The 227,522-nt window shown below is 41.5% G+C and overlaps 5 protein-coding genes across 12 annotated transcripts in view; 3 read left to right on the top strand and 2 right to left on the bottom strand.

Annotated features, from left to right (window-relative positions):
• Window positions 1-22,497: 22,497 nt before the first annotated feature.
• On the bottom strand, window positions 22,498-33,306 carry ADAT2 (adenosine deaminase tRNA specific 2). Its single transcript, XM_074818896.1, has 6 exons — window positions 33,171-33,306; window positions 32,822-32,926; window positions 25,378-25,528; window positions 24,699-24,805; window positions 22,941-23,013; window positions 22,498-22,821 (listed from the first exon to the last, which is right to left on the bottom strand). Exons 1-6 carry the CDS (start codon window positions 33,228-33,230, stop codon window positions 22,781-22,783), a joined length of 537 nt encoding a protein of 178 aa, XP_074674997.1. The 5' UTR covers window positions 33,231-33,306; the 3' UTR covers window positions 22,498-22,780.
• Window positions 33,259-54,312, top strand: PEX3 (peroxisomal biogenesis factor 3). Of its 2 annotated transcripts, XM_074818894.1 has the most exons (13): window positions 33,259-33,437; window positions 41,252-41,383; window positions 42,777-42,858; window positions 45,181-45,207; window positions 46,532-46,575; window positions 47,799-47,923; window positions 49,254-49,320; window positions 49,421-49,475; window positions 49,752-49,908; window positions 50,854-50,924; window positions 51,743-51,865; window positions 53,035-53,131; window positions 53,541-54,312. In XM_074818894.1, exons 1-13 carry the CDS (start codon window positions 33,365-33,367, stop codon window positions 53,622-53,624), a joined length of 1,137 nt encoding a protein of 378 aa, XP_074674995.1. In that variant the 5' UTR covers window positions 33,259-33,364; the 3' UTR covers window positions 53,625-54,312. The 2 variants fall into 2 exon arrangements, with proteins under 2 accessions (XP_074674995.1, XP_074674996.1); XM_074818895.1 differs by lacking the exon at window positions 45,181-45,207 and having other exon boundaries at window positions 33,261-33,437.
• Window positions 54,313-54,982: 670 nt separating this feature from the next.
• Window positions 54,983-66,441, bottom strand: FUCA2 (alpha-L-fucosidase 2). Of its 4 annotated transcripts, XM_074818893.1 has the most exons (8): window positions 65,952-66,039; window positions 65,542-65,668; window positions 62,643-62,830; window positions 60,631-60,970; window positions 59,950-60,160; window positions 58,355-58,545; window positions 56,998-57,106; window positions 54,983-55,558 (listed from the first exon to the last, which is right to left on the bottom strand). In XM_074818893.1, the coding sequence occupies exons 2-8, from the start codon at window positions 65,550-65,552 to the stop codon at window positions 55,418-55,420; spliced, it is 1,191 nt and encodes a 396-aa protein (XP_074674994.1). In that variant the 5' UTR covers window positions 65,553-65,668; window positions 65,952-66,039; the 3' UTR covers window positions 54,983-55,417. The 4 variants fall into 4 exon arrangements, 3 of the variants coding, with proteins under 3 accessions (XP_074674994.1, XP_074674991.1, XP_074674993.1); XM_074818890.1 differs by lacking the exon at window positions 65,542-65,668 and having other exon boundaries at window positions 65,952-66,441; XM_074818892.1 differs by lacking the exon at window positions 65,952-66,039 and having other exon boundaries at window positions 65,542-65,891.
• Window positions 66,442-69,841: 3,400 nt separating this feature from the next.
• On the top strand, window positions 69,842-215,291 carry PHACTR2 (phosphatase and actin regulator 2). 4 transcript variants are annotated; one of them, XM_074818886.1, is made up of 13 exons: window positions 69,842-70,047; window positions 162,440-162,607; window positions 172,841-172,921; window positions 175,834-175,992; window positions 186,212-186,448; window positions 189,981-190,530; window positions 191,775-191,974; window positions 193,909-194,065; window positions 196,262-196,317; window positions 202,611-202,672; window positions 203,720-203,857; window positions 206,113-206,189; window positions 209,866-215,291. In XM_074818886.1, the coding sequence occupies exons 1-13, from the start codon at window positions 69,903-69,905 to the stop codon at window positions 209,879-209,881; spliced, it is 2,046 nt and encodes a 681-aa protein (XP_074674987.1). In that variant the 5' UTR covers window positions 69,842-69,902; the 3' UTR covers window positions 209,882-215,291. The 4 variants fall into 4 exon arrangements, with proteins under 4 accessions (XP_074674987.1, XP_074674990.1, XP_074674989.1 ...); XM_074818888.1 differs by lacking the exon at window positions 69,842-70,047 and adding an exon at window positions 99,498-99,599; XM_074818887.1 differs by lacking the exon at window positions 69,842-70,047 and adding an exon at window positions 132,208-132,402.
• A 4,719-nt stretch (window positions 215,292-220,010) lies between these two features.
• LTV1 (LTV1 ribosome biogenesis factor) overlaps window positions 220,011-227,522 on the top strand; it is a 9,720-nt gene continuing 2,208 nt past the window's right edge. Inside the window, exons 1-8 of the mRNA XM_074818885.1 lie at window positions 220,011-220,145; window positions 221,427-221,558; window positions 222,021-222,209; window positions 223,276-223,363; window positions 224,276-224,396; window positions 225,189-225,438; window positions 226,153-226,280; window positions 227,258-227,397. Coding sequence (XP_074674986.1) covers window positions 220,143-220,145; window positions 221,427-221,558; window positions 222,021-222,209; window positions 223,276-223,363; window positions 224,276-224,396; window positions 225,189-225,438; window positions 226,153-226,280; window positions 227,258-227,397 — 1,051 coding nt within the window. The 5' untranslated portion in view covers window positions 220,011-220,142. The remainder of the gene's footprint in view (window positions 220,146-221,426; window positions 221,559-222,020; window positions 222,210-223,275; window positions 223,364-224,275; window positions 224,397-225,188; window positions 225,439-226,152; window positions 226,281-227,257; window positions 227,398-227,522) is intronic.

Here is a 227,522-nt window from a genome sequence, read left to right as displayed (position 1 = left end):
GTACTTTTCCTTCAGCCAGAAGTCCACATAGCCCAAGCCATCCCAGGGGTTAGCCAGACCTTGGCTGCAGACACGTATTCTGTGCTTGAGAACTGAGCTTCTGCATCAGGCGACATATATATTGACACGTGCCATAGGTATGGTCGGTATGTGTGTCTGGAGATTTCAGACTAACTCAAAGGAAAACAACAAAAGAAAAAAAGATGTAAGGCTTTGTTTAATAGAGTATTAATTATGCAGGTACTGGAAGATTTCTAGTTCCTTTCAGTACTTTTACTCAGAATTTAGATTCTGCTGGATATACTTAATTTTTTAAAACCCTCTACATTTTGCAGTTTACACATTTGCATAGCGTAGGACTACTGTCAGGAACATATATCTGCAGATCTGGGGCATGAGCTGTTCTCATCATTTCAGTGGGATGGAGAAGAGAAAACAGTTCAAAGGAGGAGGATGGGGGAAGGAAAGCATTTCCTTTTTTTTTTTTTAAGGAATCATAAAGACACACAGGCAAGTGTGTCAATCATGAGACATAGTTCTCTCTTTAATATTGTCAGGAATACAAAAGTTCACAGAGCACATGTGTGAGAGGGTGCTGCGCTGCCTTGACTACATGATCTGCATGATACATGTCAGAAGATGGGAATGTTGCTATGGCAATTCTTCCCTCTTCTGAATACTAAGTTGACAAAGAAGCCAGTCCACAGTCAGGCAGGCTCCCTTATGAACTTGTCTTCTTGGAGATGCTAAATACTATATATAGGTTCTCTTGAAAGTAGACAACATTGTCTTCTGCTCTGACCTCTTAAGGCCCCGTGCCCCAGTCCTCCTCTATTCCCAAGGTTTCTGTGATTTGGAAGCCGCTGAAGGCAGAGATTTACCTGAATTTTGTGCTGAAGACTGTTGGGGTTTTCCCTCAAGTTATAGAGTGTCCTTCAATTTCCAGCTTGCTAAGACAACAGACAGATGGGTCTTTCTACATTTCCAAAAGTCATCTTGCTGTTTTATAAAGTTCTGGATCAAGTAATCCATAAATCTTTACTTTCAATCTGCAGAGGAGTAGCCTGTTCCCATTTACATTTCTCCCTGGCAAGACAGTGACAGAGGGACTGGAAGCCTGTTGGTTCCCCCTAGCTGGGTGACCCTTGGAGCCCATCCTGTCCTTGCTTGTACTATCGAGCCTTTCCCACTGTGCTGTGTGGGTATCGTGATGGGAAAGTGATGCCTTTACCACCAGCTCTCCTAGTTGCACCTTTGATTTCCCTTAGAAATAATATTCTGGTTTGTTTCCTGCCCTAAAAATCTGTATAGCGCTGTGTTGCTGAACCAAAGCAACTGGCAGCTCCATTGCAGAGGTAGCAAACTTCAGCGATTCCTGTATTACAGTGTTTCCTGTTGTCCAGGTTGTATCATATTTTCTAGTAGCAGGCTCTGATTTCAGTTATTTTCCTTTTACCTAACTTTTATTTTGTAGACTGGAATATTCCTTGCTAGGAAAATTCTACACATTTGATTCAAGCTAAATACTGGGGGAAAATTTTCTAAGATGGCTCAGGCACTCCAAAAATGAAGATAAGGAAGAATAGACTGTATTGTCCATACTTTAAAAATTTTCTTCAAATTACTTGATTGCATTGTTTTTATTTTGGACTTTTTTCCTTTTTTTTTTTTTGATCAGGATGGATACTGCTCTAGGGAACTGTGCAGGGAGGAAGGATGTAAAAGCCTCATCTGATGTGCTGTGAATGAGACAGGGCAGCATAGGAAGAGAAAGAGGGGGAATATGAAGGTTGCTCTGCAGAACTAGATGCTCTGCTTACATGTGTGATGCTGGGTAAGTTATTTAATTTTACCATTTTGCAATTGGCTATTACCTATTTTTATAGCTTGAAATGTTTATTTAGCACCTCCCATGGGTTCTAAAAGTTCTAAAATGAGTTCTGCAAGAGCAAATGAGCAAGGCAAAAGGTATCATTGTAAATTATGTCAATCTATATACCAAATCACTCCAATACCCACCTCAAACAGAGAATGTACCCAGCATATGGATTTATTTGATGCTTCAGTGTCCAGTTATAGAGTAACAAAGCCAACAGAAAACATAACAATCTGTCATGGGGAGAAACATGACCAAAACAGCAATAAAAGAGAAATTTTATGTCAAGTTTAATATGTGTGTACAAATTCCAATAAGACCTACCAAACTCTCTCAGACAAGTCATGGGTTGGTGTAGATGAAGAGGCACCCACAAATACAGGACATCTTTGGAAACTGCAGGAGCAGGTGCTCCCCAAAGAAATGTGCATTTGTTTGTTCTCTGTAGGAACAGGAAATAAACGGAAGAATTTCAAATTTAAGGCTTAACTCTAATGCATACGCAGGCATAATTTACATCCCCCAAACAATCTTGTTAATTATTTATTTTGTGTCTGGTTTCTACTGTGCTCATCAAGAGAGCATTGCTCAGTCCAGCTGGTCTGAGGTTTTTGATACCCATCTGACTCAGAGGCAGAGCTTCAAACCACAGTGGCCAGTACAGAGATGTCAAAAGTTGCCACGGTGCAAAGGACACAGGAGTGAAAAGCATTTACTTGTTTAGCAGGATAACACAGAGAGGACTGCGTTAGCAGTTTGCAACCACCCAGACCTGGGATTCTTAAACTATGCTCTTTCTTCTTTCTTTTCCATCTGAGCTCATTTTGTTTCCAGAGATTTAAAGGACAAACTTGAGAAGCCACCCCTGCTTCAGGTACTTTCCGTGTCTCTGAGTGAGCGAGCCAAGAAAAACAGCAGACAAAGATAATTTTCCTACCGTGTTCCACACCAGCTAGAAAAGATGATGAACTGCAGCAGAAAAGTCGCTGACGATCTTAATATACAGTGCAGCTCACCCTGATGAAGGGGGACCAGTGTACGCTGCTTTCTGATGGGCAGCATGGCTGTGCCTCTGGGTCGCGATGTTGTGCTGCAGCTTACCCAGAGCAGGTGTGGATGTCGTGTCCAGAAGGACCAAAAATCTTAGATTTCTCTGTTCAAAGGGGGCTTTTACCTTGGGCTGCCAAAAGCTGTCTGTGACTGTGAAGCATTGTCTGAGACATGACCATGAGAGCTTCCTCGGCCGTGCTGTTTGCAGGCTGCTTGCCTCTAGTGACTGCAGCACCACCCCTTCGCTTTCCCCACCGAAGCCGAGAATCACTTGCCTGTCCCTGGAAGAGCTCCTCAGCATTCACAGTCATGAAACACCACAAGAGCTGGAGTAAAATGAGATTTATTCAGAAAGAGGGTGTGAATCCAATTAGAGCAAAATAAACAGTCTACATGACACATTTCTTTCTCACCTCTGCAGAAGCTAATCTAGCTAATCCCTTTGTGTTGTAACAGGAAAATAATCAATACCGTACAACTCCTCAGCCAGTATCGGAGGACGCAGGCAGCGAACACCAGCTGTCCGGGCCTCCAGCCCAACCAGCTCTGCGTTTGTTACTGTGAGCCAGCAGCTGCCTCTGGTGCGTCCTCAAACTATCTGCTGTGGTGCCTACATGCAAGCACTGACTTGGGGCCACATCTCATTTTCTTATTCCCAAATAAGCATTCTGCTTTGCTGCCGTGATGTGAGTTTCCTAAATAAGATGTTCTGGGAAAGAGATCTTCCTGCGTGCTCTTGAGAGGAGACAGTCATTTCTTTAGGCAAGCGTGGCGTTCGCACAGGCTGCACTGACATCCTGTGGCTCAATTTCCCCGCCTGGAAGGAGCACGAAGGGACAGCTTCGTCCCTGTCGCCTGTCCTCTCTGCGTCCCAACTCTGCTCCCTGCGGGCCACTGATGCCCCATCCAAACTCTTGGGGAGGGGAAGAGGCACCTGCCCCCTCGCTGGCTCCAGCGCTAGCTCCTGCCCACCGTGCCAGGCTGGCAGACACAGGACCTGATCTCACCGCAGCCACACTCGCCCAGACATGACCATCCCCTCCTCCCGGCCTTTTCGGCATCCCCTGAATCACTGCCCGCAGCAGCAGGGCTGGGCGAGGATGAGCTGTAGTGACCCATCGCTGGGTGGGGTGTTGCTGGAAGGGTGGGGGCTTTTTTAAGGGAAAACTGATGAAAAACCCTCACCCCCGCAAACTCTGTCCACCAGGACTCCAGGTAGACCCCGGACAGCACTTGCCGCACACGTTCACGGTGGCAAGCCCTGCCACAGGGCACCCAGCATCTGCGGCGAGCTGCATCCCCCAGCCTGGGCTCAGGCACTGCACAAAATAGCACCCAGCCCCATAGAAGTCGAGTTTAATTTTACCTTCCCCTAGGGAATAGCATTAATCTGTAACTTTTTAGACATCACTCGATCAGCTGAATAACAGCTATTAGCTTTGGACTCTAGGCATTTTTATGAGATATTAGTTCCAGGGCTTGTGGTTTGGCATAGAAAGCATATTATTCACACACAAAACAACTGCATTAAAATAACATTAGGAATCTGGCTTAAACTGACAAAACCTAGGAAACTCAGAATTAAGGCTGAAAGTATGTCCTTAACTCACCCACCACGTGCCCGGTACGGCAGCTCGTGCGGTGCGTCGGAGCCACTGGCTGCAGCCCCTGCCGCCTCCTGCTGAGCCATGCTCCCCTCCCTGCATCCAGGGAGGACACGGGGCTGCACCTCCACAGCGGTCCCACTGCCCCCAGGGAGAAACAACCCGTCTTTGTGCCGTGGAGTCCTCGTTCGGTCAGACAAGGCTTGGGACTTAAGTGTAATAATGCAGCTCTTTTCTGTGCATCTCTACTTACAGAGCCAGGTTTCCTCCCCTGTCACCAGCGTCACCGTGGTCAGAGCAAATACTGCTAAGAAAGCAACTCAGGCTGAGGAGGAATTTGTCCAGCGGGTGGTCAGGGTTGAAACATGAACCAGACAAGCAAATCCACGTGGTGCCTGACTTTGACCTGCTCTTGATTTGCTTTGATTGATCAAAGTAGCCCAGCCAGAATGAAATGCAGCTGGGGCAGTGACTGCCGGCTCACGCGGGGGCTGGCGCTCAGCTGCAGAGGCTGGCTGGAGGTAACGCCAGCCCTGAGATGAGCAGATGGGCCTTTCTGAGAGCTGCCGGGGGAAAATCCCTGGCCCGGAAAACACCTTCTGATGTTCACTTTGTGGATCGCCTTACTGCGAGGGGACAGAGGCCAAGAAGTAACACAAGGACACAGGTTGCTGTCACCAGAGCTGAGGGGAGGAGGGGAGCTCATGTGTGAGCTGTGCCGAAGGGCTCCCCTTTCACAGGGCCTTCGCTCAGAGCAAGCCATGCGGCACATCAAGAAATTTGTGTCGTAGCATCCAGTGGCTGAAAAATGAAGGAGGGTCTCCAAAGGTCATGCGGTGGGTCAAAAAGCGGCAGTGCTGTGAGCGTTCCCAGTCCAAATATCTGCTGCACATCCGTTGTTCTCCCAAAGCCCTGCCCTGGGTCACAGGACATAAACATCAAAACACTCATCTGGCCACTGGCTTGCCAGAAGGTGTATCTGAGCTTTGGAAAATGTGATCTCAGCTGCAGCACGTTTACTGCAAAAGTAAACAAACGAAAGCCGCAGCCTCGGCAGTATCACAGCTCACATCCTCCACACAGGTTCCTTGGGCCTCTGGAAAGGACCAACTTGTCCACTCCTGGTGACAGACTGGCATGGCTCATTTTAAGGTTTTTTCTTCCCCTATGGCCAAGTATTTGGCTCCAGATTGCAGCTAAACCAGCTCCTCTAAGAGCATGTTTGAAATAAGCCTCACTTCTTCTGCTCTAGTCCTTCCTTTTATTTATGAGCTCTGCCATTTTGTAGGAAACAGCCGAAGATGTTCACGCATGAGGCATTTCTCAATGATAAACCACGTTAAAGAAAAAAAACCCAGAAGGTAGCAGCCAAAAAATAAAAAATCACGTTCAAATTGCAAGGTCGTCATGCTGCTCAGTAGAAAGGGGTGCACCTTAACCATATTGGGTGTGATTTTTTTCCTCTCAGTGAGGTGAGAAAGACATTTGCTATTCCCATCTTGGAAGCAAAACAAACAGAATAATTATTTCCTTTCCCATCAAAGGCAAACACAGCTGAACTTAGCTCTGTGCTTTTCACTTGTGTGCCATAAACCAACACATTCCCTCACTGGCTGGCATTTGCAGCAGACCACAAACACAGTACTACACCTGGCACCAAATTTGTGTTTCAGGTCAGAATTAAGACGTTCTGGTGATAAGGTGAAGGATGCTTGTTCTCTGGGCATCCTGTCCCAGAAACACTGTAGCTAAATTTACCATAGAATAATTCCTGTTTAATTCTTAGGAGGTCTTTTTATGAAAAATAAATGTTTTGCTTGTTGTGGAACCATTCTCCAAATACAATTTGGGACCCCAGTACCAGGCTTCCTTGGTCTTCTTTTAAAACTGCTGAGTGTCTCCCAGAGTGCAGCCAGCACCACGGGTACTCACTACTTCTGAAAGACAGGTCTGAAAGGAGTGGGTGCTACATGGCGTAGGATCTGTGTCCACAACATGCAAGTGATGACCATGTGTGATTAAACCCTCATCTCTGCTGTGCTGCCTAAAGGAAAAAAGCTTAGCCCAAAAATAGCAAATAGCAAAATCTCCTCCCTATTGGGCCCACCTTGTGCCACAGAGCCAACGTGACCTACTACAGAGCAAATGCCCGTGCCTTCCCCTTCCCCCGCCAAGGTGCTGTGCGGTGCCTCCCCTGCACACGAGCACACGCTCATCTTTTGTGTTTCATGAGACAGGCGTTTGGAGCTGTGTCATTGGGGGTCTGCAGGATGGAAGGTACATGCAGATGCACACGTATATGCAGTGCATTTACAGAAAGTAATAGAAAATAGGCCTGGATGGGTTTTCAGGGGCCACCTGGAAGGATCTATTATCTCATCCGTGCACATCTGCAATCCCCACAAATAAGTTTTTACCAGAAAAGGAAAAGAGGTCGACACTCCAGGTGTGTGCATCTTATTAAGCACACTGTGCCCCTTTAAAAAATATGGTTTAAATGTCAGGTGATTGTTTCCATATTAAGGAAGGCTTAAGAATGACTGACAAGATCTGCTTTTGCAGCTCTTATTTCTGCCAGTCAAATTACTGAGGACAAGAGTGAATAGTGCATATTTAGAAAATGTATTTTTAAAGTTGGGCTTTGACAGAACAGTAACTTCATGAGAAAGTGAAGCTTTCCCTTCCCAACTAGCTGTGACTGAAATACAGTGAACAAAACAGGGGAAAAAAAGGCATAATAAAGAAACAAAGGTATAAAACAAAAAGGCAGTTTTTCCAGATGTACACCAGCACCCTACACCTCTCAGGCTTAGGATCAAAGCTGGGTGCTTGTATCCAAGGCCTCTGATTAACCCTTTCCTCCCACCCTGGCTACTACCCACATCTCAGATCTTCATCAGTCCCCTCCCTCTTCATCTGCTCTTGCTGCCAGGTGGTCTGGCATTCCCTTATCATGGCCTCAAAGGACTCCACAGTATGGGGGATTGGAAAAACAAACCAAATTCTCCTCCTGAGCCAGGCAGGTAGGTCCCCAGGTGCCTGTCCTCATTACAGAGATTGCTTTGGGAGCTGGATCCAGCTGGCAAGGGTTTCTCATTAGGATGGCAAGGCTGAAAATGTGAAGCTGGAGGGAAACTATGCAGTTGTGGAGCAGAGGTGGCCTTAAGGCTGGGGTTAAAGAGGTGGTGGTAAGATTTTTTTTTTCTTTTTCATTATTTTTATTTTAGCTTTGGACTGTAGGATTCTGTTAGTCATGGAAGTGGCAGCACATTTTGGGTGTGTTCAGGTTTGTTTAGATTTGGATTCCCCCCTGACCCCTCCCCTGCTCTAAAGACATTATAATCTTGCAAGTGTTAAATTTTGACTAGTTCTAGCATAGACTTGGGACAGGAAAAAGCCTGTTTTAGGGCTGCTTGAGTCTGAATCTTGTGCAATGTGTGGGAGTTGTGCTCCAGTTATTTTTCTGGTAAGTATATGAGGAAAGGCAGGGAGAGTGGGCAGAGCTCAGACTCTGCTTATTTTTGTGCTAGCAAACAGCATAGCTCTGGCAGAGGAAGAAGGATTTAAAGTGTGGAGCTGACACGTTAAAGCCATGGGCAGCTCCTGACAGCATTTTCTCTCTTGGAAATATCACAGACATATGAGAAGGCAGTCAAAAACATGGGCTACTGCCCTTTTGACTGGAGAGGGTAGATATCAACAGAATACAAATAAGAGAAAGAAATTAGATGCAGGACAATTGCAGAAGCTTTAAGGGTCTCGGCGTCATTGAGTTTCAGGTCTGCCAGCCCTGCAGAAGCTTGGTCTCATTTAATGTGGCTAGTCAGTCCCCTGCCTGACAGCCCACTTGTGTGGCTGCTAAGAAGCTTTTACAAAATGCGCTTTATGTGGCCGGTTATAAGCTCTGCAGGGCTCTTACAACAGCACAATATTTACTTGGAATTGTTGGGCCAGCTGGACCATGATGTATACAGCCACATGCCTTCCCAGAAGTGGGTAAGGAGTGTGTTTGCACATCCGAGGAAGCTTTGCTTGGAGTGCAACTCCAATGTGATTGTTTCAGTGGCTTCTCTCCCCTTTGACTTTGTGTACAGAAGGAGAGGTGTTCTGTGTAACTCAGCCAAAGATCACCAAACTCTGCTCTACATAAGTTTTAAAGGATCAATAAATCTAACAGCTGCACTTACTTAGTGATAAATGGTGATAAACACTAGCTGAGGTAGCTATTGTCTGTTAAGACAACATCCTTGTGTCCGCTGGCTCCTGTTGTCTCTTATTCTGCTCTTTGCACTGATGGCATCTGCCACATCCGGTGTTGTCTGGGTGCCAGGTGACCGCACGATCTAGCCATCCGATTGCTTTTCAGTGATAAATTGCTGTAGCTGCTGCTGACTGCATATGGCAGGTCAGTAGCGTTGTCGGGCTACCTGTGGTGAATCTGCATTGCAGCTACTGTTTGCTAAAGAATGTACCTGAGGAGAAGATTTAAGAAAAAAAGAGAGCGGGACTCCCCTACACAAGTGAAATAATACTGGGGAAAAACTAGAGGAGTCTTTTAGTCCTTAGTTCTGTAGCCTAATTCAGTTGAGGGCTTAGGAAAGCTGGGCAAACACAAACGAACTGCCAAACTTTTAAATTAGCCCACCTCATCCATCCCTATTTCCTTCCATTGCAGGGAGGTTGAAAATCTCCATGAAGAAAAATTATGATCATTGAGTCACTGCAATAGCTGCGATGCTGGCTGCCTGCCCCTGCCAGCCTGCTACACAACTTGTATGCTCGTGTTTGGATTTTAGTGGTGGGAAACGAATGTCAGGCTGTACTCTCTTCATGCACCATTGGGCTGTGCTTATGGTTGCTCTTGGCAGCACCGAATGATTAAACAGATAAAACCATCAGTCTTTTTATTTCCAAACATTAACCTAACTGCTAATAAAGCACAACCCGTGTCATCCTTATGGACTCTGCAGAGCTGAGTCACATTAAAAACAGGATCTGGATGCTGGAAAAAGCCTCATACTTCTTTCCTGTGCCGAGAGGCTATACCTCTCTGTGTGCAGAGCCTGTCTCTGAGAGCTCTGCCTTGGAGCTGTGGTGCAAGAGCTGCATGGGGAAGCTGACTGGGCTGGACTGCGAGTGCCAGGGAAAGCAAAGAGGCTGTGACTGGCACGCTTTGGCCTGGGCACGGTGGGCTGCTGTGCTGGTGCCTTGGATGGATGGATGGATGGCTGTGTCCCTGCCCCTTCTCTTCTCCCTCACAGGGCTCATCAGAGATCTTGTAGCACCCTCCCTGGGCCGGGTGGGGAAGGTTTGTCAGGCCCTGAGGCAGAGGAAATGGAGTGATTCTCCCTCTCAGTAGCTGAAGATATTTCTCCCAAAACATCCTCAGTGAAACTGGAGGGGTTTTGTAAATTCATTATGTCACTGAGGAATCTCTTTAATCAGCTGCCTTTCCCTGGAGGCACTTTACACTTAATGAGAGACATGATGGAAGGAATCAAAATTGGTTGACGAGAGTTTAGCCTCAAACCCCCCAGCTGATGTGTTGCTGAGCATGCTGTAATTTAGAGGAGCAAGTGGAGACACTGAGCAGCCTTCACCCTGTCTGCACGGGTCAGCGGCAGAGGCAAGATGTGAAGCTTGGAGCTCTGTATTGCATCGTTCCTTTCTGAGGTGTTACTGCTACGAACAGCAAAAGCCTCCATGTTACCAGGAGCCTGATCCATGCTCCTGGTACAACTTGGCAAGCACTCTTATTTCCCAGTGCATTTTGCCAGTTACGCTGTATGGCATATCCTAATTTAGCTTATTTATATATGAATATACTAATTCAAAAGCAGTCGAATGAGAAACACTGCATATATGTAAGAGGAACTTTGTGAACTAGATAAATAGTGGGACCATAGAGCTGGAATATGGAGTAGTTTCAAGTTTAGGTTCAAAAACCATTGTAAAAAAACTTTGCATGTAAAGTTAATGTAAAAAGAAAGGGCATTTAGTTGTTTTTTCTGCTTGCTTGCTTTCCCTGGTTGCCCATGCTGCACCTAGTCCTTTCAATTAACTTGTACCCTGCTGCCTTAGTGTGCTGGGACAGGCTGATGTAGCAGCAGCTTTCTCAGTACCAAATTATGTGTACGAGTGCAAGGTCCTCAGGAAATCTCGCTCTGAAGGACTCTCTGTGGACCTGTGCATGATGTGCCCTTAGAAACATGCAAAGTATTTTATTACTGGAAAATAATTCCCATGCCAATATCTCATTAGCCTTTTAGGTTTTAATTTTTTTTTTTTCCTGAGTAAATAAAGACTAAATTATTTGGAAGCGGATTTTCCTGCCATGGAATTGCTGTGCTAGCAACAGCCGAACACTTTCCATAGAGCAGGGAAGCAACATGCTCCACTGGGAGGGGAAGGTGATTTGTTCAGTCCTCTCAAGCAATGGCTGATGGAGTCAACACTTGCCACAGAGACAGGCTTCTTGTGATACCACCCTGGGACCTGGGGGGGTGGACCAGCACCCCTTGCCCCTCAAGAGGCTTTCAAAGAGATAGCTAAAAGTGAAAACCTTTGAACTGGCTGGTTGCTTTTGACCCACTCTGGGTCCCAGAGGTCTTAATATTGAGCTGTCGTATATTATGAAGATACTGTCCAAAATCATACCCCAGAGTCATGTGTACTGAAAGAAGTGCAATTTTACAAGGATGAATCTATTAATTTACCTGCCAAAGCATCTGTGATAGGTCTTTTCTCTGTGGAGCTCTATTAAAAATCAGTGGTTTATTAATCACTTATGTATAGTTCATAATACACTTCTGTGTAATTGCACATCTTGGATGTAGCTATTTAGATTTTGATATGGCTAAAACATTGTTTGGTGGTGTTAACTTTATAAGATATATAGCTTGGAATAAAAATAGCATTTTCTCACAAAGATGAGATATAATGGATAGTAAAGTAGATGTACATTCATCCCATTTACTTTCAGCTGTTATAATTGATAGTCTATATAATGTATGCATATAAGGTTTTTTAATACAAATATGGGTTTGTGAGAGTGCTGCTTACCATCAGTTTGTAACACATTATTTAGAGATTATTTATGGGCTGTTGGTATCTTTCCCACTTTTTTTTTTTTTTAAAGTTTAAAAGGACTGAAAGGGAAAACACAATTTAGCATGGAATTGATTTTACATCAGCTGGTTTTACATGAAATAATATCACAGTATTAAAGAATTGCATTGTCATTTCTTGCTGTGAAGTTGCATTATGTTCTGTAGCCTTGGCACACTTACTAATCCTTCAGTAGCACACATCTAATTGCTCAGCAAATGACACAACATGTGAAGAAATAATACCTACAATGTGATTTATATCTCTTCAAGCAAAGACACTGGGAACTGGATTATCTGCCTTCGCTTATTATACTGCATCACAGGAACAGCCACGGGATCTGAAAACTGTAGCCAGTTAGGACTCGCTGAAAATACATACCCTGGAAACAAAAGGTACATCTGCTCTATCAGTCAAACACATGTGTGAATTGCTCTTAAAACTAAACACATGCATGATGTATTAACATAGGCATCCTGTGGTGGAGAGGACCTTTGAGGCTCTGAGCTCGTGTATGCTGGGCAGATCAAGCGCGGTGTGATCACTGAAGCCCAGCATGGTTGCTGTACACTCGCTGTAGGGTGCAGGGGTGTGCAGCCAAATAAATACAGTCTGACTCCAGTGGGATATAGATACACTGAGCCAGCAGGACTTCTAGAAGGAGAGGGAAGGGAAGGGAGGGTATAGACAAGTGACTTTTAGTACGGTTTCCCACTATGAGTCTACCTGGAGTGGTAAAGCCACCTGCCAAAACAAGCAACAGTTCACCAGTTTCTAGAAGGTGGCTAGAAGCGGTGGAGAGCAGAGTCTAATAGAAATAGTTCTTAACAGCCAGCTCTCCCACAGCAGAAAGATTGCATTCAGTCCAATCCCAAACCTTGGCATGCCAGACTTTGAGTCTCCCCAAATACAGCATGTATTAAAGATCAGCTACTGCAAAGATCAAGACCTGGAGTATGTAAATTGTGTGACACATTATGATTACACCTCCTTGTGTCTTGCTCTCTACCTTGAAGGACAAAGGGTACAGATCTTCTGGAGCAACCTGCTATGGAGGGTAGAACCAGTTCAGTCCATTTGTTCTCCTTCAGCCCCCAGAAATAGCTGAAGAGCAGAAACTTGGTCTCCACCATGTTCTGAGGGTGCATGGGTCATTTTTTTAATTAGTGTTTATTTTTCCTCCATCACACCCATTTCTCTTGCCTTTTCCCAAAGTAATTAATTTAAAAACAAACACGTTTTTAGCAAAAGGAAGTTAGAAGATAAATGTATTGGAAATAGGACTGTTTTCTTTCCTTGTAAGTAAAACAGGCTCTCATGTGTGCTCTACACATTTCACAGGATCAAGGCTTTAATGATGTTGCATCATTATATATATATATATAATGATTGCATGTTAACATTTTGCTTTTGTGGCACTCTGACTTGCCATATCTTTTGTGTTTATTTGAATTTTTCCTTTCTGTGCCATTTTTTTCCCTCTATTTCTGATCTTTTTATTTTTTCAGGCAGAAGATAAGCGCACTCTCTAAGCCAAATTGAAACATCGCTTGGATATTTCATGGATTGCATGAAATACTATCCCTGGAGGGCACTACTTGGAAAGTGTTAAGGCAATGGTAGCTTAGTTGAGCCAAGTTGCTAAGTGGCTGAGTCCTCACACTCAGTAGTGTAGCTCAACTGCCTGTAAGAGGGGTCTTAAATTCATTCATGAGTTCAAACTTTGTGTGCCATCTGCACAGCTTATGGCACCTACACTGCGTGGCCACAGGCTATGTTCTGGAGATCTCCAAAGGGAAAAGTTCAGGCATACTCGCCACCTTAATGTGTGTGTGTCTAAGATGTTCTGGAAGAGTCAGGCATGGGCAGACTGTATTTCAGCCCACTAGCAGGTACAGCAAGACCTGATCTTCATGTAGAGTGTGGATGACCCAAAGTACCCACAAGATACATGGTGGAGTTGAAAGATGATGGTCTACAAGGAAGGTTGAAGGGGTGGATCACAGAACTTGCTATGCTTTTCACCTCATGGTGCTTTCGGACATAGCACGGCTTAAAAACCTTTCCAGTATCCTTACCACAGCTTGGGAGAGTCTCTGAATCCCACCAAGATTCCTTTATGCTGCTGATTTTGTTGATTAATCTGCTTGGGCCCTAAATGTTACTGTTCTAAATTATCAAGCTGCATGGTTATGAAGAAGCAATAGAAAGAGGGTCTCTTGCTTAATGGGACTCAGATGCACAGCTGCATCATACTTACACTTCTATGGGAAGCAAAAGTGGAGAAACCTTTGCTCACAAAATGGTGGAAAAGATGAAATTAAGAGCCACGAAGAAATGTCTGGGAACTGCTGGCAGTACAGTTTGGGAAGGAAAGCAAGCAGGGTGTTATGTGATTCCTGTGCATGATCATCTGTCATACAAGCTACAAACCCTGTGGACCTTAAGGACATCTCCTTTGAGTTCTAAAATCCTTTAATCTGAGTCATTTGCACAGCTGAACAGACTCAAGATCTTTTACGTAAATTGGAAATACCTATAATTCTGCAGGAAATTAGGGAACAGTTAGGTAGTCCCAAAGCAGAGGAAGAAATAAAAGGGAGTCATAAAACCTCTGGTCTCTGGGAAAGCTCTGGGTGAAGATGACTTTCTAATAGAATTTTCTAAACTCTTTCAGTCTCACTTGGCTCCTGTCATATGGAAAAATTTTTGAAAGGCCAAAGCAAAAGGGTTCCATTTCAGCATTAATTGCAGTGTTGGGTTTTCTTAACTCTCCTTCCTAGGAAATAACTCACTGATGCACCATTTGCAGTAATTAAATTACAGGCCAATTCTTTTGACTAATGTGACTCAGAAGACACAGGTTAAAATAGCATCTAGAAAATGTCTGAACAGCATACCTTATGGACAAGAACTTAGCATATATCTTGAGGTTCACATTAATCAGAAAGCTGCTACAGAGTCTATAGGCCTGTTATTATAATTTGCTATTTTTAAAATTCTCTGAAGTAATCAGAAAATCAACCAGCTCAACATCCCTAAAGAGAGCTGCTTCCCACCCACCAGCAGTGGCTGACTTCACTGTTGACATAAAAACCATGAAGATCTCAGTCTAGTATTCTGCCATGTAATTGTATCCTTAATTTTGGCCTTGTTGAAAGTCTGCTGGAAAACTGAGCTTGTGTGTCCTCATTAGAAGCAATTCATATGTAAATCATTTAAGTTTTTTTTGTGGGGGTTTTTTTTTACTTAAAGAAAGAAAACGTCCCTGTGACTCAAACATTCTGCAGGCTCTTGCTCCTCTTGTGGCTCCCGTGTGGCTGTGACTCCTGGCAAATCTGATGCAGAGTGAGAGGGTTGCTGGCCATGCTCTCAGCTTCTCTTGCCTTAGCTGCCGGAGAAAGCATCTGTCAAGAGACTTTACCTTTTGCCAACCTTGGTTTAGTCATTGAAAGGACATGGCATGAAACTATGCTGTCTTCTAAACACTTATGCCTGGCGCGCACCCATGGAAGGTGCTTCCCTCCTTTCAGTCAATAGTAGCCATCTAATTATCAACTTTTCTGCATATTGGAAGGCTTAATTTTTGCTCTTTTACATGTAAGAATAAGCTGAAGTGGCAGCATAGCAGTAGTGGAGTGACATCCTAGTGTTAAAATGCAATGACTTTGAAAAGACATTAAATAAACAGATGAGTTCTCTGGACCTTTATCAATAAAACTGACGAAGAAGCATATGAGGTAACAGCCAAGTACTTGTCTAAGAGTACAACTTTGGTAAAGTTTAGGCACCTATTTCTTCTGAGTATTTCTGGAGTTGGAAATGGAAGTTATCATAAGTATGCTATTGAAAGTGTTGACAGTGATTTGAAGGTGTAAAGGAATATCGTGTCTTTACCATGATTTCTATGCTTTTGAGTTGGATGAGCTGAGTCCCTTCACACTCTTAACTGTTCCTAAAATATAATGTCTGAGGTATTTGTCTCTAAGAAAGCTGAGTCTTTGTTGCTCATGAATAAATTTTAAACTGTTGCTGAAGGTGTTTGGAGCTTCCCTTTGGCACCTTCTTATTGTAGATACATAAAAATGTAGACGAGTGGGACTAGGTAGCAGATGATGAAATTCAAGTTGATTAAAAACTCTTTGTCAAAGCTCCATGTTTTTTTCTTCTGTAAAGAATTCTACATGGAAAAGTAGTGGAGGGGGGAAATAAAGGTAGAGTCCAAGGTAATCTGGGAGGCAGGTAATTGTTTATTGTTCATGAATTGTCCAGTTCACTGCAAAAAAAATCTTATAGCTGCTAGGAATCTGACCTTGTGCCCAGAAATGTGTAAAAGCACAGCTGGCCCTGTCTGGGCTGGAAATCAGCTTTAAGACTAATGGCAAAGACTTTATTCCAAGAGAGTATTTAGCTTTAAAAAAAATGAATAGGGGCTGCATGTTCCAAATGTCATCTGTCAATTTAACAAATGGCAACTGTATACACATCTTAATGCCAGATTGCTGTTTCATTAGGCTCCTTGTGGGTTATTCCTTCTTGGTAGCTGGTGTTATTCTAGCTGGAGCGGCAGAAAGGCAGGAGGGCAGAGGCTGCTCACTGCTGCTGCTCCTGAGCTACGCGGTGCAGCTCCTTACTGCTTTTGGGGGGCAGCAGGAGAGAAAAGAAGGTGCAAAATGAAAAAATGCTGCGCAAGATCAATAGGGAGGCACGTTCCTCTCGGTCCAGCTGGGTTTGAGCTCAGCACAGGACCAGACACAAAGATATACTGGAGTTAGGTTTATAAGTACAGCCTCAGTGCATGGGCAAGTGCTGATGGCTGCTGAACAGTGCTGCCTTGATGGTGGTCTGAAATCTGAAATGGACAAACGGGTGGCTCTAAATGGGAGCGCTTGGTAGCTCTGCTGCAGGGTACAAAGACTCACCCAACCTGGACTAAGACCTGCAGGAACGAACTGAATAAACTTTCAGTACAACATGTTGAAGTGAGCAAGCACTGAGGAAACACCCACAGCACTGGGTTAAGGTAAAGATGGTAAAGAGATTTGAGCTGCTCCACTTGGCCCAGCTCCAACCCATCGCAATGCCATTCCCAAACTGCCGTCTGTGGCACAGCAGCACTGCAAGGGCTCTGTAAATCTATAGGTAAATCCATAGGTTGAAACTCCCCGAGCTGTAGCTGCACACATCAAAGTTGCCAGATCCTCCCTGGGGTGGAAATACTACTGAAGTGCCCTTTGTTGTAAGTAATCAAGGTTTTGTTGCAACCGTGGCTGAGAACTTTCAGCCTTCCCCGTTGTCACTGGCAGCTTGAGCATCCTGATGGAGCTTCCTGACAGGATGAACACACTGAAGTATTAAAAAGTGCACTAAGCAGGTATAGTTTTGAATGACTCATTCAGGCTGCTGCCGGTGCTGCCAGTACAAGTGCTGCACAGCTTGACCAGAAAGAAGTCGCAGAGGGTAAGAAAATTAATTTCTTAAAAGAGTAAGTATTTGCTGTCTCCAGGTTCAGGTTTAGAAATAACAGGCTGGCCACTATGCAAGCAGGAGGTTTTCTTGCTGGGTAGGTGTGTGTATACAGGCGAGGCCAGAGCATAGAAGGGCAGTTGGGCAACTTTGTTCCCATGCATAACTTATTTCATTTGCTCATACCGCTGCATTCAGGGGAGTTCAGGCTGGGATTCATAAACCACAGGTAATGTGAACTTCTCTCCCCCTATTCCACAGCACTCCCATTAGGAAGCTGCTGCTTCTCCAGAGAGTCTCCCTGCTCGAGGGTGAGGGACTCAGTAAATGAGCTGCTGTATTCAGCACCTCGCTGGGAGGCTTTTAGGAAGGGAAAATTGCACTGGGTCCTCACAAAGTGCTGGTGCACATGCCGATGTGCCTGTACAGAGGCAGTGGAGGGGTCTGCTGGGGAGTTAGGGGCAGAGGCAGTCTTCTACAACCTCTTTTTCTGCTCAAACCAGCTGACTGTCAAATTTGTCCATTTTTTTTCAGGAAAAGCAAGGTTTGCAGGGAGATGGTATATACAAATATGTACTTATTTTTGTTTTACTTTCATTGGGTGTGTGGGAAAAGCTGGTAAGTTTTTGAACTCGGTGTCCCTATTGTTTTTTCTATCATTTGGCTTAATAAAAGATACTGCCTCTCCCTACAAACCTTGTTTCTCTTCTACAATATGGCTGCACAGATAATGGCAGTTGTTTATATCCTCACAAATTAATGTGACTGTAATGGCTACCTCTCAGACTTCAAAAGAGAAAGTAGGAATCGAAGTCATGGGAAGCATCAATTTTCATTACACTGCCTCCTTGCACGTAGAGAAAGATCTGAAGGTTAGAAAAGTGCCACAGCAAACCTTCCCCCATATGCAAATGTGAAATCCTGACACCACAAAAATCAGCACCTGAGCAATTGCCCCTCCTGGCGCACTACAATCTTATTTCAGAAGTTGTCCCTGCTTTATCCAGCAGCACGGGCGGCCCCCACAAGCACCACAGCAACTGAGGCTGGCGAGTGCGACCATAGCTGAGGTCAGTGCATCAGTCCTCAGCCAGAAAGCTGCAACAAGCCTAAGTCACTGCCTCGTGGCAGAGTTAATTACACCACACTAAATGTTCAGGTCTACAGAACCCTTCTTTTTTTTTTATACCCCCCCCCCCCCTTTTTTTTTAATCACTTAGATTTTTAAAAGACAAAAGGAAGGCACCATGTGAAAACATCACTATGGAAACATCACGGGCTCACTTGTACTTGCTTGCCAAGCGACTACCTAAGTGAAGTTTTACATCCTATTGGATCACTGTTGGCCATCTGCTCTCCTTCAAACTTCTCTGAATTCCATATTTCCCTGAAAAGTTCATTTTTAGGAAGGAGGGAGGAGGAGGCAAAGGGAGAATCCAGCATTCTTGGCTAGCGCAGAGCTATTGTGAAAAAGGAAGATAAGCTCACTTTGGGACAGCCCCTTAAAAAGACAAAGATCCATGTTTTGCAAAGTAATTTCATAGAAAATACCCCATTTCTAGATGCAGTTTAATGATAAGAGTATATATTGGCAGCCACAAGGCAAAGCAAATAAACAGCTGCTTCTAGTACTCTCACACTAATTGTCTTCCTCTCCCCTTCTCTCATTTAGCGTCAAATGTATTTTCTTCTAAAATGTAACAGTTACTGCCTACACTGGAGTTGTTGGCTGCAGGCTCCCCAGCCTCGCTCCAAATAAAACACAGAAATAGATTTCCTGCCAAGCACCAGGGAAGTTTGAAGACTTTAGTTTTTAAAAACGTAATCTTTTTATCAGTGCCCTAAGCCTGCCAAAGGTAATTATGGGCCATGGCACATTTACATTAATGCATAGGACCTACAGACATTTCAAAAGCTTAATGGAGAAACTCCATAAATGCACATATCAAAAAATAAATTAACTAAACTGTCATGTAAAGATATCACTTAATTTTGCAGAGCGGAAGGCGCTCTTAATGGGAATGGAATGGATCAGTGAGCATTTCAAAACCCAAAGCTGTAATTTAAATTCAGGCTCTCCTTGTGTGCAAGTCACAAGACGTATTTATTATAGCCTTGGATTGTCAATTGTAATCGGTTTAGCAGAGACAAAGCTGTGTTGTTTTGCTTCTTTGCCCTCCTAGCTGGTTCAATATATTTTGATGTCAGACTATTGACAAGCAAACCAAAGGCTGAATTAAAATCATGTTTGCCTGTGATGAACTGGCAAAAATGCAGTCCAAGGTAAATGTAACGCTGAAGCCTACCTATTTATTTATCAAGCAGCAAGGGAAAAATGGTGATGTGAAGCATTTAAACCTCTTTAAATAAACCAGTTGAATATATTTGCTGCTGCTCTTGAGGCCTGCTATGTGACAACCTAGACACAACTAGATAAAAGTAAAAGCACTGTGAAAAAGAATAGCATCATTTACAAGCGGCTACCCTGAGCTTTCCAGGTAGCAGTAACCATTAAAGCTGCTGCTCTTGACGCTCTTCTAGGGCTAGAGCCAAAGCCTGTGACCTAGGTCCCCAGCAAGCAGACAGCAGCACTTCTTCCAGGCTGTGCAGCCCCTCAGCTCTTGATTCCTGGGGTGCCTCCAAGTGGTTTGCAGCAGAATTTTATTTGGTAGCAGCAATTACAAGCCAAGCCTATGCTTCCACAGCCACGAGCAACTGTCTCCTTTTTGCTGAAGAAGCGTTGCAAGAAAGGTTCCATTCTTTTTCTGACATTCTTCTTTCTGTATTCTCCAATTCTCTTTCTTGTTACGTTCATTTTCTGATCTGGAGCACTGAAACTAGTCTGCTCATCGGGTTGTAACTGTCATGGCTGCCTCCTGCCTTCTTCCAGCCCATGTTGAGCTCAGCCACGGAGATGTTTCTCTGAGCCTGAACCTAGTGCCTCCTGCCCAGGATCTCCCTAATTTCTTGTGCAGCACTCAAGTTTGTGAGTCCGACTCTAAACAACAGCAACGACGCTCATGGTTAGGAAGAGCTGCAGCACAGAGCGGGTCAACTGCCCCAGGCACACCTCTGAGGGCAAGCAAAGGCCAACAGGAGAAACCCCCGTGGGCTCCTGCTGCCAGAGCGGCTGCGGTAGCAGCAGAGCCTGGCCCTTTGCAGGGCGGGAGGACAGCGAAGCACTGCCTACGGGGGGAGAGCAGGAGGCAGCCACTCCTGTGCCAGCTGTCGAGATGTCATGCCATGGCTCTGATGAGCAGCTAGTCTTCAAACACGAGTTAATTTCCTTCTTTTATAAAAATACCTGCACACCTGCATTTGCTCTTACATAAGTAATAGAACTTTAAGGAGAATAGGCTACATTTTTGCTTTTAGTATAATCTCTTAGCAGCTTGTTCCCCAAGCTAATTATTATACTGAAAAAACCAAACAAACACCCCACCAAAACCAAAACCCCACACATCCAAATGTGCCTCTTAATACTAGACTGGGTTTTTTTTTGCTCACACATCACTAAATAGTAAACAGAAGCATCTTTTATAACCTTTCTGTAATACCATAGTTTTTAGCTTGCTATGCTATTCTTCTTTCACACCCCTTTTCTAAGATCCACATTATTACCCTTGATCACTCTTAAGAGATATTTTTACTTTTGTCACCCTCTTCAGTCTCTTTGGCTTTGAGCAGGACTTTTAAACTGTTTTTTAAGTGACAAGTTACCACCAACTCCTGTTACAAAATATTTCTGTTCCACTTCTAAGAATTGCAGAATTGGACAGAGCTTTTAAAATGTGTTTTGTCCTACTCCCAGTAATCTTTCTACTTATTTACATGGCTCCTACTGTCACACTACCCAAATGCTAACAACACACTTCTTTGAAAGAAGGCAGCGGGGAAGGAAAGTGTTCTTAGCCCCTCTGCAGAAGAACAGGTGCTGAGAGATTTAGGTCCCAGTCCAAAACAATTTGTAGGCTCCAATTCCCCTTGCACTGATGTCAATGACAAGCCAGAAGTCTAACGTCTTTCTTTAATTTGGACTTCAGTGACTTCCTCAAGGTACAAGAAAATTATGGTCCAGTTGAGAACTGAATGTATGTATCTGTACAGATAAAGAGCTATCTTACATCACCAGCCAAATACTGTAACCACAGGTGTGACCGTTTCTTTCCAATAAAGCCATTGCAGTCATTCAAAACAGTCTTTGACTAAATAGCTTTTCCAGCTTAGCTGTCTGGTTCGTGAGCCCTTGGAGCTCTGAAGCTGATGAATTCTACAAACAGAGTCATAACTTCTTTTGGTTATGAAAAGAAAAAGACTGAAAGAGTGCTGTAAGTAATAGTCAGGAGAACAGGATAGGTCACAGATGTCAGTAAAAGGAATACTATTTCTAAACTCTGAAAATAGCTATTATGGTAAACATGCTTCTTTCCCACGTCACTCTGTAAACAATAAGTAAATACACAATCACAAATTCTAGGCTATTAGGAGCAATGGTGACAAAGTAATGCTTTTAGCGCTCTTTTAAAAAACACTTTGGAAAGTATTTATTTGAAATATCTAAAAGTTCTAATTGTATTCAGTTTTTATAGTCACAGAATTCTAACCACTTTTACATTAAAAAAAAAAGTTAGGGCATTTCTTGAATTTTTGAATAGACTATAAACAGTTTCACAAGTATCCGCTAAGAGGTATATAATCAAGCTTGAACTGTACTTGTATTCTTAATTCATTAGTGGAACTGTAAGGCCCTCTTCTGGATTATAAATTACTGCATGGCCAAGCAAAGTACATGGAAATTACAAAGCCAACCACTGCTACAAAAAGATAAATATCTCAAATATATTTTCTTCATACTATTGTCAATTTCATTTCCTGGTTTTCACATGCATCTGCCCGTCTCGGTTACTATAATTTAGTAGCTGAAAACAACTTCAATTTCTTAGCAGATTCTTACAACAGAGCATTTCTTATGCTAATATTCACAAAAGGAGTGGACAGTCTAGAGTTGTGGCCAGTTTCTCCACAACTTTGTATGAAGATGCTGTGCAGCCAAGTGATGCTTGCTTACACCTATTAAGCAACAGCACACACAAACTGAGACGTGTGATGCTGCATATACACCTGTCTACATATGCACGTGACTTTCAGAAGTGGTCTGAAAATTTGGCTTATGCTAGAGGGAGCATAAAAAAAAAAAAAAGAACAGTCTTATCTCAAGTCTTCAAGGACTGTACAATTCCTTATATGCCTTTTGATTAAATATACACACAAGCACTGTGAAGGTCTTACAAACGTAACGTTCCAAGAGATATACTTACTTGCCTAAGCAAACATTTACTATTGAAAAGCAAGATGCTTCTCCACAGACAGAAGGAAAGAAAATAGTCCAGAATGTACAGAATGGCATCATTTTAATGGATCCACCTGGCTGTAAACAAGCGAACTTGAACCACACATTTTTCTTTTTCTAAAAACAGCCACTTAGTCTTCTGTTTGGTCATGTACGATAAGCAGAAATCACATACATAGAAACGTAGGAACAGGTAGTAAGTATCCAATTAGTAAAAACTGTACAGAACATTAGACATAGTTTAATTGGACTGTACATTTTAAAAAAGAAGGATGCTGGAGACACCTTCATGTATCATTTTTTGGTAAGTTTCTGTCCCCCATCAGGCTAATGACGATTGTCCTTTTTTCGTACTTTTGATTTTGGTGCTGCCAAGAAGAAACAGAAAGGGAGAAAAAAACATCAGAATTGCATTACAGTAATGCCAGTGGCAGCATTCTTTTAAATTAGATTGGGATCAAAATGGATCCATTAATGTGAAACTTACCATTGGGATTTTCTTGTCTGTAGAAAGCTTTTAACATTTCCACCGCTTCTTTGGCACGATAGCCAGAAACGCACTGTTCAAATTAGAATGATGGTTCATGAGCACATCCGAGAATAACACATTCCATGCTTCACAATAATGCCTTAAGTACAGAACAATTCTAAACAACTGTACTGTCTATTTGGGGGTCAGAAAATTTCAGGCTGAATACCTACTACCTTTGAAAAATACTTTGTTGAGGCTTAGCAGAGTAAACAATTTCCCTAATAACTTAAAAGTTAGGCAAAACAAACTTTCTTAGTAACTTACATAACATTTTTATGCAATCTCCAATTTCTTTCTTATCAATGTGTTTCCAGCTTACTTCATATACCCCTCAAGCACTTGGAAATGTAAGAGACATACACCAAGGTATTTGTACATAAGAGCCCTACCAGAAAACATTTGCCCACACACCGATTCTTTATTCCTAGCAGTCACCTCTCAGACCTTTTCGGTCCTTCCAAAATATTTTTCCAGGCCATGAACATTAATGACAAAACCTTTAAATGTCACTAACACTGAATGAATCTCCATCCACACTAGAAAATAATGAATTACACCTATACATCCCACTGCAGTTGCCTAAAGAAACAAAGAAAGAATCTTCTCCTTTCTGTCTTCTGAACATATAGAAAAATTAAATACCACGTGCAAATGTCAGCAGATGAACACTCTTCCCGTACCAACTACACAAATTAATTCAGATGCTAGTCTCACAAACACCCTGACAGAAAGGTGCTTAATATGTTTACACTGGACTGTCAAACAGTATCATCTTGCCGAGACAAATTCTTTCTGCGCCTTAAGCCTTTAGTGCTTATTTACAATGCTGAAATATATTACTTGGTTTTTACATTCATTAAATCATAAATGTTGTGTGGAAAAGAACTCTAAGAACCCTAATCAGTACCGTTGTATAAAGCAGGATCCTCTACAACTGTGTATAATGTAATAAATATAATGCTACAAATACTCTCTATCTATATGTATGTAAAGGTATACTAGTATAATGCTGTAAAGGATCTAGATTTATGTATACTATACCTCCACTGAATGCTTTTCCAGCCTTTCTTAAATGACAAAGATGCCTCATTCTCCCCAGACACTCTGTTCTAGTCCTTCAGTATCCTTACTGTTCAGAAAGTTTCAAAATATCTACACTAAATCCCCTCTGTTACTTTTGCAGTCCGTATTTATTTTGGGATTTTAACTATATGAAGTAAGTCTAAGCTAATGCATTTACCTCATATAGGGGTAGACTGGGAGCAAAAATACAATAATTTCCAGTAGCTCAGCTAAAAACCAGTAACTTAGTAAGTTGCTGTTACTTGATCTTTACTGATTATGTGTTTGTACATTCTGCAGTTTAAAATAATTTTTCCCTCATCTCTTCCTGCAGTATACACTTACTGTTCTAAGCATTACACATCTTTTAGATATATTTATTCCTTACCTTGTTCCACAACTATAATTCTTTCCTCTTTGACGCATCCTTTTAAATATTTTAAGATTGTCATCAGGCTTTTCCTCAATTGCTTTTTCTTTTAGGACTTAACTTTTCTTACATTATTTTCTTGTTAAGTCAAGTTTACTTGACTTTGATCATCTTTCATCTGAGTCCTCTTAAACTGGATGCGTAACATTCTCAAAGCATGGTAAAAAAGCTAGGTACAAGAACCCTAGCTGAAAAATAAAGGAAAACATTTTATAGCTTACTTCAAATGGTTCTCCTGTGTCTACCATATCATCAGACGAGATGCTCAAAACTGAGCCACAGCCTCCAAATCGCTCATTTCGACAGCCATATACGACCCGTGGAATTTATGTGAACGAGTTAAGGTATTAAGCTAAAGTGAAAAGCGAGCAGGAAGTACAGTAGCCTGATTTAAGTAGTCATTAAATTTCACTAAAATGTGCTTGTACTTTTCAAACTAAATTAGTTTGTACTACAATTCTTCCCTCGTAAAATCAGAACTTATTTCTGAGTAATGCAAGATGTACTGCTGAAGATGCACACATCCAGCCTTCCTCAGAAAAGGAGAAGCATGAATCCCAAAGCAGAGGCATAAAGCCATGGTTTGCTGATTGTTACAACATTCAGAACTGAACACTGAACTGAGATTAGCTCACTTTACATAATAACATATCTCTAAAATGTATTTTTACATCCCTAAGAGAAGTCGTCGTTTGTCGCAATTGCGCAATTTCTGTTTCATTCTTGAGTCTCTCGCCATTTACCATGCAGCAAATGGAGGTGGGTGCAGGCTCTCAAACCAGAAGATGTTATCCCTTTTGGCTTTGCCCGACAGTATCAAGCCCTTCTCTGTGGGCTTACTGCCAAAAAAGTAACATTTTGACATATGGTTTCCCAGCGTGAACAAGCATGAAAGGATACTCATCAAGCGCACGGCAGCTGCGCACATGATACAAGGCTCTACAGTTACATACAATACCGAGTGTGCAAACACTTCTGTATAATCTCTGTTGTGTTGCTTGCACCAGTCAAGGACCTGATCGATTGCCACCATTTCTGCGTGTCGTGTAGCCTAGGAGATAAAAATAAACATTTTCTTAAAGTCTGCATTGATTCACAGTAACATCATAAAATTATTCTTTCAAGTCAAAGGCACCACGGCCTGACATCTAACTTACTAATAATGCAATTATTTTCACTTCTGTTCAAGAAGTAATCTAATGCTTTCTTGAGAAGTCTCTTTTTAGTACACCTCTTTGCTGGTTCAAGTTGCAGAAGAAATTTCATGCAGCCCAAACTGCAGAAGAAATACTCAGCAAAGAACACATTCAACTTCCATCTCGTACGCAGCACACACAAGACCCACAAACGCAAACCAGTTTTTTCTTCTACCTGTTCCTAGGCAGAGGAGTCTGCTCAGAAGTCTCCTCTCTCTGTCATGCCAGCATAGTAAGAGAAGGCATGAAAGCTCTGCTTGAGGCTTAAGGGACGCACAAAGCTGACTAAAACAACTGATTTAGCCCACTGTGCTTCCAAGAGCAAGAATGAAGGCTGCGTTACTTTCTCTGGAATTATTAAGAAACCGCTCCTAGCTGGTACCTTTTCCTCCCTCTGACAATGTTACCATGCCTGCATGGCATGAATACATTGTGAATAAGCAATAATTCAGTATGTTTCTGGAACTGCTTGTCCTACTGTGTAGACACAGTATTTTTGGTTTGCATCAGGTCTAATGCTGCCTGGGAATAGGTACATGTACATTAAGCCCCTCAAGTAATAGGCAGGAATTGCAGCATATGCCTGATTACAAACAGACAGAATATTGATTTCTCTTTTTTTAATCCAAGACAACTGAATGATGAGTATCTCAGAGGTCACAGCAACAGGTGTGACACAAAAACCTGAACAGAAGAAGTGTGACTTTAATTGCAGAGACAAAAACAATCAATAATGTCCCAGTGTTGCTCTGGAATGTCTGCAGCAGTGTGTTTTGCCAATCAAATGTCACAGCAAAATATCACAAAGTACTAGTTATGAAAGGACTCTCCAGTTACAAAGCCTGATTCTTATTTAAATTAAGGCTGTTAGTGTTTCCAGAATAGATTAAAAAGAAGGAAAAGACGTTTTTCACACAGGCATTAGACTAAGACTTAATCAATCCAAATTATACTTGTACCTCTGCTACATGTCTTTATGTGACTTTAGATAACTTCCTCTCAATACATGAACCTGGCTTAATGTTTTTGTACCGTGAAGATCTGTGGTAATAACTGTGAGATGCTCTACAATATATGCTAAAGGACTCATGTATAAGTAACTTAGTGGCAAGTTTAATTCTATTTAAAAATGTTTTAAAACTTCTACAGAGATCTGCGTTGCCTATGCCTACATTAGCAAATAGCACAGTGCAAGAGGAGTTTATCTGTAGAGCAAAACAGTGCTGAGGACTACACACCAACTCAGGGAGTTCACGCTTGGCCTAGCTCCAGCTTAAGCCGTAGGACAGTATATTGCCAGCAATAGCTGGAGTGCATTAGGTATGCTCCCTGAGTACATCCTTCTGGACTCATCTTACCTGAGTGCAGTATAGTTTCATCTGAAAGGAAGACACTTTGCCATCTCTGAGACACAAACCAAAGCATGGCAAGCAGACACAATCAAGAAATTTATGCCATGAGTGCACTTGTGATCTGAACTAACATAATAATGAACCCACTCAGTATAAAACATGGATCTGAATCAATTTGCAGACATGATTCCTCCAGACCTACTAGTGACATGTTGCCATGAAGGCTCCCTAGTTGAATAAATGAGATCACGTCAGCTGAAGTCTCAAAGCACAACGCCCCAGCAGAATGATGCCTCAGAATGACTACAGCTACCATAACTCAAAAGTGTAAGTTGCGGCTATTCTAGTTTTGTGCCCCTCAGATCAGAAGAGACACGAATACCATATTAGCTTTTTGACTCCTGAGCATGAATTGAAAACATATAAGCAATAAGCCTTCATTACTGGAGGAAAACATGCCTCTAACCTATGACACTGCTTCATACTGAGTACATGAGTAGCTTTTAGGCCTCTGCTGGTCTTGGGAGCGTAGTTAAGACGACCTATGCTCTAAATTATACCAGCTTCTGTGGTAATAGAAGACAGCTACACCAAAGAGATTACACTAATACAGAATATTACTAGATCCCAGTGCATCCACATCTTAAGTAATACATACTGGTTTGGTCATCTCACCTCATGAAGACATGGGAACATCAGGGCAAATTCACCACAGGGTGAGAAAACATTATCCGAGCTACAGAACAGTCTCTGGACAGAGACTAACTAGGCTATGGCTCTTAACTCACCAGATACAGTCATTAGTTTTCCAAGTTAAGACAACTACGGTAGATGTTTATAAAAATCAAGAAAAATGTGGAAAAGCAAACAGTAAATTGTGATGTATTATTTCTCGTAACAAGTGGGCACCCAATGAAATTATCAGGCAGCAGATTTAAAACAAACAAAAGGAAGTACTCTTTCACAAAGCACATAATTAAATTGTGGAACTCATTGCCTCAGGATGCTATGGAAGCCAAAAATATAAATTAGTTCAAAAAAGGTTTAGACAAATTCATGGAGGATATGTGCACAGACAGCTATCAGAGACAATGATCCAGATACAGTCTTGGGCTCTGGAAGTCCCTAAGCTACTCACTTGCAGAAATGGAAAGGATACACAAGGGAAAGGTTTACACTACTCTCTTCTTGTTTCTTGAGCTCCTTCCTTAAGCATCTGCTAAAGGTCCCTCTTAAAGACAAGATATGGGGGAAAAACTGACTTTCTAGTCCGTCTTAAGACTCTATTTCGTATTGAGCTATGACTAGATAGTCTTTTTTATTGACTTGCTGTGTGTAAAATAACATACAAATGATGATTTTCATTTTGAGTCACTGACTCAGTTCATAAGCTTCTATAAATCCTTACTGTTTTTTAACTTGCCCAATCTTATACACTATTTTAAAGCCAAGAAAACAAAAGCAGGTAAGAGTAGAAAGGAGAAAAGAATTGATAAGAGTGGTAAATGGTGTTCCAAGGAAAAATTATTTGAAGCTGACATCTGTGGGGAAAAAGCCTTGACAAAGCCTTAAAATAGTGCCCCAAACTGGGGCAAATGTTTTATAGGCAAATAAAGATATCATTACTGCCCTGAAAAGCTTACCTACTAAATCTTGGTCCAGAATTAACAAGTGAGAGTAAAGGGGGCCAAAGCTCAAAGTTCTATATTATCTTGTAGCTTCATTAGTAATTTAAGAGTGCAAACAATACTTCACTTTCAATTATCGCATACTGTACTTGCAAGATGATCTGGGCAAAGACAAATGCTACAATGACCCAACAGGAGATAACAAAGAGGAGAAGTCTGCATGTATCAACAAAGGACCTAAGACAGAGAGCATTTTAGTGTGAAGTGAATGATTGCATCACACATGGGAATAAAGATGCCAGAAAAAGGGTTCTAGTTGGGAAGGGTCACATGTGTTATAAAGAAGAAAATTTTCAGGTTGGTCTGAGGCAAGACTGTGAACAAGCAAGTGTGAGAACTGCCAGAGAGAACACAGCATTGGCACAAGCTTGTGAATGTACCGCCAGGCTGTCGAAAATGAATGTCTTACACAGACATTTGTTGCACTACTGCCCAACGAATCCAAGTAATGACATGCCTAACTATTTTGAAATGCTGATGCCACAGCCATGCTCCTAAAAAAAAAATAAAATAAGACAAACACAGCTGTATATAAACTCCCTTCTTCCAACAGAAACTTCTTCCAGAAGAATGTGATGACGATCAATAATTTTGCAAATAACTTCCACAGCGTACGCACAGTATCTCTGACATTAATGTGTGCTGCTATGGACATGCGGGGCAGAAACAAAGTATGCAGGGTGACAGGAGACAAACTGAAAAAAATTGGAGAGCTTTCAGCCAATAAATCTTTTTGCCAAAATGAGCACTTTAGGAACAGAATGAAAAAGGGCATAAAGAAGACACTACCTGCTCCTAACTCCAGTCAGTTAGATCAGAGGTTGAAGGGACTCACTTCAGGAGAAGACGGAATTGATTTGACACAAAGTGACAAGTTGACTCCTGAGCAATGGCAGACTTGTAGGGAAGGACTGCAGATCTAACTGGATAAATGATCATTTTTTAAAAGCAGGAAGAAAGTTTTTAAGAAGTGAAAAAAGCCAATATAAAGCTACATCTTGGAGGTCAGAAAGCAAAGGCTAAAGGAAGAATCACCAAACATCAACCTTCCAAAACAAATTACATAAAAAGTAAAAATACCTTGAAAGAAACCACGTGAAAAAGGAGTTAGAACTTCTACAGTGACCTTGAGATGAAGCTCAAATGTAATTACAGTACTACTCCAAAACAAAATTAATATTTTACCTTTTCAATAAAAGTGATGTGGAGAAGGTGGTCAAAAAGCAAAATAAGAATATGAAAGCACAAATTACAGCATATGAGATACAGAATTAGGACTTTAAAATTATGAAATTGCCTAGGGCATAGAAGAAGGATGAAGGGCAAAATCTTAAGTTGATAGATCGTCTCCATCAGAAAAATACTAAAGAACTTGTGAGTGAGGCTGCCATTCTCACTGCAATGCTTCTAATATATCAGGGGAGAGTATCATGTCTGAAACCTGTCAGAGCAAACAAACTCATGATAATGAAAAACAGGAAGGATACACAATCCTGACACCTACAGATCTAGGAGACTCTCAACAGCAAAAAAGGCAACATAACAAACTTTGAAAGCAATCCTATAAGGACTAGTGTATAAAAGGAAACAAAATACAACATTGATTTAAGTAAGATAGTTGACACTAAATTAACCTAGTAACTTTCTTTGACAAATGTTTTTTCTAGGCATGAGAAATGCCAATCTCACCTCTCTGGACTTCTACTCCGCATCTGGCACAGTGCAACAAGTGGCGTTTTTGTCAGCCTGGGAAAAAATGCATAGCACCAGAAATGTAAGGTGAGCAAGCAAAGAAGAGAAGTTGCATTGAAAGGGGAAATATTTGTCCAGGGGGAACTAATTACTAAAGATGCTCAAAGATCATTTTGCTTAAATGTTTTCAGTTGTGACATTGGCCTTAACTGGAGAAACACAGAAAACAGCTAACCATGTGATGGCTTTCATGGGATAAGATACATCATCATAAGAGACAGGGTCGGAGTGTCACTCAAGAGGTGGATGGCCTTAAGAGATGGGAAAAAACCCTCAAAACAACAAATGAATAACAAAACAGCATAAAAGACCAAGGAAGCTCCAGAAAAGATAGGTGGACTTACTTCCAGGGAGAACGGGAAGTATTAATGTTATCAAACAAAGCACAAGAGAAAGTCCATCTGGAATACAGTATATACTTCTGGTTAAGTGAATTCAAGAAAGATGAATCCAAGCTGGAATGGATGTATACAAGAACGCAGAAAGAAAGCCTGTCTCCTGAGAGGAGATTAAACAGCTGGCTTGGGGAAAACAGGGAAAAACAAAAGCCAAAAGGAAATATGATCATGACATCCAAGCTATGTAAAATAACGGACGATGCTGGCACAAGAACAGAGAGATATAAATGGACCATAAAAAGTTTAAAACTGGAAATCAGATGTTCTGTAGCCATCTGAGGAATGATGTTCTGGAAAAGTCCTCCAATATGAGGTAGGACGAGAAATTAGTTTTAAAACAGACCTTGACAAATTTATGAGGTCTGCTGGAACTGCCTCCTGCCTCAATGGTTCAAGAGGGGTTGTTTTTTCCCCCGGATTGTTCCTAAATAATGCCAGAAATCGTTAGGAAAAAGCTGAAAACAATTTTCTGCATTCACATTTCCCACCAAGTGCATCTTTCAAGCTTACATTTTCTTTTAGACTATATGGAGCAATTAAGTATCTGAGCCAAAATTTAGAAGCACTAAGTACCCAGCATTTCCAATCACTATAATATAAGCATTTATGAAAATTAAGCCACAAAAGAATTGAAACTTGAGCTAAACAGAAATTGAAAAAAGGCTTGGCTTTCAAAGATATTAACAGTTTACTGTTTTCAAAATGCAGGCTACTTGGATTTAAGTACAAACTTTCAGGCAACCCTGATATTAACACCAAAAAAGTCTGAAAGCTTTCCTAATATTTTTAAGTTCATTCTGATTTTGTTATCAGCCTCGTCAGCTATGTTCTGCCTGTTTATTAATACATGATTTTTACACAGCATTAGTATCTCTGGCACAATTTTCCTAAGAAGTGTCTGCTTCCCCACAGTGTTTACACTGATGTAACTCGAGATACCTCACTTCTCTGTCATCTGGCTTGAGTTGTATTAGAATTATCTTAATACATTATGGATTGTCCTGTAGCACAAATTAGTATAATGATTCATCTTTACTGTTACATTTTTTAGCTAAAAAGACCCATTTTCATCTTTTATTATATTTTCAGATGAGGCATCTAATATAAATTACAGCCATATCCTGGAATCAGATTCATTTATACAAAACTTCCAGTTGTACAAAATCCCTGTTGGTTTTAATGGGTCTCTCAGCACATGTAAGATCTAATTTGACAGCTAAAGTTGCAAGCGTCAGGCCTAAAATTCACAGGCAATATTTTTTGGAAAAAAAAATTTTGTCAAAGGAAGACTTTCCATAAACTAGGCACAAGATTTTGCTACTCTACATATTCTGTAACTCTGCACAACTTCCCAACTCCTTCCCCCGTCTCTTCCAAAATGAGACTGATAATTATTTGTTCCTTTATTTGTATGGATTTTTTTCCCAGAAAAGCCACAGAGTTGGATTTCCCATTTACAGTTCACTACTTTTCAGATAACCTTATCATGTAACATGAAAATGTTATCTCGCTAACAACGTAAACTGTTTCTGGAGTCTCTGTGGAAAGAATTTCAACAGAAAGGCTGCACAGGTCACTCTTTTCTCACTCTTAACCCCCAGGTGACTTTAAAGGCCTTCAGAGAACACGTCTGAAACCCAAACACCTTCCAGGGACGGCACTCTCCACTTCACACCGTGACTTTGCCACCTGCCCCGCTTTGCTTCCTATCCCCTTACTCCCGGCACCCGCTCGCTTTCTCCCGAAAACCGCCCGCCGCCCTCCCGGGGCCCGACGGCGCCGGCCGGGGGCCGAAGCCGCCGGACCGCGCCCCGTCGCGGGCGGGCGCCGCCGCAGCCCGGCGCAGGGCCTTCCGCCCGCCCGCCCGCCAGGGGCCCCTCACCCGCCGCTGAGGGGCCCTTCACCCGCCCGCCCGCCGCCCCCCACCTCCGCTGAGGAGCCCCCTCGCCCCAACTCACGTCCTTCATCTCGTTGACCTCGTTGCTGCCCCTCCCTATGACCTCGCCGCCGTACACCAGGAGGCAACCGACGGGAACCTCCCCCTTCTCCAGCGCCTCTTTAGCCTGCAGGACGGACAGACAGACAGACAGACGCAAGCAGCAGGACAACCCTACCGGCGGGAGGCACGAGCCAGGTTTAACGAGCCGCCGTTACTCCCGCCCGCTGGGCGCTGCCGTGAGGGAGGCCTCGGCCCACCCGCCCGCCCCGGGGCTCCCCTCAGGCCTCCTCTAAGGCTTCTCCCCGCGCGGGGGAGCGGAGCCCGCCCGCCCTCCTCACGGCTGGGGGGAGCCCACCACCCGCACTGACCACTTCGAGGGCCTGGTCCATCCAGGCCACCGCCGCCGCCTCTTCCTCCTCCTTCTCCATGGCCGGCACCGGCGGAGCGCGGGCGGTGTTTCCGGGGGGCCGGGCGGCGAGGCACCGCGGGTGGGGCCACTACCACCGCCCCTTCCGCCGACGCGGGGAGGCGAGGGGCGGCCGGGCCGGGCCGGGCGCGCAGGATGCTCCGGTCCCTCTGGAGTTTCCTCAAGCGGCACAAGAAGAAATGCCTCGTCCTCGGCACCTTCCTCGGCGGTGAGTGCCCGGAAGCGGGGCCTCGGGGCGGTGGGGGGCGATTATAGGGCTCGGCGCGGAGCTGGCCTCGGGGCCATGGGGCCTTCCCGCTCCTGGTTCCCGCCGGGGAGGCCCCCTCAGAGGCGGTGCTCGGCCTGCTGAGCCCGACGAGCCCCCGGTGGCCAGGCGGGTTCCCCGCTGGTGGGAAAGCTTGTCTGCCCGCCACTCCGCCCCTGCCGCCTGGGCGGGACCGGCACCGGCTGCGGGCGGGACGGGCCCGGCGGTGCCGCGGGCCCGGCGGTGCCGCCACTGTGGGCGGGGGGCTGTTGCGCAGGGAGCTCCGCGGGGGCCTGAAGCAGTCCTTCGCTTTTCTGGTGACACCAAAACGCACCCGCTGACCGCTTCTGGGAGAGCTCAGGCGGCAGGGGGTTTTTCTCCTACGCAGAGGGGAAAATCTGCGAGTCGTCTCTGAAAGCCCTAAAACACAGGGAATCGAGTTGCCTGGGTGTTCTTACGGCAGGGCTTTGTATTGGTCTGAAACAGCATTTAACCGCGCAAAATGTGGGTGACGTTTGTATTATTATTTTTAGGACGGAGACTGAAAGCCTGCAGTTTTAAAAGTGACTTGGGCATTGAGGTGACTTGTCAAATACAAACCATGCAGACACAAAACTTTAGTGGAGAGGAGGATTTACAGTAATTATTCAAGCTGTTCTTTCTCCGTTAAAGCTCTTGCCTAACCTGTAGGGTGGTTATGGTCTGGTAAGCTCCTCTGTTCCTTGAGTTATTATAGGGTTATTTTTAGTTGGTATTGGATTTAAAAGAACACCTTGGATCTCTCTCTCTGTTTAATAATGAAGTGCATATCTGTGCAGCTGAAGATTAGATACTCCTCAAAAGGTACAGCCATGCCTTTGCATGCTCAGTTATCAGATGTACTTATATCTTATGCAGATGACACAAAATTAAATATTACAGAGTTGCTGAGGAAAGTTTTTATACCCACTGGAACGTGTCTGAACAGTCAAATATTCAAAGGGCTACAGGGGTTTTGCAGTACAGTTTGTCTCATACTCAGGTGAGGTCTCTTGTGAAGGTGAATTGTATATACTTCTGACTTGCCTTGGTTGTTGTGTCCTCTGCATCCTTTCGCATGAATTCCTTCTGCATTTTTCAAAAGAGTGGTAATTAATACACTATAGTAGGTTAGATGATGGTTACTGAAGTACTTGTCGGACCCCTTCTCCACCTGCAGGTTTTCTGACTCTGCAATTACAGCAGAATGTACTGTTCACCAGTTTCTGAGCCACCACACTTACAGCCCACCACCATTTACTTTAATATACAAGCCTGTAACCTGCAAGCTGTTCTCCCTCCCCTTCAACTGCCTTTGTGAGAGTGGTGGGCAGACAAATGAGAATAGTAAAAACATCAGTTGTCCCAGTATGAGCTAGTAAATGTGGATCAGTGTCCAAGTGGGAAAGCAGATATTGGGGAGCTTGTGGCTCTTGGTAGTCCTTATAGACTGAAATCCTAAATTCATCATGTATAAACGGCACTCAGCCAGCCATCCTAATATTGCTGAATTTGCAGCTTTTTCCTTATGATTGGTGCTGTTTATATACAGGTCAGTGTCACTTTCACTAAAATGCTACTGACTGGTTGAAGTACACTTAAAAGAATAATCGGGGACTAAAATAAAGTCATTTAAAGTATGACCAATCAAAAAAAACCCCAATGTTTCTCTTCTAACAAGCATTTCAACTTCTGATGGAAAATATTGAACAGTGCTGTCATTGCCTGCAGCATGGATCAAATACCTGTTTTATCAGGCTGTGTTGTATTTGTGGACTGTAGATAATTGCTTTTTTGTATTTGAGACTCTGTAGTAAATCGGGGCATCTGCAAGCAGGAGAACATCATGAGCTGCTACCAGCTGCAACTTGCACGATGGTATTTTAGGGCAGCCTGGGAGTTGGAGGGATTTACTGCAGAGTGCTGCACTACAGTTGTTCAGCAGCTGAATTGTGAGTGCTTTGGCCATCTCCATGTTAGTTATGGATCAGACCTTAAAATAACTCCAGGAGCTATGGTAATGCCACCACTAATAAATCAGAACTCTCAGATGCACAGCGGACTCTCCTCAAAAAAATACTGCCTAATGTTGAAAGGTAGAATGCAACTTTAAATTGCTGCTTTTACTTGAAGACAGAATATTTGGAAGTGGCTGAATGATTTAAGAAAAGCATCCAAATCTGCTGATTTAATACCAGAGACTGGAATCTACATCTCTCTGGTGGTGGTATTTTTCTGTTTGGTTTTTTTTAAGAGCTGTAGGTGCATTTTCTGGGAAGAAGGATGTAACAAGGAAAACGGGACATCACAGGGTTTAATGATTTTAAGTCTTTAACTGGCACATGGTCAGAGATTAATATGAGTGTTTAATGATTCGTTAGACAGGACAGAAGAGTCTCTACATTATTACTGATACAATGTTGTATCAGTGTTGTGTTACTGAAGAATTACTGCACCAAAATCTGAGTCGGTTAGTAGCCTTTCCTCTGTTTACTGAGATGGGTTCCTTGTGCGTTATCAGTTGCTGTCATGCTTAGTGTAATTTCTGTCAATCTCAACACTGCAACAGATTTTTCTGTTTATGAAGATAGAGTAAGAGCTCAAATTGAGGGAAAAGCAACTGAAATAGGCGTAATCTTTCCTTAACCATAGAGCGGGGTTGAGAAGACCTCAATTTAGCAAAGACCCTTTCTTCAGAAGTCTGTTCTTTTAGCAATATAAAATAAATTGCATACTAAATAGACTTAAATCTCTTCAAGTGAGCAAAAGCTAGTGATCTGGGATCAAACCCACTAGACATACTTAAAGTAGGGAGAGCTAGCATGATGGAGCTGCAAGGATTGTTATGTTCACTTGTTCCTGTTGGATAGGTAGATTTACCTTAAAGTGGCTTCTGTCTCAGTGCTCGGTGTTGAAGGCAGATTTCAATGGATGTTACAAAATGATTCACTGTTGAAATTCTCTCACTGCAGTAGAAGAACAAGTTGAGGGTGTGTCTGCAATGTTTGGTTCTGATTTCAGTGGTGAATGAGTTTATTGCTCAATTTCATCTGTCGCAACCTTTGGTTTGCAGAAGGAATGTTTCAGTTCAGAAGTCTGCTTAGCAGAGAAAGTTGTCTTGGTTTGTGACTGAGTGCAGGGGTGTTAAATAGGTTTTGGTGGGACTCAGTGGTACCAAGAAAATAAGGCTTTGGTGCCTTCCTATTTTAAATATGATTTTCAACCATAATGGGGCAGTTGTATGACAGTTGATGCAGGGCTTGCTTGTATGTAAGGACAAACCACAACTTAGGGAGCTATCAATGTTCTGGAAGGATGCAGGCTTCTATGTGTCAGTGCAATTTCTACATAATAAAATTCTTAAAACTGAAAATTTCCCCCCCCCTTTTTTTTTTTCCTGAGGAAAGTATGGCAGTGAGGGTAAAGGTTACATAAGGTTATAAAGAGGTTTCCTGAAAACTTGATGCCTCCTTGTTACCTATCCCACCCTTCTGCTCATCTCTCTGTTCTACCTGTGAAGAAAGGAAAGGGCTAAGGGAGAGGTAAGCCGTAAGTTATGTGATGTGAGAAATATCCTACCTGTTTGAGGCCACTGGCATGAATATGTAAGAGCCTGCAGATTCTGTAAGCTACTTCCATTACTTAAATTTAGATGGGAAGAGACTATACAATGCTACAGCCAAAGAGGGCTACAGAGACATATTAGAGCACTTTTATCGCAATTCACTGTTAACAGATGAATCAAACTGTTTCTTCCACAGGATATGGGTATTGTAGACCCTGGGTGTTCTCAGTGTTGTAGGACAGTGTTGTAGTTTAACCCTGGCCAACAGCTAAGCACTACACAGCCACTCACTCACACGCACCCACACACCCCTGCTCCATGGGATGGGGGAGAGAACTGGAAGGGTAAAAGTGAGAAAACACATGGGTTGAGATAAAAACAGTTTAAATAATTAAAATAATAAATTGTAAGGAAAAGGGGGAGGAGGAATAACAGAGGGGAAAAATAAAACCCAAGGAAGACAAGTGGTGGAAGTGAAGACAGTTGCTCACCACCAACCAACCGATGCCCAGCCAGGCCCCAAGCAGCAGCCCCTCTGCCAACCTCCCCTCTAGTTATATTACTGAGCAGGGTGCTGTATGGTATGGAATATCCCTTTGGTCAGCTGGGGTCAGTTGTCCCTGCTGTGACCCCTCCCAACTTCTTGTGCACCCCCAGCATCCTTGCTAGTGGGGTGGGGTGAGAAGCAGGAAAGGCCTTGACTCTGTGTAAGCACTGCTCAGCAATACAAAAACATCTCTGTACTATCAACACTGTTTTCAGCACAAATCCAAAGCATAGCCCGTACCAGCTAGTATGAAGAAAATTAACTCTATCCCAGCCCAAACCAGCACAGACAGCCAATACAGATATAAATACATTTCACTTTGTAGATCAATTTTAAAGCAGAATGAATTGTAGTTCAAGACCCTTATTGAGATTCCTTGTACCTGCAGGTTCTGTTACTGGGTAATGTAGTCCTAGTTTGTACCACTCCTCTGTTTCTGAACCCTCTGTGATTCAGAAGTGTTGGTTGTATAGTTCACATGTTAATGAAGGCAGAAAAAGGTTTACATAGAAATTATCTTTCTGGCGGTCTCATTATTGCTGAATTTTCTTAATTCCTGGGTTTGTATGGAACATATGGAAAGATTCAGTATGAAGTTCCATCTATACAATGGTTTAGCTAATTAGACATGAGTAAAATGTTGCTGCTGCCACTTTTTGCAGACCTCCTATCCCATACTGAGAGGTAAAATCAAGTTATATTAGCTGTTGTAAACAGTTGGTGTTCACTGTGCTTGTTTGTAACAACAGGGATTCTCAAAATGCCAGTGTAATTTCCTACAGGCACGTTAGCTGACTTGACTTGACAGTTCTTGGGATTCGTCTTTCTCTGGTCCTGCTTCCAACTCCGGGTGACAGTGTCTTCATGTGATGCATTCAGCCTGGACTTCTTCAAAGTGTGTGTTGTTTTCAAGTCTTCTGAATTAATGCTACATGTATCAGTGTAGGTGCACACAGTGGTTCGAAAGTAAGATGTGAACACACAGGCAGACCGACTGCCAGGCTGGCGGCTCCTTGAAATATCTCATAAGCTGGAGACTTGCAGAGGCTCAGAGTTCAGCCACGAGTGACCAGTGGGCAGAAGTTTACTGCCACAAAGCTGACAATGAGCCATGCTGTTAGTAACAGAGGCAACTTCTTTGTTGTTCATTGGTTTTGCTTAAGCCATGTGCATGGTGTAACTTTTACCTTGGTTAACCTCTAATGAATTGTGTTCCCAAAGATGAGGATGATACTGGAGTAAATAACATCTCTCAGTGGTGGGTCAAAGTTATGGCTTAGTTCAGGGGAGGCGGGGAGAAATAAGACTAGTAGTAGCTGGTGTTGCATCATTTTAGACAAGTATTTTGTCTGGAAACTCCTTGTTAAACCTGGATGACTGCTAATGCAACTTTGTACTCTCATGGGGCACAGCAGCTCTTATTACACAGTAATCACACAGCTTTAACAATCGAGTATTAAGCAATTAGCTGTCTCAATCTTAATTATAAAGGTGCTACTCCAGCATATCACTCAAGGGCATGCACATGATTCTTCTTGAATTGTTTGTGTATCTGCCTGTGTCCTGTGTATGTTCTGGAAGAGGGGTTTTTTTATACTTAGGACTTCTCTGACACAAAACCTGGAGTTAAAGGACTTATTTTAAGGGGAAAAAATAAACAAAAGTAGTCATTTGGATATGTGTGAATGTAATGTGAAAAATGAGGTGGGATAAAATGATTGGAAAAATCTTGTGTTCAAAAATTATTTGCTAATACTAAAAAAATTGTTGCTGTTTCAGTATGTTAACTGAAAAAAAAAAAAATCACTACCCTGACAGTTGTGTTCTAAATATATATTCTTAGCAGCAAGAATTGATAACTTTTTAGAGAAAAATAATTGTTATTTATGAAGCCTCATTTTGGTTAACAATTTACAGTGGTAAAATTGCATTTTATGTATATGGAACCATAATATTAAAGTTTGCATCTAATGGGGTGAATCTTCTACATGGCAAATGGTTAGTCTGCCTAAAGGCTGAAGCAAGAAAGAGTGACTTCCCCATTTTTATTTTATGAGGCTTTTGGGAAATAAATGGAAGTGACTGCGGTTGTTCCAAACTTGTCTGGCTTGTGGCTGCCTATTAGGAAACATAATGCCGATATGAATAGCCAGATTTTTTTTTCAACCATAAATATTGGGGCACAAAGTTAAAAAGCCTTTTGAAATACTAATGATAGTTTTGGAGAACGTATTGAAAAGTTTTAATGACCTAAAAAATGTAGCTGAATTCAAAATCTTGGGGAGTTTGGGTTTTTTGGGTTTTTTTTTTAGTTTTTGTGGATCGGGCTTGTAAAAACAGTTTTAAAACTTTCAGCATCCAGCAACTGTTAAATGGCTCAATCAGATATTAACTTTGAAATGTAAAACCCTTGGTTTGAAGAAAACTTTGTAGCTCTGTGTTTATGACTTTCGAAAGTGCTTGGTAGAAAAAAATAAAGACTTGATATTCTTTCTTCTGTGTACCATTATTGACTTGACAGAGTTGGAGCTGACATTCTGCAGAGGGGTTTCAGTACTTAGGGGATTGCTCCCCAGTGGACAGAAGATGATAACTTGTATAATAGTCTTTTCTGCTTGTGTTTGTTCCTTCCTTATTTTCTCCCCCCACTTCTTGCATGAAAGAACATGGGAAGAGCTTGTTTATGCCCCTGAATAGGTAACTGCTGCTACCAGTGCATACAGGAGGCAGCAGATGAATGTGATACATAGGAGGTGTTATGAAAAGCCCTGGGTGGAGGGGGAGAAGTTAATGCAAAGCAGCTTGCTGTGGCCAAAGGTGCTGAGGATAAGTTTAGAAGATGTAGTGGTATCTTGAGGAACGGCTTAGAAAGGAAGATGGAGATGAAGAAAGACAAGAAGAGGGCTGGGGGCAGCCTGGACAGATCTCTGAGCCCCTGGTGGTGTGAGAAGAGCAGTTGGGGGAAACTTCAAAGGGATGTATGTTGGGAGAGGAGGAAATGTAGAGATTCATCGTGAGGGTGATGAGGGATGATCAGATCCTCAAGGGTAGAAGAGTGAGACTGGAGAGTAGGAACTAGGCCTGGTTAGAAATAAGAGGGCCACAGTCAAGCCCCACCGAAGCGAAGGTTCTTCCTACAGACAAGTTTCAGGACCAAATGGAGGAAGTGTTAGTCTGTAACATTTTTTGCTTATGTGATTTTTAAGACTTGAGTTTTATCTTTCACTTCTGCTAATTTTAGAGTGATATCCTTTAAAAAAAAATAAATTTCCATCCATCTCCAGACCTGTGCATTTCAATTTCTTTTCTCTATAATTTGTTTTTGTTACCCTACATTTTTTCTCTTCCCAATATTTGCTTCAATCTCTCTTCAGTACTAGTTGTTCACATTGCAGTAGTACCAAAAATGCCTTCCTTGAAAGGCAAGATATCTCTTCTCAAAAAAGTTTTTTTTAATAATGATTCATTACCCTTCACATTTTAATTAATTTTGAAAACATTTCTGAGTATTACTTTGTCAATCAGTATTAAAATACTTAAGACTCACATATCCCAAAAAAACCTCTATGTACCCTTAAAATCAAAACAGACTGAAGGGGCCTTTGTCACATTTTTAAAGCAGCTTGTAATGTGAAAATCTCTCTGTAGGAGTCTATTTACTGGGAAAATATGGGCAGAAGAAAATCAGAGAAATCCAAGAACGAGAGGCAGCTGAATATATCGCCCAAGCGCGAAGGCAGTATCATTTTGAAAGTAATCAGAGGACGTGCAATATGACAGGTAAGATAAGGAAATAGCTACTGGTTTTGATAGGTGGAATTATTTGGGGATTTATACTAAATATTGACAGTATGGAAGAAGCATAAGAAATGTAGGTGAATTCAAAATATTAATTAAATACTAATACACAAATAGAGTCACTTTGCGTGGTAAAAACAGAATCTCCAGAACAGAGGATTGGAGGGATTTCTAGGGGTCATCTTAACCCTTGGTTTGAATATATCCATCTATAATACATACAAACATACATGCAGGTTCCAATTTTTTGTCACTTCAAGACTCTTTGTGTATTGCCCTAAACTGCATGTTGTATTGAGGTATGAAACAGCACCAAGATTCAAACAATACTGAATTTACAGCAGGATTATTTTACTGTAGCACATTGTTAGTAAGCTACACAGAGCTTGGTGGGTAATTTTTACTTACTGGTAAGGTGCACGTCAGTCCATTAGTTCCCTACATTTGAACAATTAAAAGGTATCTCACTAGCTGGGGTGCAGAAAGTGGAAGTGTTTATATTACAGCACTGGTCTTTGGATTTCTGCAGAGGAGATAGTAGGGTAGGGTTTAACAGAATCCTTGTCATTCTTGTAAATACGGGCCATTCAAAACCATTTCTATGAAACAAATTGGGCAGCATTTTCTTCTCCTGTTGAAATTTGTAATAGCTTCTTGGGTGGCTGCAGATGCTTTTGGTGCACTGTGTTTACCCTGATGTGAAATACCGTGGTATTTTCATCTTTTTCCATTTTGTAGTGCTGGGATTGATTTTACTGAAAGGACTTAATTTTCCTTTGCCTTTCATTGTACAAAGTACCTTCTGTCTGGCAGCATGCACTGTTGTCAAGATTTTTCATATTTTGTTCTTAGTATTTATTATGTTCTGTGCATGCTTGTTTTCCATTTCCTGTTCCCATCATATAACAGCAGATTGGACATTGAATATTCTGAAAGTAAAGGATTTTTTCCCAACAGCTTTCTTGGTTTTTTAAAAAACTCATCTTTCTTTGGATCTCTCGTCGGGATAAAAACAAACCTCAGAGCTTTTCCTCCTCATTTGGAGAAATGCAACAGTGTAGATTTTCGCCAGACTTTATTCTGGGGAGTTGAAGGCATGTATCTGCACATACACAAGCTGAGAGTACACATCTGCAGCTGGAGCCAACAAAGACATGTAGCCACGTAAGGGCAGCACTGTGCCCAAGCTCGTAAGAGGCATGCAGGCAACTGCACTTCTGAGTGCTCCTAGGGTTTCCTATTTTGTTTGTCCTCCCAGCTTTGCCTCTTGAGCAATGGGATTTATGTTGTATAGCAGCTACTGAGTGAGAGCAGGGGATAGGTTTGTGATGATTTTTATGTTGACAGATTTTTTTCTTTTTTCTTTCAATAACAGTGCTGTCAATGCTTCCAACATTGAGGGATGCTTTAATGCATCAGTTAAATTCTGAGAGTCTCACATCTCTTCTTAAAAATAGGTAAGACTGTTTTGTTAATTGTGTTAAAGATCACTTGTTTTGATCACAAGATAAGAGTTTTTTCAAATGATATATTTATAATGTAGAAAGCATGCGGGATTTTGTTTCTGTGTCCCATTGAGTCACTAGTCTTAAAGTATTTTGAAATCACTATTGAAATATTTTGTGTTGTATTAGATGTATTTTGATAGGTATGGCTGGTATTTTCCAAACAGTACAAGAAATAATAGTTCCTTTAAGACGCTTCAGTGAGAGCCATGGTTTTTATTGAAGTGCTTATAAGATAGGCAGATAAAAGTACTTAGAGGGTCTAGTCCTCTCTTAAACAGGACAGAGTATCTTGACTGAGTTGTTGATACTGTGTGTGTAAAAATGTCTATGTAATCTTACCAGGGTCAGACATGAATAGTAGTGGAAAGCATCCAAGATGAGATTGCAAATGGATGTAAGCTATAAGAAGTTGTTTGGGTTTTTTATTTCTTTTTTGAAGCAGAACAAATAGGGGCATGTCATACATTAAGAGGGATGCTTCCCTGTCAGAAAACACCTTTGCTTTCCTTATAACTTCAGGAACAAATAGCATATTTTTAAATACATAAAGCATGTAATAGCATACCTTAAAAGTAGAGTATGATGCTTGGCATTTGGCATGGAGTAAGTGTGTTATGTAGGCAGTTAACACCGGCTCACTCTAGGCTGCCTTTCTAGTTTACCTCCCACTAGCTTATTTATATAGCTATAACTTCAGCTGTATAGCATTTAATAATTACCTATGCAATCATTGTATCTTTTCAGTCAAACTCCCACAAGGCAACAGAATGTAGTATTTAAAGTGGGAATTACAGCCTGAAAAATGTTTTTATAATAGATTATCTGAGAATTTGCAATTGTAATTGAGTATTATTTACCCCAAATAACAAGAAATTAGGAAAAGTTAATTTTAATGGAATGTTTAATATATTTGCCATAGTAAGAGTTTTACTCAGTGAAAAATTAACCTGAAGGAAAAAGATCTTGTGGATCACCAGATTTGTCTTCTGGACTGTGCAGCAAAATAGTCTACAAAGGCCTGTAATCCTTTATTCAGTGGTTGGGACATACAGTGCCTTAGTTTGTCCTCTGTAGCATGCATTCTTCTATCAAAATATATCTGGTGTCTCTAACTTGTTTGACTAGTTGAAGCAGTTTATGACTACGGTGACACACTTCCAAATTCCAGTAATCCCAGTGAAAATGGAGATGAGACTTTTCGATATTATTGTTATGTGTTTCTGAAAACAAATTTTCTTTTTTTAAATGCTGGTTACATGCAATGTCCTGGAAGCATGGATGTCCATTTAGGGTGTATCCTACAGTGGAGTTTGTGCCTTAATGCTTCCTTTTTTGACTTATGCTGAAGAAGTTGTAGCTAGATGCTTGAACTTTTTGAACTGACAATGTAGAGAAGGGCTTGGGAAGGCATGGATCATGGAGTGAGCCATCAGGGCTCATTCCACTTTGAAGTGAGTCTTTGAAGAAGCTCTGCATTCTTGTGCTACACATGGAGGTATAGATTTGTTTTCTTTCAACTACCACGTGAGAAAATGAATCAAATGGCTCCAGACCTTTGAGTGCTGTCATTGAATATACAAAAGAGTAGATGTGGAGATTTACCTTTCTTAATGTTCCTGAAGATGTATTTTTTTTTTTACATAACCTATAATATGGTATAGATCCCATTAATGGCTTAGGTAAACTCCTTTAACTTAAAGTCCATTCACTTCCTTGATTCAAACCTTTTTTACATTGTTTTGGTAATTTGGGGCGGCCAGTGGTAGGTTGGGGGTGTAAGCAGGTTGAGGTCTTCAGTCTTCCAGAGAAAGTTTTAAAGAGGGAGTGGCATCCAAGACCACAGATGTTCTTGCTGCCTGTCCTCCTCTTTTCAAAGCAATGTGACTGAGATGAGGTGAAGTACCTGCTGCTGTAGACTTGTGGAAGTTGTGTATCTCCCACCTATTCAGCACTTGGCTTTATTCCAAACCTCTGGTTTTTTGTTTGCATTGCTTTTTGCTTCCAGAGCAGGTAATGGTTTTCCAAATAAATAAAAGTGAAATAAAAGTTGAGTTTTGAGTAGCATCTGGGTCTTAGTAAATTGCAGCAGATGAAGACTGAAAAATCCATTTCTACTGTTAGGCTTAATACTTGCAGACTTAAACTGTTACCTGGCTGTTGCCTTACATTGTGAGGAAGAACTGTAAGCATGAGCTCTAGAAAATGTTTTGACATAATAGGTGCAAATGTAGTTGGCTGACATTTGATGTATTGGCTTCTCTTTCTCTTCAGTTGGCATGGAAAACTTACCACTCATAAGTAACAATATGTCTTTGAGTCCTGTTGTGTGTTTTATCCATAGAAATATTACTGTATTTTCTTAACAGTCTTTGTTTTGCTTTAGAATAGCTTTTAAAACTGTTAGATTTAGCTTGCAAAATGAGAAGTAAACTGTTTTTGTATGTGCCATGGATCCTTGTATCTCTTCCAACTATCCTTTCCTTAATCTGTCTCTACTTTTTTGGGAGTTGTAGACTTAATAGTTTATTATATCACTTAATTTGCATTATTTGATAGCAGCGAGCTTAAAAATTCATTGTTTATTTAAGTGATACAATGGTCAAACTAATGCCAAAGTGCACATGTTGTGCCTGTAAAGAGAGATGATTTCTGTGAAAAGTGTATTATTTTTTATAAACTAGGTTACTGTAAAGTCTAGGTTAATCTGAACTATGCCCTAAATATTTAAGTGTTAATTCCAATCCAAAGAAATTACCAAATGTTTCTCTGAGTGACTTCCACAATATATTTCTTCCACAATAGAGATACAGTAGCCATTCTTTACTGACAGTGCTTAACAGGCAAGAATGGCTGATGAAACTTTTTGGATGGTTAGCCTGCTCTTATCTCTGCTACTGCTGCTATGTTGCTAACGTTACTTCTGGATAGGAGTTGTAAAGTGCAACGTACCTTAGGCAGTTCAGGTGTATCTATGCAATCTACAGTCTTGCTCTTTTGACTGCAGAATATATAAAATTTTAGGGATTGGTCAGGCCAAAAAAGTAAACATGCCTCAATAAAAAAAGATCAACTTGCGTTTGGGTGGATGGCGCAAGACTTCTTATCCACAAATGGCCATGATCTTTTTGGGTTTTGATGATCAAACCTGAACTTCAAAACCACATCAGGCAATGGTAAATCTTGCAAGAAAGTAGGATATAGAAATTCTGATCCTGTGCTTATTATGCACAGGTGGGTACAGGAAGCCCTACTGAACTGAGGGTCTACATTAAGTTTATAGAGGATCGAGGTCCTAGAAAAGACCGCTTCGTACCATCGGTGGGCTTTTTCTGACCGCTTAGCATTGTAACGCAAAATTGATAATATAAGTGTATAATTGACATCACTAAATACTATATTTATACATTAAAGTTTGAATATCTTTTCTGTGACTTCATAGTGTATTGTTTATATGCCACTTAACTGAACAAGGCAAATCAATGTAGACATGAATCTGACCTGAATAATTACAGTAGCTCAGTGAGCTCGCCTTAGAGCACTGCTATTTTGTTGAACATATTTATTAATTTCCAAGGACAATATACTTTTAAATGTTTAATATTTCCATTTATTTTTCCCACAGGCCAGCAAACAAGTTAGAAATATGGGAGGATTTAAAGATAATAAGTAAGTGGAAATGAAAGATTCCATCTGCATAATATTTAGCATAAATTTAAAATGACTTTCACACCGTTTAAAATGCACACTTCACACTGCGTTGTTGTTTCGGTAGATATGAAGATAGTGTAACAAACTACAAGGCAAACCTCCTCCCTGCCTCCCCTCCCAAAAGCTCCTCATGAAGGAATTTTTCATAGCCCCAAGGGAAGGTAGAAGCCCAGAGACAAAGGTGAAGAGCTTTATTGGCCTTCATGTTACCCTGCTCAAGAAAACTTTGTGAAAACTTTCTGCGTCATCACATAAAAATTGAACTAGTTTTTCAGCAAGTTCTACGCTGAACCTAACAGAAAACATCAATCGGAAATGTAGGCCGGCCCTTACATGGCCAGCAATTTCCTCTTTTCAAGCCTGTTTGAGAGAACCACCATAGAAGTGGTTAAGAACCAACCCTCTGGTTCATCTTTTTATTTATCAGCTGATGGAAGCAGTGGAAAGGAAGGAAGGATAGTCAGATAATTATGCAGTGAAATACTACTGAGCTTTTTTTTACTGCTTTTGATTCCTTAGTACCATTTGTTATCCCCACCACCTCCCTGGTTTTGTCCTTCCTTCCTTCTGGTTTTGTTTCTCCTTTTCACAACACCTTTACAGATCCTACTTTTGATCCAGCTCCTTTGTTCCCATGTTCTTGCTACTCAGCACTCATCCATATTTATTCATGTCACTTCTTCCACACATCCTCTGTTGCCTAGTGGCTGGTAGTTGATGCTCATTTTCATTTTCTTTCTTTAGATACTAGCTGCTCCTGCCTTAGGTAATTTTTTTCCCAAGCTACTGTTACACTTTCTGTGTCCTAGTTGCATGATGAGGGCTAACATACTGTGTGTTTCCTGGCCTAGTGAAGAAAGATGATTTGACAGTACATCCATTTTCCTTCTGGAGCTACTTGTATAATTTTTATTTTTTTCCCAAAATAACTTGTGTAATGTGCAAAATTATATTAATAGAGGACTTTAAACGGGACACTTTAGATGTAGTTTCCAGCACATATTAGACTCGTGACCATCTTGGATATGTGTTGTGAAAACGTGTATTATGACAACCAATGAGAGAAGAGTGGCTGTGTATTTAAAAATCATCAGCACTTCTTGAGTCTTGGAGAGCACTCTCCCTCCTTGGCTCACCCTTACTTCTTTGACTTTGAAGTTATTTTATTGTCTCTTTTCAAGGTTTCACAAGAAGCATTGTAGCTGTATATAGTACCTGTATGCTAGTGGTTCTTTTGCGAGTCCAGTTAAATATTATTGGCGGTTACATCTACCTAGATAATGCTGCACTCTGCAAAAACGGCACAGTAAGTTTCTTGTTTTATTTCAAAGGTAAAACTTTCACTTTCTTGAAAGTGAAAAGATTATTTAGTGAGAGATAAAAAGGGCATACCTTAGGAATATTGGAATGAAACCAAGAGCTCTTATAAGAGTGGGAGATGTGGAAGCATTACTGGAAGTATATTGATGTGTTTTAATAGCCTCTAAATTTGGATGATTTGATGATACTGTTTCTTAACAAAATGCTAGCAATATTGAAGAATACCTTTTGTCCGCATTTGTATTGCTTAAGGAAGGTTACTTCATATCTGAACACTAACAGAAAATAATTTTTTTGCTTTAATTTTTTTTATAACAGTAATACTGTGTGAATGATCCAAGATATGTATGCAAATGGATATAAATGCTTAGGTCTCCCTAGCACAGATTAATTCCCCCAGTTAAATTTTCCCTAGGCTTAAAGAAGAAAATGTTGTCTTTGAAATTTTGACTATTTAACACCAGGTGGCCGTCTACCTTAAATGTCTGTTGGTGGGGCCAAGCAAGGTAGAAGACTTGTTTTTTGTTTATGTAGTTTATCTGTCACTGCTCAATAAAAATAAACCAATCCCATAGTAAGCAAGTACCCGTTGTACAGAGTAAGATCCGCAAATTGTTGGATGGCTCATCTAAAATAACGGATACAAACTTTGATTAGTTGTCGTATGGCCCCTGTGATAGCTCCTGCTGAGAGTCAAGGAACAGCATGTCAAGGCAGATCCAAGAAAAGCTTTCATTAGGGAGGCCAGGGTTGATGGAGGTTGTGCTTCATTTTGTAAAACCTGAAAAAGCTTTTTTAAAAGGGCAAGTTGAGTTTGGACTAGAAATGTTTCCTGATATTTTTCCAGTAGAGAAGTGGGTTGACAGGGCCAACTCTGAGGCACTCCACCGGAGCAAATTGGGATCCTGTCTCAGTTCTTGAAAGCTTCTTTTCTCTCAGATAGATTTTTGTTAGGGTTGAGCATAAATATCCCATTCCACTAGGTTTAATTTTTGGGGTGACGGAGGGTCTAGTTTCATCTGCAATGCAGTTTTAAGAGACTTAACTATACATGAATGAAAAGTGCAAGATTTTTCTGTGCCACTGAAAATGGAAGAGAGATCTGTATAGCATTGAAGAATGCCAGAGGACTTATGGAAGATCTATGGGTTGATGGCAGGAAGACAGTCAGAAGCTATAGAGTTATGTGAGAACGGGGGAATCCATCTGCTGTAGGGTATTATAAAGATGAAGTTGGTCGCAACAGGTTTGAAATTTTGTGCATTGTTCTCTATTGTTGCCATGTCACAGAACTGTTCATTGTTTTTCACCCACAGACACCACTAGCTCCCCCTGAAGTTCAGCAGCAATATTTATCAAGTATTCAGCACCTTTTAGGAGACGGTATGATGCTTATTATAAGCTAACTACACTTAACAAAACACTACTTTTTTCTAGACTTGAGCAAATCATGAGAATAACTTTGACACTTTTCTTGTTCTAGGACTGACTGAACTAATAACTATTGTTAAACAAGCTGTGCATAAAGTTTTTGGAAGGTAAGAGCCTCTATTTCTCTGTGGTTAGATTTTAATCTTTATGATGATGACTGTTCCCAAAACAATGAGTTTTATTAGAATTTAAAAAAAGGAAGGCGTACTGACTTTTTCCAAAACAATGTTTTTATTATAGCAGGCTATGTCTGCCAGTGCAAACCAATATAGCAGACTGGGATCTGCTACAGCAGACTTGTGAACGTGTTATCAGTAGAAGAACAAAGCATCGTTATTCATTTTGCAATCAAGACTGCAGTCTTTTTTTTTTTTCCTTTCCAGTATTTCCCTTAAGCACACCCTATCTCTTCTGGAGCTGGAACAGAAACTTAAAGATATCAGGGAAGTAGTGGAACATAAAGATTCAGATCAGATTGCACCTTACTCTCCCTTATGTCATTATTTGATGCCAGATGAAGAAAACCCCTTGGCTACCCAGGTACTTGTTTCAATTTCTTTCATTTACATTTCTTCATCCTGAGTTTTTTGTTTGTTTGTTTTGGGGAGGGAAGGGTACATAACAGTCCTCTAGTTGTATCATGGCATCTGTATCTTTAATAAACGGCGATGCCTCTTCCATCGTAAATTGAGTGTCCTTATCTCTTTAATCAAGGCAAAGTAAAGTTGTACTTTCTTCAGATTTGATTGAAATAAGTGTTGTCCTCAGAATGTCAGCTTCAAGCTCAGCAGCACAGCCCAGTTACTGCTTTTAGCCTGTGACGCACGCTGTAACACAGTGCAGCTTGACTCAGCCCTAAGCTAAATTGCACTACCTTGCACTTGTGTACCAGCAGCCATCATGGGCGGCTGTCACATCTTGGCTGATGTACAAGAAGGTGCTGGTGTGCTGGAGTCCCTTGTGGCTTTGGGCTGGAAAATGAACAGGAGTCAAGAGAAAGGTGTATCTAATCTCATTTGTAACATTAAGGTAATTTCCTACATTTTTTAAAGGTGTTTGTCTCCATCCACACCACAGGTTGGAGAAAACTCATTCTTAACTTGGTATTACACTAGTATAAAGAAGAAACTTTGGCTTTGGTGTGGCTACATGCGCTTATCCCTTTAAGTCAAGCTGATATGCAGGGTTTATTTCAGTTTTGGAGGTCAGAAGTAGAAAAAATACTTCGCTCAATTAGTCTGTATTTCCTGCTAATATTGTTTTTAGTAAAAAAAAAAAAATCCTACAGAGACCATTTAAAGGGAAAATTAGAATATAAATTATATAAAATCTGATTTACAACAATAAATCCTCTCTAAATCTAAATAGATTTGACTTATACATCTTGACCTAATTCCATGGTACAAAACTCCTCAATTTCTACTCTTATTTTTACGGTTGCCAATGGATTTCTTACTAAATAGTGTCTGTCTTTGCTTTTTTTAGGCCTTTGGACTCACAGAAAGAGACATTGCTACAATTAAATTACTTAATGAAACTAGAGATATGCTAGAAAGGTATAAAGAAATACCCTGTATTCATACTAAACTTCTCCCAACAACTATAGTTTATGTAAGACAACTACTTTCATGTAAAAAACCTGTTAAATTTCATGTGTGAAATGTAACCACTCTGCTGCATTCAGTTTTTATATTCATTAATTGTAGGCTGTGATTTTCAAAATTTGAGAGCTCTGAAACTTATTTATAAGAAATAATCCTGTCTTAAGGAGATGACCAGGGTGTCCTTTCCAGTCTCTTCCTCGCCTTTTCTGTAGTTATGCAGGAACAGAGGAGTACTTCTCTTCTGCTAAAGCAGGGTAAATCGAGAGTAATCTTACTGGATTTACTTGCTTTGATAAAATGAAACACCAGTTTTGGCTTATCAGAATTTATTTTTAATGCATGGTTTTGAGAGTGGTTGTATGCATCCTTTTACCAGAGAGCTACTATAGTAGAGTAGTGAGGCTTCTATAGTAAACATTGAATATGAGGGAATTGAGCCAAATGCCACACTACTCTTACAATTTAGCTGCTAGAGATCTGGGGCATTTTAAGGATAAGTCCCTTCTATGTTATTACTAGGAAAGAGAAGTGAGGAACACTTTAGATTTATCTAGGTTCTAATAATCTTAGGGTAGAGTTTAGGTTGTTGATCGGTTTGCTGTGGAGTTGTTGGGGAGCTGGTCTTTCTTGAGGTGGCTACACTAATGGCCTCTTGTCTGGGTCATACATCTTCCCTTACGGGAGGGACATCTGTAGCACTGAATACTTGCAGGGTTTTTTAGTTTGAGAAAATAAATCCCAGGAATCAAACCTTCTTTTTTTTTTTTCAGTCCAGACTTCAGTACAGTATTGAGCACATGTTTAAATAGAGGATTCAGTCGACTGCTGGACAATATGGCAGAGTTTTTTCGACCCACTGAACAGGACCTTTCTCAGAGTGGCTCTGTACATAGGTATTTGTTTTCTTTTGTTGTGGTTCTCATGTGAATAATGCTTTCAGTTCACAGTGAATTCAAAAAAAGGCTATTGATTTTCTTGTCTACTTGAAGTTCTCATGCTGGAAATAATTGTGCTTCTTGCTCTTCAAGAATAAATGCAGTCTACTCACTGAAGTCAAGTAGACAGCCAGGAGTTTCTTCTTACTGCGTGTTTCTTCCCACCCGTAAAATTGCTAGAATTTACGTGAGGTATCTCCCACCATCACCTGCAGATCTAAAAGTAGAAATCAGAAGACCTATCCCTTCCACTTCTTGCCTGAACACTGTACAAGCAGACTGCCTTTCTAGCTAAGGAGGCTTTACCCCACTGGTGGTGACTGAGGCCGTGAGCAAGAGGGTGTTCCCCTGCAGGGAGCTCTGTCCGCCCCGGTCTCTGACTGGCGGTTACTGCAGTTCCCAAGGAAGGTGGCCAGTACTGTGACTCTCCAAATACACGTAGCCAAAGCACCTGCAGAGCTTTAGGTTCTTTGCAGGTATGCTGGAAAAAAAGATACTAACATTCCAGATCTTCTGCCTCTTCCTAGAACACTGTTTAAAAATAGCTTTCATTCTGAAGTTAGCTCTGGTTTTAAACAGTGCAGTGAGTGTGTTACAAATCCAAAAGCTGAGTTCAAATCCTTAAAATACGATTTCTAAAATATTAGAATGAAAACCTTAAATAACAACTGGGTTTATATATGTTTATTTTAATAACTGATAGCTCTCAGAGTACTGTTTTTATTTAAATGTATACTATTTAGGTCACTTAAAATATCCCAAAGGCTGTAGCTTGGCTGTCTATCCTAAGCCTGGCTTAGAGTTTGAAATAGTGTGAGATTGTAGACTGGCACTTCTAACAACTGTTTACGTATACACACATGTAAAGACTCTGGCTAAACTGTATTCCTCTTGTGTGAGAAGCAAGTTTGAAAGTGCGTGTAACAGGAACACCAACGGACACTTGCTTTGGTACTTCTCTATATTAAATGAAAGACTTGATAGGGAAAAAAACTTCAGCTGTACATTTTAGTTTGTAGTCTTTCAACTCTTACTTTTGAAGTAGTAATAACTTAGAATTGTAATAAGTTTAGTGGCTTTACTAATGTCAGAGCAGGTCTAGGTCAATATCTTTTGTTCTTTTCTAGTCTTTCCAGTGTCAGTCTTCCTTTAGCCAAGATAATTCCAATAATAAATGGACAGATCCATTCAGTATGCAGTGAAACACCCAGTCACTTTGTTCAGGTAAGAATCTTGCTTATTTAAAATATCCCAAGAAAAAATTTGAAATGAATGTTGTATGTTTCTTTTTAATAACATACTTCATTCTGTTTAATTTCAGTGGCTTTAAAAAAAAAAATTAGAAACAATTGGGGTAACTTAAACATAACTTGTAAGTTTTGTAAATTTGTATCTTCCAAAAATGTTATTTTTCTAGAACCTCTTCCCTCTGCTAAACTGCAGGAGCACAAAAAGGTCTCTTAACTTGGTTCTACTTACAGCTCTGCTCATAAACCTTTCTAAAGCAAGAAGTTTAAGTTATATCTCTGTGGGAGTGCCGGGTGCTCATTTCATGATGACTTATGTACTGCAGCAAAACCAGAATAGTGGTGGATGTGTGATTAAGCAAATTTATTCTTTAAATTTCTTCCAGGACCTGTTGATGATGGAACAAGTGAAAGATTTTGCTGCTAATGTTTATGAAGCTTTTAGTACCCCTCAGCAACTAGAGAAATGAACTGCACATTTATAGAAATAGATCTTGTATTTATAACAAATCCCTTGTGACTACTGATGAGACTTGGGTTAATTTTATAATGGTGTAGGAGTGGTAGACCAGCAAAAAGACCGTTCTGAAAAAAGGGGGAGTGAGCCCATATTTGTTCTAATAGAATTCTGTTTCAAACACCTATTCTTGTTGAAAGAATCATTGTATGTAAAGACTTTTCTATTAAAAAAGTGGTTAAACTCTTCCATAATTCATTTGATTATTTTTATGGCATGTGGTGGCAGTATTACAACGTTACCAAAAAAAACACTTATTTGCCTGGGGTGTGTAAGTTTTGGAAAAATGCTAGTGATCTAAGAATAGCACAAAGTACCAGAATGAAGGCCTCTCTTGCCTCCCAAATTTTTCTTTTTGTAAAGGAAAACTTTTTTTTTCTCCCTTAATTTTACAAATCTTATTTCAAAGAATCTCTCATTTTTCAGAAAGCCTTTGCCAACTGATGCATGTTCCTCTTGAACAAGCTGGGGGGGGGTGCTCTCTCTGTTACTTAATACTAAAGGAATGTGGATTTTTAGAAGTTCTCGTTTATGCTGTTCAAACAGCTACACTGTACACATTAACTTGTAAATATTTTATCTTAATTTGTATTAATTTTGAGCCCAATTGTCTGTATTGTAATAAAATATTTTAATGTAAAGTTTTGTTTGTGTATTAACATTACTAGCAGGAAAGGTAATAACTTCATTGGGCCCATCACTTAATCCTGACATAGCTGAAAGAGTAAATTTAGCTTACACAGCAATAGTTTTGCACTTCTTAGTGTTACTCAGAAAAAATAAGCCTTTAGTGTTTACAGGAAACAATGTTTTTTGTATCCTCTACCTCCCCCTCTCTGCAAACTTCACAGTGCAGGTCTGTCCCTTCACATCCTGACACATGATGAGTTTGGGAATTTTTCAAGCTGGATGCAATCTACCCTCTGCTTAAAATGTTGTGTCTCTGCCAAAGTTGAAGATCCCTAGCAACTCCTGATTATTTCTTTTTTTAAAATAAGTTAGTCAGTGAATGTATGTTTTGTTTAATAGTCCACAGAAGGCACCCTGGTAACTGTGTAAAAACAGTGGCTGCAAACAAGAGTCAGCTTTAACCATGTAAAATTATACAAAACAGCAAAAAACCCTCCCACTTTACTTGTGTCCCAATAATGGGTAGAATTACTCAAGAGTAGGAACATGTAAAATTACTGATTTTTCAGGATAAGAAATGAAGATGTACATATACCTTGCCTCCATGCATTTGTGATGAATTCCTAACCCTCAGAGGACTGTTCTTGCAGATGCATTCCCCTACACAGCTGAAACTGACAGTTTTTCCAGTTGTGTGCAACAAGTTTATTCTTTTCTCTCAGTTTTTACTGTACAGTTTTGTAGAAGTTCAATTCCTTGCATTAAAGAAGGTATACAACTGATTTATGTGCATTTGAATGCTGGCTTGAGCTGGCTTTGTTATTTCTTATGGCTTTAAAAATCCAGTCCCTGTGTTTTTCTCCCCCTGTTCCTTCACATAACTTGGCAAGAAACTGACTAAAAAAAGTGGAGAGTCAAGGTAGATGCAAAGAAACAAATGGTATGCAGAGATTCAACTATCTAGTGCTAGATTTCATGTGAGGTTCATTCCGTTCCATCCAATAAGTGAAATTATTGATGTTTCTCAGTCAAGCAAGTAAGAGTTAGAAACCAGTGATGAGAAACTGGGCAAAGCACCAGCATTCCCTCCTAGCCAAGGCTCCAGCAGGGTGTGGCTCAGTTTATATCAGTCAGTTGTAAAGTCCAGCCCCACTGACATGGCAATTGCTTAGGAGTTAACTGAGGTAGAGCTATGACGATTCCCTTTTCTCCCAGTGCAACCCATTTCAGCAGTTCCTTGTAGCCAACCAGCTCCACCTGAGGTAGAAACATACACTGTAATTAGAACAGCACCTTTTCCAAGTGCATAGGGTTGCAACAGTGACAAAAGAAGTGCTGATCCATAGTTACCTTACTGTCCAATTAGCCTTAAATGCCCCTTGCCAACCAAATGAAGGATAATTATTAAAATAAAAAAATACTTGTAGATCATGTGTAAGTAATAAAGCTAGTGAGAAGTAGTTAGGGCTGTAAAAGGTAAAGAAATACTTTTCAGAAGTATTTGGGGTGGGATCTGAAACTAAGCAGGGATCTGGGTGCTGCAGTACACGGCTTTGTATCAACTACTTCTGAAATGTCAGTTTCCCTTGGGGAAACTTGTAGACTTGAATGGACATCAGCGTTTCTTACAGAGCACAGCCAGATATCTCAAACAAAGCTGACCTGAAGAACCCCTCCGCTAAAAACACACAAATAGGTTTTATGGTGAGACTCTTACGCCAGCTGGTGAAATGCTCAAAGCAGTGGAAAGACCAGTCTCTACCGCTGAGGAATGTTACTCTCTTGTGCATATACAGTCCAGATGCCTCTCCAAAATTCAAGATGCAGCTACATCACTTCTGAAATTACTCTTTCTTCCTTATCACAGAGCTGTCTTAGCACCAAGTAGATTATCTTCATATGGAACTGGATCAGAAGAGGCAGTCCAGAAGCACCCTTAATGCATTTCAGCAGCTAGTGGACATCCAATGCACGAGAGCAGAACAGAGCTAAGCCAAAGTGAATCCCCACCTTAAATGCACGGTGTTGATAGCCAGTCCTGAGCACCAGCTGTTCTGCTCTATAAACCTGCTTCCACCGGGGTATGCTACTCGCTAGTGTAGGCGTGACACCAGTGTCCTCAACTTCTGAACACCACTTGCTGTAATAGACACATCTAGGGTTGCACTGACTTACTATTTAGCCTCCCCAGGCAGCAAAAACCTCTGTGTGCTTTCCCTTTGCACACGGCTTTGACTTAAAACTACTGTACCATTACAGCAATTCCAGTATCACCAGTGTCATGAGGATGGCCATTTATAAAGGTCATGCTGAGTTAAGAAGCTACACGGGAAACAAGAGGAGCAGCAGTTTTTTTTCCCCTGCTACTTGGCCTCTTTTTGTGATCTTTAGTTTGCAAGCTAAAACATATCCCAGCAACAACTCAGTCTATCTTTATTTGCTGGAGAAGAAACATCCCACTGGGAGGACTATGACAGGGAGGTCCCAGAACAAAACCAAACATTTCGCTGGGTCTCTTCCAACACTCTGTCCCAAGAGCTGTGCATTCCCAAAGACACCAGAAACTAAAATAAACAATGGAACATGACAAATCCTAGAGGTGTCTTCCTTCAGAGCATCTTCATTTCTTGCACTGTGTCTGAAAAGTCTCGCTGTTCTAGAGGGGAAAGGGGGAGTAGGGGCATGCTGTCTTTTACCTGTGTTTCTCCAAGCTTAGCCTGTGGCTCACCAAGTTCCAGAGTCCCGGAAACTGGCCAGTTAAGGAAGACAGCATTGACTTTGCCTTCTTTAGGGCTGAAAGTGTACCTGGGTTGACATGGGGAACAGAAATGCATGTTAGCTTCTCCTTGTAAATTTTCTGAAGTGATACATAGACTGCTTTTCAGACTGGAAAAATGGATTTGAAAACAAATCAGCATCAATTACATTTTCACACACACAACCATCTTTTCAGACAATGTATACTCTTTAATAAAGTACTGTTCCTTGAAAATTATTTCCAACAAACTAGAGGTAATGGACACTTATTAAAGAACTGAACTCAGAGGTCAACATCTGTAGTAACTTTAGCAAGCATATAACAACTCACTGCTGTTTAGCTGTATAAGGAGGTACTTGCAGGGCAGGGGGGATCATTAACAGAAAATTGTGGGTTATATTCAAAAAAACACACTAACTCACATTATACACAAACATACAGATATTACACTTAAAAAAATAACAAGAACATGAGCAACAACAAAGCTTCCACCTTGCACTGCTAGTTTTTTAAAAACTTAATTTCAGCAGATATTATCTACAGTATGTCCTTGGAAATCTTGTGGCATACACTTGAAACATTCCTCCCTCCTTCCTTCATTTAGTTACAATGTTTTATTGCTTTTGGAAGTGGTTTTACTAAACAGTCAATAGTTCAGCATTTCAAGGATAAAGCCAGATAGCCAAATCTTACTGGGAACAGGAGTAAAAAGGCCACTGGGGCAGAGAAGAGGGTCAAGACCAAAACCCCGATGGATCATTAAGGCATTACAGCAGCTATGAGGCATGAAGGCAGAGGAGAGAGTCCAGAGACTGACTCAATTTAGTGACCAAGTAATTACTGTTATCTTCCCACGCATTTTTACCTTAAAAAGAAATGCAGAATATACTAGACTGATTTCTAGTTTCTTTCTCTCCCCTCTTTCTCTCTAAACACTGACATGAACTATTGCTTTGTATAGATAAAACACTTCATAGAAGTTTTGTATTTCTGGATTTATATTTTTTCTTTATAGTTTCTGTTGCCAGCTACACTAAGAAGCACAAGATCACTGAGGAAATGCTTGCAACCTTCCCTTCAGCCTCAGCATCATCCCAGAACTACAGTCTCCAACACCCATTGTCTACCCAGTTTTATTTTTATGTGCAGTTACTTAAACTGATGAAAGGGTTAATTTCTTCACAGCATACAAACTAAGCTGGCGATTTCTGTAGCATCAAGTCACTAAGAACTTCAAAGTTTCACACACACTGCTGCTGCTTTACGCAGCGTACGTTTTGATTCTGTAGCCTTACCACACATCTGGTGTGACCGTGTCGTTCTGTGCTCTCCATGGTTTCGTTCCATAGATGGCTTCCCCGTTGACTTTCAGCCAGGCACCCATCTGCCTCAGGCGTTCCTCAAATACAACAGCAATGCGACCATCGTGAGTGGGCCCAACATTCATCAAGAGATTTCCTCCACAAGACACTGTTTCTACAAGTTGCTGAAATGTTTTTAAACACATACACAGAGCATATGGTTACGGCTAATGAAATCATACATTTGAAGAATTTCCTAAAGTCTGCCATACTGCTTCAGGACAATGAACTGAACGAGTTGTGTTACTGCTGCACATTTAGACTTTGGGGGTCATCCCAACAGTCAATACAAACTTTAAGCTCCCATAAAACAAAGCTCTGCTGTCAATTTTTGTGGCAGAAAACAGCCCGAAATACATTTTTGCACTAATACGCCTGACTGAATTTATATTAGAATCAGATCCTACAACTTTTTAACATTTCAACTTCTGCAGGAATTTCATGAGGGTTTTACCGATAGAATGGATAGGTGATTTCTCTACACAAGAGGAGAATAAGGCAATAGACGCCACTTCATTTTTACTGAAGCTGAGAGAAGAAACTTCCTTCTTTCTCTCTTTTATGCTCTCCCTATTTTACAGAGACATCTGTAAAACAGGAGGCAGCCTTCTACAGTCCTTAAATATTTGTGTTCACATCCACACTGCCCTCCAGAGATCATGGGCTGAGATGCACAAGTCTGAGGAACAGAGCTGGAGACAAGTTACTAAATGAATTTAAACCTTCTGCCTCTGAAAACAGGTTACTTCAATTTGAAATTATCTTTTGCAAGGACAATACTAGGAAGAGATTTAGATTAAGCAACAATAACAAACAATCTTCCCCTTACCAGTTGAATTTTACAGTTAAATGCATTTACCTGAAAGATCGATCAGTCTTCCTTTCATTCAGTTTTCCTAAGCTTCAAATCCTTCTAAGGTATTAATCTTAGACTAGCAAAGGGAACCCATGTTCTGTTAACACCAGCTGTCTGCCTTAGTGTGTATCTGTATGTCTGTAATAAGCATGTTGGTTTTTCTTTTTTAAATTAAGTGGGATGAAAGGAAAGTTTCTCGCTACAAGATAAAAGGACTATTAAGAGTCATAAACTGTTTCTAGCTAGAAGGGGAAAAAGATGTCCCCTTCAATCAGGAGTTCCTAAACAGGAACTGTGAAACTGTAACTGTTTGCTTCTCATCAACTTAGAGGTGCAGTTACTAGAAAAATTTAGTAGAAAAAGTAACTATGAGGCTATCCAGATCAGATTGGCCAGTTACTCACTGGGGAAACAGCTTCTAAGACACTGACTGAATTTTTACTAGATAATTTTTCTCTTAGTCATTTCTATAAAATTAATAAGAATTACATGGATATTCCATCCTGTCAGTGTTAGGCTGCAAATGAACAAAATGATTTATTATTTCATCAATTCATTATTCAATTGAAATAATACTTTTTATAAAAATAGATACATAATTGAAATGTTATATAGTATAATATAATAATTGGGAGAATCAGAAGTTGCAAGCAACTCCTTTGTCCCACTGTACCTTCACCAAGTCCTCGATTGTGAGGTAATCGTCAAGCTGGGCATTCCTCCTGTACCCCCACGACCTCCTGTCAATAGTCATACAGTTCTCCCACTTGTGAGGCAGGAGGTGGCCGGGGTTATACCGGTCGCTACAAGTGTAGAAGCCACCATGTGTACAGATGCTGCCAACTCCCCAGCGGTCATTGGTCACAACTGTGTCCCGGACTGGACTGGAAACAGAGAAATTTTATCATTTTTATTCTATGAAATACAGTCACAGCCAGTGTAAACCCCTCCCACAAACTAACATTTAGGATGACTTCTATACTATTAATTTATTACAATTATGTTAAGTGCAATTTCAGGAATCCTGTTCTCATCCTTTTGCACCCATATTTCAAATTATCCCGCTCTCCTGCTTGTCTGTGCAGTAGACAATACGGGAAGAATACGATTAAGAAGAATAGTCAATACCATCTTAACTGATTAATCTGCAAATGTGGTTAAAAAATATGAAACAGTCTTTTTCTAAAGGAAGCTCTGATAGTTCTAGGGAAGACCTGGATTCTGTATTTCAGGAAAATTAATATTTAGTTTAAGTAAGTAGAGGTAACAGGTTCCACAAAATACACAGAAAATGAGACAAACTAGACACAGAGCAGAATTTCAGATAAGGAGCTAAACCAGCATGATTATGCACCTGTCATTATACAGCCAAGCCAAGAAACCAGTGCTGTTCCAGTAAGTATCTGGCGCATTCCCATTCCCATCAGACCAAATTATTTCTGGTTGGTACTTGGTCACAATTTCATAGAGTTCTGGTAATGATTTGCTGGTTGGAAACTTTCTCGTCTTAAAGACATTGGTGGCATCCTCAAGGAAGAGAGGATTAAACCATTCAAACAGGGAATGATACAACCCAAAATGCAAGTCAGTTCTGTTTCTAACAGATGTTGCTAGTTCAGCCACAAGATCTCGTTTTGGTCCCACATCAACAGCATTCCAGTTCCAAGAATACTTGGACCCCCACAAAGTAAAGCCTGAAAAGAGAAAAATAGAAGGATTAGAAAGCGAAGCAGAAGAGGGGAAGTTACAGTTCCTCTTTTTGGAAAGTAGTTTGCAAGTGTGTTGCAAAAAATAAATATAAAATAATAAAGTCATATATGTAATAATATTGTTATGGTATAAATCATGCCTATAATCTGTTTATGCACAGTGACAGTTGTCATAACATCAGAACACCATGCCAGATATGTTTATATACTTTTTTATACATACACATATGCATTTATATTTTCCAGTTCTGTACTGCTTAGGATAATTATTCCTTCTCCTTAATTATTCACTCCATTCATACGTCCCAATTAAATTTACCAAAAATACAGCAACTTTCAAGGCATCTACATTGTCGCTGACCTATCAAATGTGAACTGTGAATACATATCCAACAGTTGGGAAGAAAAAATGCTTTCTCAGTTGCAGAACGCACAAGCCGTCGCTTGCATTTAAAGACTGTTCTCCTCCCTTCTCTTTACATCTTAGGCAAATGTTCACTTTTCATTTGTCTTGACATTTACAACAGCTCGATCAACTACTCGGTACATGTATATAAGCAGAGTGCAAAAACTCCTGAAACAGCTTTTAAAATATCAGCGTTAAATATCAGGAGGGATTTAACATTTCAGACATACAGCAATCCGGCACAAGCACTTTCAAGTACTACTGCACTGCAGACTTAAACCAGTGCCACAGGAGCTGCACTCTCACCCTCAAACTGCTTTATATGCATTGCCTAATAAATCTTGCAATATTTTTGTGAACTGGATCCATGTAATGGTATCAACTAGACAAACAAACTAAAAATTCATGCCCACAGCTACAGGACAGACTAAATGAATCATGGTTCTTTTGAAATCACTGGGAATTACACCATGGGCATCATCAAGATCAAGGTTTTATGTGTGTCAGAGACGAGATTAAAATTCACAAGTGAAAGAGTTGCCAGTCCTGAACCCATATCTCCCCAAAGACCAACATCATGCACTAGATGTACTATCATATCGCATCTTAGCATTTTATGCTTTCTTTGCTACCGTATTTCCTTCCAACCACTTTCTTTTTCTTTACATTTCTCTGCAAAGCATCTTACAATTACAGCGCCAAAAATCAATCATGCCTGTAAAGTTGCAGACCTGGTTCAAGGTTTTGGCTTCTACACACTGCATCAGGAAGAGCTATACCCTGTGTATGCTTCTAACTCTGAAGCTGACTCCTGGAACATACTCCTGAATTCCTCGGAGAAACCTACAGAGCTCTGTTAACTGCCTGTACACAGCAGCTCTTTATGTTAAACAGCACAGAATTCACTTTTGTGGTTCCCTGAGCAATAAACTGCACAACAATAAAAATAAACTATGGCTACCGCAGGAAGCTCAGCTGCCCCCACTGCTTCAGGCTATCTTACCTACAGCAAGATAACAATAGCACAATCTATTTTTCCTCCTATGCAAGCTTCATGGCCATAGCTTTTGTGTAAGAGTCAGGAAAATGCACACACATTTCTTGGGTGGTTTGTTTCCTATGTAGCTGCGTTGGGGCAGGTAAGCCTGCTTCGCTTTCTCTATCTCTCTTAGTAGGCAGGAAAGTCACCTGGATTTTTCTTCTGTTGACAGAAATGCAACAATTACTAACATTCACAAACCTTCCACTTACCTTCGTGATGTTTTGAAGTTAAGACAACATATTTTGCACCTGAAGCCTTCAGAATATCTGCCCACTGGTTGGGATCAAAGAATTCTGCTGTAAACAGAGGCCCAAAATCTTCATAACTGAACCCCGGTGGGTAATTTGCCTCCATAAATTTCACATAGGGCGCTCTCTTTTCCTTCTGCCAGTACCACCTACAAAATGTAGAGCAAACACATCTGCTGGTGTATTTTTAGATAAAGAAAAGAGAATTGAAATCGTCAGCTATTTGAGTTCACACTGAGAAGCACATGCACTGGAGGTACATGACACTGGCAATAAGACAAATTGCTTCAGAACAGTATTAATTACCAAAGGTTTCCTTCTCTCTGTCCTCTCTGTCCATGCTCTACATCTTTCAAGCACTCCACTTTGGAAAGGCCCCAAGATTTCACTTGGAGCAATGAAGCAAAGCAGCTACACTTTGAGAACGGAAAAATAGCAGTCTTGCTCAGTACCCAAATCCTGAAACCATACTAGAGAGCACAGGCAGACAGTCCACGTAAGCAGCCCAGGTGGCATGAGGAATGCACTTTTTCTGAACTAACATGACTCACCCTCCTCAAGTCTCACACATCAGCCATCAGGCATCTCTGTTCTGCCCCCCACACTGCAACTCCTGCAACCCACAAACACACAAGCCAGCAGCTTTACCTCTCTGCTGGTCCAGAGTCCTCTACTCCAAATGCAGCTGAGTGACCTGATGTGTGAGCAGATGCCCACGGACCCAGAGCAGGAGAGAGCTGTGACTGCAGGGCACTGCAGCTGCTGCACACGTGAGGCTCTGAAGCAAAGGCACCCTACTAGAACGCATGTCCTCCAACAACAACCTGCCTCTGAGAGAACCACACACTCACAAACGCACCTTTGTCACAGGTTCTAACACTCAGGCACACATCTACCTACCTACCAGTGCACCAGATTTAGGAACCAGAAGGAAAAATAAGTTGATTATCTCTTTTTGCACCCCACCTAGCAAAGACAGGGACAGTTTCTATCTCGTGCTTCCCCACAACAGTGACCAGTATTGTCAGTATTCCAACTGGTCTAGTCCACAGCAAGGCTTGGAGCTCCGCTCTGTGGTCTGAGAGTGGTCTCTCACCCTCATCAGGGGCAGAGATCATAAATCACCAAAAGAGCGCTCTTTATTTTCAACCTGCTCCATCCTTTCCCTCCCTAGCAATGAAAGAGGAGCGCCAGAAACAGCCTGCAACAGTCCTTCCTGCATAAACAGCCTTACTGCTGGAGACCTTCTAACAATAACATACGTTGTGACTGCTAACACTCATGGAGAAAAGGGTCTGAAAGCAGTCACCTTTCTATGAATGAGGCCAAGTAGCAAAAATCCTGTTGGCAAATGTAAATATAAATGAAAACAAACTGAAAGTGAAGGAATAAAGCAGGCCAGAATCTGAATGTTTGAAATGGGTTTCTCTCTCCTGTCCCACGCTGGACTCTGACCTCCATTCTGCAGGACCACAGTAACTGTATGGATATTGTTGTAACCTTCCCAAACCGACTTCAGCATAAAGAAACATGATCTCTGGCAGCCAACAGGGAAAAAATCTAGGAGAAAGAGGCTGAGACAGCTTTCCCCATTGAAAGACCCTGGGGGAGAAAAAAAAAAAAAAAACAAAAAAAACCCACTCTGATTTTAAAGTATGCAATTGCATAAAGAAACAGGTAATATCCTTGCTTCTCTCCCTTCATCACATGGTTTGCTAACACGAGCACTTCTACTCTGACATGATTAGATTCTAGAAACATCCTGACCAAGGCTGTGCAGCTTTGAGGGAAGGAGGGCAGCCTGGGTGATATCAGAGTTTATGACCTTCCATTTGAAGCTATGAATGCAGGACCTCAATCATCTGACTGCACATGCTGCCAGAAGGCACTGAAGCAGCTCTACACCCACATGTGCCTAAGGATGGGAGGCTACAGGAATATAAAACACAATTTCATCCACTACATTAGTGTTTTGGGGTCTTTTTAGAACAGCAAAAGTCAAACGCTTTATCCTGAATCGGTGGACAACTATCGGAGCACAGCACTCAAGAGTAAGACTTGAACCCACTGCTAGCTTCTCTCTCACCAGGGAAGTAATGTATTAGTAAACGGAGTTCACATTAAAAAATTGCTGAAACCCTTGAACATAACTCTGAAAAGAACAGACCAAATATTGTCAGAAAACAGTGGTTTGTTTGTATCAATGTTGGTTTGTTTTACGAATATTGCATTTAAGGTTAACCATAGCTCTGCCACAGAGCTGCTGTTATCTTCATATTGTAACTGATAATGTGACTCACTCAAATTCACACAGGAAGTATTTGGTAGAGCATGGAAAGAAGATAATAAAAAAATGCTTACAGCCAAAGGGCCTTAACCAGTGAACACTCACAAACCAAAGGTTTTATTCAGCCTTTGAATTAAAATTATTTGAAAAATCAGAGCTTTAGGCTCTTTTAAGTGGAAAGTACTCTTTAATAAAAATAAATAATAATAAAGAAGAAAAAACCATCAGCAGCACAAAATGTGCACAAGAAAACAGCAGGCAGTTTGCCAAGCAAGGAGGGAGCGATGGACTCCTGCGCTCCCCACAGACGGTGCCAGAGCGCTCCAGCAAGAGCTGTGCAAGGCTTCTCCAGCGGCTGGGAGATCCGCAACGCCCGTCCCCACAGGGCCTGGGGAGAGCCCCCGCACTCATCCCTTCACCGTGGCGCTGGAGTGGTCTCCTTCTGCCACTCCACCAACCACCTCTGTCACCAACGCTGTGGAAACCACATCTTCCAGCTCTACAAGCTCTCTCTGCTTAATTTGGTTAACGTTAGCCAACATATTCAGGAGTTTTAGGGCTGGGCAGACATACCAGAAGCACATCAAACTCTGTTTCCTTCGTAAACGGTGCCATAGAGTCCGTGGTCTCACTGTCCAGCCTCAGGTGAAAATAAACCTCTTCCCACACACCTCAGCTCCAGGGTCGGGCTGCAAAGGGGCTTTAAACCCAACCATCACTTTAAGGGTGGGGGAAGACCAAGCCAAATCCCGCCCGCCCCAAGAGCTGCTTTTTCCAAACAAACCCCTGCGATCGCCGGTACGACCCGTCCGCAGCAGCTACTTCGGTGGGACCCTCCCAGCTGCCCCAGCGGCGCCAGGGTCTGAGGGGGCTGCGGGGCGCCGCGGCCGGGGAGCCCCGCGGGCTGGGCCGGGCAGGCCAGGCCGCTGCAGCCGCCGGGGCGGGGCCAAGGCGCGGGGCCAGGCCCGGGCCCGGGAGCTCACCAGAACCACTCGCTGCCGAAGCTGGGCACCGAGAACACGCCCCAGTGGATGAAGACGCCAAACTTCGCCTCGTCAAACCAGGCGGGCAGCGGCCGGGCGTCCAACGAGCCCCAGGTGGGCTCGTAGCGGGGCCGCCCGCCGCCGCCCGGCGGCCGCGCCAGCAGGAGCCCGGGCAGCCCCAGCAGCAGCAGCAGCAGCGCGGCGCGGCCGGGCGGGCCCGACATGGCGGCGGCGGGTTGAGGGGAGGCGGCTCCTCAGGGCGGGGGTCGCGGCGCTGCACGGCCGCGCCGGGGGAGGCCGCTGGCCAGGCCGAGGCGGGGTGGAAGGGGGCACAGGCGGGGCGGGGGCGGGCTCGGGCTCTCGCCGCCCCGCCGCCTGTTCCACCGCCGCCCTCTGGCCAGCCCGTGGCCTGGCGCTACCGCCGGCAGGTGAAGGGCGCCGGCGCGGCCCCTCCCATGGCTCAGCCCCGCCGTGCCCCGCCCCGCCTCTGCGCGGAGGAGAGCGACAGCCGCTGGTTCCGTCCCCGCCAGCCGCTGGGCGTCTCGTCCCCATCGATGCCGTTTTATCCGGGTGCTCGATCACAAATTGTCACCTGGATTTTAAGGATCTTAAGAAAATGAAGTAACTGACTTCTACCTTGGCCAACACCCCACCGTGCTTTGGTGGAGTCCCCATCCCTGGAGGTGTTTAAGAGTCGGGTTGACATAGCGCTGAGGGATATGGTGTAGTGTACTGTCAATGGTAGGTTAACGGTTGGACTGGATGATCTTCAAGGGCTTTTCCAGCCGAGATGATTCTGTGATTCTGTGCTCCTCCCACCTCCTCCCGCCCCAGCCCCGGCCCGCCATGGCCGTTGCTGCTCTCCTCACCCTGGGAGCACCGGCCGTCTCCTTCAGCGTTTGCCTGAAAGCTGCCTGCCGCGGCCTGACCCGGGTCTGCGTCTTGGATCTGCAGCCAGGGTCTGCCTCAGAGGTGGGCTCGGCGGCCTGTTGGTTTTGCCCTTCCCACCTCCTTCCGACCTCAGGCTCAGCTTCCCTCCCCTTCCTGAGAAGGACAGGGTGTAACATTCATTGCTCTGCCCCTCCTTCCAGCCCCCTGGTACATGATGGTTTCCAGGGTAGAGAGATACCCCGAGGCCTGGCAAGGAAATATTTCTTTGACCCATTAGAATGGCTTCAGAGGAAGCCTGTGCTGAAGCTGCCTCGATTCAGTAGATGACGCATGGCATTTGTGCTGCAGATCATGGGTGGTAGGCACATACTTTAAAAGATGCATCTTCCAGCAAATTTGTTGCCCAGACTGGTGCTTCTCCAGTCTTTCCTGATGCCTGAATTGCGTATTTTTGCATCAGATCTTAGTGGCCATGGGATGGCCTTTGGGAAATAATTTGGTTTAATCAGCAAACACTAACTTTTCAAAATCATCACCACAAATGGAAATTTCTTTGGCAGTCTCATCAGAACAGTTAAAAATGAATGAGCAGGCAACTGAATTAATCTCTCTCCACCTGGAAAGGATGTATATTTTACTGGTGTTCTATGGAAACAGAACTTCATTTTCCAGAGCCATTAACCACAGCTGTTACATTTCATACAAAAATATTTAAAGGGCTGTGAAAACAGGAAGTACATTTTTAAAAATATTTTCATTTATATACCTTGATGAGTGTATTAAGTTACAGGCTGATTAAAAACATTGCGACTTCCATGGTATCATTCTTTCTGACTGTTCACATTACTCTGATTCACAAAAGCACTTTGATATCACAATAGGGAACTCTTCATATCTCTTTTACAGTCAACATTGACCTTCTTTATGTCTTCTTTTACCTTCACCCCTTTAGATGTCACTGCTTCTCAAAGGGAATCCTTAAACACCTTTGACCTCTTGCTGTGCCATCTTTTCTAGTTTATCTTTGGATTTCTTCATATGCTCCTTTTCTTTCTGATCACACCAAAGGATTGCAGACACTGAGCAGCTCCTTAATGCGGGAATTTTGAAGTAGGCTCTCTGAAGCGTATTCTGTACAACACACCAAAGTTACAACTGTTCTGTGGCTCAAAATGCTTTGAAGGAAAAATGATTTTTAAAAAGATCAGGGGTCTGACCCGAAGCCTACTAACATCAGTGACCTGCCACCGACTTTGGTGAGATTTGGAGCAGAAACTGTGTATCTCAATAATGAACTTGATCACATCTTTTAAATTAAAAAAAAAAAAAAAAAAAAGTAGAAAACAGTTCAGTGAATAGCAGTCATGAGTACACTTCTGATTAAGGTGTAAACAGGTTCAGAAAATGTCACCAGCCCACACAGGCACAGCTACTAAAATCTCCAGTGAGGGAAAAGGTCCTCAGTGCACAGTTACATCTGTAATGATGCAAGCTGCAAAGGGTAAATAATAAAAATAGTACACTGTAAGATTTTGTGAACGCCACAAGACCAGTGTCTGTGACGGCAGGAAGCTCTAAACCTGGGTGCAGCGTGCCTGCCTGCGTGATGCTGGAGCCCCTGGGCCCCCGCAGGAAAGTCTGTAAGCATGGAGCTCGCTGCTGCGCCCCGCAAGGAGAAGCCCCTGCCTCTCACTCCTGCAGCACGGTCCCACTGGGAAAGCTCTCTGCAGCTAGGGAAGGAGCAGGCTGGTCTGTCAGTGGATGGAAGAAGGAGAGGAAATAATGAAAGCAATTCCCTGGGAGATGCTGAGCAGAAAAGACCTTTTGACCTGACTAATGGCTGACATACAAGACTCATGTACTGGATCGATTGCTTGGGCAAAGGGTGCCTGAGCCATGTGACTGCTGGGAAGAGCCCAAAACCACTGCGCCTGGGGAGTTGCACGGGGCTTGACGTTGAGAGGAGGTCACTTGGTTTCTTGGTGGGAAGCAGAGGCCAGAAACCGAATCTCGCATGGACATGTTTCAGACTCAGTAGGGTTTGATTCAGACCTGTGGAGTGGTAGTGGCTAAACTGTTGTCATACAGTCCGAATGGGACTTTCATTTTTGATAGCTAAATAATGTGGCACTGGATGCCTTAAAAGTACAGGGTGTTAGGTACAGATGCTGTCCTGTCTGTCTTTGCCATTGTGCCCGTGGCTTCAGGGCAGCAAGGGTTTTTTTCAAGGCAGAATATAAAATGATTTGCCCGTAAAAAGCAGTGAAAACATTAAATATCCTTTTAAAGATGAATCGTGTTGTAAAAGTGTATCTGTAAAACAATCACCATAAATGAAACCGCGGGGCTTGATTTTGCTTTACCCAAAGTCGCCGTGACTCCTGCTTCTGATCTGAAAGGCAGGACGACTATCTTGCTCCCAAAACGTTGAGTCACACGGTCGTCAAGCTGGTTGTGAAAAGCCTCTTGCCTGCAACCCAAACCTTAAGAAAGACAGAAAAGGGGGGGGGGGGACAGACAGAAGATTTGACTCATCGCCCTCCCTGCTCCTCTGCAGGGATGCGATGCCTTGTGCAACCTCCCGGTTTTGCGGGGGACGGCCCGGGGGAGGAGAGAGGGCACCCTGTTACACAAAACAGTGGTGTCGGTTGCTCGGCTCTTTTTAACTGATACTCTTTTTTTTTTTTTTCTTCTTCCCCCGAGAGTTGGAAATGACGGGAGCGGGGAGCACGAAGACACCCCGCGGGGAGGGGGGGGGGAGGGGGCGGGAGAGCAGATGCAGGGAGGGAGGGGACGCGGGGAGGTCCCCGCGTCCCCTCCCTCCGTGCATCTGCACACACCACACCACGCCCCCGCTTTGCTTTGCCCCTGTGCAAACACAAAATTCAAGTTCCGACAGACCCAAAATCCCCGCCGCCGTCCTGGCGGGGCGGCCCCGCTGCGACGGGGCGGTCGGAGGCGAGGGGCGGCTCTTTCTCTGCAAACTTTCCCTTTCCTCTCCCTCGCCTCCTCCTTCCCTCCTCTCCTCCCCTCCCTGCCCCTCTCGGCTCCCCGACGGCTATGGCTGAGAGAGCGGGGAGCACCGGGGGAGCACCGCCGCCCGCCTGGTTCTTGCCCGGTCCCCGCGGCCGCTCCCAAAGCGACATCTCCTCCTTCTCCTTCTCCCGGAGAACCTGCCTGCTCCGGTCCAACGTGGGTGGCTCAGGTAAGGGACAGGGAAGGGAGGGTCCTTGTGTCCGAGCCCCCCCACCCGAGCCGAGCTGAACTGGGGAATTTGGGAAGAGACATCCTCCTCCACACCCTGCCCTGCCCTCCCAGACCTCGGACCGTCTTTCTCTCGGTGGCCACGGTGTGGGTCTCTGGTTTACGGGACGTTGGATCTGCCCCTCGAGATGATGTTCATCAAGTTCCCGGCTTTCAAACTCGTGCTTTCAGGTTTAAGTGAACCCCAGTAAACAAACAAGTTGATGTTCGTCAAGTTCTTGGCTTTTCATACCCGTGTTCTCAGATTTAAATTAACCTCACTAAAGTGGTGGGTACTTCGCTCACCGAAGCATCTCTAACTGCAAGGGCAGAAAAGCTTCAGGGCATATTGTGGGGACATCAGAACTCCTCAACCTGCCACTTCACACACTATGCTTCAATTCCGTGTTAGGATTTTACTTCATGCACTTAGATCTCCTCAGGGTTTTTCGTTAACAGGTGAGGCAAAAAAAATGAATGAGTCAGTATTCCACCGTCCCACTTCAGGACTGCAAGTGCACACAGGATGATTTGGGGGTGCAAGCTGGCCCTTTGGGACAGAGTAGGCTTCCTTCAGGATTCAGAGTAGCTTTGCTGTGCAAAATGCAAGGAAGTGAATGTCCTAGTTTACAGTGCAGGTATTTGAAAGTGGCCAGAGTAAAATAAATACATACTCAGTTGGGCTATTCTTTACTCAGTCTTTTCCTGAGCTCGGGTATTGAGGCAAATGAAATTCTGGTCTCCATACTGCCAAGCACATTTTGAAAATGAGTGCTCGCCCAGTTGCAAATCAGCCCTGCTCTGTTGACCAAAACAAGACTGTAGGCACATACATCCCTGACGATGTAGGTATTTTGGATGCACCTGTGAACCTCAGTGCCATCAGGGCAGCTCCAGAGTGTGGTGAGGGACCTCCTCTGCCGCAGCACAAGCAGGACAGCGCAGTGCGTGGTCAGGTCTGCAATGGACCACAATGTCCTCTTATGTTTGCTCCTCAGGGAGTGTTAAGATGAAGCAGACCACATGCTTGGGGAAGCTCAAACATACAGCCTGTGCCTGCCTGATGAGGAGAGAGGGAGTACAAACTTGCTTAGTCACATAGGAGCAAGTAGATTCAACTTGTGGGGCCAGAGCCTGCAAGCAAAAACAACTCTACGTGACATTCTCTGCATCATTTTCAGCTCTACCTTTTCCCATGTCTACTTAAATGTTATGTTGAAGGACATTTGGGACAGGAAGGAGGGAGGAGGTTCCAGTGGTTTGTCCGAATCAGAAAGGATTACTTTTAGGTACAAGGTGTATTTTAGCACCGTCTGGAAGAATGCTGCATAAACAACACTCTATGGCTTGACGTGCACAAGATGCCTTAACCTAGATGTAGAGGGATCACCACAGAGGTTGACAAGATTGAGACCATGTCAATGTTAGACTATGTTTGTCGTTAGCTTAACTACAAAGACTACTAACAATGAGCTGGTTTCATTAGAAGAGACTGGAAAATCCAGTGGAGGTAAAATGATGGTGTTTTCAAAGATGTGCTGTTATTTGTAGTTTCTTACCCCCAAAATTTAGGCCTCCCCGTTGCCCTACTTGATTTTTTTCTTTTAATTTTGAGGATGTGCTTCCTGCCAGCAAGTGACAAGAGTTGCTTTCTCTAGTTTTTATTTTTTTGACATCTTTTCTTTCATTCTGTATTTGCTCCATTGCTGCTTCCTGTATTTTTTTCCAGCTGCTCACTGGGCACAACAAAAATACTTGCATGCTGCCACACAACTGTTGATTCTCTCTTTAAAAAGGAAAGTATGCATTAAAGATGCAAAGCTGTTTAATTTTTAATGTCATGTTTAGAGAATTGTTTTTATACTCAGATGCCATTAAAATAACCTGCTTTATCCTTCCTCCACTAACCTGGAGAACAACCATAATGGGGACAGAAATGCTAAGCACTTAGAGAAACAATATGAGCTGTATTATTATTTTTGCTTCTAACTCTTTCTCTAGCTGTACCATTTGATTAAAGTAGGTCACTCATTTACATCAGATGTTACCTATGCTTCAGCTGCTCCATTTAGAAAAGAATAATTTGCATTTTAAATAACCCGCAAAATGTTTGCTTGCTGCCTGTTCCTGGAGTGATTCACTTGCAACTGTTGAAGTCACAAGTTGCAGTTTCTGTTGCATATATGTCTTCATTTTCTAGATTCCAATGCCAGTAATGCTGAGAAGACATTGTTGTCTCCTCACACTCCATCAGTGATGGGTTGGTACCTCTATAGAAAGTTCTCACTGTCATTTATTTTACCACCTCCTGATCTACCATTCTAGGATCTGTTAAGAGGCAATATTTGTAGAGACCCTTCTAGCAAAGGGAAATATAATAGCCTTTCTAAAAGCAGCTTTGGCAGTGGCTCATAAAATGCATCTGTTTGTTATTCTAGATCACTACTGTATGTATCTCAATAGTACAGTGAGGCTGGTCAGGTGGTCCCCATGTTTATGCTGCCTGTGCTTTCTTACCCCCACTCCTTCCCCTGTTACTATCATATGCTGAAAGTAGCGACTTCCTGGTATCACTTTACAGCATCTCACTTCATCAGCTGTGGTCCAGTTTGTGAGGACAGTATATTTTCTGTTTTTTCTTCTTCTTAAAGCTGGCCTTTTCTTTTAGGGTTAGTGGTAGAAGATTACTTTATTTCCCTCTCTGGGCTGTCACCTCACTCGTTGTTGTATCAGGCCTTTACCTTCCAACATCTTATTTACTTATTTACTTACTATTTACTTTACTTACCAGGTAGGACCCTGGGAGGAATAAGGTGATTATCATCATGAGTAAGGGTGGCACAATCTAGACTTTTGATTTAGACCCTGAAAAAGTGTAACGCCACTGAAGTTCAGAGCCTCTGTGGCAGGCATATTGTGCATCACTTCAAAATTGTGGTACTCGCCATCTGACCACTGGCTAGTTTGCCAGAGCAACTCTAGGAGATTGGTGAAGAAAAACATATTCTCCAAAAATTTCAGAGCAACACCAGAGCCACTTGAGGAATGATGCTTGAAGAATTCAGCTTTCCATGTTTAGTGACTAGATTTAAACCCACCTTAAAGGTCGATCACGTTAGTCAAGCGTCTCAATTTGCCCAGCGTAAATGGGGAATGAACTGCACCGGAAACAAAGACTGTTCAAATGATTTCCCAGAACTTCTCCAAAATCAAAATTTGGTGACTATGGGGCTGAGGGCAGCTCTCAGCGTCAGTGGTGAGCCCCGGGGTGCATGGTGGAGCGGGGGGTTGCTGTTTCATATCAGCTCCCTTTGTGCTCTAGTTGCAAGGTGGTGCTGGCAGTTCTGTTCGTGATGGTCCTCAGGCACCAACCCTAGCTACTGCGGTGCCCATTCTTCATCTGCGTTTCCACATAGACATGTAGACAGTTTTCAGTTTGCTCTCTTTTTAGTGTTGTGGTTTTTGCTACACAGCTTTGCATTTTGTTCTGAAGGTGGTGAGGTCTGTGGTGAGGTATACATCTTGGTGAAAAGGGAACTTTACTGCTCAGACCAGAAGTCAAAAAAACACCCATTTCTCCACTCTGGGATTGACATTGTCATATTGTTGCAGTTCCTCTTGAGGTCTTGCTCTTTAGCAAGAAGGAGAAGTTTCAGGTAATTTGTTCCACTGCTAAGTGCACCTTTCAGGTAGAGGTGAACTCCTCACACGTTTCCATTCCTTTAATGCTTTTTTTCATGCCTTTCTGATGACAGACACAAAAAACCACACCCCCACCTGGGAATTCAGACAGCAATTCATCAATATCTCAAGCTATACTCCAGATGTTGGCTTGCAGCAGAGAGTAAAAGTCTGAGTGCCAATGACTCAAAACTTGTACATCCCAGTATTATTTTGGGAATTTTTGCCTAGCAAACTGGTCTTTTGCAGGTTACTTTATTCAAAAACGTAATGAGTAACAGCTACAATGACATCTGCTTCTGGCTCCAGAATAGGATGGGTGAAAAGATGGCTTAAAATCCCCCAGTTAAGTGAAGAACTGGGGAAGCTTCCATGCAGTGATCAGAGCATCATAGAGGCTGATGGTGGATGGGAAGAAAGTGCATGATTTTTGGACTTAATTGAGCTTTTCATTATTAGAGTGCTCCACTTTGCAAACTTAAAAAATGTCAGATTCTTTTCTTAATGGACAAACATTCTGGTTGATGCAAAGGAAATGTTTTTGACAGCTGAAGGTATTTGAGCATCTCGAAAGAGTGAAACCTGAAATACTCTTACTCTAGATATCTGGGGGCATGGAACCTAGGGAAAAAGGTAAATTTTGGGTGGGTAGGTAGGTAGCTGTTAAGGTTTGCCTGTATTTCCCTCTCCAGTTGTACTCATATTTCCAAAAATGGCTACAGATTCCAGTTTCTTGTATCTAATTACACCAAGCAAGAGTCCTACCAAGGTCTGTGGGAGTTGAATGAAGTGTTTGTGAAGAAATCAGATGTGCTTTGGGAGGGCAGTTAGAAAGATGGTGTTTTTCTGTCATCAGAGGGGTTGAGGGGAGAGAAGCCTCATGATGTGGAAGAACACTCCTAACTAAAGCAGCTGGTTTTGATACATTATATGAAAATGTGAGCATTACGGGAAAACATGATTCTCCATTGTATCAAGAAGGACTTGTTTGCAACATAAGTCAAAATATAGAACTTTGCAAGAAGCCTAAGGCAGATAATTTGGGGTAGAAAATGATAGTAGAGCTAGGAACTAAACTCAAGATGACTTTGTCATTTCTAAGAGACAGTGCATTCTGTCCCTAAGTCCACATTAATATTTTTCCATCAGTTTGAAAATTTGAATTATCAGGAAGAGGCATCAAGCATAACCATATGCAATTTGACATATGCTTATAGAACTGAAGCATCCACTTCTTTGTAATAATCTGGAAACATGCTTAGACCATTGTCCCACAGTGTTAAACCCCATTCTGGTCATCCTTATATGTAACTGTAACTTGTAGTTTCAGAAGGGTGCTGAGGAAAAATTAAGGAATCTTGAATTTTGTACTTCATACACTGACAAAGTTTAAGTCTGCCTGAAAATTGGTATAGTAGATGGGCATGCAGGGAAGAAGTACGTGCCAGAATATAGTCAGCCATTTCTAATATGAGTTTATACCATAATGCATATGAAATAAGAACCTGCCTGTTTTATACTGGACTAAAACTTCTTATTCCACACGAAGTCTTGCAGAATAACTGGGATAGGTTCTGCCTGATTAAGTGTGAAAGGGGGAACACCGGGAACACAACCATGTATCCTATGCGTCATTTATACATGACCCAGTTTCTGGGACAACAACTTTGCAGTTAAATATTCAGACTTTGGCTCAGGCTTTTAAAAAAATAAGTGTTTTCTAAATGTGGTAATAATCTTTGTGGTTGGCTAAGTAGAAATTGGACTGCAAATATTCACAGCGTAGGATTTAATGCATATTTTGCAGCAACTAATCAGTAGCTGACTGTGTGATCTGTTCAGCATTTTGCTACTGTGTGTTTCAGTTTCTCAAGGCCCTTTGGCATTTACACTTCCTGCTGGTGTGTGGCTTTGAGCAAGTAACCATTTAATATCAGACTGCACGTCAAGTATGAAGCCTGAAGAAGTGATCTAAAGAGTAGCTGAAGACTTTTTACTCCTTCTCTTACTGAATGTAAACAACTTGTTCTAAAAAAGCATTTGTTTTTGTTTTAAAACCTAAGCATTTCATCTGTCAAATCCATCATTACAGTAAATCATTTATCTCTCTTCTCCGCCCCACTCCCGCCTCCTCTTTTTTTGCCATTTTTTCATGAAAAAGCAGGCACTAATTAAGGTCAAAGGGCTGGGGATAGTTGGCAGGTTTTCTGAAGATTGCTGAAGACTTTATATTTTTATTTATTTTTGCTTTTTGAAGTCAGAATCTTTTCCGTGTCAGAAATCCTGCAGGATTTCGATTTTCAATAACAGCAGTATTAGTCTTGCTTCTGAATTTTTAGTAGTTCTTACTGAATACACTTTAGCATAAGGCAAAGATATGTTCAGTGGTAATCCTTTTTTTTTCTTTTTCCCTCTTTTTTTTTTCTCCTAGCATTTTACCTAGCATGTTGCTATTTTTAACAGATGCAGAATTTAGTTTTTCTCAGGTACAAATCAAGTGTCACAGACGAAAAAGTATCTTGAAGAAAATAGAAAATCCTGACTTCAGTGTTCTGAGTTCAATCACTTTTCACTTTACATTTGAAATTGTTGGTCTTAAAACCCACCACAACAAGGGATGCTCTTGCTTTTCATTCATGTGGAAAGCACTGTGATCTTCCTGAAACACAGCAGAGTTTGCAGTCAGTCAACAATCCTCTCGGTGGGTGGCTTAGAAAATTTGTTCCCCATCACACAGTTTTGATGCCAAATTGGACTTTTAATATGGTGTGTTGTATAAATCCTACGAGTGCCTTTGGTGTTATTACAGTTTCTGAGTTTTGAAAGGCTGAAGCAGTGAAATATTACTAAATTTTATCAGTATTGAGTACTTAGTATAATGGGCTCAGAAACATCGGCAATGCTTTAATATAGCCTGAAGCTTCAAAGCCACTATGTGCTCAGGTAGAGGATTTTATAATGAAGTGGAGCTAAAAGGAAGCTTAAACCTCTGCATGCTTTGGTGGTAAGATCTTTTCTTACCCTCTCTCTTCTCTCTCAAGTTTCTTATATATTTCTGGCACATTCTGGATTACCCTTCTCATTTCTCATGTTGTTAAAACCACTTGGCCACATTCAGAGAAATACAGGGCCAAACAGTGGGGGGCTGGGAGGGAAATGTGGGAGAGGAAGCATTCTGTGGCAACGTGGCGACTCTTCGCATGTTAAAATACTGTGTGTAAATGGCTTTTCTTTGAAATAATGATCATATTTTTTACTAAATGTCTTTTTTTTTCAGAAAATAGAGCATTTAATAGTTATTTTTAATTAAATATGTATTTTATAGCTCAATCTACATTTTTAAACATTTGCACAATTTATAGTATCCAGAAGAAAAACTTGTTTGGGAAGAGTGGACTCCTATTAAAAACATTTACTTTTTCTTTGCCTTCAACTTCAGACATGACTTCAGTCTTGCACACAATTTTGTTGGCTCCCGCTTGAGGAATTTGCCCAGTTGCACAGTACCACACGCTATTTCTGTTAGCTGGATGCATCAGTTCATAGCTCAGTTTTGGCACCTTTACCCAAGTCGTTCCTATCCAAACTATACTGGAAATGAAAGGCACTTATCTCTTAGTTCCTTTCACTTCTCCCTACTCTTTTCACTCCCCTCCCCCTACTAGCTTCTTCTCTATCTTCTCCACAGCTTCCAATAAATCTCATTTAAATTGTGTTGATAGCCTACATACCACTTTTGATGATTCTCTGTCTAGGTCTGGCTGTGTATTTGTTGGTTTCTGTTCTGCGCATTCAAGTGTGATGCACTCCAGTGCTTCCCAGATGTTTGGAGGCTCTTTGACCCCAGAGACGGAGATGTGAATGGACTAGGAACCTGCAAACATAGGTTTATTTTCTGACTGTCACAGGGAGATGAAGATCTGAATTTGTACAGACAGAGCAGTGATTCTTTCAATTTTAGGAACTCATTGGGAAGGGAAAAAAAGGTCTCCTAATGATTCTTTAAAAAAAGGGTTGCTGAATGTTAGCAATGGAGAAGTGCTTCAGAGCCTTTTTAAGATGAAGCTTGGCACAATGGCAAGGATCAGGAAAAGGCTGAACTCTGGCACAGTCCTTGCTTTATTTAAAGTTGTTAAGTTAGCTAAAGTTTCTTTGAATACAGATACATCCCAAGGAAATAAGAGTTTTGTAAAAATCCGCTCTTTTTGTGGAAACAATCCTGATTTCAGTCACATTTCTGCATTTGCAGGGAGAAATATCTGACAAAACTTGAAAATGGTAAACTGTCACTTCAGAAAATTAGTCTAAGGTATTTAGAATTTTTCATCATATGAAAATTTGATATAGGAGGGTTTTTTCCTTCTAATTTTGGGAGAAAGAACAGGAACGAAGGTAGTAGAGAAGTGTCAGAATTTCCCTGGCACAGAAATGTGATTATTCTAAAGGACCCCATCCACCTATACAGGGCAAGTGTACGACTGCCACTTTACTTTGTTATGGCTAAATCATTGGATATCAAATTCTTGAAAGGTTCAAAGGCCTTCTTGAAAGTATAAGGACATTCAGTACTTCATAGAACCAGACCCTAAAGAGCATGTTGAGCAAAGCTCCCCCTCCAGAGCATGTGTGTTTGCTTTTTCTGGTTTTGGGTCCAGAATCACAGCTTTTAAGATACATCTGTGGCTAATACACACAGTACTCAAGAAAATTATAGGCAGCAAGTAGAGTTGGTGTTGAGGTATTGTTTTGTATCATCTACAAGCACAGTAAAGAAGGGGTTGTGCATTTGCAGTTGAATGTGTCCTAATTGCAGGCCTTCTTTGTGTTCAAACACAGGCAGCTATATTTAAACTTTGTGAGTGAAAGGATAATTAGCAGTCATCGCTTGCCACTTTTTTATTTATTTCCTCTGCTGCTCAGTGTCAGGACTGACAGTTAATGTTAGTGGTTTAAACCACCGATGAAAATGTGAACTTCTGATCTTAAAAAACATGAGTGCTACCAAAGAGCAGCATGAAAAGGCAGCACCTACGAGGCATAATTCTGAATTTTTTTTTTTCTGATTAAAAGCGGTTTTGGCAAGCTCAGAAAAGTTGAATTTGAAGTAAGTCTTTTTACTTACACAGCCAGAGCAAGTGTAATCCACTGGGGACTGGTGGCAGATTTGAGGACATCCCAAGTCATAATGTGAACTGCTCTAGCCCTGAGGATGAAGCATGGCATGCTGCTTTTGTTACTTGGGCTGTAGGCACCTCTGTCTGTTTTTCTCTGAGTAGACTCTCAACTCTGTATCCTTAGGAGTGAGATGAGAGGGAGAGTTACAGCTCCCCAGGGGCACAGCATCTTTCTTCCAGCTGTTTGACTTTTGAGCCCCAAACATTTTTTTAAAAAAATGGTGTCTTCCCGTTATGCCTTGCTGCAAACAAAACTGAATGGCAATATTTCACACCATGTCTGTTTTAGTGACTAGCAAATAAAAAAAAAAAAATGCTGCCACCCAGATATTTAAGTCTTTGGAGACACATCTGCTATGAATTTTGCCTTATTCTTTGGAAGCTGAGATAAACAATGGCTTTTGATCTGCAAATAGCAAAAACATTTTTGGAGAAAGATTTCCAAAGGATTGATGCAGTACTTTTCAGACCTTTCTCTTATTTATATAGTCAACTTGAGATTTGTCTAGCTGGATCTTCACATGGTGAACTGGTGAACGTATGTATGATTTTGTAGGTGATTTTGGCTCACAAGCCAACAGCACCCATTTCACTCTGTGGTACGATTTTTATTACCGGGCATATGGTACATGAGTGCATTGTACTACAGCTTGTGCATTTAGTGGTCTATCAGACACAGCATCTGAAAGCTACACCCTTGCAGTGTGTGATCTTCCAGAGCTGGAGGGAAACAGCAGAATGAATTACTTCCATTCAGCTACAGGGGTGAAAGACTCTGGGGACAGCTTGAGGCTTCAGATGCGCTGCCTGCCCTTTTTTGGCTCCATCTCAAAGGGCTCTCCTGATCATCGCCAGACCCTGGAAGAAAGTTTCTCCCCTTGCAGTTTCTCCCCTTCCAAACAAGCGTTTCATTCAGTGCCTGCCGTGGAGGCAGCACCAGGAGCCAGGCAGCTCTGCAGGTTTGGCCCTGGGTGAGGGAAGGTGGCAAGCCATCTGAAAATAGCAAGGTAATTGCCTAATAGCAAGCTAGGCGTTACTTTGAAATCACTCTGAATTCAAGCTGGGTTAGGTAAAATGCAAACGAAACCACTTTTTTTTTTTTTTTTTTTTAATGTTGCTAGTCTTTTAAAAAGAGAAAGGAAACATCACTGACAGAGTGAGCTCTGGCAAGATGTCTGTAACCGGTCTGCTGAATTCAGGGGGATAAAGACCCGTCAGACTTAGTCTTGGTATCAGCAGTTTAAATAAAGATTTTCTATACTTCTTTTCTTATGTCTTCTATGAAGTTTGTGATAATATTGTCTGTTTTGGACGGTTTTGCACTACTGTGGAATTGTTGTAATTTATTAAAATTATAAATTGTCTATTGCAAGCAACACACAAGTTGGTTTTACATAAACTACTGACCAGTGAAAGTAATTCAGTGGAGCACAGAGCTTTTGCAACTTTATTATTGTGTAAACTCTGTGGGAAAAAAGATATTTGTTCCACTCATTCTAGGCCAAGATTGGAAAAGTGCTGCAAGCACAGGAGGGGACATGTGCAAAAGAGGTTTCTTGGGAGTGAGATTTATTGGGCTGGGGAATAGTCTCCCAGGAGGAAGAGTGAAAATTACCCTAATGGAAGCACTTAAAACCAGAGCTGGAAACACACTAAAAAGTATGTGAAAAGAAACTGTTTTGCAGTGGCAATGAGCAGTGGTTTTTTTATTGGTCTGTGTTTAGACCAATTCAGAAATGACAGTGGGGGACACAGGACTGAGCATACAAGCCATCCACCTGCACCAGACACACTGGACTGAGGATATAAAGATGGAACTTGCTTTTTGGCCACCCCATCTGTGGCAGGGTGTTCTCTCCACCTCCTTTAAAAGCAGAGAGAAGCAGAAGAGATGGGAAGGCATTCTCCCAAGCAGCAGAGAAATAACTGGCAATAAGTTAAATTAAAGGGCAAAACCAAAGGAAATTCTCCCTCAGCATTTTGAAGAGGAGTTGTGTTACACTCACTTTTATGCTAGGCTTAAAGATAAATATATATTTAGATGAGTTTAGGTGAATATTTAGAATATTTAGATGGAGTCTAGGCAATGGGGTCTTGACAGTGAGAAGTCCATTGAATAAACAAATTTTGCCTGCTTTCTAAGCCCATTGCTATTTTTAAAGAAATTACATCAAGGAGATTTTAATTTAGGCACTAATTAGTGAAGTGAATTCTAATACCTATTAGAACTCCATACTTCTGTTGCTGTGAATTTGTCTCAGTAATATATATCCCACAGAGGAAATAAATCCCAGAAAACTAAACTTCATGCATATCATGTATGAAGTAAATGAGATTTGATCCAAAATGTTTTTATACAAACATTGATTATCATAACAATGGGAGAGAGCGGAAAAACAATCCAGAAGGAGCTCTGTAAATGGCAATATGCAGCTCTCTCAGATTTAGGATTAGATGCTTAAAATTATGCACGTTTATAAGGACCAGAGTTTTAAAAATACATGCAAATGATTTCTGGTTTAATCCTTTTGCATGTCAATAAAAGCTATCAAAATATGTGCACTTTTCAGTAGTCTTAATCTCCCTTTGTTAATGGAGCTTAATCTTTTAGAAACAGAATTGTTGCAAGAGTGGCTTTCATGTTTTGTGGCAATTTGGGATCACTGTGAAAGTGATTCGGCCGGTGTAATAATTATACCGAGTTAAAATCAGAAACCAGGTTCAGTGGCATTTTGATAGATGTCACATGTCTGTGAGATTCACTCTGATGCTGAAAACTCCTGCAGTAAAGGCTGGTTGTGGTTCAGTGAACCAAAATTTCTTGCTTGTCTTCTAATGGAATATCTTCCCTCCATGCCACTCTGAGGGGTGTAATGTCCCTGAGTGGATTGCTATGAGCCTGGGAATTTCTGTAACAGCATTGAACACTGGCTGAGTCATGTGAATAGTGGGCATTGAAATCCTCTGCTATAGAACTGCAGGGCAGTTTTCAGTAGGGGTGCATATTTGATACATAAAATTGCAGTACGGGTTCTGCTGAGAATTCATGACACACAAGGAATAAGATCATATAACCCGTCCATAGGCATTGATAGGTTCTTGGGTATGATGATGTGTGTATATATGAAAAAATAACTAACCACCTTCAGTTCAGTCCAGCTGATTTAAATGATGTTTTCTAAACCACTGAAATATAAACATCTAGCTATCAAACTGGTGGAGCCTTGCTTTCTCTGTTAGAAAACACAGGTACATAGTCACAGAGAAGGAAGGAACAAATTGGTATCTATCAGGCATCTCCAAGAGAAAGGCTGAAGGCTGAAGGATGACCACGTGGACCCTTGCTCTGAACAGGGAAGCAGGTTAATGTCACTGCTCTTTGAGATTGCCATGGAAGGAGAAAGGTGTGGGCACCCTTCCTTTCCCCCTCCAGACTTGGTGTTGATATTTTTCCTCCCATTTCAGTGTATTTGGTGTATCATTAGTATATAATACAGACATTTTGATCTCTCAGCAAATGCATTGGCTTTGAGTAAGGGAGTACTTTCAGCAGACCAAGCATTCTTCAAAGGAACGTGCAGCTCAGGCTATGACAGTCTGGTCCAGCCAAGCCATCGCTGTGACTGCAACTCACCTGAGCTTCACCTTCAGCTGCTGTGCAGCCCTTTTCTTTGAAATGCAGCAGTACACTGCCGTAGAAGTCTACTGCAGTGATTCTGGGATTGTGATTTCATTGTGACTTTCCAGTGTTTAATACTGTTTTGCTTTGGCTCTTATGGTCACATTCTCAGCTGTTTGGTTTTTTCAGTGGCTGATGGGCTTCTTTGGTGTTGAAAACTTCTGAAAACATGATCCTGCCATGCACAGGCATTTAGAAATTAGTAGAAAGAGACAGAAAAATCTACTGTTCTTTTTTTTTTTATTCTAAATGAAGTTATAATATGCTTTCACATGTTTCTGGAGGCTTGATTTATGATGTTGGTACACTTAGGGCTTTGGCTCAGGCTGAAATACATCGCTGCAGCTTTTATCCCAGGAAGGCCTCTTCAGAACACTTTAGAAAGAAGAGGTGACCTGAAGTTCAATACCACAGTCCTTTGGAAGGCAAAAGTCTCTGTGGGACCAGATGGGGTTCTTTTCAGTTCCAGCCTCTTAAGAAAGTCCTGATATAAGCAAGCGTGAGATGCATTAACACATTTTATTAAAAGATCTCCAGATCTTTTGCACTGCAATGCCCACCAAGTGTAGGAAAAGTGAGGATACTCTCCATCTAGCATCAACTTTACTTCAGGAGCCCATCTGCTTGTGGTGGCCAGCAGAGCTGACACGCTGGACCCTTACCAACCCAGCTCTGCCCTGCCATGGAGATGAGGAGACTTGTTCATAAGTTGGGATTTTCCAACAGGTCTGTGAAAGAGACTAAAAACACAGACTATACAGCAGAAAACAACAAATGATTAGGTTGGTCACTTTAAACAATTTGTTTGCATTATAGTAATTTCTTGAAGAAAGTCTCACTCATGCGAGTAGTCTTTTTTTTTTCTTTTTTTCTGATGTAATGAATGTATAAGGTAATGGAGCTTTCTTTTGCCTTTTTTAATCATATTTCCTGTCCTATAAGGACCAACAGCTTCAGTAGCCTTCCTGCTGCAGGAGGAGGGGAATGGAAAAAAGTTGGAAAGGTCAGGGTTTTGGCTTTTGTGAGTATGCTTATGTTTATCAATATATGGTTGAAACTTTATGCCCAGCCATAAAGTAGAATTAACCACCTTGTAGCTCCTGTTTTGTTATGTCTTACTCCAGTTATTTTTCGTAGGACTTCAGAGCTAAGAGCATCCTTATGATTACTGCAGCATCTGACCTTGTTACTACTATAAAACAGCTTTCTCTGAGCCCAAATGCCTTATACGCCTTATACCATATGGTCCCAACTGCCCCCTCGGGCTTCTGACCCATTTGCTGCACCTTCCATTATCTGTCACCTCCATACATTTGTTTAGGTGCCTTAACCTCCCCAGCTGCCCAGCTGATGACTGCCAGGGGGCTGCTGCAGGGAAAAACTCGGTGGGTGATTTTGTGTCTCAGGGAGATGCTGCCGTGTGAGGCTGATACACTAGATGGGGCAGTTGTTAAGCTGATCAGCAAACACCATCTCTCCGTCGCTGGATTTCTGCCTGGATCACCACCTGCTCGCAGACGAGAGGATTTGAAATACAGGCTTGTTTGTATGAAGTGAGCAGCCCTCCCGCAGCAGAGTTGGTAGATTGCCTTGAGCTGGTTTCTCCTGGTTTCTGCTCCTTCCCAGATGAAGTCACAGCAGGATCATCTTTAAACGCAAACTCAGCTGTCTTTAAAAGCACAAAGCTGGAGTGGGATGGGATGGAATGGCAGTGTTTTAAATTTCCTGAAGCCCCCCCCCCCCCCCTTTTTTTTTAAAAATCCATAAAATGTATATTTAGACAACAAAAAATGTTATTATCAGCCGTTGCTCTTCCCTCAGCCAAGGTAATGCTGCAAGCTGGGCATTATTGGTTGTGCTGGTGAAATTGTATCTCCTTGTAGTATTGATTCTGCTGTACTTTCGTCGGGGCTTGCGGGTTTTGTATTGATCTGTCAAAGAAACTGCTGAGGAGTGGGTGAGCAAGATCTGTTGTCTGTGTTGTTTGGGAACTAATAGAAGCTCTTACTCTTTGCTGGCAGCCTGTTGCACACCTGGACATTGATTCATTATGTGAGAGGTTGGCTTTAATTAGAACCATGTTTTCCAGTATTTGCACAGAGTGCTTTGACCCCAGTCGACAGCAAGTTCATAAAGGCAGACTCTCAGGCTGAGTTGCTCATTTATTATGTAGTCTTCTGAAAAAGAAACCATTAAAATAATTGGACTAAAATTTTTGTATGTGCTAAACCTGAAGTAGTCTTTTCTAAAACAAAACTCAATGGGATCTATAAAATGTGTTCAGAAATACACATCTAGACCTCCACTGGCATTGTGCATTGGAGTTGGTATTGCTCACCCTGATGTTTTCCTGGCCTGCTAGAGATTTAGATTTGATGTAAGCAGCTCTAACGGCGGATACAGAATCCCTTGACTGGTCTGAAAGAGCCTGAAAACAGGAATTCCGTCTCCCAGCCTGGAAACTCCATCATTAGAAAGGCTTTCCCCAGAAGCCTAAAAGAGAGACATCACTCATTCTCTCCAACCTCAAAACAATTTTATGGCAGGAAAAAACTTTTGTTTTCCTTTTTTCTTTCTTTATTCCTGGAGGAGGGGGGCCTGGCTAGACTTTTTGTTTTAGAATGTATTTCATGAAAAGCACCCCGGTAACGTTAAGTGGTTCATACACAATTGATAAGTGTCAAAGACAACATCAAAGCATTCATGTATGCTAGTATCTGTGCAACAGAAAATTTTTTCTATATGAAACAATAATAAGTATAGACACTACGTATATGACTAAAAGTAAGCTAAAGCAGTTTTCCCATGACATATCCTCCAAATGAAACATGAAAAGAACACTCTTAGGAAATTATCAAAACATTTCTCAATTATTTATTCAATACTGCTTGAAACGATCATGAAAAGTGACTCAGTGAAAAATGACTGTGTCATTTTATAGAATGTAATCCATGTCCTATAAAATTATATCATTAAAGTAGTACAAACAAAATCAGAAGTCCAGGAAATTACATCTGTAAGTTCTGGCCACCTCCCACATATACGTGCAGATGAATATAACAGGGGACAGGGGGAAGAAACTGAAAAAAGGGCCCTTACAATAGCTCTTATTAGCCAGGTCCCAGCCAAGTACAAGCCTCTATCAGTAATACTGTTCCAGTAACCTCCAAGCAGTCATTGCAGCAAGCTGCAAGACTAAGGAGCCAAAGCTCCCTCACTCCACAGCACCCACAAGAAATTCTTGGTGCATTTCAGCCCCAGTGGCTCAAGAATATCCAGGACTGCTGCAGGCTTTCTGAAAGCTTTGGGGTAGGCTGTGTTGCTAGAGCAGGGTGGTGGAAGATCTTCGCATCCTGGACTCTGAGGGAGGAGGCATGGTGTAGTTCCATCCAGGTCTTGAAATTGCAGTTGATAATATCCTTATGTCAAGATGAAAAGCAGAGTTGTTTTTTTTACCAATTTGAAAATTATGTACTAACCTATTTTGAATTCATAGAATCACAGAATGATTTGGGTTGGAAGGGACCTTGAAGATCATCTAGCTCCAACCCCCCTGCCATGGGCAGGGACACCTTCCACTAGACCAGGTTGCTTAAAGCCCCGTCCAACCTGGCCTTGAACACTTCCAGGGAGGGGGCAGCCACAGCTTCTCTGGGCAACCTGTTCCACTGCCTCACTATCCTTATAGGGAAGAATTTCTTCCTTACATCTAATCTAAATCTACCCTCTTTCAGTTTAAAAGCATTACCCTTTGTCCTATCACTACATGCCCTTGTAAAAAGTCCTTCTCCAGCTTTTCTGTAGGCCCCCTTTAGGTATGGGAAGGCTGCTATAAGGTCTCCTTGGAGCCTTTTCTTCTCCAGGCTGAACAACCCCAACTCAGCCTGCCTTCATAGGAGAGGTGCTCCAGCCCCCCAGACATCTTCGTGGCCTCCTCTGTACTTGCTCCAACAGGTCAATGTCCTTATGGTGGGGCCCCCAGAGCTGAATGCAGGTAGAGTCTCACAAGAGCTGAGTAGAGGGGGAGAATCACCTCCCCTGACCTGCTGGTCACCTGCTGTATTATTCAGATACAACATTGACCTAAAGATGCAATAAATAAGGTGTCCTACTTCACTGCTTGTTACAGTCTTAGGACAACATAGTATCCGAATGCTTCTTTTGGGGTTAACTGTTCAGCATGCTTCCAAAATTATTTTGGTTTTGATTTGGACATAAAAGCCTGTGTTAGATGTATAGCAGAGAATCTGCAAGTTCTGGCTAAGCACATTTAAAGGTTTGCTTGTTGCACTTGACTTTTCTTTCATAAAATAGAAATGTGATCGTTAAATCTGTAGTAGGAGATTCTCTTTGTGGACTGTTCTAGTTCAAAAATTGATGTAATTTCCTTAGTTATCTTTAAACATCATCTTTTTCCAAAAGAAGCATGGCAAAATTAATAAAAAGTCACTAAAAATGTTAAATTACTGAAATGTTATAGGACTTGTATAACTGTGCAGAGAACAACTGGACTGCACCGCTGATTTCTCACACAGATAGACATTGGCAAGATTGTTCCTTTAATTTATATGGGCTCATTGAAACATGTGGGGCCAGCACAATCCTCATTTTAGATCAGCTTCATCTCTTCTGTCATCTTGTAAACCACATGGCAGCAGCTTGATAGCATGTACCTCCTTAACTGATTTTTATTTGTGCTCATCAACCATTTCACTCACATTGTTTGCACCCCCTGTATTTGCTGGGCTTCTTTATGGGTTCTTGTGATTACTTTGCAGGGTTCCACCATCCCCAACAGCCCTCATTCAGCTGAGCAGCTGCCTTGGCCTCGATTGTCCATGCCACATGTGGAAGAAGCTTTTTTCTTCTGGTGTAGCAACACAACCCTTTGTCTGGAGATCCCTTTCCCAGGACTGGCTGGCAGGGGGTGGAGGTGGGCTGGCCAGAGGGGACGAGGTGTACCATGCTGTCTCCTCTGCCTCCATCCCTGAAAGTCAAACAGGAAAATGAATTACCTGAATCTGTGTTATTGCTTCCATGTAGGGCTTCCCAGAACAAGCCACGCTCATGCTGGCGGAGCTGCAGCAGAGCACCCTGCTGCACGGCGGAGGAGCTGAGCTTGCTGCATGGGCCCAGGGCACCTACACTGGTAGATGACCTTGGCTCTTTGAGAGTGTGTTTTGCAAATCACTGTTGTTTAGCAGTGTCCTGGTCTCAGTGTGGTATTTTACAACAAAAGGTGGAGACTGTTTAGACTAAAATTCATCCCAGGAAGGTTCCAGAATGAGCTATGTTGAATGATTGTCAAGTACTTAGAAGACAATAAAGTAAATAACTAAATGAGAGCAAATGTGTGGTAAATCCATTTGATTTTCTACTTTTGGAGGGCTAAGTTGCCTAGTGAAGGAAAACACTAGATGTGTCTTGATTTGCTATATCTTGACATTGAAAAGGTTTTGAGAGTGTTCCACAGGACTGTGTTTTAGACATAAGCTAAGGAAACATGTCCTAGATGTAATCTTCATGAAGTGGGTGTACAACGGTGTGATAAATTGCTCTCAAAAATGTTTATCAGTAGTTTTCTGTCAGACTAAAAGGGCATCTCAAGCAGGATCTTGCAGGGGGCAGCCCTTGGCCCCGTTCTACTCGATACTTCAGTTTTGTTTTGAATGTAGGATTACAGAATACCCTTGCAAAATTTGCAACTACTACTAAGCCAGGAAAGTTGCAAGCACTTGGGAGGACAGCACTGGGAGTCAAAACAGTCTTCACAAATTCAAGCAAAGAAGTAATACAGCTTTCTGTCAATCAGAATATTCCTCCTTTGGTCTGGTTTTCATATAACCATGGCACACAAAGAAAGCATTATTGAAATCCAGGTAAAATTCCAAAGCACTTGAGAGGTTAATCACTGTCAAGTACTTTATGCCCAGTGCTAAGGTTTTGTAAGGATTTAAAATAAAGATGTTTGAAAAAATGCTTTGGAGAAATGTTGAAGCTACCACATAGGAACGTGCCATTTCAAGTTTTCACCAAAATGCTTGGAGTTTGGGGGTTGTCAGACTTGAAGACTGCAGCGTGAGAGGGCAAGTAGAGAGCAGAAGGTTTGGGAGGTTAACACTGCATATGATTGTGCCATTTACCCACACTGCTAAGCTGAAAGCAAATTAGAGGAAGGGAATTATTGAAAGATGGTATGCCTGTACTTGAAAACCAAGATGGAAAATGGGGATTCAAAAAGGAAACAATCTTCATTGTAATCCCATTGTCCAAGCTGACCGCAGTGACAAAAGGAAAAGATATCACCCGTGAAATAATTAGCTATTTCAAATTCATTACATTTTAATAATTCAAACACTATTAATAATGCAGGTAAAAAGAATATTTCAAATATATTTTTGTCAGGGTCCTTATATAATATTCTTTTCCTCATTGAAGCAAAGAAGCTTATACTTCTCACCACCCTGCAATGTAAAGAGAAGGGCAACATAGCTCTAAAGCACCTAACTGCCTTTTGTAGCAGCTTTAATGAGCTTTTTCATATTGTTCTCAAGAGGTCAGCTTTCCCTGCATTTCTAAATATGCTCTCTGGGCAAATTCAAGCAACATGTTCTGATGAAAACTTGTTATTTTTAGAAATAAGCGAAGCAGGATACATCATTTCCCCTCCTACACCTTTGTTGATGCTTTAATATAAAGAACTGTGTTCAGAAGTTAATTACATCACTCTAGATTGCACACCAAATAGGCACTGCGACTGCAAGTGGCTGCTATTGTAAAGGGAAAAGAAAAGGAACAATGCTGTACAAATGTCGCTTTGGAGTACTTTTTACGTCCAATTACCACCCCAGGGAAACAGTGTTGACTTGTTTGCCACAAAAGGTATTAAACTGCTTCGCATGACACCCTGGGAATGGATGCTCAGGTGAAAGGCATGTTACCATAAACAGGGTATTTGGGGTAATAGCTAAGGAAGGAAAGAAATATCAGAAACCAACTTGTCATCTGTATTTGGCCCCTTTTTGAACTTTTGAACTGCAATCTTATATACAGTTTCACTTAGGAGGAGAAATTGATAATAGAAACAGGAATGTCTTTGATTTTCTTAATCTGTTTGTACATGAAGTTCTGTTTCCCTGAAGACAGCAGGAGTCAAACAAGAGGGCATAATTTCATTGCTAGTGGCTCAGTCTTTTTCAGCTGGCATTTGGTCCTCAGGTTTTTCTTGGGATGTTTTTCCAGAGTTTCCCCGGCTTAGTTGTTGCCTCCTCAGTCAAATTCTTTGGTCTTTCTGTCCTTCTTCCTCAGACATGCATGATTCTGAGCAAAGCATCCAAACAATTTGAACCAGGTTTATAACATATTGAATTCATCATAATACACCTCTCAGCACTGGGAGTTTTTATGTTGCATTAACAGTAGTTTACCCTCTGTCTCCATACATGGAGCACTGGCAGAGTTTTGACTCAGAATAAAAAGTTCAGGCTGCTGAATTATCAGCATTATTACCTGAAATTACTCTGGGGTCTCATTTTTCTTCTGCTATACTGGCTAGCTGTGGTCTAATGAAAGTACAGTCTGTGGTGACACAGTTGCATCCAGAGCTGGAAATATTTACCTTGCCTGTTCATTCAGCAAAAGCGAACTCTCCCTAAGGCATATTTTCCCAACACCTGCATATGGCACATCTCCAGCTTGCCAATTTGTCTGATGTGCTTTGCTGATATCAGTTTGGCTCTGTTTGTCACACACATTTTGCAGTAATTTCCTGCAAACGTATTCATTATCAAATCACAATAAAAATAACTAGTGCTTTTAACTAGCCTCTTTCAGGGCAAATATATATTTTATAAGAATTAAAATATACCTGTCCTTTCATTACCTTTGAGGTGCATTTGAATATCTGTTTTGTTGCTGGTTTTAGAAAATCATCAAACTGTACAAAGTAATGTGATCCTCTACGTGGTACCTAAAGCAGTTAAGGACAAGAGTTTAGCAGAAGTCGAAGTGAACGCAGACATTCGTGTGACTAACATGGATACTGAGAGTTAAATTACACATACACCAACAGACAATCAATTCCCACACTTTCTGCACTTGAGAAGTGAAGTCAGTCTCTGACTATTAGTCATTAAAAAGAAATATACTTTGGTGCAAGTATGAAGCACGTTGTAATAGCAGTATCTGGAGCTGTGTTTCTAGTCTAGGTGGATCCCTTGAGTGGGTTGATCGTGCAGAGGAAGTTCTCATTCATAAATATCTCACTTTGAGTCAGGAAACAGAAGGTGAAGTAGACACAGGGAAAAAGATGAGTCTTTTGTTCAGGGGTCTCTGCTGGCATGAACAGATGGATCCAGTTTAGGCATGCTGGGCAGGCTTCACTGTTGCACAGCCCATTCAGGTTGAGCTCCTGCCCATAAAGGAGGAAAGTAATCCTTACAACTCCATGGAAACTCAGGGACTGAAGTAACAGTAACTGTGAGCTTGAAGAGATGAGACGTAATTTCATCAGACCTTGTACAGATCCCAATTGCTCATATGGATACCATAACTTGGACTGTATGTGGGTAAAGCGAATCCGTGCTATGTGGAATAGAAGTTGCAATTAAGTAAGTATGCAGTCCCAGTACAGTAATACAGAGAGTAAATTTATATATAGATATAGATAAATAGATATTTTTTAAACCTATTTGGGAGAACACACTCAAGCAGTGTCCTTTACTCTGCTTTAGTTAGGTTCTCCTGCCATTCTCTTTTCCAAATATTACACAACATCTGGCAGCACCTAACAGTGCTTAATTTAATGGTCACTTCTGGCTGATGGATTTTACTTTTTAATGTGCACTATGGAGTACAAAATCAACATAGATTAGCAGTGAGATCTATGTGATAACTAGCAGGACCTCAGGGGAAGAGACAGTAAGGTAACAAGATGAAGTTCTACCTCTCTTTAGTGGATCTTGTCAAGTGTCTCCTCTGGTTGTTTCTAATTTATGTCTGCTCAGATTTCTGTCTCACGAATCAAGTTACAAAACACTAACTTCCAAAGAGGCTAAATGTACAGTGCATCATGTACAGTGCATGACTTTACACTAGCAATTGTTCATCAGCCTTCAGAGTTTGAAAGACTTTTTTTTCTTTCTCGGTATTTATTTGGTCATTTTCCTAAAGGTGGCATTTGACATTTAAGTGATGATTATCTAGCTCTCACTTGCCTAAATTTTACTTCAACTGGGAGAGAGGGTTAAGACAAATGCTGATAAATATCTCAAATGCACTCTTCTATTCCATTGCTTAAGACTTAAGATTTTTGTTCATACTACTTAAAACAAACTGATGTACCCAGAATCTCCCCTAAGCTTAACATAAGTCTGACCATATATTTTATGTCCAGAGATGAAGTCCTGGCCCCACTGAAGTGGAAGTTTTGCTATTGACTTCACCATGAGTGGGGTATCACCTCAGATCCTCAGACCAGGATATATTGTCTCTCCTTGGTTTTCCTTTACTGAATTATCTGTTAGCAGATTTTAAGGGAAAACAGAAAGAGAGCTATGTTTATGCCTCTCAATGAGGTTAAAATCCCTCTCTTTTTACTGTACCTAAGATTGAAAGAGAGAATCTGCAGAACACACGTGAGGAAAAGTGGTGGGCAGAAGGTAAGAATAAGGTCTCAAGATAAGGAGCAGGGTAAAATGTTTTGTAAATCTATTATATGCAGTCATTAAGGCATGATAAAAGTCTGGTATTTCACTTCAGCAAGGATAATAAAGACTGGCCTTTTTACATAGATTCATAGTGCTAATGCCAGAGGGGTTATTAGGTTTGACTTGTGCAATACAAGCCCTTAAATTACTCTCATTTACCCTTTTGTTGAGCTCAGTAACTTATGTTTGATTGTTGACATCCAGTCCTGATGTGATGACCTGCAGGGACAGAAAAACCACTGATAGCCTTGGTAGCTTAATCACATTTGCTGTTGCAATAGATATTTGTTTTTATTTGAAAAAGCATATTCTCAGTTTTCAACCATTATTTCTTATTGTAATTTTCTCTGACAGACTAAAAGGCCTTTTGTTTTTCTTGGTGCTTTTCCCCTTATGACTCAAAAATGTGTGTTCGATTTTTACATTGCAATAGAAGACTGAAGTATTTTTGCTCGTATTAGCCATCCTCATGGAGTCAAATACTGAGAGTGAGGTGTTGCTGCATCAGCCACAGTATGACTGAGACAGAGACAAGCTGGGGTCCGAAACTGGCTGTCCTTGTATCCAGAGCTTCAGTTTGGCCTCTTTATAGAAAATCTGTCCAAATACAAATACTGCATCTAGCCAAATACCATGATGGTTTCAGAACATTCAGAGATGTTCATAGATTTTCAAAGCATGTTATAAACAGGCTTTGTAATTGTCTAGCTCAGGTGTGGGAAAATGGTTTTTGAGTCTGGGACTTTATTTCACAATGTACATATGGATACAAATTTTCAAGTCCTTGTTATTATTGTATAACACTGAGGATTATATCAGCCTGCTACCTTACAATTACACTCAGAGGTCTTATTTTGAACTGATTTGCCCTATTTCCTTTGCCTGATTTAGCCTGGTACTCTGGATAGCAAAGGCCATGCTCCAAGATAAGGTTTCAGTTGGAGCTCATCTCTGTTTCCATAGGAATAGTAGCTCGTTTCAGTGCACTTGTTTGTGATATTTAAAGAGAAAAGGAGAGAGGTTATTTCAGTTTGCTTGACAGAATTCACTTATATGAGCAATATGTTAGATTAATGCATGAACACCCACACCAGGGATGGTAAATGGCTGTCCAGGACTTGTAGCCTTTCTCCCAGAAGAACACTTACCCAGTTTCCTATGACAGAGAGGAAGAGATCTCTTCTGCACTTTCCTAAATCATAGCCTTAATCCCTTCAGTAGCCTTTTGCTTTTTCAAGTCATTTCCAATTTTAGGAGACTGTAAAAAGCAAACAGAAGGGCACATTTTTTTCTGCGGGCAAATACTTGACAGTTCAGTGGGAAATGTGTGGCAGTTTCAAATCCATACACCTTCCCTCTGTTGCAGACCCACTCGGGTCTGTACGAGCTGGTACATGATGGGCTCTGAGAGTTTGGCTTCCAGTTAGAGAAGAACATGGAGGACTAACTGCAGCCCAGTTTGTGTGTGTATGTGTGCCCATGAGAGGGCAAGACGAGGGAAGAAGGGGAAGTAATACAGAATTAATGGCTGTCTAAGAGGGAGGAGAGAGCGCAGATGAGTCTGAGACTTATGGCATTTTTATCAGCATGTCAATTAGACCTGACTCTGAGTAGATTTAATTGTACTCTGAAGGCAGCCAGCCTGCCAATAGTTCTGAACTGGTTTAAATAGTAGTAAAAATGCTTAAAGCTATTAGATGTCTTGTTTCTGAGGCTCACATTGCCAGCTGTGCAGCTGTGCTCACAGTGACACCAGCAGATATTTAATATATATATTTAGTTTGGTCATGTCAGGGCGTGGCATAAATCATTCAAGCACATCCAAGACAAGAAATCCTCTAAAGATTTCCAGGGCTAGGTAGGCAGTTAGTCATGTGCAAAGCTGCCCGACTCCATAGCAGAATCAGTGGGAAAACTAAAGGGAAAAAATTTGTGGTTATTTTTCCAGATGTTTCAAATTGAACACATACCACACCTCTTTCTAGACATGAGTTCACTAAAAGCTGGAATTGAGAAACAAGTTAGAATTTACTTAAATAATCAAGCATTTAGAGGTCCATGCTTTTATCTCCCACTGAGGACCCCTCTTCATGATACGCTGAAACCTCTTTCTTGATCTCTCCCCACGTCCTTGCTTTCCCCTCCCACTGCCTCTGTGCCTCCTCTCACTCAACCTGCACTACACTCAACATATGCCCAGCCCCTTCCTGCTCCCTCTGAAAACCCATCTGTGCTGTGAAACTCTCCACCTACAAGGACCACATGTTGCTGTCTGGATCCCACTCTCTTCTTGTTTTCTATCAGTTTAAATCTGTTGACTTCAGTGCTGTTGCTTCTCCCCTTGCAGCTTTCGGCAAGAGTCAGAACCTCTGCATCTGGCCAGGCTGTTCAAGGATAAAGTCTTCCCAGGGAACAAAAGGCTCCCTTTGTTTGCTCAGCAAAATAAAGCATCCTCTGCATTTATAGCACAAGTGGTGTATTAACAATATTTCCAGGTTGAACTGTAGCTTCTTCTCAGGAAAAGAACATCTTTGTTACTGTCCTGCTCTCAAACTCTTCTGCCTCTGTGAGGTGGGGAAAAGGCATTCGGCAAAACCTTCTCCCGGTGATGCTGGGAATTGTTGCTGAAGCTTAGGGAAGGTTTCTGCTAGCGGTCGGCCCTGCCATATGCCAAACCCTCAGCCCTAACCCAGGGAAACCTATTCCATGCATATGGTTCAGCACTTCCTCACGAGGCTTTCCCTTTTGCCTAACAATTTTCAAGAAGGTGCCAGAGGAGAGATGCTTTTCATATACCTAAAGCCTGAAGAACTTGCATCTAACAACTCCGTATTTATAGAGGTGCTACTAATCAAGGATTTTGGTGTGGTTTATAAAGCATCCTTTTGCAGTAAGTGGCAATCTTTGTTACTGACTGAAAAATTGGGATTTTTCAGTAGCAGAGTAGCAGAGCCCAGATCTTTTGCTGCCATTCCTGTGCCTTCAGAGTGTCTTTCTCTTCTTCCCTGTGAAACCTCCCCCCCACTGGTGGGGAGAAGTGTACTTTAGTGTACCACAGAATCCTTGTACTCAGCACGGTCATTGCCCTGAGACTTAGAAGAATTGCAAGAAGCTGTATATTTAGTGTTGGCATTGACTATACAAACCCACAGCATCTAAAAACAAGTACAGCTTCTCCCAGAGACACCTGCATGATGATTTCTGTGTGGGAAGAAACAGATACAGTGAAATGGAAGTGAAACATTTTGCCCGAAATGGCATCTTACGGAGTCAGATCTTTGCAGTGACAAATCTGCACTGAGCCGAGCCAGATTTCACATTTTCTAAATGTGTTCTTAGGCGTCTTTGTCATGATTGGAAACACCACAGCTGAAGCTGTACATCAATTCTGCGGGTTTGTCAACTCAAAGTGTTCTCAATGGCTGGGCACTGAGGTTTCTGTTTACCCTGCTTTCTCTATTTGCTTCTTACCTGGGCAGATTGCTGTGCCTCTGTGAACCCTCATCGATTTTCCTGGGAGTGAAATGTCATTACTGCAGCAGGCTGTGTACATCAGGTACATTGAAGAACAGGATCATTAGGGTTCTGTGTCATTAGCAGTGCTTCTAATGTACCCCATAATGCTTTCTTCTCTAGGAGGTGGCACTGATTATCTGAGTTAGCTGCTTCATCAGCTCTTAACACTATACCACCCGGGTCTCGCACAACCTCCAGTGTGTTTATCCTCACACAGCTGAGGTGTGGGTACCAAGCATGGTACAAGCTGTTCCTGTAGAAGGTCAGATGTTGGAGGAGCTTGCACAAAATCGTTCAGGAAGTCTGGCTGAACAGGGAATTGAACCCAGGTTTAAATGCCTATGACAGAAATGAACCATGAGCCAAGACCACCTCATAGCTGAAAAAAACTGGGATACGAGTTGATGAAATATGGTATTTTGGGAAGGGGAAGAGAAAGCTTTGGACCTGTGCAGACCTGATCTTCTCAGCCCTTACTCAAAATTGTCTTTAAACAGACTGAAGTATTTTCATGTCATGCAACTATAGATTGTGATGGGGTTGTTCTGTACTCACAACTTTAATAAGTTTATGCCTGGAATATATGTATGTTTAACTTTTAAATAATAATTGCAGCCTGCTGTTCAACCCCACCTAATATCTGTATCTTTCTTTTGCCCATGTGCAGTCAGGGAGACATTGCTTTAAACCTGTAATAATTACATCTGATTATACACATTTGTTAATTTCTATGTGATAATCTAATTACTTACAAGATAAAAATAAGTCATGTATTTTGTAAAGTTCTTTTTTTGAAGGCTCCTGGTGAGATATTTTCTGTTCAATCAGAAGAGATTTAGGGCATATATCATATTAGGTTTTCATTTATAGTTAGCTTTCAAGAGTTAATAAATGGTGGCCTGTCACACAGCCCTGAGGAAGCACCCAAACTCAATGCATGTCAAGCTGTTGTAATTGGGACTTCCTATACTATAGTTGGCACCTTACAAGTCCTGATTCTCAGCTGGCCTGAGGCTGTGACTACGTTGGAATTGCATGTCAGGATGGGGCCTGGGTACACATTGCCATCTTCCAGGTCTTCTTTGGACGGAAACTTGTGCATGTGTGCGGGAAGGGAGCTCTGGTATGCTCCTGTAGATCTTCTCATCTGCATGGCTGGGGGACCAGCACCGTGAAGGACACCGTGAAGCCCATCTGCCCTGCAGATGGGGTTCAGCCACAGCACACACACTGGGACCTGCCTGCCACATAGAAATATTCACTGTCTGGAGCTCTTATTTTCCCTGGAGTCTAAGTAGGTGCAGCTTTGTGTCTTCCCTTGGGGTCTTTGGCACAGGCTGTTGCCCATCAGTATCCCCAGCCACAAGGGTCAGTACTGATTTCCTATAGCTGCATCATTGCCTGGTGGCTGCTCAAGTGCATAACTACCATTTCCCAGCCAAAGTGAAACTCAAAGCAAACAGAATGGATTAAATATCAATCTCTTTTAGCTTCAATCAGCACAAGACATTTGCATACTTGCTAGGACTTAATATATGCAGATATCCTTCTGCCCTGTGGTGGTTTTGTCACCGTTCCCCAGTGTTGTTTGGGCTCAGTCAGACACCTGTAGACTTTGCAGCATTGCGAAGCCCCATTTCCAAACCAGGGAATCTCTTCCTTTTATGTGGGCAGCTTGCTTTTCCCTTGGTTGGCTCCATAGTTAAGCAATAGCATCCTGTCACAATCCTCTGCTCTTCTCTCCCCAGCAGTTCATCCCCCAGGTCTCTCTGCAACCTGGGTGGCTTTGAAGACCCACCAAGAGCCCTTGCTTTCTCTCCTTTTCTCTAGGAGCCCAGCACTCTCCAGGCAGCTACCTCCCACAGAGGAGCTGGAGAAAACTGGTTGCATCTATCGGGTGGCCATCTCACAGCCTCCAGTTTAGTGCTCCTATGCAACTAGATTTCATCAGATGCACATTAACCAATTACCTAAATTGGCACATTAATCAATTGTCATTAACTGATACAGAATCTAGAAGATGAATATGCTCTTTATTGGTCATTTTTAACCCTTTGTATTGGTGTGATTGTAGCTATCTGTAATACATACCAATGCAACATGTCTGTGATAACTTCTATTTTTTATAAGCTCTTTATAAGCCACTTATAAATAGTACTTTAATATGAAGTGTGACAGATTTCTAATCTTTAGTTTCTCCCTAGCCCTCCAAGTGCTTTCTTTCTGGAAATACAGAATATATCCAGTATGCCCTAGATACTCTCCATTCTTCCTGATGACTTTAGCACTCAGTCATTGATTCTCTCCACTTCTTAATCAGTGTAAATAGATCAGTGTTGCAACTGTCTTTTTATTTAACATTTAGAAAGGACAAATAAGATCAAAGGGTCAGTGAGGGGGTGATGACTAGAAAATGTGTTTTGTTGCTCATGTGATAGTGTGAGACTGAGTGGTATTCGTGTCAATATAATACAGACACAAAAATCTGTAATTCTTTTCCATTGCAATAAAGAGAATTGGGGTGTCTGAGTGAATTATTTAAAAGAAGTGGAAAAAAAATCTTGAAAAGATACTACATGGCATTTGTGTAGTGTCAGTAGTTTGTGACATTCACTTTCACCAAAGGCAGTATGTGTAATGGTCTCCTTTTCACCACTGGGCAAACACTGTGGCACAAAATGCTTGTTTAGGGTTACACAGCAAATCAGTGCCAAAATGGGAGATGGAACCCAAATTTCCAGGTACCCTCCATGTTCTGCTTCTGTTCACCTTCTGCTGCCAGGGTAGAGATTTTTTTATTTGAAAATAAAGTATTTTTTCATTTATGAGGAGGAAACTCTAGAAGTGTAGGGAAGGAAAATGTTTAGGAATCTATACTGGTTTTGTTTGTTTGTTTGCTTCTATGGGGGAAAAGCCTGTGCATCGGAGACTTAGGTGGTATGGAAAATTTAGATGTACTACTTGTTCACCTTAGCATATGTCATTCCGATTTTTTTGAGTCTAATCCCTCCAGCATCCCGTGTGTTTTTACTTTGTCTTTAAAAGAAGTAAAGCCCTGTAGTTACTCTTCACCCTTCCCTTACATTCAGCTATGAAAAGTATAATAATGAATGTCTCCAGGCAATTAATATATTGACATGCATTTGCAGATAAGCACATCTACTTTGTTTCTCAAAAACCATAGGGAACATCAGGTTCAGAACTTGTAGGATTTAAAGCACAGACAAAGCTAATGGCTGCAAATTGTAATCTAAGCTAACACTTTCTCAGCCATAGATTCCTCCCCCTTTTCTTTCTCCTTAAAACTTTTGCTGTTGCGTCACTGATAAATCACATCCCTTTGCTCTGTAATATATCCCTTTTTTATTTAAAGTTTTGCCTTCCTACCCATTAAAGCTATCCTCATTAGAGTTGCTTTTACTTTTCAGAAACGTATATTCAATATTATAGGCTTGGAGTTCTTTTGTTTTCTCCCTGAAGAGGTAAAACCCTGGGGGATTTAAGTATCTACTTGATAGGCTTGCACAATCTTAATCAGCCTATAATGGAGCTAATGGCTGTTTGTCATCCTTGGAGATATAAATTTCCTGGTGATGTCTACTGCAGTCAGTGCATGAAGTATGCTCTGACTGCCAGCAAGGTCTAATAACCAAGAGAAGGGCAGCCAGCTTCATTAGCGAGAGAGAGATCGTACCGGCTGCTTTTCTGGGGAACTCTGCTTTTTTGAATACCGAGGGGGGGAAAATGGATAATGCTGGTAAGTGAAATAAACCAGATCTTCATTCTTAGTGGAGCTGTGGGGTTCGTTTGTATCCTGTCTCACTTGCTGCAGGAGATGTGTTTCTTTAGCCTTTGTGGCTTCTTCCTTTTCAGTGTCCTTTATTAAAGCAAATTTCTGTGTGTAAAATGTGACACACTTAAGTTGTTAACCCTTTAATAGTCTGTTTTTTCTGTTTGAAATCTGTATTTCCTGGAAATGTGAACCTAAACTGTAATGTAAGATCTGTCTTTTTAAGGATTTCAGTGTTATTTCGGAAGCTATATGCAGGAAATGTGGCAGGAATGGAAAATGCTTGTACTTCAGTAGGAAAATATCTCTTACAGATTGCAATAGGTGCAGATAGGTAACTAATAAAGCTAACAAAAAGTAGATAATGCATCTCTCATATGTCTTATTTTAAGCTGTTTCTATTTTCTCCATATAATGCCTTGCTCTCTTTTATATTTAGTACATAAAATATTGAATATATTTGCACTTTTTATTGTTTTCTTTGATGTTCCAACTTTAGATCATGCATTTTCATGCCAAATAATGCACTTCATGGTTTCTAAGGAGGTGCACACAATACCAACATCGCATCTATGATGAAATGCATTATTTGCATTTCCCTTTTGTATTACCTTGTGACACTAAGCAGAGCAAAAAGAGACCTCTTTGGGATAGGTATTTTCCATATTGTTTTGACTGCTGTAAAACTTGAACATGTCAGAGTCTCGCTGATTTATTGGTAGTAGTGCAATTACATACTAGGACACAGAATCTGCAGTAGATTCAGTGCCCTTTGAAACCTGCTCAAATCATCAAGTTTGTTTAATGTTAACCTTAAAAGTGATGTTCACCTCTAATGTGTGTGAAAAAAATATTCTACAGCAGATTTCAAAGGTGATACTGTATCTGTAGCTTATTTTTGTGGCTTTTTGTGGGTGGGGGTTTTTTTGGTTTTGTTTTAATAATAATAGCAAAACTCTTGCTTATGTCTGCTAAGCTGTCCAGGTCAATCTCATCTCAAGTGTATTGCTATTGACTTCTGCGACAAACAGATTAAAGGGTCTTGCTGCTTTTATTTCTATAAAGTCCAAGACAAAAAAAAAAATAAAAGAAAGAAGTTTTTCCAGAAATTAAGATGTTGGCATCATGGAAAATTACATTGCCAGTAGCTATGAACTTAAAAACTGACATGGTCCCAGTATAATGTTAAATTTTTGTGAAATAAGATTAAGAATACTCTTTTCACTTGGTGCTTTGGCTAGCTTTTAAGAAGCTTTAACATAATAAATGATAATGATGTGTGTTCGATATTCCATGATGAGGCAGAATTTTCTGGTCAGAGGGGAAAGATTCCTGTTCTCCGGCACAGAACGCCTGTGGGCAAGAGATACCCTGGCAGGCAGAGCTGCTAATTCCTCCAGGTTTTTAAACTCTCCAGCATCAACAACTAATACTATTGAAGTCTTGACAGAGCTATCACTTTAATCCAGCTATAAGAATCTGTTCTGGAATGAGTCACATTTATTTTAAAGGCCAGTTTTGGGGGGGTGAAGAGGGAAGCTAGTATCTGAAAACCATAGAAACAGATTTTCTTCTGTGTGTATATATTTTTTTTGCCTTAGGAAGATTCCAGTTTGGTTGCTATCTGCAAAATTTGGAAGTTAAAATAAGTAAGACTTTGCTCTCTGCACAACTTTACCAACTATTCTCAAAGCCTCTTATAACACCAGTCAGTTGAATCACTCTAGATTTTTTTTCTTCATGCAGAAAAAGTGACCAATACTTTACATCTTTTAGAAAGCAATCTATATACATTTGAAATTAGTTAAAATAATCCTTTTGGAAGGAGAATGAAAAGCTAGTTGTAAAAAAAAGCCCCAAACCAACCCAACAACAGACGGAATTAAGCCTTAGAGAGGATGTCACAGCAGAGGGTAAGGCCATGCTCCAGCTTCCACTGTGGTTACCAGCAAGCTTCTCACTGCCTGTGGTCAGCTCAGTCCAAACCTGCAGTGAGTTTCAGCCCCATGTGTGGCATGGGAACACTCCCTTCTCCAGGCAGCTCTTCCAAGAGCAATTGAATCAGAATTCTAGAATGAGTTGGAAGGGACCTTAAAGATCATCTAGCTCCAACCCCTCTGCCATGGGCAGGGACACCTTCCACTAGACCAGGTTGCTCAAAGCCCCTCATCCAACCTGGCCTTGAACACTTCCAGGGAGGGGGCAGCCACAACTTCTCTCGGCAATCTGTTCCAGTGTCTCACTACCCTCATAGTGAAGAACTTCTGCCTTACATTTAATCTAAATGTTTCTAAATGTTCTAAATCTTTCAGTTCAAAGCCATTACCCCTTGTCCTATCACTACATGCCCCTGTAAAAAGTCCCTCTCTGTCTTTCCTGTAGACCCCTTCAGGTACTGGAAGGTCTCTATAAGGTCTCCCCGGATCCTTCTCTTCTCCAGGCTGAACAACCCCAACTCTCTCAGCCTGTCCTCAGAGGGGAGGTGCTCCAGCCCCCTGATCATTTTCATGGCCCTCCTCTGGACTCACTCCAACCACTTCCATGGTTTGAGCGGTGTAGGGAATGCATCCATTTCCAAAGAGCCTACAGGGAGCTGGGTAAACACAGCCGGGTCTGCAGAGGTATTTTTAGGGCTCTTGATCTCTAATTGCAACCAAATGGAGTCAAGTGCCAACATGGAGACTGTGCAGCTGAACACCTCTGTAGATCTGGCCCGTGTCCTCTGACTTCTACAGGCATGAGAGTGCACCTTTGAAAATCCACGTGGTGTGATATGGGCACTACCAAGATCAAACAGACAGGAGCAGGATATTTGCAACCATAAAACTAACTGCCTAATTAATTTGTTCTTCAGCAGTTCACCAATTGAAATGTAAGCATGCTAATGTATACAAACTGGATACCTGCCTGAATTCTTCCTAAAGAGATGCTATTTCTGGCAATACAAAACTGCAGAATATTAGCACAGCTGCGAGTTTCAGCCACCAAGTGTTAGAAATAACAATTTGGTTATCAGTGTCAGTGAATCAGGCCTTTGTTATTAAATTCATCATGCTGCCAGAAAGAGACTTTCAAAGTCAGACCATGGATAATTGTTGGGCAAAACTCCATCTTCTGCTCTGCATAACAGAAATATCTCTGTAATTCATCACTCATCTTCTGTGCCATCATCAAAATCATCTTCTGGCCAAAACTGTTATTTGAAAAGATCAGTGTTGGTAATAGGTCACCTATGTGCACCTTTTAGCTGTTTTGGTCTGTGTTATTTTGTGGTTTTAAGAAACAATGTTTTCATTTAAAAAGTCCTTTCCTTTAAATGTTAGATTGCTTATATTCTTAATCTGTGCACCGAGACAGCTCCACATAATCGCTGTCTTGTGTGTTCTTTTAAAAGCCTTTCCTGGAATAACAATAAAATATTCATCCATCTGTGTATGGCACATCAGGACAGTTCTAGTTGTAATTTTTTGCCTATTTTGGCATCAGCTGTTTATGGTGAACTGGCTGCAGGTATTCAGCTGCAAGATTGCCTGCCACTGCAGGCAGGGGTGGGCAGTCAGCAGCCCCCTGCCTGCCTCCTCCAGCAGGTCCTGGGCTCTGACTTCGCTGCACACGTCTGCTTTGAGCCAGACATATCAAGCCTGGCGACAGCAATGATGTAATAAAACTCATTTTAAAAATCCAAGGAAGGGCTGGAAATAACTCATGGGAAAAAAAGAGAATATAAAAGTACCAAGAAGCTTGCAGTAGCAGGAAGAGAGAAGCGGCGGAAACAGACGTGCTCCCAAGTGATGCTTTTGGGGGGGGGGGATTTCCTGTAAGAAGGAGTGAGATCAACATCATCCCTTCCCCTAGAGCTCCTAGTCAGCCGTGTCCTGCCCAGACAGGCGTCTCACCTTAAAGTGGACAAGTCTCACACACTCATTCATAACCAAGGAGTGTGCCAACCTGAGGTGCCAAAAGCTGGGGGATGGATCTTATCAGGGTGAATGGCACCATAGCAAGGTCCTGCATCGTGCATGCCATACTAGTATTGAATAAAAATGGGAGGCCTTGTTTCATGTTTCTTGGGGATTTATATGACTTCTTTGCACTTGGAATATTATTTTAGCAGTAATGAGCTAGCTGTGGTTAATTGTTACCCTGAATTATGTAGGCTCTACATCTGTGGCTGCAGACTATTTCTTCCAGTAAATAATCTGCTTTAAAGGGACTGGAGGTCTTGTGTATTGAATATCCTAGCTCTGAGGAATATTCAGTAGCACATTGAACTTAGTGTTGGACCAGTAGTGAAACAGAGCTTTTCATTGAAGCAAGACTATTTAACTTGAGGCCTGAAACACTGTGGGACAGGGTGAACAGCAAGTGTCAATTTAGCCTTCTTCTGCATGATACCACATGTCACAGGAAGGGTAAGAGACACAGGAAGCTGTTTTCCGACAGTCATTCCCTTGCTTTTGAAGTAACTGGTCATTTCTGTCTCTCAGTAACTCAATAGGACTTAATTAGTATCCTTTAAATATGACTGCTGGGATTGAATGCTGGCTAAGGATTTGACCTTATAGACACTTTGCAGTCTCTTGCCTGAATTTGAGGCAAACAGGGTGCATCTTTTTAAAATGTAGGGTAGAAAAACACTCAGGTAGTTAGAAGAGCAAGCTGGGAGGTGGGCTTCAGATTATGATCCTGGTTTTCTCATCAACTCACAGTGTTCAAAAACCTCTAATGTGGCCCAGCTGATCTCTGTGTAGAATTAGGCTAGATAACAATCTCAGTGTGTTGTAAGGTTCACTTGTTGCCCATAAAGGGCTCTGGAATCCTTTGGCCATCTAAGGCTTAAGCTTGGCTGAGTTGTCCCTATCAATTTGGAAACCTATTGAAAAAAAAACCCCTTGCAATGGAGACAGTGACAGGGTAACTGCAGGTTTGTCAGCCCTTGAGATGTGATGACAACTCCAACTCCAGCAGCAAAATCCATTGTGTCCTGCTGGCAGCTTCTGTTTTGATCCTTGGTGATACTTTGCCCATGTTCTTCCCAACAGTATGAAGATGTTTTTGGAAAGGACAACAGCATCTCCTTTCTCTCCATCCCACTCTCATGTGTATGTTCACTCATTGTCCTTGCAAAATGGGGCTATCAGTGATGCCATGTTGACTTTTATTGGGTTCATATGCCATGTTCTATGGATCACAAAGTGGTTTGCACACAGGCAATAAAATGCAAAGCAATAATCAACTCTTTTATACTACATTGTGTATCTTTATTTGTCTTCTATTTGCACTCATGGCTGCAGTTGAAGCAGATGCTCTAGTGTATCACAGGTCACTGCCTGCTAGAAAGTTGAATTTCTTCTTGTTGTAATTTTAGAATTATACTCATGGCTTATGCCCCTTTGCCCAGAAGCTGGAACAGTGTGCTTATAAAGCCACGATCTTGGAAAACATTTATGTGAGGATTAAACTTCCTTGTGATGCTGTTGCTTCCGATGTTATTCTCAGGTCTGTATACACATAGCCTGGAATAACTCTATAGGAGCTTGCACTGGAAGTAACCAAATACCATGTAGGACTAAAATGATGGAGCATCTTCTAATGTAGAGATGGTCCACCCACCCTACTTCAAATGGCTCTCTTTAGCTAGAAATGCTTGGTTGCACTGTGTTGACACAAACTCATGATATTTTAAGCAGTACTTCTTATAAAGAAGCAACATGAACTCTAGCTGCTTAGGAGAGACAGTATAATGTAGATTTTATTTTCTAATAAGTTCTGATGCTGTTTTCTGATAAAAGCTAGCAAGCATCAGACCATTTGTGCTTTATGTTTACATCTGCTGTTTGTGTGGGGTTTTTGGCAAACTGCCCTCAGACCCCTGCTCTGCGTTCTGAATCATCACTGCCACCTATGGTAAAAGACACGAGCGTGTGTACAGAAGTAGAAATCCAGATTTGACAGGTGTTGCTTCCCCATCGCTTTGAGCAAGGACTAGACCGTGGTTGCAGGAGCCAACCATTTTGACACCATGAGGGAGCAGTCCAGAGGAGGAAAGGTTGTGTTAAGAGAGGCACCAGCACAAATCACTCTGAGAAAAGCAGCCTGTGCTTCAGGGGCTTCAAACACCCCAGACTGAGGGGGATGGAAGTGAGCTGCAAGGGGGAAAGCAAGATTGTATGACCAAAGAGCAGGTGGCTGATAATAAGGATCTAATCTGCTTCTGTTTAATCATCATTCATTGTCTCTAACTGTGAGTCTTCTAGGAAATTTCATGCTTAATTATGGGGTGACTTGCAGGGGTATTGCTTTGGGCTCTGAAAGTAGACTGGATGGAATTTTACCAAAAAATATTTTCTTTTTTTTTTCCCTCTGTCTCACTATTTAACCATTTTTTTATATTTTCACATAAAACGTTTATGAGACTTCTTCCTAAAGTTTAATTGGAAAATAAGTGTAGCTTAGGACTATAAGAATACCTAGCAACCTTCTCCCAGCAGACAGAAGTAAATCCTGAATAAAGCAGCTGAGTTGATCTCTAATTGCTCCTTCTGGCAGGTGGGGCCTGGCAGCCCCTGGGTGAGCATGGGAGGGCCAGGGCCAAAACAAGCATCCCCCACTAGTGTCCTGTGGAGAGGCAGGGTGTCAAAAGGAGATGGGTCACCCAGATTTGTTATCCCACACTGAAGGAGCCATATGTGCTTGGCTCTGGGCACAGCTCAGCACTAGAAGGGATGTCCCATTTGCTGCTGGAGATGCCAGAATAAGGAAGTAGGTGTATGCATTTGAATAAAACTGCCACATTTTCTGCAGATACTGGGAGATAGAAACTAATGTGGTTTGTACTGATACCAGTACAAAAACACCCTCTCCAAGCACCTCCTGGGGGCAGTGGTACCAGCAGTAGGACTTCTTGCAAGAAACAGAAGTAAGGATGTTTATGGTTGCTTTCCTCCCAGAGGAGACAAACCTAACCCAGACTTGTCAACAATGTGCTATTGAGTTGCTGGGAGCATATGGCTCAAATAACAGGCTTGAGTGCAGAATTAGGTCCCCAAAAACATCCAATTTTCAAATAAAGCAAAAGGCCCAGGAGAAGCTAAACTGGCCAGGGCCAAATGTTTGCTTAATCTTAGCTTGCTCGGATAAGTTTCTGTAACGTAACTATCAAAAATTACTGTGACTACTTATTTCCCAACTTACTGCATGCTAAAATCCCTTTAAATGTATTTCTGAATAGCAACAAGCTATTTCACAACGATAAAGACAATCCTATGTCTCTATAGAGAGGCAGACTCAGTGGGAGACAATCCCAGAAACAATCTTTTCATCCGTGGCTTGACCATTGCTAGGAGAAGCCTTGCACAATGTAATTCAAACACAAATATGACAGCAGCTGGTATTTCTACAGGAAACAAAGTTGTGATCGATTCGTCCTAGCTCCAGCTCCTGCTGACTCACAAGTCCCTTCTGTCTTTCTCACTGGGACTTGTGTCAGTCCAAAAAGCGAGGGGTATTTCATTATGGAGGCTTGCACAGAAATCACGTGGAGAGATGAGATGAAGATACGGCAATCTCAAACCAGCAGAAAATACATGTTGGTGGGAGCTGCTTATTGATGTTTAGACTACAGTCCAGTAACGCTTTGCTATGGCCTTACTGTCAAGGGAAATGGTTTGTTAATGTAGGAAGCCTATGGAGTTCATGTGTGTGCGTGTATCACAGAAGCAGCCTATATATTTTAGCTGCTTTGTTTGTAGCTACAGTTGTTATATAAGTCTCATTTTTCTTCTCTTTTCTGTTTCTGTTTTTGTTGTTTAATATTATTAAAATAACTAACATGACGCATTATTCTGTTTTAATTTCAAGTGAAATTTGGCAACTTCTTGTGGTGGGATAAGGTTTAATTGCTCTTGGCATTTTAAAAAGAAATGCAAATGACAAAGATATTAAACTGACAAATTATGATGGCTCACATAACACTTTTTTCAATGGATTTTATCCATGCATTTTTAATACCCAGAATAATCAGCCTTAATACTACCATATTTACAATAAATCATTATTCTAATGGAGACATTCTGCTTTGTCAGGCAATACACAATCAGCAGTTTTCAATAAAGAATCTGAAAACTGTTTAACATTCATTCTGTGACACAAACTTATAAATGCCAGACAATTTAAAATTGGGGCCAATATGCTGCCCTTAAATTGGGATATTAAGAAATAATTAGAGCACAGTAAGGGCAGGTTGCCAAATGTAACTTTTAAATTCCCTAGTTTGTATTACTTAGCACAGTGATTGTAACATATTATACAGCTTCTGTAAGGCATAAACATGCATTTCCTACACAACAGCTTAAGGCTTTGAGTCGTACCCGCAAGAGGTCGAACTGGCTGTTTGCTTTGGCATGCATGGCTTCAAGAGGCATAAAGCATCACAGAATTCAGGACAAAGATGGCTTTGGGGTTAAAAATGGGAATGGGAAAGAATGGTAGAGTCCACCTTCCCCACTTTTCAGCCATATCTGCTGTGTGTAACCAGCGCCATGCCAGAGGTCCTTGAGTTAGCTCTGAGCGTGTTTATATGGTGTGGTGCCTTTTGCCCAACAGACATTAATCTGAACCAGTAAACAGCGTAGTTACATCAGTACTGGTGGCTGCACCCAGACTGGTTAGCCAGCTCGGGTTAGATGTGATGCAGTGACATCCCACCCGGGACACAGCTTTTCTAGTTCTAGCTGGAGGATCTTTGAACACTGTGATGTTAATTGATGCAAACAGGCTTCAAAGCCCAACCCTGCCCATGGTTTTGGAGGTGCCATCCATGCTGATGAATTGCCTGTCATACTTAGAAGCAAAAGAAGGTTGCATGGTGCCATGTGAGGGCATCTTGACAATTTTCGAGGTTAGATAGTCTAGAAAGTGGGGAAAAATACTTTGTTACCTACATGTGGGAAGTTCTGGGGCCAAATTAACTGTGATGAAGTCTTGAGCAAGATTTTGACGTCCACAAGGTGAACAATTTACTTTGCAACATCAGCAACATCTGAAGGTGATGATCATTACATTATATTATTTTATTGTCCTTCAGTTCAAAATAATGTAACATCTATTAATGTTCATTGTTTTAGCTCTGGTAATTGATTCTTCAGCACAAATGCTAGAGGAAATGGAGTAGCTGTACACATAGCTCTTCATTTGCACACAAGTTTCTGTCACCTTTGCAAACTCTCAAGTTCTGTAAGTGTTGTGTATATTCTTTAATAGTGTAGTTCGGGAAACTTGTCTGCAAAGTAGAGTGGGAAGGTGTAATATTGGCAAAGTAGACATAATGCTCAGCATCATTTAGTCTTATTATGAAATGCTGAAGGAGGAAGAATAGCCAGTGTTATTTCCATCTTCCCACCCTAAAATGTTCCCTTCTCCCAGGAAGGAATAAGAAGGATGGTGGTGGGGTCCCCTTCCTCTCTGAGGTGGTAGCCTGCCTTGCTCTTTCTTCTGCACTGCAGGTGAAGAAACTAACGATATGACACTTGAATGAGGGGGCAATTTGTATGGCTACTGTTTAAGAGCACTTTTCTGAGAGCAGTGTTTTTCTGCCGCATTAGTAATGCTGCATGTGCATCAGTGAAGTCTGCTTCTCCCTGCAGTCCCGTTGCCCCTTGTGACAGAGAAACACCCTGTTAATTGTTGTCTACCTGATGCAATGGCTTGCTAATTCAGGAACATGAAAGGCTCAGCTGAAGTAAAAATTGCCCCGAGGTAAGTTCCCTCATTGCTGCTTGCAATCACAGCTAGATTTCTTCAGGTTTTTTTAATCTAAATCTGAAAACTTGAGGGCAAATTCAGCTTTTTTTGTCTTACAGAGCAGATGGCTCCCAAGTGTTAAAGTTTGTGCACCTCTTCCAGATGCAGAAAGGTTGTGCAGTTGTTTCAGAGGACTAACCTTGGGGTGAATAAGGTGAAGGCAGAAGTTAGCATCATTCCTATGATCAACATTTAACCACACTTTTGTGGCATCACTGCCTCTTGTCTGTGATCTCCTTTTCCTCTGCTCTGCCTTCAAGCTTTTTCCCCAGATGAGTAAGTGCTACCTCAAGTAGTAGATCAGACTGCTATTGGAGAAGAGGGTTGCCACCATTGAAAGACAGCTGATATGTGCTTGCCTGAAAAAGCAACACAAACTTTTCAGCACATTGTGGATGGAGCTGTGTGACTTCAGGCTCTCCTTTTCTCTGTTTCTGGCACACCATACTGGTCTTTTGCACGTTTGCCTTTTTACAGCTTATCAGGAAGCACCTAAGTGTCCATAGGAGGCAAAAGTGGTGCTTCCCACAGCAAAGCACCTATTGTCTGCTACTGTGTTGGACTGGTCCTGATAACTCCTGGGGTTCCCTTCACTTTCCCATTCCCATGCTGGTCTGCATGTTCAGTGTGAACCTGCATCACTGGGGTTTCTTTTCTTTTCTTTTTTAAATTTCTGTCCATTTTCACAGTCAGAGGGTATTATGGGCAGAATGAAAAAGGAAAACAAGTATTTTGACAATATTAGTAGGTTGGCAACCATAAAGCTTTCCTGTGGCTTTGCAGAGGAATTTGGAGTACTTATTTCATGTACTTCCCCCGGTTGTGCCATGCACTGTGCACCAGAACTCCAGTTCTGCAACTGATGCCATGAAAGTACATTGCTGTACTCAAACACAGTGTTTGCCTGAGTCTTCTGAGTTCAGTTTTAGCACTGGTAAGACAGCATATGCATTGCTGGTTTAGACTCCATCCGCCATGGGTCATCCATTGGCTGTCTCATACGATTTGGAAAGGGGGAGTGGGTGAAATCTTAGCAGCAGTTTGGTTTCTAGAAACACAGAAACAAAATGGTAAGAGAATACTTACATATATTGAACTGGGCTTCTTCTCAGCTGAAAGAAAAAGCAAAGAATGTTCCCCTCCTTGCCAACTCCCTGGTCACACTGCCTAGACCCAAATGTCGGAAATTGGAGGCTCTTTACAACTGGTATAAAAGGACTTCCCACAGCTGAGAAGTAGTCCCTAAGTTATTTCAGGTTTTGCTGTGTCAAAGATGACCAGTCCCAAGATTTTTACCATCCTTAAAAACCATATCAACATTTCCACTTTGCTCCCAATTTTTTCCTCCCATTTCAGTGAACATTACATTAAATCAAATTCTGTTCCGTGTTCATTTATAGAACAAGCTGTCTTCTCATAATATTTATGGATGGCTGCATCACGTTCTTTATGCAGTTCAGAAGGCATTGCAAACACATGGGAGCAAAAATGTTTCCCAAGCAAAACAACACACTCTTCTGCATGCAGAGGGCTGACCTGTGTGGGTGATACTCAGCCACAGCACAGACCCTGTGGAAAATCTGTAGTGCTTAGGGACACTGTTGGAGATGCAGTGCTGGGCTAGATGGACCTCTCCTATACGTGTAGGAGGGGTGCAAGTAGGGTAGGGAGGCAGGGAGGTCCCAGCCCGTTGCAAGATGTGTTAGTATATAGTAGTAGCTGGGAGAGCACTACGAAAGAGCTGCAGACAGTTGGCCACACAAAGGCACAGAGCTGCTGTTTGTTTTGTAGCCCAGAGATGGAGCTGGCAGAGTTTTCTGGCCTTCTGTTTGTGGGCTGGGAATGCAATGAGTTACCTGGGCTCAGAACCATTCCTCTTCTAAGGGTAACCAGGTAGGGCACACAATGTAACTCCTTGGTCTCCCTTGTGAGAGAACTGGGTGCTTTTAAAGAAATAATTATTATTAATCTGTGTTGTAACAATTTTTAAAGGGACTAAATGAGGTAGACTGGTAATCATTAGTGGGTGAGTCTGACATCAGTCCCAGGCAAAAATATGGAACAGATGATACAGGGACTGAGCCAGAAAGAAAGGAGAGATTGAATACAAATAATTCCAATTAACATGGATTGGAGGAAAAACAGGTTTGAGGGAGTTATTTCATACGTCTATCTTGCTGCATTAGAAGATGTTTGGCTTGGTTCCGCTGTGTAGAACCTAAGATGATCCAAATATGTCATGTATCAAATGGGTTATCCCGTGCCTAAATGCCAGGCTTCATAATATAAGGGTGTTTTGGGAATCATTGCCACCCATCAGGAGTGATTCAGGAGGTATCCATCAAGAATTGGTTCTTTGCTCCAGGCTGTATGGTGCTACTAGCACTGACTAGCAAGAAAATACAAAACTATTTTTAGGCAAGAAACTGATGTGTTGAGTATGGACAAATGAGAGGCAATATAATCAGGGGGTAAATTAATTAGATCATAGTTACAGATCGGGAGGCTCAGTGTTGAGAAGTAGTGATTTTGAAAGATACTTGCATAATAATAGCATTATGCTGGAAGCACGTGTGCAGCTGATGTCCCAGAGAGCTAATGCACTCTTTAAATGATTTGCAACACTAAAAGATGTCTTACTCTGGTTTGAGCACTAGAGTGACTGCTCCTAGAGTATTAGGTCATCTTTGGTGTCCCATGTCTCCCTTGAAACATGAAAATCTGGAGAGGATTCAGGAAAGCCTTGTAACTAAGCAATCTGAGTCACTGTGAAAGACTGATGAAAGCAAATTTCTTAATATTCTGAACCTCCTTTGCACCCCACCCTAAAATCCCTTTGCAGCTTTCTAATTATAATAATCCTACAAAGAAAACTCTCTCAATGTTTCTTACCGGAAAATACTAGTTTGAACCTCTTCATTCACACTTATGACTAAATATCACCAATATCTATCTGTAGAGGTACATTGTTTGGAACTGTAATATATGTATATATTACACATGTGTGTATATAAATTTTACATGAAAATATTGGGTGATTTCAAATATATTTCAGATTAGAAAAAGGAAGGAAACTATTGACTAGCACCAGGGAAAAACAGTATTGCACAACTTAAAGCAGACAGACTGCTGAAAAGGCTGGAAATGAGGGGTCCCAGGTGTTAGAAAGCCTCCAGCAGGATGCTTCTTAATCAACACTCAGAATTCCTCCTTCCAGTTTTAATAAAGGCTCTGTTTCCACTGGTGCTAGCTGCCAGTAGGTCACCTTCATCAGGGGCCCAACTTAAACGCCTCTATGCAAATGCATGTAGCATGGAGAATAAACAAGAGGAGTTAGAGACATGCACGTGTCTGCAGGGCTACAATCTTATTGGCATATCAGAGGCATGGTGGGATGGCTCCTATGGCTGGAGTGTTGGAATGGGAGGATACAGGGTCTTTAGGAAGGACAGGCAGGGGAGACGAGAAGGGGGTGTCACACTCTATGTTAATGACCAGCTGGAGTGCATGGAGCTCTGCCTGGGGATGGATGAGGAGCTGACCGAGAGCTTATGGGTAAGGATTAAAGGGAAGGCAGGGACAGGTGACATTATAGTGGGGGTGTCCTACAGGCCACATGACCAGGAAGGCCGAGTGGATGAGGGCCTCTATAGATAGACAGGAGCAGCCTCATGTTCACAGGCCCTGGTCCTCATGGGGGACTTCAACCACCCTGCTATCTGTTGGAGGGACAACACAGCAGGGCATAAGCAATCCAGGAGGTGCCTGGAATGAGTTGATGATAACTTCCTTCTCCAAGCGATAGAGGAGACAACAAGGAGAGGTGCTATGCTGGACCTCATTCTCACTGACAAGAAGGGGCTGATGGGAAGTGTGAAGCTCAAGGGTGGCCTTGGCTGCAGTGACCATGAAATGGTGGAGTTCAAGATCCTTAGGGCTGTGAGGAGGGCACACAGCAAGCTCACTACCCTGGACTTCAGGAGAGCAGACTTTGGCCTCTTCAGGGATCTGCTTGGCAAAGTAGCATATGATAAAGCTCTGGAGGGAAGAGGGGCCCAAGAAAGCTGGTTAATATTCAAGGATCACCTCCTCCAAGCTCAGGAGTGATGCATCCTGACAAAGAGGAAGTCAGGTAAGAATACCAGGAGGCCTGCAAGGATGAACAAGGAGATCCTGGACAAACTCAAACATAAAAAGGAAGCCTACAGAGGGTGGAAGCAAGGACAAATCACCCGGGAGGAGTACAGATAAATTGTCCAAGCAGCCAAGGATCAGGTTAGGAAGGCCAAAGCCCTGGTAGAATTAATTCTGGCCAGGGCCGTGAAGGGCAGTAAGAAAAGCTTCTATAGGTACATCAGTGTTAAAAGGAAGACTAGGAAAAATGTGGGCCCTCTCTGGAAGGAAACCAGAAACTGGGTTACCCTGGATGTAGAGAAGGTATTCAATGACTTTTTTACCTCAGTCTTCACTGGCAAGTTCTCCAGCCACACCAGCCAAGACACAGAAGGCAAAGGTGGGGACTGGGAGAATGAAGAACTGCCCACTGTAGGAGATCAGGTTCGAGACCATCTGAAGGTGTACAAGTCCAGGGGACCTGATGAGATGCATCCATGGGTCCTGAGGGAACTGGCAGGTGAAGTGGCTAAGCCACTATCCAGTGCTGTTTAACATCTTTGTGGGCAACATGGACAGTAGGATTGAGTGCACCCTCAGCAGGTTTGCCAACGACACCAAGCTGTGTGCTGTGGTCAACATGCTGGAGGGAAGGGATGTGCCATCCAGAGGGACCTTGACAGGCTTGAGAGGTGGGACCATGCAAACCTCACAAAGTTCAGCGAGGCCAAGTGCAAGGTCCTGCACATGGGTTGAGGCAATCCCAAGCACAAATAGAGGCTGGGCAATGATGAGTGGATTGAGAGCAGCCCTGCAGAGAAGGACTTGGGGGTATTAGTGGATGGAAAACTGACGATGAGCCAGCAATGTGCGCTCGCAGGCCAGAAAGCCAACCATATCGTGGGCTGCATCAAGAGAAGTGTGGCCAGCAGGTCGAGGCAGGTGATTCTTCTCCTCTACTCCGCTCTCGTGAGACCCCATCTGGAATACTGTGTCCAACTCTGGGGCCCCCAGCATAAGAAGGACATGGACCTCCTTGAGTGAGTCCAGAGGAGGGCCACAAAGATGATCGGGGGGACTGGAGCACCTCCCATGTGAGGACAGGCTGAGAGAGTTGGGGTTGTTCAGCCTGGAGAAGAGAAGGCTCTGGGGAGATCTTATAGCAGCCTTCCAGTACCCAAAGGGGGCTTTCAGGAAAGACAGAGAAGGACTTTTTACAGGGGCATGTAGTGATAGGACAAAGGGTAATGGTTTTAAACTGAAAGGGCGTAGATTTAGATTAGATGTAAGGAAGAAATTTTTTACCGTGAGGGTGGTGAGACACTGGAACAGGTTGCCCAGAGCAGCTTTGGATGTCCCCTCCCTGGAAGTGTTCAAGGCTGGGTTAGAAGAAGTTTTGAGCAACCTGGTCTAGTGGAAGGTGTCCCTGCCCGTGGCGGGAGTGTTGCAAGTAGGTGATCTTCAAGGTCCCTGCCAACCCAAACCATTCTATGATTTTATGATTCTCTGATTCTATGATCTGCCTTAATTGCCACCTGCCGGACACTACAGTATGGCAACACTGACACATACAAGCCTTGGCTATCCTGCCTCCTCAGCAGAAGAAAAGCTTGTTGAAATAATGCCCATTATACCGTCTTTCAGTGCACATGTAGTTAAATGAAAGATGCTCAGTTCTTTCTCAATCATCTGAGTCAGGACCAGCCAGGGGTCCTGTACAATGCATGAACTCATGCTTCTTTTATGTGGTAAGTACTAGCAAGTGGGGCTGGTGGGGGTAAGCCAGAACCAGTTAAGTCATTTATCTCCACTTGCACCAATGGAGGATAGATTTTGACATTATTCCAGTGTCTCTAAAATGAGGCACCATCCTCATTCCTCAGTGTCACTGTCAGACTGACAATGTAGCCGGAACTCATACAGGGCTGCAGTGAAGACCATGGTTACAAACCACTTTGGTGTTTTGCCTAGTAGGAAGGGTTCACTGGCTGAATCTGGCTGTTTAGGAGGTAAATTACTGGTGCTGCTCTTCACACTGAAGGGCAACACTTTCCAGTCTTATTTCCACTGCTTTATGCAGGTGGGGTGGTTTTCTCCTCTGTGCCCCAGTGAGATAGTTTTCTTAAATTTTATTTTTCACAAAAACATCAAGAAGAACCTTTAAATCCTGTCTTTCTTCAGTTTATGATGTCTTTCTTTGGGTGGTACCTAAGAATTCAATACCACAGGGCACCCCTGCCAGGAAAGGTCCCTTGGGACAAAAGAGCTGGCGGCATCAGCACAGGTTGTGGTGAGGGTTACAGCTGTCATTGGAGCACACAGCCAGGGTCTGCAAACTCCATGGTGTCTAAAATAAGCAGTTTATTAGGCCTTAAACAGACTAGGTGTATGGTAATACAGCCTACTGATTAGGGCACTCACCTGTTCTACTCAGTACCTACTCAATATGCTGAAGCACTCTTTTTTTTCGCAAGGAGAACTAGAAACAAGAGCTCAGCCACAAGCCACTGTGCTTAGAGAGGTGCCAACACTGCTTTATTCTCTATGCAAAAGCATCACCGGTGTTTCCCCCTAATGCCAGCTGGCAGGACAAAAGTCCCCAAATACCTGTACTATACCAACAAACAGATCTGGTTGTTTTGGCTGTTGGAAGGTAGGAGAAGCAGGAATTAATCCCTTCAGGCAGAAAAGAGGATTGAGTGAAGACCCCGCCAAACTGTTCCACGTCCTGCCCAAGCTACTGCGTGGATGGACAGAAAGGGTCCCCTCCATCTAAATGCTAGTCTTGTGGGGGATTTTGTCTGGAAAGAGACCCCCTGTAACACAAATAACAGGGTACCTCACTACCCAGCACTGTGTTGTCTAGTTCATCTCTTGGGAATGGAGACCCTGATGAGAGAGGATAAGCTTTTTTCCCCAAACATGCATTCTTTTGACAGCCTGTATTACTTGAAAAGGCACAGGCTTCCAAAAAAGCACCGTTTTTAGGCTGAGCTCCAGGACTCTTTAAAATGGACTGGACACCATTTATCCAAGGGTGTAAGTGTTAACAGGGCATTGCTATGGCACAGACAGCTGTGGTGGTACCCCGAAGCGCATGTTTAGTTACCAAGGATGAAAGCTTTAATGTACAGGTAATTCTGGTGCCTGTGTGGTTGGGCAGCAATGAAGGAGGGTGTTGAGGACTGTGGAACTGAGCGTTTGTGGATCCAACCACATTTCTGTAAAAGGGATTAATTTCTCAGACAGCTATCCTGTTACCCCCTAGATAGATTATGCCTGTAGCAGATCTGTTTGCTGGGTACTGTGAGGTACTCAAATGTTGCAGTGATGAGGAGCCTGAGATTTGCTTTACACCATAGCCAGTCATCTCCCATCAAACACAGTGTTCCAGCTACTAGGTGTTTTCAGGATAAATGTGCTCCTCCTGTACCTTAGTCTCTTCTGGGCTCCAAGAAATGGCAGAAAAGACTTTGACTATGATAGAAGCAGCTACCACACACATGTGCTTTCTTCATAGCAAAGGGAATGGGAGTCAAGAAGTCAGGTCTGGGTACAGACTGTTGTTGTAACCTTTTGCTCACATTCACACACAATGCCCTATTGTAATGTTGTTTCCTGCAGATTAGCCTAATAACCAGCGAGCAGTGAAGCATGAACATGTGTTCAGGTTTCTTAGGTTGAATTCTAACATAATACAATGTGCCAGCTTTTTAAGGACTGATCAAAAATGCACAAGAAGGTGAACTGGGTAAGACCAAGCACATGGAATTTTGCTGTAACCCTCAAAGCTTGGAAACTTCCTGGAATAAATGGATTTTATACCTGAAGACACATGATGCTTGCTTTCTTTCCAGCTATTTTATGATTTGGCAATTAAATTTCATAAATTTCTTCTCTAAAAGGGCATAGACTGATGTTGGTAGTAGAACTTTTCTAAAGGCTTGATTATGATTATAACAGTGATAGGATTTTTCATGTATGTGAAAAATACACAGTCCAAGGCCTCATGTGGTGTGTGAGCCAATACAAATGCGGATCAAGTACCTCTCCAGGGAAAACAGGGAGACCTGGAGGTCCTACGTGGCCACACCACTGCACATGTGCGGAAGTATTACGGTTATTTACTGCACTGACAACTTTGTAATATATTAGGTATAAAACTGATTGTCAGTGAAATACATTTTAGTGACTTCAGTGCAACAGCACCAAAGAGGACCTGAATGATGTCTCATTTTGGCAGTTCAGTACCAGACTATTAGTGGTAGACTAATGATGTATGCACATAAATGTTCTGTCTGTGAAGAAGGTTGTGCTCCTCGTATTCTGTATTTTCTTTTGACCTTTAGACTGGCTTAACTTTTAGTGAGCATTATCCTGGGAGGTACATAATGTCATGGCACTTGGAAGGGTTTGCAGTCAGAAAGGCCCTTCCAGTCAGACAAATTACATTCAGTGTAAAAATTAACAGACAGACAAGCCTAAAACAACTTCAGAAAGGGTATGGATTTTTCTTAATAAGGTGTTATGGTCCATTAGTTAACCAATGTTACTAGACAACTTATACAAACAAAAAATGCCTTGCATGAACTGTGGATCCAGTTGCCTTGTATTAGATTAGTCAACTTGATGGGGAAAATTATAAAATCACCTAATATTTATCATATGATAAGGAAATGCCAGATTTGTACAGGCAGCATGCACCATAATTTTTCAGCTACCAGTTTAATAACAGAATACCTTAAAATTCAGATATTTAATTTTCTTTCTATTAGACTGGTAAATAGATCTCTTTGATACCTCTTTCTTTCTGTACCTCTTCCAGCCCATGGATTTGAACTGCACGAGGTCACTCTGCTGAAACTCCTATTCAGACTTCTAAATATTTCATAGGATTAATAGGATGTTTTAACACAAGCATCTGTGCACCGAGAAAGGTTTCGGTAGTGCTGGCCACACAAGAAAATGTGTACCTTTTTACCTGGGTCAACATTCAACTGACTTGCATCAGTTTAGCGTATCTATACACAGATGTGCATGAGTCTAAATACATTCACTTTATAAACGATTTTACTTAAACTGATCCAGCCCTTATTCATAGACATGACCTGTCTCATGAGGCCAGGAGTTAGTAGAGTGCTGAGCAGGGTTAAGTCTCCATACCTTCTAAAAAATTAACTTTGATTGGCTTGAACCGCAGGGATCTGACCCTTGACAATGTAATGTGATTTTAACCACACTTTGTCTTGAACTGAATGGAAGTCTGCCTGGATCCAGGTGTAATATCCCATGCTGAGACATTTGGTTTTTGTGGAATTCAGCTGTGCAAAATTAAGGTGGCCCTGTTTCATCCCTTAACCAAAAGGCGATCTCTCTTAAGGGCTACTTTAGAAAGAAACAAGTATTTTCTCTGTATACATTAAAAAAAAAAAAAAAAAAGCCACTCTGTGCTTTTCTCAAATGATAATTCTGCATACTGCACTCTGATTTATGCTCAGCTTGTCAGGATAATGGGGATGGAAAGCACAGGACACACTTCTTGGTCACGTAAATACATTGTAAAACGTTCTGAAAGTTTTCGGCACGTCTCCAGCAATGGATCATTAAATAAGAGGAATAAACAAAGAAGGGACCATCAACCTGACCTCCACATAATATACTTAATGACTGCCAGCTACATTCATAAATTTACAGGCACTGGGTTTTATCACCATGTGTGAATCAAGGTTGCAGTTCATATTTACTGTGCAGTTCACGGGAAAATGAAGACTCTGACATCTTGTGTTGTATTTCAGGAGCTTAAGTGAGTGGGATCTGTGTTTGAGAATTCTTAGGCCCACCTCCCCCCCTCCTGGTACATCACATGTGTAGGCAAGACTTTATATAGACTTTTGCTTACTGTTTTGGGAGAAAACAACTATTTACTGTGGTAACAGCTAACATTCAAGTAGCTGTCTCAGATTTTCTGGAAAGGGTAACTGTTTAAAAAGAGAAATGGAGTGGGTGTGGGTGTCTTATGTAGGGTAGCTTTTTTTTTCTCTTCTTAACACCATTAAGACCTATCAAATAAGAAGGCCAGTATTTGCATACCCCAGTGATAGGGAAGTCCTACACCAGATAGCACAGTTCTCTAAGTGACTTTACAGAAAATACTGAGGCATAATGCCAAGCTGGGTTTTGTGGATCGTACCCCACAACCAAAGGCATCTGCCTTGCAGCCAGAGGGCCCAGTGGATGCTATTTGCAGCGCCCATGAAGGCACTCCTGCATGGCACAGAGCTGTGCCTTGCACCGACCCTGGGGTTTCAGAGGGTGCTTGGCATTGCATCCTGGCCTCTGATGATACTGGGGACTGTGGACGAGGCAGCGAGATCTCCCTGGGCAGGTCATGTTTTTGGAAATGTGTATTTTCTTCCTTTGGAAAGGGATCTTCTTAGGTTAATTTTTTTCTACACTCAAATACTTACAATAAGCACTGTAAAATTAAGTCCTTTTTCTCCCAGTAAGTAACATACCAGTAAAGGTCTTATTACTGGCTCTCCCACATCAGCTTTGTGGCTTCTATACAGGAATGTAATTCAGCGAGCCACAGAACCATGAAAATATCTGAAGTAGTATTTCTTTTAAATAAATCTTCCTTACAGACAAGTTATATTCCTGGGCATTTCTGTGAAAGCTTCTGTCAGCCCAATTTAATTGGATTGTAGCTGAAAACAACAATATTACATTTACATTAGCTTTAAAAGTCTCTGCATTTTTTCCCCTGCAGCCCATCTGTCTTTAATGCTGCTGAATTTTAATTTAATGAAATGTGTTCATTTTTAACTAACTAAATGTGCTGCATTAATGATCTGATGTATTAAGCAGGTAGTTAGAAAAAAGTGTAATATTGATGTTTAGTCTTGGTAAAAGAACTTTTCACAAGAACCATATGGCGTTCCTTCTTCAGTTCATACAATTGTTTTAGTTTCCTTATGTGTGGATTTTGCAACTGAATGAACCTGAGCTAAACACAATCTGGATCAGCACAAAAAACCCCAGGACTAGCATGGTTAAAGCACGCTAGTTCCCCTGGCCACTGCAAGCAAACGAATGATGCACGAGAATTTAAAAAGCAAAATGAGACCCACAGATTGACACTTGATTCCAACAATCACCATGTAGAGACCAAATGCCATGCGTATGGGAGGAGCTTGAGGCAAAGCTCACCAGGCTTTCTGTCTCATTAAAAGCAGCCTTCTCCAGGGAGATGTTAGCAGGTTACTAGATCAGAATTCCCCTACAGCATGCTGGCAAGGGTGCAAAACCTGACCCTTTATAACCCTCCCCATCCAAAGCAATGCACTCGGTCATATGGAAGTTGAACAGGGATATTTCCCAACATCAAGTATGGCTTTAGAGAAGAGTGGCATGTAAAACCTTTTAAGAAGAAAGCTACATCCACTTTGGAGAATAAAAGACAGCAGCTGATTCTGAAGGTTCAAAACAACACCCCCAAAGAACTTCTGGGGAGGGAGGTGATTGGCATGCGTATAAGCATGAAATTTGATCTACTTGTATCTTTGAACCAGTCACACCTTTTTGACATTACATCTAAAGCACAGGGCCCAACCACCAGAATCAACATTCACTGAACACATCCCTGTTCGTGAGGTTTTATGAACCTCTTGGCTGGCTGCTCTTCCTTAGCAGAGCTGGTTGCATGCATCACCAGCCCCACTTGCCTGTGGCTGCCTGGGGACTCCCAAGAGTCCCACAGATCCCACCACCTGATTGACCCATGGGCCCTTACGAAGAGCCGCAGCTTGGATCAGCGCCGCAAGGCTGATCCATGCCACACTGCCTCTGGGGTACATTTTTGAGGTGGAAAAAGATGGTGGGCCCAGTGCTCAGAGATCCAAGGGGCAACTTTTTCTCTTCTGTCTCCACCTCCTCGCTCCCTGGTGACTGGGGGAGCATCCGTTGTCCATCCCCCCGGACAGCTGGGGAGCAGCCAGTCATTCCTGGCTGAGCCTGGGTCTGTCTCAGGGCAAGCAGGTAGGAGCAGACACACACATGTGCTTGGAGGTGCCAAGCCGGAGGTTCTGGTCTGCCTTCCTGAGGGAAACAGGCTTGTACGTTAATAATACTCTAGGACAGTGGCCTCTAACCCCTTAGAGGGTCTTGAGCCCTGTGGGGAGCTGGCACCGGACCTGGCACAGGAGAAGCAACCTGAGTTAGTGCTCTGCTAATGCTGTGTATCTGCAGCCGGGCAGACCCTGACAGAGTTGGCAGGGAGGGGATGTTGCTCCCCTCTTAAACCTCTGGAGAATTCAGCTGGTAGAGGAGGATGCTCCAACAGCCCCACTCCTGGGGAAACTTTCAGTCAGTGTTTGCATTTTATTGTGAGGCAAGAACTGTGAGCAAAAGCCGCAAACCTGCTGAAAAGCCAGGCTGCACAAAAGCAGAAGATTCATTTTACACCCTTGATTAAGACACTTTTAACCAGTTGTGGGTTTTTCTAATGAATCAGCAAAGATGCAGGCCAAATGCCACAGCTGTAATCGTGGTAGGTGCAAAAAGGGGTTTTTCCATGATAGAATACTGCCTGGGGCAGGCCTTGGAGCAGCTGGAAGAAGCAGACTGAAGATAGCAGGAAGAGTCTGCCAACGAGGAGGCAGCTGAGCAGGATGCCTTCATGCCTTTTGTAGCACCCTCCCTCCCCCCATCACTCCAGATGAGATGTGGAAATCCTACCTTGGGGATAATAACACTTTCCTCGGACCAGTGAGGGGTGCTTACACACTGTAATAATAGATGCTGTAGAAGTGCTGCAGATGGAAAGTGGATATTGGCTCAATATTTGCAAAATGGGAATAATAAGCCCAGTCTTGCAGAAGACCATTTGGGGAACACAGTGCAGGAAAGAACCCAGCCCAAGGAAAGGAGTCCATGTCTGCCACCAGCCCCTTATTCTGTTACTCTGCAGACACTGATGAATTAAGTGTATAGTGTCGTGCTGTGCAGAGTAAGTGCAACAGACACAGGGAGATCTCTGACATATATTTTGAGGTGTATTTAATATTGTAGTGCTTCCGGATTCCACTAGCATGCTAGGGGTTTTGGCCTCAAACCAATGTTTGCATCAGTACCATGTGTCTCTGGAACAGCAGTGCTTACTTTAGAGCTGGCTATGAAAATAGTTTCCATTATAACCCCTTGTTTTCACATGCTTCTTATATTTTATTTTATTTTGAAAATCTTCTTTTGAGTCAAAAATTTCCATTCGGCATCTTTGCCAAAAGGTGAAGTTTTCCCCCCTCTTTTTCTTAAGCTTGGAGGAAGAATCTTTCAGATGTTTTTGAGTCATGGGAGAGTGGAAAAAATGCTTTTTCCCAGTAGGGTAAAAAAAAGGTCCACATTTTCATAGTAGTAGAAATATGGGGGGGGGGGGGGGGAATGGGGGGACAGACTGAAGGCTGAAACTTGTATTTTTGTCTAGAGATTTCTGTAGTAAATCAGCTTCATAGGGAATAACTTTGATTTGCCAAGGTCAGAGATTATTCTGATTTTTGGCAGTTAATCAGGCATGGGTCCAGGTTTCAAACTTTGCTGGCATTCAGGATATCATTTAAAGTAGTATCTTTACAGCTGCCCATTTAAAGAGGAAAGAGCTGGTCCCCTGTGGTCTTCTGCCCTTCAGAGCTAATTACAGTCCAGCAATACATTTAAATTCATTCTAAAATCTAACTGAATGGAGAGGAACTAGATGAACAGTTGTGCCAAACACTTTTGAAACTTTTTCTCAATTCTCACTCAAGTCAGCAAAGCAAATGGATGTGTTGAAGTCATGGATAGGCTCAGGCACTTTGAAAGGGCCAAAGTGCATGACAGGGTATGTACACACGACTGGCTCAAGCAACCGAGAAACTTCGTTCAGTATGCCTGCCAAATTTTTTGTTGATGTCTTTTTTCCCCTTCACATAGGCTAGAAAGCGTCAGTGTAAAAATCTGCTATGCTATGTGTAGCTACACTGAATCAGTTGATAAACAGAAGAGGGAAGAAAGAGGTTGGCATCTGACCATCATGCTGACGAGTGATCCTGCAGCCCTATGCTGCCTTCTATTACTGTTTTTTCCTGGTGAGAGCTGTAGCTGATACACTAGGTAATCCCCCTCCCTCTGTTCTAGAAAATATACAAGATGCGAACAACTATTGGGCTAACAGTACTGTTGTGACCTTCAGATTTGCATTTTCTGGCTTTTTTGCAACTTTTAGCTACACAGCCTGCACATTTCATTAAACCTTTCGCTTTCTATCATTCAAAAACCTGCTCTAAGGCATCCAAAATGATGTGTTTATTTTGCTTCGGTGCCAAAAAGCAGTGATTCATTAAGGAGGTTGGAGCTGTAGAGGGAAAGCCACAGCCAGCAACCACCACACATGCCCTGAAGAGCAGAAAGCTGTGTTTTCTTAAGGAAAATGATTAATGCAGCTGGACTAGTATCATGGCTGACTTCTCTGAAGTGAGAAGGCACTGCTGGACAGGCTGGAGAGCACAGAAGTTCTCCCAGATAATTGGGCTTTGCTGCAGGAGCAGCAGCCAGGAGGCATCCAGGCTGCCATTAAGCCCAGATGGGAGAGAGAGAAAAAAGGCCTAAGGGGAGCCGGTCCAGCTGGTAGGAGCCTTTCCTTGAAACGATGAATTAGGGAGCTCCAGTACTGCAACCACTGTTATGGTGAACACAATAAAAGGTGCAACAGGCCTTGAGAGAAGAGGCAGGGGAGGAAAGGTGGTGTCCTGCAGTAAGAACAGACCTTCAGCTGCTTTTAGCTGTACTACTTCATCTTCTCTGCTGGGGACATACCAGCTTGTATCAGTTAAAGGGGCCAATCCACTCTGTTTATTGTAACTACTGATACGAACTTGCAGCAGCTAAAGCCTTTGAAAACCTGGCAGAAACCCGACTCTTGTTGAACTCTACACTCCGGCATGTCATTTTTACGCCATTGCTTTCTTCTTCCCCAGTGGCTTGAACTAGGACAGGCAGAACGCTATTTATAATTTTTAAAGTAGTCCTTTTTGTCTTTCATCATAAATCTGGAACCCTGGACAAAATTGATACCTGGTTAACAAACACACGCTTGATTGGAAAATGTCTGATGGTTATTTTCTGCCTGGAAATGAAACGCTGTCCTGTAGTGACAGAGCGCTGCCACTGCACGGTGAAACACAACACAAGAGGAGGTGCTAGGCTCAAGGAGTCAGTATGAGGCACAAAGGAAATGATCACATATGAAGAACATCGATATCGAGAGTTCTTTTTATTAACAATCGTAAGCATGTAGAAGAGTTGTTGAAAATGTAAAGTTTAAAATTTAAACCAGGACCATAGCATTTAAATTATTAAGTATTAGGGTGGGACCTTACAGACTTTGGGTAATACACCAGCCATCTCCTGGGGGGTTCTTTAGCTTTTTTCAGGAATATCTGGTCTAGGGTTAGGGACACAACGTGATACAGTATGTAAGTTCCCCTTGGTGCTTTAAACAGAGGGTAGCTTTTTCCAGCATCAACTGGACAGTGCTTAGCCCTTCTTAAAAGAATACGACAAGATCCTTGCCGTGGAGAACACACATTTTTTATAGCATATCAATTTTCAGCAAATTCAAATTTAAAAAGCCCAACACTGTTAGTGTCAGAAGGGTCTGATTAATCAGGGTCTGAATCTTTCATTTGCTCACCTTTCATAATCTTGCAGAAGTTCTCCAAAACGTAGATTATACCACTTCTGCTACTTACGTTGTAAGTCTTTACGCAGCCGGTCACTTTTAAAACAGTAGATGTGAAAGTAATAAAACTCCAAATCGTTAGTGAAATACTCTGGGTCTGTAAGAAAAGGAAGGTTTCTGCATAGACCAGGCTTGCTGAAGCAAAGCAATGGAACTGACTCCAGATCTTCGCAAGCAAAGTAAACAAACATTAGCAACAACCATGGGATGGAGAAAAAGTCAAAGAACTCAGAAGGATATAGAGTTTTAGAATTTGCCTTTAAGGAACATTAGGGAAAGAAAACACTTTTGAAAGACACTGTGGAACAGAACTGGGGTGGAGATGAAGTGTGTAGAAATTGAAATGTTAGAAGGAAGCACAGTGGAGGAGCGGGGCAGTTTCTGAAGCTGAGGAGCACGTGCAGGAGACGAGTAGATCTGCGCTTTGTGACTCCAAAAATGTTTGTGTTGAGACCATTTTCTTTCTATTTTCTGCCTTTTAACCACACACATTATGTAAAATACTTTAAAAGGTCAGTGCGTACAGTACCACAAGAAACTGCAAACTGTTATCAAAATGAAAATGGAGATTTTTCAACATACTTGCAGTGTTCAGGTCTGTAGAAGTCTTTCCTAGAACAACTTGCCAAGCAGTTACTTAATATAGGCAAGAGTATCATTTAGTTAAAGGGTACAGCAAAAGTCACAGATCAGGTGATAAAACCACGAGTAGGTCTATAAGCATTCATTACTAACCATTTAAAATCATATTGATGCAGCTATTGTAAAAGTTTTCTCCAGGTACAGATAGCACCCCCAAGTCAGAGAGCACAAAGGGAGGCCTACAGCTGAGGGCACCCAGCTCACAGCCTGGATGATAAATTATTGAACTGCTGTTGCCATTAATTGTTTACCTGCTTCCCAGTGTCTGAAACTGGCTTACAAACTGTTATGGTGAATAATTTAGAGTAGCAAACAAGTTCACAAGTGCATAAGCTATTTGCAGATAATTTGTGAGAGGAAGGAAAGCTTGTCTCTGCCAAATCACCAGGAACGAGTTTGCCCAGCTGCACTCTTTTCCCACCTGTGATGGCAAAGATCTGGTAAGGATAAATAAGAACAAACATTGAAACAGGAGTTGAGATCACCCAAATACTAAACAACTCTGACCCTGTCAGATCTTCTATAGGTAAGGGCCTTGCTACCTGTCTCCCAGTGCAGTCTTAATCTGAACAAGCAAATCTCATCCAAAAAAAGTGTCAGCTGTATGTTTTAATTAGAATAGCCCTCATTTGCATATTAACTCCTCTGGTCCAAGGCTTTGAACCCCTAGCTTCCAAGTTTAGAGACTGAATTACACAAGCTTCTCTCAGTCAGTTGTTCTGTATAGATGTCTTCCATTCTACTATGTAGATAGTTTGTACAGTGGGGTTTTCTGAGGAAGGAAGATTTGTAATGATCACTCGCAAAGACAACAGCCTCTTTAAAAAGGACACATAAAAATATTTTTAAATATTTCCAAATGAGAGAATAGTCTAGGGCTATTACAAAAAGCCCTAGTTATTAAAAGGAAATGGCTGAAATTCCCAATACAAAACAGTATAATTCCTGTGATTTTATTTTGACAGTGCCTGTTTAAGAACTGCATTCAGTTTCCCAGAAAACAGAATTAGGTTTTTGTTCAACCACATGTTCTAGTCTGAAGCAAACAAACTGATTTTGGTGGTGCCCTCCCCAAACTCTTCCCCTTTGTAACTGCAAGTTCTCCACAGGCAGGTACAAATTCAATGTCATTTTTAGAAACCTTAGCATGACCCATGACTAAAAAAATAGCTTCTTGCTTATGTGTGTTCATGTCTTAATCTTTGCTTCGTTCACTGAATCATACAGCTCTGCAGCCTGCAGGACATGGTGCTGCTCATCTTCCAGCAGTTCTGCAAACTGACAGAGGTTGTGAGTGGGTGTGGAGGGGTGGGAGGACCACACAAGAAATGACCTGTCTGGATCATTTCTGTTTTGGACTCAGTGCCATCCTCTTGGTTTATCTTGATAAGGTAATTTTTTTTTTTTTCCTGTTACAAGGTTGAACATGCTTGCCAGTTCTGCATTACAAATCCTGGGATTAAATATGATAGCCCCTTCTTATAGTTTCTGTTATATTTATTGCCATAAATTAATCTTGGTGACTGAAGGAAGAGTAATATAAATTCACCTTTCTAAAACGCCTCTTTACATAAGCCTATAGAACTCTGAAGACTAGACAACAGCATCCTATAAATCGTAGGTCATCTATTGCCATCCATCGTCCCAGTATAGTAAACACACTGAAATACAGCTGTCTTTGAAGCTTTATTGATGGGAAGGAATTTGCTCTTTGATATGTGAGATAGATCATTTCATTCTGACTTGGGAACAATTTTTTACATTCTCTTCCGTGAAAAGCTCTCACACCAGCCATTTATACAACTGCAGTATTCTTGTTTTACAAACACTGCTGAAGTTCATGAAGAAGCTATTCTTCCTCTTTCGGTGGAAGATTTCAGTTCTTGGGGGACAGCAAAGTATCTGCTTAGGAGTACTCACTACAGTACCTAACACAATAACTTGGTACAAGAAGGGAAGAACTGTTCATGTAGCATGAGGCAATTGGATAACCGTGGTGTTACTACTGACATTGAAATCTGAAATCTAATGGGGACACTGGGTCCAGGAACCCCACCAATCCTGATGTTGTGTCAGAACAGTCTGGCACAACTTACTGGCACCTGTTCTACCCATCAGCTGAAGCTCCGCTTCCCCATCTGATAGAAGACATATATGCATGTTTTAACATCTTGTTGCAGCATTTCCTTCAGTATAAGATTAGCCCTGGCTAAAATGATCATGGAAATTTTAATCCTGAAATTCTCACTTTTCTCTTCCCGGGCCATTTTTGCTTTGCTTGCAATTGTGGATTTCGAGAAACCCCAGAAGATTATAATAACTCCAAATTGCTGGGAAGTCCATTTGTGCCTCATCCTATTAGTTGTTTAAAGGCAAAGTGGAATATACATCCAAACACATCATAGATAAAGCAATCTAAATCCTAAAAAAAAAAAAGTATACCCAATAAAAATGCATTTTATCTACATAATTGCAATCTCAAATCTCTGCTAGAATTGGTTGTGATCAAACATCATGATATCCTTAAACTTTTAACTGTCCTAAACACCAACTACTAACATGGCAAGAAATCTCATGCGCAGATTAAAATATCTCTATCATACAGCAGAATAAAAGTCTGCAGACAACCAAATACTAAATGCATGTGTTTTGTGTGGATGCTCATATGGGAATGTCACTAGGATCCCTTCTGTGTGGAGGCAATTACATAAATATAGCTTATACACAGGAGAAATGTAATACATCCTCGCTTTCAACAGTCAGGTTTCTCTCATAGGTCACATTGGTAGATGTCTTTTCGTACAGTGTTGAGGATTCAGGTTTCATTCCCTCCCATCAGTGAGTCTTAAGCTGAATTCTTAAATGAGATGGCTTAAAAAGCAGGAGCTAAGCAGAAAAATGTTTTTTTTTTTCTAATTTGATGATCATTAATGACTGTGAGTAGTCTTGAGATATATCATCGCCCCTTTGCATCTTTAGGCAGGAAATAAAGCACAGGGATATAACTGTTGTGTGGACCAGTCCTATTTTATGTATTCTACTAGTATTCCCTGTTCAGGATCAAGATAAAGTATTTATTTTTGCCCACTTTACGAAAGCTGAACAAAGAATCTATGATGATAGTATTGGATGTTGCCGGTATCTAGTGTGTCATGAATAAAAATCTCCTTAGTAAGACCTTTAAATTTTCTACTGCAAGCAAATTATTTCTTGCTTACAAGTTGCTCTTTTGGGTAAACTTTTATAAGCAGAAGCTTAATTTTCTTATTCTATCCAACATGATGCCTATAATCTGTTAGTGATATAAATTAACATTTGTGTTCCCTACTAGAACTGCCATCCCCTACTTTCTAAAGCAGTAACTGCATCTGATTAGTTCTGCAACATACCACTAAGCATCGCTGAGGTATGAAGACAGGACTCTTAAAAACAAAGTGGCTGCAGAGAAAAACATACAAATGAAAGTCACCACCATCAGTTAGCTTAGGAAGAAAAAACCACAAACAAACACAAGAACCAAACCAAAAGATATTGGCAACTAATTCAACTACACTGGAGGATGTGATAACTATGCCCATTTTATCAGCTTATAAATTGACCTTGAGGAGTTTATGACTTCACAGGAATTGTTGCAGACAGATGATATATACTTCTGCATTGTAAACTGGGCTTTTATGTAGCAGGGGAACACAAATTCCTTTGATAAAATTAATGAGATTCACCAGGGGCAGACGAGAACACTTTTATGTTCCTGTTTACGAGTGACTCCAAAGAGGTAACTCGAGTTTCTCAAAACAAACCCTTTAAAAATCATTTTTCAAGGTAAGAAACATAAATGTGGAGAACTGATGCAAAAAACTCTCCTGAAAAGTAAGTGACTGGAGTCGGTTGTTCAACAAGCCGCCCTTCCAAAAGCCTTTCTTCGTGTTGAAGGGACCACCTACCTTCCCCTTCGCTCCCACAATGTAATTCAGCCTGGTGCCTCTGTACTACCCCCACTCACTTGTCTCCAACTCCGTGCTTTGTATGGGGCCTGGATTTGGAGGTGTCAGGCAAAGAACCTTGCCTTCCGTGTTTGAACGCCCAGGAGTGCTGCAATGCTATTCTCTCCTCACAAAGGCACTGTTAGGTTAACATGCAACGTGTCAGTCTTTCCTGAGCGCATCGGCACCAGCCTTCTGCGAGCCTGTTGCTGGAGAGCACTTTCTGCACTTCCCATCTCACCTTGTGGATCTCTTTTGAGCTGTCTCCCATCATCCAGCACTTTTTTAAGGGGCAGACAACACTGGACATGAGACAGCACTTTTTGTCTGATAAAAAGCGTGACGATGTAATGGGATTTCTGCCTATCCCTTTCCTATTTGCACATCCGTACATGAATATTGGCTCCTTTTTGTAACAGCAATAGCTCACTCAAAGCTTGTGTTGAATTTTTCCGAACCCCGATATGGAGCAGCTTTCTAAGATACCCTCCTTGGCACTGTAGACTCTGTTGCTCCGTCCTGCAAGTCTGACTTTTTTCTTCTTTTGACCCTATTAAAACTCACTTGTTTGAAAGAGCAGAGTTTATTAAATAATCCAGATAACTCTGTGACTGTCTTGTCCTCATTATCACTCTGGTAATATTTACTCCATCTAAAATTGCTGACGGTGGTGATTTATTTAGTCTTTTAAATGAAAACACTGAAGAGCCTCCCCACAGCTCCCCAACAGAAACACCCTCATTAAATGCTAGTGCTACTTGGACAATTAATCTGCTTTTCATTTAGTTCTTGATCCGTTTGTGCTTTATTAATTTTGTGTTGTCCTCACTTTTTTCTCTCTTACTAAATGAAGCACCTAGCAGAAGTCTATTACACTCAAGCCCATACCTCTGGCAATTTAGTCTATAATCATATAAAACAAGGAAATAAAAGACCTGTTACCAAGACCTATTTTCTGTTAAAAACCATGAAGACCAGCGTTAGTTGTACTCTATTCTCCATGTATTAGCTGACAGCCACATCTCTTCTGCCTGTAACTGGTGCCAGACTACCCAGATGGCAGCTACCCATGGTACTCCATTTGCTTCCCGAGTACGGGCCCCACACTAATCCAGTTCTTCATCTCCTGAAACACCACCACAGTGCCGACACATACAAAGATCAGCAGGTCAGAAATCTCTTTGGCCAACCCCTCTAGGATTTCCAGGCCACTCAAAACCATAGTAATTTCACTGTATGTCTTGCTAACATGATGTTCTTTAGTATGTTCTTTAGATGAGCCTTGAGTGTCTTCCTGTGATGTATATGCATCTCCCTGCTTGTTTCTAGATACTGCATGGTAACAGCTATTAGGCACTTGAGCGCTTTTTTTTTTTTTTTTTTGGTATCACTGGTTATCTGTTTGCTCTAGCATTAAGCTTGTATCACTGCTTAGATCAAGGTTATGAATTAAGAAAAACAAACCTTTGTTCCTTTTGCCCTTGTGCTGTGCACAAGCTCTATTTCTCCCCATGTTCCCCAATAATTTATCCAACTGGTGATGTCCCTCCTCATCACTTGTTACGGCAGAGCACTGTCTGGATGCTGCTGTCTTAGACCATCCACTTTCTTTCAAAATTAAAGGTGGTCCTGTCTTCGATTCTGCACCTGCGGCAGAGAGAGTCGAGGGCTGGGCGCTTTTTCAGACTCCCGCCCCCCGAGCGAAACAAGGGCTCGCAGCGACCCCCCCAGCTGCGCTGCTCAGGCGCTCCCTGTCCACTCGTGACAGCGGGAGAGCCCTGGGCGCCGCCCCCAGCAGCCGGGCGCCTGGGAGCGGGGCGGGGGGGGTCGCTCCCTGCAGCTGTCACACGTTTGCCCTGCGCCTTCAGAGAAGGGGTGCAAAGCATTTTAAGTCTGGACCAACGTTTTGGACTTCGGAGACGGGCGGGGGTCAGGCAGGGGCCTGGGACGTTAGCGGGGCGGGGCGGCCCGCCAAGCAAGCCCCCTCCCTCCCCACCTCCGTATAATTAAGGGTGGATTTTCTTTCTTTTTAAAAAAAATTTATTAAAGACTCTGCCAGTCCCTCCCGCGCCCCTGCCCCGCAGCCGGGACCCGGGCAGGCAGCGGCGCGGCGGAGCAGGGCCCCCCGCAGCCCCCCCCCGCGGCCGGACGAGGGCGAGGCGTCGCCCCGGGGCCCGGGGAAGAAGAGGCGGGGGTGCAGCGGCGCTGCGGCCGCGGCCCCGCTCCCACCGGCAGCGCGGCGGCATGACGGGCAGCCGCCGGCCCGCCGCCGCCGCGGGAGCAGCCGCCCCCCGTCAGCCGGCGGGCGGCGCGGCGGGGAGCGCGGCCCCGGCGGAAAGTGCGATGGCCCCCCGGAACCAGCCGCGGCGGAGGCTGCGCGCCCGGCGGGCGGCGTGAGCGCCTCCCGGCCAAGCCATGGGCCAGACCTCGGTCTCCACACTGCCCGAGCCGGCCAGCGGTGAGTACCGAGGGACGCCGGCGGCGGGACAGCGCGGCGGGGGGGTCCCGGCGGCGGCGCGGTGCGGTGCCCGGGGCGGGGTGCGGTGCCCGCGCTGCTGCTGCCGCCGCCCGCCCGTGCCCTCGGACAGCTGCGGGGCTGGGGGAGGGGGGGAGCGGCCGGGGAGCACGGCCGCCCCCACGGTGCCCTGCCCGGCAGTCCCAGGGGGCGAGGGGCTCCGCGGTGCCCCCCCATCCCCGGAGCTTGGGGCTCATTTTTTCCCCTTTAATAACTAAGTAAGAAGGGGAATAAAAGGGGGGGGGGTGGAGAAGGAAAGGAGCTCTGGCACCTCGCCCAGCAGCGCGGCTAGTAACCCGCCCATCTGGTTGCTTTTGGCTCCAGGACATTTTATGTGTAAGCAGACTATTGAAAATAAATAAATAGCGTGTGAGTGGAACTTTCCCCCAGCCGCCCCCCAGTAAACCAGCCGTAGCTGTTTGTAAGTTTTTGAAGATAGTATGAACTACTTGGGAATGCTGTTTAGAGGCATGTTAGGATATAACCCGGTATGTTTTAGTTACTGAAAAACAGAGCGGGTCTCTTCCCACAATAATAGGATGTAGAATCCAAATTAACTCCAGCGAGGTTTGAAGTTTCCTGCGACAATGTCAACTGCACGCATGTTTTTCCTCAATGCCTATTTCCTTTGCATCCACTTCAAAAAACCAACCGAATCCTGTTGTAGACTTTTAATTCTGAAGGCTGAACTTTATTCTTAATTTGCTTATTGCTGTTGATGTGGGAATCTTTTTTCAAACAGGAGACAGTGCAACCAACTTTCTTCTTCCCCTTTTGTTTTCATCACAGGTGTTTCAAAGAATAGTTTTAGTAATAACATATATTTTCAGAAAAGCTCCATTGTGTTGCCTGTGGTACAACTTCCTAGTCCTACCATCCCAGTCTAAATCTTGCATGATTTCTTCTCCTGCCAGACATTGCATGAAAGAGAAATTTGACCATTTCCAATAAATTTCACCATCATGTTGAAGGTTTCACCCAGCAGCCACCATGTTAGAATTATATCAAGGTAGGCGTCGGGAAACAGATGTAAGGAAACAGATGGACTGGTTAGAAGTTTTTGTTAAACTTCCTGTACAAAAATGTGTCCAAACTCTTAATGTGCATAAGTCTATTGTGAGGGTATTTTGCCTGGGAGTGGGTCCTGTATCTTGACTAGTGCTGGCTGTGGTGCCTGTGTTCCCTCGGCAGAATGCTAGCAGACAATAACTGGGCTGGATTTCTAATTTTAGCTAAAAGAAAAAAGTCACCCTTGAATTCTTTCCTAACTGAAACCAAGATTTTAAATCGGGAGCCATGAGACAGTTTTCTGAAGGTGTAAATTATGGTGATGCTACCTCAACGTTGCCAAGTTAATTCTAGTTAACACCATTTTAAGAGCACTGCACTTGGGATGAGACGCTGGTGGTGCCTTCGGGAGGTTCCACAGAAGAGCAATCCCACTGCATTTTCAGCCCTGTTGAAAATGTTAGGAGGGTACATCCTCAACAAGAAGCCACAGGGGCAGGTAGGTTTCTGGGTGGCATGGATTCTTGAGAGTGCAGTCATTTGTTTTCTCTAGCCTGCTGCGCAGGTAATGTCTGAATGCTTATAGTACATTGCAAAGTTTGGGAAGCCCCGTCCAGCTCTGATCAGGGCAGGAGAATGACTTCTGTTGGTTCTAGTTCAGACGGGTTGCCCCTTAGGCAAGTAGTCCTAAAATCTTTGTTGATTTTGGCGTGCCAGCCAACTACAAGCCATTTAAGTCTTTGACAGCTGCTGGAGATTAGAGTTGAAGGAGATCCCTGTCTTGCACACACAGGGGCTACAAATCTGGTTTAGTGCTAAGGAATCAATAGTGCATTCAGATCCCCAGTGAGCCACACAAAAGCAGCTGTGAGAAGTTACTTGCCTGTTCACTCCTTATTTTTTCCCCAGCCATGCCAGCCTGCAAGGGCTCAGATCCTGCCCTCTGATCCCTGCTGTGCCCCCACAGAGGGGCTGTTGGCTGAGTGCCGGGGAGGGCACCACTAGTAAATCACCATGGGGCCTTTAGGTGGACTGATAAGGTGAACACTGTTTGATGTAGAAAACGGAAATAAAATATTTTTCCTGAAAGTCACGGAGTGTTAGAAGAGATAAAATATATGCATAATACAGTAGTCAGTATGGACTCCAGCCAATGTCCTGCGTTGGGGTTTTTTTTTTTGGATTTACTTTAAATTAAAGATTTTACTCTTGGAAAGGGAAATATATACTGAAGTACTTAAACCGACCACAGTCCTAGTGACACTTTCCCATTGGGTTAAGCGCAAGACTGAAGCCTAGCCATAAAACTCAAAGTCCTTCTCGACTGGACAAATGTAGACTCATACCAGACAGTATCTTTAGAGTGCCTCTAAAGAGAAGAAGAATCGGATTTGAGTGCCCCATTGGAACTTTCTTTGGAAGCAACACTCTCTTGCTAGAGTTTGCCATCAGCTGTGAGTGAGTGGGTGTTGAAGTCTGTTGGACAGGAGGATCAGGGCTTTAATCATCTCCCATAACTATGAGCGGTAGATGGGCAGCAAAGCAGCTCTTAGCTGCCTATGGACACCCACCGGGCAATCCTTTGCTACTTCTCCTCCTTGGTTCCCGCTTTTCAGTCATTTAGATAAATTTTCTAAAGCTGTTTGTTATTTGTCATGGTTAACAAATGTGAACAGTGATTGCAGGAGGGGCTTGGGAAGACAGTATAGGCAGTACAGATATGTGGAAAAGGAGGCGTGCGTACTGTCCTTGTTCATCTTCCTTCCTCTTCTGTGATTTTTTCCCACGCCTGGCAGGACGTGATTAACGTGCTCTCTCCCCATTCATTGGCTGGAGTTCAGTGCTTTTGGGGGTTATCAGCCATCATGCGCAAAGGCTATCACTTCTGCTTTCTGATCTACAGCTTATCAAAGGGCAGTAGAGCTGTGCACTTCTTTCAATCTTTTTTCCTTTTTGGATTTGTTCTTGGGTAGTTCAGTACCGGCCACAGTACTGGGAAACAGCCAGGTCCTCAAGTGGAAACATGATCAGCATATTGGGAAGATAACACTCAAAAGCAGACCTAGTTAGGTGGCAAAAGATTTTTGTTGCTTCTTGAATAGCGGTGCCTTGTCGAGAATGAAATTTGCAGTGAAAACAGACCTACCAGTGTTCCTAGGAAGAGGTCAGGCAGTTCAGCACAGAGTCTGTGGAGCACAGCAGAGGGTATGTGGAGGGGAAGGACAAGCTGCAAAGAGAAGGGCTCGGGAACCTCTTGCCCCGATGGTCGGGGTGCTCAGCGGGGCCAGTTGAAGGCTGGGGTCAGATCCCTGTGCTGACCTGCAGCACCAAGTACGTAATCCATGGGCCTATTTGCTCTGGAGTGGGTGGGAATTCCTCTTGTCGTATACGCTTTACAGAAACAGACCACAAATTGTCGAGTTTGCATTTCATCCAAAGTTTTTCCAAGGACATGAAAATGTACTTCCAACAGCACAGGAAAACCATTTTCCACCCAGCTCCCTCCACGAGATGAAAGCAGTCACTGGTGGGATCCTGTTGTTTGTTGACCTTGGCACTTGGTGAAATGATTCTCGTAGGTCAGAAGTGAGCATGTTTCCCAGACTGCTCTTTTTCATCTCTCTTGGCTTTATGGGATTTCCTGTTCATTGGCAAGGAAACAGCAGCTTCACCTGTGTCTGTGCAGAGGAATTGTAATTGCCTTAACTGGGCAGCCTGATTTTAATTCTGAAATGAAATGGAAAACTAGTATTCATTTCAGCAGCTCTAGGTGTTGGTAAACAAAGTAATTGGTTATCAGTGCAGCAATTTCAGGACTTAAGAAGAGAAGTTACTCCAATAGTGCTCTTTGGTAGTAGCTACTTGTGAGCCTTACTGAGGGTGCTGTTCTGGAGCAAGCACTTCTGTTCCTGAGGAGTTAGACAAGGAGATACTCAGCCATGGACTTAAATTCTGATCCTGACTCAGTCCACTACGAATCTGAATGTGCAGGCAAGCCCTTACAGTAATAATTCTTAATGAGGGAAAAAATGAAGTTGATTTTTCTCCTCTAGCTTCTCTTCCCTTCAAAAGTGGAAGAACTTAGACATCATTGCACTTTACAGGAGGGCATCTCAAAGCATTTACAGGTGCAGTGAGCTACTCGCAACACAACTGTTAGCTGGTCATTTTGGTTATTGGTGCACTTGAAAGAGTGGGAAGCAGAGATATTGAGCTGAAATGTCAAGTCCCATTTGATGTGAAGCCCTAAATGACTTGTCCACAGCCACAGGGGACGTTCTGGGCAGAGCACTTCATCTTTCTTCTTTTTTTTTTTGTTTTACCCGAGGTTTGAATTGGCTGGGGCTTTTGAGGCTGAACCCTTGTAATACTGCACTGGCAATCCTATTCCTTTTTTCCCTTCTTTATGCTTTTGTAAGTTATGGAAGAGTTATAAGTATAATGTAAAGGGAACTCTATTTTCAGTTGCTGCTGAAGTTACGTTCCAAGTTTTTCAGTTTTTGTGAATCTTGAGCATTGGGAAACTCTTTCCTCATCCTACCAGTGTTGTCAGATGGGGCTGCAATTGTGACAGCTCCAGAATTTGGGTTAAGCAGGCAATTTGCCCCAGACTTTGGGTTGATTGAGTGGATATTTTACATAGCTAGTCAAAGGCATAAAAAGGCCATGCTTTCAGATAGAATGGGTAGCCACAAATTTGCCTGCTACTAATGGGAACAGCAAGAGCTCTTTTAAAAAGTTGGTCCTTGTGTGTCTTGAGCTGAAATATCAAAAGTAATAGCAACTGCCGAAAGTGTAGGTCTCAGCACCCAAAGCCATGATTCTGATTTGTGCTGTTGGTGAGGGTCCAAGTGTGAGTATGTGGAATGAATCACTGTTTATAGAGAAAAAACTGTACACACTTTTAAATATAACACATTTATAAAATACAAAATGTATTTCTGTGTTCACGGGTACTGCTGTATACTCTGTGATCTGCTGGAGCAAAACTGTGCCCCTGCTGCCATAGCGGTTGCTGCTGGTTGGCCTGGACCAAGCTCCTCAGCTGCAGCAATAACTCACTGCAGAGGAGGCTGCAATCTGAGCCTCCCTTAAGGGGCATGGCCGAGAGCAGAGATCTTATAAGGACATGAAGGACCAGCCACACCACAAGAACCACATGTGAACCGCAGGAACGTGTGTGTGTGAAAATAAAGGCCTAGTGCTCAACAGGTCCCACGTCAGTGTCTTACCACTTCTCACTCCGAGGCTGCTTCAGGGATGACCAGGAATTCTTCTCATTTAGCTGTCAGGGTACATGACCTTTCATGTCAGGCATGCTAGCTGGGATGCCTTCATGCCCTGATGTTTGGTAGTCGCTAGTCACCTGTTCGCAGTGTTAATCATCAGCTTCTGCATCTGCCACGAGGAGAGCGAGAGCTGGCTACTGGAGGGCAGGGCGGCAGAGCCCTGTGGGCTGGCTGGGTTTGTGTAGGGTTGTCTTCTCAGACGACCACCTTGATACTTCCCCCAGATGAAAAGCTCACAGGAGATCTTTTTTCCTCATGAGTCCCCTGTGCTAAGCCCCACTGGCAACTGATCCCACTCCGTTGGATCTCAGCCACCCCTTGGATCAGTTGTCCGTCCTTCCTAGATCCTCTTCCTCATCTTTCATACTGCTCCTGATTCGTATCACCTTGTCCTTAGGTGGTGTTTTCTGTTACGGATTTCAAAACACTTTTCAGTCCTTTTTGTAATGTTCCTTGATTTAAATGGGAAAACTGAGCATAAGGAGGTGGGATGGCACCCAAGACACAGGCCAGGAGGAAACCAAAGAGCGCTCAAGTCCTTGTCAGTGTTTGAGCTGTATCACAGTCCTGCCTATTAAAAGCAGAAAAGACTTGGACATTTATGTCTCTCTTTATATGATTTTACTATGTATAGTTTTCCTTTATTTATTTTGGATGCTTTTTGAGATTTAAAAAAATGAAGAAACAGTAACATTGTTGAAAAATACTTCTGAATCAGTGCTGGGTTTGGATTTATTTTTCACTTTAGTTTATTGTTTTAAAACATAATGAAACTGATTAAAAAAATGGAGTGCACTTAATGCCTTGGGTCAATCACTGATGGATTTTTAAAAAATACTTCCGTGAACAGCCTGCTTCCAGAACTTATTTCTGCCCGTTGTATTTAAATTGTAACAGTGGCTAGAAAAATATTTCTGATCCACAGAAATACCTCAACCAGCTGCCATTCAGTCCCATATGGAGAAGTCATTTCTGAAGCGTGCATTCATTGCCTCCTTTAGTTGACATCAGGGGGGATTCCTGATCCTGTGCTTTTTCTGGTAGGGAAGGATTTTCATTCAAGTAGATCTGGGCAGGACCAGTGCTAGGCATAGGAAAAAAGAGAGGAGGTGGTTTGCTGGTGATGTTAAAATGTCTCTAGTAACAGGTAGCGGTGGCTCTGTTCTGTTTTGCCGCTGTCAGATCCTGGAGAGCGAGGCTGCCTGCTGGTGCCCCTGCTGAGACAGCAGCCAGGGTGTAGGTGTGTGTCGGGGAAGGAGGTAGTTCAGTTTTGTCTGTGTCCCTGAGTTGACAGAATTCAGTTTTGCTGCTAAGAAGCCTTCAGTCAGGTCTGGTTTCAAGCCACATGAAGGTATTGATGTTAAAAATATGTGCAAAACTGAAGAAGGAAGAGAAAGAAAATATGAGTACAAGCCATCAGTAGGGAAGGTAGGCAGACAGTGAGGGCTTTTTTATTTTACTTTATACCCCCAAACCAAAATTAAAGGCAAAGAATGAAATCAAGTCATTTATATCCCCTCCTCTAGGTGAACTCTACAACCCCTAGACTGTCAGGTATATTTTGGGCAAATGTAAAATTAGAGTGGGGCTCCAGAGTTTCCTACAGTGTTGTGAGATAGAAACGGTTCAGTACAAACCATATAGGAAGGTCACTGTGAACATCCAGGTGATGCAGGTTGTGAAGATGGACGGTTTTCTCTTCTCACTGTCTCTGATGAGAATCGCATGGGTAACAGTGCTGGGTGTTCTCTCTTTTGGGTTTGTTTTTATTCCCCCTGTTTTGTTCTGGATTTAAATAGTATGATATGTGAATCAATCGAACCTTGCCTATTTGCAGTCCACAGCATGGTTTGGACTAACAGGCTGCACAGACAATGCAATTACCTCTGTCCATCATGTGGAGGCTCATTATTAGGAAATCTGATTTAAGACTTGCGTTTCTTGCAGGCTTTATACAAGGTCACTGCATAGGAGGGAAATTCTTCTGTCCCTGACTTGGTTTTCAGGCACTTGGAAATAAAGTCTCTGTCAAAAGTGGAAGTCTTATTTACATTTGTGTTGTCTCACTGCTTTGAACAGCTGTGATGATCGGTGTAAGTGGAGGAAAAAATCTAGGGAGAAATGAGGGTCTATGTTGCTCCATCATTGTATGGAAGTCTAGGGCATGCTGTCAGGTTGCATGCAAGTAAAATGAGAAAAAAATGTGAAGATAATGACTTGCTGTCTGTTTTGTATTGATAAAGGGTTGACTAGGACATGTCAAATAATGCTGTTCTATATAATACTATAAAACTGTGATAACACTTTGTTACTTAGCAGATCAGAGTGTTAATACAGAATCCTGTGTAAATGATAGCTTTGTGAAAATAAAATTTTATATGAAAAGATGTAAACAGCAAGGGGTGTGTTGTCTTTTTCTTCTTTGATTCCTGCTTTGGTTTCATATGGATTAGAGTGATGTTTTGCTGAGCAGACTTAAGACTGTGATCGTAACATTTGAAACTGTGAGCAAAACCAGTTCTGTTCCCAAACATAAGCCTGCATCCCTCACCCCTGAGAATGTGGGGTTTTTTATTAGTGTTGTGGGATGTCTTCTCTGACCAACTGCCCAAACCATCGGCAAATCCTAGTCATGCAGGTGGACCATCCTCATTTCAGTGTTATTTAATCTCTTTTGTATTTTCTGGATCTGAATGTTTTAATGTGTTGCTCAGGAAAAGTCCGAGAATGGTGCAGAGACCTTAGATGCTGGTTGGGCTTTTAAGCCTGGGCTATTACTGCTCCATGCAAACAAATCACATAGTTTATAGTCTAGAAATAATTCATGAAAAATATGGACAGTCTCTAATGTTTATTGATTTAAGCTACATAGGTAATTTGCACAATTAGAATAACTGTGATAGACCATGAAACTTGATGTTTTCACTGTGATCATATAATTTACATTTCCAGCTTAAGCCATTACTGACAAGACTTAGAGGTGCACAGGGACTCTTTTCCAGGGTTAAGAATTTTTCTTTCATGCTTGAAGCTTCAGCTCAGAAAATTAACTCTTGACTGGGGGTTTGTCACCCCTGGTTGTATTTCTGGGGTTTGCAACCCAGAACTTTGTTGATGCACACTAAAATTGTTGTCATTTTGCTTGACCTTTTCTGCTGAAGAAGACAGGGCTCTTCTTGCCTTCTGCCTGTGTGGCTGCAGAGTGAGGTCAGGCAACAGAAAGTGATTTGGATCCCAACTTCTGTTCGGTAGCCAACTGAATGAAGTAAAATAGCACTTGTCATGAGTGAAATTGGGTCTGAATGCCCAGGAAGCTTCACGGGAGGGCAGTCTGTCACTGGAGAGGATGGCATGTTGAAGAAACAAACCACAGCGATAGGATCTGAGCTCTGCACTCCAGCTCAGCCTGCTGCAGTCGAGTGCACCAGTGGTCTTGCTTCTCAAACCAGGAGCTGGGAAGCCAGCTCTGTGTGCCAGTATCCATGTCTGCATCCTCAGCAAGCTGCAGCCTCTGCTGATTTATGCTAGATACCATATAAGTCAGTGTGTGGTGTTGCATGGATACCAAAAGGCATAGCAGTTCATGGAAGAGCCATGATGCTGTAGCCTTGGGTTACGTATGTCTGTGCCCCAAGTCAGTTTTTGCAGATACTGTAGGGAGCAAGATGCCTGAGATACTCCTAACCAGCGTTTGCCCATGAGGCCCTTACCAGCCTCTGCATGGCTTGTAGATCTCTCACATCTACTGTCTAAGGGACGCACAGAGATTTCTAATGCTCAGGCATCAAACCAGTGAAGTTCACCAACGCAGCAGCACCCAGAATTAAAAACGTGGTGTGACTGTCAATAGTAAGGGATGGTCCGTTTGGTGACTTTTCTCCCAGCTGATTTCCTTGCTTATAATCCCCAGAGATCAACTTACCTGAAGCATTTATGTCATAACAAGCAAGATAAAGTCGCCCAGGTTGAAAACTAATCTCCCATGGGCTTTTTTTTCTCCTTTTTTTTTTTTTTTTTCCCCCCCAGATCCTGGTGAGTCAACAAAGAAATAACACTTTTATTGCATGCTTATGAAACAGATTCAGTGGGATACAGTCAAGTAGTTTGACTCATGTAACCACTTAAAGTTGTTGTAAGCTGGTGGGAAATGATTTTTAGATACTAGCTGTCTTTACAAGGAGAAAAACCAGTTCATTGCCAAGAAACTGGGCATGTTTGAATTATACATATATAATGTGTTATAATTTTATTTCATTGGTAATAATTCAAAACTGGCTGTGCATTTCCTTTCCTGTAAATTCATTCAATGTGTCTGAAGATTACTGGTTTGTTTCGTGGAGTTTTATAGATTTATTGCATTTCTGAGGGGAAGGAAGTGTTGGTTTTGGCACGGATGCTAAGAATATTCTTGTTCTGAAAATGTGAAGCAGTGTTCTACTGCACTGCTAATCTGGCCTCTTTTATGTTGATACAGAGAAGGGTGTAGTGGTTTTCTTGTCCTACATGTTATACCACCATGCATGGTTCTCCTCTTTCAATGAATTGTTCAAGTGATGAAAAGAAAGAAAATATTGGTACTAACAATTAGTATTAAAAATCCATCATAATTTAAAACAATTGCACTAATTGCAGAGTAGTTCCTGTACTTAGATTCCTGAAATGAAAAGTTTCAGAAGACTAGTGTGACTCTTACAAGAAGACACCAGATTTAATTGAAGAAGATGCTGTTGTTGTTTCTTACTTGAATATTGCTGCTCTTGACACATGGAAATAGGATATGGAAGAAATAGATAAGGCCTGATGTTGAGATATGGAAGAGACTGTGTCCGTAGAAGGGACGGAACAGTAAAATGGACAGCTAAAACTGTGGATAAAGCCAGCTTGTCAAGAGCTGGACAGGGACCAAGCAGAAATGAAAAATGGTCAATGCTTTAGTTGGAGGAGAGAGTCACAGAGAGTAGCAGAACATGAGCCAGTGGGAGAGAGAGGTGTTAATTTACAAAGCATTGCAGAAACTATGTGACCATGACACTTGGGTTTTAAAGCCTTTTGTTGGACAATAATATAACTGTGTCATGTTACAGAGTAAACACAATTCTGAAGAGAGGAAGAAAAGTTTTGTTGGAAAAGTTTGGGGGAATTCACGGAGACCTGAAACGGAAAAACCCAAGTATCTTGGACACTTACAGCAACACCTCTCTTAACTCCCCTCTGGCACTGCTCCTCCTGATGATTTAATTTTCCCATCACTACTTGGAGGCAAGGGGGGAGAAGAGGAGGAGGGCATGTTTCAGTCAGACCCAGCAAGACAAACAGTTTGCTTCTGAGGTATTTACTGCACCTGGAAACTCTGTAGCTTAGTTTGAAATGCATAATAAAAATGTGTTGAAGAGAAAAATATTTAATGTCAGTGTTGGATCTCTAGGATCATATCTTTTTGAAAGGAGGAGAAGAAAAAAGAATGTACCTTTCTAGCTGTCATCCATGAAAGATGAAAAAAACTTTGAGAATACAGAGTTAGGCCACTAGAAAGCTTCCAAAAGATAAGCATTATTTTCAATACATTGTAAACCATTAAGCAAAGGTTTGGGACTTCACAGGTTTTTCTAGTTAACAGGAGGAACTGGGGATAAAAGTTGATGTATGGCACCACACGCTGTATCTAATGCATAGGCTGATTATTAGTTTGGAAATGGCTGCAGTGGCTGAGGATGCACCACAGATGCTTACCGTCCTGTAGACAGAAGTTACCTTCCCTCAGCTCAGCCCTGCTAACGTGCAAGCCTTTCCTAACTTGAGTGCAAATTCAGCAAGATCTGTTAGTGTGCAACAATAAAGGCCGCAGCTTATTACCCTGACATGATCTGAAAGGGTTCATGTCTCCCAACTCTCAGCTCTTCTGTGAGCAGTAATCAGTCCTGAGAATGGTCTGGTGTGATAATTAAATATTGTCATCCCCTCACCTCCCTACAGATGGAGCATGCCAGACCTGAAAGCCATAGACAAAGTAGGTAACCACAAGTGAACAAAGTTAGGCCATGAATTTTTGTGTTTGTACCTTTCAACCAGCCATCCTTAAGGGATCTGCTTGTAGAGAAAACATTTCTCTCTCTCTGTTGCGCAGCCTACGGTGCATTCAGGGTTTCCTCAACCACAGAAGGAAAAACTTTGCAAGAAACATCCCTGGAAGATGAGATGAATCCCCCCTGCAAAAAAAAAAAAAAAAAAGTCCTTTGTTAAGTGGGTTTGCAGTGGTGGTGGGTAGCCGACAACAGCTAGCAAGTTAACCCGCTGCTGTGGCCAGTTCTTCCTTTAGCTTTTGGAGGGGAGCAGCCTCCTCAGACCCTTCCTGCCTGTGGTTTAGCAGATAATATCGTTGCACCCTGATAGTCCCTGGATGGGAATGCTACTGTTTAGCTTAATTGGCAATCTGTTTTCCCCGAGGGCTTGTTTCAGGGGATATATACCAGCAGGGCAGAACTGAGTGCCAGTGTCTTTTTGTAATTTTTTTTTTAATCCCCTAAGAATTGATGCACTCTCTGTATATATGGGGCCAGAGGTTTCTTTCAGTTTAATTTTTTTACTCTTTATGAAGTAAATTCCACATAGAGTGAGGGGAGAGTGGAGGAAGAACACATGCAGCACTACTGATTAAATTATCCATTTCTTAAAAACAAATAAATACCAGGCAGCTTAATCACATAAAAATAATACCAGCATGGAGCCTATTCATTCTGGTTTAAGGGATTACTTGCATGCCCAGATGTAAATGTTGAGAAAACTTGTGTATCTAGAGAGGTTGATTTTGTCTTACTCTGTATATTTCTTTATAATTCAATCTTTGCACCTACCATTTTTGGCTTTTTTTTTTTTTTTCCTAACGTATGGGGTGGTAGCAAAAGTTTTGAGACAAACAAAAAACATTTCATTCTTGAGGGGTGAAAAAAAAAAAGGTGTGTTTGGGTGAGAGAAAAAGGAGGGAAGTTTGAATAGGGCTGAGGCAGTGAAAGAGGTGATCCTTCAGGAAGACAGGTAGCAAAGTGGAAAGTCTTTTATAAGGACTTCCGGTAGCCCTCTCTAGCCCAGCAGCTTGCTATGAAGTTATGTGAGAAAGACAACCATTAATATATCTCAGTGCAATTCTTGGTGGCATCGTATTGATGGGGTTTTTTTTCTGACATATTTACAGGAACATTTTTTTCTACCCGAAGAATTATGGCTGAAGCCTACTGCCAGATACGCATAGGTATACAGTCACACATACTTGCAGAAGTTTTTAGCATCAGATTATGGTTTACATTATATTTTGCTGTAAATTTCAGCAGCACAATTTTCAAGAAAACTGTGACAATTTTTCAAAATATTTCTTGTCTCTTAACAGTTAAAATAGAGAATCCAGAGCTCTCGTAGCAGCAACTGGGTTTAGACATAGAGAACTGTGTGCAATTGGAGGATGGGTACATGAATTCAGTGGACATGAGAGAAACAGAGATGGAACCACGCTCCCCAGAGCTCCCTGATAGTAGAATAAGGTAGGTTTAAGATAGGGGTAGGTTAAGAGCCCCTCAATAGCAGGGATTTGCTCTGGGCCTGCCCAGTTCTGGGAAGATGCCATAAGAGGTAAATGGGATCCTTCAGTTTTGTGAATACAGCCCTGCATTTCCTCCAGTGCTGCTATCATTGCCTGAAAAGAGAGCCACCCATATTAAAGTGTCAGTGAAATTATTGATGAGAACTTTTACTTGCACAAAACCCTACACTAATTTTCTTTAGTTATTGTCCTTCCAGCATTTTCACCAATTACTCACCTGTTCCTACCAGCAGGTAGTTTTGTGCTTAAACACAACATCCAGATACACCCCAAAAAAGTACCTTGACTTCATATAAAATTAAGATTGCATTCTTTTCAACAGCTTGGCCGAAGCACACTGAAGACAGTATTCTGCCACTGTACATTTAGCTCTGGATTTAAGTTCTGGCTTGTTTTAGTTGTGAAATAGGTGGGATCAGTAAAATGTTACGTGGAGGCAAAGGTCCTTTCCCAAAGCCAGCCTGTAGGGCCCTGGACTCTAGAGCAGTTACAGTAAGGAGAAGCTTTCATCTGCACAAATAGCAAAAGCCACTTTATATTTCATATTTGTGTTTTCCCATGCTCGGTCGCCTCCCCAGGGAGCAGGCGCTGAGCTCAGGGTGCTGCCGCGGCCAGGGAGGGGCACCGTGCATCCCTGCAAGCTGCAGCTGGGGCTTGCTGGTCTACATGAAAGTGTGCGGTATTAGTGATAAGCCATGGTATTCCTAACACACAAGTAAGTCAAGATAGAGTCTTTTGTCTTCCTCTGAGTGTGAAGAAAATGTGTGTACTGTAGTAATGCATTGTTTTTTTCTTACTATTTGTTCATTATTTTTTTCTTCTTAATTTTTCTCAAAGCTAAACTTTCCCTAAAAATGCAGTTATACCTTAGAATTCTGTGTTGGACTGAAAGGCAGTTAAAAGTCCACTCGAACCTTTGATTCCCAAGTGGGTTAAAAGACAGAAGTTTAAAATTAGTGTAGGGGCTGATTGGAGTGGGAAGCCAGTGTTGGTGATGGAGCTCGGTGGGAAAGAGACTGTTTGGACTGGAAGCTTCAAGGTGACATCTGAAGGCTCTTCATCCTCTTCAGAGCTGGTGCTCCCTGAAATAGGATCACGTTTTCCCTGGGACCCCAACACAGTCCATGGACCCTACGCTTCAGTAGGTTGCTCCAGTGTTGCTGAGCCGCTCTGACGGGGGCTGACTTGCAGTGGGTCACCAGTTGGGTGCTCGGCCAAGCTGCTCCTCCCCATGCCAAAGCCTGTCCAAACCCTATAGGTCAGCGTTTAAAATGCCAAGGCGACATGTGGCCCTGTTGATATGGGCCATATACATGTTCACAAACATGAAGCTGAATCGTTTTGGTTTAAGTGAAAATTCTTACAGAACTGGTTCCCAGTGACTGCTCTTCGTAAAAGCATGAAATGTCATAAGGTTTGCCAAAAAACCTTTGAGTTAGTTACATCATGCATACGTCTGCTGTTCAAGTTTAGTATATTCCTGATCTTATACAGGAGTTCAAAAAGAGAGCCAGTTAACAATGGTTTTAATTTAATTTTATTCCTTCTAGAACAAGAAAATATTCAGTTAAAGGTTGATGATACTTTTCTAGCATTTTTTTTTAACCTGAGTCAGTCTGTGCTGTTGCTTACATACATTCCATCTGTACTGATATACAGAATATCTCCTACCAAAGAATAACACAGAAATCTTCAATTTCACTCATGTGGTGTTTATATGTTTTCGTCACAGTTTCAGATTTTTCCCCAAAACACCTTACCTCACGTGAGCACTGCGAGTGAAAGGTTCAGTATGGCGAGCCAGCGATGTCCTTCTGTACCTTCTAGTTGTAAGGGAGAAGCCAGGGCCGCTACATTGGGCTGCCGTTGGTCCAGCAGCTGCCACGTGTGGGCGATGCTCGCCCCGGGGCAGGAGCTGCATGGTGTGATGCACCAGTCCCTTTTTGGGTCCCTCCCAGGGTGAAAGTTGCCACTCCCTCCAGGAGCTTAGCCTCCAGCTAGGGTAAAAAGCAAGCTCAGGGTCTAAAAATGTTGAATATAAGTTCTGAGTAGTTGAATGTTTGCAAGAATGGGAGGGAGCTTTAGGGAAAATTATAAACCTTTTTCAAGGCAAGGAAAGTGACTGAACCCTTTATCACTTCTTTTCCAAAATGTCACAACCACTCCCCTGAGCTTGGGAAAGTTGCCATCAAGAGTGCTTGGAGGCACTCTTCTAAAGAATAATTATTAACCTCTTTCTATTTCAAAATCTGCTCTTATACAAAGTGTGTTTCACTGGAGATGGAGTTACGTGACACCTTTGTTCAGCATGGCAAAGAGAATTTTGCAGGAGGTATTTTCTGAGGGAGGTAATTGCTGGAGGTTGCAGGAGGGCCCTCCGCTCCTTTGGTTGACGTTGGAGCTGAATGGGCTTCAAACAAGGCCTTTGGAGTGGTACCGGGGGGATGGCTGTGAAGACGTGCCTTGCAGAAGTGCACAGGTACTAGGTTCAAGCCCTGGTTGCCAGCCCAGAGCTGCCGCCCACTGGCACGGGGGTGAGAGCATCCATCAATCCACGGGCTCTCTGCTTTCCTTTCCCTCCTTGGATCCCGCAGTGATGCTATTTTGGGGGTTGCTGAGCAGGGATCCAAGCAAGCCCACCTCTGGGGAAACCCTTGGAGAAAGACCCCCATGGAAAGACCACCAGTGGAAACTCAGTGTTTGCTCGTTTCTTTGTGGGAGACTCTATCCACATATCAATTCATTATTAAAAGAGTGGATAAATAGCCCTTTCCTCTCCTTTGCTGGGTGCATCAGCTGCTGGCTGAGTTGCAGAAAGCCCAGGATGAGAGCATGACAAACAGTTGGGACAGGCAAAAACTGCCAGCAGGAATTTCTGAAGTATTCCTGTGGGCTTTCCTAAGGGATGGCTTGCTTTCCCAGGGACTGCTGGAAACAGGCGAGCACTCTGTCACATAATGTTCCCTCACTAGGAAAACATTTGGTAGTAGTTTAGAAAAGAAAACTTTACAGAGCTTAAATAAAGCCAGATATTAATTTGGTGAACCCTGATACTGTACATAGTTTAGTTGGGAGGATTTTGAATTTCCAGTGCTGCTTGGAGTTGCTAGCAATAGGTGCAGGGCTTGCCAGTCCCATTCAGGCTTTTTGCACCACCTCTCTTTTTTTAATCAAGCACATGGCTAAACTCAGCTTTTGTGTTCAGTTCATCTGTATCAGCATGGTCATGGCATGCACAAAGATACCACAGAATTTGAGAAATCATAAACTTCATGAAATCCTAATAATTATGAGAACAGCTTCAATTGCATTCAATTTTTAAAGTAAACCATTTTGGTGTTTTAATTTCTATTCTGGCTTGTAATTATTCAAGGGTCATGCAGCCTGGTTTACCTCTGCAGTCATAAGGAATAATAAAAAAAAAAAGATTAATGAAAACTTTTTTTTTAAGGGTTTAAAGAGAGTCTTTAAGAAAATACAAAATACAGTGAAGCGTGTCATTCCATACAGTGGGAGTGACATCTGTCATCGTTAGTCTGGCTAAAGTAGGCGAAATGATTCTTGACATCTGTATTGGGTTTTGTACAAACTAAATAAATCAATATATTATCTGATTCAGGAGAAGCTTGAATACATCTTAAGCATTAACTCCTAACTGCGCCTGGCTCAATAGGAAAAGGAAAGGAACCCGGACAGCAGTGCAGTGATGCGTGCTGACATAGCTGGGTGGGCTCAGATCCCTGCCCCCCCCCACCAGGCAAACAGGCATCACCTCTGGTTGAGGTTTGAAACTCTGATTAATGGTGTGTGCTGAAGCTAAGTACTGAATGAATATTGTTAGGCTCTGTGATAGTACAGCACTGAAATGCCTTGGCGGGGAGAAGATGGAGTCTGGTATTTCTCCTGTGGGTAGTTGCTTTCCGGCTTGAGGGATGCTCATCCAGCTCCAGTTAAAACAATTCAGTTTAAACCGATACACAGAAGTTCAAGTTGGCATTTCATTTTAGCCTACAGATGACAAAGATATATTTTATGATTGCTCAATGCCAATGTCTGGATGAAAGAGGTGTTAGAAAAGGACATACTGCAAACAAAATCATATGGACTTTTGGATAGCTAAAAAATCTTAAAAATGCACCAGCTGAGCAGGTGGCAATGAAAAACCGGAAATCTGTTGTTCAAGCTGTTCTCTTTGGTTTTATACTTAGAGCTGGAGCAACAAGGGTCTTTATGGTTTTTGTTTGCACAGCTCTTGTCACAAAGAGGTTCTGATCTATGACCAGTCCTCTTAAGTACTGCCATAATACAGTCATTCATTATTAACAGAGAGCAGAGGAGAAGTGGGGACCTCAAATACCTTATTTCCCCACTTGCTTGTCTCATGCTGTATCAATTATGTATCTGCTGTGCTGATGATGCTCTTACAGAGTAGTTGTTTTCCCCTAAGGGAAGAATCTGCTGGAAGAGCTGTGTGTATTCTCAGTGCCTTCTCTGACAACATGACACTATCTCTGCATCCAAGACCTCACCGAGCCCTTTTCTTTAGCCTTTTTCCTTCCCAGGAGGACTTGACACTTTGGTTAGTCCTTGGCTGGTGCCTGGCCCTAAAAGGAGAGGGACAGAAAATCGCATGCGGGATAAACAGAGCTTTGCACAGTCACTTTACAGAGAGGAGGGAATTGCAGATTAGTCAGGTTCATCTGAAGGATGAGTTTTAAAAACCTCGCTTGAGTTCACCACGCCTTTGGCGAGCGCTGCTGGCTCTGCCACGGGGAGGTGGGATCCCGGTATCCAACCCCACCTCTGTGAGCGTTGGCACCCTCGGGGCATGCTGTGAACAGGGCACTCTCCCAACACCGCATCCTGGTGCAATGAGCCAAAGGGGAGCTGCTTTCTCATGTGCAATTTGTTCCAACCAAAGCTTTTTTCATTATCCGTGCCTCGCTTCCACAAACGCTGATTCCATGGAGAAATTGAAGTCCAAAATGTGTATGAATACCATCTTCAAATCTACATAAAGATAGTACTATAATTTCACTGGAGTTTGCTGTAGTGATTTACAGTGCCACCAGCTTGCTTGGTGGAATTACTATTTCTTGATTGTGTAGGAAAGGGAACACGCTGGTTTTTAAAGTATAACTGCATCCCATCACAAGTTGCACTCAGACCTGACCTTTTACATGGACATGCCCCTGAGCGTCCGAGTTTAAATTGGCAAAGGAAGAGCAGCTGGGCTGACAAATATGTCAGCTTGTGCCTGATTTCCCCCACCCTGGCCCTAATAAAGAACAAGATACAAGGAATAAAACAGCTGTTTGCTGTGTGGCGGGGGATGGAGACAGCAATGAAACATGATGCGGAATAAAAGTCAGCTGCAACTTGGCAACTTCCATTTCCTCATAGCAAAGAAGATGACTTAGACTGTATTCAGAATTGTGATACTGTAGGTACAGAGTGATATGAACAATTTTTACAGGCTGTGGTTTTAGAGTTGACAAATTGGCATTTTGACTGACAGAAACTATGTATAATCATTAATAGTTTCTTCTGAGTGTGTTGGAGTTTTATTATTATTGTTTATCCAAGCTGGTATCTAGCAACAAAGACAAACATTTTAAAGGCAGCTAAAAACTGAACTGAAAAGTAAACACAGTTTTCTTTGCAAAGACTGCAGAGCTAATAGCTTGTACAAACACTCGCAACGACAGCAACACTCAGAAATTTGCTGTTTGGATTTAAAAGTGTCCTTGACCTCCCCAGCAGGGTTCTGAAGCCAGCAGGGTCACAAAAAAAACCCTATTTGCTTCGAGTTTGACTTACACACATTTGGACAAGTGCAATATGCTGTTTCCTGTACTAGAAAAAAGGTGTTGAAGTGGTGCCAGTATAAAAGAAACTGTCGCTTTTAAAAGGCAGCACAGCAAGCTCCGGGCTGTCCCGTATGGGGGATTTAATTACATGACTGATCAAATTGCTCCTAAGGTTTTTTGTATGTAAATGTTCTGTTATTTGTAGATCAAGAGCTCCTTGTTACAGTACTTGAGTGTGGGGAAGCATTGGGATGGGAGTCTCCAAAACCAAACCTGCACTAAGGTGTATAAACATGTTAATTGTGAAAGATTTGGTTGAAGATAGTAACAATAAAGGGAAAAACACACATGTAATGTTCATACTGAATCGTATTTAGCAGGGTGTTGGGTGGTCCGGAATGAGTTGGGGTGGGATGGAGTGGGATGGGGTGGGGAGGAGAGTTGTGTACCTCCTTCCCCAGCTTCCTTCATGCAGAAGAGGAAAATAGCTAATGGTGTTAGCACTTCAGGCGGTCCTTGCTTCAGTGTTGGATGTGGTGAAGGGGTCAGGACGAGCTGCTGTGAGGAGCTCTCACACCTGCTGGCAGTGAGATCAGGTGCTGACTTCGTGGCAGGAGTCTTCCATCTCTTCCCAAACTTCTCCCCTGTCCCCTCCTGTTCTGTTCCTGCACCAGCTCCATGACTCACCACCCAGCTCAGCCTGATCAGCAAAACTATTTGCCTGACCCTCCTGTGTGGAACTGGCTTGGTTTTAAAAGTCTAGGCAAAAGGTTATTTTTCTTCTGGCTTAGTGCATCCTCACAAATGGTCACCAGCATGGTTGGTGGTTCAGCTGATGTTTCCATCATGGTGGTGTGAAAACACAGCCTGGAACCCGCTTGTGTGGGCAGCATCTCTGTCAAGCTGTACCTGCGTGCTGCCTCCACCAGCAGTGGCGATGACTTCTGGGGACACATCTGTTGAGCTGCAGTGAAATGCCTCTGTCTTTCCAGGTACATGGAGGGAATGCCCAAAAGGCGTCGAAGAGGGATCAGCAGCTGGGCCCATTTTAGCCAGTGCTTCAGGGTAGGCAACTTCTTGGTGGAGTAAAACCCTCCCTCAGGGTGATGTACACCTCCAGAGGAACCAGCCAGCTGGGATCTGAAGCAACCCCAAGCTTGCGTTTGCTTAGATGTGGAGAGGAGAGGAGCTAGAAACAGCCCACGCTTTGACCATTTTACTAGGTTTTCGACTCAGCTTGGATAGCAAGTAGCAAGGGCCATCTGAGAGTGTGGTTCTCTCTCTGAAGGCAAATGTGCTCCTAAGAGGCATTGTAGGACCTGCCCAGGAGCTGGCAGCTTGACAGTACGGGAGCTGTTCAACAGAGTTTGCACATAGTCGACAAGGTTTGCGTTTGCCTTGCATTTGTTTCCCTTCCCTCAAATTCCTGTGGACTGTGTTTCTCATCTTGTCAAGTTCCTGGGAATGCCAGGGATTCCAGTAGGGCAGCAACATGGCATACCTATTGCCTCGGCTCTTCTGTTGGGATGAGCCGGCACCGGGGACCATCTTCTACCTTCCCTTGCCTCAGGAGGTGCCGCTGCCGCTTGGACAGGCCATCCAAGGGCTCCTGTCCCATTTGGGGCACATGGAGGGTAACTTTGCCACTAGCTGGAGAAGTGGGAACAGGGCCAAAGGCTTCCCTGTGACATGCCTCACCCGATTTTATTTCAGCATCAGTATTACATGCCTATTAATTACCACAAAAATGTTTTTTTTTTAAATTCCTGTTTATTACCACACAGGAGAGGGGCCACATGCTCACTTCAGTTTATTTTCACACTTCTAGCCAGTATCTGGTGGGAAGTTTTACTGCTTGCCTGTAGCTAAAAATCTTAGTTGTAAACTTATTATAGTTATTTTTCTCCCCCATATTAAGGCTATACCAAGAAAAGTCAGTAAGAAAATATTTCCAGTTCTGGTTTTCAGGTGTGATGTTTTAAAAATATCATTACAGAATTTAACAAGATGAGTATATGCAGCTTGATTTTAGGTGGAATTACAGAATTATTCAAAAATATTTTTAAACTATAAATAGAAATCTATACCATTGTACTCCAAGGAGATTTATCCCTTAATATTCTGACACAAGAAGTATTCATTTTCAGTCTTCAGCTGTTCAAAGTAGCTTGGTTGCTCTTTTATGTACACTGCTTTAGTTTTTGTTTTTCTGTCCTCCCACATGTCTGTTACTGTGCCTGGATTTTTTCTTCCCTGTTTTTGTGGAGAAGTTGCTTGGATCCAGAATATGACCTTTGACCTGATGCTTCATATATCTGGAAAATGTAACTGTCTGGAAATTTTCCATTTGCTGCTTTTTACTCAAGTACTGAGGTTGAGAAAAAAGGAATAAGCAGCCTGCATTAAACCTGTGATCCCTTTCTTTCTGGTCGGAGCCAGCTGTGTTCAGCTCAGAGAGGAGGTAGCAGGAAGGTTTTCGGCCAGATCACTTTCAAACCTGTATAACGGGATTGCTAAGCATTTGCTTATTTCTTTTGTAGGAAGCCAAAATGGATGGAAGTTAAAACATTTTGTTGAAGAGGAGGAGGAGGTTGTGCAGGTGTTCTAATAAGGACTGCATGGTGCCAAAATGTAAATAATTAATTTGCAAACACATGCTTGTGGGCATATTGCAAGCATAAGGTCAGGTCCTTATTTTTATTCAGACCTTAAACAAATCCCTAGTGTGTTTTGCCACAAGAAACAGATGAGAGGTGGTGTGTTCACAGAGGTATAACTGCAGTGCTTAATGTAGCGTAGAACCCTCCCAGCTCACATGCCAGTGTAGGTTTAGCAGACAAGAGCTCTGCACAGGTTCCTGCATGAGAAATGTAATTTGGTTAGGCTGGGTAGCCCTGACTAGCTGTATTGCTTGTGGTATTTCCACTGTCTCTACAGAGTGCCCCACAACCATAACTTTGCTTTTTTTCTGTAGAATTAACCCAGTGGGAGAGAAAACTATACTGTGAAGTAACTCTGAAGCTGCACATTACAAGTGCATTATCTGCATTTGGGTTGCATTAGCAAGAGACAACTTGGAGTAACTAATGTGATAATGTGATAGCCTGTAACATGACAAAAAAACCAACAACACTTAAGTTGATGTGCTTATTGTGGCCACTAAAAAAAACCACAACACTTAAGGTAACTCAACAAAGAGGTCCTTTGTGCTTTAGCCCAGTGAAGCAGTAAGCATGTCTCAAGCCCTAAAGTTAGCACTGTTTTATTCACTGTTTCTTGTGTAAGGTAGTAGGAAGCCAAGGTATGGTCCCCTCCTTGCTTGCTGGGGACTAGTGTCTTGCAGGGCGATGGCTTCCTACCCAACAGACAGGTAGCTAAACAAGCTCTTGCAGGCTCTGAGCAAGTTAATCCCAGGTGTACAGGTGAGAGAGGGAGAGCTGGAATAAATGCGTGTGGAGGCAGCACCATTGCTTGTGACTTTGCTCATGTTCCTCTTGTGAGCACTATAGAAGAGGGCAGTGTGATTGGGCATCCCTCTGAGCCATGTGGTTTTTTGTCTGAAATGTGGAGCCCTGGGCATCCATGATACGGCTTTCAGGAGGAGCCTAGTCTCCCCTCCTTCCCTTTTAAGAACCTGTGTTGGAGCACCTGTGCTTTTTGCAGAGTTTAGGCAGGGGCTTATCACAAGGGCAAAACAGAATATGGCCTTTTGAGCTGAATTTTCCACCCCTTGCAGTGTTTGACTTTCTGCAGTGAGGTAATGTTTTGCTTGTGGTGAGATAGGAGTTACAGGGTTCATCCTCCTGAAGCCCTTTCTAGACTTCGGCACTGCTGGTCCATGTGTGACTCCGACAACCTGAAAGGTGTTTGTGCCTGTGTCCTTGTAGAAACCTGGAGGCATTCAGGCAGTCGTATCCATATCCATTCCTGCCGTGGTTATCCCAGGAGGATCCCCTCTGGCTGTTTCAAGGCAGCAGCCAGCATCCCTCTGAAGTAGCCGCTACCCAGCCTGTTTAGCTCATTGCCAGCAGGAGGTCCAATTAACATTTTGCAATATTGGCAGTTCCATATGGAAACTACCATTCAGCCGCCTACGTTTGAACTTCAACTTTTTCTTTTCATTTAATTAAAACACAATCAAGTCAATTAGCTCATGACAGAGTTTCCCCAAAGTTAAACTCCAGATGTATGGCAAGGCAAAAGCATTCAGATGCCAATTCATTGTGCTGCTCCAAGGTGGATTATAGCTCTCCCATTTGTCAGTTTATCCACTGGGGATTAGTTAAATTTTTCCCTTCCAAGTAGAAAATAAAAAGGGAGAAAGAAAAAAGACTCATCTTTCCATCTGGTTCTGGTCAGGAAAAATCGATACAGCATTACAGAATTTGAGATATTTATTGAAAATGACATTGATAGTGTCAGAATGACATTTTACCATGCAGTGTCTTGAATTTTTCTGGTAAGCTCCAGGAATAAGCAGTTTACCGTACTATATAGCAAGTCATATTGTTCTTGTCACTAAATGGGGATAATATGCAGCTGCATAAATGTGTTGATTTTGCTGGCATAAAAACCATGACCTCCAACTCTTGCCCTTTGGCAAGACTATAGAAAATCATAACATTGTCAGAAGAGGTTTTGAGGTCTCAATAAACCAAGATGACTTTTGCAGCACATCCCTGCAGGGCAGCTGGGTGCAGTGAGGGGAAGAGAAAAAAATAACTGTGCTAGCTAACTGGTAGCTAATAGGCATAGAAATTATTTAGTCCCAAATCCCCACATAAGGTAGCTTTGAACTGAGGTCATTGCATCTTCTGTTGTATTTCTCAATTTTTTTATGGTTAGATGTGGTAATACCTTGAGTCACCTGTATTCCAACAAAAAGGCTATCCTCACACAGTTTAAGGGAGAAGTGGTGATACCATGGCAATACTGCAAGATACCCAATGCTAGTGAAAGTGTTAGGTGCCAGTACTACCTTAGTACCTTGGTATCAGTGGAGCACTGGTTCTGTGCCTTTTCCTCTCTTGGTCGTGTTCCGCAGCGGTGGGGAGGAGAGGCTGGAAGCAGACCTTTCCTTCATCTGGCCTTGCTGTATGACAAGAATCCAGAGCAGAACTGCAGTGCAGGTGGGTGGGTCTTGGGAAGCGAGTGGGTGGGAGGAGGGATTGCAACATGAAAGGTGCAGCACCCAGAGGAACAGGGAAAGAAGAGAACTTGCCCCTCTGCCAGTACCGTCTTGTACTTGAGAGCCCCGATGTGAGAAAGAATCCCTTAAATATATATCCCAGTGCTCTGGCAAGATTAGATCAGTTGTGGAGAACAGTGCTGGTAAGGGGAGTAGAGAGACAGAGGAAAGAAAAAACACTTCTGAGTACTCATTCAGAAGATTTAATAAGCATCACAATCATGTAATTTTTTATTTTTTTTTTAGTATCAGAAAGATTCAAGTGACATTGTACATTCCTATCTAAAGTACAGCGACTGTTTTTTCTTGCAGAAGGCCCATACTCATGGCATCACCCATGATATATATGAATTCCCATGTCTTTGTAAATGAGTGAACTTAGTGACCCAAGCACAGCATCACATTCCCCCTGCTGTTCTCTCTTTTGCTTGTGGCTGAATGGCCACAGCCTGCTCCTTGCCCAGCCCTGACACATCAAGTGCTTGTAGGATTGTGCTGAAGACTAAATCACTGAAGTGGCCCAGATCAAATATAACCTTTTAAAAATGGAAAGAGGGCAGAAAGGGGGAGGCGTTTTTGGTCTGGATCATTCAGAGATCTGCTTGTGTTGAAGCCCAATGAAAAGTTGTATTTTTACAACTGAAGGGATGACATATTTTATTAGGGTCAGGAATGAGCAGATGGAAGTGCAGAGAAGAAAATTCCCAGACTGCCTTCATCACCAAAGCCACTCTGCTGTGAAACTCCAGTATAAGATGCTGTTTTACATACAGAGAAGCAGTTTTCAGATAGATTTAATGTAATGAATTATGGCATCTGTACCTTCAGAGTTGGGGATTATCTGATCAGAGTTTCTCAGTGCTCCCAATAGCACAACTTTTGACATACGCACCTGAATTCTGCCTTATTTCTTTTCTTGAATGTAGCCCTAAGTGCTTTTTACTCCAGGATCTCAAGAATCTCAGTGACAAAATAAACTAATTAAACTTCACTTATTAGTATTGATTCCAGTGTGCTTGCTATCAGCGTGGAGTGTCAGTAAGACTAAATTAAAATGATTCACGTTTTTCATATCATGTGTTGTTGGCCACACAACACAAAATTCTGTTTAAAACACCATTCAGATAAGAATTATTAAACAACAATTTTATGAGACATTCCCTACTAGATTACAACAAAGTCTATTTAATAAACTCTTTCTCATTGGGACTAGATGTAAATGCGGACTAACATGAGAAAGAATCTTAAAACTATTCAGATTCAGTAAAGGATTCTTCTACAGAAAAATCTTTTGAGTATACTCCTACTGTAGCTAGCTACTTAATTACTCAGGTTTGACCTTTGACCTTTTGTATAGCATCAGTGACTCAACTAGTAGTAAACAACAAGCAAGGAATTTTGATCTGTTAACTATTAAAATATGGTTCTATTAGGAAAAGAATAGCATAGGGTCATCATGGTGTAGGGTTTTTTTCCATATATCTCATATTACTCCTAGTATTCAGTCTTGAGGTTAGGTTCTTCTACTGGCTTTCCACTTTCACTGCTAAGAGTAAAAGTATACAGAAGTGAAAATACATAACAATTTATGGCATAAATGTAGGCCTCTTTTTCTGATCATGAACTTTAAGTGAAAGCTTTTAAAAAATGGTCTTACTGCATTCCAGATCGAAAGGCCTGGATCCAGCAGAGTCACAGCTATTTACTTCAGAGGAATTTATATTAGACTTACTTGCTTGAAGTGATCTGATGGGTAGTTTTTTGTTTCATTTTGCTTTTGTAAAGTTAGTTGTAAGTTCTTACCAGAAGAAGGTGTTGGCATGTGTCAGTGCTGACATGAACATCTCAGTGCTGAAGTGTACCATGACCTGGGAAGACTGTGATGGATTCACACACCTGCTTCAGCTGTACAACATCTCTGGAGATCATTCACAGCAGAAAAGTGTCTTAACAGGCAGCCACAGAGATCAGCGTTGCTTATTGCAAGTAGCCTTCTTACGGTAAGACGTATTCAGGCATTTCCATGTTTGGGTGTTTATAGGAAAGTCGAGATTATCCATAGACTGATCTAATCTTTGCTGGCTGCCCACAAGCTCAAGGAGAGACTGTTCTTTTTGTATCCTTCATCTAGCTCATGGCCTGTGCCAGCAAGATTTTGCTTCGCAGTGTCTCAGGTAGCGTTGTTGTTGGTCTTTTACAACAAGATCTCCTCTTCACATGACATCAGTATGCATGGTTCATATAATTACTTCTTATCCTTCTTATGTACACTTTTCATCCTTCAGATTTGAAATCTACACCTAGGGCAAAGGACTGGAATATACTAACATAAACTGTGCAGATAGTATAGTTGAAAGTCCTAATGTCAAACTTAATGATGTTTATTGAAGGCAATGAAGTGACTCGCTGGCTTTTTGAAGATGGTGGGAAGAAGGCAGGACTTCAAGATACCGTACAAATAAAAGAATAACACAAGTGACCAAACTCCTCTAATCTTGGAAAGCTAAGATGTTTCTTTTCGTCTCAGTGAATATGTATAAAGTTTATAATGATTAATAGAAGGTACATAAGCTCTATGAGGTGACAAACACACTGCTTCATTCTTAAATAGTACATGACATATAAAGCAAATAGTGTAAATCTTAAACATAAGTTTTCTGCTGAGTCTTTCAAAGATGAGGAGTAATAGCTTTTGAATTTTCCATAAATGCTCTGGAATGTCAATGCTCCAATTTTTTTTTTCTAGACAGTTTATTAATTGGTAAAATGCGCTACCTTATGATTGCTTTTGAATATAAATAAGCCCTTTTTCCTAGAAATGTTACTTAGTGTTAGATTATTTCTCAAATCAATCTATAATGTTTGGCCATGCTTATTCCTCCTTTCCAGATACATATTTGGTCCCTTTTTTCAAATGAAGGAACTGGTACAAGGTCAATGGTGTAGTAAATTCCCAGTTATGATCACTTGTTGAACTCATTTGATAAATCAACTCTTCATCTTTTATTGTCGGAAGGAGTTAGTGTTGAATCCTGTTTTCAAGAGTTGCAGTCTTCCCGAACAGAATTATTCACCACTAAATGGATCCCTTTTTTCATATGTTAGCTCGTCTGAAGCAGACAGATTTCTTTAGCTAGTGTGAATATCATTATTTCAGAGTTAAATATTTTCAGCAGAGGGCAGAGCAGGGGGTGATGCAAATCCACGTTTCTCTGTGGGGAGCTATTGGAGCCATAATACTCTTCCATTACTGCTGGTAGGCAAAGGGTGAGAAAATCTAGATGAGGCTTTTGTGAAAGTGGTTGCCTGCAATAGACTGGACTCCATGACCCAAGAGGATCTGAAAAGATCTGTGTTCCAGTGTTTATAAAGACCATGCTGTCTCTATCACCAGGATGCAGACTCTTCACATCAATAACACAGCCTTTCTCAGCTGTCGGAGACAAGAACATGGGTTTTGTCCCAAGGGGCGGGTAGCCTTTTGCTCTAATGAGCTGATGGACTGCCTCTGCCAGTGAGATAATGTTTGGTTTCTGTCCCAGGACAAAACTCTTCAGCCAACACATACTGGTCTCTTTGCTTTAGCACTTCTGATTCTTTGGATTTACTAGCTCAGATTTCACAGAGCAACCGTGTCTTTCCACGTCTCTTAACACCATGGGAATCTTGACTGGAAGGGACCTTGGGATGTCACTCGGTCCAGTCCCTCACTCAGAGTAGGACTGTTACCAACAGTAGGTGAGGTCAGCCCTGGCATGCCTGGCTGAGCCTCCAAAACCTCCCAAGATCTGCTCCAGTGCTGTACCACCCACCTCCTGGAAGTGTTTTCTTTACATCTCAGCTAACTCTTCTCAGACGCAAGCTGTGGCCCTTACCCCTTCTTACATTGACTGGAATTGCCAAGATAACTTTAGCTATCTTATCCTTATAACTACCCTTCAAGTAAATGTACTTCTCTCTTAGATCCACAGTTTTCAGCAGAGGCTTCTGTATTCCGTAGCGGATTGCACTCCATAGGCAGTGTCTGTAAGCACAAAAGTGCAATCCCTAACTCCAGGTAAGGCATCCCACAGGGGTCCTTCTGCTGTCCCATGCCTCTCTCTTTCTGCAGAGCTGCTCGCTGCCTTTGGTGGTCTTCTCATCCCCACCTCTCACCCGCTTCTCAGGGTCTGTAGCATAGCAGCTGGTTCACTTTAATGGAGCTCAGCTTAAACCTCCCAAAGATCACACTGTTCTCTAGGGGGCACAAGTGAGAAAGCTGGGGTTTTGTACTCATGCAAGGGGTAGACATGGCCCATTCCTTACCAAAATCTTGGCTTTTTACATTTAAAGTCTATTTGCATGTCTTTCTTTCATCTTGTCTGCATGTTAGAGACCAGAAAATACCTGAGGAAAACACTTAAATAAAAGCTTTAAATTCTGATGCATCTGAATAACAGTAATTTATCCTGGACAAGTTTTCCGTCCCTCTGTTCCATCTCTTTGACAGTATAGAATTTATTACATTTTATGGCATAACTCAGATTTATTGATTTAAACGTGTTGTGGTTTAACCCCAGTCAGCAACTAAGTACCACGCAGCCTCTCACTCACTCCTCCCCCTTCCCAGTGGGATGGGGAGGAGAATCAAAAAAAAATGCTGCCATTTTCATACAAATTTCTCTCTGGTTTTAACTTCATAGACTTCAATGAAGTTATACAATGGATCTTTTTTCCCAGTACTTTATTTCAAAACATTGGAAATAAAGTTTCTTGGACTCTTGTTTGCATTACATCAGCTTTCTCACAGAAAAGATTTTTTTTTTTTTTTTTAGCATCCTGGATCAATCTAAAGTCTAGGACAAATATAGGACTCATTAAATGCCATTTGTCTGAGAAACAGAATAATAAAATTGCACCATGATGTTATGTGTCTGAATATGTATCTTTTCAGCAGCTAGGACACAGGACCAAGATTCAGGAAGCCATTTGGCAAACATAAAATTAAGCACTTAACAATTCTGTGCCTCATATTTTCCATCTGTAAAATGGGGACAGTGCTATTTCCTTCTTTGAATAGCACTTTCTGATTTAATGGTCTGTGATTATCACTATTACTGTTCAGAGTGGCATCAACTCTGTTCGGAATTGGTTATAATTAGAATGTTTAGATGAATGAGAGCAATTACAGAGCCGTATGCCACAAACATTTAAGCCTGTGATTAATTTTATGTACGTAAGTAATCGCAGTTACTTCAGTGAAGCTGCTCACGTGAACAAAATTAAGCACATTTGAAGTGTTTGCAGGACTATGAAGGGAAGGCTCTAAGAAACCTAAATTGTTAAATAGAAATAAATAATAGTAGACTTCTCAGGGAAATTTCTGGGAAATTTATTTTAACTGTATGCTATGGCATGTTGTGGAATGAGTCTTAATTTGGTTCACAAAACTCGATGTTACAGCCATTAATGATAAATATTTGCTTTCATATCACTCAATATGTTTTTGCAGAAAAGAAATCCTCCTTTAAATTTTGGCTACAGCTCAAACGCTTATTGTTAAATACGTTTAGTTAATAAGAAGCCTGACTCATGGCAGGCTGCACTGGGAATGACTGATTACCAGGGATATCAAACAGACCTATTTCCATTCCACTGCCAGAATAGTTATTTTTAGAGCTCATTTAAGAAAGGATTCGTTTTACTCAAAAGAAATAGTTTGTGTTTTTACATTGCAAGGGTTTTGTTTTCTATATGATGACAGCTAGTTTTACCAAGGATAGGGAAAAAGTCACTCAAATATATGTTGAAAGAAATTCTCCAGTAGCGATGGAAAACCTCAGAACTGTGGAGATGTGACAGATGTGCGTTGTGAGAAGCAAGTTTTGGCCTTCTGCAGTTGAGGTGCTGAGCAGCAGTGAAGCCCAGGGCTAGCTGGGGTGGGGACTGGCTTGTGACCATGGGCTGCAATCACATGCCCCTTGACTTCCTTCTAGCACAGAAAACACATGGACCCACACACAGCCTGTTGCAGTCTGATAGCGGAGGAGTTTAGCTCTCGGGTACCAATCGGTTTTCCATCCCTCAGTTACCTTTACTTTTCTTGTTTATACAGTTGATGGTTTGGATAAGGCTTCAATCGCTAACTCGGATGGACCAGCCCCAGGATCCCAAACTCCCCCCTTCAAGAGGAAGGGCAAACTCTCCACCATTGGCAAAATCTTTAAACCTTGGAAATGGCGGAAGAAGAAGACTAGTGACAAATTCAGAGAAACATCAGCAGGTATGTCTGTGGCCCTTTGGTGGCAAATAGCAGAAAACACTGTGATAGCTTTGCAGAGTAGTATTTGAAAAGCTCTTGGAGCTTGTTAGATGGCAGGGATTATTTAGGTACAGTATTTGACATACAGAAAAACAGTTTGATCCTTGGCAAGGAAAAACCTAACCTTGTTCAGCTTCTGTCCTGAACCTGTCACCAAAACCCTGCAGTGTATTTTTTACTATACATAATATATGCTTTTGATGTTGACATTAGTCTTTTTTAACTAAGAAACACTAGGCTCTATATTACATATCTTCAGATATGCTGGAAATGTCTCTATGTCCTCCTAATAATCAGTGACTTGGGTTATGAAACAAACCCTGCCTTCATGGGGACAGAAATCTGGTCTGTTCAGAGGGGAGAAGCAGACGTGACCATACCCAGCAGAAGAACAAGGATCAGCTTTGTGACCACTGCCTTCGTACAGGCTGCTTTGCCCCTTCATTCCACTGTTGGCCAGGCTTGAAGAATGATCTGAAATAAAATGCTGTGATTGAATTGTATTCCTTCTGAAAAAGAGGAATATTGAGGGCTGGGATTCAGTTAGCTAAACACAGTTGCTTGGTGCCACCTGAGATGTTCTGTGCTGTCCTGGCTGCTCTTGCAGAAGGTTCTGTATCATATTTGTCATTCCTGTGCAGACATCTCCAAAACCCTAGGGCTTCTCAAGTAGCTGTAGACACCCACGTGTACGAAACTGAATGCCACCCTGCATATATGTGTGTGTGTCTTCGTGTGTCACAGCTCTGGCCAAGCTTTCTCCAGAAAAATCCCAAATTTCTGGTTTGGGATTCAGACATTTGATGCTGTGCTTTTCTAAACTTGAGTCTAATCAGAGTCCAGTGAGCATCTATGAGCTCTTCAGATTCATTACCACAATGCAGGCCCTCTGTCCACTGTCTTCCATGGCTCTAGGCAATAAACACAAAACTGATCTCCTAAAGTATTCTCAGTAGACTCTCCTGAACTCTCAGGAGTACACTGCTTGGCATTTTAAACCCATAACAACCCCTGACAATTACAGCAAGGAACTCTATGGTTTTGCAGTGTAACTTCTAAAACATGCTTTATTTACAGAAAAGGCAAAAAGCCATTTTGTCGGGTGTCTTCATCACTCCAGATACCAGCTGAATTTTTGGACAGCATTTCTCAGATCTTCAAATCCTTCTCTCAGTGTCTCTCTTCTTTTTCTTTTTTTTTTTTTAAATTTTCCCGGGTACCCTGCAACAAAACGCCCACAATTTCTTCCACTATTGCAATAAAGAAAATACCCTCAGTCTGATATCTCCTTCATTGCTTCCAGTTTCCTTCAGCTTCTCCAGTACTTTTATCATATTGCTAGAGCAAAGTTATTCCTAGTTAATGACTCCTGAATGTTCTGCAGCCACTGTTGGACAGGTATGTGATTTTATATGCAGTGAATTCTTCAGAATAATCACCGTTCATAAGCTGTGTATACAGAGATTCCCCAACTTACTAGCATGTGTTAAGTTGTTATGCCATTAAATAATAATGCATGTGTCATTTTGCAGTTATTTTTTGCAAATGAATGTCGTAGTAAATTCATGTTAAATACAGTATTTCTTACGTTGTACTGTCTTTCTTTAGAGGGCCTCAATCCAGTGTTACAAGCATGACATGTCAATTCTTATAATACCAAGGCAAAGCATGTGTTTGTATTTCTTTTACGAAAGGAGGAAATTAGACACAAAGAAATTAAGGTCAACATCTCCAAAAGTGCCTCCTTAGTTACTTGCTTGTATTTAATTTGCCTGTCTTGTTTATGATGGTGTAGTCCCTCAAGTCCTTTCCGGGGTGTGGAGAACCCACAGTTCTCATTGGCACTGACTTCAGATGGAGTTATTCAAGACAATCTATCTCAAGGTGAGAACCTGAAAAGTGGAGATGCCTAACAGTAGATGTAATGGACAGAAAACATGAATAATCTCAGAACTGTAATGAAAATCAAGCTTTAAAATTATGCTAAAGATACAAATAGACAAACTTTCAGTCACAAAATACCTTTTTCAGGTGCCATACAGCTACACTAGTTGGTTATAAGGGTTGTTATTTCTTTCCCTGAGCCTTGCTGCATTTATATACCTAGGCATCACAGCTAAGGTACTATTAATATCACAGCAGAGTGTGTAACGTTTTGCATTGAGTCTCTTAAGAAAGATGTACTTATTGGGAAGCAGTGTCCATCTTAACTATCTCAGAACTAATTTTCAAGTGATAATTTGTCTTCCCCAGTTCTCTCAGCTGTGTCTGTTTGCTTCCACTGCTTCCTGTGTACTGGCAACAGTTTTGTGATGAACAGATCACAAACCTGATCCAGCTAAAAACAAATCCAGTAAAATGTAACAAGAAGAAGTAGCTTTGACTCATCTGTGAAGGTTACCGCTTGGATTTGTGTCCTAGCACTGTGCTTACTATCATAAAGCTTGCTGAAGCAGAGAGGAAAAACAGACCCACTCTTTTGGATGACTTCTTAAAATTCAGACAACCTGATTTTTTTCATTTCAGCTGTGTTTTTGCAGCACTGCCTTTCAAGTCCGGAAACTAAAAGATTAATATAGACGTCCTTGACTTTTTTTCAAAGTTAAAGCTTTATTTTGTGATCAATCTTTTCTTGAAAATGGTAGGCACTAGTGTGCAAACAGAAATCCAGAAAAGTTAGGGGAATTTGCACTACAAATTGGCAGAAGAACAGAGTTGATAGTGAAAGGTAATTATAGTCCGTAGATGGGACTCTCATACATGGGAGTTCTTTGGGTCAATTGAATACATGATTATATATAATTATGTATTAAAAAGTGGAAGTTAATTATCTGCACAATGAAGTATCTCTGGTATAGTATACTAATGGTATAGTGGATGGGAAAAGTTCGGTGCGGGAGGAGGTAACACTTAGTTGTCTGTCTGAAGTCCCTGCTCTAAGTCCAATCACAAGACTTTATATTTAATAGTCCTTTGTGGCAAAAAACCAACTAACGCTATTGATTGAATAAGTGCTTAATGTATCTTATATATCTAGAAGTATCATCTTCTATAAAGACTTTTAAATTGCCCTGAGAAAGATTTAATTTTTCACTTCATTGTTTAGCTAGTTCTATACAGTAAAGACTGCCATTATATTTAATAACATAATGTAAAACAGCTAATAAACCACAAAACCATTCTAACGCTCTGAATTATATAAACAACAGTATTTCAGTGCCTATATAGTTTGTGAAGAGTACATATGCAAAATTGAATGCATATCTTGGTGAACACAACTTCAGAAGTTATACAGGAGGTTTGGGAACTTCTGATATTTTTTGATTATTCAGTAGATTGATTTTTTTTTTCTCTAAGGAGTACACATGCTCTGATTTTAATGAGGTGCTGCTTATCCACCTGCTACACTGTAAAATTTGATTTCTTTAGATGGAATTATGCAGACGTAGTGACACAGGGAATTAACTTCAAGTTTTCAAAACTTTTCTATTATTTTGTACATTCAATATATCAACTTGTATTCATATGTTCCAGTTTACATGCATTTTGTGAACCATCACAATATTTAGTGCTTTTTTTTTCCTTAAAGTGAAACTGCAGGAGTTATGTAACATCTGAAAATCTTGACTTTCACCTCAAAAATAGCAAGACTGGCTCTCTAAGCTGGGGAGATGAAAAGTGAATCTGGATGATATGAGTTGTGAGAGTTCTAAAAATAAGTGAAGGATTCCCAAATTATTTTCCCCCTAAATTTCATATGAGAGTTTTACCCCTTGTGACTCTTAAGATGTAACCCACAGATTCAGGCATTTGGCTATACAAAAGTGGCACAAGAACAGTTCCTAGAGCTTTTATGTTGAGAAAGAAGAATGTGTCTAAGTATTGACTAATCTCCACAGAGTAAAGATTTGGAGTACCTCTTCAAGGCAAATATAGTTTATAGTCTTGCTTAGGTGTTACTGATGTTTACCCTCCTATCTACATACAAGATACCTGTTTTCTCCCAAGCCTGGCTGTACTTGCAGACCTGTGCCAGCAGCCTGCTGTGGGCTAGACATACCATTCATTGATGCTGGTTGCCCAGTGGTAGTATTAGTAGTGCTCATAGGAGTGCACCAGGGTACGTGTTGACTTCCAGTGCCCTCCTGCAGTTCCTCCTCTGTCTTGGCCAGAAATGCAGATGATCTCTCCAGGTATTCCCACACAGAGAATAATAGAAATAAATCGTACTGTTCTGCAGTGCTAAGGGTAAGGGTTGTGTCTCCAGAAATCCCAGAAACAGACAGGGTGCCAGCCCCAGCTGCACCATGAATAAGCTATGGTTTTCAGTGTAAATCAGGTTAGCTTGCAGTGAAAGCATATATTTACATGCTGAGGACTATTTCGCTGTCAGGAAGCCCCAGAGCTGTAGGGAGATAATAATTTGCCTTTAAACTCTATGTATGTAAGGTATGGAATCACATTTGTGTATGCGCTTCATGAGAGGCTGGAATTTAAAATGAAAAGTAGTCGGATGGCATTCATCCTGCCTCAGGTGGTAGTTTCCGGGGGTGGGAGGGGAGGCTGAAATAGTTATCCCTACATTTCTTGCAAGTTGCCCCTTGTTGCATGCTGACACAGGAAAAGAAACTTGCTTATCTAACTTGAGAAGGAAATGGGAAGACATCCATACAAAATAAAAATCCTAGAGGAAACCCTCAGACTACTCGATCAGAGATATATTTACGTCACAGAACGGGGGCTGTGTGTCTATGTATGCGTGCGTGTGTGCATCTTACATGCAGGAAGCCTGTTTCCTGGCCTGAGACCATGGGAGATAGTATGATCATTGTCGTATTTGTTGCCGATGCTCTTAACAGGGCTACAACTTGATAAAATCTGTATGCAGCTGAAGAAAGAGTTTCTTCTAAGACAGAATCCAGGCTATTGGAAAGAAGTCTTATTGCTTTCTCTGTGTTTTCAATAGGCTTTTTGAAATAGGTTCTTGCTACATCCTTGCCAGGGCATGGACCATGCAGTGCTTTCACAAAATCTCACGTGACTCTCTTATGCCAGCAACTGAAAGATGTTCATAAGCAGCAAATACCACAAACATCAAAAAAAGATGAAGGACTGGATGTGGAAGTATTTGTGCTGATGTGAGAATGATGGTTGGAATTTTTTCCTTTAGCAACATATTTTCCATGCTGTATCTCAGAAAATCTGTTCTCTGGGCACTGGTTGTATACTTTCTGCCTAGAGGGCTTTCAAAATTAAGTAAAAACAAACAGAAAATGGCATCATCTCAAGGGTTTCTTCCCTCTGCAATGTTTTGCTGTGAAGTAAAAGAAGGCAGCAGTTTGTGTCTTGGCACAAAGTAGATGCCACTTCAAAGCTCCACTGTAAGAGTATATGCAGACAGGGAGCAGAAGGCAATTTTAGCTCTTACTAGGTCAGAGAAAAATAAAAAATCAGAATTCTTTCAAGTTTCTCTTGGAAGAGCAAAACTAAAGATTGGAGAATATCCAGAAACTCACAGCACTCTCTGAATTGGAGAATGGGTTTTAAGACTGCCTGAGGTTTGTAGCTGCTGACTATCACTAAGCAGCCTCTTTTGAGGGGCTAGGGAGGGAGGGATGGAAACTGCTTTTTGAGGTAAACTGTTCTTATGATTAGCGTTACTGTTACCTGTATTGGGCTAGAAACTCAAATGTTTGTGGGATCCCTTGGAGGAGTAAGATTTACTCAAGTAAATGAGGGCTGCATACAGTGTGATAAATTCACCTTTTTTCTGACAGTTACACCTGAAGTCAGGGCAAGCTTTGCTTTTGACTGCAGTAGGGGAAGGATTTGACATGGGTTTTTTTGAGTCTTCTGGAGCATGATGTCTGATAGCGGAGCCCACCTCACCTCAGCCTTCCTCAGCAGGCAAGGACTGATAACCAATTACACTCATGGTCTGGATTGACTTGTTTGTGTAATCGATCTCAATACATACATGTATACAGATGGAGAAATTGTTACTTCCATTTTATTTTTGCTTAATGTTATAAACAATATGTTGTTGTTAATGTTGAAGTGTTATATATATTCACACTTTTATATATACACATATATATTTAGATATCATATATCACAGACATATGTTAAGATATATATGTTCACATATATATATACACACATTATTATATACACATGTGATAGAAAAGATTTGTAGTAATAACATACACTGGTCACTCAGCTTAAGAATGTCCACATGATGATGGTACAGCTAACATCATATATGTCTTCCAGGATAGTACTAGTCATTTACTCCTGAGTGAGGAATAGGCATTAACTTGTAAGATCAGAGATTGCAAAAACGATGATCAGCAGGAATAGAGACACAAAGGTGTGCTTATGGGAGAAGCAAATGAGTAGCGTGTTGTGGCAAGTTCTACTAGAAGAAGAAAAAAGAGAAGAGAGGTAGGTTTGGAAACCAAAAATAAGAAGTTTAAACTTCAGGTGAAGGAGAAAGACCCATATGATGAAGTCATGACAGAGGTGGTGAGAGAAGGGAGCATGCCAAGTAGGATAACAGTGGAAGCACCAAACTACAGTCCTCTCCCTGTACTGAACTCAGGAGACTGAACTGTTTCTAAGGTGACAAGTCATGATACCCATCCCAGGTGGTTCATATAGATGATAACTGTTTCTACAGTTGTCTATGCCATTAGCTCAACAGCAGATGGCCAATACTCATAGCTTCACTTCTGGTGATTAGATATTTTGAACCATAAGTAGGCAATTCAATTAGAATTCCTGTGCTTTAAGTTGTCTGTTTGTTTGTTTTATCACAATTTTAATGTGGGAAATTACACCTGAAAAGGTACCTCAAACACTTAACAAATATCAGCATGTTTGGTAATATGACTTTATCCTTCCGTGCCATAACTTGCCTATCTATACAGTGATAACACCTTTGCATCTCACATGGGCATCATGGAGAAGAATACATCTTTGGTTCACTCAGTTGTTAGGGTGACATTTGGGAAAACTAGTTTTCTGTTCAAATTAAGGTTTAGATTGTTCCTTAGATGAGGCCTGGGCCATAGAGTGAAAGGTAAGGTTAAAAATTTAGGCAAAAAAAACATTCATTGAACACAGTGCAGTCTGAATTCTAAATGTGGCAGGGGTGGCAAAGGTAAAATATTGATTTTGTAACTCTCTTACCAAAACATCACAGTAGTCAAATGTGATTAGCTCAGCTGAGTAGTTTGAGACACTTAAAGATCAGTGCAATTGGGTTGTGATAATCAAAATACTTGACTGTGTAAATGTGAAATGTATTGTATAGTCCCAAGTCTGTAATAAGCAATGAATTATGGTGATGAGTCCACCCTGGCTAAATAGCACCCAGTATAGGTTCATAAGTAGACAGGCTACTCATTCCTCTTGTACAAGGGGACATATTTTTGGTCACTATGATTTAAATTAAAATTCTGCCTTTTTCTTTGTAGGAATTAAAATTATGATACAGTGAATACTAGCATGGTTTCTAATGTTCTTTCTATGGGCCAAATAATATTTTAAATAAATTATCTTTTCAAGCTGAATTAACTGAGCTTAATCAGTTTAAATAGAAACACCACTCATGTCTAGCATTTTAGCTGATGAAGGATTGGGGCTTAAGCTTCTGATCTGTTCATAAATTTTCTAATCTGTGAAATGGAGATAGTTATGTCTAAGGGATGTTATGAAACCTGTGTAATGTTAATAAAATGCTTTGAGGTCTTCCAGTAAAAATGTAAGGAGTTAATGTACTTTAATGCCAATTGACATTTTCCATGATAATTAATTCAGTATAGTTGTTAATTCAGTGTTGTAGAACTGAAAAAATATATCATCCTGAGAGATGAGAGAGACAGACATTGATGGGGGTCTGATTCAATGTTCTTGAACTTGATGAAAAGAGCATCGTTGTTTTCAAGTGGTGTTGGATTAAGTCCCACAAATAAATATATGCGAGATCATCTCATTTCATTGTCCCCAATAAAACAGATGTAAAAGGAGAGCAGGAAAAATAGTAGGAAGTAAATAATACTTGTAAAGCTGAAGTAATAGTAATAATAATAATAATAGAATATTTATATTGCCAGCAACAAAACAGGTATAAAATATGTGCATAGTCTTCATCCTTGGGGTCTATGTCACAGGAGATTTCACTCTGCTCATAAATGCACCTGCTTTCTAGAAAGATTCAGACCCTCCATCTATGTCTGCCCACATAGTCCTCTGACTTCATGGGCCCTCATCTCTTTTAAAGCAGTCTTTGTGGGAGCGAGTGTTCACCTACATGAAAAACTCTTTGCAAGAATAGGGCATGCTCCTGTGCTTTGTTTACCATGCCAATGTGTGACACACAGTTGCAAGGCATGTAGCTTAAAAAAACTGGAAGTGCTCCTGAGTACTTCAGGATTGGGGCCCAAGGCAGACTAACCTGGTCTGAGTTCAGGCCACCACACTCCTCTCTCCAGGGAGGCTTGCTTATATTGAGAGTCCACAGCCACATCACAGGCTCCTTTACATGGTCAGATGTGATTTGAACACCGCAAAGGTTTGACCTTTACCGGACAGATCCCACGAAGTACCTGAGTGTATAAACACAGACCTAGTGCCAGCTTATGTGTTCTTGAGCCAGTACTGCTTGCATTCACGAGCTGTTGATCTCACAGGCATGGGTAGCTTGAACAGGGCCGATCAAAATGGTTACTGCCCCCAGTTCTGCCAGGAGTTGGTGCTATTTTGGCACAAAAATGCATCCCCTGTGGAGCAGTTGATGAATCCCTGAACTTTGCAGTGTGAGAAATAAACCTGGTGCTGTAAATTTGAGAAGTGCAGAATCTGCTTCATCTTCTGTTTGACCATCCCCTTCCCTGGTGGAGGAGGGGAGTTAGAAGCCATGAGCACTGATGCCTTCAGGCGTCTGAGGTCAGCCAGCCTGGTTGTGAGTTAGCAGCTGGGGTTACCTGCTGCGGGAAAAGACGTTTTGCTATGCATGGAGGGTAACTTTCTCAGAAGAGCCAAACGGCCTCTCTCTGTGCCTTCACAGGAGCCATCACTTCACCATGTGGCTGTTCACTCCAACTGGGCTGGCGCAAGTGAGATTGACAATACTTCTTATAGTATTTAATCTGCATACAGCAATTAGACTGGCCCTAGAGAGTGTTTGAATTAGTTGATAAGATAAATAACACTATCCCATAGCATTAATAGGATGAAGTCCGGCACAGCTGAAGCTTTGCTGCATGCCCTCAGCTTGAGCTCCAAATGTCACTTCAGTTTTGATGTCCGTATGTAAATAGAATCAGGATGGGAGATTAACTTTTCCTAACAATGAAGACAGGATTTTACAACTGATGCTCACATTTTATGGACCGTGCACTGTGGTTCCACACATCATTACAGTGGCCTCCCAGATCACTGACCAAAGTTGTACTGGTGTGGGGGTGCGGTGCAGTGGGGAGCTATTCTATTTTGCCATCTGCAAATGCTTTTCCCTATAAAACTATTCAGCATTTTTCCCATGGGAAATAAACATAATAATTAAAATGCTTCAAGTCAGTCTTTTTTCTGTGTGTTGTATGCTGCTTTTTTTTTTAACCTAAAAACAGGATGCTGTATTTTTTTCCATGAAAGCCAACCAGCCTGGATGAGGATGTTATTCCCTTTTAGAAAACAACTTTCTAGCTCCTGTTCAAGGGTTTTTTTTCCTTTAAAACTCTTTGCATGTCACAAAGGCTACTCTGTGAGTTGCTTGCTCTGAGCAGGATTTGTCTCTCCCATCTCAAAACATCTAGAAAGCAGATGGAGGTATGTGCAGCTGAGCTAGTGAACCCAGTCAGTGGGAAAGAAGTGCTTTTACATGTTAAATGTCTATGCTAGGATGAGTTCAGTTTCACTCTGGAAGTACCTTTTTCCACTGACTGTAAAAGAAGCCTCATGGAGCCTCACTCAGCTGAAGATACCGGATCATATGAATCCCCACCTTCTGTGCCTGAAATTGTGGGACAGTATTTTGTGAGAACATCCATGAAAACCTAGACCGCATCTCCTGCAGAATCAGAGGAAACAAGATTTCTCAGGGTTTCTATAAAATAAAAATATTTTTCTAGATTTTTCACAAGCATTGGCAGTATGAGAATAAATCTATTCTTAACTGTGCTTTTTCTTTAGTGTTGGAAAGGAAGATTTCGACAAGACAAAGCAGAGAGGAGCTGATAAGAAGGGGAGTGCTGAAGGAAATGCCCGAGCAAGGTGATAACACATTAACTAGAATTTAGCTCCTAAGTGCTAAACATGGATGATAAATCCACTATTGCGTTGTTTCCATGTAGTATAAACAGGTGTGAGGAGACAAAGCTGAGGGGTATGGGAGGTAATTTGGGCCAGATGGCAAAGAACTGAAGTTGGAGTTGAGAGATTTGTGTTCCATAACTGCTCCTGCCATAGGTACACCATCTGACTTCGGTCATATCCTTAAGTATTTTGATGCTCCCTGTAAATAATGTGACTCCTGTGATTCCTACTTATTGTTTGCCAGAATTTTTTTGATTTAGTGATTAAGCTGTTTTTTGAGTCAAGGTCTGCTGTCTAAAGCAACTGGAGTATAATACGAGAAATTTTGACTGAAAAATTAGAGGCTTTGGGACCCCAAGCAGATAAATAGCATCTGTTTCAGGTATCAAAAAGTACCAGTGCTGGGATCATACAGATCCCACCACTATCACACAGACCACATTCGCAAGTGGCACAAATACAAAACTGTGAAGACACCACTCATTTCAAAATGCTATAAGGTTTAGTAACTGATATTAACCAGAATTTGTGTTTCAAAAAGCATGAGTTAGCACCTCTGTGCTACATCTGATTATGTTTCTAGTATTCTTTCTAATAACTCTTGATCTTCTATAAATCTAGATCAAATAAAAGTCAAGTGAGTAAAATAATTTTCTGTAGCTTAAAATTAAACCATTTGTCATTTTATCAAGGAGTCTAAGATGATTTCCAAAGATATTTTTCTTCTAAAAATTGTGTTACTCTGCCTGAGCTGAAGAATCATGAAAGTATCATGATTTTTGTATCATACACATTGATATTTACAAGTAAAGGGCTTGTTTGTTGACATGTGACATCACTTGTCTTTACAGTGTTTTGCCAATTACCAGACTATGACATTCAGCATAGCTGGCTTCTGAACTTGTCTCTGCTACTGTCTTTGACTTAAAACAAGACCTGTGAACTCTCCATACCTCAATTTGTCCATCTGTGCATTTGTTACTTTTTTGCTACATGCTTTACTGGGGAGCTGCCTGACTTTGTCCATTGATGGTTGTAAATTACATTTAGACTGCTGGGACAGGTAATTAAATGTGTTAACATTTCAGGTTGGTTGCAAACAGTCTGAACATAAATACTATCCTTTGTGCTAAAAGTATGTATGCTTTGGTCATCAGTGTCCTTGACCCTCTATTCTATTTTTAAAAGGGGATGAGACTTTGATCCCTAACAGAGATTAAGCAAAGTGAGAAAAGGTCGTAAAGATGAACAATTTTCTCCCCTTCCTCCCATCTTAAGAGGGCCATCAATTCTAAGAAGGCCATCAATCCAGTCTGTTGCCTTCATCACGTTGTGCTTCATGTCTGATGAAAATTATATTTTTTAAGAAGCATTTTGAAAGACTATAGGATTGGTTTGAAGGTGCTATCAATGGAGATACAGGAAAGATGGTAACTGAGCAACGTGAAGGTAGTTACAAGGAATGACTATGGAGATGAAAGCTGAATGAGGAGTCTTGAAATGTGAGCTGTAAGAAATGTGAAGAAGTGACAGCGTTTCACATGGGATGAAGAAGAATGAAGTGGAAAGTGGCAAGTGGAGGTGTTTGCAGAACCATGACATGAATAAGAGATGGGAATGCCACATGTGGAGGCAGAGAAGAAAGAATGGATTTATGAACATCTGGAAGAGAGAAGCTGAAGAAACTGAATGTTGCGGTGAGGTAAGAAGGAAGCCTTGTGCAACTGTCAGTTATAGTGAATGAGACAAGGTTAAGAGGGCAGAACTTAGTTTTTACACATCAAGTTGAAGTTAGCGTGTGGGTGAGAACGAAGCCGTCAGCTTAACCCATGGAGCACCCCAAGGTGGTAGGAGAGAGGCTGCATAATTGTGTTGAAACCAGGGAAGTGCCAAACATCCAGGTCTGATAGCACACAGCAAGGAAGAGGAAAAAACGAAGAGAGTGGAATTACTACAATTAATGAAGAATCAACAGGAGGAACCAGAAGAGACACCAGGTAGATTTACATAATTTTTGGATGGACAGCAAAAGAATCCTGCGGAAGGAAAGCAATCATCTATGTGAACTGCAGGTGCAGTGTGAGCAACACAAGGATAACAAGCCTTAGAAATGACCAGAGAAGAAAATCAGTAGCAATTTTAAAATGGATGGAACACAGAACAGAAATCAGTAAATAAAAGAGAGAATGCTGTGAGCCAGCAAGAGTATCTGACATTTTTCAGGAATATAGACAAATAGGGAAGAGAAAGAAATTTTATTCAGGATTTAAAAAAATCCTTTATAGCTGAGGTAGTCTGGGTAAGTGAGTAAAATATCATCAGAGCTGGAAAAGAATTTGAGTTGCAGAATTTAAAAATGCTATGATACATGATACAGGAAGGCTTCACCTTGGTTCTTAAGGCTGAATAATGATTTTGTGACCTATTTTATCCATTAACTGGGCACACATATTCTGAGAACTTCTATCTGAATTCAGTAGTCCTGCAACTCTGCCCCCTAATTGTCCAGATTTGGGGCATGTTGGAACATGTTGCAGCTCTGTTGTGGTCCATGCACACATATATTTTCTGTGTAAAGCAAGATGCAGGGAGGAAGAGAATGGGATGCTAATGTGTACAGACATGAAGCTGGACCTGAAAAACCCATGTGCACTTCCAGGCAGAGGCATCTACCCAAAGAACGTGGAAGCCTGTAGAGTTCCTTTACAGAGTTACTTTTCAGAGCAGATCTACAGCCTGATGTTTCACATTTCAGTAAGTCTTTCTGCTTTGCTTCCATGGAAACTTGAAAGCAGAGGGATGCTGTGTGTTGTCAACAGATGCTAAGGATGCAGTTAAACTAGGCAATAGCTTTTTAATTTTCATTTCAGATGGTGATGTAACAGTAAATTTTGAAACTTCAAATGGACACACCATAGCCATTGGTGAAGAAACCATACAGGAAGAAAATGTGGTAAAAGCCAGTGGAGATAATGGTACTTTATCAGAGAAGGCATCAGCATTGGAAGGAAAAAAAGAAGATCAAAAAGGTAAATGAACACATTCTTCACAAATAGTTTTTCACCTACTTAAAATATTAACATGTTCTTCCATTAGCACTGATACATGCTGTGAGTTCTGTTCTGCCACAAGGATGCCAGCAGAACCTGCCGAGAAGATAAGACTTCTGAAACAGCAGTATTTCGTCACTGGTAGGCATGCCTTTTACTGTGGATGTAGTAAGGTCTTAAAGAGAAGCATGGTCTGAGCATGAAAATGCGTTCAGGGATGTTCGATTTCTAAATTCAATGTGCGCCTTTCCTTGTAGCCATGGGCAAGCTTTGGTTTCAGGTTTTCCTTTTGTGAAAGAAGACACTAAGTGCATATGCATCACCTTGCAATCTCACTGTAGAAGTGGCTTTTGGGTTGAATGTTCAAAAGTGTTTAAGCCACTTAAAAAGCATGTATCATTTTTGAAAGCAACTTCAGCAACACATTCCTATTGTTTTTCATTAAATCTTAAACACTTGCAGTCCAGCTCTTCAGAAATATTCAAGGGGCTATATCACTACTGCAAACTGAACCTAGGTCATTTATGGAAAATGCCCTTTATGACTCCAGGGTTTTCTATAGATGAATTGCAGTAAATACTGCTAAATATTTAGCAGTCCCAGAGTCCATATTAATTTTGTTACCTTTACTCAGATCTATCTTGGTAACAAGAGTTTGACTGAGTAAAGGAAAAGTAAAGATTAATGTGGAATTGCAGAAATTGGACTAGTTTTATTTTCCTTCTCTAGCATCTTGAATAATGCACCATTTCTTTTCCCTGTCAGAAAGTGTTCTTAAATAGTATTACATTTATTGGATTTTCCTAGAGGAAAGAGCAAGGATACAAAAAATGAAGAACTTCATGGCTGGCTGTTAGACTGAGCAGCCTTTCCAGTGTCTTTTAGTAACCTCTACTTAGTCATGAATGAGCCTCTGGAGGTGGAGAGGGTCAGTTTGGCTAACACAAAAATTTGAATTCTTCTCTGAGCTATGTGAATCACTTGACTATGTAAAAAGTGGCTGGATGTCCAAGGAGAACTGCCTTTCTTATGAGATTTCTAGTACTTCCTGTCTCCCAACAAGACAGAAATACAAGATTAGCCTTTTTCATGACATTTAAATATGTCTATCTTTTGGTGCCAACTAGAACCAGATGTATATTGGGTCAGGGGAAAAAAGTTATAAAAGACATGGAAAACTCCTTTAAAATTATTCAGGTTAACTTTGGGGTTAGATCAGACCACTTACTATTTTATGCATCCCTAAATACAGCCTTTTGGAACTGTCAGGTCTTGGAAGTTTTCCTAAGGTACAAGGTTTTTTTCAGAAATGCACATTTCTAAATATGTTGAAGTCCCTCTAGCTGACTTTGCAGAATGTAGATCTCCAATGAAGCAGGAAAGGTTCAATACCTATTTCAAACACATTATTACACTCTGTGCTTCCTATATATTGTGTTGACCTTACAGAGAGAAATTAAAAATGATTGCTGTACAGGAGTAGACTCAGTACAGAGGAATATATAGCTATCACTTCAGTCCCTCTCAGAAAGTGAAGTATATATGGAGGAGGGAAAAGGAAAAGAAATGAGCAAACTTGGTATTCTAGGCTTCATAGCATATCAGTATGACCATATAGAAGATGCAAAACACTTCAAGTATATTTCCTCTTACATCTAAACATGAAGTTCTTCTAGACATAAACATCTTGAATTGCCTGAAAAGGAACAAGATAGATTTATTGCAGAGGAATAGTCTGCCCAAAAAAGGTGTTAGGGATTGATTCCACAGATCAGCAACAGCATTACAGAGTGCAAATCCAGTACAACTTACTGGATAAGAATTGTGGATACACCAGTTATTCTTTACTTTATAGCACATTAAACAAGAAGGTGAGCCAGTCTGTTGAACTCAGTGGAAGAGTAAGGCCCACTGCATCTCACAGATGCATCTCACCTGACAGGTTAATCCTCAGTGATTTTTTATGGCAGATGCAGTAGGTGTGAATTGCATCCACACCCGCTGGCAGAGCGAGGAATTAACAACCACAAAGTGGAGATTTGCTAATGCTCACAGAGCATCAAAATCAGAGCTGAAGCAGGAATACCTAGCTCACTGCCTTCTGCTCAGACTATAAAACGTGCTGGTGCTTCACATCACAACCCTCCGTCATGAGAACTTAGATAGGTGGAGTGAATACTAGCTGAACAATCAGGAGTAATGGATGCAAGGAGTTCATCTTTAGTGAGGCTAATGTTAGGCTTTTTAGAGTCATGAACTCTTACGTGTAAATCTTGAAGGAAGTAATATACACTTCCCATGTTTATAAAACCTGAAGACAGGATTAATTCCAGTTCCAGCTCTGGCTGTATCAAAATGTTCCAAAAAATGCATCTGAGCCCCTGAAAGTTACAAGGTTATTTTAAAACGTTTTTATGAAATGGTGGTGGTCTTTACTTGCTCGCATGTTCACACAGGTCTTGAAAATGGCCTTCTCATAAAAATATCATGATGACTGCTGGAGCTGGAAAAGAATAAGGGATACAGGCACATGCTGAGAGTTGGCAGCAATGTGTGGTAGAATGTGGAATATGTTAGAAGTTAAAATAAGTTAAAGGAAAAAAGTTGTTTCAGCATGAGCCACAGAAATACAGTATCAACAGAGCAGACAATAGGCTCAGCCATGCAATGTGAAAACAAGTTAAGCAGAAGCAAGTGAAGAAGACGACCCCTGAAAGCTTTTCCCTGTTCTGTGCTGCCAGGCAGTTCCATAAACTGCGTACCCGTCTACTGCCTGTCAGTTCACAGGTGCCTTTCGTATTTGGTGAAAAAATTCCCTTTGGTAATTTAATAGTGTAATTGTTACTGTTTGTAGTAATGATGAGATGTCAGTCATCCAAGGAAATTCCTCCTTTATGTCAGCATAATAAGAAGCTGGTGACAGTTTTACATAAAACAGGTAATTGATGGATAAAGCTTTGCAGACGAGAAATCAGAGAAATCTTTTTCCTAGATCATTTATTTGCATTATGTTTGCACTGGGTTGAGTTCTGAATTCTTTTGTTTTGTTTTGACTCAGAAAAGTCACTAGCATCTTTTGCAGAAAATAAAGAGCTAAACTGTAGCCATTCTCTGTGAGCACCCTGGAAGGCCTCCAGAGCAGCAAGCAGACAAGCGTGTCAGAGTACACTGTGGTCATCTGGGCAGCAGACTGTACTGAACCATCATGCCAGGGCTCCTGACCCGTGGCACTTGCCTGCAGTAGCCCCAGCAGACCCCAGCGCTCCAGGTTCCAGGTGGGGTATGAGCATTGCAAAGGGGATCCAAGGAGTCTCTCTGCCTCCTGCCCCTTACAGCAGTGTTGGAGAAGACCAGAAACCACATCAGTAGAATAGGTGTCAAAATTGTCGCAGTTTGCCTCTCTAGGTATAGGGACATAGCATGCTGACACCACATGCATGCTGCACATTGTCCTGGTACTGTGTCAGAGCTGCTTTTCTTCTTTCCACCCCCACAGGATGTCTCTGGCACACAGATGTACCAGAGAACCCTGAGTTTGTATCTGAGTTCAGTTTGTAAAGTTAGGTCTTACTCATTTTTATCATAGCAAGCTAAATGATTCTGGTAGATACTTCCACATTTCATTGTTAGTTTGGGCTTGAAGAAGTGAAAGGCTCAGTAACAATTAGCAAGATACTGCCTGGAAAAAAGTAGTAAGTTTCATTTTGCATACCATCAGTCAGGTGTGTTAGATGCTGCTTTGATAAATAATTAAATTGCAGGAAGCCAAAGCCTGTTGCGGGCACTGTGGGTGTTGTGGGTGACATGGAACATAAGCTTCTTTCTGAAATGTTCCTATGCCATTTATAGCAGACTGATCCTCTCAGGTTTTCTCATGTTCTTCAGTGAAGGAAACAGTTTGTAGTCCTGTTTCCAAATGAATTCATGAGATACATGTGTATCATGTTTTTTCCCCACAGGATAACTTATATGAGAGCTGGCAAAGGTCTTAGTATGTTGGGTTCAGAGGTTCTTACCTCTATACTTTGTCTGCTCTACCTTAAATCTGCTGTTAAATTTAATCTTTTCTTTTTCTCATGGGTAATCAAAAAAAAAAAAAAAAAGAAGGTTGGAGGCACAAGCTCTGGTCTTATGAGCATGCATTGTTACTGACCGAGGCTTTAGTTTGTCTACCAAGGAGTGTTCTTCAAAGTCAAATTTTCTAGGTTCCTTTTCACAGAGGTCTTTGATTTATTACAGAATCACAGAATTGTCTAGGTTGGAAAAGACCTTGAAGATCATCCAGTCCAACCATTAACCTAATGTTGACAGTTCCCAACTACACCATATCCCTAAGCGCAAGTGGAACAAAACCTGTTGAATTTAAGATCTTAACCCTCATCTTCCAGGGTCTCAGACAAGAGCCTGCTTTCTCTCAGAAGACTAATCCTGCAAACCACTCACTGTGAGAGACAAGGCAGACTTTCTTCCCTCTTGTGTGCCTAGCTGGCTTCCTACACTCCTGAGCTCTGTAGATCATCAATATGAGCACCATACATAAAAGGGGTTTTTTTGCCTGACTCCCAAAGAATCTCTCACTCCAGCTCAGTTATTTGCTGTCTAAAACCAGTTCTAAGAATAGTATGTTTTTGATTCATCACCTGAACTATGTAAATGAGGCTGAATCCAAATCTTAAAAGGAAAGCTACTCTAGATAAAGCTGTATTTGGGCAGAGCCTGTCCACTAAGTCAGCCAGGCTGGCTTGTGCTAGTAGGCTGACGTGAGAGGCATGGGCTTTCACCCATAAAAGTTGAGTGGCCCAGGAAAGCTCCTGATTTGTAAAGCTGCTTTTTTTTTTGTTATAGGAAAGATATCCTAATGTAGCTCTAGAAATAAGATTGTAGATGTGATTTTAATGAACTAACCATTGAATTGTTTGAACATATCTATCCAGATATAAGGGAATTTATACAGTATAAGGGAATGTAGAAGCCTACATGCCTTTCACTTTCCAAGTCTCCCACAGAACAAGAAATGGTAAAAGTATGCAGCTGATAGTGAAGATGTTAGGTATTCTCTCCTGAGTTAACAGCTTACTTTTTATGCAGAACTTGGACAGTTAACAATGTAAAATGGCAGTCAGTGGGTTTTTTCCCTTTTTTTATCTTAGAACCAATGCAAAATATCTGAACATGGTTGCTTTAGGTCAGATGTTACACCTGTCCCTTTCTCCCCTCTCCTGTTTTCTACACCATCTCTGTTACAAGACCTCTTGCATGTGGTACTGTTGAAATCATAGAGTAAGAAAGATCTGGGAGTCTGCAGATGTACAGATCTGCTCATCCATCTTTAAAAAAGATGAATTCAAAACTGCAGAGAGAGCTGCAAAGAGCATCGTGAGACAGCTGTTCTTGTTCAGGCTAGCAAAATGGAGCCTTGAGAGAGCCTGAGTGCCTTTGATGAATGTAACAAATTGATATCTAGCCAAGAGAGAGCATGGCTAAAGGACAATGCTGGCACAAGTAGAAAGGAATAAACAGTGGCTTGAAATACATTTAGACTGGAAATTAAAGGAAGCTTTCTAACAATTAGAATGGGTCTTTTCTTGAACAGAATTTTAGTAGCAATAGCAGGAACAAAAATGGAACTGGTTAAATCTGAAGTTTATGAAAGGATTTGTATGAGTTGACCACCTGCATCAGCACAGTCAGTGAGTCCAAAAAAGAGACAAAAGACACCTTGTCTTGCCCTGTGTCCCATGTTTCTGAATGACAGCTTCCTGGGTTTTGATTAATCAAAACGCAGCTCTCTGCATAGGCTGGAAAGGAAACTCATGATTCTCAAAATTCTTACTGAGTTTCATTTTGCAGGGAGTCATCCTGCAAAAGACAAAAAATCGTACATTATTTCCAACTTTCATTTTACATAGTGTTACTCCACTGAGTTGTGCTCATCTTCCAGGAGAAGGGTGCTTTGCAGTTGATGTAGGTTATATGCTCATGCTGCAGCACTACTGGTTTTCTGTGAGCTAGCTTCATGTCACTGCTCTAACCATAGAAACAAAAATACCAGTAGTGTATGACAAAATCCTGGGGTAGAAAAGCTTTGGCCTTCAGTTCCTTAGAAGTTCACCAGAGTAAAGAAGAAATTCTTGTATTATACAACCCAGTCACGTATGACTTCTGAAACTATGCCCAGGATTTTCATAGGTCCATTTGGTCCTGAGTTTGCAAAAGGTCCCACATTTAGCTTCTGAAATAAGTCATCTGATTTTCCAGTGCTTTATGGCACACTGGCATCTCTCTCAAAGTTTTTGAGACTTGATGAGTCTCCCCACAAGAGCTGTAGTATACTGAGTACTTTGTAACACTGACCATCATTTAGGTGTTTACATGAGAACACAGCTTTCTTAAGAGTCTGGCCCAATCACAGTTTCTGGGAACAAGAAAATCTGAACTCAAAGTGAGCTTTCTTAAAAATCTGGCCTTTGGAAAATTTATTCTAAACTTAAACATATTATTGATCCAAATGCTTAATGAGATACTAACATTTTTAACATTGCTTTTGCAGCAGATGTCTTGATCAAGGCAGCAGTGAATAAAAGATATTCCTATCTGATGGTCTTTTGGAGACCTTTCATTAAAAGGTCAGTTCGTGATGAACAGATGTCTACATTAAGAAAAACAACAGCAATAAAAATACATTGCAGCTGGTACTGAGGTACCTGGGGGATTGGCTTGAACAAATAAATGGGTCTGAACTGATTCAGATGAATCCTTGTTTTGGCAAAAGATGCAAAAGGAAGAGCAGGCATGAAGACCAAGCAGAACCTCCCTATGATTCAAGCAGAATCATGTTAGGGAGGTACAATTACAACATAATTGTATCTCGAACCATTTACAGGCAACAGGCCATCCCTGTCACTGTTCAAGATCAAGCCACTGTTGCCATTATTAGTTATCTGTATTACTACAGTACTTATGTCTTACATAAATGCAAAAAACACAAAAACCACCAAAAAGTTCCAACGCAGTAAAAGAGAGGACACTGTGGTTAGGCACTGAAAAACAAGATGGGACCAGACCAGGATAAAAAACACAATGTCAGCAGCCTAAAAATTGTCAGCTTTGGCATCACAGCAGAGGGGAATTTGAGGGAGGACAGTCAGTGAATGTTCACAAAGCCTGAGGGGCAGCAGAGGAAAAGCAATGAAAAGCATCTGCTTCAAAACTTGGTTTGTCACTGGCAAAAGCTGGTGTAATGGACTCATCAGGTAGGAATGAAAAATCTGTATCTGTATCTCAAGAGTAAGTGAGAAACAATAGTTTGGGCAAGATCAGACTGACGCTGAGGGCAGTCAAGTTTATATCTGATGAGATAAAAACCAAAGATAAAACCAGTAAAGCTAATAAGACACCAAGAGGGACGATACGGTCAAAAGCAATCATCTTCACCACAGCTTTCCTCATGGCTATGAGCAAAAAGATGATTCATTGGTCAAAACCAAGAAAAGGGCATGTACATAATCAAGGGGCAGTCAAGACTCAATGAGAGCTGTCAAGACTTGATGAGAGCTGTAACTCAATGAGAGCAGATAGGGTGCTGCTGTGCAGAAAGAGTCTGCCAGTCTTTGGTATGATGTACGTAACAGTATGGAAATGTCCTAGATGTCCTAGGTAAAGATGATATCCCAGTGATGGCAAGGTATTTCAATTAAAACCAATGTTATATAAATTGACAGTTTTAATCGCAACTGAAATCTGCAAGCAAGAACTTTGATGTGAATGAACTGTTCCAGTTTTGTTTTTCATTTGTAGTTTTTAGTTATTTCTCTAAAGAAAATTTGAAGATTATTAATTGGTTGTCACTAATGTGTTTATTTGCAACTATGTAAAGCTTTAGCCTTACATTTTGTATTTTTTTCCTGAATCAGAAGATAAATTCTAATACACATTATTTAATCAGTTATACAGTTTAACATAGATTGACTGAGATTCTAAATAATTGCATTGTATGACTTAAGAATATGGTGAATGCTGTATTTCTTTTTACTAGGTTATTGTTCTCTTTTTGATATTTTCTCTACTAATATGACTGGAAACAAAACATGGTAATGGTGTATAAGTACACAAGTTTTAAATTCTTTCTTATTAGTAAATAAAATTTTAGTATGCTGGACCCATAAGTAAAAGGTATATCAAAGAATTGTTTACACTTAAAATTCTTTCTGATCATCATGTCCTTCAAGTCTTTCAAAATACAAAATCTCTGCCATGTTTTTTATAAATGGAATTAAAATTTTAAAATGTCCTTTTTCAGAATTAAATCAGTTTTTCAACTTTGAATTAAGGTAGGTAGAATTTCACAAGGAGATGCTTTTTGCTATAAAAGAGGGGAGCCAAATGTAACAAGTATGTATGTTTCTTTCTTCTTCCAAAGTCTTTCTCTGGTTCAGAGTTCTTTCTCTGGAAAACAAAGAGGTATTACAAGAATCTGTGCTCGGAAGAATCTGTTTGAAAGCTGTAAAAGGTTGCTATGCAATGGGTCTTGCAAAACGTTAACAAAAACATATTAGTCTTTAATGGGCTGGAAATAAAGGAGGAAGACACTGGACAGTTAATTCCTTCAGTTCATGAAGAGACATATGTGTGCATGTTGCTTTTAATAACTGCAGGTGATGCATTAGGTTCATGTTAACAAGCCTTAAGCTGGAGGTTGAAAAGGCTTTGTTTCTGAGATGAAGAATGTCATCACTGTCCAACACATTATTTGTTTTTCATTTACTAATCTTAAAATGAAAAGGTGCTACTTACCTCTTGGGAATCTTTTACATGGGAAGGAAGACAAGCCAGGAACAGTCATTTAATGTGTGCAAGAGTGAGGCTCTAATAGGAATGTACTACAAGAAATGAATTTGTTTCCTCTCAAGTGATAAAAGAGACTGTTAGAAGTCCTTGCAATATTTGCTTGGCTCCTTTCTTCCCCAACCACTGTATTTTTTTAGTAACATGCAGATAAAGCCCATATGGTTCTGATGGTATGCTCTTGCTTTTATAATATCCTTTTTGTGGAAGGTTGGGAAGGCTATCTTGAGACCTAATGGGCACAGAGCTGGTGTAATTGAATAGATAAAGATTCCCATCTGGGATGGGATAAAGATTCCCACCTGGAAGTTAAAACTATAGCAATTATGTTGCAAAATTTTATGTTAACTATAAATGACTCACCTACATTAACATTACAGTTGGCATTAGGTGTGCACTTTTGAAGTGAATTTCCTGGTCATCCCCACTTACCCTTCTTTGGTTTGCAGAGCACACAAGCCAGGTTTCTTTTGGATGAAACTAAGACAGAAGATGCATTCAAGAACTTGTGCTCCCACCACTACTGGACATGCAGTCTACAGAACTAGGCCTGAAGCTAGTCCAAAGTCAAGTCTCCTGAAATGCACATTGTGGACATTAGGTCCTCAGTGCTACCTCTTTCACTCTACGGAGCCGTTCCTGTTGCACAACATAATGTAGATACAGTCCAAATTCCTGTTGACTAAGAAACTGCTGATTCTTGAAATTGCAGTCTTGTAACAGTACCCAGAGAGCTTGCAGGAGAGGAGAGCATTCCCATGGCGAATGATATCCGATTTGATTTAGCTTCATCTCTTTCTGAAGAGTAGAAATACCCTGGGGAAGATACCCAAAATAAAGTTGCTATGAGCAGGCAGTCTCCAGCTTAGGAGAATGGGTTGTTTCAGGGGAACATTTCAGCTGCATAGCCATATTTGAACCCATGGCTGAGAGAATGGCCCTGTTCACATTCAGATTCACATGATGAGTTTTATAGCCTGTTGATCTCAGAGGGCTGGAAGGAAGCCGAGGGAATTTGTTAGAGGAGTAAATGGCATTTCCCTCGTTTACTTGTTTAGTTTACAGCCAGCAGTCTAGTTGCGGATACTGAATGTTAAGGATGATCCTTGGAAGTCTAGAATAGATGAGACTGAGAGAAGTGCTGAGAAAAATCTTCCATGAGAAGGACTTTAAGTGAGACGGATGGTAATTTTTTTCTGAGATAATACTTCAATAAGAGGCAGAAGATGAAGTCTCTCCATATTCCCAAGAGCTCAAGCAGCAAAAAGTAGTTGTTGTTGTCGGGCTTGCTGTTGAACGTACTACATGGTGTATGTCTGTGTCAGTTGGCTTCTGTTCACTTTCTTATCCATAGAGAGCACTACTGATCACTGCCCAGAAATACCGGCATCCCATGCTCCACCACTACCCAAGCCTAAGCCTAAACTTAAAAAAGCTCCACTACCACCAAAAAATGCTATTGCTGCTTCCACCACCACCAGCCATAACAGTAACGAAGCACCTCATGCTAAAAAAAAGGGAAAGGCTCCTGCTAAGCAGCCTCCTCTCCCACCACCCAAGCCAACAAGTCACAGTGCAAATCGAGAAGCTGGTGAGTACTGCACAGGCAGTGCCAGTTACGGTGGGTGCATGTGCATGGGGGTGCTTGGCTTCGTTTTACAATAACTTCTGCCTTTGTACCTAGCAGCATTACTAAAGAGCATGCCACAGATGTTTTTAGCTAGCTTCCCGCTGAGCTCTGGTTCTGCTGTCTGCAAACACCCTAGACTGTTTAATGAAGGTATGCACAATACCGAGAACGTAAGAGACAATATTGAATTCCCAGTTCAAGTGTGAATGCTGGCAACAAAATGACCCAGAGAACTGCTGAAGAATCAGCAGGGAAAAAGGTGACTTGTGAAAACAGACATATGAGTTGCCCCAAAGTAAAACTACTTTGGTATTGCTGGAAATATCTGCTATTCCAATTAATTTGACAAGAACTCAAAGAGGTAATGGATAAAATCATAAAGACATCTTTAAAGACTGTTGAGTAGCACTTGTTTTAGCTGAAAAAAAAAAAAAAAAAGAATTGTAACTCATTAGAAATGGCCAGGCTTCCATGAGCCTTGCTGTGATTCTGAATACACACTGGAAATGGAAAATGTCAATCATCAATCACATAGCAGATGTGTTTATCACTGCATTTTAAAACCAAAATTCAGCAGCGATGCTAGATTAAAGATTATAGGCAGCTGTTCTTAAGGTACTGATCTCAAGTTTGAATGGCTGTAATTTGGACGATGACCAAAATTAAAACATCCAGATATAATTTGACAAGCAGTACTATGATGAATGGACTGTATATATGCATTGATGAACTTCTACAAGCCTTGTGTTTTCAATCCTCTTGACAGTCTTTGAAAGCCCTTCAGTCCCTCCAGTTTTCTTTCCAAGTATACCTCTTCATAGCTTGTACATTTTGGCATGTTTTGTATTTGAAGCACACAGAAGAGGACTGTGTGAAAACATTGCAAGACTGCTAGAGTTACAATAATAACTTTGCCATAAAATATCCATTAACTTGGTATTAACTGTCCCTACTGCATCAGACAACCATGAGAATAAATGTTTTGAAAACCCAGAATTTGCTGCTTGTATTTCACATGCAGCTGGAAAACTCAGTTCTTCCTAGGTGAAGGAACCATATAACAGCAGAGCTTTCAGAAATAAAAGAACCCATCGTATAAAGAAATGTTTATACCAGTGGTTGGTAACAAGCTCTCAGGTATCAGAGTTCTTAAATTAAAATACATTCAGATTCCAGATTTGTCATTTAGTAGTCTTGCTGAAATGTCGTGCAATGCTTGAGACCATATGGGTGTAAAATATATCCATGTATCCCTTATATAAAATAGTACCTATGCTACTGGTAATTTCTTCTAACGTTAAAAGTACATTGTGTTCATCTGAAGTGGAGCCATACTTAATAAATAGAGCTGATCGGGAGCAGTATTAGTACAAGTCAGATCCCCCGTGGAAATGAACATATGATGCAGCCAGTGATCCAGTCCCATGAAGGAGAAGAGGAATATGAGTAACAATTGAGCCATGGCTCTCCTGAGGGCACCACAGCGTGTTTCCAAACTGAAATTGTGGAACTGGGAGAGGGGGACTTAAATGTAGGCATGGACATGTGCCAGAAGGCAAATAACAGCCATGAAAATATTAATTTAATCAAAATTCAAGTCTTCAACTGTAAAAGAGGCATGACAGAAAATTGTCAGCCAGCCCAGTCAAAAGCAACAACAGCAATAGCACTTTTGACACACTTTAAAGTGTAGGAGGTTTTTCCCCGGGAGAAGAAATCTTTCAAATTTCTGTATCTGATTGCAGGTCCAGAAAGGTTCTGAGAATAATGTGTTTTTGAATGGAAACGTCTTTCGACATTTTCCGAGCAACAATTATAGTGTGGCTGTATATTTGTCTTATGCTGGAGTTCTTAAGTATAAGCGTGTAACTGGTTCTGTGGACCTCCAGCCTGTGTTGAAGTGCTTTGCTGGATCAGAACCAGAGCCCTTTCTTACTACCATCCACTTACTCAGTAGGTTTCTGCTAAATAATATGCAGTTTGGAGCCACCATCTATTTCCACTGTAATTATGAACTGCTGCCTATACCATTTCTTTGCTTCCTTTTGATTTGCTGGTAAGTGAAGTCAGTGATTTGTACTTGATGTGGATGATTAGTGCAGTATCAGTAGATTCAGTACAGTGCCCTTTACAGTCACCTTGCAGCACAAAGAGGGACACTGAGTTGCCTTAAGTTTCTGTGGATTTTTCCAGAAGTACCAGATGTACTGAAAGCCTCACGGCTCTCTAAATGTTTATAAACCACAGCACTCAGCTACAGAAGAGAATGGTATAATGTGTCTTTTGAATTATTTTCCATCTTCTTTGAGACTGAGAACAGTCTCACTGTGAAAGCAATTTTGATATCCTGAGCTTATTATGGCCAGTATCTGAATTTTGGTTCTATCCTAATCTGCTGGGGTTTTGTTTTTATTTAAATGCTTATACGTAAAGTAGGCCTTTCAGCAGATTTCTATTACAGCTTTCTGTTTCACTTAGTAAGCTTAGCCACAAGGCTGCTGTGTAGCTTTATAATGCTTTCATTTTTTCTCTGGAGGCTAATGCATTTTTACAACAGCAGAAGTGTTTGAGTTGGATGCATTTTGATGAAAACGACTGAATCGTAAGATGGTTGTAATTTTTACTGCTTTTTAAATGAAATTCAGAAGTTCGAAGCTCCCAGTCCAGATGATGGGTGCATCAACACAGCAATCAGAAATGTGACTGGAATGCCCATGGGCATGCAGGCTAGCTGAAATCTCTTGCAAACTTGGGCATTATACATATATGCTTCAATAAGGTAAGTATCACAGGATTAAACATCAGCATCACTGGCCAGCTTGTACAGCTGGTGTCAAAACCTTGTTTCACTACCTGAGTTGGTCACTGGTAAGATGAAGATCTCCGGTACCTGCAGAAGGCCTTCAATGCCTGCTCCCTTCTGGAGATCATTTGCACATTTCTGCCTCTGTTTTATGAACATGTCCAGCTGGACTTGAAAGTACATCTTGTTTTGCTGTCCCTCTGCTGCTTGCCATTAACTAGGAGCACACCACTTGCAATAACATTGTGAAGGGTAATTGACTGATACCTGTAATGGTCCTGAGGTGTTCACTGAAAAGGAAAATCATGGTGTTTTCCTAGTGCTCTGACCAAAAATTCACATAATAGTAAAGGTCAGGCAATTTCTCTGTCCGGTACTAAACACATTTGGAATAAGTAGTAGACTTTTTAGATGATGTCCAGGCCAATGCAGAATACTGAAATCAAACTCTCACCCGTTTGTAAGGTTGATCCCCTTTCCTGTTCTGGGGCAAGTATTCATCGTTTCAGTTTTTCCCACCTGAAAGGTGACGTTTGAACTGCAACATTTACTCATCTCAAACATATAGATGAAGGATTGTAGAAGTATCAAGTGTAATTTTTTTCATTTTTTAAATATCAGCACATGTCAATCCATGCAGAAATCATATAGTTGCAAGACTGTAAAATGGCTTTTCTTTTCTTATTCTAGCTAGTTCCTCTCATACAAAAAAGCCACCAGTCTCCAAGTCCTCTTCATCACTATCTCCTTCGTCCACATCATCTCATCCCAAAGCCTCTAAGGAGACTTCCAACAAATCAGGCACATCAGGGACTCCCAGGGGCAAGAAAAAACCTGGGAAACAGTCAGCCTCACGAACAGCACCGGATGGGGCTGCTTCTTCCCCCTCAGGTGCCACAGCCAACAGGTTGGAAGTGAAGGCGGAAAAATCGGAACCTGAGCAACCTTCCATAGTCATTTCTGAAACAGAGAATGCAGACCAACCAAACAAGCTTGTCATCCCCCCTCCTCCCACTGCTGCCCCTCCTCCACCTCCACTTCCACCTCCTTTTCCTGCTGCAGCTGGTCAGCCCATTGTCTTCTCAGATGCCCAAGAAGTGTTGGACAGCTGCGTGGCAGGGCAGGCCATCCCTGGATCAGATACTAAACCTCTTCTCCAGACTGAGCATGGTACGGACGAGACCCTGAGCAGTACGGCCCTAGACAGCGGTCCAGATGCTAGTGGAGAAGATACAAAAAGGTAAGACAGTATGGCTGTCATGGGTGATTGGAAGACCCACAGCTGAGGAAGCCACATTTCTTTGTGTAAGGGATACTGTAGGGACATGGAGATCTCTTCTGTTTCTTCTGCTGACTGATAATAGTTTGTGTTGCATCCCAGCACAATTTCTTCCTTGCCAGCTCCTTTGAGCCATTCACCTGCAGTACCCGATGTTTTCTCAGAAGGTCATTGGTCATAACCTGCCTCCTACATCATTGTGTGGCTTAATGTGACCACTGTGGTCAGCAGTTCAGCTAGTAGCTGATAACACTTTTATTTCTCTCTCATAAAGGGAAATAAGAAATGATGCAGGATTACAAAGGGATTTTCCTTTTTTTATGGATGTCATTTAGCATCTCACTGCTAAAGCTCTCAATTCAACAGCTGAATTTACTTGCACACTTGAAAATGACAGTTTCAGGCTTCGGTTAGTAGGTGTTTGCTCTGTCACTGCCTAATAGCTTGTCTAAGTCTCAGATACTATAAAATCTAGTCAAGAGAAAGGTCATAATTACATTTTTTAAGCAAAATAGTTGGCAGCAAAAAAGAAACTGACTTATTAATCTGTCGTTTCCCTGCCACAAGAACCATCATCTTTCATAATAACCCATGAAGGGTTAGTCTAGATGCCAGTGGCCTAGAGACTTTCCTTTAAATTCTTGCTGGTACGTCTGTGCCAGTGTTATGTTCCTGTGCTGCTTCTCCCTTTGCTCTACCCTTACTTTACATAAAGACTTTCCCAAGGCAAAGGGCACTCTGCTGCTGTTTTCCATGTTCATCAGTGATGGGCATGAACATTTTGGACTCAGCAGTAAAACTGTATTTACGATAAATAGATTTAGGCTTCCAGAACAGGAAGCTTTGCACTCCCAACTGCTCTCTGACTCTCTCCTCTCACTCTCAACTTTATGAGCTGTTTTTCTCTTCTTAGTAGCTTTTATGTACTGTTGGTCCGATCCCGCAAGAAATAAAAAATAATTAGGATTTTTCTTTATACAGGCTTTGCAGCATGTCATTCCAGATTGTATCTTTTTTCCTAACGCACATACATACAGATACATGTACACATCTGCGTACTTTATATATGTTTTATGTATGCAAGTTTTTTAGAGAGAAGTTAGTTTGAATAACAGAACTTTTATTTTCGTACTTGCTTATACAGTCTGTGTCCCGTTTGTGCTGCTTGCATTAATGTGAGACCATATCTGCTTATGAATTAACAGCTTGGCTACCAAAGAAAACCAAGAAGCGGGGGCATCTGACCAGGGACACTCTGAACCAGTGGAGGAGGCTTCTGATGCTGCTGCCCCTCCTGAGAGTGAAAGTAGCAGAGAGAGCCACAGCAGCGACTCGGACTCTGATGGGCCAATATTGTACACAGATGACGATGATGATGATGATGATGATAATGCAAGTGCTGAAAGTAAGCATCCCGCTGAGAAGTACCTTTTGCATATTGCGTTATGTGAGCATGCCTGACCCATGCTAGTGTGAAGTAAAAAGAGGTGTGGCTGGATGGGATGGTTTTAGATGATTTAGTATTTTACCACTACTGAGAAATGACTGTCCTGCTTCTCCCAGACAGTTGTGATGAGAAGCCTGCTGGGGCCTGTGCAATGGTGAGAGCAGATCAAGCATTGCACGGATGAGAGTGGAGGTGGGAGGAACAGGTTCAGAAAAACTTGAGGATGGAACAAGGCCTCCATGTTAGGGCATCAGTGAGCCATTGATTTGACTTGCCCATGTCATGAACCTCTGCCCTTAAAGCTTTCAACTGAATTGCACCAGAGATCCTAGAGTTTCTTGTGGGAGTAACAGGCTGTGGTGGATGACAGAGGAAGTCCATCAGTCAGCAGCTTCACTGTCTGGAAGTAATTTGTTTCTCTTTGATCAGGATGTTTTAAGCACTGGAGCACCTTAGCAGGCAGAGCAGATCACAGTGGATTACATCTAAGTTTACAGCTTTGAAATTTCATCTGGGTTCGTGACTATATCATCACCCTAATTTGGCAGAAGTCCTTGCTGCTGCTGAAGGGGGTTGTCCTGCCCACCCTCTGCCTAATCCCTGCTCCCAGCTGTTCATTCATCCCTTAGGCCAGTGCTTATGTTTACTTTTGCAGTGGTGGCTGTTGTTTGAACTGTTTTTCAATAGAACCAGTTCCCTGATCTAGCTCACCTGATGGCTCCACCTTTGCTGGGGCAAAGGAGATGACAGCAGCAGGCTGTCAGGGCTAGAGGGGAGCGCAACGCTAATTCTACCACCTGCAGGGTGGCCTTATGTCAGAATAAAATGACCATCAAACCATGGCTTGAGAGCCTTCCCTGCAGCCATTCAGGAGGAGGTGCTTTGCTGTGCTTAGTGAAGAAGACCTGAACACAAAAGTGCTGTGTACCAAAGTGGGGTGAGGGAAAATGAACATTGGTTTTTTTTTTTTCCCTTGGCCACTGGTGCAGCAGAAGGTGAAGTGCCAGATAGCTCAAGAGGCTGAAGCCTTTTGCAGTTCTGTATTTGGTCTGAATACAACCCAAAGTGGTAGTAACAAAAAAATTCTTGTATTCAGACAGCAGTACGATCTTATGAGAAGTGAACTGGGAGCCTGTGGTCTTACCAGACTGCCTTATGTGGTGACAATCTGCCAGCCTAGGACATATGTAGCCCCCTTGGTCAGAACATCAAGAGACAAGGGAAGGACTAAAGGCCATGAAAAGTATGCTTTCTTCCACAGCTGGCTGAAGCTAACATCCAAAATCGCACAGCCCTCGTCCCTACTGTATCTGTTTTATGGGTGAACAAATTGCTTCAGTGCCTGGGGGTTCCTGCCTAGGTTACTTTACAAGCACTCAGAGCACTTTTCTAAACTGTGTTTTTTGTTTTAATTTACAAATCAGTTAAAGATGAAAAGCACTATACAAGAACTAAGTGGTATCTGATTGAAAAAAAATTGGAAGAATTAAGGAAATTATGACAGAACAAGGCTAAACCTATTTAAGGCTGAAGAAAAAGAGCAGCAGGCTGCTAAATGTACTAAGTAGATAAATAAACCAACCTGTAATGTATCAGACTTCAAAGACACTTAAGTGTAGATTGGTCATTTTTATGTTATCACTTCACAGATGACAAGTGATGTTTGTAAAACTCCTCTGTCAATTTGGCTGGTAGCTTTTTCATTTAAGCCTTTCAGCTTTGTATTGTTGTGAACTGAGCTAAAACTATTTTTCTTTTGATGTTAATTAAAATTCCTCTCCTGCGTGTGGGAACAAGGCTGCTTTGGGGAGGTATTAAAGTCCTTACTCTGAGTTTGCGTCTGTAACCTAAGCTTGAATGAACTAAATCTACCCTCCTCCTCCTTTCCTCAGGCTCTTTGGCAAGTAAAATTCGTCGTAGGGATACTCTTGCTATCAAACTTGGCAACAGACCATCTAAGAAAGAATTAGAAGACAAAAACATCTTGCAGCGTACATCTGAGGAGGAGAGGCAGGAAATCAGACATCAGATTGGAACGAAGCTAGTGAGGTATCGGTCACAGGGTAAATGTGGTTTCACTGGGTGGAGGTGGAGAAAGAGAATCAAGAACACTGGGTTCACATTTAAAATGCAGCCCAATATGTGGTGCAGGATCTTCATGGTACAGCTGTCTGGAAAACTATTTTTATTTCTCACAAAACTTTAAAATGTCAATAATGCATTTTTGTTCTACCAGAAACAAATCTGAGGGCTTCTGGGTTTTGGGGTTTTTTGTTATTTTAAAAAAAAAGAAAAAAGAGGTAGAGGGTAAGAGTGAGTCCATAATGATCAGTACCATGGTTCAAGATTTTTCTCAAATTGATTAGCAGGGACTTGCACTTGTATATACTCATCTCAGATGGAGTAGTAGTTCCTGACACACCAAGCATGCCCGTGCATGTTCATCCCTTCTGGCCCTCCCCACCCTCCTCCTGCTCTCTATCTCCTTCATTATTCATGTGCTGGTTCCAGCAAAAGAAGTGGAAGGATGCTGACTTTGTAGGTCAGTGTTCAGTGTTTTACTGTGACCACCTCTGAGGCAAGTCTTTCTCATGATGTTTAAGTGCTATGGGATATATGTTACTTTCTCTTCCTGGTCTTGAGAACATTGCATAAAAAAAGACTAATTTTCACTTAGGTTTTTACAAGCTTTTTAAAAAAAATCCTCATAAATGTTAATTTTGGCTTTCATGGTCTCTGAGAATAGACTACAACATGTCTGGATTTTTCCAGACCTGTCCTTGTTTCTCTTGTGCTCAGAAATGTTGTCCAGACAGATTTGGAGGATGTCCCATATTTGTTGGAGATTCCCAGATACTGGGTAGTCCAGCCAGTACTGCTCCAGTACAGAGTACGGCAGCCCTACATCAGCACTTAGAAGATGAGCTGAGTTGCTCTGTAAACCAACTGGGTGGCTGGCTAAATCATTCATTTAATCTCTTAAATGTAAGAGTGATACATCTATTGTGTAGAGCCTGAGGGTCATTTTTCTTCTGCTAATGAAGTGACGTGGTTGTTATCACTGCTTTCCCCACTGAATCCCAGCTCCAGTGGTCACACCCTGCTTGTCACTGCTCCCTCAGGGGCTTGGACTGCAGAAGCCACTGGGGTTCCTGCCCTGAGCTGCTTGCGCAGGGACATTGCTGGTTCTGCTGGGAAGCTGGCACGCTCCCCGCACAGCTTTGCTGCGGTGGCAGGAGACAACATCCCTGCATGTCAGGGCTGTGCTCAGGCCTGAAATCACAATGCAGTTTGACACCAGTTCCTTTAAAAATTCCTGTTGTGGTGGTCAGCACCTGGCAACATCGAGGTCTGATGGGAAACCAGTTGCCACAGCTGGGTCAGGGTCAGGTCATGTCCCAAGCCTGGGACTTCCTACAGCAGGGGCTAGTCACCCGTGGTAAACCTGCCGGTCCTCCCCGCCAGATCTGAAAGTCCACACATGGTTCAAATTGGATGACTTTCATGAGGCTGAAGATAACCCACAGTGAACTGTGTGAGGTTTGCTGGACACAGTGGCATCTATCTTTAACACATATGTGAAATACATTTTACTGCTGAAATCTTTCTTGCTCCTTTTCTCAAGTGAACAAGTGAACTTGTTTGGTAAACATAGAGACAACATCAACCACGTTCTCCACTATACAAACCAGAAAATCAGTATCTCATGTTTTGGTTTTTTTTAATGGCAGTTTTATATATAGGTAACTAAATAAAATTAAATTTCAGTTAAAGCTTTCAATTGTATTGTACATACAACAGTGAGCAATGCACAGCTTATGTTGGTTGGTTGGTTGTTTTTTTTAAATGACTAGGATTTGCATTCAAAATATCTGAGAATAATCTTACGATTGCACAACTTAATGTAATGATGGTGCCTGGGAACAAAAAAGGTTTATGAATTCTTTCATGAAATGATACCTGTAAATGAGGAATTTAAATTTGCTGGTACAATTTCTGTAATATTACGCACATATCAGTTATGTGTTCAAGTGGCAATAGTACATCTTTTGAAACAAATGGCCACTCAGTACTGTGGTTACATGCACAGTTATTATAACTGTCTGGAAATTACCTGTGTTGTTGAATAGCCCTGCTGGCAAAAAATAGCATGGCCGTATGAGAGACACTTTTTAGGCTGTATTACAAATCATAATATATTATTTGGATTTGGTTTTAAATCAGTCACTCACTTTGTTCTTACAGGAGACTTAGCCAGAGGCCTACAACTGAAGAGCTAGAGCAAAGAAATATCCTGAAGCGTAAGTATTTTATTTAGGTTTCAGCTAGTATTTACTTAGAAAGTGAGCATGTGTTGGATTCATATGGAAGTCTATCAGTGTTGCTCCAGTGTTAGATCCATAACTGGGGAGAAATGATGTTCTAGAAAATAACATGTCAACCCTAGATCTATATACTAACCTGTAATGGTAATTGTGAAAACTGCATATATGCAATATGCCGAATTTTGCTTGTCACAATCCCACTTCTTGAAGCTGGTCCCAAAGGCCAAGAATGACTTAGATACCCCTTAGAAGTAGTTCTAGGCTGGTTAAACTTCTGCCTAATTTTTATGAGGAGGAGGAGGGAATATCAGTAGGAGGCAGAGGTGGGATATAAGGGCAGAGGTTGGAAGGAGTAGAAAGAGAAAGGGTGAAGTGTTCAGTGGAAAGTGAACAGGTATATGCCAACTACTTCAGCATGCTGGCCTTCATATCCACTTCTGATATAAGTGTCTTCTGTACTGAAACATGCATAAGAAATTCTCACTGAATATTTCCCATTGATTAAATCCTTCCTCAATATCCCAGCTGAAAAATTTAAGTTTATAATTCAAATAGTCAGGGGCAGAGGAATGAAGTACGTTGGATGTTTACCCTATTCTCCCATATACTTATGTTGGTTTGTTCTTAGGCTGGCAAATGCTTCAGAAAAGGCATTTTTGTCTTCCTTTATAAATCCTTCCATAATATGGATGTTACCTAAACGCATACCGTAACAGTTGCCGTGCCCAGCTCCATCTAGCCGTGTTCATTCTGCAAGGGTAGCTAGTACTTGATGCTTAAGTAGAAGAAATAAATTAAGAAAATGCGCATGCAAGTCTTTCACACACAGCAATAAATCAAAAAACTGATCTATTCTTAAGATATAAGAACTTCCCACACTTGATGAAAGAGCAGGTGTAATGCTGTTATTTCCAGCAATTGTTCAGAAAAGTTGGAGTTTATCTGTGCAACCCTGGTGCACAACATGCTAATGGAAGGAAAGAAAATGGGCTGTTTACCCAACAAAGTCCATGGCCTGATCACTCTGCCACCTGCTCAGGCTAGCCAATCAAGGAGACATGGCAATTATTGGCTTTCAGGCAGCCATCCATGCTAATGGAATCCTACTGCTGTTGTCCAAGCTCTCAAAAGCCAAATAGTGCCATGTCTTGTTGAAAAGGGAAGCTACAGTTTATGCATTATGGTGCACAGGAGAGGGTTCAAGGGACTCACGTCCAATACATAATGTGAACAGACTTCTAAGACTATAATTTCTGAACCTATAGATTGCATAGAGAAATAAAGATAAAATTTGAAATACAAACTTTTTTTTATGTGACAAACCATGCTGGGCTATGTGAGAAAGGTAATTCCAAAACATCTTTGGTGGGCCAGGATACAGCCACTGAGCTGGAAGCACCAGCTGGGCTTCCTTACTGCCCTCTGTCTGGCTAATCTGTAGATAACTAATCTAGCAACAAACCTGTGATGTATTTAATATCCTTTTTGCCACTGTTTATTCCATTCACTGATTTTGCAATAAGTAGCTCAAGACTGGAAAGCAGTTAATAGATTTCTTCTCCTGTTTCAGCTTGTTTACTTTAAGCTTTTGGCAGCATACCAGGCTTTGCGCTCAATGACTCCCGCCATCCTCCCCTGCTGCTGCTGGGGGGCTGTCTTAAAGAGGCAAGGGAGAGCAAGAAATAAAGGCTGGGAAGCAGCATTATAAATAACAAAAAATCACAGAGTCATTGATGAGCACATGGAGAATCCAAAACTGCTTTTTGCTCATCACCGAGATATAAAATATTTCAAGTTGATAGTGATCTGTAAAAAAGTGAACCAAAGCAAGCCAGGGTTTGTGGTGACAGTCTGACTCAGAGCCCTTTCAGGGTGCAAGTTCTCTCTCAGCTCTAAAGCATGTGTATTATTTATCAAAATTATTACATTCCCTTCCTGTGGATCATTCAGAAATGTTTACATCTCTTAAATGCCTTTGTTATTGTAGGCAGCTTTTGTGAATAAGTTGGGATTTCTTTCATAAAGCTTCCTTCCTCCTATTTTTAAGCAGTGGATGGGAGAAGGGACTATATCATTCCATGTATGTAAGCTGCAGCTAAGGGAAAGTATTGTTTTGAGTAGTATTTATCAGACTTTGAGGTTACATTAAGTGATAAAGGTCTAAATGTTTATTTCGGGATTAAGTTCAGCCCAAATCTTTTAAGAGGTTCAGAAAAAGTCCATATTTTTCTTTTTTTTGTATTTCCAGTTAGTGAGGAAATCTGTCTTGCAAGAACTTTTGTTTTGATAATATTTCCAGATAAACCAGTTACTGAAAATCCTGTGACTGAGTACGATCGCAAAACATTGCAGGCAGATTTCTATAAAAACAATTTGGATAAAACTGTCCAGACTTCTGAGTCTTCCCACACTAAAACAAAGTTACGGTAACTCAAGAATCTGCTTGAAGGAATAGATAAAGCCCTGTGTTTTTAATAAAGACAGGTTTCTTGTGTACTGGCTTTGAGCCAGTAGTATTTATAGTACTGTATTATGGCAAAGAAACTTTTTATTTTCCAGGAATTTTGGATTAAGATAACTGTATTTTTTTCCTGTATTTGTAAGGGACAGTGAACTTCTTGTACTGTGCACCTGCATGCCTGCCAGTGCTGGCTTTGTAGAAAACAGAGTTTAGCTCTTGATGCTAGTTCGGGAATATTAATGGTTATCTTTGCTTGTAAAACCAGGAAAGAGAAACTGCTTTGTGCATTCCAGAGCACTGCAAGAGGCAAACACTTTGTTTGTCTTTTCTTTCTCTTTCCCTAGCAAGCCCACAGAGAAGTCTAATCATAGCTAATCCCATAGGGACACAATGGAAAGTTTGGTTTTACGCTCTGGGAGTACTTTCTGGTCAAGAACAGAGCAGTCTTCAGGCAGAACAATTTCTCTCTTCTCTTTTACCCTTCTGCTACAAAACAAATGTCCCACAGAACAGAAGGTGACCAGATTTAATATGGCAAAAGTTGCAGGAACAATAATGTACAGATGCCAGAAAAGCTGTTCTGCTTTGACTGGTGGTTTTTTTTTTTAACTCAAAGGCCATGATAAGTGATGCTAAATGAAATTGTTTCAGTGAGGAGTCAAATCCCAGTTTGACCTCCTAGGAGCTGCAGGCAGGGAAGGAGGGAAACCATAGTTTTGCTGGGATCTATCTGGAGACTCCTGCAAGCAAAGAGCACTCGCTCGGCTGGTCCTTTGCCAGTACAGCAGCAGCAGGACATCTCAGGAGGGGACTTGAAGCTGGGAACGCTGTGTTTATATTTTCTTTCTCCACATCACACAGATGAGGTCTGCTTTTAAGGTGGAAAGCAGTCAGAAGTGTGTTCCTATGCATTAATGTGTTCCTGTTTGGGCAAATGAGTCAGTTCGTACCTGCAGCCAAAACTCAGCCCTCCAGCTGGAATTTTCCACAACACCTGAAGGAAGTGGGAGCACCAGACCCATTATTTTTAGTACCACACATCTTCTTAACTCACTATGGCAACTTTCAAACTTTTGCCTTAAAAGACCAAAAATATGTTGTAGGTTTTACTATTGGTAGGAATTTGTATCAGGTCAGTGTTTCTGTAGCACTGGGCTTAAAGCAAGACTCTGCCCAGCAGGCTGGAGATGGGAAATAGGTGCTTTAGGTGCAAGTCAGTGCCATAGACAGAGGGCCATTCACCAAGCAGCAGATTCAATATATTAGCAGCAGCCACCAGATTTCAGTCCCTTTCCTTTAGCTCTCAAGTTTTATTCCTAGAAGTAGAAGTTGAATGTATAAAACTCGTCCTGCCCTGACTGCTCATGCAGAAGACGTGTCTGTTCCCCACGGGTTTGATCCTCTCCTGCTTTTCTGGGAGTGAAGGAAGGTCCTGGAGCGTCCTGTTGGTGTTGTCCTCCAAAAGGTGGGCTTCCAGCTCTCCTTGACGGCCTGCTCCAGGATGTGCCCGGACCCTCTGCCCAGCAACTAAGATGATGGCCTTGCTCACCTCCCATTTCTAGGTGTCCCTAGGTGTCCCGTGTCCAGCCATCCCTTCGTGCAGTCATCTGCTACCCACAGGGAGGTAACTTCACAGCTTGGGACAGGCAGCTAACCTTCAACCTTCCTAAATGTCCAGATCAACTTTTCTTTTTTTATCCTCCCCCAAAATACGGAAAAATAGTATTTCAGGTGGCCATGCTGTTGGTAGTCATTTCTTAAGGTATGCGTTAAGCAGTATGGGTCCCTGTTTCTTACATCAAGTGTCTTATTGCTGCGTCATGGGAGACACGGTGGTTTAGATAGCAAAGAAATGTCAAGATAAAAATAATGCAGGAAGTATTTTACAAACTAAATTAAGGAAAAGGCAGCACATCGATGTGTATATCCAGCTGCATTTTTTTTCTGCTGTGTCTGCTACTGGAGAATTTCTGAGGTAGGACTTAAGCAACTCAGTTCCTGAAGGGACAAAATTTTTTATGTCAAATGATTCCCAGGTGAATGGAACCCCAAATTAATAGTTTATGTTCAATTACCTCAGTTACTATGTCTATTGATTGCAAAGACAATATATTTAAACAAAAGCCTACAGATTATTTACCTGTCCTAAAACAGCTAGAGAGCTTTTGATTTTGTTAGGTGAAGATCTTGTAAAGAGTTCTCATTTAAAGTCCTAAGTCTTCAAATACACCCAACTTGTTTGTTGATATATTAATTAAAAAAAATTTAAATCTAGATCAGTCTTTAACTCTCTTTATCATTCTCTCTTTAACATTCTTCAGTTTTAGTCAGTTTACAGTTCCTCTATGGAAACAAGCTGTCCATTTCTTCACTGTTTAAGAGCAAAGCTATTAATAAACAATCAGTTACATCCACATTTCAGTATCTCAGTATCTCACCATCAACACAAGATCCAACCTAATCCTTGCAACAGCGCTGTGTGATTGCATCTTGCTGATGGAAACCTGGGGTTGGTGTTGGACTATTCTCACAGAGCAGGTCTTGGGCTGGCATTGCCTTTTTCCTACTGTAACTTTAATCTTTTTCTTTTTTATCATTTGCTGCTCTTCCCCTTTCTCGTATATTCTTCTTACATGAGAGCCTTTGAGACAGCAAAGGGAATCTGCAAGTACCACAAGCTGTCCTGTGATAATGTTGCCTCCAGTGTATCAGTCACACAGAAACTCCTCTGCAGCCAGGTTGCCTGCACTAACACAGCAGACAAGGCAAATAGGACTATACCAGGATTTAAAACTGCCTTTTCATCTATACAGTTTGTCTGCATCCCCAATGGACAAATTAATTATTTTAAATTTATAGTTAGCCTTGAACTGTAACATGGAGTCCGTAACCCCCAACCATGAATGAAAGAGGATCAGAATTTTATGGCTATCTCTAGGTGGGATATTTCAGCCACAATAAAGTTAACTTTGTGTATAACCATCAGAGGTGGACTGAAAGGGCAAATAATATTCTTCAAAATGTACATCAATTAAAAAAAATGCCAAGTCCCTATGAACATGCCTTTCTAAGTCTGTTTTTCACTGGTACTCAAGAAATCAAGTTTGGTTAGCACAGAAGTTTGTTAAAAGCACATTTCAATCTCATGCCCAAATACATTTAAAAAATGCACATACCATTTTCTGCTGTATTCGTTCATTTGGTTTAGCTAGTGGCCCTTAACCAAGAGCATTTGAGTACTGAATCATATGCCCACATTATAAAACCAGAAAAAATATACTAAAGTAACAAAACCAATTTGCACTAACAAATGACAGTGAAATGAATTGTTATTGATTCATTGCATCCTGTAGCAGTAGAGGACACTCGGCCAGATACTCAGAGCAAACTTTTTTCTTGACCCTCATAAATAATTAGACTCTTATTCTAAAGTCAGTAGGTGGCATGTTGGAAGTAAAAGCAACAGTGATTTTAATGTTAAGATGAGTAATTGAAACATTAGGCAGCTCTTTCAGGGTATTTCTTGTTTGGTGTTACACAGAAAGGAAATGGCAGACGCCTCCTCTTTGCTGTGTTTCTGACCCACAGTGGTGACTTGAGATGTCTACAGAATCAGGGGAAATGAGGTTAGGGAAAAGAAATGAGAGCACCCAAAATCCAAAAAGCAGACAACACATGCAAAATCATCCAGAAATACGAGGAGACACGAGCCAGGACTTGAAATCCTGAAGCTTTCAACCAAGAGAAATACAGTATGTGCAGTTACAATACTTAAATATTCATTCCTTTTTATCTCTTCTGAAAACAGAGAAGAATGAAGAAGAGGAACAGGAAGCCAAAAGAGAAATAAAACGTAGACTCAGTAGAAAGGTGATGATGTGTTTTTTGTGTTGTGTATTTGTGTACATAGAATTATTTTTTTGTAAGATTCTAAAAGTCAGTGTATATACATTACTGCAAATGTCCATCAGTCATGCCCCCAGATTAGAAATCTGTTTAAAAAGCAGTACAAGCCAAACCCATCTTGGGGGAAACTCCATCCTGTCCAGTTTCCCATATCTGGAAAAGCATACGGAGTCTGGCCATGCTCAATATTTGTCTGTGTAAGCAGGGGAGAGAAACAATACATGTTTGCTCTGTGAGCATGACCACTGCTGTCATCTCTGTTTGAGGGCAGCCACACAGGAACATCCGCTCTTCTCTAGGGCAGCGGAGAGGGCGGCAAAGCAGTGTGGGCCCTGAGAAATCCCTTTAGTGTTCTTCTAACCACATCAGTGGTCTTGGCCACTGTAGGTGGGATTGTACTCATTGTCCCTGGAAATAAAGCAGTTACAGATCTGCTGCCCTGACTTTGGGAGCTCGTTCTAGAAGAGGACGGGGGGAATTTTCATAGGTATCCCTAGTCTGCCCTTTTCTGCAAAAATACAGTTTCCTTAATATGATCATCTTTAGTTAATTAAAGTGAGTATTGTTTGAGGTGACTGAAACAATTTGGCATCATAATGACCTCCGGATGTTCAAAACCAATTTTTTTGGTTAGGCAGGCACCTCCAAATCCTGCTTATTTTCAATATTAGAGTTGAACACAGCAGACTGTGTAATCGTTAATGCAAATGGACGTGCTGCCTAATGGGGTAAATGGTGTGACAGTTGCACAGTCACAATTAATATGCTAGGGATAACTGTCACGATTCTCTGTGACCTGCCCAACAAAGACTATTTTTATAATTGAAGAAATTAGGTTGTGCTGCTTCCTCATTCCCGTGCAGTGGTCCCAGGATGGTGCCTTTTTTTAGACACCTGAAAGTGACCCTATTTAGAAATACCATTAAAGTTCTCTTGAGATTACATCATATCCTCGTCTTTTATTTTATTTCATCTTATTAAACATACTATTTTCTGCTTCCTGCTTTGCAGCTCAGCCTGAGGCCTACAGTGGCTGAACTTCAAGCAAGAAGAATCCTTCGATTTAACGAGTATGTGGAGGTCACGGATTCTCCAGATTACGACCGTCGTGCTGACAAGCCTTGGGCCAGGTTAACTCCTGCAGACAAGGTAAGGGAAAAACGTAGATTAAAAGGAAATGCTTGCATCTGTCACTTTTGGGGGTCTTTCCTCTGGTTTACATTCTCTTGACGCCAGCATCACAAATGACATCTGCTGGAGGCAGTGAGATTGTCACGGTACTGCTGCGCATCTACTGCTTGCAGCTCTCTTGCCTATTAAGAGCATATTTTCCACCTCCATTACAGCAGTTCAGGCCAGAATTTCTTGCATTTTTAGCCTTTAGCCATCTTAGCTTTGCTGAGCCACGTTGGTAGCAAAGATGGCTACAACGCGTGGAATTCAGGCAAGGTTTCTGTAGACAGAAGCCTACGTCACTGCCATTGAGAGTTACTTTTGCAACTCACTCAAGTGAAAAAAGGTAGAAGCTGCTCCATCCTCCTAAGCATTCTTGGCCACAACCATCAGTGCAGGAGCTGACTGTATGCATGCAGCACACCTTCTTTGGCCTCTTGCCCCCGGCATGTTCCTCTGCCTAACTAGAAAGGATGAGACTAATGATTCTGTGATTCTCTTTTCAAAAACAGATCTGTCAAAGATTACCCTAAAATACTCTTCCATTTCCCTCCTATACCACTTCATAAAAGGAAAGCAGTAGGACTTATGTATCAAAAAGTGCTGACCCTTTGAGCACTGGGTCTGAACTAACTTTTATGGAAAGCCTGTGAGATGTGCTTGGCATGAAAAGTGATATGTGCAAGAACCCACTGTCTTTTAGCTAAGGACCATGAAGCACTGATGTTATTTCAGCTTGTATTTTAATGTTAATGCTAGCACATCTGACAATCAAAGGAGAATCTCATATCAAGTCAAGGTGAAGACATTAAATATATACCCAGTGGTGTTTGTAGATGTTGGTTATGAGAGGTGCTGAGCACTCTCTAGTCCTCACGTAGTCTGTGGGAGGTTAGAGCATCCAGTACCTCCACTTTCACCTAGATCCAACGAGTAAACTGCACTAGAAAAAAACTGTGGAGTTTCCTACGTACTTTAGGGTAGCAGGTTTTAATCTCAATTCATTTTGTAATGAACAGGTGCCCAAGGCTGGTTCTGTGATCCCCGTGTTTGTTCACCACAGCAGAAAGGCAGACCCCAGGTTGCCTGGAAACTCCCTTGTCCTTTTTTCCCAGGGAAGTAATTCTTCTAATTCCAGTGGGAGCAGAAAATTGTACTGAACTTTATTACGGAGCTGGAGCTCTGGTGTCTTTGCTGCTGATTAGGTGCTCAGAAATAGCTGTGTCTTTCCTAGCTATTACAGCAGCTTTGTGTAAGCATGCTGTTGCGGCTAAACAGAACCATCCCCTGCTTAAAATGAAGTTTCTCATTTATGAGACCACAGTCTGGTGATGTTACAATTTTATCATGCTGCTTGTCTGTTCTGCATTGAAAGGTATGCACACTGGATGAGATTTCTTTAGGGATTAATGAAATTATACTGCTTTTATTTAAAGTAGTGAAAGAAAAGAGTAAAAATAAACTGTCATTTAATTTCACAGTGAAGGTAGGAAAGCGTATGGCATAGAAACAAAAGTCTTTGTAGTATATATTAGAATATTTCAGAAACTGTATTACTTGATAAAGTAGATTGCTTATCACTTTTAACTTAAGCAACAAGGCATTTGCAAAGTGCACTGAATTTCTGCTGTTCTTTAGTATCTGCCAACAGAAAACGCAAGCCTGAAATGTCCAAATATTTAATGTAATTTTACATAAAACTAATCAAACCAATCATTCCACTTAAAAAAACGCAATTCATCTCGCATTCCTGAAGTCCTGTCTCCATCGGGGAAATACAAGAGCCCTGCTGTGTGTACAGAGCCTGTGCAGGCAGCGTGACTCACCAGCTCCTCAGGAGCTGTGCCTGAAGATACAATCCCCTCCTGGCTGCATACTCAGCAGGTGATGGTTGAGGTAACCCAGACTCTTGCCCATTTTTGTCTGTAGCAAGTGCCATATTGCAGTGGGGGATTGGTTAACCCATTGCAGTAGATTTGGTGTTTCTTTGTTTATTGTTGGTGTTCGATGCTTTGAGTTTCTTTGTAGTGTATTACTGCTCCAAATAGCTGTGATTAAAAGCAGTCGTTCATGTTGGTGATCAGAAATGCGTGAGAGCTGTGGACTACAGTAAGGGAGACCGGAAAATGGGAACTGTAAGGGAATCTGCAAGAGTAGGGCCAGGTTCCTTTCAAACTCTTTCCTTAAGATTTGTATTTCTTATGGTTGCGTATGTCATTATTGTTTATTAGGCAGCAATACGGAAAGAACTGAATGAATTTAAAAGCACAGAAATGGAAGTACATGAGGAAAGTCGGCAATTTACCAGGTGGGTGAATCCCTCTTCTTGAGTAAGTTGGAGAGAAGAGTATGACAGCGACCCTCTGCCTTTCTGCAAGTTCTCTGCAGTTGTGTCATGATTTGCATAGATTCCTACTCTCAGTCCCCTTGAATCCCACCTAAATCCCACCACTGATTCTGTTGGGATTCCCAGTGTTGCTGGTGCCATCCCTGAAGTTGGGATGCAGTGAAGGTGACTGCAGTGGATCAGTTGCTACATGGAAAAAGATTGGGAAATCTAAAAAATAATCCTTTGGAAGGACTCGGCATTTCTCACAGATGAAGTTAACAGTCCTCAAGCACAAAAAAAAAAAGGGATGCCCTTCTTTGGCAGGACTCCCTTGCTCATAAAAGTATACATTTTGTAGATGCGTTTGTTAAGTGAAAACTAGATGATGTGCTGAACTTCAGAAAAGCTCATCAGTGTTTTGGAGAGCTTCCTAAGGGTCACCTGGGCTCCTGGCAGCAGCTTCTGGGGAACAAGACAGATGTTAGTATTCCCTGTCTGCTACTTCTGATGTGTTAATCTGGATTTATTTTGTTCTCTGCTTTGAATAACACCAAGATGTTGTCTGAAGCATTATTTAAAGAGCTCTAAAGTGTCTGCAGTTTTTAGCCAGGACTTCAAATTTGGCAGTTACTCCTAGGGGGAGGGAGGTGCTTTCTGCCATCCCTGTGGCATCTGTTGGTATTTTTTTTAAGTTACAAAGGCTGAAAATTGCCACCAGCTAGCAAAACTTGCTGTTAGGATCAGCTGATACTGCATACATAGTATTATTGTCTTCACTTTCACACAGAGTTAAGTCAAATAAAAACAATTGCCCAAGACTGGGTCCCTTCCTTTTCCTGCTGATGTTTCAATCAAACTGAGGATCCAAGCAAATGAGTGTGAATCCTCTAATTAAAGAGAGTGCTACAAGGAAAATTCACAATAGGAGATCAGTGTTTGGTGATTCCTGGCATCTCCTAGCTGATTGCTTGATTTCACAACTTGTGGGTTTTTTTCTTACCAAAACATGGATTTTTTTTTTTTATAATACTCTAAAATCTCTTCAGTGTGGATATAACATGAATAAATCAATTTTCAAAAAATCAAACCAGTTTCACAGACAGCAAATCTAAGCCAGGAGATGAAGCAGGAGGCAGGGTTTTAATCTAGTGTTGCATTCTGAGCATTAGAAAATGTCATTTTTGAACACGGATAGGTATATTTTCATTTGACTTCTGGTGTCATTTTCTCTTCAGCTAGTAGGTAGTATATCTTTTTCAGAATATCTGAAAATACTACTTTAAAAAAATGGGCATCCCAAGAAGAAAATGAGCAGGAATAGAAACCTGGCTGTGTGCTGAGAGGGGTGGAGTTTAACCTCCTGCTTATGTTGTTACGTTTTTTGAGTTTCCCTGCAGTGTATAGAAGCATAAGTACAGATAGGCATGAGTCATACAAAAAGAATTGGATATTTTTTCACGAGAATTGAAAACAGTTGAGACCAATTACAATTGGATTCTTGAAAGCTGAGACAAAAATCTCAGGGATCCAGTGGAGTGACAAACAGTTAAAAAGTGAATTTTTTTTTTTTTGAGGAGGGCCTCGGAAAATGGAGTAAAAAATAAGCACAGCCAAATTGTGATAAATATAGGCAGTGATTCTATATGGTCCTGGACGAATTTCAACCTGAGGAAAATCAGATGCTCTCTGTTCCCTCTTCACCCTCTTTTTTTTTCACTGGTCATGTTGTGGAGCCACTGCACAGAAGTCAGCAGAGTAACACTAGAAAAAAAACTAATTAAGAGCAGAATTAGATGCAGATGTTTTAAGTCAATTGCAATTTTGAAAATATAAAGAGATTCTTTCTCTTCCAGGACCTCTCATTAAAAATTATGTAGTTCACCATTACATTTGGATTGATACAACAAAAGTGATTTGTTTTGAGAAAACTGTAGACACAAGTCTCTAGCCAGAGAATGAATTACTCATCTTTTAATTTTTTTCGAGGAGATCACTGAGATAATATAAACCAAAAGGCACTTTCATTGGCAGCTGGTTAACAAGCATGTATTCCTGAAGTTCAGTGATAGAATGAGACAAGGAAGCTGCTTGTTAAACAAAAATAGCTTATAGCATATAATTTCTTATATTATTACATATTCAATATATGATGCTTTAATATTATAATCAGTATTTACAATATCTTTGAATTATTAAAATTTGATATTAAACTTGGGAAAGAAAAAACACTGGTTTTCATTGTTCACCATTTACTGTAATGACTGTTAGTTGAACTGGTTTTCTACTCCTAGTAATTTAAACTGATTCCTTCTCTTATTTTATAACAGAATCTAAGAAACTGAGTTTCTAAAAATAGAGAAATAAATAAAAGTTTTGGAAGTAGGTGGTAGTAGATGTTTATAAAGTGCTTCTAATGGAAATGCGATATATAGTCCGATACATTGTTGCTCTACACAAATACAAAACCCTGTGTCTTTCTTGCAATGCACTGTACTGTCACTTAGCAGATGAGCTGCATACTTGTGAATGTCAGCTTTTGTTTACACCTTCTTTATTTGAGAAATGCATCCCTGTATTGTACTCTACCACATTACAGGGGTAATGTGTGGCTTGTTTTCTTTGCTCTTCTCTGGAATTGTTCAGAGAAAACATGTCGAACAAAAACTTACATAAATCTACTGTGTTAGGTGCATCATTACCTCTGCTTTTTTAAAGTTGCTGCATCTTTTACTACTTCATGGATAGATATTTTCAAGCCATTAACAGGTTGGTGATACATACATTGAGCACCTGATATTGGTGCCCTTGTTACCCTTTTGCTTGGAATCACTACATTTAAGCTGGGTTAGAATTTCAATGGCTGTAGGGTCCTAGCTTATTCTAGAAAAGGTTGGCAACACCCTTTGAATCCACCCACCTCTCTATCCGTCATGCAGGCAATCTGGAGTGATGTACATGCCCTACCTAAAAGTCTACAAATCGGTGACATGTATTTGGGCCTTCATGTGCTACAGTTGGTTTCTGTTAATAGGAGGAAAGCATCTGCAGTGCTACAAAATTTGTTGCTTACTTCAAAAAACCACAATTTTTTGTTAGCCTCATTTTGCAAGGATTAAAAATGGAAATTTAATGTTTATGGCTTAGCAAAGCTTTTCTGATTTACTGACAGTGTCTCTAAATAGTGGATGCACTTGTGACTAAACCTATATTGGCAAACAAAACAGACTGGAGACTTCTTCAGCCCTGAGGCCAGCAGGCTTGGCAGAGCTTGAATACAGACAGTCAACCTCTACCTCAGACCCCAAAAAAGGGTGATGTCCCCCCATACCCTGTCTGCCTATTGGCCTGTGCTAATCCCAGCCATGCCCAGGCAGTATCTGGAAGAGCACTGGTTGACCCAAACAAAACTGTGCCAGGGACCACAGTAACAGGTTAATGGTATGTACAGACAGACATACACCATAGCCCTGTTTGGTTTTCTAGTGGAGAGGGGGACACAGCAGGGGATAATAGGGCTGACTCTAATCACACACAGATGAGGAAAATCAGGAATAGTTCAGACAACAAAAGTAAACAGCTGTGAGAGCAGGATGATCAATGTCATTATCAGTTGAAATAGTACAATTCTAAGTTTTTTAATGATTTATCATTTCAGGTTTCATCGTCCATAACTGTTTGACCACATCCCATACTTCGTGTAACAATTTTCTTTGGGGAAATCATTGCGTCTTGAAGACCTGTGATTGCACTGGAACTTGACTGAGTGTGAGTGTGTGCTACAGCTTACCCTGAGGTTAATGAAAGATGTGGCCCTCATCTTTATTAATGGACAAATAATTTGTCTAGGAAGAGAACCCACGTGAACTGTTTGTCAGTGTTAAGACAGACCACGGTTCTGTGACTAGCCCATGCAGACAAATCGGTGGACTTCTTCATCAGAGCGCCACAAGTCAGGAAGAGCTGAAGACAATCGCTCGAGAGCCTGTTACCAGGAACTCATCCGACTTCACAGGGCTGTGACTGAGGGTAGCTGAGAGGGCTGTAAAAAGGACTGAGAGTGTGGGGGAAGAGAGACTTCACTTGTCAGTCCACAGAGAAAAGTGGAACGATGGAACTGCTTAACAATGCATTTGGCCAGTGGAAGGAATTATTTTTTTAAAAAACCTGAGTGTGAGCAACTGTGCATGTATTTTTTTTAGTGGTCACAGCCTGTCTTAGAAAGACAGCAAGCCACAAGTCCTCATGTCATCAGTACTTTAGTGAAGAACTGTAATTTCCTCTGGTGCCAGTAAACACAGTTGCCAGAAATTAGTCCTAGTATAACTCAGCTGTCTTTTTTAAAATCCTGATGAGCATGCTTCAAGAAAATACATTGAACATTCACACAGAACAAGTCATATATTTTTTGGTTTTTAATGTTGACATACTCTGGATCCTCAGAAATACATGAACAGGATTTGAAGGACAAATAATGTGACACTATGAATGCAGTGAAATGCTTCATGTTTAGGAACACTGCTTGCTGTCTGTCACTTGCCATTCAAACCAGAGGGATCATTATCTTTCTTACCCATGGCAGGCAGTGGTGTCAACTTCAACATCATGCTAGTGTGAATCCAAAATCAGAATTGAAATTAGACACAGAAGTCTTTACTAGTAGGCTTGAGCAGTGATTACTAATGTGACTTTATACATTTAAGGACTCTTGCACTGCTTTGAGGAAGAACTCCCAGATGAATCATTATGTCTTCAGCCAGTGGTCCTGTAAAAGTGAATGGAAAATCCTTAGAGTGTCTGCAGCCTGTTTTTGTTGAGTGTGAAGAATGCTTCTTAGATCCATCATTTTTTATACTATCCTGACATTGTATATGTGAATACAGTACTATTAAAATTAAGTGGTATGGAGTGTGAAAGGCAATACATGGTTTTTCTAAGTTGGCCCAAAGGCCTATTAAAAAGCCTGTGGCGTTGTTTACACTAAGAAATTCTCTCTCTTATACTAACACTTATTTATCCTTTCAACTAATGTACACAACATTTGGGGGGGTCTGGAATTCACATATGCATACATTTAATGCAGTATTACAATGTATTTGCTATTTATCCTTTCTAATGTGTGTACATACTACAATTTATTTTTGTCTTTTATGTGCCCTGTTTAGTTTTTCATTGTGAAGTGTAAGTATTTCTTTTTCAGGCAATAAAAGGTCTGCGTAGATGTGATTTTTACCTCAGAACCTGCAATAGATTCTTGTGGAATATTTTTAGTTTATAAAATTGAAGGTGGTTGTTTTAGATGTCAGCCTAAAGGCAGGAAGGCGATTTGGTGGCTAAAATTAGATCTCCCTCTTTACTGATATTTACAGCGAGACCAGGTTTGCGTAAAAGGGAATGGATTATTTTAGTAAAGAGCACTTCTAGTAACAGGAGAGTGCTTTCCAACAGCTGGTACTCTATTAAATATTTTTAAAGAGATTGACAAACATTTTTTAAAAAAGATAGATTTGTATGACTGTTAGGATCACTTACATTTTAGTAAAAATCTAATGACATACAGACCCCAAAATATCAATAACAAAATAAAATAACCATCTACATGCTTGTAGCAAAGAAAAGGAAGCAGCACCGAATCAATAAGGGCCATTAGGATTCCATTTGCAGAAAACAGTTTAGCTTCTGTGAGGCCCATCATTTTATAAATATAGGAACACCACTTTGACATCAAGGAAGCAGTGAAAATGTATTCTTTGGCACTAAATCATACAGGAATGATCAGGCCATTAGAGTTAAGGTTTGTCAGCAATTCTGGTAGAATCCTAATTTTTTATTTTTAGAATTTGAAGAGTAAACTTAAAACTTACGCTAGCACTTAATAAATAGTTCTCCTGCTTACACTTTTTGTTGTTTTTGTGGCCAAATTTAGAAATGTGTGTCCAAAATGCTATATAGGCCTACTGTGTTGACTCTGAAGTATAAAACACGTTATTTCACTTCAAAGGAAACAAGTGGAGCAGTTAAATAGACCTCAGTGTTGCCTTAATCACTTAGAAACGTTTGAAAGCAGCCAAGGTACTAAATGCAGAAAGATAGCTGTTGCACAGGCAGAACAACTTGGACAAAGATACGGTCAGACTATATAAACTTTATGTAAGACAGCAGCTCCACTGACATGCCAGGGTTCATAGTGTTACACAAGCAAGGTTAAACTTAGGATGAAATGAATTAATTGACTTTGCAAGAAGACTGGAGCATAGTTGGAAAGACATGTGCCACCGTCTCATTTTAAGAGTTAACACAAAGATGAGGATACAACTTCTGGCTCAGACTTCCTCAAGCTGTGTTTTGCCAGAAGACATTAGGATATGTAGATAAGGTATCACTTAGGCTTTCCCTATCCTCCTCCTGGGTTTGGGGTTTTTTAAAGTATTCACTACAAGCCATTGCTAGAGGCAGAATACTAGCCTGGGTAGAGATGCTGAGCTAATCTTTATTTTCTTATGTAATTTCTTATCATTTTGATGTTAAATAATCAGATGCATTCTTTGGCCCACAATTCAGCAAACTACTTAAGCAAACTTATGTAACTGGACAAAAAGAGTTGCCTTTATTGGAACTCATGTAAAAATGTAGTATACTTGCAGAATTACTATAAACTATCCATTGTGTATTGTACCCACACACAGACTTAGAATTGTATATACTATTTTTATATTCTTAATATCGACTGGCAGAAAAAATGACAGCTGTAAAGTGTTATCCATGCAATAAAAAAATAACAAGATTTTGGTATGTCACTGTGTGCAGTGAAGAAAGTTTGCTTTACCTTACTGAGCTGCCTGAAGTCAGTTTCTGCTGTATCTCCTAGTCCTCTGTATTGATGACTTCAAATGTCTTCAAGTTGCTACAGCAGCCCATTGGAAATAATATGTCATGTATGTAACTGCCTATGGTGCTTCATGCCTGTTAGAAGGGAAAAATCAGGCTAAGTCCTGAGAAACTCCTGAGTGAGTAATCCTTGAGGAAAAAAAAAATTGTGTAAAAAGGCAAAGAAAAAAAAATAAACCTTTGCATGCAATGCATAGTACAGTCCAGCTGGCTAAAAGGGATCAGTGTGTTAATTTTTATCAAGTTGGACAAATCATTTAAACGTTATCCGCAACATATGACAAACCTTGCACACATACAGAGCCAGATATGAACTCACATATCTACATGCACACAAAGAGAAAATGAATAGCTTGAAGTAGTGGTTTCTGAAATGACCTCATATATCACATTTATCAGTAGGATCACGCATCACATCATGTTGCTGTGGGTGCAGAAGAATGGATGCTTAATCAAATCCTAATTTCTTCACATAACAAATTGAAATGGTTCTAGAACGTCTCTCATCTCTCTCTTCTTTCAGGTAACACATACTAGTCCTTATAACTGAAATTAGTTGTTCCAAATGAAAAATAGTCTGTCTGAATTTCCTTGAATTGTGCTATATGTGTTGACTCAACAAGTACCCCAAAGAAATTATTTAAATGCTAACAACTATTTAAGCTAAATACCATTTCGACCAGTGGTTTGAAACAAGGTAGGACCAGGAGCAGTGTCTCTTCGAAACCACTGAAAGTATTCACAGCCATTGTAGGTCTACAAGACTGTATTTATTTGTTGGGCTTAGCATTTACCTACAATTATGCGTGTCCCTTGCTGTGGTGGACTTCACCGACCTCTGATGTGGTGTGGGGCAGGGCAGCCCCGCCTTCTGCTTTGGCCACACTGAGCAGGTCTTAGAGAAGCACCACAACCTCAGTGTTGACATGTAAAAACCATATCAGACCACTTTTTTTTTACTTGAAAACCAAATGAAAGCTGTGAAACAAAGGGAGGGAAGCATCCCTGGTATTACAGAAATTAGACCCCTCCTTCCAGGTGAGATTAGTGCTTTGTTTCCAGCAGAGATGCTGTGACTAGTAATACCCAGATCTCTGACTAGTAATACTACTGCTACATCAGAGAATTTGTTTCAGCTGCAGCTGGCAGGGGGTTGAGCCAGGGCAGGGAGAGTCACGTTGTCACCTGGGTACCTGGCCGACTGCACCAGTAGGACAGGTCTGGCTGAGCACTTCTGACATCCTAAGCAAAGACTAAATTATGAGCCCATGTCTTGATGTCTGTTAACGCTTTAATGATAAAGTAAGCCAAGCTAAAAGCCTACATTTGCATTAAATTGTCAGGTCTACCAGAACTGCGTCTTTTAACGCTTTCATGTCATCTGTTTTTATTCGTATCTCAAGGAGTTAAGACCTGTGCCACTGCTGTAAACTAAAATAAAGATGTACTCAGGGTGAAAAACAGAATAAAGTTCCCTCCTGCCTTTCGGAGCTCCCACATTTAGCTCTGTTGTTGTTGCTATCTTTACTCTTACTGTACAAAGCTCAGTGCAGTGCTCGCTGCTGGGACCTAGCTTTTGGTGAACAAAAGAAAGCAATTCTGAAAAGTTTTTATTAGGTTGATATTATAGTATTTTGAGGATCAAATTAAAGGAAAAATAAATTCCCCAGAATAGATTAAAGCTTCTATTTAACACACATCTGGAAAAAAAAAAAAAAAAAACAAACAAGTTTATGGAAGTGTATCCGTATTTAAAAGGGAGAAATTGAGTAAAAATAACATTTCAATGTAATGTTTTGACAGGTTTCTATTTATCAACTTTAATGATTAATAAGGTCTTGTTTCACTTTGTCAGTGTCCATCTTGTTTTGGGATTTTAATGGAAACAGAGCTCATATGAACTAGATACAGCATTTCACCAATATCACATTATTTTCTAGAAGCTAAATATTGCATTGCATAGGAACAAAGAAAGTAACAGTATTCTCTGTATCTCCTTGTTCAGTCATTAATTCTTTATATTAAAAAAGTCTTGCAATACTATGTCAAATTTAACCCTATTTGAACATTGTTATAATATAGTAAAATGTTGCTAAACATATCTTCTCTTCCATTCACTACTTTGTGTGGTGGTATATTGATTTGTAAACTTGTATAAATTTTGGAATTAAAGAAATACTGTGTTTTGGATGATTATTTTAGCTGGTGTGATTTGAAACAAAAAGATATCAATGGCTTCTTTGAATGGGCATCTAACTGTATGAGTAGGGGTGGGAAGGGTGTGGAGATGGCACATGTGAATTGCTTGCAACCGTTGAAATAGCTCTTAAGATTTTTATTATTTTTTCCCTAAAAGAGAAATAGAATTCCATTTACAACCAAACTGCAGATCTAGGAGAGGTGCAAGAATGCTGCAGACCACATTGCTGTACACTCAAGAGCTAATAAGTTTACGTTCCTTCCCAGTGTTCTACAGAACAATTGCTCGAACAGTAAGTGGTAGCAATATTAGTATGCCATGCTTTGTAGCCCCAACTGTCCCTTAAACACTGGGCGTTCAAGCACGTGTATTTCTCTGGCAGAGCTGCAATACGTTGGGGCAAGGTACTACTCAGTAGTAGGAATCCTTGCGCACATGCCTCTTCCAACCAAGTCTGCAAGGACACCTCTGAGAGATGACACCAGTAAGGAGGGCTTGATAACCCATCCACTCCAGTGCAGGTGGTTAAGCTCCAGTAGGGTCTTACAAGGGTCTAGTAAAGCCAGGAGGTTCATATGTGCTGAATATACTATATGTGGGCCACAGTCACCTGAAAGGAAATTTTCATGCGGATTCATTGGAATTAAAATTTTGCAGCACGTAATGGCACTGGGCCAGTTCTTAGACTTCATTGTTTCTATTAATTTGACTTGAAACAAATTATGCTGAAAGTAACTTGCTTGGATTTCAATAAATGCTCCTATTTACAAGCAAAATAAGGCAAACAAAATTCAAGACTTGGTTCCCCACTGCCCGTCATGCTGGATAGTTATTGATAACTATAAAAATACATCTATCATCTGAAATGTTATCAGCTTAGAATTGCTGGCATTTTAAAACATACTTTCGACATGTTTGGTGACTTTCAAAAGATGTGAGGCTGTGGAGAATCAATACCGATAACTTTTCAGCTTATGCAGTGTGTATTTTACATAACAAAAAATGAATGCACTTACTTGTATTTTGGCAGCTTGACTTAGTGTGACTGAATATGGTTAACTATAAAGTGGCTGATCTGATACTGCATTTTACACAGGTGTATTGATAACTGTGAATGTAAGTAACTGGAAGTGTTACAAATTAATGATACCTGCTTCTTGGGGTTTTATATGTACTGTAGTATACACACACACACACACACACACAAATATATTCCAATATTGTCATCTGAAGAATAGAATATGTATTATCTTTTTTATACAGTACATATATTAGGCTTGTTTTATGGTGTTTTTATTTAACAAGCCAAAAAATGTGTGCTGCCTAAATTGTACAGTACTGTAGGATACTCTGCTGTGCACAGTTCCAAGTGCCTTAGACAACTGTTTAGCTCTTTGAATTATATATATATATGAATGACTATATATAAAAATATAAAATGAAGAAAATTACCTCAATAAAATTGTTCAGAAAATCTTTACAGAAAATATTTTCTTCTTGAATCTCTAGCAAGTACATGGGCATTTATAATGGAATTAATATCAGAGAGCTGTTACCTGTTGAAAAGCAGGCTTTGGAGACTGAATTAAAAGTCCCTCTGCATGGAAACAAGATGAAGGAAGGTTTCAGGAATTTGGGAATTTTGAATTTTGGTAGCTCTCTTGTGCGTGGTGTATTCATGCAGAGGTGTTCAGAGAGGCGATAGTTATTTTGAAAATACAAAGTTAGTGTTGTAGCTCAGTGATTCACAGACCTAATTTATGCTCTCAGTTTCCCAAATTATTTTTATCACCAAGAACTGGCTTTCACTAGTTTCAGTTTCACTGACAGCACATTTGCACCAGAATTACACCTACTGCACATGGACAAAACTGCACATGGACTGCACAGCTGAGGATACAACCTAGTCTGCAGTATGTCTGCCAATCTTTTAACATTACAAACTGACTGACAATAGCTGTCACTTTTTAATTACTTTGGAATAACTTCTGCTTTGCAAGAACTAAGAGAAAAATTATTAGCATAAATTTCCTCACATGGAAAGCAAGTTGTTGTTTATATTAAGGAAATGTGTGCTTCCAGCATATTATTTTTCAAGTGGCTGCCTTGACAGTGAGACCATTCCAATAATGACCATTCTTCTTCTGTAAGCATAAAAAAGGTGGTTTGTGACATGACTGCTTTTCCCCTCTGTCTCTGTAGCTGCTCTTTGCTGATTTTAAACTTCAAGATGTCTCAGCAGAGAGCACAATGAGAGAGTACAGTGGGATGGATGGCCTTGTAAGACTTAGATGAAATTAGAAGCTTAAGTGGAGTCTCCATCTGACTCGCTTATACACATTTCACATACATGTGATACTAAATTTTGAATTTTGATATATTGTAAATTGGTTGGAAGGAGATGGCTCACCCTTAGATATCAACAAAGGAGGCAATATGATGCTTATTTCTGCTGATCCCTCAATCTTAAAACTAATCACTAGATGTATTACTGTTGACATATATTATCAACCTCCTGTGATAAGGGAGACTGTTGGTTTAGTCACAGTGTTAACATATAATACAGATCCTTCCTCCTAAACACAAAGGACCTAAACAGGAAATACAGGGTGGGGCTGTGAGTTAAAAGCAAGACAGAAACCCCTGAGACTCAAAAAACTGAACAGGTAAATTTAACTTACAGATATGAAACACATGACTAGCAACAGAGCTGAGAGCAAAAGCTAATTTTTTCCCTCTTCCAGACTGACATGATGCTCCTGGACCAGATTTCGGGTGTATGGAATGACAGTACTGCCATAGTTAGATAGGGGGTCACCAGGCTTAGGCTACTGTCAGGTGTAATCCTGTTACCAAGTCTACAGACAAGTACTTTGCACTTCTGTGGATACCAGAGCTACCTCAGGAACCTGGAAGCAGTAAGGAGTAATCTAATCTACTTCATTACCCCACAGATAAATGCCTAGCACTGTATTTTTAATAGTTGGGTGATTCTGTTCTTAGTTACTTTGTGAAAAGCTATTCCACCTGTCACTGGGTTTGCAGTATAGACATACCATGGGAAAGGAGCTGCTCCTGTTAGGTGCAGTCCTGAAAAACCCATTCACGGCATGCAGTGGAAGGGTTGCTAATCTTCCCGTACCAGGAGGTGTACACGACAGCTTTCAGATGACTGACAGCAACGAGATACTCACCATGTACTTCTAGGAAGTAAGAGGAAAGGAAGGTATAGCTTTTGTACAGATATATGCAGGGATAATTTGAATCCTCTGAGTGAAAGAGTCATTTCAACTGATGGAGCAGATCAGATTAGTTTGTGCACTTCCATAAGAGTGATGTGATGAAACTTGATGATAAAGATGCAAGACTTCAGAGAATAGCCAGAAGAGTGAAAATCTGGGCTCTTTTGGATCTTTAGTGACACCTACTGAAAAAACAATGAAATCCACTCAAATATGGATAAAGCTAATATTTTAAGGTATACATATACATAAATATTTAGCTGTGTATATATACACACATCATATGTGGATAATTCTTTCTTAATTTTCAGTAACAACCTTTTCATATTTGTTACTGTTTTAATTGTCTGTATGTGCATGGAAGAAACTACTCCCTTCTGGTTTACACTTTCTTTTTGCAATGTAACAAAACGGCTTTACATCATATTCCTAAAATTCCAAGCATACTTTTCTTTGTCTTGGCAAGGAGCATGTACGTGTGTGCCTGTGTGTTTGTGCACAGGCAAGCTACGTGGCAAAGGTATAATTTATACAGCTAGAGTGTCATATCACAAGAAGTAAGAACGCATATATGGTGAAACACTGTTAATATGAATACTTACATATTTAAATATTTACACCTGAGCCTTCAAATTGAGCCTGGATATGAGCTTGTGCACAGACTGCAAAGGGGGGGGTGTGTCAGACCGCTGTGGTGCAGGGTCTTCCTGCCGGGCCAGAAGGCGAGTAGTGCCGTGCCTCCTGTCCCACACAGGTTCTTTGTAAAAGTTTAGTGTATTTTATTGTAGCGCCTGAGCACTTAGTGCAGTAAGTGAAATGATAACGTCTGTCACGTAACCTTCTCTCATCTCCCTCGCTCGGGCCGGCGAGGCGCGCAGCTGTAACCCTTGCCGTTGTAGGGCGCGCTGGCGATTTTCTGCCTGTGCGGAGCCTGGGGCAGGGTGTCGTGCTGCCGCCAGGAGTGACGGCCTCAGAGAGCCGCGCTGCGCCGCCGCGGCACCAGGCGGCTCCGCCAAGGGCCGGCGAGCAGAGTAACCACGACGGCGGACGCAGAGGCGCTGCCGCCGCTGAGGGGAGGGCGGAGGCCCCGTCCCCGGCCCCGCTCCGGCGGCAGCAGGGGGCGGAGCCCGAGCCCTAGGCCACGCCTCTCCGCCAGCGAGCTCCGCCCCGTCCTGCGAGCGACAGCCCGGCCGCTGCGCAGGCGCGTTGCCCTTTGGCCCGCTGCAAAGCGGTCTGCCGCTGAGGCCTGCTGGCGGGCGGAACCACTCTCCATCAGTTGGGGGGAGAAGTGGGAAAATATGCCTCTAGAAAGTGGAAGAAGTACCCTGCTTGCGTTCATGGAGCCTCTCTTATTAAAATACTGTTTCAGTCTGAGAAAACTCTCGTAGTTTTTGTTACTGGCGTAAAAAAAGACCTGTCCGCACTTGTAGCCTATCGCCTTCCCCCCCGTTGGTCACTGTTTTATCCCAAGATGGAGGCCGCGGCGGGGTGGTGTTGACGCCCGGCCCGCGTGCGAGCGAGAAGGACTGGGGGGGGTGCCGGGAGCGGCCGTAGCGTCTCCTGTCGCCGACGAGCAGCGCGCGCTCCCCGACCTGCCCTCGCGCCATGGTGAGGAGGAGGAGGAGGAGGAGGAGGAGGAGGAGGAGGGGCAGAGGAGGAGGGGCAGAGGATGGGGCGGCCGCGCGCGGCTCGCTGTCGTGTCCGTCCGCTCTCCCTCAGCGCTTGGGTTGAAACCGGGCCGTTTCCGTAGGGCGGTTTGGAGGGGAGAAACGCCACACTGACTGCTTTGCTTGCCGGGCTCCCCAGGAGCTTTCCCCTGCCCGGCCCGGCCCGTGGGATCTGCCCCGGCAGCCCCGGGTCCGCGGCGGGGAGCGGGAGGCGGCGGCGGCCTGGGCCGCCCGGGCGGGCGCGGCTGAGGCGAACCCCCGAGGTGTGTGCCCTGAGGCACCGGGGGTGGGGGGCAGCTGTCCTGCTCGGCTTCCTGCGGCGTCACAGGCACTTCCCTGGTACCATCGGTCACCGGCAGCTTTGTTTGTAGGGGCAACAGGTTGCCTGCTTCCAAAAACTTGAAGTATTTCCTTTTCTGGTTGCGCCAAGCGTAAGGTTTTAAAGTACATATCAAAATATATGGTGGCAGTTGATAGGCGCTGAACTTTGATATGTCATAGTGTGTCATGTATACTTAAAGCCAACAGGTAAAGAAGATAGGTTAGATCCATAGAATAGTTCACAAGTTGCATATATCTGCTATTAACACATTTTGGTAGATAAGTAAAGCAGGAAATTTTAACAAAAGTATTTCCTGACGTCAGATATGCTAACTTGCAGAAAAGACTTTCACCCAGTTAAGAATACTTCAGATTTTTGTTGATCCAGAATGCAGATACATTTTTGATGTTAGAGCTATGTCTGTGTAATGGTACAGTCGATAGTTTTTGTGGTTGATTTGGAATTACTGGTATAGGAACAGGTGTCTAAACAATTTTCAAGAAGCTAGGTGTGTCTAGATGAATTTCCTTATGTCAGTTTCCTGTGTTTCTTGGATGAAGTTTGTTTGGATTTGACCCAGTGTTTAGAAAATAGTTATTTAAAATGTCTTTTCTAGGATTATATCTTAAGGTGTATATGCTATAATCAAATATTTATTGTACTGTTGTATTGCCATTTTGCAGCTGAATACAGCTGCATATGCTATTAGAACATGTGCAGTGGCTGTTGTACGTGTAGTGAGAAGAGTTAAGCCACCACTAGTCCCTTTTTGCTTCGTCTCTAAGTATATAAGACATTGCCTTAAAAGGAATACAGTAGAATGCTCCAAGCAAAAGATTCTTTTTAGGTGCATTTAATATTTCATTTTTTACTAATGATTAACCAAATGTCCTTTTTCAGCCTCACAAGAAAAAGAAACCCTTCATAGACAAGAAGAAAGCGGTAACATTTCACTTGGTGCACAGAAGTCAGAGGGATCCACTTGCTGCTGATGATACTGCACCCCAGAGAGTTCTGCTGCCTACACAGAAAGTAAATACTTGCTTTTAATATTGAGGTTCATTCAGATAAGAAATGCCACAGGAGAGAACAGTGGGTAGAAGAGAGAGAACAGAGAACAGCCTGAGAGAAGGTAGTTTTTGGTCCAGCTTATTAAAACAAAGGGGAAGATGTAGGGAATTTGATGGGTTGAAGGATGACTAACTGGCATTACGGTCATAAACATATTAAACCACAAAAACTGCCTGACCCACCCTGAAAAGTTGTTAGTTATGCTGCTTATGGAAAAAGTTGTTTAAGGTCCAGCTCAGACAGCATCCTAACACTGAACCAGATGGCCCCAACTTTCTAATTGGCTGTGCACTGGGGTAATGAGTGGAGAGAGGACTAAAAGGACTTTAGAATTCAGGCATTCTTAATAGATGTCTTTTCTTTTTACTAATAAGTTTTAAATGGACTTAAGTAACTATATGTATTTCTTTTTACAATTCCAAGGGGCATGAGGAGCAAAGGAGAGAAGAGCAGCGGAAGTATGGAGTCTTCTTTGATGATGACTATGACTATTTGCAGCATCTAAAAGAAGCCTCTGGTCCCTCTGAGCTTGTCCCTTCTGTGCGTGGACAGCAAAGCAGAATTGTTGTCACAAGTGAGGGGCACATAGAAGATGAAATTCAGCGAGTTTCAGTAAGTAGTGGTTTTGCTAATAGTAATCGTATGCCGTTCTTTGGAGTTTAGCATCTGTAGACACATTAACCATATTCAACAAGTGTTATCTTGACTGTGATCTATATATTGTATATATATTTATTTATTTAGGATCCTTTTGACCCACAGTCAGACTTTCCTACAAGTAAAAACAAAAGTTGACCAGCCAAAGTTTATTGATGAACAGTATTTTGCCAGCACAGTGTTAAAACACTTTGTGTACCCAAGACAAGATTTTCTTGACAGAGGTGGATTACAAAGGTATTTGTTTGAACAAGTCATATGTTTTTCTGGGGTTGGCATTTGTTTTTAAGATTCTTAGAACTTTTGAATGCTCTGAGAGTTATGAATATACCAGATTATATTACCAGTACACCATGTTTTTAAAGTGGAATGTAACGGAACCCAGAGGGAATAAAACCAAACTTTTCAATTGCTGGCATAAGTTGTGGAATTTCATGATGCTAGATCATGTTGGAACAGAAAATCAAGAAGTAATTTCAAGCAATGAGGTACGCAATTACCAGTTAGTCACTTTTAATTGAGGAAGTTTGGTTTAACCAAATACTGTAATTTTAGTTGAAACCAATGTTCTTAGTCAGAAATACTTTTCAGGTATAGTTTGGTGATACTACATAAGATTTAAAGTTATTTTAGATGTGCATGTTAGTAAGCTTTTAATAAGCCTTTCAATAAAGGGGTAATTTCAAATGTGTGTTAGTGTTCTCCAAAACAAAAAAATTATAAATTTCATTGTGCCTGCTGTACAACCATTCTGTAGAAAGCTTCAGAGATGCAAAAATTCTGTCTCTGTACCTAGAGAATATTGACATGAGAATTAATGCTGCCAACACTTTACCTGGCTTTCATTGCATAACTTTGAAAATTAGCCACCAATAAAGCAGTGCTTATCTTAATATTTAAGTAGCACTCACAGAGTTTCTTTTGGTCACATGATTATCTGCACGTTTTTGTTAATGTGAGCTCAGATGAGAACCTGAGAACAGGTATATTGTGATGATGAGTTTTTGTTTCTTTTCCTAAGGCTCCATCTATTAAGTTGCCTTCCTCAGTATTTGCCACAGAGTTTGAAGAGGACGTGGGCTTGTTAAATAAAGCTGCTCCTGTTTCAGGTATCATTAAATCTTTTACCTTTCTGTAACGTTGAGTTGCCATCTAGGTACTAGGTGGTGATTGCGGCTTTGATTACAGTGTCATATTAGTTTTGGTTTAGAACAGGCTCAATAACAGACACAAAGAGTGATCTAGGAGACCTGTGTTTCAATTTGAGACCTATTTCTGTGATTCACTAATAATAGCTTTTTAGCTTTGTTTGAAGGGGCAGAATCCATGATATCTTACTATTGTGTAGTAAATACAACCTAATAATGGGGAAAACTGTAGATAATACTATTGATTTGTTACTCCATCTGTTTGAATCCAAGTTTGGAACTGGATTCTCACTCTCAAAATTTATCTTCTTTTCAAATACTGAGTGGTGTTTACTTTCCTTCATTAGTAGTATTTCAGTGTTACAGGCTGTAAGTATGCTTTTGTTACGTATCCATATTTGCACTGAACATTCACTTTACAACTATCTTAATATTTTATAACAGGAAGTAATCGTAGCAGTTCTCTCTCTCCTGACAGAAGGATGCTAAAGACACTGCTGTTAATTGCAGTAGAGAAACACTTTCTGACCTTTTGTAATGTAGGGAATTTTAGGGGGTGGGAGCTAGGGTTGGCAGTTGATCATACAGTACTTTAGCTTGGATATTTTTTCTTCTACAATATTCTAAGTAAAATACATTTATGGAAGCTTAAGACCTCTGGGGAATGTTCTTTTCTGAATAAGGAGAATTCACAAGAGGCTGGTGACTTGCCCTCTACCAAATCTACAAATATTATTGAGGAATTTTGTGGTTCTGAGGTTTAATCTTAGTGCAAATTAACAGTCTAGTTGGATTGCTTTTTATCCAGTAAAGTAGCTTCATAATGTCAGAGAAACATACATATTTTAGTTTGGGTTTTTTTTAACTTTCTAGGACCACGACTAGATTTTGACCCTGACATTGTTGCAGCTCTTGATGATGATTTTGACTTTGACAATCCAGAAAATATCCTGGAAGACGATTTTGTTCTACAAGCAAATGAACCACAGAAAGGGTAGATAGCGCTTCGCAGAACTGTTTGTCACGTGTAAATAGGAATGATGCTATTTGTTATTTCTTGTGTTGTTGTAGGAAACAAGAATGGTTTCAGATTTCAAATTGAATACTTAGGTGTGTTAAAGGAAAAAAGTATTATCTTGCATTATGTGGGTGGTAGCTTACAAAATCAAATTTTCATGTGTTATCTATGAGGTGGGCTTCATCTGTTACTTTGAGCTCATGGCTTACATGTATTTGTTTACAGGTGCAATGTATGGAATAATAGGATTCTTGAACTGTTTAAAACACTGCCATCTACCGCATTTAAAATACGTCAGTAACAATATTGATTAAGGCTAATGAGTGTTTCCAGAACCTTTACAAATGCTTCACGTGATACCCCACTGCATGTTATTTATTTAGGTTTTGGTATCATTCTCATAATTTTATGAACAATGAGAAATTTCGCAAGTTTTAATATTCAAGAATGCAGCTAGTGTTTTTCTTTTTTTATTTTGACATGTATAGCTGAATGTAAACATAACCTCACTCTTAGTGCACAGATGTGTGATCCAACAGTTATCAGAAATGTTTCTAGGTTTCAGACAAAAGTAATATCATGCTGACTTTGGCGATACCATTACATTACTGCTAAACTTGTTTTTCTTTTACTTGCTTGAAAATAATCGCTTTTTATCTTTCCTCTGGAGATTTAAATCTATTATTGCCAAATTGTTTCAGATAACCCAACACTGGTCAGAGCTGTGGAAAGGTCCATATTCTAAAAATGTTTTATACTTCTGTTCAGGAGATCAGATGCTGAAGATGAAGATGAATGGGAAGATGTGGAGGATGATAGTGATGAAAATGATAGTTGCAGTAATGGTAAAGACTATGATTCAGAAGGTCCTTTGTCAGATGATGGGGTTAATGGACAGACAAAAGAATTTCTTTTTATGCAAGAAGAAACCAGGAGTCGTTTCACAGACTATTCTATGACCTCTTCAGTAATGAGAAGGAATGAGCAGTTAACGCTGTTGGATGACAGATTTGAGAAGGTGAGGCAGCTCAAGAATGTAACTGTTAAACATAAGGCTATTAAATGCTTCTTTTTTCTTCTGATGCACCTCATAAGGTGATGTCCTGTATGCCTGGGCAAATTCTTACTGCCTTCAGTTGTCAGGGCGTCAAACAGCTATTCTTTGCACATATTCCACATTTAATATTGTGTGCATTAAGAGGCTTGTGTTAAATAGGTTATAGTGTTAATTGCTCTTAAAAGGCCTAACGCTAATATAGTTAAATAAAATTACTTCTGTCACTGTAATGAGCATTCATAGTTGGTGTTACACTTTTGTCTGAGAGGCTTAGTTCAACACAGCAAATGGTGTACAAGTGCCTGGTAAAGACTCATTTCTTTCACACTTTCTCCCCACTGTGCCAAGTATACATTCATGAAATGGTGTCAGAGCAGTGGAAATATGGTATAACTTTTGTCCTGAGCAGTGACAGGCTTTTTAATGTACAAATTGAAATAATGCATCGGAATAAGAAACATTTTCCAGAAGCTGATTTACATATTATTAAAAAATAACTTTGTGCTGAAAGACAGTAAGGAGGAAATCCTACTGCAGGTGTGTTTGGCAGTTGTTCAACAGATGAGAGGGGAGAGGAAAAAAGGGGCAAATAGAAAGAAATGTATGAATCTTCTTTAAGCTATCAAGAAGTTGCACAACAAATGTGATCTAATTACAGATACTCCTTTATTTTAGTTTTTTGAACAATTTGATGAAGATGAAATTGGAGCCTTGGATAATGTGGAGCTGGAAGGGTATATTAACACAGACAATGCTCGGTTGCAGGAAGTCCTGAACGATTACTACAAAGAAAAAGCAAAGAAGTATGTATTCCCAGAAGTACTGTTTCACATAAGGAGTTATGTAATCCTGTGTTTATACTGAAAGTTTGAGTATGTTGTTTCCATTTCACATACTCAATGATTACGTCCCATAATAAAAGCAGCTACGTATGAGTGTTACCCATTTTTTTTTTTATGTCACCAAATGTCAATCTTAACTTCTGAGATGATAAAATTAAGTGGAGGCATTTTTTTGGTTTATGTGAGATTATGCCTCTTTTGTATAATTGTGCTGAATTTAGTGCAAGTAATATCTGGAGGCATTCTTCCTTTCCCTTTTTAGTGTAACTTACCTTTCTCCTTACACATTTGCTTACATTTTTAACAGACTCTGTAGCCAAGTGTATTCTGTCGTGCTGGCATGCAGCTGATTCCACTGTATACCTAGTTATGTGATAATAAACTTGCAGGTGACTGTTGCATGGGTACCACTGTTTGGAGCACTGCAGAAGTCAGTGCTTATAAAGCAACCCCACGTCAGTGTAAGACTGCATTTCCACAGTATATTCATTTTGTCTTAAAGCAAGTGATATTACTCTAAAGTTAAATGGCTAAATGTTGTCACATTAGTCTTGTGTTTCCTGTTTGAAAGATACAGTAATGTGTCCCTTGTACTGAAAGATGACAGGTCAGTAGCAGAGTACATAATCCCCTCTATATCTGCCTTGCTTACAACTAAAAAGTATATCCCCTTCTCTTCCTGCCTTTCAGTCACAAATATTGTGTGCCACATACTTTTGAAATGCAGAAGTACTTCTTTTGTTGACTGTGTCTCTTGTCCTAATGATTCAGTTTATTTTGGGGATGCTTACTTAAGGAAACTTAATTTTGCTGCAAATTTCAGTGGGAGTAGCTTTCTTTGGTTTGGGATTTTACTGAGGGGAGACTGGATTTACTTACGTACACATTTTCAAGTAAAGATGAACCTTATTTTTTCTCTTCTCTGTACTTCTTCAAAGTTGTGTGAAACTGGATGCTCTTGAACCCTGCGAAGATATAGACTCTCCTGTGAATGAACAAAGTGAAGAAGAAAAGGAAGAAATAGTAGCTGTAGTTATTGAGGAACCAAAAGAGAAGTGGGATTGCGAATCCATTTTGAGTAAGTATTTTGGAGTTTGCTTGTTTGTTCCTAGGATTTCAAAGTAAATGATAGACAATCTCAGAACTTTGTAACAGTGCTTTAAGCAAAATGGTTTATGCTGCTGGAGCACAACAGCAGGAATT

The sequence above is a fragment of the Strix aluco genome, chromosome 3 (assembly GCF_031877795.1).
Source record: "Strix aluco isolate bStrAlu1 chromosome 3, bStrAlu1.hap1, whole genome shotgun sequence".
In the NCBI taxonomy this organism is placed as follows: Eukaryota; Metazoa; Chordata; class Aves; order Strigiformes; family Strigidae; genus Strix; species Strix aluco.
Note: the sequence above shows the minus strand (reverse complement) of the source record. Positions and strands in the feature narration are given on the sequence as shown.

Excerpts from the sequence above, each read along its gene's own strand:
- PEX3 (XM_074818894.1), top strand. The coding sequence starts at position 33,365 with ATGCTCCGGTCCCTCTGGAGTTTCCTCAAGCGGCACAAGAAGAAATGC. Across the intron at positions 45,208-46,531 it reads GGAAAACTTACCACTCATAA|GCCAGCAAACAAGTTAGAAA; the intron begins GTAACAATATGT and ends TTTTTCCCACAG. Across the intron at positions 53,132-53,540 it reads CACCCAGTCACTTTGTTCAG|GACCTGTTGATGATGGAACA; the intron begins GTAAGAATCTTG and ends AATTTCTTCCAG.
- FUCA2 (XM_074818890.1), bottom strand. The coding sequence starts at position 66,175 with ATGTCGGGCCCGCCCGGCCGCGCCGCGCTGCTGCTGCTGCTGCTGGGG. Across the intron at positions 60,971-62,642 it reads AACTTCAAAACATCACGAAG|GCTTTACTTTGTGGGGGTCC; the intron begins GTAAGTGGAAGG and ends TTCTCTTTTCAG. Across the intron at positions 57,107-58,354 it reads ACGGTCACACCAGATGTGTG|GTACACTTTCAGCCCTAAAG; the intron begins GTAAGGCTACAG and ends ATGTCAACCCAG.
- ADAT2 (XM_074818896.1), bottom strand. The coding sequence starts at position 33,230 with ATGGAGAAGGAGGAGGAAGAGGCGGCGGCGGTGGCCTGGATGGACCAG. Across the intron at positions 25,529-32,821 it reads AGGTCAACGAGATGAAGGAC|GCTACACGACACGCAGAAAT; the intron begins GTGAGTTGGGGC and ends TTTATCTCCTAG. Across the intron at positions 24,806-25,377 it reads AGCTGCCGTGCGCTTGATGA|AAATTCCACGGGTCGTATAT; the intron begins GTATCCTTTCAT and ends ACTCGTTCACAT.
- PHACTR2 (XM_074818886.1), top strand. The coding sequence starts at position 69,903 with ATGGCTGAGAGAGCGGGGAGCACCGGGGGAGCACCGCCGCCCGCCTGG. Across the intron at positions 162,608-172,840 it reads ATTCAGAGAAACATCAGCAG|TGTTGGAAAGGAAGATTTCG; the intron begins GTATGTCTGTGG and ends CTTTTTCTTTAG. Across the intron at positions 194,066-196,261 it reads ATTGGAACGAAGCTAGTGAG|GAGACTTAGCCAGAGGCCTA; the intron begins GTATCGGTCACA and ends TTGTTCTTACAG.